General features: G+C 37.9%; 68 protein-coding genes across 68 annotated transcripts; 27 read left to right on the forward strand and 41 right to left on the reverse strand.

The window, feature by feature from the left end:
- Window positions 1-17296: 17296 nt before the first annotated feature.
- K444DRAFT_657707 (carbohydrate esterase family 8 protein) lies at window positions 17297-21475 on the forward strand (the record flags this gene model as incomplete). Its single annotated transcript, XM_024886186.1, has 8 exons — window positions 17297-17604; window positions 17680-17775; window positions 20584-20680; window positions 20764-20884; window positions 20948-20995; window positions 21045-21233; window positions 21270-21285; window positions 21340-21475. 8 exons carry the CDS (start codon window positions 17297-17299, stop codon window positions 21473-21475), a joined length of 1011 nt encoding a protein of 336 aa, XP_024726626.1.
- On the forward strand, window positions 21415-21887 carry K444DRAFT_282024 (uncharacterized protein). Its single transcript, XM_024871573.1, has one exon. It carries the CDS (start codon window positions 21516-21518, stop codon window positions 21816-21818), a length of 303 nt encoding a protein of 100 aa, XP_024726627.1. The 5' UTR covers window positions 21415-21515; the 3' UTR covers window positions 21819-21887.
- An 8430-nt stretch (window positions 21888-30317) lies between these two features.
- On the forward strand, window positions 30318-32047 carry K444DRAFT_648689 (MFS general substrate transporter; the record flags this gene model as incomplete). Its single annotated transcript, XM_024885491.1, has 5 exons — window positions 30318-30428; window positions 30490-31161; window positions 31228-31511; window positions 31569-31773; window positions 31856-32047. 5 exons carry the CDS (start codon window positions 30318-30320, stop codon window positions 32045-32047), a joined length of 1464 nt encoding a protein of 487 aa, XP_024726628.1.
- A 2812-nt stretch (window positions 32048-34859) lies between these two features.
- K444DRAFT_503197 (uncharacterized protein) lies at window positions 34860-35888 on the forward strand (the record flags this gene model as incomplete). The annotated part of the gene is made up of 3 exons (XM_024873368.1): window positions 34860-35369; window positions 35440-35469; window positions 35553-35888. Coding segments are annotated over 3 exons (876 nt in total), but the record flags the coding sequence as incomplete, so codon positions are not given.
- A 1141-nt stretch (window positions 35889-37029) lies between these two features.
- On the reverse strand, window positions 37030-39372 carry K444DRAFT_670591 (uncharacterized protein; the record flags this gene model as incomplete). Its single annotated transcript, XM_024887646.1, has 1 exon — window positions 37030-39372. The coding sequence occupies exon 1, from the start codon at window positions 39124-39126 to the stop codon at window positions 37030-37032; it is 2097 nt and encodes a 698-aa protein (XP_024726630.1). The 5' UTR covers window positions 39127-39372.
- A 21-nt stretch (window positions 39373-39393) lies between these two features.
- Window positions 39394-39677, forward strand: K444DRAFT_282185 (uncharacterized protein). The gene has a single exon (XM_024871574.1). The coding sequence runs from the start codon at window positions 39463-39465 to the stop codon at window positions 39613-39615; it is 153 nt and encodes a 50-aa protein (XP_024726631.1). The 5' UTR covers window positions 39394-39462; the 3' UTR covers window positions 39616-39677.
- A 479-nt stretch (window positions 39678-40156) lies between these two features.
- On the forward strand, window positions 40157-40897 carry K444DRAFT_548484 (uncharacterized protein; the record flags this gene model as incomplete). The annotated part of the gene is made up of 1 exon (XM_024876378.1): window positions 40157-40897. A coding segment is annotated over one exon (741 nt), but the record flags the coding sequence as incomplete, so codon positions are not given.
- A 264-nt stretch (window positions 40898-41161) lies between these two features.
- K444DRAFT_548314 (transposable element tc3 transposase putative) lies at window positions 41162-41485 on the forward strand (the record flags this gene model as incomplete). The annotated part of the gene is made up of 1 exon (XM_024876367.1): window positions 41162-41485. One exon carries the CDS (start codon window positions 41162-41164, stop codon window positions 41483-41485), a length of 324 nt encoding a protein of 107 aa, XP_024726633.1.
- Window positions 41486-44049: 2564 nt separating this feature from the next.
- On the reverse strand, window positions 44050-45499 carry K444DRAFT_648692 (Metallo-dependent phosphatase; the record flags this gene model as incomplete). Its single annotated transcript, XM_024885492.1, has 3 exons — window positions 44050-44514; window positions 44567-45266; window positions 45318-45499. 3 exons carry the CDS (start codon window positions 45497-45499, stop codon window positions 44050-44052), a joined length of 1347 nt encoding a protein of 448 aa, XP_024726634.1.
- A 107-nt stretch (window positions 45500-45606) lies between these two features.
- On the reverse strand, window positions 45607-46722 carry K444DRAFT_282200 (uncharacterized protein). Its single transcript, XM_024871575.1, has 3 exons — window positions 46112-46722; window positions 45742-46065; window positions 45607-45689 (listed from the first exon to the last, which is right to left on the reverse strand). Exons 1-2 carry the CDS (start codon window positions 46488-46490, stop codon window positions 45767-45769), a joined length of 678 nt encoding a protein of 225 aa, XP_024726635.1. The 5' UTR covers window positions 46491-46722; the 3' UTR covers window positions 45607-45689; window positions 45742-45766.
- An 839-nt stretch (window positions 46723-47561) lies between these two features.
- K444DRAFT_657712 (uncharacterized protein) lies at window positions 47562-48832 on the forward strand (the record flags this gene model as incomplete). The annotated part of the gene is made up of 4 exons (XM_024886187.1): window positions 47562-47832; window positions 47883-48225; window positions 48359-48541; window positions 48589-48832. 4 exons carry the CDS (start codon window positions 47562-47564, stop codon window positions 48800-48802), a joined length of 1011 nt encoding a protein of 336 aa, XP_024726636.1. The 3' UTR covers window positions 48803-48832.
- Window positions 48833-48942: 110 nt separating this feature from the next.
- K444DRAFT_511018 (Cloroperoxidase) lies at window positions 48943-49587 on the reverse strand (the record flags this gene model as incomplete). The annotated part of the gene is made up of 1 exon (XM_024873452.1): window positions 48943-49587. A coding segment is annotated over one exon (645 nt), but the record flags the coding sequence as incomplete, so codon positions are not given.
- Window positions 49588-50812: 1225 nt separating this feature from the next.
- Window positions 50813-52403, reverse strand: K444DRAFT_622362 (NAD dependent epimerase/dehydratase). The gene has a single exon (XM_024882081.1). The coding sequence runs from the start codon at window positions 52224-52226 to the stop codon at window positions 51165-51167; it is 1062 nt and encodes a 353-aa protein (XP_024726638.1). The 5' UTR covers window positions 52227-52403; the 3' UTR covers window positions 50813-51164.
- A 2452-nt stretch (window positions 52404-54855) lies between these two features.
- On the reverse strand, window positions 54856-56220 carry K444DRAFT_576915 (Di-copper centre-containing protein). The gene is made up of 2 exons (XM_024877556.1): window positions 55415-56220; window positions 54856-55340 (listed from the first exon to the last, which is right to left on the reverse strand). The coding sequence occupies exons 1-2, from the start codon at window positions 56197-56199 to the stop codon at window positions 55037-55039; spliced, it is 1089 nt and encodes a 362-aa protein (XP_024726639.1). The 5' UTR covers window positions 56200-56220; the 3' UTR covers window positions 54856-55036.
- A 2878-nt stretch (window positions 56221-59098) lies between these two features.
- On the reverse strand, window positions 59099-59797 carry K444DRAFT_638354 (uncharacterized protein; the record flags this gene model as incomplete). The annotated part of the gene is made up of 3 exons (XM_024884242.1): window positions 59099-59311; window positions 59358-59582; window positions 59753-59797. 3 exons carry the CDS (start codon window positions 59795-59797, stop codon window positions 59099-59101), a joined length of 483 nt encoding a protein of 160 aa, XP_024726640.1.
- Window positions 59798-60159: 362 nt separating this feature from the next.
- On the forward strand, window positions 60160-60820 carry K444DRAFT_622365 (uncharacterized protein). The gene has a single exon (XM_024882082.1). The coding sequence runs from the start codon at window positions 60465-60467 to the stop codon at window positions 60627-60629; it is 165 nt and encodes a 54-aa protein (XP_024726641.1). The 5' UTR covers window positions 60160-60464; the 3' UTR covers window positions 60630-60820.
- A 15-nt stretch (window positions 60821-60835) lies between these two features.
- Window positions 60836-61435, reverse strand: K444DRAFT_282303 (uncharacterized protein). The gene has a single exon (XM_024871576.1). The coding sequence runs from the start codon at window positions 61375-61377 to the stop codon at window positions 61042-61044; it is 336 nt and encodes a 111-aa protein (XP_024726642.1). The 5' UTR covers window positions 61378-61435; the 3' UTR covers window positions 60836-61041.
- A 582-nt stretch (window positions 61436-62017) lies between these two features.
- K444DRAFT_282310 (uncharacterized protein) lies at window positions 62018-63982 on the forward strand. Its single transcript, XM_024871577.1, has 2 exons — window positions 62018-62696; window positions 62745-63982. The coding sequence occupies exons 1-2, from the start codon at window positions 62150-62152 to the stop codon at window positions 63824-63826; spliced, it is 1629 nt and encodes a 542-aa protein (XP_024726643.1). The 5' UTR covers window positions 62018-62149; the 3' UTR covers window positions 63827-63982.
- Window positions 63983-64432: 450 nt separating this feature from the next.
- Window positions 64433-65364, reverse strand: K444DRAFT_282314 (uncharacterized protein). The gene is made up of 3 exons (XM_024871578.1): window positions 65003-65364; window positions 64730-64857; window positions 64433-64617 (listed from the first exon to the last, which is right to left on the reverse strand). The coding sequence occupies exons 1-3, from the start codon at window positions 65185-65187 to the stop codon at window positions 64490-64492; spliced, it is 441 nt and encodes a 146-aa protein (XP_024726644.1). The 5' UTR covers window positions 65188-65364; the 3' UTR covers window positions 64433-64489.
- Window positions 65365-65688: 324 nt separating this feature from the next.
- Window positions 65689-66197, forward strand: K444DRAFT_548751 (Sybindin-like protein; the record flags this gene model as incomplete). The annotated part of the gene is made up of 2 exons (XM_024876393.1): window positions 65689-65807; window positions 65873-66197. Coding segments are annotated over 2 exons (444 nt in total), but the record flags the coding sequence as incomplete, so codon positions are not given.
- Window positions 66198-66516: 319 nt separating this feature from the next.
- Window positions 66517-67475, reverse strand: K444DRAFT_548627 (vWA-like protein; the record flags this gene model as incomplete). Its single annotated transcript, XM_024876387.1, has 2 exons — window positions 66517-67125; window positions 67185-67475. The coding sequence occupies 2 exons, from the start codon at window positions 67473-67475 to the stop codon at window positions 66517-66519; spliced, it is 900 nt and encodes a 299-aa protein (XP_024726646.1).
- A 185-nt stretch (window positions 67476-67660) lies between these two features.
- On the forward strand, window positions 67661-69122 carry K444DRAFT_282373 (uncharacterized protein). Its single transcript, XM_024871580.1, has 3 exons — window positions 67661-68043; window positions 68106-68373; window positions 68420-69122. The coding sequence occupies exons 1-3, from the start codon at window positions 67845-67847 to the stop codon at window positions 69030-69032; spliced, it is 1080 nt and encodes a 359-aa protein (XP_024726647.1). The 5' UTR covers window positions 67661-67844; the 3' UTR covers window positions 69033-69122.
- K444DRAFT_622371 (translation machinery-associated protein 22) lies at window positions 68832-70224 on the reverse strand. The gene is made up of 5 exons (XM_024882083.1): window positions 70102-70224; window positions 70015-70034; window positions 69860-69947; window positions 69615-69775; window positions 68832-69535 (listed from the first exon to the last, which is right to left on the reverse strand). Exons 1-5 carry the CDS (start codon window positions 70169-70171, stop codon window positions 69278-69280), a joined length of 597 nt encoding a protein of 198 aa, XP_024726648.1. The 5' UTR covers window positions 70172-70224; the 3' UTR covers window positions 68832-69277.
- Window positions 70225-70325: 101 nt separating this feature from the next.
- Window positions 70326-71306, forward strand: K444DRAFT_282385 (uncharacterized protein). The gene is made up of 2 exons (XM_024871581.1): window positions 70326-71217; window positions 71269-71306. The coding sequence occupies exon 1, from the start codon at window positions 70599-70601 to the stop codon at window positions 71094-71096; it is 498 nt and encodes a 165-aa protein (XP_024726649.1). The 5' UTR covers window positions 70326-70598; the 3' UTR covers window positions 71097-71217; window positions 71269-71306.
- On the forward strand, window positions 71138-71753 carry K444DRAFT_638360 (uncharacterized protein; the record flags this gene model as incomplete). The annotated part of the gene is made up of 3 exons (XM_024884243.1): window positions 71138-71217; window positions 71284-71384; window positions 71437-71753. 3 exons carry the CDS (start codon window positions 71138-71140, stop codon window positions 71751-71753), a joined length of 498 nt encoding a protein of 165 aa, XP_024726650.1.
- An 899-nt stretch (window positions 71754-72652) lies between these two features.
- Window positions 72653-74696, reverse strand: K444DRAFT_622373 (uncharacterized protein). Its single transcript, XM_024882084.1, has 3 exons — window positions 74255-74696; window positions 73727-74188; window positions 72653-73672 (listed from the first exon to the last, which is right to left on the reverse strand). The coding sequence occupies exons 1-3, from the start codon at window positions 74340-74342 to the stop codon at window positions 73152-73154; spliced, it is 1071 nt and encodes a 356-aa protein (XP_024726651.1). The 5' UTR covers window positions 74343-74696; the 3' UTR covers window positions 72653-73151.
- A 353-nt stretch (window positions 74697-75049) lies between these two features.
- K444DRAFT_282450 (uncharacterized protein) lies at window positions 75050-75598 on the forward strand. The gene has a single exon (XM_024871582.1). It carries the CDS (start codon window positions 75123-75125, stop codon window positions 75405-75407), a length of 285 nt encoding a protein of 94 aa, XP_024726652.1. The 5' UTR covers window positions 75050-75122; the 3' UTR covers window positions 75408-75598.
- A 1183-nt stretch (window positions 75599-76781) lies between these two features.
- Window positions 76782-78768, reverse strand: K444DRAFT_622376 (MFS allantoate transporter-like protein). Its single transcript, XM_024882085.1, has 3 exons — window positions 78332-78768; window positions 77552-78281; window positions 76782-77501 (listed from the first exon to the last, which is right to left on the reverse strand). Exons 1-3 carry the CDS (start codon window positions 78569-78571, stop codon window positions 76891-76893), a joined length of 1581 nt encoding a protein of 526 aa, XP_024726653.1. The 5' UTR covers window positions 78572-78768; the 3' UTR covers window positions 76782-76890.
- Window positions 78769-80300: 1532 nt separating this feature from the next.
- On the forward strand, window positions 80301-81293 carry K444DRAFT_711641 (uncharacterized protein; the record flags this gene model as incomplete). Its single annotated transcript, XM_024888255.1, has 3 exons — window positions 80301-80954; window positions 80991-81034; window positions 81115-81293. Exons 1-3 carry the CDS (start codon window positions 80587-80589, stop codon window positions 81291-81293), a joined length of 591 nt encoding a protein of 196 aa, XP_024726654.1. The 5' UTR covers window positions 80301-80586.
- Window positions 81294-83669: 2376 nt separating this feature from the next.
- K444DRAFT_648700 (MFS general substrate transporter) lies at window positions 83670-85406 on the forward strand (the record flags this gene model as incomplete). The annotated part of the gene is made up of 2 exons (XM_024885493.1): window positions 83670-83723; window positions 83775-85406. 2 exons carry the CDS (start codon window positions 83670-83672, stop codon window positions 85404-85406), a joined length of 1686 nt encoding a protein of 561 aa, XP_024726655.1.
- A 751-nt stretch (window positions 85407-86157) lies between these two features.
- K444DRAFT_282528 (uncharacterized protein) lies at window positions 86158-87535 on the reverse strand. Its single transcript, XM_024871583.1, has 4 exons — window positions 87397-87535; window positions 87242-87343; window positions 86470-87187; window positions 86158-86421 (listed from the first exon to the last, which is right to left on the reverse strand). Exons 1-3 carry the CDS (start codon window positions 87421-87423, stop codon window positions 86546-86548), a joined length of 771 nt encoding a protein of 256 aa, XP_024726656.1. The 5' UTR covers window positions 87424-87535; the 3' UTR covers window positions 86158-86421; window positions 86470-86545.
- A 1315-nt stretch (window positions 87536-88850) lies between these two features.
- Window positions 88851-90708, reverse strand: K444DRAFT_604675 (glycosyltransferase family 57 protein; the record flags this gene model as incomplete). The annotated part of the gene is made up of 2 exons (XM_024878821.1): window positions 88851-90424; window positions 90471-90708. 2 exons carry the CDS (start codon window positions 90706-90708, stop codon window positions 88851-88853), a joined length of 1812 nt encoding a protein of 603 aa, XP_024726657.1.
- A 4405-nt stretch (window positions 90709-95113) lies between these two features.
- Window positions 95114-96693, forward strand: K444DRAFT_670607 (uncharacterized protein; the record flags this gene model as incomplete). Its single annotated transcript, XM_024887647.1, has 3 exons — window positions 95114-95194; window positions 95276-95532; window positions 95597-96693. 3 exons carry the CDS (start codon window positions 95114-95116, stop codon window positions 96309-96311), a joined length of 1053 nt encoding a protein of 350 aa, XP_024726658.1. The 3' UTR covers window positions 96312-96693.
- Window positions 96502-97535, reverse strand: K444DRAFT_548721 (L-lactate/malate dehydrogenase; the record flags this gene model as incomplete). Its single annotated transcript, XM_024876392.1, has 3 exons — window positions 96502-96879; window positions 96933-96989; window positions 97050-97535. The coding sequence occupies 3 exons, from the start codon at window positions 97533-97535 to the stop codon at window positions 96502-96504; spliced, it is 921 nt and encodes a 306-aa protein (XP_024726659.1).
- A 1257-nt stretch (window positions 97536-98792) lies between these two features.
- On the reverse strand, window positions 98793-101071 carry K444DRAFT_604680 (P-loop containing nucleoside triphosphate hydrolase protein). Its single transcript, XM_024878822.1, has 3 exons — window positions 100651-101071; window positions 99110-100585; window positions 98793-99053 (listed from the first exon to the last, which is right to left on the reverse strand). The coding sequence occupies exons 1-3, from the start codon at window positions 100850-100852 to the stop codon at window positions 98818-98820; spliced, it is 1914 nt and encodes a 637-aa protein (XP_024726660.1). The 5' UTR covers window positions 100853-101071; the 3' UTR covers window positions 98793-98817.
- Window positions 101072-101354: 283 nt separating this feature from the next.
- Window positions 101355-103815, reverse strand: K444DRAFT_622384 (ELMO/CED-12 family protein). Its single transcript, XM_024882086.1, has one exon. It carries the CDS (start codon window positions 103650-103652, stop codon window positions 101475-101477), a length of 2178 nt encoding a protein of 725 aa, XP_024726661.1. The 5' UTR covers window positions 103653-103815; the 3' UTR covers window positions 101355-101474.
- Window positions 103816-104081: 266 nt separating this feature from the next.
- K444DRAFT_670611 (uncharacterized protein) lies at window positions 104082-105258 on the reverse strand (the record flags this gene model as incomplete). Its single annotated transcript, XM_024887648.1, has 2 exons — window positions 104082-104961; window positions 105237-105258. The coding sequence occupies 2 exons, from the start codon at window positions 105256-105258 to the stop codon at window positions 104360-104362; spliced, it is 624 nt and encodes a 207-aa protein (XP_024726662.1). The 3' UTR covers window positions 104082-104359.
- Window positions 105259-106325: 1067 nt separating this feature from the next.
- On the reverse strand, window positions 106326-107922 carry K444DRAFT_604690 (FAD/NAD(P)-binding domain-containing protein; the record flags this gene model as incomplete). The annotated part of the gene is made up of 3 exons (XM_024878823.1): window positions 106326-107021; window positions 107070-107354; window positions 107404-107922. The coding sequence occupies 3 exons, from the start codon at window positions 107920-107922 to the stop codon at window positions 106503-106505; spliced, it is 1323 nt and encodes a 440-aa protein (XP_024726663.1). The 3' UTR covers window positions 106326-106502.
- Window positions 107923-108411: 489 nt separating this feature from the next.
- On the reverse strand, window positions 108412-110279 carry K444DRAFT_711649 (uncharacterized protein; the record flags this gene model as incomplete). Its single annotated transcript, XM_024888256.1, has 5 exons — window positions 108412-108648; window positions 108710-109026; window positions 109215-109505; window positions 109554-109656; window positions 109719-110279. 5 exons carry the CDS (start codon window positions 110277-110279, stop codon window positions 108412-108414), a joined length of 1509 nt encoding a protein of 502 aa, XP_024726664.1.
- A 1839-nt stretch (window positions 110280-112118) lies between these two features.
- Window positions 112119-113009, reverse strand: K444DRAFT_548789 (carboxylesterase; the record flags this gene model as incomplete). Its single annotated transcript, XM_024876398.1, has 1 exon — window positions 112119-113009. One exon carries the CDS (start codon window positions 113007-113009, stop codon window positions 112119-112121), a length of 891 nt encoding a protein of 296 aa, XP_024726665.1.
- A 3174-nt stretch (window positions 113010-116183) lies between these two features.
- K444DRAFT_282794 (uncharacterized protein) lies at window positions 116184-118653 on the reverse strand. The gene is made up of 5 exons (XM_024871585.1): window positions 117482-118653; window positions 117331-117430; window positions 117003-117281; window positions 116532-116947; window positions 116184-116467 (listed from the first exon to the last, which is right to left on the reverse strand). Exons 1-5 carry the CDS (start codon window positions 118232-118234, stop codon window positions 116267-116269), a joined length of 1749 nt encoding a protein of 582 aa, XP_024726666.1. The 5' UTR covers window positions 118235-118653; the 3' UTR covers window positions 116184-116266.
- On the reverse strand, window positions 118426-119662 carry K444DRAFT_282768 (uncharacterized protein). Its single transcript, XM_024871584.1, has 3 exons — window positions 119504-119662; window positions 118997-119447; window positions 118426-118926 (listed from the first exon to the last, which is right to left on the reverse strand). The coding sequence occupies exons 2-3, from the start codon at window positions 119279-119281 to the stop codon at window positions 118702-118704; spliced, it is 510 nt and encodes a 169-aa protein (XP_024726667.1). The 5' UTR covers window positions 119282-119447; window positions 119504-119662; the 3' UTR covers window positions 118426-118701.
- Window positions 119267-120211, reverse strand: K444DRAFT_282816 (uncharacterized protein). The gene is made up of 4 exons (XM_024871586.1): window positions 120007-120211; window positions 119850-119955; window positions 119504-119800; window positions 119267-119447 (listed from the first exon to the last, which is right to left on the reverse strand). The coding sequence occupies exons 1-4, from the start codon at window positions 120061-120063 to the stop codon at window positions 119308-119310; spliced, it is 600 nt and encodes a 199-aa protein (XP_024726668.1). The 5' UTR covers window positions 120064-120211; the 3' UTR covers window positions 119267-119307.
- A 1362-nt stretch (window positions 120212-121573) lies between these two features.
- K444DRAFT_282833 (uncharacterized protein) lies at window positions 121574-124002 on the reverse strand. Its single transcript, XM_024871587.1, has 5 exons — window positions 123062-124002; window positions 122890-122992; window positions 122556-122831; window positions 122063-122505; window positions 121574-121999 (listed from the first exon to the last, which is right to left on the reverse strand). Exons 1-5 carry the CDS (start codon window positions 123719-123721, stop codon window positions 121787-121789), a joined length of 1695 nt encoding a protein of 564 aa, XP_024726669.1. The 5' UTR covers window positions 123722-124002; the 3' UTR covers window positions 121574-121786.
- Window positions 124003-127008: 3006 nt separating this feature from the next.
- On the forward strand, window positions 127009-130498 carry K444DRAFT_282872 (mechanosensitive ion channel-like protein). The gene is made up of 3 exons (XM_024871588.1): window positions 127009-127822; window positions 127869-128443; window positions 128490-130498. Exons 1-3 carry the CDS (start codon window positions 127157-127159, stop codon window positions 130309-130311), a joined length of 3063 nt encoding a protein of 1020 aa, XP_024726670.1. The 5' UTR covers window positions 127009-127156; the 3' UTR covers window positions 130312-130498.
- An 18912-nt stretch (window positions 130499-149410) lies between these two features.
- On the reverse strand, window positions 149411-150197 carry K444DRAFT_670616 (uncharacterized protein). The gene is made up of 2 exons (XM_024887649.1): window positions 149895-150197; window positions 149411-149831 (listed from the first exon to the last, which is right to left on the reverse strand). The coding sequence occupies exons 1-2, from the start codon at window positions 149903-149905 to the stop codon at window positions 149477-149479; spliced, it is 366 nt and encodes a 121-aa protein (XP_024726671.1). The 5' UTR covers window positions 149906-150197; the 3' UTR covers window positions 149411-149476.
- A 281-nt stretch (window positions 150198-150478) lies between these two features.
- Window positions 150479-151757, reverse strand: K444DRAFT_622392 (uncharacterized protein). Its single transcript, XM_024882087.1, has 4 exons — window positions 151449-151757; window positions 151306-151380; window positions 150979-151251; window positions 150479-150913 (listed from the first exon to the last, which is right to left on the reverse strand). The coding sequence occupies exons 1-4, from the start codon at window positions 151689-151691 to the stop codon at window positions 150575-150577; spliced, it is 930 nt and encodes a 309-aa protein (XP_024726672.1). The 5' UTR covers window positions 151692-151757; the 3' UTR covers window positions 150479-150574.
- Window positions 151758-152531: 774 nt separating this feature from the next.
- Window positions 152532-154535, reverse strand: K444DRAFT_648708 (HET-domain-containing protein; the record flags this gene model as incomplete). The annotated part of the gene is made up of 2 exons (XM_024885494.1): window positions 152532-152579; window positions 152637-154535. The coding sequence occupies 2 exons, from the start codon at window positions 154533-154535 to the stop codon at window positions 152532-152534; spliced, it is 1947 nt and encodes a 648-aa protein (XP_024726673.1).
- A 360-nt stretch (window positions 154536-154895) lies between these two features.
- On the forward strand, window positions 154896-155847 carry K444DRAFT_622393 (uncharacterized protein). Its single transcript, XM_024882088.1, is given in 3 exon segments — window positions 154896-154944; window positions 154963-155284; window positions 155339-155847. 2 exon segments carry the CDS (start codon window positions 155090-155092, stop codon window positions 155462-155464), a joined length of 321 nt encoding a protein of 106 aa, XP_024726674.1. The 5' UTR covers window positions 154896-154944; window positions 154963-155089; the 3' UTR covers window positions 155465-155847.
- Window positions 155504-156017, forward strand: K444DRAFT_711662 (uncharacterized protein; the record flags this gene model as incomplete). Its single annotated transcript, XM_024888257.1, has 1 exon — window positions 155504-156017. A coding segment is annotated over one exon (453 nt), but the record flags the coding sequence as incomplete, so codon positions are not given.
- Window positions 156018-156175: 158 nt separating this feature from the next.
- K444DRAFT_711668 (uncharacterized protein) lies at window positions 156176-156528 on the forward strand (the record flags this gene model as incomplete). Its single annotated transcript, XM_024888258.1, has 1 exon — window positions 156176-156528. A coding segment is annotated over one exon (353 nt), but the record flags the coding sequence as incomplete, so codon positions are not given.
- An 8587-nt stretch (window positions 156529-165115) lies between these two features.
- On the reverse strand, window positions 165116-166135 carry K444DRAFT_638384 (uncharacterized protein; the record flags this gene model as incomplete). Its single annotated transcript, XM_024884244.1, has 1 exon — window positions 165116-166135. One exon carries the CDS (start codon window positions 166133-166135, stop codon window positions 165116-165118), a length of 1020 nt encoding a protein of 339 aa, XP_024726677.1.
- Window positions 166136-170989: 4854 nt separating this feature from the next.
- K444DRAFT_282966 (uncharacterized protein) lies at window positions 170990-172258 on the reverse strand. The gene is made up of 2 exons (XM_024871589.1): window positions 171271-172258; window positions 170990-171142 (listed from the first exon to the last, which is right to left on the reverse strand). Exon 1 carries the CDS (start codon window positions 172154-172156, stop codon window positions 171341-171343), a length of 816 nt encoding a protein of 271 aa, XP_024726678.1. The 5' UTR covers window positions 172157-172258; the 3' UTR covers window positions 170990-171142; window positions 171271-171340.
- A 4837-nt stretch (window positions 172259-177095) lies between these two features.
- K444DRAFT_670621 (uncharacterized protein) lies at window positions 177096-178681 on the forward strand. Its single transcript, XM_024887650.1, has 2 exons — window positions 177096-177944; window positions 178009-178681. The coding sequence occupies exons 1-2, from the start codon at window positions 177365-177367 to the stop codon at window positions 178395-178397; spliced, it is 969 nt and encodes a 322-aa protein (XP_024726679.1). The 5' UTR covers window positions 177096-177364; the 3' UTR covers window positions 178398-178681.
- Window positions 178682-178940: 259 nt separating this feature from the next.
- K444DRAFT_711677 (uncharacterized protein) lies at window positions 178941-179596 on the reverse strand (the record flags this gene model as incomplete). The annotated part of the gene is made up of 2 exons (XM_024888259.1): window positions 179350-179596; window positions 178941-179300 (listed from the first exon to the last, which is right to left on the reverse strand). The coding sequence occupies exon 2, from the start codon at window positions 179166-179168 to the stop codon at window positions 178941-178943; it is 228 nt and encodes a 75-aa protein (XP_024726680.1). The 5' UTR covers window positions 179169-179300; window positions 179350-179596.
- Window positions 179597-182134: 2538 nt separating this feature from the next.
- Window positions 182135-183830, reverse strand: K444DRAFT_622400 (HET-domain-containing protein). The gene has a single exon (XM_024882089.1). It carries the CDS (start codon window positions 183558-183560, stop codon window positions 182487-182489), a length of 1074 nt encoding a protein of 357 aa, XP_024726681.1. The 5' UTR covers window positions 183561-183830; the 3' UTR covers window positions 182135-182486.
- An 831-nt stretch (window positions 183831-184661) lies between these two features.
- K444DRAFT_711685 (uncharacterized protein) lies at window positions 184662-185275 on the reverse strand (the record flags this gene model as incomplete). Its single annotated transcript, XM_024888260.1, has 1 exon — window positions 184662-185275. Exon 1 carries the CDS (start codon window positions 185259-185261, stop codon window positions 184662-184664), a length of 600 nt encoding a protein of 199 aa, XP_024726682.1. The 5' UTR covers window positions 185262-185275.
- A 2604-nt stretch (window positions 185276-187879) lies between these two features.
- On the reverse strand, window positions 187880-190456 carry K444DRAFT_622401 (P-loop containing nucleoside triphosphate hydrolase protein). The gene is made up of 5 exons (XM_024882090.1): window positions 189342-190456; window positions 188930-189290; window positions 188727-188882; window positions 188412-188675; window positions 187880-188350 (listed from the first exon to the last, which is right to left on the reverse strand). The coding sequence occupies exons 1-5, from the start codon at window positions 190323-190325 to the stop codon at window positions 188004-188006; spliced, it is 2112 nt and encodes a 703-aa protein (XP_024726683.1). The 5' UTR covers window positions 190326-190456; the 3' UTR covers window positions 187880-188003.
- Window positions 190457-191063: 607 nt separating this feature from the next.
- K444DRAFT_711690 (uncharacterized protein) lies at window positions 191064-191808 on the forward strand (the record flags this gene model as incomplete). Its single annotated transcript, XM_024888261.1, has 3 exons — window positions 191064-191323; window positions 191429-191630; window positions 191689-191808. The coding sequence occupies 3 exons, from the start codon at window positions 191064-191066 to the stop codon at window positions 191758-191760; spliced, it is 534 nt and encodes a 177-aa protein (XP_024726684.1). The 3' UTR covers window positions 191761-191808.
- Window positions 191809-191856: 48 nt separating this feature from the next.
- On the reverse strand, window positions 191857-193987 carry K444DRAFT_638390 (GMC oxidoreductase; the record flags this gene model as incomplete). Its single annotated transcript, XM_024884245.1, has 4 exons — window positions 191857-192516; window positions 192590-192935; window positions 192995-193429; window positions 193485-193987. 4 exons carry the CDS (start codon window positions 193985-193987, stop codon window positions 191857-191859), a joined length of 1944 nt encoding a protein of 647 aa, XP_024726685.1.
- Window positions 193988-195521: 1534 nt separating this feature from the next.
- On the reverse strand, window positions 195522-196487 carry K444DRAFT_548515 (uncharacterized protein; the record flags this gene model as incomplete). The annotated part of the gene is made up of 1 exon (XM_024876380.1): window positions 195522-196487. A coding segment is annotated over one exon (966 nt), but the record flags the coding sequence as incomplete, so codon positions are not given.
- Window positions 196488-199068: 2581 nt separating this feature from the next.
- On the reverse strand, window positions 199069-200957 carry K444DRAFT_283119 (26S proteasome subunit P45). The gene is made up of 6 exons (XM_024871590.1): window positions 200874-200957; window positions 200694-200730; window positions 200596-200645; window positions 200203-200547; window positions 199132-200152; window positions 199069-199081 (listed from the first exon to the last, which is right to left on the reverse strand). The coding sequence occupies exons 1-5, from the start codon at window positions 200879-200881 to the stop codon at window positions 199273-199275; spliced, it is 1320 nt and encodes a 439-aa protein (XP_024726687.1). The 5' UTR covers window positions 200882-200957; the 3' UTR covers window positions 199069-199081; window positions 199132-199272.
- Window positions 200958-201083: 126 nt separating this feature from the next.
- K444DRAFT_622407 (T-complex protein 1) lies at window positions 201084-203199 on the forward strand. The gene is made up of 6 exons (XM_024882091.1): window positions 201084-201207; window positions 201261-201312; window positions 201365-201406; window positions 201484-202097; window positions 202148-202964; window positions 203017-203199. Exons 1-6 carry the CDS (start codon window positions 201160-201162, stop codon window positions 203040-203042), a joined length of 1599 nt encoding a protein of 532 aa, XP_024726688.1. The 5' UTR covers window positions 201084-201159; the 3' UTR covers window positions 203043-203199.
- Window positions 203200-203715: 516 nt separating this feature from the next.
- On the forward strand, window positions 203716-205489 carry K444DRAFT_622408 (tubulin-domain-containing protein). The gene is made up of 5 exons (XM_024882092.1): window positions 203716-203847; window positions 203957-204017; window positions 204069-204378; window positions 204424-204926; window positions 204978-205489. The coding sequence occupies exons 1-5, from the start codon at window positions 203835-203837 to the stop codon at window positions 205459-205461; spliced, it is 1371 nt and encodes a 456-aa protein (XP_024726689.1). The 5' UTR covers window positions 203716-203834; the 3' UTR covers window positions 205462-205489.
- Window positions 205490-206231: 742 nt separating this feature from the next.
- Window positions 206232-206702, forward strand: K444DRAFT_482406 (ankyrin; the record flags this gene model as incomplete). Its single annotated transcript, XM_024873026.1, has 1 exon — window positions 206232-206702. A coding segment is annotated over one exon (471 nt), but the record flags the coding sequence as incomplete, so codon positions are not given.
- A 448-nt stretch (window positions 206703-207150) lies between these two features.
- K444DRAFT_548472 (ankyrin) lies at window positions 207151-213036 on the reverse strand (the record flags this gene model as incomplete). Its single annotated transcript, XM_024876375.1, has 3 exons — window positions 207151-207321; window positions 208082-208454; window positions 212771-213036. 3 exons carry the CDS (start codon window positions 213034-213036, stop codon window positions 207151-207153), a joined length of 810 nt encoding a protein of 269 aa, XP_024726691.1.
- Window positions 213037-213432: 396 nt separating this feature from the next.
- On the reverse strand, window positions 213433-213789 carry K444DRAFT_484666 (ankyrin; the record flags this gene model as incomplete). The annotated part of the gene is made up of 1 exon (XM_024873079.1): window positions 213433-213789. A coding segment is annotated over one exon (357 nt), but the record flags the coding sequence as incomplete, so codon positions are not given.
- A 27382-nt stretch (window positions 213790-241171) lies between these two features.
- On the reverse strand, window positions 241172-241393 carry K444DRAFT_548612 (uncharacterized protein; the record flags this gene model as incomplete). The annotated part of the gene is made up of 1 exon (XM_024876386.1): window positions 241172-241393. A coding segment is annotated over one exon (222 nt), but the record flags the coding sequence as incomplete, so codon positions are not given.
- Between the last annotated feature and the right edge of the window lie 34870 nt (window positions 241394-276263).

Below are 276263 nucleotides of genomic sequence, written 5' to 3' on the forward strand. Positions count from 1 at the left end.
AGTATTAAAAGTACTTTTAAAACTTATTATATTAAGAAAGAAAATAGATTCTAATTTTATTTCAGGAAATTTTCTAATAGAAATTATTAAGGAAAATAAAGAGATTTATAAATAAAGTTTTTATAAAATATAATAAATTATAAGATATTTTAAAGAATACTCTTGAATTATTCTAACTATAGAATATATTAATTAATTATATTTACTAATTCTTGCTTTTATTAAAGTATTTTAACTTTAATATATAAGTTCTATTTTATAGCTTAAATAATAATAACTTGAGTATTAATCTTAGTATTTTAATTATTATTACTAGCTTTTAAAGATTCCTAAAAAGCTCTATTAAAAGTATTATATAAGCTTTTATTATTATTTTTATTAGAATTAATTTAATTAATTTTTTTATAGAAATAGCTTTAATAAGAAATTATATATTTTATAAATTTCGAGATATAATTACTTATTAAACTATTTCCTTTAAAAGTAAAAAAATTAGCTTATAAAGTATTAATTAGTAAGTAATAAAATAATAGAATAAATTAGTAAATTAGTAAATTATAAAACTATAATATTAAATTTAATATAAAACTAATTTCTATTTCTTTTATAAGATTTAGGAAAGCCTTTTCTAAATAAGAAATCCCGATAATATATATATAATTAGTAATATATAAGCCTAATACTTATAATATAAATAGTAATTAGTTATAATAATAAAAGGCTATTAATTTCCCTAATTAATACCTATAATATTTAAGATTTATTATATGTTTTTTAGTTATATATAACCTTATATATATTATACTAGAATTATAATTCGAGAATAAATTATATTTAATAAAGAAAAGAATTTAGCTTAAAAGTCTAATATTAAATAAAGAAAGAAAAATAAGAAAAATCAAGAAATATTAAAAGCAAGAAATTTCTTCTTTTACCTTAACTTATTTAATAAAGACTTTTAGGTAATATAAAAGAGAAAGTATTTAAATTAAGTAAAAAATAAGAAAAAGAAAAAGAAAAAGAAAAGTATTAATTCTAGACTTTTAATAAAGAATATACTCGTTTAGCCGGACTTGTTTAGTTCTCGCTTAGTATATTTATTAAATAAAGAAAAGTAATTATTAGTTTACTAGTAATATATAATACTATTATATATTTATAAAATACTATTTATATAAGATTAGTAAAGTTATTATTATTTAGAAATAGGGATTATAATATTATAATATTAATATATAATTCCTAAATTTACTAAACCTAAAGAAATCTAGTTTACTAGTCAAGTTACTAATAGAATACAAGGTTATATAATTATATCCCATATCTTATATCCTATTATTTATATCCTATTATTTATATCCTATTATTTATATCCTATTATTTATATTCTATTATTTATATCCTATTATTTATATCCTATTATTTATATCCTATTATTTATATCCTATTATTTATATCTCGTATTCCGTATTTCGTAATTATATATATAACTTCTAAAGAAATAGCTATACTAATACTAGAAATTTTTTAAAAAACACGAAAAATAGTATCTTTTTCTAATTATATATAAATTCTCTAATCCGGCCTAGTACTAGATTTCCCAAATACTTTATATATCTATATTACTTCTAAGGTTTTAGTTATATACTAAAGGCTATAATCTTTTATATATAACTTCCTTTCCTATAATATTCTTTTATCTTATATATTTATTTCCTGCCCTATTTATACTTAATTTATTTCTTTATATCTAATTATATAATATTTGTATTAATTAGATATTTAAGGGTATTTATTAGCTTTAATTTTATTATAAAATTAGTAGAATTCGATTTTCCCTTAATCTATTTAACTTTTATAATCTTTTATTATTTATATATCTAATAGAGGTATATTATATTAATTATTAGATGCTTTTCTCGAGTAATTTCTAATTTAATAAGGCATTTATATAATGATTTCGAATTCGTATAAATTACTAATAGTAGTTCTATTTTTAGTACTTTATTAATTATAGATTTAACTAAAGTACTTATATTAAAATTATAAGCTATATTATAGAATTCCAAAGCTAGAATACTTCTAGTAACTCTTTTGTATTTAGTAAAGAACTAGTAAATAATATTAGTATATCTAGTTCTATTTACTAGAATTAGAATATATTTAATTTAGAAAAAGAGATCTTTATTATTTGCAAATAAAGTATTTATAAAAATAATTAAATATAAGAACTTCTTTACTAGCTTTATAAATCTTAGTTCTCTAGTAATATTCTTAATTTACTATTAAATACACTTATTAAGTGCCTTTATATTAGTTTTCGAGAATTTAATAGCCTAAGCTATAATTAATAGGTTATATAAAGCTTCTAGTTAATAAACTAATATAATATATACTTTTCTAATATATTAGATAATATATTAGTCCTTAATAAAGAGATCTTAATAAATAGTACCTTTATTACTTATAATAATAGTATTTTTTATAGAAATAGTTTAGAGGTTTTTATATTAGTATTTCTATATAAAAGTAATTCTAGTAATATTTATATAAATAATACCTTTATTAAACTTGAGATTATAATTAATAGTAAGGTATTTATACTTTTTAGCCAAGAATTTAGCTTTTTAAAGCTTTAGTTATTTTGTTTTTATAAAATTATTATTTCTAATAAATAAGGTATTATTAATTTAAAGACTAATAATTCTAAAGAATTATTTACTATAGAAAAGATAAGAGTTATAAATTAACTATTTTATAGAAAGCTTATTAATATAATAGGAATAGTAAGTTTTAAACTAGTAGTTTTTAGTTTCTAATATATTATATAATAGTTTTATAATTTTTAGAACCGAATTATTATTTAGATTTAGCTTTCTAGTAAGCTTATAAAATAAGTTAATATAAAAATTATAGTTAAGTAAGGTTATTAATTAGATATAAGCTTATAAGATATTATATAAATATAGCTTTATAGTATTTATTATTATAATAGTAATATTAAGAATAATTTTTTAGCTAATATATTAAATAGTAGATAATTATATTAATACTATATATTTCTTACTATTATTATAAGCCTAAATAACTAGTTTTAATTTCTTAAACTTTCTTTTTATATTCTTATTCTTAATTTTATTAATAAACCGGAAGTTAAAAAATTTTTTTTTTTTAGTACCTGAAATCTGAAAGTAATCTCAAATATATTTTTTTCTAGAAAGCTAATAACTTTAACTTAACGGGAATTCTTATATAAATTATTATTCTATAAAAATACTATAATATCCGGGTTTTTATAAGAATATTTTTTGCCGTATTTTAGTAAAATAGCAGGAATAGTAAGAGGAATTATATCTGTATTACTTTTAGTCTTATTATAAAATTCGGGAATAGATTTAGGTTTAGAGCTATTAGTAATAACCTTAATATCTCTTATATAAAAGGGCTTTATAGAGATTAAATAAAAGATAGTATTATTATATAATAGAGCTACTATATAGTTCTCTCTATTAATAGCTACTAGCTTATATAGCTTATCCTAATTATTAGGTTAACTAGTATTTCTTTTATATTATATAAAAATATCTGAATTTAAAGAAAATTCATAAATATTAGTAGTATTAGAACTATTTTGGGTATTTAGGGTATTTATAATCTGATATCTAGCTTAAAGCTTCTGAATTTCTATTATTATTTTCTTAAGTATTACTAATTACTATAATATAATTAGTAATAGGATATTATATTTAGTTATTTAAGATAAAGTATTATAAGCCAAGAGAATTAGAATAATACTATTAGGTCTAGCGGAATTATTAATAGCTTTAAAGGCTATTTAGAATATAATATTTTTATTAATTCTATTAATTTTAGCTATAATAATAAAATAAATATATTAAATTAGGCTATAATAGTATTTTATAATTCTAATAGAATTATAAGCTTTTATAAAAACGATTTTAATTTTAGTTCTTATAGTATTTATAAGCTAAGTAAACTTCTTATTAGTAAACTACTTTCTAGTATTTACTATAATCTAATTAAAAGAGCCTAAATAAATATTAATCTAATATTATTTTAGAATATCCTAAATATATAATATACTAATATTTTAAAGTTATTAACTGGTTTAATATCTAGTATTTTTATTAATAATATAAAGTATAGACTTACTAAAAATATAGAAAATATTAATAATAATAAAATAATTAAAGCTAATATTATTTCTTAGATTAAACTTGAATTATTTTAGTAATTATTCGAATTTCTAGTATTATTTATAGTATTTTATAAGATATTTAAAGGCTTCTATATTAATATTATAGCTTACTTATTCTAGTATATTTCGGAGCTTACTAATAAATAAATAGCTAAAATAATAATATAGATATTATAATTTAATCTTTATAAAAAAGCAGAAATTATAAATAAAGAATTCGGAAATAAAGCTTTATAAAATAGTATTTTAAAATAAGAAAGAATATTTAAAATATTATATTATAGATATAAAATATCTATTAGAAATAATAAAATAATTAGTAAGATTATTAAAGTAGATCTCTAGCTTATTTATATTAGCTAAGCTAAATAGAAATAGAGTTTTTATAAATATAATATAGAATTATATTTACTTAATTAGTATTCTTACTATTATAGATCTAATAAAGAATATAGATCTAATACTAAACTAGATATTAATTTAATTTTTAGTAGTTTTATTAAGTTAGATGTTATTATTAGTTTATTATAAAGCTTGGAATTAGTTAGAACTAGTAATTAAGAATCTAGAAACTCTAATATTAATTATAATTTTATAAAAATAGTAAGTATTATATTTTAATATATTATTAATTATAAATATCTAAGTATTTTCTATTTATTTAATAGATTTTAAAATATGGTTTTTACTTATTATTTAGTATATAAGAAAAAGAAATATAAGATTATTTATAAGAGTATTAGTTATAAGAATAGTAAGAATAGGAGCTATAGAAATTATTATAGATACGGTATTTAGGGCTTGGAAAGCAAGGTAAAAGGTCCCTTACAAAAACGATTTAAAGCTAAGGAAAGGAAAACTAGAATATAGGAGGCTATAAGGAAGTATATATATCCTATAATATACTAGTCCCGAAGGGGCTTAGCCTTCTAAATATCTCTAGTATATTTCAAGTCTACTTCCCTAGTAAAGCGGCCATATTATATATATCTAAGAGGTAATAGGATATAGGCAACTATATTAGTTAATGAAATCGAAAGCTAAATTATAATATTACTTTCCTCTTCGGAATAAACTTATTCCCGAGCTTTATAAAAGCCATTAATCTATTTAATTTCATATTATTTTCCTTTTTAAATAAACTAGTATCTCGGATATAGATATTATATATAAAAGGCCAGTGTTTTTACTATATGATTTAGGAAGATTTATTATTATTTCTGTATAGTTCTAGACAAGTATTGTTTTTTATATAGTCTAGCTAATATTACAGGTTTTATAGAGGTCCTAATATATTAATATTATTATTATAGAAACTCTATAAAACCAGGGGGCTATTACTTAGTACTAAAGCTAGATACTATACTAGATCCTTATCCTAACTAATCTAATAAATTCTATACTTTAGCCTATTTCTTACTAGCTTAACTATAATAACCCGCTTAATACTATACTCTTATTTACTATTCTCTAGTATTAATAGGGGCAGTTCCGGGTTTATTTAACCTAGTAAAGGATTCTGGGGGTCTTTTTATAGCTTCTTTATATAAAAAACTAGATATATCTTTATAGTTTCCGGTAGTTTCAGGAGAAATAAATAGCTATACTATTCTAGAATCTCAAACGGGCCTTCTATTTAGTTCCCTAGCTTCCGGCTTAAATAATCGGATTTCCAGTACTTTATAGTAACCTATACTTTATCTCCGACTTTGAAATTAATCGGACAATAGTATTTATTAGCTTATATTATATATCGTTCTTATACTTACTCTATATTACTTTAAGCAAATTACTATAATTCATGTAATTAATTTACTAATACTTTAGCTTCATTCCTATTTAGCTTCTCTTTAGGTAAGTTAGCTTTAATAGGAGAGTTCTAGTCTAGAGAGATACAAGGCTTATAGTCCTTTTTAGTTATAAACGGGAACTAGCTAATAGTTTTATACTAAAGAGAGGCTTATTAATAATTAATTATAGTAACCTATTTGTCCTAGTTATCCTAGTAGTAATTAATATATAAGTATAATTTCTAATTAAAGTACTAATTAATAATCTCCGTTTATCTGTCTATTTAGGGATAATTAGCTATAGAAAGCTTGAGCTTTATACTAATTCTTATATAGAATTCGCTCCAAAAATCAAATATAAATTAGGGTTCCCGATCTAATATAATTATTTCTGGAATACCTATTTAGTATACTATATAAAGTAAAAATAGAGGTACTAGCTACTTGGCTATAATTATATCTTATATAGGAATTATAATTGGGTATTTAAATAAGTAATCTATAAATATAGTAACTATATTATAGCCCAATTTGCTTTCTAGACAGCTTTTAAAGTCTATAGTAATATATTACCAGGGGTAATTAGGAACTAAAAGAAAATAAAATAAACCAGGCTTCTTATTTCTGGATATATATAATCTCCTATAAATATAATAATTATTATAGTATTAATTAATATCCTTACCTATAGATAGCTAGTAATATTGCTTCTTTAATAGCTATCGGAACTTTATATATCTAGGATATCCAGAAAGGAATTTATTATATACTTTATAGATTAGGGTAGTCTATAAAGATAGTCCGGGGGTTATTTTATTCTCTGTAATATAGAGTCTTCTATAGTATAAAAAGAGGCTGTTTTATAGTATCTAGATATTACTTTCGGCTTAGGCTATTATATATAACTCCTCTAGATCCGGTAATATATAATTATCCTATAGAATCTTATTTATAAGTTATAAACTACTATATTCGACAGGAGTCTTTAATAGTACTTCTATAAGAGCTATTATAGTAAAGTCTACTAGTAAAGCTTCTAAGAAAATACTTTCTTCCAGGGAAATTATATCTCTAATAGGGATATTTTCCTCTGGAAAATCTTTAATATATACTTGGTTTTTAGGGCCGAATTCCGGATTAAGTAAGCCGACCTTATAGAATATTACTATAAGTTATAAGTTATAGATAATTTTCGGATTAATCTTATCTTTAGGAAGAAGTATTTGAGTTTATAGCTTTTTCTTAATCTGGCCCTAAATATCCATTTCATTTTATTTTTATAATAAAGTATCTATTTATTTATTCGATTTTCTAGAATAATATATAAGCTTAAAGTAATAATAGAATAAGAGTTTAGCCTATCTAGCTTATTAAAAAGAGAGCTTTTTAGTAGTTATAAAATACTTTAAGGTATAGTAATTAGAATAGACCTTAAAGGAAGTATCCTAAAGGCCCTCTAGCTTAGCTCTCTATTCCTCTAGTACTCGTATTATAGTAAGCATTTCCTTATTATATATATTATAATTAAGCTTTACCAGAAGTATAGTTTTGGAAAAATAAGCTATAGGATACCAAAGGCCTGTTTCCGGGTCTTATTAAAAGAGTAGGCTAGTAACTATTACTTTAGATATATCTATTTCTACTATTATAGGCAGATCTGAATTATAGTATTACAGAACTAAAATAGAAATTATAGCTTTCTTTAGGTAGGTAAAAGCCTCTTAATATTACTTGGACTATTTAAAGGAAATCCCCTTTTTTATAAATAAAGTAAAAGGTCTAGTAATCCGCCCGTATTCTCTAATAAAATATCTATAAAAGTTATAGAAGCCGAGAAAGAACTATATGCCCTTAACTATCTTTAGAGATTACTAGTTATATATTACCTTGACTTTATTAGAATCTATTTTAATACTAGATATAGAGATAATAAAATCCAAGTATTTTATATATATAACTTTAAATTCCGATTTCTTAATATTTACTTAGAGACTAGTAAGGTATAAATAGTCTAGTACTTTTCGTATATACTATTTATACTCTACTAGGTCCTCTAAATAAATAAGAATATTATTAAGGTATATTATATAAAAGTTATCTAGGTATTTGAAAAGTATATTATTTATATAATATTAATATATAGCCAGGCCATTTATAAGGCCTTTCCAGAAAATATTACATTTATATATTCTATAGCAGGTACGGAATATTATTAGCTCCTAAAAGTCCGGGTTTATAGTTATATAATAGAAAGCTTAGTAAATATCTAATTTAGTATAGATCTTAGCCTTAGATAATTAATTTAAAGTCTTATTAATAAATAAAAGGAAATATTAATTCTTTCGGGTAATATTATTCAGATAATAGAAATTAATATAGAAGTATAAACCTCTATTTACTTTCTTTATAAAAATAACTAGTAAAGTAAAAGGAGCCTGACTAGCTTTAATAAAGCCTTTAGCCAGATTATTTTCCAAGAAATACTTAATTTCTAGAAACTCTTAAATAGACTACTATTAGAGGGATTAATATCCAATACTCTCGGTTCCCTTTAGGCCTTTAATCTGAATCTTATAATTATATAGTCTATAAAAAAGAAAGATATTAGATTCCTTTTTTGAGAAAACAGAAATATATTCCTTGAGTTCCGGGAATAATATCTTTTATAGCTACTAAAGCTCTATTTCTCCCGGTTATTAATTCTCTAGGCCAGAGATAGCTTCTTTTTTCCGAGCTTTAAGCTCCTTATTAATTTTATAGATAGAGATTTAACTAATAATATTATCTTCTCTCTTAGCTATATAGTTAAATACTATAGAGGTAAGAATAGCTAGGTCTAATATTCGCTCTTTATTAAGGACTTCTTCTTATTTCTTTGGCTTTTACTTAGGTATTATATCTTAATTAGGCTATAAAAGCTCTTTTTCTATAGTTTTATATAATTCCCTCTAATTAGTCCGAAAAGAGAAAGACTATTTAAGAATAGAAAGTTTCCAGGAATAGCTTATAATAGAATCTCATTAATTAGTGTTTTTTTAATACTTCTTATTAGGTTATTTCTCTAGCTATTACTAAGAAATACTAATAATATAACCGAATTATATAGATTTAGGCTTATTCTTTGGCTATATAAGCCTATATCTTCTATAATTAACTAGAACATTAATATATACTACCTATTTTCTATTAAGGATAATATTATAATTTCAAAGGTTTAGAATAATTATAGGTATATTAATACTTTATTTATTAATTAGAAATAAGACTTCTATATATTTCTTAATAGATTTAGCTAGTTTTCTATTAAAACCATATATAGTATAAGATAAAAAAAGGAGTTATAGTTCTATCCCTAAGAATTGCTCTATAAGCTAAATAAGCTTTATATTAATAAAAGTATAACTATTAGCTCTAGTATTAATAAGGGAAAAAGACTTAATTCCTAATTTATTTATACTAATAGTATAGGGTATTATAAGAGTATTTCCTCCTATTAGACAAGTCAAGTTAATCTCTACTAAATCCATACTATAAGCCCCTAAAGTAGAAACTTTCTTTAGAGGTACTTGTTTCCCGGTTTTATACCAGAATTAGAATTTGAATCCTCCGAATACTTTACTAGAATAATATACTCCAATAGAATAGAAACTAAGTCCGGCTCAATTCTAGAAAGAGCTACCTTAGTTTCCTTATTATATAGAACCGGACAGTATCTAATATAGTAGCCGAACTTATTATAGTTATAGTACTTGATAATTAAGAGATCCTTAGTCTTTATAGAATATTATTTATACTTATAAGGGGATATATACTTAATAAAAATAGTTAATATAGGCTTCTTGGGCTCTTCCTTAGGAATATATAAGAATATAGTACCAGAAGTAAACTTGGCTAGGATAACTCCTATCTTTTTATATTTCTTAGTCTTCTTATATATAGCCTTAATCTACTAATTATTAGTAGTATAGTACTAAGTAAAGCAAGTAGTATTAATAGAAGAATTATTATAATATATATATACTAATTCCTAAAGCTTTAGTAGGAGCTTCTTATTTAGTTTATATTTAATATCTTAAAGACTAATACTGCCTTCTATAGATAATTATAAGAAAAAAATATAGAACTCCTGAAATACTTAACTAGAATATATTTAAAGTTTACTAAAGTTATAGCAAGTATTCTATATCTTATTAGAGTTAGAATATAGCTTCTTTAGGTGAGAATAGAGCTCTAAGAGCTAATAGTACTAATTCGGACTATCTTTATCTATATAAAAATTAATTAGGACAAAAGTATTACTAGTAAGTCTATTAGAAATATAGATAATCTTGAGATTCTCTAAGAAATATAAATTAGTATTTCCTTATAACTTGTTTTTAACCTGAACTAGCTAGTTATTAAAAATAGTATAATCTCTAGTAAAGAGAGTTAGATCTAAAAACTTAGTAATTCTAGTACTTTTAAAAGAAATATAAGATATAGGGGATCCTGGATAGAAATAAGCAGGAGATAGTTCGGAATTCTTTTAAGAGGAATTCGGAATAGCCGGAAAGAGTAAAACAGAAGTAGTTAGAACAACTATAAGCCAATCTATTATAGCTATATAGTATTTAATATTATTCTCGAGCTTAGTATTATAAAGCTTAGTATTTTCGAAAATAGCTTTATTATAGCTATAGGTATTCTTATATAAAATAGCTCTTTGGATATTCTCCCAGTAACTCTTTATAATAATATTAATATCTGAAAATAAAATATTAGATTTCTTGGCCTATTTATATAACTCTCTAGTAATAATATAGTCTTCGGTTTCCAAAAGCTTTATAATAAAAGCAGAGGGTTCTATTTCTATAGACTCGTCTATAAATTCTCTAGGAATACTAACGGGACATTCGGTTCGGAAAGGGCTATTAATAGGACAACCTAAACTAGCAGGAGCTTTACTAGAAGCCTTAATAGAAGTCAATATAGTTCCTGGTTATATAGTATCCTAGGAAATCGACCTATTATACTTTTTCTCTATTATATTCTTTCTAGTAGTCTTATTACCGGTATATATATAGGGCTTATAAGATTATAGGATAGGGCTTGAGAGTAGTAATTAGGTTACTAGCCTATAGATACCTATTACTTTAGGGACTTGATTAAAAAGTAGCCTTTATTTAAGGTTCTTTAATTTTCGGGTTTTTAGAGAGTTTTTAATATATTACTAGTATATATTTATAAAGATATAAATACCTGATTTCTTTAAAGGTTCTAAAGCTTTTCGCTTTTATTATTCTAGAATCTATTACTTGTATTTCTAAGATTCTATTATCTTAGTAGTATCTATATTACTAATAGTTCTAAATTAGTTTATTTAAAATCCTCTATAGGATTAAAGGAAGTAAGCTTTAAATACTATTACGGGTATAGTATTCAGGGCTTGGAAAGCAAGATAGAAAGTCCCTTATAAAGACGATTTAAAGCTAAGGAAGGGAAAACTAGAATACAGGAGGCTATAAGAGAGTATATATATCCTATAGTATACTAGTCCCAAAGGGGCTTAGCCTTCTAAATATCTCTAGTATATTTCAAGCCTATTTCTCTAATAAGGCGGCCGTATTATATATATCTAGAAGGCAATGGGATATGGGTAACTATATTAGCTAATAAGGTTAAAAGCTAAATTATAATAGAAGTAGCTAGAAAGCTTTTAATAAAAATAAAATAGAAATTAAAGTAATATTTCTTTTTTTTATTTCTTTTTATTAATAAGGCTTTAAAAATATTATTTACTAGTTTGTTTTTATTACTTTTATTATTATTATTTTTTAAATTCGGTAATATACTATATATAAGTATTACTAAAGTATTTATTAAAGTTATAGGTATTTTGGAATCTAAATTAGTAAATATTTCTATTTTTAAATTAAGCTTTCTTAGCTTTTTATTTCTCTAGTATATATTTTTATAAATAGTATTCGGGTTTCTTATATATAAAATATAATTTCGGAATATAATTATTATAATTACAGGACTTGAAATAGTTATTACGAGTTCTAAAGTTATAACTAGATTCGTATTAATAATTTCTAGATAAATAATAGTTTAGAGAATTTTAAAAATAGTATTATTAATTAATAAAGAAAATCTCGATATTAATCTATTATTTCTTCTTATAAGTAGTAATAAATAATTAAAGCTTATTAATAAGTTAGCCGAGATTAGGAAAAGAATCCGAGACTATATATTAGTATACTAGTATATCTTAATAGAAAATAATAATCTTATTATATAGGAATTTAATATTTTATAAAATAGATACTAGTTTATATTATAATTTATATAGGTTATTAATTAGTAATTAGATAAGCTCAAATATTATCTTTTTAGAATATTAAGCTATTATAATTACTATTATAATAGTATTTCATTTATCTAAGTTTTAATATTAGAAATTAGGGCTTTTAAAAAAGCTATAAATATTTATATAAGCCTTTTTATATATATATTAAAAAAGCTAGTTATTATAAAAGTAATCTTATACTAGTTTCTTTAATATAATAAAAAAAGCTCTTACTAATATCTTTTATAAAAGCTCTATATATTAGTAGTTATTAAGGAAAATAATAAGTTTTTAGTTAAAACTATTATTAGTTCTATTATATTTCTATATTTTAGTATATATCTTTACTATTTTTCTAATTAGCTTTATAGTAAGAAGGCTAGCTAAAGGGCTATTTAGAAGTAATAAAAATAGTAGAAGTAGTAGAAATCTATTATTACTAGCTTTTTATAATCCGGTATTAGTAAGAATAATTATAGATAATAAAGAAATATAAGTAATAATTAGTTTAGTTTATTAATTTCTTATAATATTATTATTAAGAAATATATATAATAAGGTAATAGGGCTTGTATTAAGATCTAGTCTAGTAATAATAATATTAGCTATAATTCAGGTATATTATTTTTTTTCTAAATAGTATTAACTAAGAATTATATAATAGTAAATTCCTTATTATTTTATTTAATATAAATACTATTATATTATAAAATAGCTCGTAATTTATATAATATATATTAATCTAAATAATTAAGTATTTTAAGATTAAAATTACTAAAAAAAATTTAAATAATTTCTAGAAATTATTATTAGTTAATTTCTTTATCTTATACTAGAATAGTCTAGTATTAAAGTAATTTAGAACTTCCTTATTATTATAGGTAATTAGATTAATATTACCTTTCTATTTCTTTATCTATATATATTTATTCTATAGTTCTATTATACTAAATCCCTAGAGCTAAATTCTTTTTAATATATATATAATTTATAATAAAAGAGATTTAAAAATAAGATAGTTTATAATAAGTTTATAGAAAGATTTAGTAATAAAGATATCTAGATATCTAGTTTAGATACTAGATACTAGATACTTTAGATATCTAAAAATATTAAGGATATTAAAATAAATATTTTGCTTTTAAATATTTTATTTATAATAAGAAATTTAGGAAATGAAATATTATAATTTCGAAAGAATTTAAAGCTTAAAGAACTCGATTTAATAATAAAATTAAAGTAGTAATTAAAGAGTTTTAAGAATATATATAAAATATATATTCCGGAAAAAGTATTTTATAAATACGGGTATTATATAAATAGAAAATATAATTTCTAAGAAAATAGTCTTAGAGCTAAAAAAAAGTTAGTTTTAAAAAATAGTAAATAGTTAAATAGATAAATAGTTAAATAAATAAATAGTTAAATAAATAAATAGTTAAATAACTAATTACTTATTAATTAGTAAGAACTAGAGTCTTTTTCTTTAGGCTATTAGATATTTCGTAAAGTTAATAAATAATTTCTTTTTTTAATAAAGTAGTTATTAGTTTTTAGTAAGAACTAGCTATTTTCTTTTTTAGGCTACCGGATGCTTTATAAAATTAATAAGTAATTCCCCTTTTTAATATAGACTAGTTTAATTTTACTATAGGCTATTAGATATTTCTTTAACTTAAAAGATTCTATTCTCTAATCTATATATATAAACTAATTAGTATTAGTTTACTAGTAATATATAGTACTATTATATATTTATAAAATACTATTTATATAAGATTAGTAAAGTTATTATTATTTAGAAATAGGAATTATAGTATTATAGTATTAATATACGATTCCTAAATCTACTAAGCCTAAAGAAATCTAGTTTACTAATTAAGTTATTAATAAAACATAAAGTTATATAACTATATCTCATATTTTATATTCTATTATTTATATTTCATTACTTATATTTCATATCCCGTATCCCGTAACTATATATATAATTTCTAATAAAATAGCTATACTAATAATAATATATAAAAACTAGTAATATATAAAAACTAGTAATATATAAAAACTAGTAATATATAAAAATATATAAAAACTAGTAATATATAAAAACTAGTAATATATAAAAACTAGTAATATATAAAAACTAGTAATATATAAATTTTTCTTTATTTTTCTATTATTAACTTTCTAATTTACTAAAATATTATTTAAAGTAAAAGCTATTAAAAAGAGAATTACTAAGGCTTTTAAGGCTATAAATTAAAATTCTAGACTTAAAGAAATAAAGGCTATAGTTTATTTTAGGGGCCTATATAATTAATTAATAGCCTGGTAAAGGAATTATTCTATAAATAACTCTTGAAATAAATATAATAAAAAACTTTTAATATTATAAGATAAGTTTTTAAAAGATTATTTCTTAATACTTTATATCTTAGAATAAAATTCTAATATAAAAGTAATTTAAATAAATATTTTTAGGCTAATTTATTATAATACTAGTAATATTAATTTCTTTATATTTTATAAATAAATAAAAGCCTAGATTATTTGTAATTATGAATTCCTAAAGCAAATTCGAGAGAAATTAATATTTATAAAACGTCTAAATATATATATTATAAAAGATATTAAGAAATATTTTACTAATTTTAATAAATATAAAAGAAAATAAAGTATTTATATAAAGAATATATCTAATTTTAATAAGAATAGCTTTTAAATTAGAATAGTAACGGGAAATATTATATATATATTACTAGATTATAAAATAATATATAATACTAATTTTGATAATCGAGAATTAGTTATAATTATAGCTATAATTAATTATAATAAAAGAAAGATTTCTATAAATATTTAATAATAGTATTAAATTTATATATATTTTTACTAGTTTTATAAATAATTACCTGGATTTATAATATTTCAAATACTTTATTAAATACTATTTTCTTTTATAAATAAATATTTATAGGATCTTGATTTTTAATAGATATAATTCTTATTTATCTAACGAATTTTTATATTTCTATTAGAAAAATTATATTTAATTATTTAGATTATTAATATATATAATTTACCTTTTTTAATTATTTAATATTATTATTTTCTAATCTTTAAAATACTAGTTTTAAAAGAAGTTTTATTAAGAGATTTTTAATAATACAGAAAAGTTTAATAAAATAGACTTCTTTATAATTTTCTAGAAGTTTTAGAATAGGGTTTTTAAGAGCCGGTATATTATAATCTCTTTCTTTAAAAAAAAGATTTAGATTAATATCTTTTAATTTACTTAGAGTTCTATAGAAAATAAAGAAGTATAAAAAGCTTTTAAAGTGTCTATAAACTCTAATTCCTCTTTTATAGTACTCTTTACTAATTTTATCTTTTTCTCCTGGTTTTGCTATTCTGCTATCCCGTATTTCTACCTATAAAGACTAGGCAGATTAGCCTATATTATTAATATTATATATATAAAAACGAGGTATAATTATATTAAAGATTATATAATATAATTAATAAATAGTATATCTATTACTCCTTCGGTTTTACGTATATAAGAGAAGATAGAAGCGGTATTAGAGAGGTTAATTTTAGCTAGTACTCTTGCTAGATAAAGAGTACTAGATCTGGGCCTTGCGGAGAAGGAACGTTTAGCTAGAAAAGAAGGAGCTAGTAAGATTATTTAGAAATATGAGAAGATTATTATAGAGTAAGAAAGAAAGGATATTAAGGCAGATAATAAGGATAAAGCTCGGGTGGTTAATATAAGGTATGCTAGGCTAAGTAAGCCTTGGAGAAATAAGTACAAAAAAATAATGCGAAGGTTTGAAGCTAATTACTGGGACGTAATTAATTAGAAAATGAAGGCTACTAATTACAATTTATGGGGAAAATAGGGGTTATAGTGGGCTAAAACTCCATGGTTCTATATATATAGGGAAAAATTTGTATACTGCTGGTTTTTATATATTGCCCTCCCTCACCTGGTAAGCGTACTAAGCGAGAACCAGGTGAGCCCGGCCGAACGAGTAGTAGCTATAATAGAGGCAAAGTATTGAGAGAAAGAGCTTATAAGGGAATATATAAGCTTTTTATTAGAGGAGAGTAGAGATAATTAGTTTGGCTCGGAAAGCAAAAGTAGAAAATCAGATAGGTCTGAAGAAGCTATAGTAGTAATTTCTAGATATCGATAATACTAGTAAATCCCATACAAAAGCAATATTCCTTGATTAGTAATAGTGCACACGTAATTTGGCCAAATCGCTAGTGTGGCCAGATTGCTTTCACGAACCACCGGTGGAAACTAGTGGAAGGCACGAACTGGTATGGCCTGAAGTCATAGGGCCTCACAACGGGGCTCAACCCCTAAATTGTGCCCTGGGGATGCCAAGGGCCCAAATGCCGTGTAATCCCGTCACTTTATGCCGTGATCTTCGTACTTCCCAGCTTGCTCAGCTACCACTGCCCGCGTTAGTAAAGCTGTACCAGGATTCCCCGCAAGTTCTTAACGCCACTTCCCGGCCATTGTGGGGCAGGTATGTTTGGCTGTCCCCACAATGACAGTCCGGCAGTTCTGAATTTAGCCTTAATTGAGCCCTGCAAGCCGCGAGAGATGAGTTGACCATCCCGAGCTGCTCGATGTGCACAAAGGAGAAGTTGATTTCTCCGCTTTTGTAGAACAGATTTAAATTTCCACGAATAACTTGCTTACAAAGGTCCATCCGATCAGGCTTGGACGAAATGTTTGATAGACGGAAAAAATGTGACGGGGTGGTGGGAATTTGAGGGTGTGGACATACGTAATTCTGACGACGACGTCCACCTTGTGGTTTCTGCTTCTCATAGTAAGCCGCACACCTAAAAGGAAGGAGATGCTATCTCCCTTGGATCTTTTCATCTCATTGAGATAGATGGTTTGAATATAGCACTATCAAGCAAACTGCACTTTCAATTATGCACACCCTTATTCTGTTCTTTTTCGGACTTGTTGCCCTTGTTGCAGATGCCTCTCCTACTCCGTCAGCAAATCATCCAAGCAGAACCATTGAGAAGCGTTCTGCTCGAACAGCCAACCCTGGTAGCTGCCTCGAGGTGCAAGGAACGAGCCCTTCCTATAGTCAGTACTCAACTTTAGCCTTTGCTGTGGCAGCTCTGGGCTCTGGCACAACATCCAAATGTATCTCCATGTGGCCTGGAACGTATACGGAGCGTGTTATGATTCAGTATGGGGGAGCTCTGAGCATCTACGGCTATTCGGTAAAGTAAAGTATTAACAGACGTTTTATTCAGGAGAGAAGTGAAGAGGACGGTTCAATTATTCACTATCGAAGCAATAGTACAGGTATTCAGGCAGACAACCAAGTGACAATCAGTGTGGGCAAAAACTACTCAAGCTACTCAAGCTACTCTAGAGTAGTCTTGAGTAGAGTAGAGTAGAGTTTGAGTAGCGTAATATGGTACTTGAGTAGAGTAGAGTAGAGTACTACTCTAGAGTAACTCAAGAGTAGTCACGTACAAGTTACGTAAATATAATAAATTAATATTTATTTAATTATTAATAAATAAATAAGGTACATATTAAGTAGTACTATATAATTTAAGCTAGAGCTTATATAAGGCTACTTAAATACCACTTTTCTTCTATAAAAACCAGATTTCCCTCTTTGAAATCTTTCTTTTCCTGCTTTTTTTCTTCTCCTTTTACTCTTTCTAATTCGTCTTTAAATAATTATACGTTAGGACTTGTACTAAATCCCCTATATCCCTGCGGGTTTAGTGCATATCAGCGATACGGTCAAAAATCAGTAATACGGTCATTTTTTTAGAATACTAATCTTCGGAATTTTAGTGAAAATCGAAGAAAAATATTTTATAGTTTATATAGAGTTTATACTATAATTAATAATTAGAATTCTCTTACTTTTATATTGCATATATATGTAGTGAAAAATGGTGGAAATATTATATACTTTACCTCGTCGGCGACCCCCCCAAAATGCTACGATTCTAAGAAATTAATTAATTATACAACTACTATATCTTAATTCGTATACCCAATAATTATCTCCTTCTTATTAGTAGCTAATCTAACTATATTACCAAAGTCATTATTATAAAATAAAGGGGAAAGGAGGAAGTGGCTTGACAAAACCAAGCTCTCTACCTAGTATTTATTATTATACGCAAATATGCGTTGCCTGGTAGGTAGATACTGTGGGAGGGAAACTGCGACAAGACAAAAACCCACATAAAGTATACCAGAGCGCAAAACGTGACTTGACAGCAAAACAACAAATCAAAAGCGTAAACAGTAAAGCATAAACAGTGTGCAGTATGCAAAAGCTCAATTGATTGAATGTGCATGAAGGATTATTCTCTAAGTCTACAGAAAAACCAGCTTTCTTATGTGATTTCCGCAAGTTACGTGCAAAAGGCCGCGGCCTTTGCCATGTGACCTAAACCTCAAAACTGCCAAAACAACATGATTTTTGACGAGTACGGCCTGCCGTACCACAATACGCTCTCTTCCAGAATCTTATTAGCTATCCCCCGCACTCTCTTGAGATTAATATTATGGCCTAAATAGATTAAAAAGTCAATAAACTACTTTAGGGCATTCTCCTAATTACGATAAAGGACCTTATTGAGGCCTCCTTTAATATTTTGTAATAATCGGCCAGCGAGATGCGCTTTCCAGAGGCGTAATTTGACCCTAAATTAATGCGTAATCGCAGATTTTTAATATATGGGTTCCTGGCATAGAAATCAGAGGCCTGGGCTATCCTTTTCTCTTCTTCTGGGTCGAATTTGGCCATGGTATTAATATTTAATTAATTAAAATTAATATAATAGTAAAAAAATTGACCATATTACTAATTTTTGACCGTACTACTAATACACACTAAACCCGCAGGGACGTAGGGGATTTAGTGCAAGTCCTAATATATAATTAATTCCAGTATATTAAAGGATTAATTACGTTAATTAAATTAACTAATTAATTAATTAATGTAATTAGATTATAATTAATATAATTCGGATTTTTTTAATTAGATTAGAATAATTAATTAGATTAGAATAATTAATTAGATTAGAATAATTAATTAGATTAGAATAATTAATTAGATTAGAATAATTAATTAGATTAGAATAATTAATTAGATTAGAATAATTAATTAGATTAGAATAATTAATTAGATTAGAATAATTAATTAGATTAGAATAATTAATTAGATTAGAATAATTAATTAGATTAGAATAATTAATTAGATTAGAATAATTAATTAGATTAGAATAATTAATTAGATTAGAATAATTAATTAGATTAGAATAATTAATTAGATTAGAATAATTAATTAGATTAATTATAATTAATCTAATTAATCTGTTACGTAACTATAGTAAATTACTGTTTACTTAATAAGTATTAAATAACTAAGGCACTTATTAGGTAGCCCTAATTAAACTAAGCCAGGGCTTATATAATAGTAGCTATATACTAGCTTTTAATAATAATAAACTAGTTATTTTCCTATATTCCTCCTTTTTAATTTAGCTTCGGGTCGCTTACTAAGCATTATAGTACCTGATTAGTATAGTGCTAGAGCTAGAGCGGGCAGGAGCGTTACCAGATTAGGCTAGTACGGTTACGTATATGATTACGTGTGTATTAATCAGATTAATCAGATTAATTATAATTAATCTAATTAATACGTGAATAGAATATAATTAATGAGTATATTTCGTAATTAGATTAGATTAATGGCCATTAATCTAATCTAATCTAATTATTTAATATACTAAATAACCCCCAGCTTTTTAAGTAAGATATTATCTTAATAGTACTCTTATTAAGTCTATTATATAATTTAAATAATAAGAGTACCTTGAGAGAAGAGTTTGCCCTTAATAGCTAAGGAAGCCTATAAATATATTAAGGTTCTAGCTTGCTTACTAAGCCCTGCCACTACTTAATTAGGCAGTGCAGTGGCGCTAGACTCGGGCTACCCCGGAGCCTTACCTAATTGGGCTAGCGTATCACGTGTAATATTACGTATAGTATCACGTGCATACTACTCAACTACTCTAGAATATTCTAGAGTAGTTGAGTAGAGTATTGAGTAGAGTATGAGTAGTGAGAAATTTATTTGAGTAGAATATGAGTAGGGCCCACTACTCTACTCTACTCTACTCATTTCCCACACTGGTGACAATTACCACAAGCGAAAATTCTTCTGCAGCGGTAAATTGGACGCGAGTTCTGCCTTGCACCTCTATGGCGACAACTATTCGGTGTGGAATATCAATATTAAAAACACCTATGGTGCAGGTGCACAGGTATGTTGTTCGTTTAGAGCTGGCTTTTGAACAGCTGTTTTGGGTTCCAAAACAAGTCCCTGTGTTGACTGAATTCGCCGCAGGCAGTTGCCGTGACCTCTACGGGGAACTACATTGCTATGTACGCTTGTGGAATTTATGGATATCAAGACACGCTCTATGCTAAGTCTGGTTATCAATATTACTCCAGGTGTTATGTCGAAGGTATGTCGTATCCCGCATGGCAGACATTTGCCTTTTAAATAGATAATCACCGGTCATGCATAGGGGCGGATGACTTCATCTTCGGTAATGCTGCTGCTTGGTTTGGAGATTGTAAGTATACTGGCTCCAAATCCTCACCTCGCTTTTAACCAAGAGGTAGGCACAATTGCTTGTAATGGTGGAGGTTCAATCACTGCCAACAATAGGGCATCAGCTAGCGACCCGGCCTGGTACATTTTCGACACGTCCACAATCACAGCAGCATCTGGATGGACGACTACAGCAGCTAATTATCTGGGCCAGCCATGGGGGATTTATTCAAGAGTCATCTTCCAAAAGTGCAACCTGGGTAGTGTTATCAACGCCAAGGGATAGACCACTTTAGCTGTAGGAGCAACCCCGTAAGTTTCTTATCGTTCGCTGTAATATGATCGCTAACTAGGATTAAAATAAAGTATTTACGAAGAATATGAGAACACTGGAGCTGGCTCGGCAACTACTTCTCGGTTGTATGAGACTACAGCTACGGCGGCTGTGACGTACAGCACGCTTTGGGGAGGATCTTCGTCGTGGGCTGACCTTACTTTTTAAGGCTTGATTGTGGGGCCGAAATTGAGAAAGGTGCTTGGTTATGAAAGATTTTCTTTCTTTAGTAATCGTTCTTGGATTATGTTTTTGCAATATAGCTAGCCTTTCAGTGGAATCAATTATCCTGCAACCCACGTCAATTTGCAATTTTAGCTTTTCCAAAAAACCCTCAACGCCCACTCCAGCACATACGTGGATGAATGTGGAGAGCGGCACACACGTTCCATGGGAGCTTTTGACCCCTGGCACGGTTTACGTTTCTCCTCGGGGAATTTTGCATGCGATGGGAGATAAAACACCTCGTACACTCAGGGCACGTACGGCGATATGGCGACCTAAGGGTTGATTAGATCGCTATGTAAGGAAGGCTTCTTTTATAGCTCCAGAAGGCGTTAGCCAGTCCTCAACTTGTGATCACGTGATCATCACCTTTCTTCAAGCTCTTGGTGAGTTTTTCTTTCTGTCCTCATGGCTGGGAAATGGTATGAGAAGAGATGGCGAAAGGATATGTTTGATATTTGACGTTTTCAAAGCTTCTTTTGTGTAGGTAGGAAGGTGGATGGATCTCCTTGCCAATGCTTAGGGGGTTCTCCCGCTGAGCTAGGGCGAGGAGTTGGCTGTGTAAAACATTTGGGTTCATGCAAGCCTTGAGGTTGTTGGTCTTGAGATTATGAGGTGAGATGGTAGGTGATGAAGTAGCGGTGAAGTGAAGCGTGGGGAAGTTACGGGTGCCTGGAAGTGGTTTGTTCGATTTCCCCGAGTTCCCCCGAGTCCGATCTCAGGCTTTATTTAGCGGAGGTGACCCGTTCCGAATTACTCACTAATTCTCAAAATGAGTAATTAATCAATGGATCGGCCAATGAGTCTACATTGATTGATCACCTATGTAATTGACTAATTAATCGTTAAGTTATTTTTAAACTCTCATTTCGGACCTCTCTAGAGAGATTTAAGTTAACTCATTATATTAAAGGCCTTAATAAACAGACCCGTTCAACTACGAGTGCTGTTTGTGGACATCGGGAATAGAGTCAAGATCTTGGTATGCGTTAGTGTGCCCTATGCATGGCTTAAGGATCCCGCCGTTCCTCAACCCCAACGCCTAAGCCCACTGCGCTAGAGCTGTGAATGGTTCTCAACCTTCTCGCCCGTTTTGAGGTTACGGTTGGGGCGAGCTGTACGCCTTGGTATGCTCCTTATACCTCCCGGGTGGTCTGTGTCTTGAACTAGACCATCGATGTGCATATTGTGCTTTTATTATGTCAAGAACTACACATACTAGGCTTCAAAAGACAGTCCGAGTTTGATAAGGCGGCGTGGTTGGAGCATTACAAGTAAACACAGAATATATTAGTATCTGTTCAGGCGACCGTAGGAGAATCGAACAAATCAAAGTGGGCAATGGTGTCAAAAACGCACACGTCTTCCAGCCTGTCACGCCAAACTCTTTATTCGATTACAGGCACTCAAATCTAAAGAAGTCCAAATAACTGCCACAAAATTTCCTACATTCAGTTGACTAGAGTTTTGGTACTAAGGGGTATCATGCAACAATGGGAAGAGTCCATGCCACTCAGCGACAAGCCCCAGGATGTTTCGATATGCTGCAGCTTCGGGTTATCGAACGTTGAGTTACAAAGACGCTATGTTCGCCGCATTGATCACATTAAATCTCCTTCCGAGAAACGGAATGTTTTGCATCTGCCCCGGCACCTTGTTCAACCGAACCTACTAGAGATGTAGAATAGCCGCAGCTCTTTGCATATGGGAAACGAAGTGAAAATGTAGATACTGTCATCCCATGACCCCCTCGGAAAGGCAAAACCAGGCACCCGGCGAAGTTCAGACCGTAGTTGGTACCCTCGTGGTGGATCAGATCGTAGATCCGATTAACGGTCGATGGGATCTGTTTGGCCGTTATTGATTCTAGAAGCCCTAAATTTGGTGACAATAGCAGGATGGCGGGCACGAGGGGGACGGAGGGGGATATCGTACTCAGATAGCCACCAAAGCAGGCTCGGCAAAAATACCTGAGGTATCGATAAGGAATCGATAGTTACTGGTATTAATAAGGTATTAGTAAGTATCGATACGTATCGATTCCTTATTGATTCCTTACCGCTTTCTATCCCGCACTCTCTAATTTTTCACTCTCTCTATTCTCACATCTTTTATTCTTATTCTATTTGGATTACATACTCAAAATGTCTTCTTCGCATGAGCTAGACTCTTCCTCTCTAGCTTCTGCTTTTGTAGATCTAGAACTAGAAGCCCCTTCCAGCCGAAAATTGAGGGCCCCGGTCTGGAAGTATATACGTAATCCTACTGAGAAGGAGAACCAAGCCTACTTCTATTATATCTATTATAATAAGAAAACGAGAAAGCCATATTATACTTCTTTTTCAGAGAATATAAAGAAGTATATATAAGGTGTTTACAAGATCCCTATTGAGATGGCTATTAGTAAGAACCAAGTAATGGTTAATTTGTAATTAAGGCAATATTACTACTAAGCTACTGGAACGAGTAAGCAAGAGAAGCTTGATACTAAGATCCTGGAAGCTTATCTTAATATCTCGGTTATTCTTGAAGCTCTAATTACTCTTATTATTATATAGAATCTATCCTATATTCTTATTAAATGGCTAGAGTTTCATATGCTTTGCCAAGCATTTAATCAAGCTATTAAAGGCAAGATTATAACTTTGTATTCAGGAATTACTAGCTTAGTCAAAGATACTTGAAAAAGGCACTAGGATACCGTATAATAAGTAGTCCAGGCTATACTCTTACTTATCCATATCTCTCTAGATATCTGGACCTCTCCAAATCAATTACTTTTACTTATAATCTGTAGCCATTTTACTATATATAATAGAAAGTAATAAAAGGCCCTTCTTGCTTTAAAGCAGGTTCCTGGCCATAGCTCAGAAACTCAAATATTAATCCTTTGGCTAGTTCTTTAAGATTATGGTATTACTTATAAGCTTGGAGCTATTATATATAATAATGCCTTAATAAATAATATCCTTTATTAATTAGTTTAAAAGGAGCTAAAGGATAAGCTAAGCTTGAACTAGGAGGCAGATTACTAGTATATTCACTATCTGGGCTATATTATTAATCTAGTTATATAAGCCTTCTTATTTACAAATCACGTTAGCTTAGAAAACCTTGATTTATATAATAAGCAGGAGTGGTATACTAGAGTCTTTAATATAATAGAGGTAATAAAGGCCCAGTTTAGGCTAATAGGATCCCTTGGTCAAGTATATAATATTGTGGTTTATATTTATAGGTTAGCTAGAAGAATAGAGGAGTTTTATATACTTGCGAAAAGGCTAATTCTAATAGATAATTATATAAGGTAGAATAGCTAGTATAAGATACTTTATATACTACTTGATTTAAGACCGGTAGTAGAAAGGTATTATTAAAACTATAAGGAGGAGCTTAAAGAGGATATCTTGACTCCTAAAGATTAGAAAAAGCTTTATATAATTAAGGACTTCCTTGTATTCTTTATACGAGCTATTCTTATAGCTGAGGGCTTAACTTCCCTTAATTCTACCCTCTTTATAATAGATATCTTAATTAAATACCTCTAATAAAAGAATATAAGTTATCCTTTTCTTTTATATAATTTTATATAATTATACTAATTCTAATAGGCTAAATATTAGAAAAGTAAAGATCTAGAAAAGAGAGACTTCCTTTATTGAATCAAGGCAGTATATAAGGTTCTGGATAATTATTATATAAGAACCGATATGTCTCTAGTTTATACTACTATATTAATCTTAAATCTTTATAATTATATAAGGTATATTAAGATATACTAGCCAAAGAAATAGTTAAAGCCAGTCTTAGCTAAGGTTAAAAAGTTCTGGGAGAAATATTGGGAAAGGCCTATTATTATACCTATACTACTAGCTTTTTGGTATAAAGGCTTGTCTTATAAGATACCAGAACTAGATATATATAATTATATTACCTTGTCTCTTAGAGCAGAAGCTCGTCCTATAAGTCAAGACAAGTTTGAGGACTATAACTTACTAGAATCATATAATCCTAGTAAATAGGGGGCCCTTATATAGTAGTATTAGGATATATAGAGATAATACTGGCCAAGACTCTCTCTTATAGCTATTAATATCCTCTCTATTCTATTAATAAGTAATAAGCCAGAGAAAGTATTTTTAGGAGAATATTATATAGTAAGCTGGGATAGGGTATAAATAGAAGCAGAGATAATTGAGATATAAGAGTACTTAAAATACTAGAAAAGAAGTAGGATTCTGAATACTTTCCTTAAGACTAAAAGAGTAATCTAAAAAAGAAGAGAGATTCTATACTTTTTATATAATACTTTAAGGCCAGATTAGAATCTCTTTTCTTAGTTTTTAGGTACTATATAAAAGTAATTGCAATTATAAGTAAAATCAAAAGAGGGTAAATATTGAGAGCTTAATATAGTCTATTAAATATTATATAAAAGCCAGGTAATTATATAATATAAAGAGAGTAAGTAGCTCTATCTAGAACCTATAAACTTACTAGCCAGGATAAGCTCCAGGCTTTGAAACCTGTCCACTTTATATAATTTTAGGAGATTTAGGCTTTTCTCTAGAACCTCCCTCTTCTCTATTATTATTAATATCTTATATAGTATATTGGGTCACATGACTATAACGAATATAGTTACCACATGCCCTATGCCATTCTCTACCAGGAACCCTTAAATACTCTATAAATATACCTTAATCCTTACTATAAGTAGTATAAGGAATCTGGGTATTAACTTTGCTACTATATTACTTAGTACAGATTATATAAACTCAGGAGAAGTAACTTATACTCGCTGGGTCAAGATTATATTAATAACCTCAGGGAGAAGTAGGGTATTAAAGATACCAGGAGTATAGAGATCCTTAATTATAATATCTGAGGGTTCTGGATTATTAATATTAAAGGTACGCTTCTGCTAAGGGCTACTATTAATAACTAAGGGCTGGAGCTTATTCCCTCCTATACAAAGGAAGTACTAAGCCTCAGTATTATTAGAGGGGTTTATACGAGTCTAGATAACGAGATCTTATTGAGCTTGGGCTGCTATTATATATATATATATATATATGAAGTAGTATGTATAAAGTATTATATATGAGGTATATATATGGAGTATATAAGGAGAGAGAGAGAGTATATATATATGTAAGGAAGTTAGAGAGAGGGCTAAGAGCTAAGAGCCTATTATATAGATATCTAGGGCCAAAAATGACTCAAATGGGAGCCTGAATAATTCAGATTAAGCTGTGAATTAAGCTGTGAATTATATAGTTATTTGGTATAGTTCAGACGATACGGGGAAAATAATTGGCTAGAGCCTTAGAAATAGGGCTATAAAGCTGTGAATCATATAGTTATTTACTATAGTTCAGATAATGGAATTAAAATAATTAGCTAGGGTATTAGAATTAGTTATATTAAGCTGTGAATCATATGATTATTTAGTAAATCAGATGGTGGGGTCAAAATAATTAGGTAGGGCCTTAGAAATAGGGCAAATACTGACTAAGTATCGATAGAACTATCGATACTATCGATACCTTACGATTCTGGCATCGATTCCTATTGATACCGGAAATTAAGGAATTTTTGCCGAGCCTGCACCAAAGCGATAGGAGGAATGGACATCTTAGACAAGCCCATGTTGCAGCATCCATATTTATTTCCGTAGCGGTTCATCTATGTAACAGATATTGTTCCGTAGTTTCGATATAGATCAAATATGGTCCGGACTTCTTTACCGACTGGATCAAGTTTTTCATGTCATCTTCTTCGCAGAGCTTCATCCGCGGGAAGACGGCTCAACTCAGACTGTTTGGTCATTTGCAGTCAGATGGCGGATACACGACTCTTCATTGGGACATCCCAGGACTTGACGCTTCTAAATGATAACGCTGCCTAAGAAGATATATAGCACAGCTCACAATGGCTACACGCCTATAGAAGTATGAGCGTAATTATATGTTTAGGGATATGAGAGTCATACCAGACAAGTCGTAGAGAGACGAAAATATAACCACTGATTATCAAATCCATACGAGGGTGAGCGAAAACCACAATCGAAGGTCAAGTACCATTACATGTCGTAGCCTGCCCGTAGCTCCTGCCTCCATTTTTGGTCCTCACGGAATGGGTCCTCACGGAATGGAACCTCATGGAAAGCATTAATGGCACCACGCAGCAGGCCACGAAATGCTTCCACCCCAGGTTTTTTAGGTCTGCTATAAATTACCCCTTACAAGAAGCAAGTTTGATGTTTAATGCCATACAAAGGCTCCACAGAAAGTCCGTATGCGTCCATCTGCATAACTTGAGTATCTTGAAAAACCTAGACAGATGGAGTTGCTTACTGCAGGATGAATAATGCCGGAAGTTGGGATAAGACCGAGTCTTGCTCAGCTTCCATCCATCCACCCCCATGAGACTCGCAACTGCAGAAAGTATATCGCCGAACGACAGGTAGAAGATAAACGTTCTGATCGGCTTGTGAAACAAGAATGACGAGCAGTCCGTTCTCAAGATGAAACCACCGCCGGCCAGAGGAAGCACCGAGGAGACCCTTCCTGCCTTTGTGGAGGTTGCTAAGTTACTTGTCTTTCCAACCCATATTCTTTGTGAATTTGATTTTCAATTACAAAAGAAGTGGAGATGTCGATCCACTCTGAGATAAGAGACGCATTAAATGCATACCGCATAGATATCAAACTAAAGAACAAGAAGTGAATATCATCGGCTGGGATGCGGAATTTCTCGGGGCCGGAAAATCCATTTTGAAATGTGTCTGCTTGAAGAGCTTCCGCTCTATCGGAGCGGAAAGACAGACGCCACCAGAAGGGAGGCGGATGGGAGAACGCGGAACACCGCATTCTAATGGACTGATGGGCTCCAAAGCGATTTTCAAGTTTGCTGCCAAAGAAAGTGTAGAGAGTAATATACTGCAATGCAAGCTCCATTACCGTAAGACGCCGTAAAGTCTGTATTTGGAGCCTTCACGGACTGACACGCAACGGGCCAGGAGCTAACCTAATATAGAAAGGATAAATGTGGCGGCCCAATAATTCAACCCTTCTCGCCCACTTAAACCCTAAGGAGCCCCTCCTATTACCAAAAAATAGCCTTTCGTCAGGCTCCCTCGAGTTCAGTAATCTCTGCTCGATTACACTAGCGATATCTTCGCAACTAAGATCTTATAAATCTGCGATCTCTGAAAGGAAGGCTCTACGACATACCCCTTTTCACATGTGTTGCGCACGGTAACCTTACGGAACAGGAGCCAGAAGAGAGAGGCCGCCCCGAAGACTATCGTGGGGACTCCACACACTATACCTTGTTCAAAAGCCATCACTTCCCGACATTTGCGGCTTACTCCGTTTGGTATCAGCCACCCGAGACACGACATTTCTTCGGACCTACTCAGCTGCATCTATTACCCGTTCGTACCTTCCACTAGTTTCCACTGGTGGTTCGTGAAAGCGACCTGGCCATACTAGCGACCTGGCCAAGTATTTCACATAGTAATTTGTGTAGGAGGTACTTGTAGCTAGCTGGTCTGTGCTGGTCTGCTACAAATTTAGCGAGGAACACCAATTTTGGGGGGTTGGCCAGGTCGCTAGTATGGCCAGGTCGCTTTCACGAACCACCAGTGGAAACTAGTGGAAGGCACGAACGGGTACCCGTTTCGTGGCAAGTCGGAATATCTGGCCAGTTATGCACCAGCGATCGTGAACGCATTTAGTTCGCAAGCCCACGGCAGCCCCACGTTCTAAAAAGGAAGACCCTTACTGACGAAAACAAGGAATTTGTCTCACTTTCTGCAGACAACGCATAGCCCTGATCCCAGCTTGTGAGGCATTTGGGTGGGGACACGCCCAATAGACTTGCCTGGACCGAAATTTGACTTTCCACAATGTTTCGAATCCTGCATTCGGGGCGATTGGCTTTAGTGTGACGGAGCTCCTTGCCAACCACGCGGCATGGCTGCGGTGCAAGCTTTCTAGCCAAGAAAAATTTGAATTGGCCTGAATTACAGAAAGCTTGCCCTGGTAATGATAGTAAAGTTTAGCAAACTTTTTCGCCAGCCTCGTAAATTCCAGCCTGCCCAGGACGCTGGAGAAGGCTCGTGATACAACGATATAACCTCCCATTGACTGTTTTTCTAAGTTAGAGAACATACAGACCCTGCGCTCCTTTATCATGAGTGTTCGTGGTTGGGTGATTTCGTGATCCAAGGGGCGTCGATGCATTCGTTCTGTCCCGCTTCCACACCCACTTTCTGGCCCACAAACAGACTGACCATGCAGTGGTGAAGAGGCCCCCATTTGCAATAAAAACGCCTCATTGCTTGGATGTTCTCTTTCCAGGATTCCACAATTACAGGCTCTTTATGCAAGTCTTAATTCGGAAGGAGCAACTAGAGCGCAAAAGGTTTCAGCAGGCTGACTCAGAGAACAAAACGACCCCCCCTTCCTGCGTTTCCCCATGGGGGCCCCGTATTATTGGCCGGCGTTAACTTCCAAACATCGGGTGCTCTCGGGACGTCGAAACTCTCAAAAGTCCAACACGCCTTGAGGTCAAAGATAAAAGGAAAAGATAGCCCCGATGTGTTGACAGAGCAGTGTCCTCCTTCCTCGAGAAAGTTTGTTCTTTGCTCAAGTTGGCAGAGACAGACCTTACACAATTCTATATACATGCTCATCACCCATTCCATTGCGAACAAACACCATACTCCTCATCGAGCCAAATATCCGAGGAGTTGTTGAACTCAAAAGACGCAAAGATGGGATACCTTGGCAGCCGTTTCTCGAGCGTCCTTCCTACGTACGATCCCGCTCCAAATCCATTCAAATTGCTAGCGTCAGTGAATCAGAAGCAATGGATGTTTTTCCTCGTATGTTTACGTCCAATTTTTCCTCATCCTGATTCACGCCCAGAGTCTAAAAGATTTCCAGATCGCATTCTTTGCGTGGACGTGGGATGCCTTCGACTTCTTCACGGTGTCCTTGACTGTCAGCGACCTCGCAACACAATTCCATAAGACAAATGCTGATATCACTTGGGGGATCACACTTGTTCTTATGTTTCGATCTATTGGTGCTATTACCTTTGGTATTGCCTCTGATCGATATGGACGGAAATGGCCCTTTGTGATCAACAATTTGTTGTTTATCGTTCTTGAACTCGGCACCGGGTTCACTCAAACGTATCACCAGTTTCTCGCCGTCCGCGCTCTATTCGGCATTGCTATGGGTGGTCTGTATGGAAATGTAGCGGCTACTGCACTTGAAGACGCTCCAGAAGCAGCAAGGGGTATTCTTTCTGGCATGATGCAGCAGGGCTATGCATTTGGATATCTCCTAGCCACAGTGTTCTCAAGGGGACTAGTTGATACTACCTCTCATGGGTGGCGACCTCTCTTCTGGTTTGGTGCCTGCCCGCCGGTACTACTCATCGTCTTCCGTCTGATGTTGCCGGAGACAGATGCATATGTCGAACGGGTTGCAATGAGAGCGGAACTCGACAGTGTTGGGAAAGTCTTTATCACTGAGGGGAAAGTGGCCATGAAGAAACACTGGTTATTATTGATATACATGGTCTTGCTCATGGCAGGATTCAACTTTATGGTAAGCCTAGATTTTGTCATCTGGACCACCTTCTTTCAAACCCTCTTACTAATCACTTCTTCATAGTCCCACGGATCTCAAGATCTATACCCGACTATGCTGACGAACCAATACAACTTCTCCGCTAATGAGGTCACCGTCACACAAGTCGTTGCCAACCTTGGCGCCATGCTCGGTGGAACGACAGTTGGTTACTCATCACAGATCTTCGGCAGACGATTTTGTATCATTGTCATGTGTGTTCTTGGTGGTGCTTTACTCTACCCGTATACTTACGTTAGCAATACTGGAGTCATTGCGGCAGCCTTTTTCGAGCAGTTTTGTGTCCAGGGAGCGTGGGGTGTTATTCCGTAAGTAGCTTAGTTCTTGTTTAAGAGGCCAAAAAAAAAATCTGACTACCCACTTAGCATTCACCTTATGGAACTCTCACCACCAGCTTTCCGGACCTTCGTGGTTGGAACATCCTATCAGCTCGGAAATCTCGTCTCCTCCGCTTCTTCCACTATTGAGGCCACAATTGGGGAGCGATTCCCCTTGGCTCCCAAGATCAGTGGCGGCAAAGCGACCAAGAGGTACCAGTACGGGAAAGTTATTTGTATTTTTCTCGGATGTGTGGGTTCTCCTGCCTCTCTTTACACCTTCGCCCTAATTCCAGGATTCCGCACAATGATAGGTGGCTAATGTGCGTACATAGGTCTTCGCATACAATCTGCTTCTTACATTCCTCGGCCCCGAAGACCGAGGCCGCAGTATGCGTGTGTTTGATGACGACGACATTGAGGATGTAAAGGGCCATCATCATGCTGTCATGGAAGGCAACTTGGAGGAGGTTCCTACAAACCGCATTCGAAAGAACGGGGCGGTCGAGCTAGTTGAGAACGTTTAGGTTTAAATTTCCCTAGTGGAAGACCGAATCTTCAGTAAAATGGGTTGGGCTCAAATTTGGGAGCATGATCGTTCTGCTCTTCGCTCTCGTGCGACGTCTGGGAGTGCTTCATCGCCGTCTGTCTCCGCAACGAAGCCATCTTTCAAGAACGCCCGCACACCAGAGTTTAACGTTTGCAGACAGCCAATTGATCAATTTAGGAGATGGTCTTATGAACAGGGGTGGTCTTATACGAGAGGGGTGCGAGTGGGTGGCTTGCATCCCTCGTTCTGTGGGATCGCGCATTCATGCGTCTCGCTTCCCTGAACAAATTTCATTCTTTGTTGCTTTCCGTCGCATCATGATTGGACCTGACTTGCTTGAACGCGTCGTCGTACCCCACATCCCCCTGTTTCTTTCGAAACTCTACATTGGAAGATGCGATCCCATTAGTGTTGGGTATCTAAGCATCCTACGAGCGTCATGTTCACGAAGCCGACATGAATAAACCCTCCTCTCAAATTATTGGTGACAAAAGAGAACGGGATATTTTGCGCTTTTCTTCGAAATCCTTCTCGGGGCGGGCCATATCTGATCTGATATCGGTTCCTCGAAACCGTAGTCTTTCTTCCGTCGGCTGCGGGTCTCGGCACCTGCGACGCTTGTGTGGCTTTCATTGAAGAGGTTTGCCAATCAAAAGTCGACCACCAACGCCATTTCGATTGTCCAGGAATGTCGGCCGTCAAAGAATTCCAACAGCATTCTAGCGTCGAACAGGGCACCTTCCATTCGGCCCACACGTACGGACGTATTACCACGCCACTTGCAAGGATCTCAACTTTCCACCTTATATTACAGCCACAACGCACCACCAGAGCACACAACCCAGATGTGTGTATAGCCCTCCTCGTTGGGATCATTTTAGCACTTAAATAGAGGCTTTTGGTTGTGTATAGGAAAAGTTATGACTATTGAAATCGCGTGCGGCGTTCGGACCCTTGTAACCGAACTCCCTACCAAAAGCACGACCCCACCAAAAGCACGATTTAGCGAATTTTTTATTTCTTAATAATTAGATAACTATAAATCCGTTTTATATAATATTTCATATATGAGCTCTATATATATAATAAAATAATAAAATAAAATAATAATAAAGTATTTTGTATAATTAAAGAAAATATTTCAAAAGATATATATTTTATTTAATTTATTAACTTTTAATATATTTTAATAATAAATATAAAAAATAATATAAAATTATATAAGTTATATTTTATTTGTTATAGTAACTTAAAATATATAGAAATAATTTATTAAAACCTATTATTTCTAAATAAAATCCAAGTTTAAGTTAATTTTTTTACAAAAATATTTTTTTTAAAAAACTTTTTATAAAATAAAAGCTAATAAAGTATATATAATAAAAATTATTAATTTTATTTCTAATATTATATATAAGATATCTATTTATTAGTTAATCTTTATTAAAAGCTCTTTATATATTTAATTTTATAATTTTGAAAATATCGTATTTTAAGATATTATAAAAAACTAATAATATTAACTTTATTAATAATCTTATATAATAATTATGATTTCTTTAAGCTAATATTTATTTTAATAGATTCCATTTAAATATTCTTTAAGTAATATCTTTATTATAATTTTATATAAGCTTTTTTTAATTATTTAATATATAAATCTCTTAATTATTATTAATTTATAAGATATTAATAAAAATAGTATAAACTTTTTATTATAAATATAACTTTAAGACATAATTAAATAAAAATAATAAAGAGATTCTTATATATATTAATATAATATTTATAAATTCGATATTAAGTAATTAATAATATATATATTTATTATATTTATTTATATAAAGCTTTAATAATTATGATTTTTATATTTAAAATATCAGTTCTTATATAAGATATTATATATAACTTTATATCTTATTTTTATATCTTATAAATACTTTTTTATTTAAAATTAAAAATCAAAAAAATTAAAATTTTAAAAGTTTAAATTATTAGTTTTATAATTAAGCCTTTTATACTTATAATATATATAATTTTAATATATATCTTAATTATAATATTATAAAATAGTAAATCTAGAATTTTTTTACTTTATAATATTATATAATATAAAAATTATATTAGTATTTATTATATATAACTAAAATAAGAAAAAGCTTATTATATTAAGAAGTATTAAGTATTTTGATTATATAATATACAAAGTATATTCTAACTATTTGAAAGATCCTATATTTAAAAAATTAGATCATTTTATAAAGTGGTTATTCTTTAATTAATTAAACTATTTTTATGTAAAACGTGCTTTTGGTGGGGTCGTGCTTTTGATAGGGACTTCGGTTACGGTAGTGGGGTCGTATTACTTTACGGGCGGTACCTCCGTACATGCGTCTCCTCCCAAACCATACCATTCCATTCCCAGCCTTTCTCTCGCCCCGTTCCCCTGCAGGTGCTCTCCCAAAGCCACACACGGATCGGGCCCACGTCCTCGTGGCAAGTGGAACCCTCTGCCAGGAAGACCCGTCGGCGTTTGAGGGGTGTCATGCAGGCCCAGAAATCTAATCACCCCTCAGCCCTCACCGAAGCGGAGAACCCTGCTTCCAAGTGTCTGTCAAGTGGTTTATTACTACAGATCGGATGCCTCTGCAGAACCTTCGCTTTTCATTCCCCACATATTTCAACATCGCGGCGAAACCTCGAACACCGCTCTCTCCAACGCTCAAATCAACACAATGCCCAGTTCGACGTCCTCCTTGGTTCCGCAGGCAACGCGAGGTCCCAATGGATATTTTCCGTATCCATACAGCTCCGATACTCTTGTGGGTGACCTGAGAACGGCCCTTCTACCAGTTGCAATCATGGCCTTGGCATCCTTTGTGAGCACTATCGGTTTGACCTGTTTTATCACCCACCGCATGATCTTCTGGAGGAAGTACTATCGCACTTATCCTGGCTATAATCAGTACCTCCTCTTGATCTTTAACCTCATCCTCGCCGATTGCCAGCAGTCAATAGCCTTTCTTATTAGTTTCCATTGGATCGCGAAGAAGGGTATCCTGGCTCCAACCGCAGCTTGCTTTATTCAAGGATGGCTTGTCCAGGTTGGAGATGTTTCCAGCGGCATTTGGGTATTATCTATTGCTATTCATACCTGGTTTTCGGTCGTTAGAGGGCGCCAAGTAGAATATGTCCGCTTTTGTTGTTGCCTTATTGGGATCTGGGTTTTCATTATGCTCCTAGCAATTATTGGACCCATTGCGCATCCGAAGAATTACTTTGTGGACACTGGGGCTTGGGTATGCTACTTCTTATCCTGGCCTCCCCCTTTTCTCTTTTCCTCCTTGCCACTAACGATTAATGGAATAGTGCTGGATAAACCCAGATTATTTTAAATATGTGAGCTCTCTTTCTATCTACCACAATCGCAATCCGACCTCTATTAGCTTTAAATTCAATAAAAGCTGACAAAATGCCTTCAGCGTCTCGGCCTCCACTATTTTTGGATTCTCCTCTCACAGTTCGGCAGCGTAGTAATATACGCTTACATTTTTTGCCTCCTCCGACACCGCATAAAGCAGGTGCTTCCCGCTTCTCGAACCGCAAGCTCCCAAAAGATCAGCCGGGCTGCACGACTCCTGGTCCTCTACCCCATCGCCTACGTCACCTTGTCGCTGCCACTTCCTGCCGCGCGCTTGGCCGTTTGGAGCGGCGCAAAAGTCTCCCTGACATTTTACTGTATCGGGGCAACTCTGATGACATCTTGTGGATTTGTCGATACCATCCTCTATACCCTCACACGACGAGTGTTGGTCAGCGAAATTAACGATTCGTCAACCAGCCAGGCCTTTAGCACTGCAAACAGAACGGCTGGTAATCATACGATTCTAGAGGGAGATGATGGAGTAATGATATCACTTGGAAAGAGGGGCAAGAAGACGCAAGGAGTGAGTGCTTCAGATAGCACAGAAGACATTTGGAATATTGTAAAAACAGATTCCTTCGAGGTAAAGAGCGAAACTTTGCATGAGCAGAGAGCGTCAGCCTCGACGGCTGAGGAATATAGATAGCTGGTACTGTCTCTTTGTAATATTATAATCGTTCATTATTGTCAAGATTTGGTAGTTAATGATTGGCTGGCCCGTTATGCTGTAGCAAGGTTGAAATAAGCTTCTGAGACTCGCCTGGCGAGGATTAACCTAAGCTGAAGCTGAGGGGGCCTGAGTAAGGGCAGCGCTGGTCGTGTGAGATAGAAGGTTATGGAAGTGTAAAGATTCACGTGCAGAATAAACGACCTATAATATAAAAGCAAATCTTATATAACTTAGTCTAAGCTTTATTTAATCTATGTGTCTAAAATAGTGTTGGCAGGATAGGCCCTTAGCTGTGCTACTGCCTGAAAATTATAGAATGGTCCCTGAAATGATCGTGCTCCTGCTTGCGTGCCAAGAATATTGGTAGAAGAATAGCAGGGGCAAGGAATACCAGGGCGAAATATGGAAAAGCCAGACATTGCCAAGTCAATACCAAAAATATGTGAGCTTGCAGTGGCTTGAAGAAGGATCAGCATGGAGGCAACTTGTGCCAACGGAGCTTGGATGTGCTCGATCACGTTTAAGCTTCCAGCAACTCATTATGTGCGTTTTGCAAAACGATCAAGTAGATAAAGAAATGGGATGCGGATCAGAGCAAGAAGTAGTAATCAAGAACCCGGTATAAACTCTCGGCAACACTCCAATCGATCTCTATAAGCCATAAAGTTATTTTAGGTGGCCCCAAGTGCAGAAGGAGCAAATGACTTCCGAATATATACAAACTACTATTCTGATATGTAAGGCTGGGATTATAGAATCGCTTTAGATGCAGTACAATTTTGGTTTAAAGGCGGCGCAAATTGAAGCTTGCTGCTTCCCTTAATCTTGCTTTACCTCTGACAAATGAGCAGCATTGATAGCCTCCTTAGACTCCTTCTTGAACCGCCCGAAGAATACAGTCATCGAGATGCTCATAGAAATCTTGGGCGTTATTGAATGTCATTTGGCAAGTTGAACACTTGCCCGTAGCATGAGGTCCATAGTCTGAAAGCCTCTTGCTACTTGAAATCTTCATCCGGCTATTCGGGGGCGTTTGTTCTACTGCATGAACAATGGTGAGGTGGCGTTTGAAGAAGTCTGTACGACTAAATGACTTTTCTGTGAGAGAACCGCTACCAGGACAAAAGCCACAGACCATTCTACCTTTAAAGTGACCCAAAGTATGACGATTCTTGTCGTACTTCCTAGCAAATCCTTTGGTGTGATAATCGCAGGTTTGAATCGGGCATTTTTCGGGTCGTTCGTGTTGATGAGTCAGCATATGGGCTTTGAGATCTTTGAACAGCTTGCCACAGTCCGGATATGTGCAACGCCCTTTCTCTTTAGGTTGGTCACTGTTGAAGTTGTCGTGGTAGCTGCAAGAGTCCGTAGATTGTCGTCGCGAAGTATGATATGGATATTGTGATCCGTGCGACTCAGGGGATCCCGGCGGTCTGCCCTGGGTGTACAGACTTGGTACAGGCTGGTGTGACAAAAAATTCGGTAGCTCATGGCTGTTGTTATTGAATTGAAAGTCCGAGCTATGGTGGCCTTGGGTTTCCGAACTGTCTTCTCTATCTTCGTTGTCGTGGTTATTATTCGGTCGGAAGTCTGAACTACCTGGGCCAGGATTGTCTGAAGTGCCATCACCGGAGCCTTCATTCTCATCCTCATCATGATCGTGACCCTCATTCCGAGGGCCTGAATTTGAAACTGGGCTTCTTCGGTAGTGGATGCCGAGTTGGAGTTTGCGGTCAAAGCCGCATTTTTCTTTCCAAAGGGAAAGACCGAAATCAGCTGGTGGATCGGGTCTTCGAGATAGTACCATGAAATGGCCTTTGACATGCTCAATATATTCATCTCGAGTTTCCAATTTCTTTTCACAAAACCCACAGATCTTATGGAAGAAGTCTGTTACTTCGAACTTGCAAGTTCGCTTCAACTCAACAACCTCTGAATCAGGGCAGTTGTGCTCGCCTCTCAAGTGTGTTGCAAAGTTGTCATGCCGATAAAACGGCCTGCGATTTGATGAACATGGTTTCCCAGTTCGTGGGTTGGTTTTAGGGCATTCCCAAACGTTTTCCGGGAAATCCTTTCGGTCGATGGGTTCAGCCCAGCGTTCTAGAGCATCAATATTCCTACAATCAGGACACGGGTACTTTATCGAGATTTTCCTGCGTTTTGCATCTGGCAAGGAAAGATCAGATTCAGTCTCGACGTGCCCCTTGGCTGGTCTCCCACGCTTTGGAGCAGGAGGGGCCAGTCTCTTTTGGTCGTTAACTACTGGAGAGAGTAAAAATATGTCCAGTGATTGCGATTGTGCGCCAGGAGAGGCAGCATTGTATGTTGAAGAAGAAGAACTGTTTTCGCTAGTGGCTCTTATGGTCTCGGGGGACGGCGGGAATTGGCCCAACCTCTGTTCTCTGTGCTGAGGCTTTGCAAGAAGCTCCGTCCTTCTCGATTTCTCATCCTCAAACCATGACAGAACCTCTTCCCTCAAAAGACCCACTTTACGAGCAACATTGCCAATCTCCTTGGCTGTTATCAAGTCCGAGTCCGGGTAGGAATTGAAAATTCCATACAAGAACCGATGCCGATCCCGAAAAGACATAGGCGGATCACATGTTGCGTTGAAAATCCCATATTCTGAAAGCTGAAGATCTTGGTAAAGGTAAGGTTGACGTTTATTCAATAGCATCCTTGAATTGTCCATACCTTGCGAGAAATCAAATGCTGCGAACTCGTTTGATGCACTGTCATGGATGCTGCTTTGCGTGGCTTCCAGCGCAGGATACCATTTCTGCTGCAAGTCTTCAACGACAACGTCAGCGATTGGCTTTAATGCAGACGGAGAGAAAATCCCACCGCAACCTGGTTTGATACTTGGTGCTAGTTCGATTACTCCCAGGCAGTTCACAGCACCCAATGACGCACTTTCGGCAAGCCCCTCAATCGAGGCATCCGCCGGCTGAGGCACGGTCATCTTGTCCTGCCTCCGGTCGTGATTCTCCGTTAGCGGTCAGGTCGATTTCTGGTATCGTGGCTGAAATAAAGGATCAGTCCCAGTAAGCGTCAACGACAAAATATGGGTTGGTGCATCTTCAGCTGGGGATCAGGTTGCTATTTGAAGAGTTGCTGGTTGTGGTGGCTTTGGTGTGATGAGGCGAAGCGAACTGTTGAACTAGCTTAATAATAAAGCTGGGGTCACGTGCTTGCAATGTAAACCATGTAAATGATACTGAATTGACTGCTGCTCTACAGTGGTAAGTAGCCCGTATATATAGCCCTGAACCCCCTAAATCACATGCACTAAACCCGTATGCAAGCTGAACCGATTCTAGCTATACAGGGTATTCCAGCTGTACAGGGTATTCCAGCTGGACAGGGTATTCCAGCTGGACAGGGTATTCCAGCTGGACAGGGTATTAAGCTAGTGCACAGCCCCATGGCGTTCGGTTCCAGGGCTTACTAAGCCTATTAGGGGCCTCAGGCCCCTAATTTCAACGAACAGACAACCAAAGGCGGAAGGAGAAACGCAAAAAGGCGAACCGATGTTGAGAAGGCAAGTAAAAGGTTGCATGCAATGGCTCCCAGGCGACTCTCCATTTTACAACGATCTAAGGCCTATACTTGTAGACATCCAAATAACCCCTATGACCCCTGAAAACCCCTGGTTAGCTGAATAGCTGAACCTTAGCTGTGCCTGCAAAGCTGAGTCGCCACTGTCGGCCCCAGGCACCCATTTCCAAAAACCTGTTGAGATTATGTGCCTGAGGCACTAATGGGGCTGAACACTAGTGAGGCTGAGCGCTATGGGGCTTAGCACCCTATACAGCTTAATACCCTGTACCCTCCCCCCCCTAAATGTTTGCTAGCGCGCCACATCGACCAGGGCTCTTAATCAAGGGTTTTTAGCCAATCATAAGTAAGAACCTTCTAGAATCGCACCTTCTCTTTACTTAATACTGCCGGCAGAATCATACTGCGCAATTGAAGCTATTCAGACCTTTACAATGGATATACATCGACTCCTTAATACTCCTCCGCGAAGACGCTTACCCTCTGAGATCCTTGAGACTCCACCACCATCACCACCACCATTACCAATTCCGCTTTCACAGCTCTCTACGCAATCGTGGGACTCTCAAAATGGTCCACGTCCTCTTTCACAGCTCTCTACGCAGTCTTGGGACTCCCGGAATGGGCCTAGGCCCACTTGTGAGTCCTCAACCGCCCTTATTAGCTCCCAAAATGATCTCTCTTTACCGCAGACCCCTCAAAAACAACGCGCACCACCTACTACACGTAGCGATCGTATCCGAATTAAAACAGCCCTTGATTTTGATATCTCACCAGAGCGAATACGCAAGAAGTACGGCTATACAATTTCCCAAATCTTACGGGCCAAAAATAATCGACTTACCCCACAATACAAAGCTCACTGTGGCCGGAAGCCAAAGATCACTACACCCACACGTCACCGGCTTGAGCAATGGCTCCTTGAATCACCCTCTCGCCGGCATATTGCCTTCAAGCATATACCAGAGCTCGCTCCGCCAGAGCTTTATTTACAAGATTGTGGGGAGCAGGCTATACGGACAGCTTTTAAGCTTGTTGGATATGGCAAACGGGTTGCGAAGAGGAAGGGTTTTTCAGACGATCCGGAGATTATGCAAGAGCGTGTCGACTTTGCAGAGGAAGGCTTGACTTGGACACCCGAACGCCTCTTTCACCAGATCTTTTCTGACGAGGTTTGGGCCTCTGGCGGAGCACATACACAATCGTATGTAACGGTAAAGGAGGATGGCTCTGATCGCTTTAATTGTGAGTGTGTACAACACAAGTATTCCAAGCTTCCGGCTTGGATGTTCCACGGTACAATTGTTATGGGAGGAAAGGGGCCAGCAACATTTTGGGAGAAGGAGTGGGGAAGTATGGACTCGTACAAGTATGACGCTGTGATCTTAAATAACGTCGAATCTTTCCTGGATGCGAATCCCGATAAACCCTTCGTTTGGATGCAAGATAACGCCTCCTGCCACCGCTCAAAAGAAACACAAGAGAACCTACGAATACGACGAATACCCTATATTAAATGGCCACGGTACTCTCCTGATCTCAACCTTATTGAGCATGTGTGGAGTTGGATGAAGAATTGGATCCAAAAGCATTATTACACAGCTTATTACGATGCCTCTAAGATTCCGCTATCGCAATTGAGAAGGATCATTTGGGAAGCGTGGGAAGCTGTACCTGTGGACTTTATTATGAAGCTATATATGTCTTGGTGGGACAGATGCAAGGCTGTAATTGATGCAAAAGGCGGGCCTACAAGATACTGACTAATTTGGAAAGCGGTGAAGTGTGTATGTAGAGAGAATCTAGAAGATTCTAAGCTTTTTGATTGGCTAGAACCCCCTGTTTGACCCCCCTGGCAAGCCTTCTATATTGGGTGCACTAGCAAACATTTAGGGGAGGGGAGAGTATCGCTGGAATGCCCTGTAATGTGCCCCGTAAGGCTGAATAGGTCAGCCTAGGTACAGGCTCAGCGAGTTAGGGGTTTAGTGCATGTGATTTAGAGCGCTCAGAGCCTTACCTATGCATACGGGCTACTTACCACAGTAGAACAGCAGCCAATTCAGTATCGTTTACTTGGTTTACATTGCAGCCCACGTGACCTCAGTTCAACAGAAGGAGTGGGGACCACTGATACCCGGTCGATTGATTTGCCTGGAGGAGAGGTAGGGTCCAGAGGACTTGATTTCTAAGAAACTACGTTTGGCAAGGTTCCTTACTATCCCCCCCCTTGAATAATTACGAGTGGGTCCTTTGGTAGCGCCACACTGAAACTTCGTCAGTATCCCCGAATTAGGAAATATCAGGTGCTTTCGAGAGCCGCTATTCGCTATAGACCCTCGATTGCGTGCCTTTAGTGGTGTGAATCGTGACATGATAGTGTGGCGAATATTGGACCCACCCATAATTATTCATGGGAGGGATACTAAATAATCGTCTAAGCCTAGCGCTTCGCTTAGGGCTACACTAACCCCTCACACCACCACCGTGCAATCACGTGATGTTATGTCCCCCTTTTGAACACTCTTCCTTTCGCCTCTTCGCTTAGCTTCTTCCTACTTTTTAGAAAACACCCCCCTTTTCTACTGTTCGTCTTGCCCTTTCTCAATCTATTCACATCCCCCACTCAAAGGCGTTCGCCAGCTCAGTTCAAAAACTTCTCAATGAACTTCGGTCCTCACCCCCCCTAGCACTGAGCGCGTCAAGAAGTCCCAATGCCTTCAACGCCTCATCCATCATTTCTTCTCGTCACCTAACACACAATCACTTCCAAACAAACTTCGTCAACTTCGGTTTTCGAAAGCACTTTTCGTTGTTGCGTACACGTTTGCAGCTTGTCAGGTCTTCAGCGATGTTGCCACAACTTGAATATGTGACCTCGGTGATTTTACACATAGTGTTTGAAAACGGTATAGGTTGAGTGTGACGTCTGGTTTCTCCAAAGATTTGATATGAAGAACGATGATTAGAGGTTTGCTGGGTGGTGAAAGAAAGCAGCCTTATTTATAAAACATAGTGAGGGTGAGGCGCGACGAAGAAAGATCAACTAGCTAGATTAAGGCGAAGAGTGGATTCCCGATCGCTATGCCCATAGGAGAGATATCGTCTCGGAAACTTGGATTGGAGGAAAAGGAGAATGAAAATCCTCCTTGCATTCTGGGAGAGGCGAACGAAAAGTTGAAATAATTGCTAAGCGAGAAGGTGTCAGTTGCCATACATATGATTCTCCCCCTTTTAGTTAACTCAGCTATAGAGGCATATAAATCCTCCGCTGAACCGCACTTCTTGTACTTTAGACATCTTCTCAATCTACATCAACTTTACCTTCATATTTTGAAGCCTAATCACATGCCAAATACTGCCTTGTTCATGCAATTGTCAGAAGGGAAAGGCGGAAGGGTTGGCAACGATCCAGGGCTAGGAGAAATCGAATCGGAAACGGCCCAACACGGGCACACCTATCCTCGACTTCCTCCCGATTCAGTAATTTTAGTGGATGAGAAGGTACGTCGTAGACAGAGACTTAAAACGCGGAACTTAAAATCTCGGTTTCAATGAGGGAAACCCCAGACAGCATTTTGTTCTCCTTCGTGCCCACCACTTAATCGAACTCCTTTCCAACAAGTCTTTGTTGAGTCACCCAATGCTGCATTTCTGACCCGACCTTTTTCAGCTGTTCAAATAAGCTGACAAGCCAGCGGCATAGCAGGGGTTAATGTTGCAGAAGTTTCCACAAGTCACACTCTATCAAGCCATCAATCACATCGTCAGCAATCCATCTATCAGACAATTCGGATGACTCTGTTTAGAGTCTTCTGTTACTTACGATAGAATCAGAACATTCTGCGGTGGTTGGGTTGGTGTACGTAGCAGTGCAACCGGTGGTAGAGAAGTCTGAGAAAGAGGTGTAGGTTGAGAGGAGTGGTTTGAGGGATTCGGGCAGTGATTCGATGACTGCTCCAAAGACAAAATTGGGTGAGGTAGAGAGTCAGCCTTTTATAGACTTGGTATTCTCCTACTACTACTGCTACTGCTACCTTGTTCCTCGATGTTTTGGTCGGAATCCTTGAATGTGCCTCATTTTTACATTAATAGGGATTGGATTATTGGAAAGACGTCCCACGGGTCATCTCATACTGGGTACTAAATCCCTCTGAACATGACTGTACTTTCAACCTCTATATTCAACCTAGATTTTCAAAGAGACTTATATGTGCATGAAAAGAAGTTAGGCTGACAAATGTAAGGTCCAGCCCCCCAAGTACGCGCCAGTGTCTGAAAGCGGGTTCTCTCCGCGTGTGTCCCGCTGTAGCGGAGATGCGAGAGCAGCTTACAGAGCTAAGGTGGGGGCAGACATGACCACTTTCGCATTGCCAGGCTTGAGAAGTCCAAATGAACACGTCAGGTCCTTCGCCACGCTCATGAAAGCGCCCCAATTGTCAAACTCTCCACAATAGCTCGGAGCAGAAAACAGCGTCACAAGCATTCGATCTTTGAATAACTCGTATCCGTCCTCGACTACCTGATGTCCTCGACAAATGAGATCGAAGTTGTGCTTTTCTAAAAACTTCTTTATAATCTTCTCGCCAAAAGTATAGCTGGCTCCGCGATCATTAGTTCCCCAACTGTTTTGTCCGCTCTCGGGGTCGGCCCATAGAAGATCGCAGAGGAGTCCGGAGTCCGGTATGTCTGTTGGTCTTGCAATGCGTCTTATGTCATTCATATGAAACAGATCCGGCGATAGGCCACCGTGAACACAGAATATCCTTTCTGCAACAATCGCGGTAAAGGGTAGCTGCAAGTGATGCATTAGTGAAGACACTGCAAACACTGAAGTTTCAACTTACACAATCAAACACATCCATGAAAGTTTTCCAGATCTTGACACTGCATTTTCTCTTACATTCGTCATAAAATCCATAAATTCGGCTTACGCTCGAAGTTTCGTGGTTACCCCTTAGAAGAAAGATGTTCTCGGGGTACTGGATCTTATAGCACATCAAGAGGAGGATCGTTTCGAGGGATTTCTTTCCTCGATCAACATAATCTCCAAGGAAGAGATAATTGCAGGTAGGTGGGAAACCGCCCGCCTCAAATATCCGGAGCAGGTCAGGGTATTGACCGTGTACGTCCCCAATGATTTTAATGGGTGCATCTAATTCGAGGAGAGATGGCTGTTCCAGGAATATGGCCCGCGCTCGAGAACAAACACTTTGGATCTCGTGAGAATTTAGACAAAAGTTGCCATCACCCCGATCAGAAGATGCTCGCAACAGACGTTCAATGAAATCGTCAATTTCTGGGCCGATGAACTCATTTGTGTCCTTCGATGAGCTTGGGGCGCCTCCGAGGAAAGAATTTACGAATGCCGCTTTTGGTTCGTCAAGCTGGGCGATTCCTTTGGCGGATACAGAATAGTGATGATGGACATTGCTTTCGCTTCGCTCTAAACCGGTATCATGATGCTTTTGTTGAATAGATGTCGAGTCGAGGGGAGGCAGAGCGGTCTTGACATTCTCGTGAGCATAGTCGTATTTTGAGCGTTCCCTAAAATTGAATTTAGCGAAGAGTTGTAGTCGCCATGTTCTAGGACCTTACTCAGGATCGCTCAGCGTAGTATAGGCCTCTTCTATAACCTTAAGCTTTTCCTTCAGATTTTCATCTACTGGGTTACTATTAGTTGACGGACGGTGCCGTATCATACGCCATCTTGATCTGACTCGAAGTGTGTTCTCATCCGCACCAAGAATAGTGTAATAATCTTTTGTCTCGATGGACATTTTGGTTGCGTCCCCACGGCTACGATGCTGGGGAGAAGTAGAGTGTCGTCAAGCGTCCTTTCTACGTCCCGAAAGAGTTGATATGAGGGCACGACGTATCCGACACCAGTATCAGGATGACCAGCAACGATATGGCCATAGAGCTCTCCGCTGTCGTGATCGATGACCCACGACCCACAATCTCCTTCAACTGAACAAAGTATCTTAGTGTTTCATTCCCAAAACTCAAAGGTGTCGCATACCTAGATCTGACGTAAGGTATACTGTCTATAGCTCCTGGAATCGTAGGGTATGTTTTGTACGCATGTAAACCGAGGTCTGGGATGATGTCCCAGCAACTACCCCTGTGTCGCCCGTGATTGCCAATATCTGTCGTACTGTAGGAGTTAATGACAATGGAGCCTGCGGGGATATGATTTTGGTTCCGAGTTCGCTCCTAATTTTAATTGCATTACCTTGCTTTGGATCTACAATGCTGTTATCGACGGAGATGAGAGCCCAATCTACATTAGTATCATCTGAGATTCGTATTACGTTGCCAACCGGTTTCTGTAACCCCACGTCATCTACGCGCTGATTAGGATAATTTTGATAGTTGATCGAGAGTCTTACGTCGAAGGTCTTCCATCCTTTGAGGTACCGCTAATGCCTCTAAGATAGATGATGGGTCCTTATTTGATGCTTGTCCTGATTCGGGAAGATCATTCTCACTGGTCCCGGATTGCAAGCTCAATTGAGAGAGTCCCCTCCAGTCATCTACCTCCAAATCACTCTCGCTGTCGCTGTCAAATCCGCCGCCGATGTCAACAAACATTTCTTTGTTGTTCTCTCCATCAAATTCCAACGCGTGGCCAAGAAATGCGTGTGAAACGGTCAGTCCGAAATGAGTGCCCCCTATCACGACAAGACCTCCCAGTGTGGCCTTTCTCAGATTCTTATTAAAGTTGCTTATAATGATCGGAACTCCACATGCTCTATCGACTCGAGGCATGCAGTAAATCCTGGACAACTCTGACGTTTCTACCAAACTCGGTTGTTGCACTTCTTCCCCAACAAAGTAGCCGAAATGGTCTCAGTGATGTAGAGGATGGATCTTGGATGCGATAAGGAGTGCGGATGCTGTCCCCCAAACGAATGCCAGGGGAGTATCGATCCAGGATTCTGCTTTCTTTCACCAACTCCACTGCTCTCTTCCGCGGTGACGGCCTGAGACAAACAAATAGTAGCGTCGGGTTTGACTTCTCCTTTCGACGCCCAATCATGTATAATCCAAAAGAGACGTAGAAGTCAACGGGCTCTCCGTCGTTGAGGTATGCGTGTCTAGCATTAAGCAGCCTCGCAACCTCAGCTAAGAGACGGGGCGCGAAGTCCAGAACCGGACCAGCTGTTTCCCAGCACTAGTGTGATTTATCGAAGGGCGAAAGTTCGCTACCTATGAACTTCTCAGGCTCAGACCATGGTGCTTTTGTCGTTGTCCCTGTCAATGCCACCCAGAATGGCTTGGAGGGGCCTATCGGCACCTGAGTCATCGAGGACGACGCAGGTGATGTTGCAGAGTGCATCGCAAGCCGATGGATTTGAGAAAATACTAATGATTCATCCGTTTCATCCCATTTACTCACTCAGATGAAGCCGTAACGTCGCGGGCTATGAATGAGGTTGTCAAGGAGTGGTTCAGCGTCCCCGGGCGCGCTACTCTCATGGCACAAGGCTAGAAGGGATCACCCGACAACCGCCCACGCAAGAAACACCAAAAAATTTGCAACTTTTAGTGCTGAGAAAATTCTAAAAATTTCCGAGATGACTCTAATTAAGTCGTAGATTGTGATTATTTACTCCTTTTCTTTATTTTATTTCGTTGTTATGTTAAATAGACTTTTGGGTGCTTGAGTGAAGCCTTCTTGAGGGGGCTGAGGTTGAGGCGCAGCTGCAGTGAACCCCGCCCCTCAATTTTAACGAGCAACGGCCAGACCGCCTAACTTCACATGAAGGCCTCATCTTTCATTTTCTCTCTAATATTGCAACTTACTTCACGGCGCGCTACGATATAGACGTCTTCAGCATGGCCATGAACATTCAATTACCAGATCCGGATCCTCTTCAAACTCCATTACAAGGCTTGTCCCGCCAGTCTCTTGGGCCACTTTGCAAACTAGCAATTCTCGATGGATTCTGGAGCGAATCGGATCCCTCGTTTGACCACACGAGCTTGCCATTGGATACATATTTCGAACATTTCGAGCAACAATGTCGTTTGGCTTTACATAACTGGGAGCGGCATGATGTTTCGTCTTTGAAGCTCTCCCACCTCGTCGACTTGGCTCAAATGATCCGTCAAGGAACATCACGCGCCAAGATGGACTCTCACTTGATATCGATATAGAAGGACACTGTCAAGAGGTCTCGGGGGAAATCATTGACCTGACCGTCCGGCTTCTACTTATGATTCAAACCGGGGGGTTCCGGCAGGCCCTGACTCCCGGCCAAGTGAGCCTCGTCTGGGCTGACGGTCCATTGCTCGAAAGCTTGGCAGCGTATTTCAACCATCACATAGTATTGAAAGACTCTGTAGAGCTGGACAGAACGTTTACTGCAAGAAATATTGAACGAATTGGCGGTATTCGGATTGTATGGACATCGAATCTTATTGATCACTTGCGGATGAGGGATGACCGGAGCGTTGCGCTATTCCATCATGCTGCTTATCTCCACTATCAAAAGGACTGGTAAGTTGCGAAGGGATTTCTTGCGTCTTCATTTCGCAATATAGATTGAAAGTTTTCCGCTCTGCCTTTGGGATCAAACTCTCGACGTTGAATATCCCTCAAGTTGGTGGTGACACTCCGCTGACAATTCCAGTTGCGATATCTATCCAGAAGGTCTAATACAAGAAACGATTAATACGCTCAGCCTCCTCCTTCCAATCGACAAGCGAGATACGAAGAACTGGTTTCTCAAAAAACAAATGGAACTACATCTTGACAATGAAGCAGCCCGTTGTCGACCACTGACGGCAGACGAGCGGAAAATTGACAAATTCAAGTAAGCCCCATCTATCATATATCACGGCATTTCCTAAATTAGTCTAGGTTTTGGCGAGGCCGACTCGTGATCTTGAAGCAGGCCTTCGACGACGCAAAACCGAGAACCTTCAGGCAAGCATGGCTGGATCGACGTAACCCTACACAGTGGTACAACTTTTGGATTGCAGGGCTTTTCCTTATTGGTTTCACAATCTTACTTGGCATCATTCAGTGCATAGAAGGGGCGTTGCAAGTTTACAAGGCGTATCAACCAACTTAAAAATTGCATTCCCTATTCCAAAGCCTTGCCCCATTCAACCCAACAAAGTGTCTTTTATATCTGGCTTGAAATCAGTCCAGTCCTGATATTGCAGCCGCTACATCGTCTATCGTAAGTTCTCGTTTGTTAAGCCCATTAAAGCCTACGGTAGCTGCCTGGATGGTATTTACACAGGGCGTCAATGAATCCAAATCTACGACTTCTTGAGCCGGGATCCATCCGTCTAGAATCGGCAGCTTCTCTAACTCGAAAAGTGATTTGACAAAGCCGAGCGGTGCGGCGTTTGCTGTTCTGCTGCTTCCCATGATTTGCAAGTAGAGACATGACTCTAAGATAGCATTGGTGGCTAGATTTGAGGGAAGTGCGAAGTCTGGCGTAGTTGCTTGTGAGGTGACGAATCTGACGGTCCTTGCTGCTGCTGCAATGGTGATGTTGGGATCATTGTTTCCGAACACTTCAAGGACTTGATTCCATACGCCACTGTCGAAGGTGTGGTCATCTTGTGCGATGTTGAAGTCTGCGCGGGAAAGAGAAGCGTCGTGCTCCATGTTGTTGTGGAAATTGAGATGGTCGAGATCAAAGCTCGATGAGTTTGTCAACGTGACGTTGAAATTCGCGGGGTTTGTGGCCAATCCGAGACCGCCAGCCAAGTTGATAAAGTCGGGGCCAATTCCCAGGCCAGGTCCCATACATTCTAACAGTATAGGGATAGTGTATCCCTTTCCGGACCGAGGGCATATATCGTGGTTGGCAAGAGAATTCAATGCTGGACAGCAACCTCGTACTGCAAGTGGTCAGCCAATGCATTTTCGTAAAAGTACTTCCTCCTGTTAGTCAAAGAAGAGAGTTGACAGACCTTCTCCTGGCTGAGGTTCTTGGAAATTGAGAGCAGCCAAGGTTAGGTCCACGGCTTCCCCAAAAGATAGTTGTCGGGGTTTTATTACAGGCTCAGCCGTCAACGCAAGCCCTCGGCGACCAGCGCCAAAGCCAGGGAACGCAGCAGCTATACCCACATGAGCAATCACAGTGACGGATAGTAACTGCATATTGACCAATTTTTAGGAGCAGTAAAACGAATGACTGAATGACTGAATGACTGAATGACTGAATGACTGAATGACTGAATGACTGATAGGAAGTAAAATTATTTTAAAGACAGAATTCTCCCATTCTCCCAGCTCCGGGAAGCTCACCAGTTTTAATACCCAGCGCACGGAAGATCCTCATACAACGAAAGGTAAGTTTTCTGAAAGCAATCGCAATATCTTTAGGTCATCTCACCATCCAAGAGTTTGATTGTTACAGGAATTTCCCATCCAAAACCGTCAGCTTGAAAGCTTGCACCTTGGCAGGACTGACGTCGATTCCCTCTGTTTCTGGTTGGCTGAGCTTGCAGATTTATTGCCTTGTTGAGACGAACTTGCACTCGCTTATGGTCATCTCAAGAACAACAAATTCCAAATGGCACACTTTGCGATAACCGACACGGACCGCGGGAAGTTTAATAAGTGGCGCATGATCTGTGCGAGACATGAGACGAGGTTCCCGTAGAATAAAACAGGGGCTTCGGTTATCTTGATCCTTCGATTATTCGGGAGAAAAACCATTGGCTTGTGTGATCAAGTTTTCAGATCCCTCTACGATGCCATGGAATATTAAGATTCGCCTTTAATTGCAGTTGTGTTCCTGGCGTGTGTATGGGAAGGTAGAGAGCCCAATGATCACAGTAGCTATGTTCACATAATATTGAAAGTGCTTGGCCTGACTCACTACACTTCAAAGTTTCTCCCCTCTCACTAGAAATGTTTTGATTTTATCGATCGGGTTATCATATCTAAAAGCTATTTAATAAATTTCTCTATGCTTACTACAATATATATATGGTTATTGTTAAATACTTTTGAAGTGTTTCTAGTCTAGTCGTGATTTGAACAATTAACCGAAACAGTACTCTCAGACTGAAGAAAGTTTCTACTTTCTGTTCACAGCCGATGCTGATACGCATCATCTCGCAATGGGAAACTGTCTCGTCTACCGAATGAGATTGACTCTTCTTGAATTTTTCAAATTCGATTCTAGCCCGTTTATGTCACCTGACCGGTCGCTCTTCTCTGAATTTCCTTTCTCACCTCCGAGTGTTTTTTAGTCATTTGTAAGATAGAGGATATGGCCCTGCTCTCTGGAATCAATGAACATTTTGAGGGATCTTAGGAACGTTGAAATAATTTGGAATTCGCAACAATAATGTATTGAGTTGCCGGGTATCATTTTCCAGGTTTACTCCCAAATGTGCCAGCGCGTTTCCCTTTCCCAACTCCAGCGCTAATAGAACATTCAAAGGCTAAAACACATGCACAAATCTCTATCTTCGAGACGACATCTTCTTTTGAGTATTCCGTAGTTCCAAATAATGACCCACAACACTTTTGACCTGCTCCTCCAACCCTGTGTGTCGAAATCCAAATATCTCCTCCGACGAAAACGAATCGATGAAGACTGGATGTGTGATTGCTGAGCCAGAGTTGGGCAGTAACCCCCTTTCAACCGCCTCGGGGAAATTTCTGCTAACGATTTCCCTCACCTCATCCCATTCGGTGTTCTGACTGAGGATATAGCTGGCATTCCCTGGAACCAACTCATCGAGCGCCTGCACGTGTACCCTCGCCACATCCTCAAGATGCACTGTAGCCCCCATTGTAGAGTGATCGAACTGCTTGCCAAGCGCAATGCTGAGTATAATTGCATTCGTGCCTTTCAGAACCTCGCGCGTGTGCAGGGCAAGGTCGTTGCGCCCCTCGACAAAGGATGGGTGTAGGTGGACAACATCGAAATGCGGTTGGTGCGTTGCCATCCATGCCTCCGCTTCTTGTAGTGCCGCTACTTTCGAGGCAGCGTATGCCTCGAATTCATTTGCGTACGGCCCAGGGACGAAGGGGATGCGATCCATAGGCGATATCCATGTCGAGCAGCGTTGGGACCCGTTCACTTCTGAGAAGGGAATAAGTGCTGTTATCGAACTTGTTATCACGACCCTCCTTACGGTCCTGTTCTTCTTCGCAGCCTCGAGAATGTTCAGTGTTCCGCGGACAGCAGGTTTGATGAAGAAGGCATCTTGGTCGTCAGGGGGAGGTATTTGATTGCTCATCAGTGGCGACGCGATATGGATTACATAGTCGACACCTCGAGCGGCTTCGTCGTAAGCATTTGTTTTGCATAGATCGGGGACAATGATGAATGTTAACCGCACGCCTGGGTCAAGGGCGTTGATCAAAGGATGAGAACGGATAGTTTTGGCTTTTTCTGAAGAACGTACGGCAGCGCGGACAGAATATCCTGCACTGAGAACATGGACCAGGACTCCGAAGCCAACATGCCCCGTGACGCCCGTGATGAGGACAAGATTCGAAGCGTAAGGGCAGGTCATGGTGGGGCACACAATGTGCGGTGAGCAGTTTCGGAGGCGTTGACCAAAGGGTATTGTTGAGTTCGAGAAAAGCATGAACTTTCTGGGCATCTGCAGCAGTATATATGTAGCCGCCACATGCTTTTCTTACCTTCGCTCGTCCCACCATTCAGAAGGCTGAGGGGCGTTGGGCTGGAGCCTTCCAATCTCAAGACTGGCTTTTGGGCTGAGAAGGCTGGCCAAAGACGCGGGATTGATGCGCGCCACGTGCGGTCCAGCCTCCCGGCGACACCGCGCTCAACCCTATTGGCCCCAGGAACGCGAAAGAGACACTCTGAATGGTGTGTTTTTAAATAAATGATTATGTCAGATTCTGCCCACGTCACGCAGTACGCAACACTAATCGAGGGAGGGACCACAGTACAGTAAGCATAAAAACATCTAATTCCTAACCGCTTCCACCTTATTAACCGCTGCTCAATTCTTTCTTTTCTGCTTTTCGCGAATCAAATCCTGTTTATCAATTAAGCCAATTGAAGGACAGTCACAAGTGTCTGTCATCTAAACTCCCCAACGTCCAAGGCACCTTCCGTCCATAGACCCCCCAAAAAGTAATCATTCGTACCTCCGCGCTTTTTTAATTCATTTCCCCCCTTCCTACAATTTCTCTCTTCATGTCCGGACATGAATCTGCCTATAAATCTACTCACCAAGCTCGGCTGGTCTGATGGTCATCGCTGCTGCCATTTCGAGAAACGCCTTAGTTATTTTCTAGTGAACTCTTAAACATTTCAACAGTTCAACGCCCTCTAAAGAAAGGCTATAGTTTGAACCGGTGCCAAGGAAGGCCAAATGGCGTTCAATCGTGGTTTCTTGCTCAGTTCGATTACAAATTCTTCGTCAGTTTGGAAATTGTGAGATGTTTCAGATGGAGCAGCAAAACAGGTCCTGAAATCTGGGAGGATATTCATAGTCGTACGAATCATAATTGATTTCTGTACATAACGCGGCCGAGAAACCAACTCTTTGGTAGTAATGCATACTTTAGGGCTATAGTTTTACAAAACCCAATACCTTTCGTGCCCGTCTCAAGGGGTACGGAAGAGTTCCGGTGAAAGTGACGTTACCATACGTCACTATACGAATTTCTCAATTCCTACACGTCACTCAAGCTAGAGCTCATTGCAGTAGCTCTACGTTATCGTGATTTGCGTCGTCATTTATATCGTCGCCTGATTCGTCATGTACGCGTCACCTAATTCGTCACACTACCACGTATATATATGTCCTCAAGTCAAGGACTTGAAGGGCCAGCTGCTCTTGTCAATAAATCTCCATTCCAATACGTTCGCTAATATTCTTAATCCCTTGGCTCGACAACTAATTCCGAAATTTGGAAGATATCGGATTTATTATCAAAAGTAATATTCTATCAAGAGGGTTCGAAACTTGGGGAACAACATCGCTCTGTATCAGTTGCAGTGTCCAGTCTCGAAGCGGTTGGGGAGGAAGTCACAGTCCACCTGGTAGCGTTCAGCAGCACAGACTCTACTGGTAACAAGCTGGTTGAAACGTCATCTTTCTCCACAAACTCTCATTACGACCTTTGTAATCTTCATTTCCCCGCAAGGCATGGCTCCCTCTAGATGCTCGCAAGGCCATGGAAGCTCGAAGTGTCTACATCTGGATCAGTGGGCTCGCTCTGTGACCCAGAGCTTTCCTGGCTTCAAGTTACCACGTCTTGAGGTCGATAGTCCACCTTCCTGAGTTAAAACAGACTCTGTCCCTAGTGTACTGTACACAATGGCAATGCACACCCTAGCCAAAGCTGCTCTCTTGGAGTACAAAGCTGCCTGATTGAAATATTAGCTCTGCCGCCACACACTCACCTGAAAAAACACCCGTGGTGTTGCGTCAAGGAAGATACAGACGTAGATTTACCCCTCCTCCCTTGCTAAGCCCCACCTCCCCAAAGTCCTGCACCAAGTTCAAAAGTGGCTTTATGTAAGCCGGAAACGGTGCAGCTCGCTTATTTAAGGCAAGTTAGAGGGCGAGCTGCTATTCTGAAATTCCAAGTCACTTTAAGCTAGGAAACCTTTTCCTCATCCGATACTTACCACAAGATGACCTTTAAAAAAAAACTGCCCAGGAACGAAAGCGACCTGAAGTCTTTTCTCAAAACGCTGCTGTCATATTATTCGAAGTGGCTCCCTCTCTCTCTCTTCAGCGCCAGGTGTTCATCCTCTTTGGTGTCGATCTAAGGATCCTCGCTTATTAAAAGGGGCCGGGAGCTCGTAGAAGCCAAGTAGCCGGCCCTGCTTCAATCAACACCACTACAGTCATATAACCAGAGTGTAGAGATAGATCTTACTACTCAAGGCCCGCTGCAAAGTCTGTAAATGAAATTAGAGCTACGGCAATTACTCCCTCGAACCAAATATCTTCCATCTAACCCCCACTCTCTTTGCCCTTCGAGACCTTTAATTTTGGGATTGCTTGAAGTTAAGTAAGAAATATTGGTTTCCGCTGCCTCTGTTTCAGCCCTTCTTCCAACCAAGAAACCCCCGACCTTTACGAAAAAGAGAGGAACGATTTATAACCTCAAGTCAGGATCATCCATTGATAAGAGCATTGATGTCTCGGCGAACTGGGCAGAATACACTTATTTAGGAAGGGGTAGCACGCGTGACTCATTGCTCACGAGGCGTGAAGTATAGAATTTGTTCTAATTACAATTACCATTTATTCCGGCTGGTTAACCACATTTCATCAATTTTGTCGACATCGATGGAGACAGTACACCAAAATGATCGCTCCTATGCACACCTGACCTAATAGCTATACTTGTAGCAAAACGGGTGGCCGCCAATCATGACACCGCTCATCGTATTCATAATATCGCTAATCTTCACATCTGGTCGGATGCCAGCCACCGTCACGATCGTGTCCATCGTCAACGGGTTACCGAAGTGGTCATTGCCGTTGATGGTCGTCGTGCGAGCCGGGTCCTGGTTCTGCCAGATGCGGAAGTTATGGTCGATGAAGGAGTGGTGCATCCAGAAGACGGGGTCACTGGGACTGGCAGAGACGTCCGACATGACGGCTCCGATACCGTTGTGTCCGTAGGCATGAGGACTACGGCCAACCTGTCAGTACGTGTGTCTCTGGTTGATTTTGAAGTTGAGAGGGGATGGAAGGGAAGAACTCACCCTCCTTCAGAGCAGCTCTCCATACTCGCGTAGTCGCCACGCGAATTACACGTATTCACAAACCCGGAGTTACACTGACTCGTCAGACTCTCGTCCACATTCCGGCTCAAACAATGCGGCGTCGTCGTGCTCGTGCCAGGTCCGATATTACAGGTCAGCCCCGCAAACGCACCATTAGTAACGCAAGACGGTCCCCCGCCGGCAAGACGCCCAAAGTAATCATTACTCGTAAACATATCTGACTGCGCGAACCTCCCGGCGTCCAAGGTCTCGTCCCACCACGGGAGGGCCCGGTTGAAGCCGCACTCGTCGCGGAGCACCATTTGGAAGGTCCACAAGTAGTAGCGGTGCCAGATCAGGAACTTCGGGTTCCCGTGGATGTTGGGCATCCACATTTGATGCAGGCGTACGAAATCTTCATACCGGCTCGTGGCGGGGGGGAACTGTCCAGACGGAGGCTTGCCCATTAGACATTTTATGGCACCGATGAATGCCTGGCGGTCGGAGGTTGAGTAGGAGCGCCATTCGATGCGGATATTTGGGGCAGCGCTGCAGGCTGCCGAGGCGGCGGTTTGTGCTGCTCCTGATGAGGCGCCGAAGCGTGATGATGTTGTGTTGAAGCCCCCAGGCGGGAGGTCTTTTCCAGCCTCAGCATCGGACTGGGAGAGTTCCTGAAATTTTGTGAAAGAAGAGGCTGGGAGATTAGGGGCAGGGGCAGCGCGTGGGAGGATGGATGCTGATGAGAGTGCTGCCGAAATGGCGAGCAAAACGAGTGACGACCGCATAGCGAATGTGGGGGGGGGGGTTGAACGAGAGACTGGAGGGGAGAGGAAAGCAACAAAGCTGGGGTCCCCCGCTGGTATTTCTACTCGACCATCACACGTCCACCAGCGCCCACCAGCGCCCACCCATTTCCAGAAAACGGGCGCAGTTCTCACAGTAGCGTTGGCGTTGCCAGCGCCGGCCATCAGATGATCAGATCTTCGCTTTGGTGAGAAAGGAAATGTGCTTGGCGCCAGGTACGGGCTTGCAAGCGCTCTCATAGGTTGCTCCGTCTCAAGAACCCGGGAATACGAGAAACCTGTCCCCATTTTTTGCTCAGCTTATTCAGGGGCTGCGTTGCACGATCGTCAATTGGGCAATCAGATCTTCGCTTACGGTTGGGGGCTTCGGCTCGGAAATTGCAGCTTCCCCTTTTTAAGTTTCGTCCGATACCCGGCAGCCCGCCGAGCCGTGACAGAATCGCGGTGAGAATCGCAAGTCGGCCGGTCGTAAGTCTCGCAAGAGCAAGTTCTTGTACAAGAGAAGCAGTGAGAATTGTTTCCGGCGCCTTTACGAGGAGTGCTCGGAGGCCAAGACTACGTGCGCCGGGGGTGGTGCCGTATGTAGAAGGACGTGCGCCTTCTGATTTTCGCTTGCCGATCCCAATGGCTCTCACGCGCACTCGAAGCCTTTCCCTCGGTTAACAGGTGGCGAACCGAAGCCCCTGAAAAGCCGTGGACTCAGGGGCTGGGAGATCAACATTCAATACCCCGATCCCTTCTTACTTAAAATAAATGTTTTAAACTTTTCCGCAGCTCGGCCCGAGCTGCTCGGGTTTCTGTGAGGCAGAAAAGGGCCGGTCCTTGGGCTCCACATGTGAGATGCGAGCCGATTTTAGGCTAATCTTTAAATAGAGTCATCAAGACGGCCTGCGTGTCGAGGACAGTAGGTAGGGCTACAAAAGTCCCCAGCTCAGTTGATGCATTTCCTGATATCGCGAGGCACTCACACAGAGGGTGTTCTTGTGCAACCTTTGTCTGGAGCCGATCTGGTGATCTGTGCCCGTCACCTGCATGTACGACGTGATCAGAGATGAGACTGAGGACATGGATTTATACATAATGCAGATCGTGCACGGATGAGGGGGTGCGAAGGCGGGTCGCGAGAAAACAAATACAGCTCGAGCCGAGAAGTCTAGTCGCTCATGACCCAGGAACCAGTCTTTTATCTCTTAGTGAGACCTTTCCTTCCGTCTTTTCCATTGTGCAGAGGAGTAGAGGAGTAAGAATTGGTCTCTTAAGAATGAAAAATCCCCCTCATCATTTCTCCTCTCGAACCTCAGCGATGACCTCGTCGCTTGCAGGACTGGAAACTAGTTGTTACACCAGGCCAGGTTGAAGTCTAAGCATTTGTCGACCATCTGGTGTAGGGTATCCGCAGCCATCTACGAATGCAGACTTATGAGTTACGCCTCCTGCGCCTCCACCCTCGTTAAACCCCGCATCGCTGATCACCACCATGCAATAGTAGACGCTGCAGCAAATCACAGAAACGGAAAGGTTATGTGCCATCGTGATGCGATTACAAAGCTCGTCGTCAATTGCAACGATGCATGACGATATATGGTGATGGGATGAGCTGACACGAATATGAGTCTATGACAAAAGTTAAAATCGTTCGCTGAGGGGTGAGTTTAAAAATAGAGAAGACGTGGATAAAAGAAAGCGTTGAGCCATGTAACCAACTCCACTTGTGCAGCAACTCCAAGTCGCCAACAGCCCAAGAAACCAATAAGAAAACCCCCGCAAAAGTAAAACTTTCGAGAGCCTAAGGTTGAGTAATAACCCTACCTCCAGCCTCGCAGTCTTAAATTCTGCTTTTAACTTTGATGGCAAAGCAGATCGTAGCCTTCACCACCAGGTTTCGTACATCCTCTCCGGCTCCCACGATGCTCGCTCTCGCTGGTCGTTTTCCATCAGCCCAAGCTCTGGCATAGCTATCCCATCAATCTTCATCATCGAACCGATCCTTGCGTTCATCACTTCTTCCTCTATATCGGGTGTTGAAGTCATCGTTATCATCTCGCCTACGTTCCCCAGGAGACCTACCTCGACGCTTCCAAAGGTACGCGAGGATCCAAGAGGAGCCTTGCTGGAGAAATAGGAGTCGAGGGGATGGCAGCCAGAGTAGTGGGACGCCACTTGCGAAGTTCAGTCAACTGGCTTACCTATCAATGCAATCGGCCATCCCAATCAAATGATTCGAATCCCCCATTCACTGCAATCTTGTTATGAGTTTTCTATTCTACTCCCTGGCCGACCCGAGCACTGCAAACTCTTTTCGCCAGATAAAAAATGTTCTCAGATGTTCCGAAATTCACGCCAACCCGTTTATTCCTGAAAATATGCCAACTCCTACCCTGTGGCTGAGGCAATTCCTAAAAGATGGGATACTCAGATATCCGGCATGGCTCAATCATAAATCTCCACAAAACACCCTTCTTGAAGCAGCTTTAGCTTCCGAAATCCTTTCAGGGAAAAAATTCTGGTTCTGCAGAGGTCCTGGCAAACACAGCCTCTATCTTTTTGTGCGAAATCACTTGCAAAAGCCCCAAACCCAGCTTGGTCATCCAAGTCGAGTGGCGCACATCGACTCTTGTCCTGGTGGTCGTTGTCTTAGATGAACACTCCGAGTCGGTAGTGGATGAGTCATCGAGGTTTTGGGGTGTGGCGACTGAAGAAATTCTGACAGTCGCGGGTCCTAAGGTTATCTTGCGCTTGAACTTTATTTGGCATAGGCCGCATGCTAGGAGCGCGTGGGAGACTATTCTCTGTTGATGGATTCATTCTTGAGTCCTCCGGCGAACTCGGTGTTGGGGCTTTTGCAGAGTTTCCAAGATTGCGAATGCAATCCTGGAAAGAACTATCTAGGGAGATTCTGAAAATGGCACCCATTGCAAATGACAATGCATCTAGTCGCTCTATCCTGTTGCATCGTAGTGTTGAGATGGCGTGCTCCGCTCACCACCAGCATGATGCGAGTCTTCAGATTTATTCGAGGTAGTACTAATAGTGGTTGTTCTTCATGCTTTGCAATACGTTTTGCATCTCCACTTGATGAGTGAAGTTGGTAATCCTATTATTATGAGGACTCATCTCATGAAAGGTTAGTTGATGCTCACATGATGATGCTGCTCTGGGCCAAGAGAATATTCATCCTGTCGCTCCCGGGCCTCTCGTCGTATTTGACGAAAGTGGTTTCCTTCACCGCGACCTTGGAGCTCTTCCACCAGTCCCTTTCCATCGTGCGCAAACTTGTCAACCAAATCCTTCAAATCTTGGATTGTGGCGCTGCGGTAGCTGAGTGCCATAAGTACTTGTTCTGAAGCAGCATCAAGGCTGGCAGGCTGTCACATGCTCTTAAGCACCCCTTGAAAATTGTGAGGCACAGTGCGGAAGTTTTGAATTTTGCTCCCAGGTAGCAGGGGGCATCTGGAGCACCGTTAACATCGCCGAAAAGATTCGAAACGTAATGGCAGTCTTGCAGAATCTGTCCAGCGAGTCCAACTAAACTTACAATAGAGGAAGCTAATCTAAGAGCAGCGACAGCCGCCTGGGCCATGTCTCATGCTTCGGTACTCTATGATCCGCAGAAGGTTCTGAGAAATGTACAGTGATGTGAGCAAGTGGGCATGTCATGACGGCAGTAACCGATGACTTTGATAATAATTGATGCGTCGATCATATGTTGTCCTTCGCCGTCTGAAAAAACAATCCGCCTCAAAGATGCGCCTGCATATTGTGGTTTAACACTTGTGGGAAAAGAATTCTACCTTGGGGAGATTCTGTGCAACATCAAATGGCCCAAAGACAGCAACGAATTTTGGGGATGGTCCAGTTTCGTCGCAGAATATAGAGGGGGGAAAGAGTCCGAGCCTTGAAGAGTTCCCAACTCTGACGTAGCGAGAATCGGAAACCGTCCCCCTGATGTGATAGAATGAAGAGCGTTTGCGCACGATTACCTTCACAGTGATGCATGTAGACTCCAAGGCTTCTTAAGGAAGTTTCCAACAAGTCACAAGTGCTCAGACAAGCATAAGAGAGCTCTCCGCGAAACCAAATTTAATGTTACCTGATTACCTCCGGCGCGTCGCGCCTCGCTTCCTCCCCTACCAATCTGGCGACCAATCATCCGCTTGCTATCAGGGATTTTGAGACGAGGTTGGACATACCGTTCATGAGATTGCTGCTGGAGGGCTGGAAGGTTGGGTTGTTAGAACGACGGTGCTATGGAAGATTGTTTACTTGCAGATGTTGGAGTTTGCTGCGTTGCATGGGGCGAAGCGGTCATTGATCCGTTTCCGTTGTCGAAACCGGGGGTGAGGGATAGTTTGAGGAAGTTGGATGAAGGGAAGACGAGGTATAGTTGGATCCTTTACGCTGGTCAGGCGTAGCATGCGGCCCTGCTTCTGGGGGCCACGGGTAGACGAGAAGGTGTGGGTGAAGGGTTCTGCGTCGTGAGGCGGCGCGGCAATGCAGCTCGATTTATATCTGTAAATTTAGTGTACTGCCCTGAAGGGAAAACGTTGGGGCTGGGACTGCCGAACGGAGTGTGTTCATAAATATTCTAGCAGGGTGATGTGTGCCTAATCGAGTCCCATAAGGAATGCAAATAGAAAATGTTACAAGGCTTCATTCAGCCTTGGGGCATGGTTTGAAGACTTCCAGCGAGAAATGTAGCGCAAATGCCGTTAATCCGAGATTAATATGAGAACTTCTCGAAGGATGAAGTCAGATTCGGATTGTTGGTTACATTCTTGTGTACAGAAATATACAAATTAATTTGGTGAGGCGAGGGAAATGGAATCAAAGGAAGAGAGGATTCGCGGGGCCGTCCTTGAGGCTATTCCCGGGGTTGGATGCTAGATCTCGCATCGCACGGCAGATAAAGCGAGGATGACATGCGTTTCTGTGCCTGAAGGTGGGGTTGTACAGAACTTTCTGGAGTGGTGTTCCTGAACAGTCTGCCGGGTCCGGGTGATACGGAGCGGATAAATATAGGGCAACATTTTGGCCGCATGTTGACGAGGGCGAGCTTGCGATTGGAGGACGAAATGGGAACCGCAGCAGATTCCTCGTAAAGGAGATGTACAGTATGTGAATGTTGGACAAGGCAGATGGGGTGATGTTCCGGCTGGGCATCTTTGGATCTTGGGTTGCTCTTTATGAACTCTCGTCACGAGATAGTTCACGACGCTCACCGAAACGCTGCGAAAGGAGCCAGCCAGAGAGGAGCTTTGAGGGCAGATCCTGCAGGCTTCGTGCAGCTTCCCACCCACAAGACTTGGCCCGGGACATTCTTTGGCGCTCGACATAAAGAGAGTGCTGACTCTGGGGGGGAGGGAAGCTTTCAAGGCTGCGTCTATTCGTGGGAGGGCAAGGAAGGATGGGGCGCAGCCTGGTAGGAGGTCTGGGGCGCCTGCGCTTAGCCGGGCGCTAAGCCTGAACGGGGGCTAGCTCGGTGCTGTTCCGGCTGCTATTCTTTGGCTGCTCCCAGCAGCTCTTCCACCATTCGACCACGCCCGGCGAAACCCATCCCCTCATCCTGGACACAGAGCTGGGGGCGGAGGCTGCACCCACGAGAAAAGATACAGACGTACAAAGTGATCCAAAGATACACCCGACAGAACACATGAGCTGCAGCCTCCATCCTATTACTGCTCCCAGACTGGGGTCGGGGTGGTGAAGTGGTGAAGTGGTGAATTCCGTGCCACACGGTGCCAAAGATAAGTCACGCCTGTTCGCCTTTGGAAAAGCCATCAAGTCATATTCACTCGTGTTCCATTTTCCCGCAAAGTTGAAGTCAATTCAATATTCCTTCATGTGCATCATCGCTTTTCCTTAGACACCTTTGTCGAGGTTGACTCGTTCATAATCATAATTGTGTTCTGCGTTTCCTTGGTCAACCCTCAAGATGCATCTCCGACTCCTCGACACCGTCGAGAGGGACGAGCATAGTTGCCCATCAGGCAGCGGTACGCAGTGGTATACATGCAACACTTCGACAATACTGTTCGCAGGCTGCTGTTCAGTCGACCCTTGCAATTTACCTGCCTGTCCAGACGCTGGTGCGTCTCCGAACCAGCTCAGCTCAGCGTCACTGAATTTACGATCGTCGAGCACGTCGAGCACATCGACCTCAACACCGGACTCAACACTGGACTCAGTGAGCGTCATAGCAACGGTAACGGTTTCTGCCACTTCTTCCCTGACACCTGTTGGGCGCTCGTCTTCGAAGAGCCCAGCCGCACCAATTATTGCCGGAGTAGTCGGTGGAGTGGTCGCACTCTCAATCCTGTCGGTAATACTATGGTTTTGCTGCATGCGAAGAAGACAAAAAAAGAATGTCGGGCAATCCACCACAAAATACGGAATGCCAACGAGGGGATACGTTCTAAGCCGGGCCCAAAGCCCAGAGGTCGATGTTCCAAGGAGCAGCAATGTATTTGCTGAATTTGGAGGTACGAGCCCCTCCAGCATTATCGAGGATATCTCTGACCATCTCTCAGGACGTTACAAAACTCCCAGTCCCGCATCAAACCGACGTGCAACTGCTCCCACTCCTCTCCCTCGAGCCACCACAACCAACTCCATGATCATTTACTCCCCAATCGACGCACCCATCCTGGACATCGAGAAATCCGGCCTCACACCACCACCCGTGACCGAACACCCAGCCTTCCACACCGGCGGCATCTCCTCCCGAGCCGACTCGCCACGACCACCCACCTACCACCCAGGCCAACAAATGCACTCCCCACTCATGACCTCCCACCCCGCATACCACGTCTCACAACTCTTACAGCACCCCGCCTTCTCCCCACCCCCCTCCGCCACCTCCCCCCACCGAACACCACAAGTAAAGCGTCAGAAATCGAGTCCTAGAGCTGGAGAATGTGCAGGACCGATGGACAACACGCCAATCATCCCTTCTCCTCCATCCGGACGCTCGGAGTTGGAGGCTGAGGTGCCAACCTCGTACACCCAAAATCCCTCTCAGCAAGATAGAGAGATCCGTGTAACGACGAGTTATAACCCAACCGATTATGTACAGCATGTTGCCCGAAGTGGAGGCGGAGGCGGAGGCGGAGTGAGGAACAATACTCTGGCGCGTGCGTGCAGTATTCCTGTTGGTTTAGGCGTCGTCAACTCCCCACTTTCGCCTTCACAGCATCGGGGTTCTCAGCGTGGGAGTCTAGGTGTTATTACTCCGCAGTCGGTCGTCAGCCCACAGAGTCCGTTTCACTTGGAGATGCAGTATTCGCACCTCTCGTATCCGAGCCTTTCGATCCCTGGTAAGCAAGCGGTTTCAATGAGCGAGGTGGATATGAGAGAGGGGAAGGAGAAGGAGGCTGTGGTTGTTAGTCCAATGAGTCCCGAGAGGTGGAGTGGTGCGACTTGTCTGAATAGCAATGGCGAGAAGGTGGAAATGGAGTTGCGGGAGATGAAGGGGAAGGGAAAGGGGCTGATGAAAGGGGAACATGTGACGTTTGAGCAGGTTAATGCCGGAAATACATCGGTCAACGAGTCGCCAACTGGTCTTACGCCGACTGATGACTTTAAGACGTGGGAGACGTGGGCGCAGCGATAAGTGAGGAAGAGAAGATGATAAATGATACCCGGCGTTAACAAACAGGATATTGGCGAGGCGAAGGTGGAGGAAGATGTATGGATACTGTATAGTACATAACAGCAACTTTCAGGGTTTCGCGGGCGTTCAGAAAGGGGCGTTCAATGCTAGAGAGGGGAGTTGAGTCAGTCGATTGCCTAGTTGCATAACGCGAGGGGAGTTTGGCGTTTTATACTCCGTAGAAAGGATGAAATAAGATTCATTTCGAGAAGGAAAAAAAAAACCACCTTCCTCTTGCTTGAAATCAAATCGGGCAGCAGTACTCGGTTTCCCATGCGAGAACCCACGAGAAAATTTGTCGTGATGCGTGTCTCCCTCTTATCTATCATTTTGGCATCAACCAGGGTCTGGATATCCAAGTCATTTTCTTTCTGCCTTTCCCTCCTTCAATATCTTCCCATTCTCAAATTTATCCGTCAAATCAAATCGTTTGCTGTCTGTCAAGAAACGCCATCCATCCCTTTTCAATTGGGAAAATGTCATGTCTGCCCACGCCATGCCATGCAGTAATGCCATCAATTCCCATTCCTGTAAAAACCAACGCCAGGTATCCACCCGTCCATCCATCGATTTTCGGCTATGCTCTGGTGTCCTCCCATTCCATAAGAGAGGAGAAAGAGAGGCTTAGTTGCCGTATCCCATCAACTTCGTAATCTCATCCAATAGCTCCTGCAAATCGTCATCCGAGATCTTGTCCTGCAGACTCGGGACCAGAGTCTTTGCTTCTTCGGCCGTGTCGCAGCACAAACTGCCTATCACCAAAGTTAGCACCATGCTCTCTTTGCCTTCCCCTCCCTCTGGGCCTCGTCGTAAAATTTCTCCACAACGGAGGGGAAGGGAGATGCTCGCAAGCTCGCAACATACCCAACTGTGCCCTCTCAAACTTCGCCAGCTCTTTATGCGCTGATAATAAGCGTTCTACAGCCTCGACATTCTCTTTCCGCTTGAAGCGCGCGAAGTGATCTAGGTAGTCGCGGGTTTTGGAGAGCATCCTATTCTCGTCAGCTTTGCTTCCCCTTCCCTTTCCAAGAGCTCCCCTCCCATCCCAAGACCTCCCACACCGGAAATGTAGACTGCAATCTCTCTCCAACCCGCCCACCATCTCCTCCCAAAATAAAAGGGAAAAGAGATGCATACTCAGTCTCATTGACATTCTTCCGATCCGCGCTCCGCTTCTGCACCAGCGCATTGATAACCAGCGCCGCTTCACTATGCGTCAACGCGTCTACATCCTGGAATTCACCGAGCTTCAGTTCGGAGCTGGCTTCTTCGTCGCCTTGCGGAGCTTCGCGGGAGCGGGAGGTGGGTGCGTGTGCGGACATCTTCTCGACGCCGGACTCGCCTTCTGCTGCCCTGTCCTTGTCGATACTTGTGTGCTTGACGTTGATCTGTTGCTGAGGAGGGGAGGTCGAAGGCGACGGAGTTGGATTGAGAAGGGAGCAAGGTGGTTGAAGAAGGAGGTTCTGGTAGGGTGCTGCCGTCGCGTGGAGAAATTCGAGGTCGGCTTTGAAGATTGCTCGCTCGCTCGCTCTCTTTCGAAGCGAATCTGGGGTAGTTTGCCGAGCCTTGTCAACTCACTTCAAAAAAGTGAATGCGCCTGCTGCAACGACACTTCCAATTCCCTTCACTCCTCCGTTCACTTACAAAATAAGCATTCTCTTCGTACAGCTACAGCTCTGCAAACGCTCAATCCTCGATTCTATCCCCAATCTACCCTGCCAACGCACATACCCAGCGCAATAGCAGAAGCAGGAAGAAGCACAATGTAAGCCCCTAGATTGATAGACAGGACGGAGGAGAAGACTGATTGTACTGGCAGGGTCGTCTACGCTCTAATAATAATTAACAAAGCCGGTGGTCTCATCTACCAGCGCGACTTCGCAGATGGATTGAACAAACTGAATATTAACGACTACCTGGTGCTAGCTGGGACATTCCACGGGTTTGTCGCCTCCTCTCTCCATCCCCTCCAGCCCTTTCCCCTTCTCTCCTCTAACACAACAACAGAGTCCACGCAATAACAACCCGTCTACACCCATTGCACCCACCCCCCTCCCTGGACCCCTCCACACGCCCGGACCCGCCCTCGGGAATCGAAGTCCTCGAGACCGAGAACTTCCGCCTACAATGCTTCTCCACCCTCACCGGCACGAAATTCCTGCTCTTTACAGAACCTCAGCAGCCGAATGTGGATAAGATTATGGGCAAGATTTATGAGTTGTATGGGGACTATGTAATGAAGAATCCGTTTTATCAGCTGGAGATGCCGGTGCGGTGTGAGGGGTGGGAGAGGAGATTAGTTGGGTATTTGAGGGTTTTGAACTCGAGGTGATTGGGGAGGGGGGGGATTAGGCATTATGACATCTGCAAGGAAAGGAAGGGGAGGCCTGGCATCGCCTGGCATGGCATGGGATGAATGGAGGCTTCTGGAGGAAAGAACCTCGCTGTTGGAAGATCTCTGCCTGGCCAGACAAGAGCAAGACGTCTTGCAGGAAAATATACAGAGGTGCAGTGAAACTCTGCCAGTCCTTAAGACGCTGGGGAGATCCATAGCTGCTAAAGCTCTAGAAGACCACGCTACCATTATACTTATGGCAAATCTAATGGTACAATCCTACAATACCAACGCCACCAATGCTAAACCTCCCGTTCTATGCCGTATCCATCTTATCCGCATCATCATCATCCTTCTTGTCCTCCTTGCCAGCACTCGCCTCCCCATCCTGATTCAACAGCGGCTGACTAGCCTCATCTTCCTCCTTGATCTCTGGCAACGCAGCAGCCTTCTCCTTGGCCTCCTGCTCCGCCTTCTCCTTATTCGCCTTTTCAACTCTCGCCTTCTCCTCCTCCATACTCATCCTCAATGCCAGCGCCAACTCAGGATCCAGACTCGGATCAATGCCAAACTCAAAGGCATCCCCTCCCCCACCGCCCTCACCACCAGCACCCGCACCACCCGCCGATCCATCACCATTCAATATCGGGCTCGTCACGAGCTGGTCACTCAGCAGTCCCGGTCCCGGTGGGATAATCGCAAAATGGCTGCCATCACCACCCTTAACATTCTCATTGAAGCTCGTCAGCTTCTTCGTATTCTCATCATCTAGCTCTCCGAAAGCGACGAAGTCGATCGCTACGCCGTTCTTCTTCATCTTCTTCGCGAGCTTGATCAGGGTTTTTTCGTCTTCGGGGATCGGGGAGCAGGTGAAGACTATGATGCGTTGTTTTTGGGATTTGTTTTGGCGGTGCTTGAGTGCGAGCTGTAGTTCAACCCTAATCAGTACAATATCTGGAAGGGAAGGGAGAATAAGGAACATACACCAGCGATCTGAATCCCCGTAGCCAGATGACTACCTCCTCGAATCTTGCTCTTCGTTCGATGTAAACCCTCCAGAATCTTGCCATGGTCCGTCGTTAACGTGACGAGCACCTCTGGACCTTTGCCACCCATGCTCATCAGACCGACGGATGACTCAGGGTTGGCTTGTGTGATGGCGGAGAAGATGAGGGAGACGGCGTCGGATTGGGCTTCGAATCTGGTAGGTGTGTAGTCGCCGTTTCGACTGCTTTCGCTGTTGTCTACTACTACCATTACTGCTTCGAGGACCATCTTGATGCTGTGCCTCTGTAGAGGACTTGTGTGAGTTGGAGAGGTGGGTTCAGGGTATGTTTTCGTTGTGGTAGGAAGGAAGCTGTGGAATGGCGAACTTGATGTTGAACGCTCTACAGTAGGTAGCTGTGGCTGCGCGTACCTTGTCGTGCAAGATCCCTGTAGCTCGGAACTTTGTTTGGCCTAGCGCGGAACGGTGCGGCTCGAGGCTTTTGTTTACTTTCGAGGAAGCAACTTCAACCAAGAACACTTCACGATCAAGCAGAAAACCATTCGCAATCTTACGCTTTAAGCTCACCATTGCTCTTTTATCATCGAAAAACTTTCAAATACACGAATTTCCAATAAATCGCCACACAACACCTTAACATGGCACCGACGCGCTCCAAGAAACAGCGCAAGTCCACCGAATCCGCCGGCTCTGTAGACGTACAGCAGTCACAAATAGTAGCCACCAAGACGCGCAGTCCAGCAAGAACTTCATCAAATCGAAGCCCTATCAAGAAAGTGAGGATGGGAATCACAGTGGGGCAGAAGCAGGCATTGATTGATAACCTACAACTCGAGAGTAAGTGCCCCAACAAACAGAAGTGTACACGTTGAGAATTTCACTGACACACTGGACAACAGTTACGGAACGCGCCAGAAAGCTTCGCGCCCAGTATATGCACCAAGCACAAGTTCTGCGATCGCGTATTGAGATTCGAGTCCACCGCATCCCCATGGCAATGCGGAAAGTAAATATGGGAGAGTTGCTCTTGAAGCACAACCAGGGAGCATCGACAGCGGTAGCAGGGCCATTAAGGGTAGAGAAGCCGAGGTCACCGGCCAAGAATCTGATTCAAGAGGAGCAAAGTCGCGCCAGTCCATCACCGCAACGCGGTCAGAAGCGATTGAGGTATGTTTTCTTCTCCTGGCTCTATGTGCCCTGCTAACTGAAGAAGTGATGCCATCTCCGTCGACAAAGAAAACGAAGATATCGAGAACCCGAGGAAACGAGCCCGTGGACCGATTGTCCCTACACGAACCACTTCCCGCGACAAACTGCAGCCCTCCCAAGTCCTCTCACCACGCTCTGCAAATTCACGTTCCCTGCCCCGATCACCAGTCCGCACTGCTGTTTCACCAGCACGATCACACCTCGCTCGTCCCATCTCCCCTCTAAAGCCAGTAGCACCAACACACGTCGGAGGCCCATCATCAATCCTCACAAACATGGTAGAGAAGGCCAAGACGACGCGAGGAGCAGGTACGAGAAAGGGTACAGATACAAGCACGAGTACAAATACGAGTGCAGGAGCAGGACGTGGAAAGAGGACGGCACCACCGGCATCAGCGCCAAAGATTGGGAGGGGAAGGGCGATTAGTGACTCGAGTGATTCGAGCACCACGACTGTGGTTAGGAAACCTGGGGTAGCGAAGAAGGCGGCGCCGGTGAAGGAGAAGAAGACGGTTATGACTACGATTAAGGGGATGGGGAGCCAGAAGAAGTTGCCGGCTAGTAAACCGGCTGCTGCACCTACGACGGGCGGAAGGGTTTTGAGGAAGAGGAATTGAGTTGACGTCTGGAGTGGAAGAGCTCTCAAAGAGAGAAACCGAGAGTGGTCTATCTGAGAAGAGGAGTCCTGGAAGAGAAACCGAGTTCTTGTCTGGATTCTTGTCCCATAGTTCTGTACTTAGCACGGCGTCCTGGTTCTGTCTGCTTTTTCAATCGCGAGGAAATTGAATGCAGAGAAATGTCCTTGTGTATGAAGAACCCAGCATTTCCCCCCCAAAACAAAGAAGAGAAGTGGGAGAGAGTATCACCCCCCGGCCCCAGCACCCTTCTTCTTCTTATCCTCCACCAGCTCAATATTATCCTCGGGAATAACCTTATACTTCTCCAACAAAAACTCCTCAATCTCCTCACTCACGTCGCCCTGCACGACAATCTCCTCGCCTCCACTCGGGACCTTCGTCACGCTCGCTCCCGTCGCGAACTTCTTGCCTAGATCTTTCGCTACCTTCTTATTCTCTAGCCCAAACGCTTCCAGGCCTGTTACGGTGGTCACGAACTTCCTCTGTGAAATAATTAGTATCCAATTTCACGAGGACGAACACCATTGTTAGTCTGGGCAACCGGGAGGTGAAATGGCGCACCTTATTCCTCTCCACCCGCTTGATTGTAACTTTCGACTCGGCGATTTGTTGTAAATGTTTCTGCTCAGCGGCTTCGGCTTTCAGGGCTTTTTTGTGGGCGTCCTTTTCTGCCCGCTTTTGTGCGTCGAGGGAGAGGGTTGAGGTTGCTGCTGCTAGGGCGTCTGTTATACCAAGACCGTCAGCACACCGGCACGCAGGAGGACCTCGCACATAAAACGATATGGAGGGAAAAGAGAGGGACAGACCTTCAGACCACAGCCTGTCATACATATCCGCGTGATTCTTCTGCAGCCAGTCCTGGCATTTCTTGACCGTACCGCCGAACTCGCAGTACTACTCCCTCTTCCATTTAGCTTGTATCCCATCCCAGACCCCAAATTAACGCGAGAAGAGCTTGTACCTCTGGTGGTAATGAGCAGACTACGGAGAAGGTCAGGTTAGCTAGGTTTCTTGTGGGAGGTGAGGGGAAGAGGGTAGGGAGACCAACCGCCGCAGTAGACTACATGTCGGGATTGGGGTTCGCTGGGGAGGACAGTCTCGGTTTCTGTATCTGCCATTTTAAGTTTGATTTTGTTGGTAAGAAGATAGAGCGTTTGTTGGAGTAGGGGAGGGAGATGAGGAGGGGAAGTCAGAATGAGATGGCGGGGCAGCTTTGGACGGCACGCTAGCGGCCGCGCCAGAACGGCCTCAAATGTTTTTGGAGACTCCATTTCACAATATCGACACATCAACGCATCGTGAGACTGATCATTCAAATTGTAGGATCGATATGACATCCACCACTACCGTATGGGAGCAAAATGATTGCAAGATGTGGATATTGACCTCGTCAGCATCGTCATCTTCTGACCTTGTTCAAAATCATGATCAGGGCCTCGTCACGCCCTCGAGTCTTCCCACTAGAGTTCCAGACAGACCATTTCCTTTGATATTTTGTCCCTGTCGATATATTGAAGAGTTTCGGGTAGTTCTCGGCCATGTTCAATGATATTTGGAATCGATTCCGAAGTCTTGGAGATTTCTTCTTATGCTCCCAGCACACAGCCGCTCAGTCACAATCAGGTCTTCAGTGTGGCCATGCTGCCCTGTCGGCTAGTTCTGTACCGTACTCACCTGCCTGCAATTCGATCCCTAGGGGAAATATTTGGTCGTGTTGTTTTGCATGGAACTTCAACAGAGCGCTCCGTTTGGTTGTGTTACACGGAGGGATTGAAAATGAGAAGTGCTGATCTGTCATCTACTTTGGACCGACTGTGGCACGCTTTCAACCTCAAGTCTAAACTATCACTATCTCAAATTATGATGCTCAAGATCGAAACTGGGTGTGCGCGTAGGTGCTTTCCACATCAGAGAAAACGTCGGATGTGTGGACGTGACGGTGGCTCTGCAGTACTAGCTCTAGTCCACCGACTGGAATTATGGAATGGACATCGCTGGGATGTTGTAACGACACCCCGAGACCCGGCGAAGCACATAGCTTAAAAATACCGAAAACCTCGGGAATAGAAGCAAAGAAGCTCAAGATGACGATCAAATGTTGCCAGGTGGAATGCAAAACCTCTGGTTTCAAGTTCGCTGGCGTTGAGTATGACAAAGGACAAATGTAAGTTCTTTATATTGAATCAAAGTGAGTTATGTCTCATGATATTCTTAGATTGTGATGACAAAGCTCCTCCGGACAGCAAAAAGAGTTTGCAAATGGAATAATCACCAGTCCTTCCGGCTGCGAGAAGCCATTAGCGATGCAATGCGAAGGGGACAATACACAAGGTGCGTGTGTCTGAAAGAATAGTGATTTAATCCTTTGTATGATTGTATCTAGTTTGCGGCACAGGAAATCGAGTCAACGTCTATTCGTATGGGCCCATCCCCAGCACTTCCGGCACTCCAAGCTTGCCGGCTCTATCAATTGCTACCAGCTTTCCTGGACTTCCAAGCCTCTCAACTGCTCCAGATACTCCCAGCCTCCCAACTGTCCCCGACTTTACAAGAACCCCAAGCCTCTCGTCTGTTTCTGGTACTCCAAGCCTTCCTGGGACTCCAGACTCCCCAACTGTTCCAAGAACTTCACGCCTGTCCGATCTCCCGATTGCTCCAAGCGCCCCCGACGTGCCTGAAGTTTCCAGCACTCCAAAATAACCAGGTAAGCTTTCCCCAATCATAGGAGCAGTAGACAGACACCACTGGGTCAATAGCAGATGTTGATAGCACAGCGGATGATAGCACCGCAGATGATAATAGCATAGCAGACTGTAAGTTACCGACCCCCTTGAATGAAGTCCTTTCCCTTGCCCTTATTCTAACGCAGAAATAGCCAATACGGCACTCTAACTCATCCATCCGGTATTATTTTCTCGGGCTTAGGCGACCTGTGATCACCCAGCGGTCTCCTCGACCCTATCCCAAGGCTTGCTGGTAGCCTCTTTGGCAGCGGCCTTCCTTTGAGGCTCTGAAGCTTCTCACCTCACGGACTCTACAGGTACGCACTGCAATCAGTGCCTTCTTTCTAATATCCTGCCTAGATCGTAACGCCCATCATGCCGACTTTTAGTTGACTTCGAGACAGAATGCCTTTTTTATTAATTTGGCTAGGAACCGTGGTACGTACCAGTTGTTGCTGATCGCTCATCCGACATGAGTACTCACATATATAAAATTTATAAATGACGATTCCGCGAGCCATCAACAACATTGCACTTTGCCCATGCTGTCTACCCGGCCTCCTGATCTCTACGATATCCTCCTTCTGAGAAACAAATGTTCGTTTGCCAGGCAGACCTTCCCTTTCTTTGTTTTGCGTTTCAACACAACAGTTCGCGTTAAAAAAATTAAAAAAACATTCCGTTTTCAGTTTCCGAGATCCCGGTTCGCATGAAAGAGAGGGGGCCTCAGTGCAAAGCCCCCCATACACCAAACAGATCGATCTTTCTGCCTTTTCCCCGAGGTGTATCAAGTGCGATGAGGGGTAAATATAGTTGAGACATGAGACATGTGGATCAAATGGCGATGAACTGTTTGTTTTTAAATGATTTATTTGGATTGTTTTTGGGTATTATTGTAAACTGTATCAACCAAGGAACCATTCCATCTCAGCAAGGCGGAGCACCGAGTGCTGCCAAGCAAGCTTCTACCTTCTTCTGCGCCTTTTCATGCTATATGCTATGGCCCTCTACTCGGCTTACAGCCATGAGTTTTTCATCCACTGCTAATTAATATTCCTGTCGACTGTGTGGAACTGTGTCCAACTTCGGCTCATGGCCATTTCCAGCCCCAAGTCTCTTCCCTAGCTCATCATCGAAATCACATTCCCCAAGCGCCATCGCTTGCTTCCCACAATAAACCCGTATCCTGTACTCCATAACCCAATGCCCAATATGGTATGCTCAAGCGAGCGGCAAGTTTGACTTTAGCCAACACAGTGCCACATCATAAATTGAAAATGATGTTGAGCAATATCCGTAGCGAGATCCCTAGGACGGGACGAGCCGTGGACTCCGAAGCCCGTAGTATATCCAAACATTAAAACTCGTCGCCCACTCAAGCGTGATAGAACGTGTTATGCCTCGGCGAAACATCACCACCATTCCTCTGGTCCCGCAGCTCAACCGCTGCAAACAGCCCCGATAGCGGCGACAAAGGCATCGGTCTCAGCGGACTAACAGGCCAATCGTCCCTCATCCTCGTCTCCATCGGTGTGTTCAGTTCGCTCCCAACGGGCTCAACAGCAGGCATCTCATAGATCTCCGTCGTTCCCGCCTCCACCGCTGGCACGCGCTCAGAACGCAATTGCACCTTCGCAGGTGGAGCTGGCGAGTGCGCAGAGTCGTTGTCGGCGTCTTGGAAGTCCTTGGGTATCTCTACCACCTTCATAATCTCTTCAATGTGCTCTTTTCGCTGTTTTCGCCGTGTGAAGAAGATCACTATGAAGACGGTACACATGCCCATTACAGAGCCAACAACGGGGCCAGCGATCCAGGTCAGGCTTAGAGGTGCCGGGGCAGCAGATTGTGTGGGTTTCGGGGTCGAGCTCGAGGTTGCGGTTGCGGTTGTCTGCTCTGCTAAGGATGCGGGTTAGTAGGAGAGACGAGATGGTAGGGAGGGTTGATGTTTACCGGCTGACTTGTAGGAATAGTAGGCTGAGGCCCAGGTCGCTGTTGACAGGACCGACCGCCACGATGCATTCTCATCATCTCCAGTCATCGTCATCCATGCAGGTGTACCAGTATGCGAGCCAGACGCCGCAGTTGGAGGAGATGTGATGGCCATGTTGATCGACCCCGTCAGCGATGCCAGAGCCGGATCGGTGGTCGTTGCGAGTTCCGCTCCCAGAACAGACATCCTCGACGCTTGCGACTGTAAAGCCTCAATATCCGCAGAGACGGTTGTATTCTCGCACAAGTTGAGGATGTTGACCAGACCCTGTTCGACGTTTGCCAGCGTATCGATCCCTCCGTTCTCGATGGCGTAGGTCATCACGCATGATTGACAGAGCCCGCAATTCTGGATGAACGACGAGTTCGCAACACACGACGTCGTAGCTCCGTCGAAGTTCCCAACATCTGTTTTACACGACGCTTCAGAGGATTAGTTGGGGTTCAATTCGCGTGCCGACGGCGGAGAGGGACGTAGGGGGTACTCACGACATTCCGGCGAGCAGAATGTAGAGGGCAAAAGCTGCACCGCCTGGCGCGCCATCAGCGTACCGGCGAGAAGTTGAGGAAGCTTCATAGCTAGATTGAACGACGAACAAGATCGTTGTCCCCGATCCCAATGTCTTAGAAAGACGTCAGTGGAGGTACATGTTTAGTTCAAGAGCGGAGGCTGAAAAGAGGTTCATGCCGTCGGGAGAGGTTTAAAGGTCGTGTGAGGCGCGGGAAGTGTTGAACAAGAGGGCAGGCACTGATTTCCCCAAGCCATAACGGGGGCCCCATGTTATGCATCCCGTTTGCGATATTATCCAGGCTCATGCTTTGTTGTGCACGCTGGAGAGGTACCTTGTACTGGACAAGCCTGGGGGGGGCGTGCTGGATCGACCTTGGCAAGTTGGCAGGCCAGGACCAGAACTGCAAGAATCTGCAAATGCCTCCCAGAGTTCCCAGCGGTCATCGCCAAGCAAGACGTGCAATTGGCCCATTTACGCCCAAGGTCCAGACCCACGGAGAGAGAATCAACTTTGGGAGGTTTGGGGAGGTTTTCATGGGCCGCGATTGGCTGGGCAGTGGGCACCCTTCTCAATAGCAGTGTGCATGGAGAAGGTTATTACAACCCCTAGTCGGGAGCCCGTGCCTCGCCCCCGGAAGGGCAACCCACTGGGCGGGCCGGTGAGGGGGATTTTCATCTCGTCGCCCAGCCACTGGCCAGTTTCTGCCACAGTGGAGTCCCGGGAAAGTGGTGTTGTGGTGGTGCAGGGGTTGTGGACCAGGTGGAGGAGTCTGGGTGGCCCGGTCGTGGAATGCATAATCGTGATCCGGGGTCCAGTGGCCCTATGAAACGAGAAGGGAACGCCACATGGCAGGGAGCAGGCATGGATTATGGCGTGAGTTTCCAGCATTTGACCCTTTTGGGCGCAGATGCTGCCTCGGGGTCCGGGGACCTCAAGCTTCAGCTCCGAAAATCCAGCCTGTAGGCTGTAGCCCAGCCGTAGGGGAGGACCCACGGCTGTTTTTGCTCGACTCGGGAAGGGCTTCGGCGGCCGCGAGGCTCGAGCGAAGGAACGAATCAACTGACCCAGACGTGGCTGGGGAGTTCAGACGAACCGAAGAGGTGCTTCAAATTGCAAGTGGCGAAGTGTAAATACGGAGGGAGTTCGAACTTCCGTCCTTATCACTGGGCTTGCAGAGCCTCTTGATCCAAGCGGCTTGAATCTCCAACGAAAACCAATAGCACCATCTCGCCTTCCTGCTTTCACCGCTGCTGTCGTCTAATCACTTGCAATCCGACGGTGGACACATAGGAGCAGCGAGTCATGTTCTCCTTCCGCCCTAATCGAGATGACTTTCGTATTCCGTATTACGCTTGACTTTGCGCACGTAAGGTTAAACATATGGCTTTGATGACAGAGCCGCACGATGCAACGTTTGCACAGACCTGATTGCCTTCCCGCTTCCCCTTTTCATCTCATCCTCCGCTCGCTGAATCTTGATAGCGTTTGAGAGTTCAAACGTGAGAACCATACTCAAATAAACAAATATATATGAAGATCGCCTCCACTGTGTGCCTGTTCAGTGACAGTGAACCGCAGTTCAGCTACCCCCACAGTGTTTAAGCGTGGTTCCTGGTTTGCTCCTTTGGTCCGACTCCGCGCTCCCACAGAGCTGAACTCTAGGTCTGGCATCTAGATGGATCGTGCCTCCATCGCATTGCGCTCCACTGTTTGTTCAACGGCGCAACTGTGGATCGTCCGATGCTGTACCTGAATTCCATGAATTTCGTGAATGCACTGGTTCGGATGGTGTACAGGAAGACGAGGTCGTGAACTGGTTGGATGTGCTTTGCTTGGCAAAATGCACTGAATGTATCCGCACTGCCACTTGCAATTCTGGCAGCGATACTTTGATACACAATGGAAACCCCTCATCTCCACGATACCTACCAAAACAGCCCCCAAAACTTGGTCTGAATCGGGCTCCAAAGTGCAAGTTGCCCTGCAATTTCGTCCCTGTGGTCCGACTGTTCTTAGCGCACATCCTGGATGTGCTACAACAATACTTTCGACCCTCCACAAGTAACTTCACATACCTTGCCTTGCCGATCCGAACTCGACTGCTTTGTTGTTGAGATCGATTTCAAACGGTACCCGAGGCCGAGAACATGTGGTTCCCAGAACCGCATATCGCATGAATCTCAACCCCACACGAAAGCTCCATGTCCCTGCTTGCCTAAACGAAGACCAGACAGGAACAGGGCCGTGCAGGTGCGCGAGCATGGTAGCGATCTGGCATGTGCCGCGATGTTGTGCATTTTGCGCATATACTACAGTATGCGATGGACACTGGTTTGTGTGGCTGCACAGATTTCGTATAGTTGATGGACAGCAGTTGTTTACTGTATGATTAAGGGGTTGGGGCCGACGAGCAAGGGAAACCTTGTTTCTCGAGATTGTTTGAGAAACACGCCCGCGCTTGAGTAAATGATTCGTTTCCCCTTAACCTTAACTTGTTTGATGACCACGCCCTCGAAAGTTTGAACAATTTATTTCTCATTCCCTCATTTGATGACAGCCACTGTGCCTGCAATTCTCGACAAGTCGAGGAGAAAACAGCCTGCGTCCAGGATCCTACAGGGTATAGACAAACTCCGGGTTCTCCCTATCCGTCAAATCCAAAAACTCCTGCTTATCCAACTTCGTATACCCAGGCTCCATCCTGATCCCCTCATTCTTCTTATTCATCCGCCTATAATACCAAGCAATAAACCCCAAGTCCAGCACACAAATGCCCCAACAGACAAGAATCGTAATCTCAGCAGGCTTATACCTCGGTTTGTCCTTCGGTCTGAAAGTCTGCGGACCGATGATGTTGCCAGCGCAGTACCCAATCAGATATAGTGCTCCGACTGTCGTTTTCTTAGTGTAGCCGGCGACGTTGGAAGAGATGAGGGAGAGCAGGGCCACGAAGCCGGTGGGTGAGGCAGAGGTTAGGTAGAAGCCCGCGAGACGCCCGGAGTTGTTGGAGAGCGGGAGGCAGACGATGAGGAGCATGCCGACAATTGAGAGGATCATGCCGGACATTCCGAATAAGACGCGATTGCCGTAACGATCTCCTAGGAAGCCACAGATTACGAGGGCGACGACTTCGACGGCTCCGCCTGGCGTGCCGTAAAGAAGGGACTGGTCGGCGGTGTAACCGAATGAGACGATCAGCTGGGAGAAGAAGTTTGAGAGACCGCCTGGACAATGTTAGCACGATCTCCTGGAAGTCCATCAGATGTGCACTGACCATTTGGAATATCAGCAACGAAAGCAAAGAAAGTAAACGCCCACGTCATCGGATCTAGTAAAGCTTCCTTCAGCTGGTACATCTTGAAATGCTTGTTGCCCACACCCTGCTGATTCTTCCGAATCCTCTCCACAGCCATCAGCCTCTCATTGGGCGTCAAGAACTTCGCGTTCAACTGATTATCCGGCATGAAATACAAGAATATGCATCCAATACTTGCAGTCAGTAGCCCGATAGTCAAGAAAACAATCTTCCAGGGCTCAATGGCAGAACCGTGTTTCTTGACTCCAACGGAGATTCCATATGCAAGACACCCGCCAAAGATCTGAGCAAAGCCATTAAAGCTGAACCAGATCCCAGTTCGTGTTCCTTGCTCTTTTCTCGTGTACCACTGTGAGGTGAACAATGCGAACCCTGGAGTAACGGCAGCTTCAAATACACCAAGGAAGAATCGCACCGCGACAGCACCAGCGAAGTTGCTGACTGCTGCCAAGCAACACAGTGTCAAGCCCCACATTATGATATTGAATGCAGACCATTTCGCCAAAGGGAGCCGTTGGAGGAGTCGGTTGGTGGGGTATTCCCAGAAGATGTACCCGATGTAAAACATGCTTCCTAACCATTGGTAGTTATCCCCTTTCAATCCGATGTCTTTTTGCAGGCCCATGATGCTGGCGTAAGAGAGGGTTGTTTTGTCAAGGTAGTTGAGGCCATAGACTACGCAGAGCATCTGCGAGGTGAAAATTAGCGGGGTCTCGAGACTGGAAGGGGGGAACGTACTGGCATGAGGTTCAGATCAATCTTCCTCAGAAGCTTCCTCTCCGCTTCTGGTGTGAGCTCGATGGTTTCCCCTTCATGGCCCATGAAAGCTTTCAATGCTTCGTCTCCATCATTCGGATCTGCGTGCATGTATCTAGTGTTCTTGATTTCTCCCTCCCCATAGGTGATGTTCGGCGATAAGTCAATCTTTTTTTCTGGGTCCTCAGATGAAGCGTCCTGGATTTTCCCCATATCTACCATTTTATGATGCGGTCAGAGGTCCAGCGGATGAGGGCTCCCGTGTAACGTATTCTCGAAATATGTCTTAAGAGAAATGGTCTCAGATCATGCAACGGGCGAGAGAGGGGGGAAGTGGTCAAGATATCTTGGAGATATGGAGCAAAATACAAAGCATCTCCGATGAAGGAAGCAGTCAGAGATTGAACAAGAGATAGGAACCTACCTATCTTTCATTATCGTGAAGTGCCATGGGGCAAGATTCCCCCCCCCCCTCACAGGATAAACGGGAGAGCTAGATAGTGACGCCGGCCGATCTCTTCACTGCCGATCAAGCTACCTTTTGGGTCCTCGTCCTAGCATCTTCATACTTCAGGCGGCAGTTCATCGGGTTCTGATGGGCTACCACGGTCATTTCTGTGGAGACGACGCGGAAAAACAGAATATCCATGAGGCCGACGTGCATTTTAAGGTTGGGGATGTCAGAAGAGGAAGGTTGCAGGCTGCGATGATGATAAGGCCGCGAAGCGGGGAGGAGAACGCGGGTCAACGCCACCCACTAAAAAGAGTTCGTTCGGGAATTAGAGTTGGCCGTTAGAACGTTCTGTCGACTTGATAAAGGCCTCGACGGCCGCCCTTTTCTCCACCACTCAGGGTGTTTTAGACGTTTGTGTGAGGGAGCGCCTCACGTGCGTACAATTGCATCGAGAAAGGGCAGAGGGCTTGGATGCGTGAGGCTGTTTCCAAACTTCAGATAACAAAGTTCAGCCCCCTTCACTGTACGTATTCTGGTCAGAGAAGACTTAGGGAGAGTTTAGCGAAGGGTGCCCTATAACTTCAGTTATATGAGCCCCGAGCAAAGGGAGGTTGACACTGGAATTTAGCGAGCAGAGCCCGAAGACCTTGGATTGAGGCGGTCAGTACTTTTTATCTCAGCTTCAGCACTTCACCCCAATCTCCTGCTTCAAATATCTCGACTTCCCCTATTGCACGGTTCTCAGGTCTTGTTGCAGACCCCGTTGGAGAGGATGTCATCCCATAATCGACACCGTCCGCAGAAGCTCATTGCATCCCTTTTAGAGATGAAGTTTCCAGAGCTGTTTCGCGACCTGAGAGCCTCAGTGTATCTTCCCCATTACCGCATCGGCTCTCACCACTTTCAGCATCGCCAACTTGGCTGTCTGCTCCTCCAATTCTCCCGACAGTGGGATGGCAGGCGAAGGAATGTCACCGAATGTTCATGATTTAATCGTTTGCTTGTAGGTATCCCCATTCTATATTGTTTTTCACCCGTATGTCTGTGCTGCTGCCGAGTTCCACACCTGAGCCCGAAGACGTTTGAGGCTCAAGATCGCCAACCAAACAGACAAACTGTATTTCATTCTGTGAGACTAAACGGCGATGCTTATTCGTCTCAACCCGTTCATCACATCTTCAGACCGCGTCACTCCACCTGATTCCCTGTACCGATCTCTGTTCATGGCCTGCACAGGGCTGGCCGCACGATCCAAGGCTGGCGCTATGTCACTCAGTGTTTCTGCTCTCCGCTCTTGCGAAGCTAGATCATCCTCCTTGAGCTTAATTGCCCTGGCAGGTCCTATTTTCGTCCTCACTACGTCGTCTCAACGTCTCGTTTCTCATGCTCTGAGGCCTTCCCCGGTCTATTCCACCATCACAGTGACCACTCAGGATCGTCTCATGTGCACAGAACAGGATTGTGTGGTGGAAGGGCTTTTCTCTTGGGATGGAAGTATTTACATCCGACAGAAGAAGTTCCGAATCGTCTGAATTATCTTCTACATATAAGAATATTTCTTTGGTAAGTTGGTGGCCTCATCAAGCCTCGCCCTTCTTTTGCGGCTTTCTCATCTCTTCCGATACACTCGGTATTCATTCTTTGCTGCTGGCCAGCTGCTGCTTCCTGTCTCCTAGTTTCACTTCCAGTTCACCGTCGTTTCCTTTACATTGAAGTCGAACCGCTTTCCCAGCATTTTCTCCTACGCCCAGACCGAACACCAAAAGTCTTATAACCCTCCAAGATGCGTCAATCATTCCTCTCGACGTTAGGTCTGGGCTTCTCAGCTCTGGCACGAGCAACGATCATGATGCCTGCTGCGAATCAATGGTCGGTGTGGGAGAATCGAGATATTATGTGGGATACCAGTGGATTGGCGCCTCCTCTCAACATGCACCTCATTCCGGCTGGTGCCAAAAACTTTACAGCCATCATCACTGATATCGTACTTAACATTGGAAACACCGGGAAGTTTCAATGTGCTCCACCGTCAACGATCAATATCGAGGAGGTCCAAATCATCATTATCGATGCTGCAAAGAAACTTGTGATCTCTGAAGTTTCCATAATCATTATCATAGATGTGAACTTCCCTAATATCTCTCACTTGAAGTATTTGACATGAGAAACTGAAGACTAAAACGGCAGCAAAAACCTTAACTCAGCTCAGTACTGCGACTCTGGCAAAGACTGTAAGTCTTACCAAGCCGCTTGACTCTTGACTCTTGACGGCCTGCTCGCTTTCGGAAGAAAAGCTAACCAATCCCCGCAGTCTGCCGTCACAGTCTTACAGAAGACGAGCAAGTCGCTGACACCCCCCATGATTCTTCAGACGACAGTACCGACCAAGTCGTTGACACTCAACAGCGCCGCCAAAGCAGCCAGCACCGGTTCGGCCGCGAAAGCGACATCCGGTACCTTCACCGGAGGAGAATCGCAAGCTTCCTTTAGCTTCATGTACGCCTTGCTGTCCGGAGGCTTAGTTAGCCTATTTGTTGTAATGTTCATATAGGCTCGAAATAAATTGTAATTTATCATATGGACTCAAAGGCTCTCGGGGAGTTTGGGTCAGGGTACATTGGGACAACGGGACTGTAGTTTTATATCCCCCTTCTAGCTTTTCAGACGTTCGATTCATCGTTGTAATAAAGAGCGGGCCATTAATTGCAATTTGAGGCCATTGTATATGCTCTGGAAGCCTTTTTATATCGTATTTCTAGATCTTTATTTGTACAACCCTTCTAAAGTCAACCGTGGTGTCTTTTAGTGAACGGAGAGGTATGCGTGATTTTGGGGCCAGGGTGTGGTCACTCAGGGGCATTTGTTTCGTTTATGCCGAATCCGGCGTGTCGCTGGAGCATTAATTAGGGGTATGAAGGCGACAGGCGTTGAAAATCGTCCATTTGCAGAGTGCACGCGAGAATACCAAAATTGCCTTGTTCGGAAAGTCGCACTAATCCACAACGCAACGCCCAAAATTTTCTACAAGAGTTTTATATAATAGAAAAATAGTACGTTAATCTTTTCCCAGAATTTTATAACGATTAAATTTGGGGAGAAATTGCGAGACATTTATAACCGCGTGGCCCCTAGACTTCCCAAAATCTCGCTTAGCGAGTTAGACGGATTTTAATGCCCGCCGCCTTCGTAAATTTATGCTTGACGGTGGAAGGGGGAAGCTTATTTCTAAGCCGATCGGATATAATCATGCCTTTCCCGAAGTACTTCAATTGTCCGAAGTTGACGCCTCACCACAAATATACTCCCTTCATATGCTCATACTTTCTAGTTGGTCAAAGCAAAAAGAGAAGTTCTGGTACGGCTCATTGCCGAACTCCCGAGGTTCGCCACAAGATGAGGGGCGACATCTGAGGGGTCAAGGCCGTATAAAATCCACACCTCTCCTCTTACCTCAGCCTCACTCTCCTAACCCTTTTTCCAAGAATCTCATATTTTCACATCGCGATGGATAATCAATGACTCAACCATCATCAAAGCCTTCTACCATTTGCTCGGCCTCACGCTCAAATGAAGTCCGAGAGAGTCGGCGAGTCCGCGCTACCAGCTTTGGGCCAAAGAGAGTGTAAGCTGACATTCAAGAGCCACGCCGCAGTGAGCCAAGAGCTGGAGGGATCAGTCTGGCAGCCAAGATTGGCCTCGGCTCTGGTCTTCCACCACTGTCATCACAATTGTCGGTCAAGAAGATTGCGCCGTGCTGATGGGCTCGTCAATCGGTCATCGAGATGTCCACACGCGGAGCGCCCAAATATCCGATATGCATTCGGGCGTCGGCGATAGCTGGCCACCAAATTGCACCAGATTTGGTCGGGGTGACTCGATATCCGGAGAAAATCCAGGCGTCCTAAGTCCGGCATCTCCATGGCGATTGCCAATACAGAAGCCGCCTTGCCCAACCTTATCCAGTTCGGTGCCTCAGCGCCCAGTCGCGGCAGAAATATTGTTCCGAACTTCGAAGGGCCCCCAACCAGCCCGATCTGGGTTATCAATCCATTCCTTGCACTTAAATTTTAATCTGCCTTGCTCCGTATTTTACTTGCGAATCTCAAGGTCCGGTCGGGTTATGGGGCCAATCAAAGGCGTTGGTCCAAGAAATCCCCGACCCCCTAGTCAGCACTTGTCCCCGTTTCTTTTGCTTTGCTGTTTTTCTGGAAATTCTGGAAGACACAGACCCACTGCTTCAAGCCTGCCTGAGCCATATGGCATTTTAAAAAGTCCGTACCCTGCAGCCCTGACACTTCTGATGGCGTCGTCGTGGCCACTGGCGTTGACCTCGTAGAGCTGACTCAACACTTAAACTCGTTTCTCTCGTTTCCCTCTGCATGAGCTCACTCCCCACGCCGCAGACTTAGCGGCCCAATCTCCAAGTTCTTCATCCACACGCTCAAGATAATAGATATTTCAGTATTAATCTGCTGTGGGTCGGGCTGACCACGTTGTCCGCGTTGGTCAAGCGTCAAACGGATGATTACCAACCATTGCCCAAGTTTGGCAGTCTCTGGGCGGGCTGACCAGGTTGAAAGTGCACATGCCCCCTGCGTATCAAAAGAATTACTTGTAGCGCGTACCCCCAGACTTTCCTTATATCTAGCTCGACGTCTTCGCCATTACTGATGGATCTAGAGCTTGAGCTTATATCTAGTATCTTCTGCTTCGAGGCTTCTCTTCTCTCTTATCACTCACTTACCATCAACACGAACCTAGTCCTGTTCCACGGATAGGGACGACATTATCTTCTTTTCTCAGCCGCAATCTCTCGGCCAATATTTACCAACGTCGCAACAATAATTCCAAGAGAAACCAAAAATCATGACGGCCTCGAAAGAAAACCTCCCCATCTCGGATGCAGACAAGGAGGAAGGAGTCAGCTCCAACACATCCAAAAAGGATTTCCTGACAGCACCTTACAACGAGACTCAAGATGTGTCCGAGAAGACCTCCGTAACAGGCATGGACACCGACACCGAGAAGCAAGAAACCGAAAACGCGGACGAGGTTCCCCCTCGAGACATAACCGGGTGGAAGTGGGCTGTGGTAGTAGCCGCCATTCTCTCCTCGACCTTCCTCTTCGCCCTCGACAACACCATCGTTGCGGACATCCAGCCTGTCATTGTCACACATTTTGATTCTGTGGGCAAGCTCAGCTGGCTGAGTGTTGCATTCCTGATCGGTGCAGCAGCTACCAACTTGGTATGGGGCAAGATCTTCGGCCAGTTCAACGCGAAATGGACCTACATCCTGTGCGTAGTCCTTTTCGAAGCCGGGTCCGCACTTTGCGGAGGAGCACCCACCATAGACGCCCTGATCGTCGGACGCGCCATCTGCGGAGTAGGAGGATCGGGAATGTATGTGGGAGTCATGACTCTCCTCGCAGCAACGACGACAATGCATGAGCGGCCCATGTATGTAGGCGGCACTGGCCTGACCTGGGGTCTGGGGACTGTGCTAGGTCCAATAATCGGCGGAGCATTTACTGATTCCAGTGCTGGCTGGCGTTGGGCATTTTATATTAATTTATGTATCGGCGCCGTCTGCGCCCCGGTATACATCTTCATGCTCCCCAACAAGGACCCACGTCCCGGCGTCTCACTCGCAGACAGAGCCCGCGAAATGGACTACCTCGGAGGCCTCCTCACCATCGGTGCTTTCATCTCTGGCGTGATGGCCGTCTCCTTCGGCGGGATAACCTACCCCTGGGACAGCGGCAAGATCATCGGGCTCTTCGTGTGCTCGGGCGTGCTCTTCATCCTCCTCGGCCTACAACAAGTCTACACAGTCTTCACCACCACAACGCGCCGCATCTTTCCCATCGAGTTCTTCAAGTCCCGCACCATCCTCATCCTGTTCTGCATGACCGCCGCCGGCGGAACCGCCATCTTCATCCCCATCTACATGATCCCCATCTTCTTCCAATTCACGCGCAACGATTCCGCTTTGGAAGCCGGCGTGCGTCTTTTGCCTCTGATCTTCTTGATGATCTTCGCCGTCATCACGAACGGGGCGGTTATGTCTGCATACGGCGTGTACATGCCCTGGTACACCGTCGGCGGCATCCTGACCGTCATCGGAGGAGCGCTCATGTACACCGTCGACACGGAAAGCAGCATCTCGCGCGTCTACGGGTATTCCGTGATCCTCGGTCTCGGCGTGGGGATGTTCGCACAAGCATCCTTTTCCGTGGCGCAAGCAGTCGTTGCGCCGGAACTCATCCCCTCGGCCGTGGGCTTCATCACCTGTGCGCAGGTCTCAGGCGTCACGATCGCTCTGGCAATCGCCAACTCCGTCTTCCTCAACCAGTCTCAGACCGGGATCCAGAAGATCTTGCCTGGCGTTCCCGTAGCGGAAATTCAAGCAGCAATTGCTGGGGCAGGCAGCCAGTTTGTGGCTAGTCTGAGTGAGGGCGTCAAGCTGGAGGTGCTGAAGGCGATCGTGAGTGCGATGAGCAAGACGTATATCCTTGTTATTACGGCGGGCAGTTTGGTGGTGGTGCTGAGTGCGTTGATGAAGCGGGAGAGGCTCTTCATGGCTGCCGGTGGTGCTGCTTAAGTCTTCTAGATTTGAATTACGTGATGGATGAGTGTGTTTTGAATATGAATGGAAGGAGCCATACCGAGATTGATGATGCTAGGAGGGAACTCAGGCGTTCACTGCTAGATTGGGAAGGGTCTGCATACAGCGGGAGGGCTCTCTTTTAGAAGGATGGATGACGGAAGGGTAAGACACGTGGCATATGTTGTAATCAGATAAAATAACCATAATCCCGTCTTCAAACCAACACCACTTATGTTATCTTTTGGTTTCCAGTATTTTCAGGTGAGTGAGAGTGCAATAAATAGAAAGTGAAACAGGGCTGCTCTCGTCATCCGGCATGGCATTGGCAGAAAAGAACCACAAGCCGACTTGACTGGCTCTCTCGTCTGTCTCACTTGAGCTTAGCCACACCTCAATCCTGAACATGCCAACACCGATAAATGAAGAAATACAATCGCCAAGGAGGGATCAATGGCCACAATTTTCAAATGCCGTCGTGGCTCCCTTCCTTTCGTCTGCCCAAGTCCGATTTAGAAATAAATAATTACACGAACATTCGTTCATTCCGTCTCATCCTGTATCTGTTCTCTCCGCCTCAATCTCACTTCCAGAAATAACCTAGATAGCTTCCACATTTAATCATCCCGCCCGAATGCCAGTCCCATTTTCGTTCAGCCAGTCAGTCCAGTGCGGCCGACCGACCAATTGCCCACCCGCTCGCCCAACGCCCGAATAAATCAACCCAAAACGCCAGACACGCCCTGCCTTCGAATACCCGAGGGATTTCCCTTGCAGCCCCTCGCAAGGCTGAGCCTCCCTCTCACAACTTGAATGATATGACAACAGAAGGTTTAAGGGCGGCGCTCAATATGTACCAGTCTCGGACTTTCCAGGTGATAACGGTGCTCGCGCGTAGCCGCTCTCACTATCTGTGTACGAGAAGGGCCGATGCTCGTTGCGTTCATGTGGCGAGGTATTCGGTGTCGGGACGGCGAGTTCGTGGGGGCCTGTGTCGTTTGGATTGAAGGGTCTATAAAACAAATTAGTTAGCGGATTTTAGTAGGAAGGGGGGAGGTGCCAAGCTGTGTCGTGGCGAATTTGAGATCCGTAGGGCTGAGAATAGTGGAGAATAGTGGAGTGGGGCATTTCTAATCTCACCTCACGTCTGCCATCCCATGTCGTAGATTATCAGAGTACACTGGACTCGGATACCCAGGACTATTCGGACTCATCAGACCTGGACTTGGGTATCCTTGTGAGCCAGCGTGCAGTGGGTGCATGCCCATCATACCCGTCCTTTCATCGACTGGCGGGCTCATGCTCCTTTCCGTCGGTGGAGCCAAACTCTGTGTGCTGAAATGCCCGTCTCTGGAAACTGCCATACTCGGCTCCTTCTGCATGTTTGGATAATTGGCCTCTGACAAACCGGGGGAGGTGGGTTGGTAGGAGTTCTGGGTGGGTGCTGGGAGTTGCGATTGCCGCAAGATTTCCTGGATGGTCTTTTGCCGTCCGCACATGTAAAGGAGGGCGGCGGCTAGAACGAGAAGAGCAAAGCCTCCAATTGCGATTCCAACGATTGCTCCAGTTGGGAACGAGGAGGATTTTGTGGAGGGCGCGGGGGTTGTCGAACTTGTCGTAGCAGCAGGAGCTGTTGGTGCCGCGGTTGCTCCCGTGTATGTCGTTGTTCTCGAAAAGCTAGACTGCAGAGTTTCTGGCAGGAAAGATTCTCCAGGACTAAATTCTGCTGTTGAATTTAGAGCAAATGACATTTGGGCCGCGAATGTTTGCGTTGCATTCTAGAGGGAAAGTCAGTCACGGCCGTCGTCTTCTTCGCTCAATTGGTCACGCACCGGATTGATGACTCCAACCATTCCCTGGAAGCATGCGCCAGGCGCTGAGCAGTAATAAAATATCGGCGCGGTATCATTGACGGTCACTTGGAACTTCGGTGGCTGTAATTCAAGTCGTCAGCTGGGTTTCCTCCAGGTATGTGATCTTTCCTTACATCCTTCAACACCAGAGCCACGGGCATGAATCCACTCCAAAACCCAATCGCGCCAGGCCCGCCAGTCCACTCGTAGGGTATGCATGGTTGATTCCCGTATGATGATCGGACAACTGAATGGTTGAGGGGATAGAATTGCCATTCTGACTTTCAATTAGCTTTACGCTTCGATCCGCCAGGCCACCATCCAACCCCACGAGGACTTTACCAATTACATCGTTGACTTTGGCATAAGTCTGTTGCGGATAGAAGTTAAACCCACCCCCGCCCTAGTAGATGAATATGATCAGCATTGGGATTGTGAAACAGTCTAGCCACGATGGGGAGTCCTCTCACCGCACCGACAGCAATGGTATGTGTCGCGACAGCCGATGAAAATGTACTGGTAGTCGTACTGTACGTGGTATCTGCAAAAGCTAGGCTAAGCAAGCCTGTTAAAAATACAACGACGATGTTGAGCAACATCCCGACGCTCTTTTCAATAACTTGAAGCTCTAGTTAATGCTTGGTATCTAGGAAAGATCATTTGTCATGGCTGATGAAAGATGAGGAGATTGTCTGATCGAAGAATGCTCGCAATAGTTGGGTGTAATATAGGATGCGCCTTTCAAGGAATGGCCCAGGTCTATCTTCCCAAATAAGAAAGCTGACGGTAGGCTGATGTCGAGAACAAAGCAATTGCCCTCTTCGGGCCATCGGTCCCCACAACAAAGCAGGCGTACTGCGAGCAGTATGCAGCGGGGACCTGGGAGCAAACGTTGCTGTGTCGCATACACGGGCGAAGGCTGAGCCGTGGCATGCAATGGCGTCAAATCACAAACATCGTGGCTTCAGGGCTGCTCACTTATCTGAGGAGGCGCGATTCCACGACCGTGGCATTTACCCAGGAGGGTTCCTGCGCCCTGTCCGGCGGCTGCCAGCCTCCAGTTTCCGAAGGAAAGAGAGTCCCCACAAGCGAGAGTTGTTCAGAAATGACAAAGATTTGACTTTTCCAACTCAAACCGATGTTGGTACTGATGCTAGGTTGGGTATCTTACCAAGCCCCTTTTCTCACATGTACGAGCCATAAAAATAGTTAATATGCGGGCTGAAGCGTGCATAACTCTCCGGTCGGGAGAGGGGAAGAAGCAGCTGATTGGACGGGAAAAATCTATGTGGGGGCCAACAGGATGAGGGTTGTGGCTGAGGGAATTTTAGCGATTCCAGTGGCAGCAAGTGTAACCCACCTCGGCGAGTGAGCGCTGCAAAGATCTTGCACCCCAGGGTAGCCAGCGGCGGAGCGCAGAGGATGTCAGCAGTGAGCGGCCCTTTAGGATGAAAATAACTCACAAGGCGGCATCTAACACGTCAAGAGACATTCCAGTTGAGCTTTCACGTATCTGCCACCTCGGAATTGTGCGACGGGCCAGGAACGCGGCAGGTATCTCGGTGTAACGGCTTGACAGAACCAGGTATTAATTGGAGATATCGCGACCTATAGAGACTCCCTGAGCCTTCACTTTCTTCCTTTCCGCCTTCGAGATGTCCACAATTCCACTTTCCATCACTAGGCTCCACAAGCACCACAGGTAGCAGATCCCAAATCCCACTGCGCCAATTCCGACATTGATAACGACCCAAAGATCTGGCTTGCTTTGCGGTGGGGAGAGAAACCCTTCAGCGACATGCCATGCTGCCATTGCCAAGTAGAAGATGGAGTGGATGGTAGTCGTTGCAAAACCGACCCAAGTCGGCTGGCCATCCTGGCTATAAACGGCCAAAGCTGTCGGCGGAAGACCCAAAAGGTAGGCCCATAGCAAAGACAAAATGATATACGGTATGCGCAAGTCGACCCTCTCAAGCAAAGGGAACATCGTCCAAACCCCGAGCAAGTTGGCGAAGCCGACCCAGGCCCGAACATTCTTACTTAGGCCATGTTTTCCAGCCAGGAGAACTGTCATGGGCATCAAGGGAAGTAGGACACTCTTCTCGTGGACCTGAAAGCTGAACAGGAAGAAAGCCCATGCCGTTGCTGACAAGGCCACCGGCAACAATTCCTTCCGAGGTTTGACAAAGATAACAAAGCAGGGCGGAGTGATGGCGACAAGTGTAGCTAACAAAGAAGCCCGCTGGAGAAGTTCCGACGGGTACTTCCGAAGCTTGATGACGACGTTCAAAGCACACCAGAAATTAGCAACCTTGTCCTCGAAAAGTCCTCTGGCAAAAGGGAAGACTCGGTGGATCATCTGGGCCAGTTGTTGAACGATAGGATAATACCAAGCTTTGAAGTTAATGAGGTATGAGTACTCGGAGAATATGGGCAATGGAGCAAACCGTCCATGGAGGTCCGGTCTCGCATCAATGCCACGGTGAGCATCATAGAGAGCGCCAAGGACAAGGGGGAGTAGCAGTAAGGCGAATGCTGCTACTGTGACAACTGCAATCCCCAAGAACCGCGGGATATTGATTCTGGGAAAAAGGCAGACTCCGAGGAGGTATGCGAACATTGCGGGTGCGTAATAGAGTGCCATCTGTTTGAAGCCAAGTGCCAAGACAAAAAAGATACAGCTCCACATGAACCTCCCAGCTAGTACACTGGACATGCTAGCCAGCACTAATCCAAGCATCACCGTATTGTATTGGAAGTGTACATGGTCGATCAGAATCGTGCCTGGCTGCATCAGGATTGCTGTGAGGGCAATTGACGCGTTCCACGAACTGATACCTTGTAGCTTCGTGAGCCGCCGGACGAAGATCACCGCAGCTGGTATGTAGACGAGGTATTCGGAGACGATAACCGTAGCCCGCATGAAGACCTTCAATATAGGATCTTCAAGCCCTCTCGAAGTCAACAGAGCGAACCATGATGGATCGATGAATCCCCCAACCTTGCCCAGAACCCAGCTATGGTATGCGGTCAAAGGCGGATAGTCCAGTCCCCACCACTCGAGGTCGTGGAAGTACCATTGGGAGATAGGCAATTGAGTCGTAATCTCCATCCAATGTCGCTGTGCTTCGTAGTCGCCGTGCATAGGTGGGTTCTGAAATCCTAGAAAGTTGTGAGCTTCGACACCATTATTCGATTGTAGACGTACCTGAATATCCCCAGAGGCCAGCTGCCCATCTGAACAAGCCCACCGCCATTAATATCATTGGCAGGATCTCCCATTGCGACACCGAGCTGCGCGCTGGCCAGAGGAAAGCTGCGAGTGGGTATGCTGGTCGACTCGAGCCTGTGCGGCTGGCTGTGGCCGGCGCGACGGAGGAGACCTCGCTGCCATTACTCGTCTTCTTGACCTTCCGCCGAGGTTTGTGAGGGGAAGGTCCTGCCATTGTCATCGAAAGAAAGAAGTCGAAGTGCAGGAAGCATGCATTGTTGATTCGGAATAATGGACGAGAGGAAGCTTCGCGTGAAAACATGCGAGTCCCCTGCTCGGATTTTTCTTGGCGGCGCTACTGAATCAGGGGGGGGGCGCTACCGAAGTTCGGGGGATCCTCCTACATCGCCATCTTTCGAGATCAGCATCCAATCGAGGTGTTATTCCCAAAGCACTTCTGGTTGCAATTCACGTTCTGTTTTGTATTATTTTCTCAGCTATATATTGGGAGAGCTTGTGGTGGGCATCCAGAGACAAATGGGCAAGTGCCATTCTGGTGAAGCAGGGCGGCACGGTGCCGTCTTCTTCCAGAGGCTTTGCATGAAAGAGTCCGCGATCTCAGATCACACTTAGCTCTTGCAGGGTGACGTTATAGAATTGAAGTCGAGGATCAGAAATGTTGGCCTCCGGATGTTTGTTCTTCATATCACGATTTTCTCAGCCCGTCAAAACGTGCGGAGAATTGGGTCGAAGGTGTGTCGAAGCTGTCTAGATACCACCAGCTGTGACAGTGCAGGGATGGATAGATTTGGTAGTCCTTTTTTCTTAGCTGAATGACCTAACCCTGACCTGATGGATTGATGGTTTGTTAGTCCACACCAGAGCAGGCGGGGAGTCGAGCCGTATTTGTCCTGAACAGGGTGGAGGTTCAGTCAGGCCGATTCTTTTGCTGGTTACACCCTCTCCTTCAAATGCCAGGCCAGCAATGCCTCGCCTTATTTGAAGGGAGGAGTGCGTCACATGGAGGGGCGCTTTAGCAGACACTGGTTCGCCACCTGCAAGTTACTTGCAGAGGAGGGCGAATTTAAAGCACCTCCGCCCTAACTGAAATGAAGACTGCATGAGCAGTGTGCTGTGTTGTTTCTCGCTTGGACCTCATTTGTCGCATTTTTATTCTTTTGTTCATTCCCGCCCTAAATAATTGCTCGCGGCCTCCACGGCCCCAGTTTTCAATGAGGATGATTAAGTGGTTCAGGACCTGGTCAGCCATGTTGCACAGGGCAAAAATTGGTCTGTGTATCAAACCAAGGGTGTACGTAGAAGATTCCCGAAGGCTTTCTGCCCTGGCAGTGGCTCCCAGCCAGCTTGAAGACAGTTTCTTACTGGTTACTGTAAGCACCCTGGATTTCTACCCACACCTATCCTTTACGCTACCACAGCGCCCGTGTTGGCTTGTGCGCAATTAAGCGAACTTATTTAGCAAATCATATCGTCAAATTTTTCATTCAAGGCCATTAATTGGCTGAACTTTTGCGGTATATTTGATCACAGAAACACGGGCGCTGTGGCAGCGGAACGGATCCCAAAACATACGCGCTAGCAAACATTTGGGGGGAGGAGGGGGGGTGTATCCCTTCGTCCGGTGAGACATGTCCACACGCTAGCAAGGGGGTGTGCCGCACTGAACAGGGGGGGCTCGCCTGGTACAGGGAGTATAATAATTATGTACCTTTGTATATAAATTTATTAGTAAGCTATATCGCGTGGATGAAATCGCATCCAGTAATGCCCCTCTAGTATACGCTTATAGCCAGTAATGGACTATTCTTCTAGCCCACCACCAGAGCCTAATAGGCTAAAAACCACCCAATTACTTGTAAATATACTTTACAAACTTGGACTAATTATAGACGTTTCCTACGAGCCTTTCCAACCCGAATCTAGACAGCTAGTAAGAGCGATTCTACCTCCTGATTTTCTACGAAAACTATACCCGTTTAATTTCTTTAGCCTATTCTTTACTCCTAAGCTTTTCCAGATAATTACTATAAATACTAATCGATATGCGAGTATATAAAGGCTATATATAAAGGAGGAGAGGGTACGAGAATAGACAGATTTACTTCTGGAGGAATTATACGTATTTCTCGGTACTATTATATATATGGGAGTATATAATGAGCCTCAAATTAAGATATACTAGAATTCAGACTTTAATAAAGGTCCTCTATACTTAATTATAAGCCATATATTACTCTGCCGCTTTAAACAAATTAAGCGGTATTACCATATTTCGTATTCTATAAATAATAAGCAAAATAGGTATTACTTATTAAATAATAAGCTTTAGTAATATAAGCTTGAACCTCTTGCTTCGTCTATATAAGCTTCTTATTAAGTATATTACTCGCCTTTATCTAAAGTGAGTATTAACGAACTTATAGTACGGTACTTTGGCAGGTATGTTTCTCCTATTTTTATTACCCTGCTATCCCGCTAATTATTATTCTAGATCCTTATATATATATAAAATGCCTAAAAAGCCGATTAAATAAGGGTATAAAATCTACGGGCTTGCGGATTATAGATATATATATAATTGGACTTGGAGCTTGCAAGAGAAGGGGCTATAAAAAATGATTCTCTATCTAATCCTTATAAATACCGGTTCTCTAATACGAAATCTGGTACTTTCTCTTCTATGCCGCTATCTTATAATATACCTCAATAATTACTTTACCTCTATACCCTTATTTTCAGAGCTATGAGCCTATAAATTTGGTATAGTAGGTACTACTCGCTTATATAAGCTATTTCTACCAGAATTATCGGTAATCGAAAATCGGTTTGCTATAAAGCTAGAATGGAATACCTTACTTATAGTAGTGGTTCAGAATATACTTTACTTAGCTTGGCAAGATAATAGTATTATCTTAGCTTTAAGTAATATCCATACTATAGATAAAGCGGAGGACTAGCGAGTAAAGGAAAGAAAACGTCCTGTAAAAACATCTATAAATGGGCGAATTATACGGGAGGTTTTTGGCGAAATGCTAATAAAGGAGCTTTAGATTCCTAGCTTTATTAATAATTATAATTAATATATGGGAGGGGTAGATCTCGCAAACCAATTCAGGGAAGTATATAAGAGTCATAAGCCTACCTTTAGGAATTGGTGGCCCTTGTTTTACTAGCTAATCGAGGTAGCCTATATAAATGGTTATAGGCTTTACTAATTAAGTATAGTAGAGGAACGTCCCCTTATATACTTGCAATTCAGAATCGAGCTTTATTATAAGCTATTAGGGTATTCTGAGAAGGCAAAGCTAGAGAGCTTGCGAGTGGGGTTAGGGGGAAGGAGGGTATTTAATCCCGATGCCCCGTACTTGTATTACTGGGATAAGCGCCCTAGAGGCACTTGTATATGGTATTTATATAAATAAAGATACTAAAAGGTCCTTGGGAAAGCTATAGAAGGGAGGGCAAAGCGCTCTATTGGGGATTATATGTTTTGTAAGGTAAACTTGTATAAGGTAGGGGAGTACTGGATGCGATTTCATTCTACTAATATAGCTTACTAATAAATTTATATGCAAAGGTATATAATTATTATACTCCCTGTGCCAGGCGAGCCCCCCCTGTTCAGTGCGGCACACCCCCTTGCTAGCGTGTGGACATGTCTCACCGGACGAAGGGATAATTTGATATACCCTGCTGTGTTATTTTTTAATTTGATATCCCTTCGTCTGGCGAGACATAGTCCACGCTAGCAAGGGGGCCTGGCTCAGACTGGAAAGTCATAGCTTTGGTTAGTCATACATTGCCTTTTTGCCCTGTGCCAGGCCCCCTTGCTAGCGTGGACTATGTCTCGCCAGACGAAGGGATACTCTCTCCACCCGCTGCATTAAGCCAGCAATGTAAATAGCGCCACCTAGCCCACGGCCTTCCAGGCCTCCAGCGCACGCTTCACTAAATTATAGGGCTACCCCGCCAGATTCTAGCATACCTTTCGCTAAGTCACGCGCAAAAAGTATATCCTTAACTATTTTCTTTATACCTAGCTTCTATAATATATATATATACTAGGGGCTGTTATCGCCTCCCAGATCCCCGATGAACTCTCACTAAGACTAATCCTATAATAAGATAAAGGGGCATAATATGCCAAAACTTAGTAAGGCATGTACTAAATTTTAGTAGTATATATCTTATAGGATAGCAATGCGTGCCCCTATATTTTGGTAAAGCGTGCGCTAGATACGCGGTAACTTAGCGGAAGGTATGCTGGAATCTGGATTATCTGGCGAGGCAGCCCGAAAGTTGCTATGGGGGATCATAAAGAAACCGCGATCAATCTATTGGCTAGCTTAATGCAGCTGGTGGAGAAGGAGTAGCGAAAGGTCTGTAAGGTTACGGATACTCCCCACCTCCAAACCACCAGACCATCCGCTCCCTTAAGTAAAAGTCCTCGCACCCCACACGGGGACTTGGGGAGTCACTACTCAAGCCCCGCCTTGTCATACTTCTACGGTTCTACCAAGTACAAAGCAACTCCGCCGATATCGGCAATCAACCAACGCAACTTCCCTGCAGCCTGATTGACTCTTTCGCTACTTCGTACAGGACTCGCTGAAATCACAATGTCAGACCTTGACCCTCGATCAAGCTTCGTTGCACGAGATTGGCAGTACAGCGTTCTCCCAATCACAGCACCTTTTGATGTATTAATGGATACCAATCAATTGACGTCTAATTCCTCTCAAAATATTACACAACAAGGCGATTGAGGGAAAGCTTTACAGGCCCAGATCGAGTCACGTGACTTGGCCTGGGCAGCCACAGCGGCCATCAGCGATCCCTACTCCGCCTGGGGCGGTCTTGCAAATAGCCTTTCGGGTATGAGCGGCACTGGGAATGAAAATTTCACGGGCATTACCACTCCTTTCATACCCCAAGGAGGCTTTCAAAGCTGGACCACTCAGCAGGCTCTCGGTGTCGAAGCTTGGAAACCCATATTTTACCCTCACTGTGTTCCACCATTGGATCCAAACCCTGTGAGGTCAGTGGATACCTTCTGGGCATAATGTTAAAGGATTTCTGAGATGTGCTAAACGTCTCTATAGCTCTTTTGACTCGATCTCACACAACCATGAACATTGGGTCGGGCAGATTTCTGTTCAACCCCTGAGTAATCTGCCTGCACAACCGAACGGGGGTGAGATCTCAACGAACGTGCACGGTATCCATCAGACAGGACAAGGGATATATTGTCAACAATGCGATTCGCAGTTCTCTAACCGAGCACTCCTCGAATGCCACGCGAAAGAGACCCAGCATTCGCCATATCGCTGTCGGTGTGGCAAAACATTCTCGAGACTCGATGTACTTCATCGACACATTCAGACTTTTCAACGCGAAGTTTCTTATCCCTGCCCTCACTGCAAGAAACGCCGCGGTCCACGGGCATTCGTCCGACTTGACCATCTCACACAACACCTCCGAGGTTATCACAATATGGAATCTGTGGATGAATCAGAGGCGGCCCATTCTCAACAGTCACCCCGGAAACGAAAGGCGACATTCAGCTGTCCTCACGAGACCTGCTCGCATCCCAGAGGGATGGCTTCCCTGCCAGACGAACCAGCGATGAATCGGACATTCCTGACTCGTGGCGAGTTCACCAAACACCTCCGTGAAGTTCACGATGAGAGCCTTTTTCCGTGTGTAGAAATTGGTTGTTGCCGTATCGGCAGCAGGGGCTTCTTCAGGAAGAAGGACCTGTTGAACCATGTGAAGGAGCACCACACTGACGCCGAATTCCAACCAAGTGCGATCTGAATTTCCGTGACTTTCGTTATCTCTTCTTTTGGCGATCTTGGGAATTTCAAAGAGACCTAACATCTCTTGCACCATGTTATCACACTTTTTCTTTTCGGGTTTTTCTGCACATCGAAGATCGAGGAGCTAGCTTTTGGAGTCGCTCATCCATCGGAATGAAAATTCTTCATTGTCATCCTGGAAATTGAATTTATGAATTCTGGTCATTCTCTTTGATAATCAATCTCAACGCCTGTGCAGACTGCACTAAGAACTGCTGTTCAGTCTCATCCAAATCCACTTGAAACGGCGAGATACCCTTCCTTCCTAAGACAGCCGGCAAGCTGAGACAGCAGCCCAAATCCTCCTGCCAATGGCTCAGTGGCAAAATCTTCCGATGATCAAAGATGATAGCCTCGCACATTCTCGCTGCCACAGCAGCCACACCGTACGAAGTGAAGCCCTTCACCTTGATGATCGAATCTGCCTTCATTCTCGTGGTAGTTGCTATTTCCTCACGTTCGGTCTTAGTTAATGGAAGAGCTTTGAGTAGAGGTCTTCCATGCACAGTTGCAGAGGACCACGCAACCTGGAGAAAGCTTAATACTTGACTTTCACTCCCACCGAGTCGAGGAGACTTACATATTGTGAATCACCATGCTCGCCGATGACAAACGCATGGATTGAGCTATCAGAGACCTGCATCGTGACAGATCAGCCTGCTGAAAGACGAATGGCGCTCGTTTGAAACACACCCACCTTCAATTTCTTTGCCAGAATTCCAGTCAGCCTGATGGAGTCAAGCATAGTGCCAGATCCAATGACTTGATTCCTCGGCAAGCCCGACAGCCGTTGCGCATAGAAAGTAAGAATGTCAACCGGGTTCGCAACAATCAAGAGGATCGCGTCGCTGCGAATGGGCTGAAGAGATTTCGTGACCGACTCCAGCACCTTGATATTCCTATCGATCAGTCCAATCCGCGTCTCGCCCGGCTTTTGCTTGGCACCAGCAGAAATGATGATGATATCTGCATTCCGGGCGTCTTCTGCTGTTCCTTGACGAATTCGGACGTTGGAGAGAAACGTGGCATCGGAGAGATCTTCGACTTGTGCTTGGCAGTACTCGTGATTGATATCAACCAAGATGATGTCCGCCACCACCTGGCGCAGAAGGAGGGAGTATGCGATGGCTGCTCCCACTGAGCCTGCGCCTATGATTGCGATCGATCCGCTGGAGGCAGACATTTTGGTATGATGGACTGTGTTGTTGCCGGAGAAGGGGTCAAGATATGTTTTGAAAGATTAGGTGAGGCTGTAAAAGCGGTTACACGGCGGAGGGCCTTGCCGGCTGGGCATATGCAAGCCCAGGCTACCTCGCTTACAACAGGCACCCGTCAATAAATCCCATGGAAATTTCTCGCTAATCGACTTCTGCCACCACATTTCAAAACAAAGCAAAACTATACCAGCCACACAGAAATGTATCCATCCACTCATCCTTTGTTTATGATTTCATATTCCTGCAATGTGCCAAAACCCCTACAGCCTCTTCCCAGCCATAACCATCATAGAAATACAACTCACGTTCCCAGTCCACCAAAGCAAAGTCCTCAGAATAGAACCCCCCTCATTCTCAATCAAGATATAACTCGCCGCGTACGCCACTCTGACCAACGAATATAAAGCCATCAATCCATTCAACTTCTGGACCGGGACACCAGCGTGAAGAGCAAGCAACTATCGCCATCCCCATTAGTCAAACTTGACTTCCGGACCTTCATTAGGATTCAGGAAGACTCACCACGCCACCGACAAACAAACTATACCCCTCAACAGCATTAGCATGCGCGCTCTCCCACCTCTTCACCCTGTCCAATGTCTTCCTATCCAACTTTCCTTCCTTGACCATGGCCTCTCTATATTTTGACACGTCTTCTTGAGGTGAACAGTTGTGGTCGAAATTGTAATGGCGTTTGATGCCCCGGGTGGAGAGGAGTGCGTATGCGGGGATGAAATTCGAGATCAAGAAGGCTGCCGCCAAGTTTGGCGGTTTGGGGTCTACTGGGGAGAGCGCGCGAAGCCCGAGGGTTGTGAGGAGGGACCTGGCTGTTATTAGTTTTGGGAGTACGAATGGAGGGGGTAAACGTGGACTTGCATTTCAAGTTGCTGGTTAGGGGTGAAGGGAAGGGGAGACAGTTGGGGGAAGAATACAAAGAATATGTAAAATAGGAACTGGTGGGAGAGATATTCAGCAGTGGGAAATGCCTTCGATGTTGTTCAATGACGCATAATCTGTAACTAGGAGGTACTGGTCTTGCGAGGGGCAGTTGAGTTAGTGCTGGTTTGCCTCTGACACTAGTCGGCAGCCCCCGAGGTCCTTCTCTCAGAAATATGTGAGCAGCGAATTCAAAAAGTGACTAACTTCAGTATCTTAGAGAGACAAATTATGGTAGCGCTTGTTGGTTAACAGTTCCTAAACATCAGGTTTCAATCCAAAGAGAGGGGCCAAGCATCGCTGGAGGACTTCCTACTTCCTCCACTGCATCGCAGCCCACCCCATCAACCTCATCCCGAAGATAATACCAAGCGTAATTCCCACATTCTTCGACGTCCCACCCAGCTGATACCCGTACTGCTCCAATACCCCAACTCCATCAATCATACATTGGTCCTTCAACGCGGTATCCCAACTGCACCAACAACCATCCGGCCCCTCCCCACATTTGTATACTCGATATCCAAACTCGTTTACCACCAGACCACCTGCCATCAGATTAGTAGAGAAGAGATCAGTAAAGTGCTATGAGAATAAGGCTTACTGAAAACATACGCCTGGTAATCGATATATGAAAACACATTTCGATAGAACGGATTCAGCGCCGGAAGCTGTACCATAAACCCATTGCAACTCATCCAGATCCCATTCGCCATCGCCGTCAACGCCAACGCCCCGACGAAATTCGGAAACAAACAAGACATCAAAACCACCAGACTTTCCGCCGCCACAAGATTGAGATACATCCACATAACCCAAATCAAGAACGCCTGTCCATCTGGTCTGAAGTTCGTCATCCAATAAACAAAAGTCGAGGAGACGAAAGCAATTATAAAGAGGTAGGGGAGGCCAATGAGGAAGTTGGAGATCATGAAGGCGGTGCTGCCGTACAGGCCGTTGGCGCGGTCTTTGATGTAGACGGTCCGGTCCTCGAGGAAGGCGGGCACGTAGACGACGGCCATGAAGGACATGAAGCAGGAGCCGAAGAGGATACAGTTTACTAGTGGCTGCATGTTGGACTGGATGGGTAGGAGACGCAGCCAGACTGTGCCCATCATGATTGCGAGACCCAAGTACATTGCGAATCGGATGCCATAAACCACAATGTCCCGGTAGCTCTTGATGAATGAGCGGTGCAGGAGGATCAAGGATGCCGTCATGTACCTTCTGTGCATGGGTTCACTGGCCAGTATCAAGGGCTCGGAAGTCGACGTGGCCTTCGTCGCGATTCTCGACTTTTCGTCGACTGCTTCGGGTGATGATGTCCAGGCCTCCTGGAGTTGGGAGATCTTGCCCTGAGCGACGTCTCCATCGCTCTCAAAGTCGATATTGGTGAGATCCAATACGAAGTCCGCTGGATTGGTCTGCAATGGCATCTCAAACCCAATGCTGTCAAAGTATCGCTTGACACCAGAAATTGATCCTGAATAGCAAGTCTTGCCGCCAGAGAGGAGAAGCAATTTGTCGAACAACTCGAACGTCTTCGTGGCCGGTTGATGAATGGAAGCAATAACAATCAGCTTGTTCTTCTTGGCGACGTTTCGAACGTACGACATGACCTTATAGCTTGCTGCAGAATCGAGTCCAGAAGTCGGTTCGTCAAGAAAAAGGATCTTCGGAGCTGAGATGAGTTGAGCAGCAACGCTTAATCGACGCTTCTGACCAGTTGAGATGCCTTTCCTGATCAGTGTACCGATCAAGGTGCTGGCTTGATTCGTCAACCCAAAGGATTGGAGAAGTTCGTCAACTCTTCGAATTCTCTCTGTGGCTGTCACTACTCCTGACAGAGACAACTTTGCTGCAAAAGAGAGCGTCTCTTTTACGGTGAGTGATCCGATAAGAGCATCACCAGCCTCAACGTATGATGAGAGTCTCCGGAACGCTGACTCCGACGGGGTCTGGCCATTGATGCAGATAGTCGAAGAAACTTTGGCTTTGGCCGAAGCTTCGCGTTGGGCTAGAACATTGAGTAGGGTTGTCTTGCCGCATCCCGAAGGTCCCATGATTGCCATCATTTCTCCTGAAATCAAGAATCGTTAGTGTCCATTCGCAAGTGCTGCAAGATTTGTGCATGAGCTCACTTACCAGCAGCAACTTCACCGTTGATGGCACTCAGAATCTCTTTCGGGTGCTTGGTTTCTCTGTCCGGGACCACGACCGTGACATCTTTCCATGATAGGCTTTGGACAATCTGATTCTCGAGGTAAGAATTGTCGTGACCCCGTTGCTCGACATCGACTTCGTTCAAGGTAATCAGCTCTGAAGTGATGCCTGATTTTCTCGACATGTTTGACGATAATGATAAGTGCTTTTCAAAGACGAGATCAAAATCGAGAAGTTAGGAAAGACGGACCATATATTAAGAGTGTTCGTCCTAGAAGGTCATAAGGCAAAGCGGGCGGTTCAGCTCCTCAATTATGTACATGGCTTGGGCAGGCTCAATGTGATACAGGATGCTCATAGGATTTGACGCACCCGAAAAAAGCCTGAGGCCGCGATGGGTTTGGGTTTACGCTACGCTCGGGGTGATTGGGCAATCTTTCAGCCTCGCGCACCACCAAAGGAATCTGCCGAGGCTTTTCTGAAAGAGGTGAGACATTGGGAATTTTGAGAGCTGAAGACATTCTGTTTGAGTTTTTGTGGAAAATGCGTGGACAATCATTCGCAGAAGTCTGCAAGGATCCATCCCACTTGGGATCTTACAGATTTGTACAAGCTTTGCAATATGGATCTGTCAGCCAAGCTTGCAACCTTGAATTGGAAAGCGACTTGGAAAATATGGAAAGAGGGTTGAAGAGAGCGTGCGGTGAAATTGTGAACATTTTAAACACAACGCTAAACATCTAGAATACAAAATCTGCCACCAAATCCGGGGGTATCAGAAACACGCTAACATCAAACACGGCCATCTATACTTCATAATAATAATCATCATCCAAGCCCTCTCGATCCGGTACCACTCCCGCACCCTCGGGAGGGCCAGCAAAGCCATCATCCAACCTCACGTTCAGCAACCTAATCTTCAACCCATATTCACTGACCAAAGTAACCAACTTGTTTGTCTCTGCCGTGATGGGTGCTTGGTTCAACAGCATGAGAAGACCATCCAGCCATTCAGAAGCAAGGCTGTGCGTTGGAGGCATCAACGTCAAGATTGCTCGTTCGGCAGGCTCGCCATTTGTTAGGGATTTGCTGTCTCCTCCGACAAAGCTGTTGATCGTGATTTTTGTTGTTGAAGTTGGTTTCTGTGCATGCGAGGCTGTCTTCAGGGTGGACGTGCTGGAGATACTGGAGGTTTCGTCGTTTGTTGCGGAGACATTTGAAACGACTGAGCTGATGGTGCTCAGATCAATCTTTTCCGGCAGAGCATCGAGAAGCGGCTCCTGCTTGGTTTGTGCGTCGAAGTCCGAGTAGTGCAGATATCGACGATTGTGGGAGAGCTTGACGTAGCGCCAGGCAGTCAAAGATGTCCTTGTTGTTCCGTTCCTCCCAGAGTGTCCGTCTTCAGTGGAGTTCTTGTGCTGGACCGTTCTTGGAAACCAAGCTCCCTGAAGAAGACATCTTATTCGTTGTTCTTTGACAAACTGCAAGGCTTCGTGCTTCAGTTCGTCTCGAACTTGGTGTAGATGTTGCCCCCATTCATCTTCGAACGTCAACTCTAGCAGCTCCATTTGGAGTTCTCGCAGACGACCATAGTCAAATTCTGAAAGTTCCTCCTCAACGTCCTGCACATCCTTCGTTCTTGATGCCTCCCCGACAACTTGTTCGATCAATATCCGGACCAACTCCGCCACCTTGTCAAAGTCGTCCTGTTCTGCCCCAGTAGACTTCCATAATCTGAAAAATGACTGCAGACTCGCCGTATGTAATCTCGACCATTGCAGAAGCAAAGGGCGGAAGATCTTGTCATAATTCTTCATGCCATCCAACACAAGGTAGCTCTTCGCATCCTCTACATCCGACTTGTCCACCTCGAAATGCTCATATAATATCGCGGTAACCGCCAAACTCGCTCGTGCAATTGGACATCTTTCGTGTAACGGCCGTGATGATTGTTCTAGGAGAAGTTTTTGAAATCCATCTTCCTGTTTCCGCACATAGTCGATCAGATCCATCATTCCAAGGAAACCGGTAGGCTCGAATTCCCATGCAGGGCTCTCAGTCTCGAACCCCAATCGTCGCCACTTCTCTGGGTTATGCCTTCTGCTTCCCTTCTTTCCCCCATCTGATTCGTCCAATTTCGGTGTCCCATTGACATGGATATCTTTCCTCTCCGGCGCACTTGCAAGATGTAATCCCTTCAACGCCCTCCTATGATCTGGTTTCTCCAAGTCCACTCTAACATCTCTCCATTTCCTCAACAGAACTTTTGTCAGAGCTTGGAATTCCAACAGCGGATGTGCCAAGTCCTGCAACGCCGAGCTCTGCATCAAGATGTAGACCGCCTTTATGACACCCAAATCTTGTAAACGTTTTATGAATTTCGGCCACTCCTCCCCCGTTCCGCCGACTTTGCCGATTGTCTCCTTTCCTCCAGTGTCGGTTGTAATAGCATCTCTCATCAGAGCATTCAGCAACATCAAAGCGTTCGCACACAGTGCGTGGTCTGCCGAATTGAGCTGCGAGACCACCATCTCGAAGAATTGCGGGTATACAGCCACCGCAGGCTTCAAGGCTCGAAATCCAAAAGCCCCAGGCGTTCGTATCGCTCCTCGAGCGGATTGCGGATGCGAAACGATCGCTACTAATATCGACATTGCCCCTCGCAGAATATTGACTAAAGGATGTGTGACGATCAATTCGACAACCCGCTCGACGAGTTCGCCTGCTCCAGAACTCTCGAAGATTTCCCATCCCATATCGACTTCCAGCAGCCGGCTCAGAGATTGTAGGGAGTATGCGAGAGTGTTTCCGCCGGTGGTCATGATCAGTCGCCGCAGGATGTTCAGGCCGCCAGAGGAGATGAAGACGTCTGCGAAGGAGGGATCGTTGATCGAGGACTGCAGCTTGAAGACTGCCATCTTGCGCATGGCATCTTCATCGCTGGAGAGGCGCGAGAGGAGGGCGGGGATGTCTGCTTGATCCATTGTTGCGTGTCGGGGATTGGACGGAGGGGTGACGGTCAACCAGTGAGATTCGTGCTCCTTCTTTGTATTGGATTCATTGGAGAGTATGCAATGCAATTGTATTCAGAGCAGTATCTCACGTTGTTGTGCAATGGGAGGGCTGGGCGCTGACATTTGAATTTCGTTTTCTCGAAGTCGCGTTGGAGGTGGACGGTCCGTGCGAGGAGTGGCTCAGGGGTTGGGTGATCTCCTTCTTTGGGACTGGTGCCGTTCACTCCCCTTTTCCGCCTCCTTGCTTTGTTTGTGACCACTTTTTTACTTCTCCGACATCAAATATTACTACTTCTCTACAATACTTTGTTCAACTGGGCATGTAGTGATATCCAATCATGATATCAGATTCATCAGTGCATTTTGAGTCTAAGATCAACCAACATCAGATTTCATCTTAACTAATGAACTCTCTAGACAGAAAGGAGTGAGTCTGGGACAGTAGAAGGAAAATCAAAACAAGTCATGAAAGAGCGGCAGTATATCTCAAATGACCCAACAGGAACAAAACAGAGCAGAACACATCGCCCGATAAGAAAAAGAAGTAAGAGAAAAGCTTTTCGATATCGATCTTCGCTTCACTCTGCACTAAGCAATTCCTCCACTCTTTCCAAGTATAATCCGAGTCATAGGACAAGTCTCATGATTGTCACCACAAGCTCATCGTCCTTCAATACTCAATGATTCTTCCGGCGACGGTGGTCGCTCAGCCTATCCATCCTCAAGAATTCGCGTCCACAATCTGGCTGAGTGCAGGGGAACCGAGTGGCATTTGGGTTGTGAGCGCGAACATGACGGCGTAGATCAGCGAGACGGGAGAAGGACTGCATGCAGTCCGAACAGTTGTGAAGGGAACGGGAAGTAGTTGCCACCCTGGCAGACCCAGAACCACCAGAAGCGGAAGCAGGGTTATCAACAGCTGATACTCCGTAGCTTCCCCCGACGGCTGGACTGAATGGGCCAGTATCGTGGCTTTGATCCGAGGGGAAGGTTGAAGAGTCGAAGTCGAACCACTGGTCCATGTAGCCATCGGTAGTTGGTTGACCCGTGCTAGTAGTAACAGTGCGACTTCCCGTATTCATATCGTAGGACAGCGAGACTCCCAGTTGGAAGTCCGGGTCGGTGGAGACAGCAGCACCATGATAGACAACTTGATATGGATTGATGGAGTCGTCGCCGAGAGGTTGAGAGCCAGTCAAGTTATGGTTGCGTGAAGGATCAAATATGATACTGCCATGTGACGAGGCTCTCGCGAGGCTCTCCAGTGCAGCGCACCGAGCTTTCGGGGCGTCGATTTCAGCCAATAGGTGTTGTTTAACCACGACAATAAAGTAAGACCTTACAGGGCATTTAGTGGCCTTCATAAAATAATGCCCTGTATTCCCGATACTTTATGCCGTTATCTTCATATCTCACTTGTTTCCTTTTCGAAAGACAGAGAAGACCACGGAAAGCTAGGCTACTTGCAATAAATCTTCATGATCTCCCATCGTCTCTGACAAGGGATTTGCCAGACGCCAAATCTCCTTTAACCTAGCAACATTCTAGACGTACAGAACGGATCTCTTCTTATCATGATTTGAAAGCCGAAAATATTCCTCGTAGCCCAACAAAATCGAGAGGGCCTTTCCAGGTACTCCGTGGCAGAGAAATCTGGGACATTATCCCAATAGTACTTTCGATAACTTCGTCCAACTCCCTTTCATCTGGATTCAATTGCTCGCCTCTAGCTAAAGTTCTCCAGCCGTTGTTCTAAAACCTCGTGGCAAAGAGTGCGGACGTAGACGTATCCCTTGGCCCTTTCGGGGTATCAGAAATGGAGGCAGCCGCCACCTCCAACATTCTTCTTCTGTAGTCTAGAGATGCTCTCACTTGCTCAACGTATACTTCCCAAAGGGCATTCCGGCTTTCTGCTCGTTTCTCGATTTGCTAGGCCCTGCTTTGGCTTGACTAGTGTTCTCAGCACCCGCACTTCACTGTTTCACGCAGATGCCTTTATCCTCGACTGTCATTTTACACTCGCTTACATGTGGAGATGCTTGGAGCTTTCATAGAGCCTCTGTGAAAGTCTTTGAGGGATGAGACGGGCTGTGAATATTATGCTGATGTGAAAGGGGTTTAGACAACAGCCCACAAGAGTACTGGAACGAGAATTTTATATCTCAATTACATGACCGTCCCAAACATACTAGAAGCTCTTTCCTCTCAGAAACTTCAAAATGTCTTTCAAAATGCCTTCAGAAACAGTCCAGATGCCTGTAACCTTAACCTCCAAACCCGGGAAGATCAAAGATGTAAGACCCCCGAACATCAACCCACTAGGTTTACTTTCTCGGCATGTACTGCTTTCACTCCCTGATCGTTCCAGTTAACCATCCTCTGTAAAGAAGGAGCAGAACATTACAAATTGCTTCCAGCTTGTACTAAGTGGCTCTGCAATCATGAGATAAATTCCAAGGATGCCGAGGAAAGCTTGATCTTAGTTTAAGAGTAAGCTCACTCCTTAGAGATTGTGTTTTGACGCGAGTTACAGATATTAGAACATGTGGACTTTCGTTGAAGGCTTGAAGCCTTAATCGATCATTCCAAGTGGGACTATTCAGTTAAGACGAGGGAAAAATTCTCGGAACTTATAACTTCGTTCGAGTTGAAGATGTCGAAGTTCTTTGTGTAGTTCTCGAGATGAGGAATCGCTGGGTGGGATTTTCATCTGCTTGGCCAGATTTCGATGAATTGGAACGTTCTAAAACTGTCTATATCTTCGCCGGCGATGTTTCATCACTGCGCCCCCTCCAGGCTATTCGTCCCATGCAGCTGAGCTCACAATCTCGGGAGGACCTCTTCTTTTCCATCGTTCTTTTGGCTAAATCTCAGGGCTTCATCAAATGCTTTCATGACGTCATGTTCATGTAACCAGCCAGTATTTGATCCTCTAGCAGCTCTTTCTCTCAACTGTTCGTCTGTTTCGATGATTTCATTTCGAATCATATCGATTTTAGCAGTGTTCCCAGCATGTACCACCTTCAATAGCCTCTCAGCATGAGGCTTGCGGGTGGTCTCGTACAGCTTCAATGCTTTTCTGATCTCTTGTGCCGGTGGTTTTCGGGCTGCTGAGAGGGAAAACACGGATTTCAGTGAGAGGTAGAGCGCATAAGCATCATCGATTGCAAGTGAGCCACCAGTCGCGAAAGCTCCGCCATGAGCATGCGCTGCATCACCGATTAGAGTTATTCTATCTCCAAAGACCCACGTATCCAGCGGTGCTGAACATGAGAAATTGGGATGGTATCGAATCGAGGGTGTTACTTTCGTCAATGCTTTTACCACAGGATTCCAGTTCTTTCAATATGATCAGCTGTCATTCTCTCGATATCTGCTCAAACTCACCTTGTATACCTCTTTCAGCACTTCCACGTCGCCCTCGTCATCCCAAGACACATCCTTGAATCTTGCATCCTGATCATCAGGGTCAACTGTAACACCGCCAACAACTGTATACATATTCCTTCCCAGCCTGGAAGAGAAGAAGGTTGTATCTGGACCCCACCAATGCGCAGAATCCTCAGGGAGGTCCGGGATGCTCTCGACCAATGATTTATCGAAAACAGAACGGAAGGCTGTCAAACCACTCCACTTCAGCTTGAACTTTGGGACGAGGGCCTGCCTCACTCCCTGCGATGCGTCAATTTCTGGCTCCGGCTTCTGATTTGATATGAATTACCGATCTCAGTCCATCGGCACCAATTGCAATATCTGCCCACGCCTTGCTCCCATCCTTGAAGTTGACAGTCACGCCCTTCTCATCCATCACGATACCAATAACATTCTTTCCCAACTTTATGCTATCTCTCGGAACATGCTCCACCAACTTCCCATGCAGGTGTCCTCGATGGAATCTCGTTGTTTGGTGCAGCCATTCTTTGACATCAGCATGCACATGCGTTCCGATGACTTCATTTGTCTTCCAATGCCTGTATACCATCCCCGCGGTGCCCGTCCCTCGGAATCCATTCTCATCATCGATAACATCACTCAACCCGAGTCTCTCCAACGTTCGCAGACCGTTCGGACCAAGCGCAATGGAAGCGCCTATTTCCTTTAGCTCTAGTGTTTTCTCGTAGATGGTTGTGTTGATAAGTGGGTGATTTGCGAGAGCTATAGCGAGACTGAGCCCGGCAATGCCACCTCCGAGTATCGCTATATTTAACTTTTCAGGTTCGGGGACTGCTCGGGTATTCATTTTGCAGGGTCGGTAACTGGTGGTGAAGCTTGAAGGGAATTGAGAAGCAGAAGATGTGTTGACGTGAAGCGAAGTCGGTCCGAAGATACCTGGTGTGCTCCTTCCTGTGAGAGGTTACACGAGTGTTCCTCCCGTCTGGGCAATGTTGTGCATCCCAGTTGTTATTTACAATAATCTGAATGGACAACAGAGCTAAATAAGATGGTTTTATGGTATTGAAGATGTAGAGAAGTCCGAAGAGAATGAAGCGAGATCCGGCAAGATAAGCACGCAATAACATCACATGACTGGCGGAAAGCACTTAATTTCAAGCAAGATGACTTCAAGATTACAGGGAAGTCTATGAAATTTCTACAGAATCTAAAAGTAGCAACTAATCCTTACACATCGGCAGCATACTTCTATTTGTTCGTTGGAGGAGAGGGTTGTTGAACATCAACCTCGATAGCAAGGAATTGAGGATGCGATAAAGAGAGCTCACAACCAGAATTATTTCTTCCCCTTCAGATTTCTCTTACGCGGCGCTGGAATGTGAGCAAGTATGACCAGGTGTGAGTCGAACGTCTCAAATTTTACGCCCTCTCCGTGGTATAGCTCGTCCTCCGAGTCAACATCCTCAATGAAATTCAAGAGTGCCAGATCTCGGTTTTCTTCTTTCTCGCCAGGAGGTTGATTCAACCAGCGAACACTCTTGTACTCCGCCCAAGGCCAGTCTTTCCGAAGTCCCTGTGTGATAAATGTTAGCCAAGTGAACTTCAAGGCTGCCACAAAGCGCGGAGATACATACCTCATCAACGAGCTCTCGTTGCCATTCTCGGTAATCAATTCCTCCTCGTACGTGCAATCGGTAGTCCTTGTCTTTCTTCTCTCCAATTTGGAAACTGTATAGTTCTTTTCCAACTCTGCTGATTTGATCTTCTCGATTCTTCATGCACTCTCTGTATTCTTCCAAAGTTGGGTAGCCTTCATGGCATTTCGTGCATTGCCAGTGATCGAAATCGATTGCAATGTGATTTTCGGGATCGTCTCTACAGATCTTGGCTTCCATTTCGAATAGTGCTTCATCTGCAGCATCCAACGGAGTTGTGTCGAAGAGTGGCAACACTTCAACATGCATACCAAGATTATGGAAAGTTTGATATAGCACCATGTCAATACCTTTCAATCCATGAGGAAGCAGCCTCTTTGCCTGCTCCTTCGTGTGGTTATATCCGTAACAACAGTAGAATCCAATTATTCCTCCTAGATCAGGGCATTAGTTCAAGGTTCTGAAAAGCATTGATTATACGAACCTCTGCGCATGAACCCCGGTTGTTCGAGTATTTCTCTGACGGCCTGATAGAAAGGAAGACTGGCCAGTTGTATGATGGGTCTAGCGTCGAGCGTCCTACCAATGCTCTGGGTCAGGGATAAGGTATAGACCAAGCTGAATTGCTGTCCCTCCTTGATGGGATAGATTCGGAATTCGCAATCTCCAATGAACGCTGCCCATTTAATGTTATTTTTCTTTCTAGCACCGGAAGAGGAATCGCTCCAGTCAAAGGACGTAGACCGGGGGCTGCGCAAGATCTCAAGTCTGCCACCTACGTAAAGTTAAAATGATAGGAAAGGGGTGAGAAACAGACACTTACCTTCGTGTGGATGTGGAAGACAGATCACAAGCTTACCAAAGTCAGACTTGGGTGGCGAGACAGCGCGGGTTTTGTAGACAGGAGCAGTTTCAGCTGAACACACCTACCAATTCAGTATATTAGCATACCATCGACTGATTACAAGAGGCGAAAGGAGGAGCTTACATGGAGGTTGGTCAAAGTTGCTTTGATGCCACGATGTTCTGGTCGTTTCTTCGGCTTCTGAGCTTGGAAACCGGGCAACAGAAGTTGAGAAATGATATCTACGATTCCGTTCCCGTGCGGATCGAAGTTGGTTGAGAAATTTTCTGCATCAAGGTTGCCATCCTTGTCGGAGGCTTTGCAGATTCCATTTACAATGGCTACAACTCTGTTCGCCGCCAAGTCGGAATCCATTGGAAAATGACACTTTCTCGATATGCCCTCCTCAGATGGATCATCCCAACGCAATGTGGTAGGTTTGGATTTTGGTGTAGCCGGAAGACTTCCCCCACAGCAGTACCGAGATGCGGACGAGTCTCCAGCAACGGATTCGGAGATCCTCTTTAAGACAGCGTCCTCTGCCAGCTGCCGGAGCGACTTCTTTTCCTTCTTGGGCTTCTTGCCTTTGCCGTCACACTCTGAGCATGGACCATCCTCCGAATCTACCAAGGACATATTGGATATTTGCTCAGTCATATCTTGATCGTCTGACTCGGGTTGGTCTTCTGTATCGGAATGAGACATGGTGCCAGGGAGACGATTGGAGTTTCTAGGGGCCCTGCTGTGAAAGATCAGCGAAAGGTGTCAGGTCTTCTGCAAAGGAAGGTTGACAAAGAGGTGGTGAAGAGTTAACATCACCAACTGGAGATAGGAAGAGACAGTGAAAGGACGCGACCGTGAACGAACGAGAGGGTGAGCGGTGCAATGGTGGGTCGATCTACAGCAAACGAAGATCGAATAACGAAGAGAGACAGGGTCTTTACCTCTTTGTTATGGCTTCTTGATAACGCGGCTAAATACTTGGGAAGGTTGCTGCTTGGTGGTTAATAGTCAAAAATTGAAGTGGTCTGTCTGAGGATGGAAGTTAGGCTGAGAAGTAATCGTTGTATCTATGCGACGAGGCGGAGGACGAGGCTGCGAGGCACTGAACAGCAAATTTCAAAGTACATCAAAAGGCTATAAGTTTATATATCAGCCATTCACCTCCCCATTCATGGATAATACCCTCGTGGTCGAAATAAACAAAGGTGCCGAATGTACCAAGACCAGCGGGGCAATTTCACTGCTTCCCCTCCCTATGTTCTTGCGGGGTCCTGTACATTCAATATCGTTTGAAAACCTTGGGAGCTCAGTAATATTTACATCTTATTTTCTCGGAGTCTAGGCCATTGTCCAGCCTTGAGAGAGGGGAATAAAAATCAGTGTCGCTTTTAATATTCATGGCGAGGCTTGCACATTTTGAAAGTGAAATGAAATATGAGATTGTACGTAACGCCACGCTGCTTTCTCCAAGTACAGAGGCAGTACGGCAGTACTTTCTGTCATACGCATTCCATATACAAGAATCGAATCTTGGTCAGCCCGAAATGATCGCTAAACCAAATTCAATGGCCCCAAAACCCTTCACCAACTGCCATAATTCTTTAAAGTTCTTGTCCATGCCCTCAGGAACTGGGGCCACATTTGCCATATATAAATCAAAAGTTGTTCGATTAATGCAGAAGGTTGTTAGCTTTTGATTGAATGACTCAGTTCAAGTTCAATTTGAGACCATCACTTCTCTCCACGATTCGTTCAAAACACTTCAAAGATTGAAGACCTTCCCAAACATCGATTTTAGGAAATTGACTCATATAAGATACGCAATGCGTTCTTTTTGCAAGTTTTAACTTCATTATCTTCAAAAATTGGGAGAATGCTCAAATCTTTTGAAGTGTTCCGAGTAAAGTGGGTGGCGATTAAGCGAGCTAGGGGTTCAGTCGAAATTCCATGTGATTAATTTATGTAGCTTTGCTCAAGTCGCATCAATTGCTTTGAAACTCTAGATTGGGAACGAAGTTGGAAACCCATGGAGGAACTGCACAAAGTGAGGCTGACGAGTTCTTTAGGTATCACGGTAGTGGATGCTTGCTTGTAGAAAGCTGACTTGAACATGTTTACGCAATCTATTTACTGTGTTTTAGAAATCAAATAGGAAGCACAAACAAATATATAGAGTTGTTGCCATTTTTAAGGGAGTATATTGAGAGACTTTTCTGCTAACATTTTCACCGGACGGCGCACTGTGACCAGCCAGTTGCTCGCCGCACTCCTCGTCTGCTCAATCCCTTCGACAAGCCACGCCTTCATACGTATCTAAGAAGTGATTGTAACGACAAACAAGAGAATAAGAACCAACAAACAAATCAAGTCTAGCACTTGCCGAGAAGCTGACGAAGTTATTGAGGAAGTCGGAGAAGGTCCCCCAGAACTCGTCGGCGTCCCCGTCACGTCAGAACCAGTCAGAGAAAAAGTTGTCCTACACCCAACATCGTACATCTCTGCACTTTCCAAGTCCGCCCCGTAAAAATTTGATATCCTAACCTAACCAGCGTGTCTTGACTCTTGCCCTGGCACATACACTGGCCATCCATCCTCGTAACTCTTCAACCCTGCTTTCGGAGCTTTAGCAAACGCCGCCCAAGCACCCCTTATGTATTCCCCAATCGCCACCTCAGCATCCGTGTCAGCAGGTATTCCAACAGCAGACGGGGCCGTATTGAAAACCGCCGGAACATCGCTCCCGTGCCAGGCGCCACTTCCGGGGTAACTCGTCAGCCTCGTGTTTGGAAAACTGCCAAACCAGCGGTATCGCCACATTGGGATCTCGCTTTGCACGCTGATATTTGCTCGTACTCCTGAAGCAAAGGTAAAGACGTGGACATTGAAGGCATGCCATACAGCCTTTGGCAATGTTGTGCCGGCAAGCGTGGCGAAGAGTTCGGCTTCGTAGTCTGTGTTGCCGACGAGGAGGGGGATTTTGATGAAGTTTCCGGCAGCGCTGCGGGCAGAGTAGTCCGGAAAGACGGTGATATTGTCGATTGTTGGCCCAATTTTTGTGGCGACAGACTGGGTAGTGTCTGCTGGAATGCTCGCAAGAATGAGATTGACGTCCTTGGTACGCATGCATGCCAGGACTTCGTTTGCGTTCGATGTTGCGCCACCACAGTGGAGCTTGGAGGTTATAGTAAACCAGTTCTCGACCGCAACAGAGATAGGTGTTTGTATGAATCCGTTGGCGGTATTGGATTCTTCAATCAGACCAGCGATGATAGGATCGTCTGCGTATGCGTAGGAGTAAAAGTCTACAGACGCACTTCCCGTAGATTGGCCAAAAATGGTAATGCGAGATGGGTCCCTACCGAAAGCGGCAATGTTGTCTCTTGTCCATTCAATACGGAGATCGTGACATAAAGTATCGGGAATACAGGGCATTTGTGCTGAAAATCCACTATAGAGCTCATTTCTGGCACACTCAACCGCTATAAGCCTCTATATTTCTAGGCTATTACCCTGAAAATGCCCTATAAGCAGTTAATAAGGGGTGGCACACCTTTTAAAGCCTTCTCCCCTGTTATTACAGGGGCTACTTCGCTAAAGAGCCCTATAATTGCCCTCCTTACAGCGTCCGAGCGCTATAGTTGCTCTGCCAGCAGCAGTAACACCCCTGAAGATCTTCCACAACCTTGCGAATGTCTCACAGCGTGCTTTTAAGGCATATAGCTTAGAGTTACAGGGTCTTATAGCAGGCTCAGCCTCTACTATTGCACGCTATAGTGGGTTTAGAATCCCAATATACTGTATTCCCGATACTTTATGCCGCGATCTCCGTACCTAGGTATATATACGTGACCGATTCTCGAGCTCAAGAACTCCTAGTCAATTTGTTGTTCCTTCTCTTTATGCCATATATACTTCAATGTGTTCAACTACCGTATAAAGACAACTGCATAAAGTATCGGGAATACAGGGCATTTTGACCCTCGACACTCTACAGAGTGTGAATTTAGGGCAGAAGCTCCCTATAAGCCCCTATAACTCTAGGTAGTACTCCCTAAATCTACGTAAAGAGGCGCTATAAGATATTCGCATGGGATAAGTAGATCTTCTAGGATTATAGCACTATTAGTAGAGCAACTATAGTACTCGGATACTAAAGAAGCAACTATTATCCCTTTGTCCGGCGAGACATAGTCCATGCTAGCAAGGGGGCCTGGCTCAGACTATAAAGTCGTACCTTTACTAATAAACTTATTAGTTATCTATTACCTTTTCGCCCTGAGCCAGGCCCCCTTGCTGGCATGGACTATGTCTCGCCGGACAAAGGGATAGGCCTCTTTAGCAAAGACTCCCTTGTAAGTACAGGGGAGAAGCCCTGAAAAGGTGTGGTACCCCTTGCCGAAGGCATAAATGCCTACGATTAGGGGAAGGGCCTGGAAATATAGGGTCTTATAGCGAGTTTACTACCTTAATCTGTATGCTGGAGAGCCTAAAAGTCTCCCAATGCCCTATATTCGCGATACTTTATGCCGTTGTCTTTGTACTTCCAAGTTGCCTCGAGGCCGGCATATTTTGGAAAACAATTAGTAAGATACTACTTATTGAAGAGTGCCAAGTATAGTGTCTAAGGCAGCTAGGGGCTGGGGGACTAGTGGAAGACTAGTAGATTTGTACTTATTAAGGGGCTTCCTAGCCTTCGATAATCAGGAAATCAAGGCTTCCAACTACCCAATCTGACATGTCTAAAGAAAGCGAAACGCCTCAGGCCTTTCGTATTAATGAGGAAGTAGTATAATCTCGGATCGGATACATATTTATCCTAAACTTCTCTTGGATTATGGCCTGAGGATCTGAGATAGAGCTTGGGAGCAGTACCAGGCAGAAGTTAGTTCTAAGCCAGCTCCGGAAATTCAGGAAAACCTAAAACGACCTCCTTCCACCTGCCCCCCGGGTGCCGATTAGGGGTGTCGAATGGGGGCCACACTAACCGAAATCAGCAGGCAGTGGCAAGTGGTATACAATATGTGCAAATTAATGTATATTAATACCTAATACGCGTATTGTATTCATTCCGAAAATAAACGCTGCCAGGGCGCAGAATTTTTTTCTGGCGGTACACGTGACCAACACGTGCCACACGCGAATAGCCATATTCCTTACTAGATAAAAGAATATATTTAGAAAGGCCATATAAAGATTAGTAGTAAAGGAAGTAAGGAGGCTACTTAATAGGTAATTAATTAAGCATAGGATCCTTATTAGTTAGCCCTCTCCCACTACCCAAATTTTCTTAAAAACGCTGCTGCGAGCGGCAGCGTTTATTTTACCTCGCGAATATTGAATTCTCTGCTCTAATAGCATGTCGTCTTCGTCGTTTCCAGACAAATTTGGTCATATCGCAATTAGTCAAAAAATATTTAGGGTCTTATAGGCATATGGCAATACTTATTTCCTGTTAACCTCTAGTAAAACGGGAAAATATAAAATAATACCTTCCAGGGTATTAATTAGGGGTGTCGTTTTGGGGGTATCGGCCTTAAGAGAGCCTGAAAATTTAGCGATTAAGTACCTAGAACTTTTGCCTCGTATGCAATAATTGCCTCGCCTATCTTACGCTCCAAAACTAGAGCTCTTATATATGAACTTCCTTATACCTATATTAAGAAATCCGATTTGAGAGAAAGGCTGAAGTATATACAAGCAACGTATTAGGCATTATTAAAACTCTAAAATCTATTAATACTTCTATTCGATACTGGGGAGTGGGGGATGCCGAGCGCTAACACACAAGGATGCTGCAGAGAAGCCATCTCAATGTCAGTAACATCCCAGACTATGAGACTACCAATCCTCAGGTAACCTTGAGACACCAAACATTGGTAGCTGAAATTCACTTCGAAAGCAATCTCGTAGCCCTAACGAAAGTGGGAACTTGGCGCGATATGCACCAACGAATCTATCCCTCATTCCCAAGATTCACTCTCGACCTTAATGATATTCTCAACGTCCGCATAACCTGCTTTGGAACATTGGAGTTGAGCAACAAACCACTTTGAACTGATAACCTCAGGAGTAGAGATCGAGAAATGAAACTTCTAAGCCGACAACAAGGATCGATGAGTCCATGAGTTTCAGTTGAGGTCAAGAGCTCGTTATGAAAAATGCGATGTGCAACGAAATAAGTCGAGACTCAGGCTTTCTAGTCAGAAAATCGGTAGCGTCGATTTGAAGTGAACGTTTTAAGAATGCGAGATGCGATGTGCAACAATACTTCTCCATGCAGCGTTCACTCTTGATTTCAAGAATGAGAAAGTGGCTCGTGGAAGGTGAAGAGGACGGGGAAAATCCCGATGATCGAGAAATTTTAGAGCATTGAAGCAATGTGCAATAAAATCTCGAAGTGGAGTACGAGAGTCACCCCCCTCCCCTCTTTTTCTTTCTTTCTGGTGAAGACCGGGAAGAGGCATGCGCCTCGCTGGGAAGTTCACGTCCGATTCTAGGCTTCGCTTTGCCATCATAACTTTCATGGCGAGGGATACTCTGAACTATATTCCCAATCCTCGCTCTCATTGCCAGCAAAATCGCCAAGTCATACCCGCTCTACCCATCCCAACTCCTACTACGAAGCGAACCCAACCACCCTGCAAGGCGCTCAAAACAATCTAGGGGTCCCAGCAACGCCATATCTCACCTTACTTCGCAACCGCGAGCTCCCTATCCACCAACTTCGGCACCGTAATCAAGATCACAGGATGCGAGTAGAACTTTTCCGTCCCCTCGCCATAACCAGAAAATGTATTGACGAGTGCCAGTTCCCCGGTGCCTTTGGAAGGCTTCTCATTCAGCCACTTGACATCGAAGAGTTCCTTCCAGGGCCAACTATCTTCAAGGACCTATCTCTACCATTAGCAATTGTACCCATGAGCGATTACCGTTACTTTACGAGGGTGGACTCACCTCCTCCTTCACCTCACGAATATACTCCGCATCTTCGCTCGACTCCGAGAACCTCAGACTGTGGAGTTTCGTCCCAACCCTGTCAATTCTTGGTCTTTTTGCCTTCCACTCTTCAAAAGTCGGGAAGTCGGGGTAGCAGGACTCGCACTCTGGGAAGTCGTCGCCGAAGTCGTAGTCGTCTACGTAAGACCACGGGTCGCTGTGGTAGCACTCTTCTTCGCGTTCGTATTCTGTCTCGTCCATTTCGTCGAGTGGGGAGAGGTCGAGGAGGGGTAGAATTTCGGTGCTCAAGCCGAGAGATTTGAAGACGCTATAAACAACCATGTCGACGCCTTGGAGGGTGGACGGAAGTTGTTTGGCTGTGTTGGAAGACACGTGAGGGTAAGGGTACTGGCAGTAGAAGCCGAGCACGCCTCCTGAAATCATACCCGTCAATATTAGGAGCATGCAGAATTTGGAAGATAAACTCACCCTTTTTCATGAAACCAGGATGCTCCAGCATCTCTTTGACACCTGTGTAGAGTGGAAAGAGCGTAGGGTCCGCAGTTGAATTATCGCGGAGAACCTCCCCAATCCGCTGGCAGAGAAAAAGGTTATATATCAACACAAGTTGGTGACCTTCCTCAACAGGCTGACATTCGTGGGTACAATCGCCTACAAATGCTGCCCAATGGAGTGTAGTGTTGTCGTCTGAGTGGCTGAAGTCGATTGTGGATGAGTGGCCATCATTTGAAATTTCCCATTGCCCACCTGCTTGAGTCAGTAGGGAGGAAAAGGATCGGTCGGGGTTGAAGCAAACCTTTATGAGGATACGGCAGGCATACTATGAGCTTGCCAAAGTATTGGGATGATCGATGGGCAGGGAGAGGCCGATAAGCCGTTCCTCCTGCCGAGCGAACCTTCTCTGATCAGCATCACCGAGACCGTTTCGAGAATGAATGAATACTTACCTGGAGATTCGAAAGCTTTGCCCTAATGCCACGACACTCAGGCACACCCTTCAATATCTCCGACTCAAATCCAGGCAACAAAACTTGTGTGATCACATCAATGATCCCATAGAAATGTGGATCGAAGTTGATCGAAAACCGGGAGTCATCCAATAAGCCAGTAACTCCACACCGATCAGCCAGCGTCTCGATTTGGGTATCTAATTTGGTTCTTGAGCCTGAAGGCGAGTCGTTATGCGGGAAGTGAATCTTCCTCCCTCGTCTATCTTCGGCATCATCCCAGCGCATGGTTAATCTCGGGACCTTTCGTGGCTTCTCGTCTTGAAATGGGAGTGTTGTAGGGGGCAGGCTTCGGACGCGACCACCGCAGCAGTACCGAGCTGTCACTCGCTGGCCATCGACGGCTTTCGTGAGTAGCTTCAGAATTCCTCTCTCAGCCAATGCAAGGAGGGAGGGCATGGGTTTCTTGCGTTTCTGTCGTTTTTCATGGCCACAAGTACTTTCCTCGTCTTCATCGTCATCTTCCTCGTCTTCCTCGTCATCTTCCTCGTCTTCACTCACATCCTCATCGTCATCATCTTCTTCGTCGTCCCATTCGCTTCCTTCATTCTCGCCACCATCCTCGTTCTCTTCATTCTCAGCCCCTGGCGGCGCTGCGGCCGCTGCATCTTGCGAGCTGGGGCCAGCCAAAGGTGTAGTCAGGGCAGCCTCGCCGGCCTCACTCGGCGTCGAGCTCTCTTGGTTGTCCATCATGGATTCTGGCCTGCTGATGGACTTCGGCAATGGAATCAGAGATGATCAAGCATTATCTCACACTGTTGCAGGTTGATCAGAGGCGAAGAAGAGTTCCCTAGAAGATAAGGAAGAATGATGTTTGAAGCTCTTTGTTCGGTGAGTTATCGAAAATTAAGCGAGGCAAACGGAGAGGGCCAATGAAATGGCAAGCAAAATTTTAGCGCGCATGCGCTGAATTGGAGGAAGAGCCTGGAGATTACCCGAAATATAGGCTGTGTCGCTAAATCCCGAAACTACTGCTACAAGAACCGATCGCCTCGAATATTCTACGTAAATCAAGGCGGCAACAACGAAAGGCACTGAGTTCTTGAGGATCCCTAGCTGCTAGTCAACCAGGCGTGTTGTGATTCATTGTTCCACACATTTCGGAGCAAAGAAGAACCGTCCAAGAAAGCTGCTCCTCCCAGTTCGCATCTCCCTTCAGATTATGCTCCCGTAAGATTTCTCTTACGGAATTCTGGGACCCACACGATCATAACCACATGAGAATTATGCCTTTCTATTTCCCGTTCTTTGTCGTTAGACTCTCCCAAGGTTTCTCGATCGATTTCCGGTAAGTTTATGAGCGCCAGCTCCCCAGTTCCTTTAACCGGCGTGTTCACCCACTTGACGTCGTGGACCTTATCCCAGATGCAAGTTTCTCCTAACTCCTAGAGAAGAAATTGGGTAGACAGATCTAGAATGACAGGAGATAGGAAATGAAGTTTGAGGTTTGCATACCGTTGCCATTCGTTCCATTCCGTTCGTGGACTCCGGGCTGGTCTCGCAAAATCTGAGTGGATGGAACTTCACGCCTACTCTACTAGCATTGTCCCTCCTCTCCTTCCACCATTCAAAACCAGGGAAATCTTGGAGGTGGCCTTCGTGCTTAAACTCCAATAATATCTCCATTTCTATTGGCCGGGGAAAACCTGCCAGACGAATGTTTTCGATTGGATCCTCGTCATAGTCATCCCTCTGGAGCTCATATTCGTGCTCATCCATGTGTTCAAGTCTTTTTTTCATTGCAGGACAATTGAGCAGAGGCCCTGCTATCGCTTTAAGACCACGAGAGCGAAAGAGGCTATAGACAATATTATATCGATGCCTTTTAGTTCGTAAGGCATGAGGTTTTGGGTTTTGGGTTTTGTGTGCAAGTATGGATATCGACAGTAGAAGCCTAGTTTCCCCCCTATGTATAATCTTAGCATTGGAGAAATGAACGTGGGACGAATAAGTGAGACGTACCCTCTTTCATGAAGCCAGGATTCTGCAACATGTGCTTGATGCTAGCGTAAAGAGGAAAGCACGATGGCATGGCGAGCAAGCCTTGTCCAGGCTCAGGCCTGCGAAGAAGGCATCCAACCCGTTCCGAGACCTCCAAGTTGTACAAAAAGATAAGTTGGTGACTACCTTGCACTGTATAAATGGAATACTGGCAAGATCCAAAACAAGCGGCCCATTGTATATGGTTCAAGTTCGAACTGGTACATTCGAATGTGGTTGAAGCTTCTGTATGCCTCTCGATGATTTCCCATTTTCCACCTTTGGATATAACCAGAAGAGAACCGTTACTTCAAGCAAGCCCACTTACCTTGGTGGGTCCGTGGGAGACAGATTAGCAGTTTGCCAAGTGAATTTGGTGTTTTCGGGTGGTAACCGAAAGGAATGTTGACCTTGTCAGTGGACTCAGGTACAACCTATAGGCATTCTCTGTCAGTATGTTTCCTGGAAATAGGTACCAATCTTACTAAGAGAATTGGAGCTGATGCTCTAACGCCGCGATGTTCCGGTCTGCACTTCAACATCTCGCACTCAAAGCCAGGCAGCAAAACTTGCGCAGCCTCATCCAACAAACCGCTCCTATGGGGATCGAAGTCAATAGAGAACTGATTGGTCGAAAGGATGCCGAATTTGCCACATGCCGAGTTCTGGGTAGCTTTGAGAAGGTGATCCAGCTTATTGACACCGACATATTACGCGCGCATGGGAAAGGTGACCCGTCTCGAAATGCCCTCCATGAAAGAGTCGTCGAAACGCAGCGTGAATTGATTGACCGTGGAGTAATTGGAATAAGCAGCAGATGCAAGCTCTTGGAGAGATTCTTATAGAACTGGGATCGATTTATCTGTGGAAAATCGATATATTGGAGATTGACAATCTGTAGAATGACTAGTTTTGACTAGATACAGGAGAGTGATTCCATAAAAAACAGAGGGAATGGGTTCCCTAGCTATATTCCTGATTTCCAGCCCACCATGTGATTTACCCCGCACTTACTTGGTGGTGGGAACGATTTACCAATCTGATTCCTGAACGTACGTTTACGGAACGTAATCGAATGGCGATACTAATAAACGATTGGTGTGCTCGTACGTAAGTAATACCCAATAATCGGACGAACTGAATTAGTGATTGAACCTGGAGTGGAAGGAATGGATGCTAGCCAAGCTAGCTAGTTCAACAATTCTCCTGGAACTGTGGCATTCAATGAAGGTGATATAGTACCTCCGCAGCAATATCGCGAGGTTAATTCATGCTCACCAATGGCGTCTCCAAGTTATTTTAGAATTGCGGCCTCAGCTTGCTAGAGGAGGGTTCTCATAGGTCTTGTTGAGCGGGAGGGCGTGGACTCTGAATCCGAGTCGACCTCCATCTCGCCGGCGTCCGAAGTTTTGCTTTTGAATTGCCCTTGGCGATGGAAGGGTTCGCCAGCGCTCAATATTCGAAGTTGATATGGGTGATCAAACGGGAAGGAAGGGGGATTAGGAGGAACTCGTGTGGGTCAGAAGTGGGTTCACTTTTTGAAGGGAGTCAAGCTGTCTGTCACGTGCTGCGCACAGGCATATATATAGCTTCTTCACCGCCCTTAGGGCACCATCATTCATACATATTTATACCAAAACACACCACATTCCACTTCCACAGCTTGTCCAGGCCGTGACACTGTCGAAGTTGATTCAGGTAAGCGACAAAGGAAGAAGGTTGCGAGCAAAATAAGCAGTATTTCTCTTTTCGAATTTAGGAGAGGTGAAAGGAAAGAAGGTGCGAAAGCAGGCTTCCGTGGAAATTTGTGTGTCAAGGCAGAGGTTGAGTTTCATAGGTCCAACCTAATGCCGAACACTGTGTTAAGCGAGGCGTTTTCCTACAATTTTGGTCATGTCCACATTGTAGACGAAAGTATCTTCTTCTGCGTTACAATCCCGGGAAAGATTTGACCTTTCGTGGCTTCCCTAGCTGCAGCAATGTTATGAGTTATTTTCTTGCTTCGCCCCGAGGTTTCATTGGGGTGGCCGACTCTCGTCCAACAAGCTCATTGGCAATGACACTGTCGAATTCAAGTTGAAAGTTAATACTAGTGGAAACAGTTATGATATATTCATTGGTATTATTTTTCAAGCGACGGGTAAGGTAGTTATTTCGATGGTACATGCTTCTCCACCTCGTGTGCGCATATGTCAGCCCAGCAAAATGCATCAATAGCAGCGGCATATCACGTCCCCTTGTCTTCTACAAGAACTCGTTCCCATGTTATGCATTAACTGTGAGATCCCTCTTCGCCATCTTCGGGACACGGATCAAGAGTACTACGTAAGAGTAGAACCTCTCAATGTACGTTTCATCGTCGGTGTAAGGAATGTTATGGAGCGCGAGTTCCCATGGACTACCCTTCTCCCGCTCCTCCGGTGTATTCAGCCACTGTATATTACGGTATTTCTTCCATTCCCAGGTTTCCTGTAGCTCCTTTGAGCGAATGATATTAGTAAAAGGGAATTTTGAGGAGGTCGGTAAGCTAAGGGTACTCACGGATTCCTTCTCCTCGCGACGAAAGAGCGCATCTTCGCCAGTCCGACAAAACTGCAGTTCCCGGAATTCTGTGCCAATCAGATCTCCTTGCTGCTTCCTCGCTTTCCATTCCTCGAATGGCGGGAAGTCTGGGTAATATGGGGAACAGCCACCGCTGCAACTATAGGGACTCTCGCAACCGCAACGGCATTGATTAGGCAAATACTCCGGAAACTCCCAAGGCTCGTCTCCATAGCAGTCCCTGTCAAATTCGTATTCGAATTCATCCATATCATATAGTTCTGATTGATCAAGAAGCGGTCGAACCTTTACCTCGAGGCCAAGAGAGCGGAAAACATTGTGGACAACCAGATCGACACCAATAAGTGCATATGGCATCGCTTTGGCTGCGTTCGCTGCAGTGTGAGAATAGGGATAGCGACAATAAAAGCCAATCATACCCCCTAGATGCACAGTCAGCTGAGTTATCATTTGTGTAATGGCCAGAACATACCTTCTTTCATGAAGCCAGGATGCTCTAGAATACTTCTTACACCGTCGTATAGGGGGAACTGAGTCGCATCCGCAAGCACTGGATTTTGCATAACGCTTCCAACTCTCTCCGTGACGCGTAAATTATATACAAGCATGATTTGGTTGCCTCTCTGTATTGGATGCATCTTGTGCTGGCAATCTCCTACAAACGCGGCCCATTTGATATCGGTGGGCTTAGCACCGCTCCAGTCGAAAATAGTCGAATGCCCTTCGTTGGATACTTCGAGTTGCCCTCCTGTCCATTTGACAGTAAGTTATGGGTCGACAACGATTAGCTAAGAAGAGAACTTTACCTTGATGCATGTTCGGGAGACAAACCAGAAGAATGCCAAGATAGTTGTTCGCTGGAATGGGTGGCAAGAACATTTTGACACTGGTTGACGGACCTGAGTGTATCTGCCGCAACTCAGCATAAACAATAATCTATCTATTACGAAAAGGGCACGAGGAGTGCTCAGTACTTACCTGCAGATGTGTAAGTTGGGCCGAAACACCTCGATGCTCTGGTCGTCCTTGGAGAAGATCGGTTTCGAAGCCGGGCAGGATGGTTTGGGCGACGACATCGAGAATTCCCAGATAGTGTGGATCAAGGTTGGTTGAGAACTGGCTTTCGGGAAGAACGCCACTAGGGCTGCATGCTTTGATCAACCTTGAGTTGTCAATGACAGAGAACGCGACCGGATTTCCTTTGGTGGTTCCAACAGCGATTGGCAACCGGATTCTTCTCGGCGTATCATTGTCCGTGGGATCATCCCAGCGAAGAATGATTGGGGGAGATACCGGAACTGTCATATCCTTCGCGGCTGTGCTAGACTCGCCGGAGAGGGTGGTCAAGACACGACCTCCGCAACAATACCGAGCCAGTGCAGAATTTCCTTCAAGAGTTTTGGTGAGTTGCTTGAGAACAACTTTCTCTGCTTGCTTTCGAAGCGATGGCATAGGTTTCTTCTTCTTCTCGTACGAATACGGACGCATCGGGGACGGTGGAGGTCCGTCAGAGTCAGAATCTGCCTCGTCGATCTCCGCTTTCTTTGCTGAAGGCATTGCAGAGGTCTCCTTGGATGCTTGCTGTGGCGGGACTTGATTTCCAGTGCTTCCAGATGCTTGGTTTGGAGTAGTAGCCATCTCGAAGTGTCACGTTGGAACCCGTGGAAGGTTGAAGTCAACAAGCCAGAGTCCTCGATGCTGCAGAACGTGCGTCGCACGTGGATGAAAGAAGGACAGAATGGAGAGCCTGCGAGAGACCGTCAAGGATCCCACGACACGCTGGGGAGGGAAGGATGGTCGAAGTAAAGGTAGTGGTGATAGTGATGGGGAAAGAAAAGGTTGGGGAAACAAAGCCAGCCTTGCGAGGCCAAGGTTACACGAGGAAGGTGCGACCACCACCTGCAAGATCGGAGCCTCACAGCGAACTCCTTCCCGCCTCATCAATATCTGGGCTTCTTCGTCACCGCACAAATCGCCCTCTAAGCCTCTGGCCTCTTTCTCTCGCAATCGTCAACTTCGGCAACAATTCACTTTTTCATGATCACCGCCGCTATGCGCCATTTCAGCCCATATCCTCCGCAGTCTATAAAACATCTCATCACCTCTTAAAATCTCTCTCAAAGTTCTCGATATTTCTCTTCTTGTAATCCATCAGCTCCGAGAATCTCCTCGTCATTACCAAACGCTGCTACTCCGCTCGCTCAACACAACTGCACTTTCACTGTATGAACAGGGCATGTCAAGTGAACCCCGGGCGTGTTAATTCCCATACTACTTACCCAGAAGTCTGGAAAGAATGTTGTGTCGATACCTTCATAGCCGTGCCTATTCCTACGTCGTTGAAGAAAAGAGTGGGGCAAGCACGGTGTATTTTTGCAAATACGTATACGGCGCATTCGGTTGTCGCATTACTGATTTGTATCACTTCCTTCCTCTCAGCAGAAATTCGTCATCCAATGAAAGCATAATCTTGATTCCCTAAAAGAGATATCATCCACAAGCTGCTAACACGTACATGCGGAATTAGCCTTGGTCTGGGCGTTGAAATGGTTCTTACGTCTTACCGCTCAGTGCTCCCCATTTTCGCACCTTACCGCTTTCCCTAGGGCTGAGAAGCTTTCGAAATTTCTTCTCTTGAAACAAAGGAGAAGTTTGGTAAGTGTGAAGGAGCATAGCTCGAAGTCAGCGATGTAAGAAAACATGAAGTTGGGATTATATGAATTCTTCTGCAAGCTTGCATTAGAAAAAAGGAAGGAAAGAAAGGAAAGAAAGGAAAGAAAGGAGGCGGGGTAGTGAACCCCTGTCTTGTCCTGTAAGACGGGGAGGGCTTGTGGCTAAGACAAGGCAATAGTGTCGACTGCCAACCTCAAAATCTCCCCATTATCACCCACTCCATTGCGGGCCCTGATAACGAAGAGCAGACCCTTATAAGAATGGAGAAGGAAATAGAACGGCTTTCCCTGAGCCAGCCTCCGAGTTACGGGAGCAGGAAGTAGGGAAACTACGACTGCCAAATGAGATACTAGATTAGATCTGGCTTGCAGCACTCCAATACACTGGACCAGGTAAGGATCGTGGATGTTGAGTGCGAGAGATGAAAGTAATTCTCCCTCTGTCCATCGCTTTAATCCGAACTGGCTGAGTAGTGGTTTCTTTGTAGTGGATGGCCTCGCCTCTTCCTGCAAGATCCCGCCTCCGCTACACACTTGTTCAAGATCGAGAGGCTTAGCTTTGCAAGCGGTGGACCTTGTATTTCCCGATATCACGTCGGTGCTGGAAAGCGAGCTTGGCTCGGAACAGGATGTACGAAGGAGAGAAGCGAAGATCTCTCTTGATTAAGGTTACTCATCTGACGCCTTGATCTCTTCTTCACCCGAGGGTTCGTCGAGATCTGGCAATTCGCAGAGATGGTGAGTAAGGAGGAGAGAATTGAGGTAAGCAGTGTGGCGTGATTTTGTTTTCGTGAGGCTGAACTTAGAGGGGGTGTGGAGCGGGAGGGAGACGTGGGTGTGGACGGTTGGGAAGCTGTAGCGGAGGAGGGCGAGGGGTGGAAGGGGCGTGAAGGATTTGACTTGGGAAGAGGGAAACGGAGGGGTTGTGGGAGTAGAGGAATGATCCTCCCCTTTCCCAAGTTGTTCGTCTAAATGGCCATGCAATAAGATGTCCAGACGGCGGACATGCAACGCAACCCAAGTAGCGATGCAAGGCCAACGAATAGAGATGCAGAACCGAAGAACACAAAACACGAAGAACACAAAACACGAAGAGACGAGTCAAAACTACATCCTGCGCAAAAAACCCCACTCTCACGTGGAAGCTTTTCCAGTTCTTCTGATGGAATTCCAAGCTGCCAATACGGAGTGCTCGGAACTTGGAAGTCTTCCGCCCTTTTCACATGCACAGCTCGCGCATCGCGATCTGATCCTCGATCAAGATTCCACACCTCACCTCACCTCAGAAAAGGGGTACCCACAAGTATACCCACTCCTCCCAGCGATCCCCCACGCGTCACTGACCATCCACAGCGAACACCCGCTCTCGAGCGACCGTGGGCCCGGAAGAAACAGGGCAGACTCTTGTTGCGCGAGATCCACCGGAGGTTGGAGCGATTGGCGTTCGGCCGATTGGCGTTTGGCCGCCGCTGCTGTCGGGCAGAGCAGGGTTTGCCGAAGATTCAGGGGCGTTTGCTGATAAGGCGTGTTATTTTTAGGGAGGCAACAAGAGAGAACATTGAAACGCTACGGTGCAATTAAGGTTAAGCTACCGAAGGGATAACCACTTTTTGCCGTAGTTTTGGATTACTTCTCGAAGGAAAGCGAGGAGTAGCAGGTACTCTGGTAGAGAAAATCTGCCCTGAAAATCTCTTCTCGAAGCAGAGCTGCATAATTCTCACAAATTTTTCACAAATCGGCACGGCTCGCTTCGGCGCATCGGCAGATTTCAGCAATGACGTCGCCACCAAAACATTGGCTGCAGACGAAAATGAAGCGCGCTTGGCAGGTCCCACCCCGCAACTTTTCCACCAGAGCTCCAGCATCCCAACCAATTGCAGCAGATACTCCGTACAGTCCGACCTCTCCCTGATCCGGCGCAGCTACTGCCAGGCCCGCTTAGCTTAGCATCGCTCGATTCGTGTTCGAGTCCGTTGGGAAGGGGGCGCCAGGGCCGGTCCCTGACGTGCCCGACCACATGGGAGTCGCGCCGTCGAGAAGAGACTTGCGAGCCGCCATCTAGAGAATGATAGACATGTTGCCGGCTGGCGAGCAGCTTGCTTCATTGCACTCTACTACAATTCAGCAACTTGACGATATCGTGCCCATTGTCGTCTGAACAGACATCACATTCGCTTCCTTCATCCCCTATCACTTTCACGGGCTTCTTATCATTTTAGCCGCGTTGATTTGAAGCTTCTCTACACGATTCTTGCATCTGCCGTTGCAATCCAGAGACAATTGGATTGTCTGCAGCCCACAATCGTTTGATACCATCGACGTCTGCAGACACGCGTCGTCAGTGATATCAGAGCTCGAGCTGCCCACCTCAACTCCTCCCTCGAAACAAACCCCCCCTGATATGTCGACGCCCATCCACGAGAAAGACCAATACTCCTTCCCCGCCTTCGAAGCCGACCCTCCTGCGAATCCTCCCCAACACGGCCGCCGTTCCTCCGACGAAGATGGAACTCTACAAGGAGAAGGACTGGACGATGTCACAGATCACAGCCACCTGCGGATATACCCCAGCTTTGCACAAGGACAAGACTACATTGAGAAGGACAGCAGAGCACCAATGTCTCCAGCCGCCCAACGAGAGCAGTCTCGTCGACTTGACGATGATTTGGAGATGTTGCGCGCCGAGCGGGTGGTCTCGAACGCCGAGAGGTCAAATCAAGAAAGCACAATGGGTAGATCAAGATCTATGATGGCTAGGTCGAGGTCGAGGAACAACGTTGAGCCCGAGGATGACTTTGACGTTGGGACCACACCGATCCATGAGAAAACAAAAATATACCAACCACCAGCGAACCCGACGACGAAATTGGCAAAGTTCTTTAAGAAGGTGCATCAATCGAGTTTTTTGGTGAGGTGGTTTGTGTATATTACGCCTCTGACGCTGTTGCTGCTTGTTCCGGTTTTGTTTGGTATCTGGCTGTTCCCACAGACCACGGTTGGTGGTGTGGAGCTGCTTTGGTTTGGAATTTGGCTGGAGCTTGTTTGGTTGACGCTCTGGGCTGGGAGGGTATGTTAACTCCATCCTCCCTTCAAGCAATTGCTAACGTATCTAGCTTTTGGCGAAGTCTATTCCCTGGCCCATGGGCTTAATATCCAGTCTCTTTACCAACAACAGCAAGAAATGGAGAGATCTCGGCAAGGCCCTCGAAGTACCAGCAACATTGTTCTTCTGGTGGCTCGCTATTGAAGTCTCCTTCCTCCCAACAATGAAGAACCATCATCTAGATGGCGACACAACTACCCGGAGTTGGGAACTCACGGTGAACAAGATCATCGTCTCGATCTTTGTCGGCGCATGCTTGAACTTCTTCGAGAAGATCATCATTCAGCTTATCGCCATCAGCTTTCATCTTCGAACTTATGCGGACCGGATTGAGGTCAATAAGTTCCAGATCTCGAGTTTAGTGAAATTGTACATCTACTCGAAAGAGAAGATTCAGATGGAGGATTCGGAGTTTGAGCCTCAGCCCAGTGGGCCTGCTTCGGGGGCGAGGACGCCAATGGCATACGTCAATAAGGCACAGAGGAATGCTCGGCATGTGTTCAACAAGGTCGGTGATGTTGCTGGGAAGGTTGCTGGAGATTTCACTGGTCAGGATGTGAAGACCAGCACACATCCACATCAAGTGTAGGTCCCCTTGTCCATTGTTCTCCATCTTGCTAATATGATGTAGCATTCTCCAATTGTTGAATTCAACAAATGGCTCTCAAGTCCTCGCCCGCAGGTTATACCGCACTTTTGCCCATGAAGATTCTGAGACCGTCTTGGCGGACGACCTTAGACCTGCATTTGACAATGACGACGAAGCAGATGCTGCCTTTACTATGTTCGACAAGGATTTAAATGGTGATATTTCCATGGAGGAGCTGGAAGCCGTCTGTGTGGAGATCGGACGCGAACGTAAAGCCATTACTGCATCTCTGAAGGATCTCGACTCTGTGGTATCGAAGTTGGACTCCGTTTTCTTGTTCATTGTGGCGGTCATCACAATCTTGGTTCTCATCTCGTTGATCTCGACATCTGCTTCAGGCGTTCTTACATCTGCGGGCTCCACAGTCTTGGCTCTCTCTTGGCTCTTCTCGGCAACGGCGCAAGAATTCCTCCAATCTTGCATCTTCGTATTCGTCAAGCATCCTTTCGATGTTGGTGATCGAGTTACCATATATGGGAACACAGGATCTCAGATGAAAGGTGACGATTACTTCGTCAAGGAAATCTCCCTGCTGTATACGGAATTCAAGAAGATGGAAGGACACGTAGTCCAAGCTCCAAACACCTACCTTAACACCCTCTTCATCCTCAACCAACGCCGCTCTGGCGGCCTCGCGGAAGCCGTCCCCGTCACTGTCAAGTTCGGTACAACGCTCGACCAAATCGACGAGCTGCGTCACCGCCTCCTCGAATTCGTTGGCTCCGAGAACAGAGAATACCAGAAGAACATTCTCACTGAACTAACCACCATCTACGAAGCCTACTCTATCACCCTCAACGTCGTCTTCTTCTACAAGTCGAACTGGCAGAACGAACTCCTTCGCTTGCAGAGACGAAACAAGTTCATTTGCGCGATGATGGTGACGATGAATGAACTTGGTATCGAGGGTCCAAGACAACGTCTTGCCGGACAATCAGAGGAATTCCCTGTTTTCTTGCACAACGCTTATCCCAACGGCCAACCATCCAGCACAAACGACCATTCCTCCCCCGGTCCAGGACCCCGCTCCGGCTCTCTCGCCCGCGAACCACCTATCGTGGCCCCCGAAGGCAGCGCCAGCCAACCGCTTCGCACCCAACCCTCCATCCTCAGAAACCGCGGCTCCTCCTCCCTTCGTCAACGAGGTGAATCTATCTCCGCAATGGGGAAACGCGTCGATTTCTCCCTCGGCATGTCGGACGCCATCTCATCTGGTGCTGATTTCGGCGACGTCTACGAAGATCGCCAACCCAAGCTTCCTCCTCAAATCACCACTACGTCTCCTTCTCCAGGCCGCCTGAGCCGCGACAGAGCCAGTGAAGACGGAGGTAGTCTCGCGAATAGCAACAGCAAGGAGAGCGGTATAGGGAAGGTGCCGAGTAACACTTCCAGCCAGAAAACACACCGGAATCGCTTTTTCGGCCGGAGTAGAGGGAGGTCCAAACTAGGGAGTGCGGAGGAAGGGACCAGTTTGACGGATTTGGAAGCTGGCACGAGGGAGCTTGGTGTTGAGGACCTACCTGATATACCTGAAGCGTCGGGAGCGAACTCCGCGAGCTGGGGCGAGGAGACGAAGGGCAGTGTTGACGAGGCGAGGAAGTATGTTGTGGGTAGGAGTGGTGCTGGTGCGAGGAGAGCGACGAGTGGGGAGAGGGGTTCAAGTGCGAGGATTGATCCGCGGACGGGAATTGTGAGTCCACAGGCTGTGAGCAGGGACAGTGCGAGGGAGAGGGGGGAGCTGCCTATTGCTGATGTTATGGGTGCACCTAGACGGGCTGTTACCGAGCAGGTCAGGAGACACTGAGTCTGAAAGGAGGGGAGCGTGTATATATGGGTGGGATTCTGTGGGGTTTAGCGGGTGCATGGTTGGGGAATTGAGATTAGATGGATGGGTAGATAGACGGGTTTGGAAATGGGACTTAGATGGGTGGTGATGATAGTGTTTGGTGCAGAAAAGCCTGCGTACAACATCAACTCATAATCAACAAAAAGCATCAGTTTTGTGCCTCTTGAGCTCCGATTACAAGTGCAATGCTTTGCTGCTGAACATCATCATATTTAGGGAGAGGTGTTGTAACGTACCGTTAGAAATTCTCCATTGATCCATTTGGCACAGCACTGTACAATTCCAATTTTGTCTTTCTGCACTCCGAAGTTGCCCACAAAATGCTGATTGGCTAGCAAGTGTGTTCTTCAACGGCTTCGTAGGGGCTAAAATTGCAGTGCTGCCTGCACCGCTTCTCGCCACGTTCAGGGATTATTCCCCTCGACGACGCTAAAATTGCAGTGCTGTGGGGGAGCTGTGACTGGTGTGGGAACACTGCCTCTCCCAGCGAAGGCACTAAAACTGCAGTGCTTGTCAGCCCTATGGATAAGGCTGATTCAACGGCTTCGCAAGGGCTACAATTGCAGTACAGCAATTGAGGGATTTTTTCAATTCGTCCAGGGCCCATATCCCCCTCGTCGACGCTAAAATTGCAGTGCCGGTGGTTAATCCCGCAACAGAAATTGTTGATTGGTCTGAACAATCTGAACAATGCTTCTCCCTGCGAAGGCGCTAAAATTGCAGTGCTGTCGGCCCTTTGGGACATGTCACATGTGTTGACCTCGTCGACGGGGCTAAAATTCCAGTACATGTCCCGGTAGACGGACCCGACCCTTCCCAACCCACATGACCACACCGTCCGCCTTACCACGCGCTGAAAGCAGAGTACTGAAAGGGCGAATCAGAATTTGGTTTCCTTGGAGCTGCAACTAAATAAAGTTGTGATGTGATGTAAAAATGGCTCGGTGACTCTTTTTAAATTCCTGTGGGATTGAGGCATGATTTGCACAATTGTACCCCTTCGTATCCCTCTGCCCTTGCATCCCAATCAAAAGTATATCCTCCCCGACCGTGATTAATTGCGTTTTGTCCCTGAGCGCATTTCATAATCTCCCGGGTTTCCTTTGCGTGATCTGGGGTCGCAGCGCGGGTTTTGGTGTCTTTCTCGTCGTTGATGGCCGGACCTCGTTGTCTATGTGTTGATGCCATTTGCATTGATCAAAGGACAGTCAATGAGCGCAGTAATCAAGCCACGACGCTGGCTGAAGTATATTAAAGAGCTGCTCGTGTTGCAATCTGGCTATGACCTGGTGGTCGGGACAGCTAAGTAGCTTTCGGACACTTCGGGAGTTCGCCGGGTCCAAACCATTTGCATATTGCGGGGACTCCAAATCAACGTCATCTCTTTACCTGCTTCAAGTTTATCCCGAACTTTACGAAGTGGATCAAGATACTTCGGCGGCAACATTTAAGACGTATCTTTAGTTCAAATGCTTCCAACGTATCCATGAGAAGTAGCATACCCTGTGGGGCAGTTTCCTGCAACTGGTCCGTATATTGTCGTCTAACCAATGCGACAAAATGTACGGATTGAATGGCCTATTTTCCGAGACACTCTCTGGCCTTGAAATCGACTAACCCAAGCCACCTCAGCAGGCTTTCCTCGAAGCGACGCGAGCTATAATCAGGAATAATGAGTCCCTTGCTCCCATAACATTTGTGTCGAGAAAGTCAGGTGTGGCTGAGCAGGAGCCTTCTTGGGTAGTGGATTGCCATGACAAGACTTGGATGAATATTCTGCGTACACCATGTCGAAGGCTTTGAGGCCTCTCTATCATTCCTCCAGGACAGATTCAAGTGCAATTTTACAGGGGAGAAATATAGCTATTGTAGCCGAAAACATCAGCTTCTTACTTCCGGGTATCGATTATTACCAGATGAAGTTAGTCTACAACGGCCGTCATATTAGTCGCCTTGATCGAAATATCCTGTTTCTCAGAGCAGTCTGCAACCTTTAACAATTCAACCACGACCACCACCTTCCCCAGCTTCCAAGTATTCTTCAGAGCCACCATGCAGTTTCTACTAACAGAGAAGGGCTATCCTTCGGCTTACATTGATTTCTTGCTCACGCTCAATTTGGAGCAAGGGGAACTCCTCCCAGACCAGGAGATCCAGGAAATCTTCCCGGTGAAGGCAGACGATAGCGTGCACTTCATGACCACGACTGGCAACTTTGGGGTCGCCCGCGAAGGCATTAAATCCGGCAATACTGTGGCTTTGTTTTCAGGCCTTGATAAACCATTTGTGGTGAAGCCTACTGGGATGTCATACTTTATGCCCAGCCCTGGTTTCGGGTATGATGGACGGCGAGCTGTGGCTATTCGACAATAATTCGATAGTCGAGTTTCGTATCGTTTGAGTTTGAGACGATCTTGCTGTACGAGGCGACAATCTTACTTCAAACTATGCGGAAATGGTGGAGATGGACTCGGTGCTCAGTTATGGAGCACACCTTACTCCTAGGGGCATGGTACTAACGTGGCTGGCTTGGAAAGACACGAGGAAAGGCGACGGCGCAGCTAACAGCCGTACGGTAGATGTTTTTGGACCGTTACCAGCACCACTTCGCTCCGCGAGAATTTTTCATCATGTGCTTTCCTATGAGATTAAAACTCGTCTCATCAAGTTGTATAGAGTCAGATTCTTTTTTTAGATGGCACAATTGTGGTGACACATACTTTTTCTCTATTGCCACTCCTCGGCAGCCACGCTTCGCTTGCATGTGATTCTCTTATATATAACTTGAGCTTGCCCAGCTTACTGTATTAGCCCTTCAATCGATCCTTCCTGAACGGCATCTGACATTCTTAGTCCTCTTTATAGTCTTTCGCTTTGCTTAAGCTATGCCTGAGAAGAATAACGGAGGCGGACTTGTGCAGGAGAACTTGAAGTTAGTTAGCCAGGAGTCACGAGCCGGAGCCAGAACTAATTAATTATATGATGTGTGATATGCCACTTTACACCTTTCAGACAATCAACACAGTTAAATCAGTAGATTGCAAAACACTAGCTAAAGTGTTTCTATAACTGGAACTTGGGTAGTGTAACGGCGGGATCAATGTAATGGTCGAAGGCGCAAAGTTCAAAGAATCTCATGTATTGGAAAATACTAAGCTATGGAACAAAGTAGGGAGGATGCCTCGACCTTTAGTATTGTTCCGTCCAAGCAATCCTGGCTTAGCTTCATTTTGTACCTGTTTCCGATATCCTGTCCTTGGCAGATTATACCCTTATACCAGCCGTTATATTACCCCTCCCCCTAAAGAGAAGTCTAAATGCCCTTATTTAGGGGATTATTTAGCCGTAGCATAGAAAAGAAAAAAGAGGAAATAACGGCTATTGACCCCATTCCGTCCAATTCCTATAGCTTACTTATAATCGAAGCATAGTCTTGACTCTGCCAGAATAACCCAGTTCCTAGTATACTCCGGCTAGTCCTTAGTATCCGTCGCTCGTATTATGCCTATACCTATATTAATAATATGGTCTGGGAGTACCGTATAGGCTATAGCCGATATTAGGACTATTATTATCGGGCGGTCTTCGAATAGGGGTGGCAGATCGAGTCTATCCGTTAATACAGGCTTTAATATAGTAGCTTATTTGCCTTTCTTCTTGGTTAGGGTAGCGGCATTTGGCTTAATTATACCGTTTTTAAGCTACTTAATTAACTTCTGGGCCTTCTCAAACTTAATATATATATCCTCAAGTTATTCCTTTATAGTAGAGACTTATATATTAAGGGCGGCTACTTGAGCTACTTTATTATTAAATCCCCGGGCCTTAAGCTATATAATTTTGGTTTTATAGAAGCTTCTAAAAGGTTTTCTGACTTCTTAAATAGTATTATCTACTAATTCATTAATATTTATAGGGTATTATTTCTTTAATTCGGTATTTAGAATTATTTTCTAGCTTTTGGTTTTAGACTAGTACTTTATATAATAACTAGTACTTGGTATTATATATCTTCTAGTTATAATAGGTATCTTAATACTAGTTTGGCTATCTTTATTATAATTAGAGTCTTCTTTATTACTAGAAGTCTTTTTATCTTTAGTTTTTTTATTATTGGAATTCTTACTATTATCTAATATCTTATATTTCTTAGATAAGCTAGCCTTACTTTTTTTAATCTTTTTAGTATTTGGCTCTATAAGATTAATAAGGAAGCCCTTATTAGTACTATCTATTCCGTCTATTAAACTATTAGGCTTATTATTACTAGTAACTAAAACCTCTATTTTATTATTTTTAGAACCTTTTACTAAGATATTCTTTATAGTAATTTCAGGTATATTCTTAAGAGTAATACAGGCTATATTCTATATATTAACCTGTTCTTGGATAAGGGAATTACTATTTTCATTTATAAAGGTAGTTTAGCTAGTAATTATATTAATAATAGTAATAATTACTAAACTTAAGATACTACTACTATTACTTAAGTTATTTAGGATCTGGTAAGCTACCTTACTTAGTCTAGCTATAGATAATATATTACCGGAATTTCTTATTTGTTTTATCTTTATTAATAGTTCTATTAAGGTAGTAGTAGTAGTATAAATAGTTAAGGTTATAAAGGTTAAAGTAATTAAGAAGGTTTCCTTTAATTTTTAATAATATTTCGAACTAATATAGGCAAGTATTTATTTTTAGCTCTATTTTAAAAATTCACTTTTTTTTTTATAATTTACTTAAATAGTAAAGTATAATCTAGTATAGTAAAGAAAGGTATTTTGCTCAGATTTCTGGAAAAGAAAATAGATACTAATATAGTAAAATAAAAAAAATATATTAGGGTTTAGATAAAATCCGAGAAATATCTAGGTTTTTCTTCTTTTTCTCTAGTTATAGAGACCTTATTATCGAGATTTATTATTATCTAGATAGTTTTTATTAAACTTATTCTCTTTAATATACCAAATTTATTTATTTAGCCAGATAGAAAGTCCTACTTTACTAGAATTCTGCTTATAGAATTTATATAGTTTAAGTACTAAATTCTTAAAGTTTAATATAAGATACTATTTATTATCTATATTTTATTTCTTCTATTTAATTTTATAATAAAGCTTATTATAAAATACCTTGGAAAAGAGAATCTTTTTAACTTTCTATTTAAGTTTACTATTAACTTTAGTAGAATTAGGCTTTTTATTAGTTTAATCGGGTAGTAAATTAGTAAAATTCTTATAAAGCCTATTTATATAGAAAATTAGCTAAATTCTATATAATAGGGGAAGATCTAATTAATATAAATAGCTAACTATTTTATTAATCTTAAATAGTCTAGTAAAGAAGTAATTTAATTTATTAGATAAATAGTCCGTTTTTTATATCTTTTTAATTATATAGACTATATCTTCTAAACTAAAGTCTAGTTCTTACCGTTTCTTATTAGCTTACTTAGCTTAATGTTTCTAAGCTACCGCTATATATTCTCGGGTATAATTAATAGTAGTATTAATTCTCTTAGCCTACTATTATACTTCTTCCTAATTGAGTTTCTCTCTCGGTATTTTAAACTCTATTATTAGTAGTATCTAGTTAAAGTTTAGTCTGGGTTTATATTTATAGTTAACTATTAAAGGAAATAAGCCAGTTAATTTATATAGGTAGGCGGCGCCTATAGTATTAAGTATTAGAAATAAATCTGCCTAATTATTCTGGAAGTAATTAATAAAAAGGTAAAATCGGATATTAATAATCTAGTTAATAATTTCTATTTATTTATTAGTTTGGATATATTTTATAATTAAGAGCTTTAGCTTAATTCTAGTTAATCTTAATAGTTTATTTATAAAGTCTAAAATGAATTAGAGTTCTTAGTTACTTATAATAGTAAGAGAAGATTCTCGGAATTGCCAGATATAGTAATAAAATAGACCGGTAATAGTTCTGGCTATAGTATTCTTAGTTATTAGTAGGCTTATATATTATTTAGATAATTAATTAACTATAATAAATATATTATTATATTTCTTATTTATAATATATATAGGGTTATATATAACTTAAGGACATATAATAAACCTCGGATATTACGGGTATTAATTAGGGAGTTCGATAGCCCTTTAATATCTCAACTAATTACTATTTATATTATATATATTAGGCTTATAAATTACTAATTATATATATACTATTAGAGCCTTTTATTTAGAGGGGGCTTCCCTGGACCTTATAAAAGAGATAGAGATTAGTTCTATACTAAATTTAATACTATAATTTTATAATATACTAATTTATTCTATTATCTTATTACTTACTAATAAATACCTTATAAGCTAATCTCTTTATCTTTAAAGAAAGTAGTTTAATAAGTAATTATATCTCGAAATCTGCGAAATATATAATTCCTTACTAAAGCTATTCCTATAAAGGAAGTCAAATAGATTAATTCCGATACAGGTAATAGTAAAGGCTTATCTAATACTTTTAATAGGGTCCCTTAGAAGCCTCCGAGAGCTAGTAATAATAATATAAATAATTCCGGTAATAATTAAGATACTAAGATTAATACCCGAGTTACTATTACCCAAGCTATAGAATAGGGCTTATATACTAAAGTTAAAGTACTCTAATAAAAGCAAGAATTAGTAAATATAATTAACTAATATATCTTATAGTTAGAGTAATATAAGGATATCTTTAGGGATATTTTACGGTTTACTATATCTTATAGAAACTCTATTTATAAGTTTATTTTCTCTTTTTTAATAATTCCTATTAGGAAACTTCCTAAAATAAAATTAGAACCTACTTCCTTTCCTAATATAATAAGCTTTAAAAATAATCTCGATATTATTTATTAGGAGCTATTATATAATATCCTAAAGATATATTTGAACCGAGAAAAGCTTCTTAAAGTCCGGATACCTGACTTATATTATAGAAAGTCCCTTAAGAAATAGAGGACATTTATATTCTTCTAGAAGGCAGTTTTTAGGACCTAATCTTAGACTTATAATAAATACTTTTCTAGAGTTAACTTTACTATAAATGCCCTTAGGGACGAACCTTATAATACTTGGAAAGCTATAATAAAGCAAAACCTACTATTATATAAGGTCTATTAGGAGTAATTTAAAGCCTACTTGGCTAATATACTTTAAATACCTTAAATCCGTTAATAAGATACCTTTAAGGAACTCTGAGATCTTTATTAGAAGAATAGTAAAATAGTTACTAAGTTATATACTTAAATAATTAGTCTTAAAGTTAACTAGAACCTATATCCTAAGAGAGACCGGGTCCGGACTCTTAATACTACTTTATCTAACTATAAGACTTATTAGATACTTATATTTATCTTCTTAAAAGATAAGGCAGTATCTGTTTCCGAATAGCTTAAGAAAGCTTAGAAAGCAGAATATACTATTTACCCCAAATTAAGAAAAGTAAAGGCGAGAGAATCTAATAAGAGTAATTCTATTCCTAAGAACTCTAATTTAGTAAATTCTAATTTGTAAGGCTATTAAAAAAGGAAGAATAAATTCCGAAAATTATATAAGAAATCCTTAGGTAATACTTTAGCCCTTTTAAGGCCTTAATAAAGTACTAGTTCTATTTTAGGTATGGTTTATTAGACTTATAAATAGAAAGAATACTTCTTAGGAAGTATAAAATATTCCAAATATATTAAATAGGCTTAATAGAACTCTAATAAGGCCAAAACTATAAAAGAATTAAGATATTTATAGAAGCAGGTTAATACTATTACTATAGAGAAGTATTCTAAAAGAGATTCTCCTAAGAAATAGGAAAAAGGAAAGGCCAAATCTTAAATATTAATAATTTTAGCTATAATAAAAAAGATATATTACTTTATATAACTATTTAAGCAAAATTAATATAGCTAGAAGTAAGTACCTTAGAGGTATATAGTAGATTTAGTAATACCGGATTAGACTATAACTTCCTTAATAATAATTGGATTTAAAGCCGGGGCTTTACTATCTTAGCTAAGTATAACCAAGAATTTATAACCTTTTATAGGAATAGATTCAAGGTCTATTAAGCCTATAATCTTAAGGTATTTATTACAGATAATTATAGTAAGATATGTTCTTTTAAGCTCCGGTTCTATAAGTATAAGAATATTAGCTTTTATAGCCTTATTTTTAGTATAGAATTTTATAAAGTAATCCTTATATAATATATAAACTATATTAAGAAATAATAGGTATATATACCTATATGGCCTAATAATATTAAGATCCTAATACTAAAAGAATTCGGTAAGAAGCTTAACCGGTACCCTAAGCTAGTACCTCAAGTCTTATTCTTAACTAAAGGCAAATATAACTATCCTAGATAGTAGGTTTTATATATTTATAATAGTTACTAGGTCTCTGCTTTATTATATAGTTCTAGTAATACTAAATAGAAGTTTTTAATATAGCAAATTAATACCCTCCGGAAAGAGGCCTTAGAGGTACCTATTTATCTCCGGAATAATAAATATAAAGACTTCTTAGAGGTTTTTGATCCTAATAAAGCTTCGGAACTTCCTAATCTTAGTAGTATTAAATACTTTATTAATATAGATAATACGGTCCTATATAGGCCTTTATATAATCTATTAGAAACCTAACTAGAAGTATTATATTTGTATTTATAGGATATGCTTTATAAATATTAGATAAGGCCTAGTAAAAGCCTAGTAGGAGTGCCTATTCTTTTTGTTCCTAAGAAGAATAGAGAACTATACTTTTATATTAATTATTATAGACTTAACTAAGTTATAATTAAGAATTAGTATCTGTTTTCTTTTATTAATAAGATCCTTAACCGGCTCCGAGAAGCCAAGATCTTTATAAAGCTAGATCTTAAGGATATATATTATTAGGTAAGGATTTATAAGAGATACGAATAGAAAACAGCTTTTAGGACCTGCTATAACTATTTTAAATATCTTATAATGCCTTTTAAGCTAGCTAATATACTAGCCACATTTTAAATATATATTAATACTATACTTATAGGGCTTCTGAATTATTTTATAATTATTTATTTAGATAATATCCTTATTTACTTCCGAAATAAAAGTAAATACTATAATTATATTTACTAAATATTTACTAGGCTATATAAAAATAATCTATTTTATAAACTTAGTAAATACAAGTTTAATATTAAGGAAATCGAATTTTTGGGCTTTTTTATTAGAATAGAAGGTATTTATACAGATCCTAAACAAGTCTATAGTATTATTAAATAGCCAGAACCAGAATTATTTCATAATATCTAAATATTTCTTAGATTTACTAATTTCTATTATAGGTTTATTTACTATTACTCTCAGGTAACTATAGGCTTAATAGATTTCTTAAAAGAAATAGAAAAGGGCCGGAAATCCGGTTTCTTTATATAGATAGATAAAGTAGCTAAAAGCTTTAAGACTTTAAAAAAAGCTTTTATTATAATACCTATTCTAGTCTATTTTAATTCTTCTAAGAAGATTTATATTAAAACTAATATATCGAAATTCGTAATTACTAGTACTATTTTATAATAAGTTAATTCTAGTAATAGCCCAAAAAAATACTAGTATCTAGTAGTATTCTAGTTCCGGAAACTTTCCGGAGCCAAATATAACTATAGTACCTATAATAGGAAGCTATTTGTAATTATTAAAGCCTTTAAGTATTAGTACTATTACCTTAAAAAGTCCAGGTTTATAATTGAAATTATTATAGATTATAATAACCTCTAATACTTTATAGAAATAAAATATCTAGAGAGCTATTAAGTATATTAGGTAATATATCTTATAATATATAATTTTAATATTATTTACTATAGAAGTGCCTTAAATCTAGTAAATAGACCTAATAGAAAACCTAATTATAAAAAAGGTTCTATTAATATAACTTGGCTTCTAATCTTTTAGAATAAGTTAAAGGGAGCTTTTATAGCTATAATTTAGAGGTTTTTATAGATATCTAAAGAATTCCCTCTTTGAAATAGGTATTATTTAATACTTATTATATTTATAATAGCTAAAAAGAAATATTTATTATAAAACAAGTAGATAGATTATCTTATAGATCTCTTAACTATAAAATTAGTTAAGAAATAAGATATAGGAAGATGCCTTAAAGGCTTTATTACTATAGCTAAGGTAATAAGAATATCTATAACCGTATTACTTAATAGAACTAAAGACTTCTTAGTCTCCCGAGTTTTTAAATTAGATAGTTATAAATACCTAATTCCCTATATATAGATATATATAGCTACTAAAAGAGCTATAGTACTGGCTCCTTTATTTGAATTCCTTCTAGATATTATTTAGGTAATTTAGAGAAATAATTCTCGATATTAGAATATTATAAAATAGAGGCTTAGTAAGAAAGATACTAAAGGAAAAGAAATCTAGAAAAATAATTTAGGCCTACTTAGATATTATTTAAGAATTATTATACCTAATAATCCCGCTTTATATTAAGAAGTTATAAAGCTTTATTATAATAACCTAATAGCTAGATACTATAAAATAGAAAAGACTTTTAAGCTTCTTAGAAGGTCCTAATATTAGGAGAATATAGAAAGAGATATTTGTAATTATTATTAAGAATATAATATTTACTAAAGAGTTAAGGTAAAAAGGCATTTGCTATATAGTTTATTTAATAATTTACTATAGCCTAAAAGACCCTAGGATAAGATCTTTATAGATTTTATTATAGGTTTACTACTATATAAAAACCTAGTAAAAAGTCCCGATTTTAATATAATTCTTATAATTATTAACCGGTACTCTAAAATAGTAAGATATATTATATATTATAAAACTATTAATTCTCCGGAGCTTACTAAGATTATATAGGAATATATTTTCTTAATCTTTAGCTTTCTTAATAGAATTATTTCCGACCGAAAAATAGTATTTACTAGCTAATTCTAATCCGCTTTCTGCTTTTATTTAATATATAAATAGTATTTAAATATAGCTTATTATTCTCAGATAAATAGTTAGATAGAAAGACAGAACCAGGCCCTAAAATACTACCTGAGATATTATTATAATACCTAAAAAAATAACTAGTTTAAGAAATTATCTTTTACGGAATTTATATATAATAACTCAAAATATTAGGTTTTATAGAATATATCTTTCTATATATATTACAAATACTACCCTTAATTTCTATAGAATCCTAAGAATAGAATTATAGAAGAGGTACTAGCTATATATAAAAGACTAGAAACCCTTAAAATAAAATAAAGAAAGCTTAAGGATTTATAATATTATATATAAAATAACCGGGAAACTTACTATAATAGGTACTAGTTAGCTAAATACTACTTTAAAAAAGCCTGGATAATACTATTAATAAGGAATATTAAACTTAAGGCAAGAAAGCTTAAGCCAAAATTTATAGGTCTATTTAGGATCCTTAAATATATTAGTAATTTGGTATATAAATTAGAACTACTAAATATATATAATTATTTATATCTAACTTTTTATATTTCTTTCCTTAAAGAATATATAATAAAAAAGAATTAGAAGCCATATCTATATTTTTCCAGAGAATTTCCGGAATTAGTAAATAATAATAAAGAATAAAAATAGGAAATAGAAGCTATTATTAATTACTAATAAGATAGTAGAAATAAGAAGTAATAGTATTTAATTAAATAGAAAGCCTGGCCTAAAAATTATAATACCTAGTTACCTGCTTTCCCTAATCTTGAAAATTTCAAGAAACTTCTGAAATTATATAATTAAAACTATAGCTTAAAATCCGAAACTACCTTTTAATAATCTCTTAAGGTTAAAAAGAATTCTGGACTACTAAGAAAAAGGCTACTTAAAAGAAAGAAAGGACCTAAATAGCTAAGAAAAAGCCCGGAATAATAATAGAGATACTTTTTTCCTGGGTTTTTTTACTTATAAAGATTTTCTAGGATTTTATTAAGGCTTATAAGAATTATATTTAAATTATTAGAAAAAGGATTCAGGATTAAAAAAGGTTTATTATAGATAGACTAGCTATAGGTATCTCAAATAAATAAATTCTAATTCTTATAAATTCCTAATTCCTAAAGTAAGAATACCAAATACCGGCCCTATTTAGGATTTAGTAAAGAATTAGCTAATACTTTCCGGAATCCGCTTATCTTTTAATAAGATATAGTTATACTATAATAATATTAGTATTAAGGATATTAAGAGAAGTAAGTAAGGAATTTATAACTATTATATATATTTTATAAAAGGCCCGAACTTCTAAAGTCAGGTCCCAAATAGCTATAAGTATTATATTATTAGTACTTAAAATACTAGTAGTAAATTGCTTAGTAATCTTGGTAGTAAACTTAGTAATAAGGTTAATATCTTAAAAATAGATATTATAGTATTTCTTTAAGAAATTAGCAAGTACCTAAATATATTAGAAAAAACTTACTTTTAGAATACTAACTCAAGTAATATTATTATCTATCTTATTAAAATAAGAAAAAGAATTCCAAAGCTTATTAGTATCCTTCTAGTTTTTAAAAACCTAATTAATAGTATTATCCTTATTAGTATAATACTATTTAGAATATATTTCAAGAAATTTCTTAAAGGTTATAATAGTATTTTCCTAGAACTAGTAAGCCTTTAATAAATAGCAAGAAATCTGAAATTATATTAGCTTTAATAGATATTAAAGCTAAAGAACTTACTAATATATAAAACTTAGAACCCTTATTATAACGGTTATAATTCTTTTTACTAGATACTATAATATATAAGATAAAAAAATTAATAAGTAAATACTTAAAATATTTCAAGTATCTACTAGTAATAGGAAAGGAGATTATAAGGTTACCTTTATACTTATTATTATAGGAATAGATAATAAAGCTAGAAGAAGATATTATAGAATTAATTAAAAATAATTAAAAAAGACTTAAAAAAGAGTAGAAAAAGAGGTTAAAAGGCAATAATAGAAAAAGTTATATATATAGTTATTAGAAAAGAAGAAAGTATATAGTAATATAAAGAAGTCCTTTTATAGAAGTAAAGAACTATCTGGATTAACTACTAGTTTTCGTACTAGTTCTAATCGGAAACCAGTATAACTAATTAATATATGTTTCTAGAAGCCCGTAAATAATCTCTAGAACCTCAGAAATATTTATATAGGTTTCTTATATAAATATTTATTAAATACTTTCTATATAGCTATTTAGATTATTCTAATATAAGATCTAATAAGTAGTATTAATTTCATAGAATAATACCTTAGTACTTTAGATTAAGCTAATTAGAATACTCAGATCCCAAACGAAATTATAATTACTAGCTAGCTCCTATATCTGGGATATAATTACCCTTTCTTCTTACTTACTTAGCCCTAATCTAATTAGATAATTTTTATATCTATTATCCAGATTATATTAGTAAAACTATCTCCTAAGATACTAGAAGTTTATATTAATTAAATAAATAATTAATTAAATATTTACTAGAATAAATTAATAGATCTTAAGAATAAGATCCTAGAAAAAGGGTATAGTTATAATATATATAGGGTCGTATATAACTTAAGGGTATATAATAAACCTCGGATATTACAGGTATTAATTAGGGAGTTCGATAGCCCTTTAATATCTCAACTAATTACTATTTATATTATATATATTAGGCTTATAAATTACTAATTATATATATACTATTAGAGCCTTTTATTTAGAGGGGGCTTCCCTGGACCTTATAAGAAGAATAGAGATTAGTTCTATACTAAATTTAATACTATAGTTTTATAATATACTAATTTATTCTATTATCTTATTACCTACTAATAAATACCTTATATTATTTATAGAACCGGAAATATAGAAGTCTATAGATAAATCGTCCTATATTCTTAGGGAAACCGGTAATAAGTATAATAGATCTAGTATTTTATCTCTTAGCTTATAAGACCTTTAATATTTATAATAGTTTACTATAAAGTAGTTAATATCTATAAAGAAAATAGGCTACTAGTAAAGTCTCTAAACTAGAATTTTTGTTTTATTTTAACCAGAATATATAGTAGTTATTATATTATAGATTTGTTATAGAAGCCTAGTTTATAGATTATTATATTTGTCCGATATAGTAAGTCTTTTATTATAAAGTATATAGCTATTTAATATTTCCTATAGATCTATATTTTTCCGGGCTTTCTTATATTTATTCTCTAGGGCTGGATCTATCTAATTAGCTTATAGGACTTTAACTATAACTAATAGCTCGTCTATTTCTTCTATTTTAGTAAAAATATAAGCTATATCTTTTATTTCGGTAGAAGCGAGAATTAGATCTAATAAAATAATTTGTCTAGTTCTTTTAGCCTCCTTAGCCTGCTTTTAAGTTAGTATAAGCTTATTTTTTCGAAATAAAATATTAGTAATAGTATTATTTTTACCTAGCTAATAAGTAATCTAGTAATAGAATTATAATAGAAAACCTATCTATTAGATTTATTATTTATTTAAGGGCCTCTTAGTACCGAAATACTCGAGAGCTTTATAGTTAGTAATAATTAGAAAATTAGGTAAACTAATTAGTTCTACCTACTATTTCCGGAGTCCTTAAATAATAATAAGAAGTTCCTTATTATAAATTTTATAGTGGCTCTCAGCTCTTTAAAGAACTTTAAAGTAGAATAAGACTAGATATTATTATTTGTTCTCTAGACTTTTTTAAGAAAGTATATCTATAGTAGCTAGATCTAAATAGTCGGTTTCTAGACGGATTTCTCTATTATATTTGAAATAGAGAAGTATAGGAGTAAAGAAAAGCAGATTCTTAAGCTAATTAAAAGCATCTAGCTAGATTTTATTAAGTATAAACTTTAGTAAAGTATTTCTTTTAGTTAGACGATTTAAAAGGCAAGAAATATATCTATAGGCTTAGATAAACCTATAATAGAAGTTATAGAAGCTTAAAAATAATTATGTCTTTCTTTTTATTATAGGTTAATACTAGTTTCGGATAATAAAGGTTTTAGTAGAATCTATTTATATATTCTAATCTGAGATAATAAATTCTAAGAATATTATTTTAGAGACTTTAAATTTGTATTTATAGATATTAACTTATAATCCGGTATTCTAGAGCTTCTATAGAACTATTCTAATATACTATTAATACTTCTTCTTATTTTTAGAGAAGATTAGTATATTATTAATATAGGCCGAATAAAAGTTATCTAAATAGTCTATTAGAATAGTATTAATATATTACTAGAAGATTACTAGATTATTATAGAATTCGAATAATAGAATTACTAGTTTAAAGAATCTATATCTTATTCTAAAAACTGCCTATATTATAGAAGCTAGTTCTATATAAATTCAATTAAAAGTATATTAAATATCTAATTTAGTAAATACTAATAATTCGGCTAATTAGTTAAAAGTCTCGGTAATAAGTAGTAGGAGATAGTAATTCTTTTTTATTATAGTATTTAGCTATTAATAGTTAATATAAAATTATAGGCTACTGTTTTTCTTTTTAATAAATAAGACTAGTAATAAAAAGGGGAATTCAAACGGCTTAATAAAATCCTTTTTCAGGTTTTTAATAAGATACTTTCTTATTTTTTCAAGTTTACTAGAGCTTATTTTATAGAGGTAGGCTATTCTTATTAAGGAATCTAATTTATTAAAGCAGAGCTTATAATTAAAGAATTAAGACTAGAAAAGCTTATTTGCCGCTTTCTTAAAAAATATTCTAGCTATATTATATAGTTATATAGGAAGAGATATCCAAAGCTTTTAAAGTTCTTTAGGATTAAAAAATAGTATATTACTAAAGGTATTAGATTCGTTTATATCTAGGAAATATATTAGGTTACTAGTTTAAGTATAGTATCTGGCAGACTATAGTATTAGTTATCTAATTACTATAGATAATAGTAGATATCTCTTTAGTTTATAACCCTATTTCTTAAGTATATAGTTAATCTTATTAATAGTAACTAATCTAATTAAGTTACCGGAATTTTTAGTACTTAATTAGAAAATAGCTATTCTAATAAAATAGCAGAAATAGTCTAGTAGCTTAACTATTTCGAGAATATTAAGATCTAGCTCTTTCTTTCTTATCTAGTATTTGGCTTTTCTTATAAAAAGGTCTTATAAAGAAATAAGAAGTATATTCTTTTATTTCTCGGGTCTGGTTTTACTAGTTTCTTTTAGGATTCTAGTTAGAATATCTTTAAAATAATTTTTTTTTTAATATTTCTTATTAAAATATCGGATTTTCTAAATAAGGTTTAGCTAATTTATCTTATAGTTTTCTGGCTAATAGAGTTAATTTTATTAATAGTCCGGTAGAATATTATACTTTACTAGCTATTTCTTTTCTAGAATTATATTATAAGAGCCGAGATTAGTAGTAAGCAGGTATTATCGAGTTTGGGAATACTAATTAATAGCTAGATCTATAATAGCTAGATATTAAATAGCTTTATTAAATTGTCTATCGAAATCTTATAAGAGAACGGAGGTTTTAAGTTTATATAAAGGCATTTATAGTACTTTTATTAAAGAGCGAATATACTTTTAGTTAATTAGAGTATATATATTTGCTTTAGTATTTACTAAATACTAGAAAGTTATAGTTTTGCCTTTCTAGTATACTTAATAATTAATAAGAAACTAGTTTCTACTAATTAGCTAAGCAAGATCTATAGGTTCTTAGTAAAGTTCTTATTCTAGAAGATCTATTTCTATATCTAGAGCTAGACTTTTCCTAACTTATTAATATTATATTCCTTATTAGATAGTAAATAGAAGTCGGTATTCTTATTATTTATTTCTGAATTATTAGCTCTTTTTAAATAATTCTCTTTAATAGATATAATTTTATTAAAGTCAGAACAGGTACTTTTTATATATTTAGGCTTTCTATAGCTATAATAATAAAGGCCCTCTAGCCGGTCTAGTTTCTTTTTAAATTCTCGGCGAATTACTTCTTTTAGCTATAAGAATACCGGCTACTAAGATTAATTTATTAGATATAGGATTACTATAGCTTCTTAAATTCCGGCAGGCTTTCTAGCCCGAGATAATATTTAATAGTAAGTGGTTTCTACTAGTTATTTCTTCTAGAATTACTAATTTTTAATTAAGAGAAGCCTATTTTCTTATTCTATATACTATTTAGTAAGGTTCCTAGAAGTATTAAACTTCTTATTATTTAAGCTCTTAAGTAGCTCGAGATTTATTTTATCTATTAAGTTATTATATTAGTTATCCGGTAACTTCCTTAATTTTATTATTAAATAAATAAATTTTATCTAGAATACTAGAAATAGCTTATTTCCTTATTTTAGATACCGGTATACCTCTTTTATTTCCTAGTACTTTATCTCTTTACTTTTACTATAAGCTTACTAGAGAATCTTAAAGATCTATTTAATAGTTAAGATCTATCTAACTAATCCAGATTCTAGTTAATTATAAATAAAGTTATAGGTATTTCCGGTAACTAGTTATATTATATAAGTAATCTTTAGTAGTTTATTATTGAATTTAGAGAAGTTTTATATTAGTTTATTTCTTATATTAAATATCTAGTTATTAATCTAGTAATTATTCTTACCTATAAATAGAATAGAATCCTTAATTCTAATAAGCTATAGTTAATTACTATAAATAGAAAGCAGAAGAAAGCCTTAGTATTAGCCCCTAAATAGTTCTTCTAATAGAAATCTATAGTATTCCTAAATATTTACTTATTTAAATCTCTACTTTATTACTTCTTCTTATACTAGTCTTTCTCTTATATAAAGTTAACCAGTAATTGCCTCTAGCTTATTAACTTTCTTAGTAAGTTAGTTAATATATAAATAGAATTTCTAGTAGTATTTTACTTATTTATTAGCTATAAGATAGTATTTATTAATAAGATTATTCTATATAAGTAATCTTTATTAGGCCTTATTTATTTTCAAAGTATTTATACTAATTTTAAGTTCTAAATTAGCTAGCTACTTCTTAATATCTTCTTCCGAAATAGTATTATAATAGCTTTCCCGGTAATATAGGTTTATAATATTAAAGTCCGGCTTTTTCGTTTTATTATACTAGGGCCTCTTATCTAATATACCTATAGTAATAGTACTTGGCTCCGGGCCGTCTATAGTAGCTTTAAAAGGGATATTAGCTATAGAGGTAAATACTAAGTAAGTTCTTCTTATTTAATATTAGCAAACTATAACTAATTATTATCTTATCTAGTTTTAAGTTAGTAGACTAAAACCGACTATTATCTTTTCTTATTTTAAATTAGTAAACTATTACTAATTTTTCCTATACTAGAGAAGGGGGCCGGTTCTTTTACTCTTATTAGTATTAAGAGAATATTATCTGTTCTAGTTAAGAATCAGGCTCCGAGATTAACCGGATTATAGAGGATAATATCTTTCTTCTTTTATATTAGCAGAGGACCGACTACTAGAAGGGAAATATTATCTGTTCTAGTTAAGAATCAGGCTCCGAGATTAACTAGATTATAGAGAATATTTATACTTCTAGTTAAGCTCTCCGGTTCTTTATAGTTTAAGGAGGTTATCAAATATTAAAAGCGGTATTCTATCTTCGCTTTCCAAGAATAAATACGGATCCTTTACCAGTAGTATTATATTACCTCTATAGGCCGAGTCAAATGAGCTTAGTATTATATAACGGCGGGATTAATATAATAGTCGAAGGTGCAAAGTTTAAAGAATCTCATATATTAGAAAATACTAAGCTATAGAATAAAGTAGGGAGGATGCCTCGACCTTTAGTATTATTCCGTCCAAGCAATCCTGGCTTAGCTTCGTTTTGTGCCTGTTTCCGATATCCTGTCCTTGGCAGATCATGCCCTTACGCCAGCCGTCACAGGTAGAAAATGCAAATGGTATAGAATTTAGCAATTTGACTTAACATGACAAACTTATTCCAGCTAGGTAGAATAAGATTGCAAAGGCAATACGGTAACTGAGTCTTGTCATCTGAAGTTTGTAAGCCAGCCGACATGACCGTAACCCATTATCTTCCTTTCCTCGGACCCACGTGTCTTCTCAATCTCAGCTTCTCAAGTAGCCTTTCCCCCAAGCCAACCACTTAAAAGGCCCAGCCCCGTACTCCTCACAGTAGGTTCAGGCTCAAACTTCCTGTCAATATTCATCGTCCCCTTTCCAAAATCAATGTTGATGGTTTCGGATTGGAGATAGTGGCCACGCGGAGGCGCCCTAGTCAGCACAGCCTGCGCAAGTTGCCTCTCCTCCTGGCTCGCAAATCTGGTCACCTCGCTTTGTCCTTGTTGACGAGTGAGTGCGGATCGGTTCCCTGATCGTTCCTTTGCCCGGCAGGCTGGGCATTTTGTTGTGCGGGTGTCACCATCAGCTCGCTCGAAATACTCGTAACAGCCATCGGCCATGCAGATTTCTCTGGGAAGTGTGTGTTAGTCTTTTGCTTCGAGGTATTTGAATAAGCTACAGAAGATAACGTACTTGGTTCCCATTGTGTGAGGTATGATATGATTGCTGCCTGAAGGCTGTGTTTTCGATCGGCGTGTACAGCCTCGCGGTGTTACAGCTGGCTCTTGTCTTTTGCGAGGCTAGATCCGAAGTTATAATGGAACGAGGTAGTGAGATCAAGACTGTTTTTCCAGGAACGAAGTTGAATTCTACTAGGGAGTTAGAAGCTACGCAACCAGCGTGGGACACTCTGTTCTTTTGAGCTCAAACCCGGGAAACACGCGAGCAGCGACACAGCCTCGAAAAAGAAAAGGAAAAGGAATTCCAATGTTCTCGTTCTGGAGGAGGCTGCATGGTCGGGCGGAAATGCGCCTGGTGTGAGGCACAATGGTGCTTAGGAGGCGTTCAGCTTGGGCTTGGCGCCAATCAGCTCCAGTCATCTGCTCGTGGAACAACAACGATTTGACAAACAATGAGTTCATCCCATGCTGATACTCGGGAATGGTAAGATGTGTTGCCGACCTTCCGTCCTGGAGTTTGTAAAGCTCCCAGGGAGATGGCTTTCACGAGGCTGGCAAGGAGAGACGAGATTCAAGACGATCAATAAGAGCTGGATGCTTGTGACTTGCATGATTATACCCCTCGGGATTTTTTCAACCTAATTAAAGTATTTCCTCCTCTAACTGTTTATAAATTGCGTTCTGCTTCTTCATTTACTCCTCAATCTCCCGGATTTCCTTCTCTTGCTCCTCGTTTGCAGTTCTGGAGTCCTTCCCGTCTATGTGGTGTTCAGGAACCACATACTCAGGCTCCTCTCTACTGCCTCTGTGTTTATAAGTCTCAATACCAACCCAACCCACCCCCTCAAAACACCTCAGATTCACCGCCTTCGTATTCTCAACTACATCATCAACACCCACGGCCACTCCACACACAGGGCAGAATTTATGCTCGAATTGCTTTGTGCCGAAAGAGTAGCTGCTGAGATTTGTGCCGGGAGAGAGGCGTATAGAGATTTGGGCTGGTGAACGATAGGTGAGGATTCTGCCCAGCTGTTCTCAAGTGCTCTAATTAGCAAGTTGATCAATATGTGGGACTGTAATCTGGGTTGACTTACGCGTGCACAAATACTGCAGTCGCATTCTCCAATCACTTCAGGTCCAATTTCCTCGGCAACCGGGGCTGCTTCCTGGATAAGCGGGCCCCTATTCTTCAAAGCCATTGTCACGGCGCCGCAGTGGCAGGACCCAGTGTACAATTTGCTGTTTTCTATCTCGGCTGGGGGTTCCGGGCCCGTTAAGATAGGTGGCGCGTAGAAGGGTTTGTGGGCTGCTCCGTCATACTTGTTTATTTTTAGAGACCAGAGATCGACGTCTTGGAGCGCTCTTGCCTGTGTTCACATTCAGTTTAGTCTACAGAGTTGAAATGCGTCGAGGAGATTTACGTTGACCGCGATACCAGTGCCTGGAGCAATGCCATGTCTCTGGCCCATGATGCCCGTGCCGCAAGTGGGACAGAACTAGGTAGTCGTCTCATTAACATTTTACAATTTCTCCATTCTCAATTATGATAAGGAAGGCGGAGTACCTTATGCACCATCGAGCGATTGCCAAACTCATAGTTTCTCGGACCTCCCTCACCCTTCTCGATGGTAAAGCACTCTCCATCAGCAGAAGGAAAAACCCACTTGTAGCCCTTCTTAAAGCAGATACTGCAGTTACATTCTGTGACTGAAGTGAGTTCGGGGATCTTGATGCTGAATTTGACGGCCCCACAGTGGCAATTGCCATTGTACGTCTTGAGCTCTGGAGTGGGGGTGGTTTCCGCCATTCCAGAAATGGGTTGTCGTGATTTGAGGGTTCAAAAATGGTGTGCATATGTCGACGACGAGTTGAGGAACACTTCTGACTTTTATGAGCTTTGAAAGCGAACGATGTTACGTTAGGTTTTGTTGAGGCGAGGATTTCCCTACATTATTGTTTGTGGCTTTTAGGCAACCACAGCATCCATCAAACGCGGGGTAAGGTAGAGAAAGCCTTATCTTCTGGGATAATCTACTAATGTTATCGTGTATAATTTTTGCTCATGTTTCGTTACACCGACATGTGCTATGTAAATAAAGATACGACCGACTCCTTCACCACCCTTTCATCACAACCTCGTTGCTCACCTGCTACAATAGGACGAAACAGCAAGCTCCACAATAGATAGATTTGTCACTGTGTTTCGATTCGCTTTGCGCCTTTCCGCCCAGCCCATGGTGGACTCGTGCATGAGTTTACCAAGAGTTCATTATGGCTCCACGCACTTGCTTTGTTTACAAGTCGGATACTGTTTCGTAGGCAGAGTTGTCCCTAGTGTTCGAGGACGTCTTTAACTTGAAGGGGAAAACCGTCGAGGACCTAGCATCTGAAATTTAGAAGTGGGTCAAAGTTAGAAGAGAGGGAAAACAGAACAAGGAAAAATAGGGAAAGGAGGAGATAATTCGCCAAAGAGAGAATGGAACGAGGCACATAAGGAGCCTATCCTCAGAGAGATCGAAAAACTCAACTCTTGAAAACCCTCCCTAATAGAAGTCAGAGACAGAGTCCGCCAAGAACAATCCAAACTTTCCATTGGTCGAAATCCTCTCGGGGTAAAAGTGGTTATCATAGTTCAGTGACCTCAAAACTAAACCAGAATGATCTCCCCCATACTCACATCATCTCCCCCAACGGCCTCCCCGTCCATGATCCCATAAACATAGCACTCACCCACAAGTCTAAACCTCCCCACCCCATCCACCTCTCTCAACAGAAATGGTACATGGCAGCCATTTAACACATACAATCCGTCCCCCACCTCCGCATGCCTAGGGAATAACCCTAAGTATCCCTTCTCAGTAATACCTAGCTTGCGGTTCTTTACCGCAAGCTTCATGGCAGTGTGCACCTCCTGGAACGTCTTCCCTGCCGCGCGGGACGCGAGGTTTACTAGCTCTAGCCTGCCTTTCCCCTTGGGCCGCCGCTGTCGCGCCGAATACGTCTGACCCGGGAGCGACGGTGACAGGCCAGTGGATACATCGAGGAGGAGGCTGACGATCTCGGCGAACGAAGATGGACACTTTAATCTTCCAGAGGCATCTTTGCCGGCTACGAGGGTATGCCAGAATGCAGAGAAGATGGTGTTGGGGGCTGGATAGTGCTGGAGTTGGGAGGCAAACCTGAAAAACTCTAGTAGAGTTTTGTTGTCGGTGGTTGGATTGAGATAGGTGAGATCGGGATCAATAAAGAGATCGCTGGTCTTGACGAGGGTGTCGAAAAAGATCCCTCGTGCTTGTAGCTCGTTCTTTTTTTGACTGTTTAAGGTATAGTCCGTCTGGCCATTTTTTGGTTGAAACCGTCCGTTGGGACTGTAGATGCTCTGTGCAGAAGTCGAATACCCTAGTGCAGTCGTTTCGCGCGGCCTCCTCCAGTCGGGTGCCCAGGATGGCAGATCAGGGGAGTCATGATCTACAGATGTAAGCACGCTGGTAAGTCGCAACCCCCCGAGATTGTCAGCTAGATGATGGACTGTCATGTCACGGTAAAGCTCGGCCGCGGTGAAGCCCGGTGCGTAACTGGTGCGGACCGCGGTCCTGTCGCTATTCCTGCACACTGCTAGGAGCCCGTAAATTTTGTCTCGCGAATCGTAGCACTGCGCATATCGTGTTTCAACTAGCAGTCTGAAGAGAGAGAGACCATACTCGTGTCCCTCATGGTGTGACTTCGTGAGACTGAGGTCCATTATTGCTTTGCAGATATCCACAGGGCCACTTGTGCTCGAACTATCCAAGAAATGCTGTTGTAGCCATTGAGATATTCCGCACGTTGAAAAGTGGATACAACTATTACTTAGATTGTCCCACGTAATAAGGCTATCGCCACAGGTAACCCACAGGTTACGGGAGAGAATGACCTCCTGGATGATCCAGAGCCGCGTGAACCACGGTCGCGAGAGCAAATTCCACAGGGCATGCCAAATCTCTGAGTCGGGCTTCGGTAGCCCGAGTCGCTCGAAGTCGGTGGGATCGATGTCGTCCATTCTGAGCTGTAAGCGGACACTGGCGTCTTCTAGGAGCTGGATTGCAGAGTCAGAACCAGGACTCGATTCCCCTAGCCAAATCACTGTATTCCACGCATGCTGATAAATTTTTCCCATCATGGGGATTTGCTTTTCCTTTTCCATACTATTTTCTTGGTCTATGCAGATTTGATCAATCCACATGACCGCAGACCGGTCTGGCTTCCGGAAATTCCATAATGCTGCCTCGAGAGACTTGGTAATCGCTTTCTGGTGGCCGTCGCACTCGATAGTTCCATCGAAAATCTGTGCGCCCCAGGTATAACTAAGCGCCGTATAAAAAACCGGGGTAGTAAGATTGTCTATGGAAAGGGCGTACATGGTCAAGTGCTTGTAGGTGAGTCGCGCTCGTCTGGGTTCCATAAGAATTTCGCCTTTGAAAGCAAAAAAATCCTTGGGCTCGCTCTCGAACTCGACTGAGCAATGATGCAGTGAGCCTTGTAGTTTATCGCTGTTGGCTCCCGGCTTGATCTCAAGCACACGGATCTCATACGGGTCGACGAAGGGTCTATAAAGCTTGCCCTTGTCATCGCCTCTGGTTGCTACTGGGATCTTCTTGGTCGAGGCCCACATGCGAATTTCGTTTTCCGTGCCGATCTCTGGACCATTCTCAGTTGATGCAAGCTCAAATTGTCTCTGGGTATAATGAGAGCCGAATGCGTTTAACAACTCATTTTTATTTGTGCTTGACATTTCGAAGCGAGTTGTGAATCGTGTGCAGTTTGCGCACCTTTGTTTTAGGCGGCAAGGCCCAACCGTATTGCCTTCATAGAGATATACGATTTTGAGTTTAATATAGAAGCAAGGTCGAAAAGGCACTCTCGATTTGGATTGGTCAAGGGTATTTGAGTACTTGTGCTGGCAATGCCAAAAAAGGTTGGTAACTTCATAAATAGAAAGTTGACTTTGAAACAGGAATCATCTATTAAGGCTTAATAGTCGGACTTAACGTCGCGACTAAAGGGGCCCAACCCTTTAGTCGGGGAAAGCAAGTTGTCCCGGGAAAGCAAGATGTCCCGCACCAATCGCCAAAATTTCCAATTTGTATGGAATACCCATAGTAAAAATCAATCAATTTGATTACCACCAGCCCAAATTTTCCTGAAAATCACTCAAATTCAATAGCGATGGCTCGCCTAAGTAACCTCCCCAAAAATACGCTTCTCCGTAATATGCCAGAGAAGGATAAGCTCCGTAAGGCTATTCAGTTCCTTAAAGCCAACCCAGAAGAGACTCCTGCGACTGCGGTACGCGCGTATTGCGTACGAAATGAAGATATAGTAAAGAAAGCATGGCAGAGAGAGAGGAAGAAGATGGGAATAGTGAGCGGATAATAGGGGGGGCACAATAAGATCCTACGTCCTGATTAATACGAGGCATTGATTCAATACGCGGTATCGCACGCGATTAATGGAGGGAAAGGAGCCACAAAGCAAATAATATATAACTGCGCGATATGGATACGAACGGAGGATAATAGGACAGCTCTATCTTGGAAATAGTTCTCTTAATAGCTAAAGAGCACTCCAGAACTCCATATAATTAAGACAAAGCCCATTGCGAGCCACCGTATTAATCTCCATACCGAACAGAGCCTATGCGATTGGTTTAAGACTGAATATCGTCCGGCATTAGAGGAAACTGGTATATGCTATGGGGACCGGATATATAATATGGACGAGAAAGGAGCACGAATTTGTATGCCTGCAGGAGAGGAGGTTATTATACCAATTGGAATCAAAGAGATATATACGGGAATACCAGAGAATCGCATGTCTCTTATAATAATTGAGTGTATATCTACAAATGGCAAGGCAATTCCTCCGGTAGTAATTATACCTGGAGTCATGATTATGGTTTCCTGGTTCCACGAAAATATAACCGGCCACGAGGTTATTACAGTCTCTCCCACAGGATATACAAACGAGGGGATCTATATGGTTTGGCTAGACCATTTTATTAAGCATAACGATTGCGGGCCTAATAAGGAGTAGCATATTCTCTTAATTAACGGAGCAACTTGCCACCAAGCGGACGATTTTGTCTTAAAAGCTACATATAATAAGATACGAATCATATAATTCCCTTCCCACCAAACGCACCTCCTTTAACCATGTAATATTGGCATCTTTAGGGAATAGAAACACTACTAACAGGTCAATATTATGAATGCGATTCGCTCGTACGAGCCGGAATATAATATTTAGTGCTTCTTTCGCGATCTCCCTGGAATACGAGAGAAAACATTTACGGTTCGTATAATTAAACACGCCTTTCAGAACGCAGGAATCTGGCCTGTCAGCTTTAAAGCCATACGAAGGAAGCTCAAGGAATATGGGAAAAAGAGAAGGAAAGACACTGGCTTAGAGAATCTGGAATTTGGATCTGATTTAGATACTAAAGCGGAAGCAGAAACCCCACTAATTCCTATACCTCCTCCTGTTCACGAATTGGAAGCAACATACCAATTACCTACCCTCCCAAAACCTCCATCTTCATATAACGAATACGTTCTACGCCTCGATAATCTCAACGACAAGATTCTAGACGCTTTAAGCTCTTCCCCTCGCAAAGAGTATGCAGTTATAATCAAGGCTACCAAGAATCACCTAATGCTTGGAAGTTTACAAGAGCTAGATGCCCAGAACGCTTGCAAGGTACAGGTTAATCGTCATAAGGCTAAGCTAAATGCACGGCTTAGTTTTCAAAAGGGGGGGTGGATGAACGCTTCTAATACTCTGGCAAAGAAGAAGATTAAAGTAAGGAAGGTAGCAGAGGAGGAGCTCAAGAAGGCAAAGAAACAGCTTGCAAAGGCCGAATCAGCTGAGAGGGAAGCTCTTAAAAGAATCGGAATCGCCGCACGAGCGGCAGAGAGAGAGAGGAAGAAGAGAGTGAGGGAACTGGAGGCACAAGCAAAGAAGCAGGTTCTTGGAATTAATACGATTATCCCTCCCGAACTCCTAATACCAATTCGCGATCCCCAGAACGAACCTACGGAAAACGAGCTTGAAGCTATTCGAATTAAGCACCAATTGCTTTACGATAGGGTAGCTAAGGAGCAAGCTGAATTCGATCATGTGCAAGCGGAGGACCCCGAAATCTTTACAGATATTCCTATCGATCCTGCAATACTCGTATCTGAGCAAGCCCACCGAGCAAAGGGGAACCCTTTTAGTTAATTATATATACGGGCAATATTAGAGGGAACTGAGGGATCAAATGGGGAGATAGAGGAGGCAAGAGAGGGAATAAATGGTGGGGTTAGTGGGGAGAAGGCAGTTCTGTATTCTTTACCACCTAGATCAGTAATATCGACTAATTCAATAGCTCAAAATGCAGATTTTATAGCATTAGAGTAATAAGAGATTATATCCTCAATTGCGCATTAATTTAAGGGTTATTTGGTTGTGTGGTGTAATTCAAGTGTCTGCGATCGCATAGAAATTTTGGTGTGGTGCGGGACATCTTGCTTTCCCGGGACAACTTGCTTTCCCCGACTAAAGGGTTGGGCCCCTTTAGTCGCGACGTTAAGTCCGACTATTAAGGTTTTCGGGAAACGGAAAGGTGTAGTGCTGACAGCAAATGTTGTGTGACATGAAATGTAGCGAAAGCGACCAATCAATATCTTAACAAACGGAATATCGATCCTCAATATCATCACAACTCTAAAAATGCTGTACCATCAAAATATCACTCTCTTCAAGTCCAGAACTATTCACAAAGCACAAAGTGGATAATTAAGGATCTAGAATGTGCCTTCAGTCAGGTGAGTCCTTGGGCAAAAATACCACGTGACACCCCGGATATGAAATTAAGCGAGTGTAGGGCTCTGGATTGGGCTAGCCGCATAGGGTTAGTATAGCAGAGAATATGCGTCAAAAATAAAATCACTGAGAGTTGAGAACTGAAGCTGATTTTGAACTTTACTGTACAAGAACATGTCAGGGGTGCGATACGCAGGCGGCCTCATTGAAGAAGTGTGCCAAGTGCTCGCTTTTCTGGTACTGCAACGGAGTAAGCCGGCCATCTGAGCCCGTCCTCTTTGATTGAGATGCTGACCTTATTACAATAAGTCGTGCCAGAGCGCTGGCTGGAATGAGAAAGACCACAAAGCAGACTGTAAGCTTCTCAAGGATGCCGATTTGAAGGGTTTGTTTTCTCGCAATTGGGATAGTTTTGACGGCCATGTTGGATTTCCCTTGAATACTGCAATGGTCTAGAAAAGGCTTAACTGTGTCTGTTCCCCAACGACCAATCTGTCACGATGAGGTTGCTGGTTAAAGCCTCTGCTATATGTCAATCAAAGGACAATATGCTGTATTTTAGTTCGAAGCCGAATGTCACGTGCTTTGTCTTGATTAGTCCAGATACGATGGCATCCGGTAATATGAGCTCGGGGCCGTTTTTTCGCCCCACAATGCGCGCTAAAATTTTCCGAAAATGGAAAAAAAGGCAGGTGGGTCCTAACCGGTTACGGACCAGTATAAGCACTATACTTGAAATTATAGAAGCACTGGAATTATAAGAGTATTAAAGTATAAAAGCTTTTTAAAATTATAAGTAAATCTTAACCGGTTAATAACTAGTATAAGTATTATACTTAAAATTATATAAGTACTAGAATTATAAAAGAAAGAAAATATAAAAGCTTTTTAAATTAAATTAATTAATATATTTTAATAACTAATTTAAATAAAATATATTTTATAAAATATTATATTTAATTATTTAAAATAATATTATTAAGTTTTATAAAATTATTAATAGTTTTAAAAACTATTTAAAATATAATATTTTTTATTAATTTTTATTAATTTTAGCTATAATAATAAAATTAATATATTAGATTATTTTATAATAATATTTTATAATTTTAATAAAATTATAAGCTTTTATAAAAATAGTTTTAATTTTTATATTTATAATTTTTATAAGTTAAATAAATTTTATATTAATAATTTATTTTTTAATATTTATTATAATCTAATTAAAAAAGCCTAAATAATTATTTATTTAATATTATTTAAATATATTTTAAATATATATTATATTAATATTTAAAAGCTATTAGCTAGCTTAATATTAAATATAAATTTATTAATAATATAGAAATATTAATAATAATAAAATAATTAAAGCTAATATTAATTTTTAAATTAAAATTAAAATATTTAAATAATTAGTTATATTTCTAATATTTTATAAAATATTTAAAGGCTTTTATATTAATATTATAGTTTATTTATTTTAATATATTTTAAAGCTTATTAATAAGCTAATTAAAATTATATATTAATATATTAGAAAGCTTTAATAAAAATAATTTTATTATATAAAAATTTAATATTTTATAAAATAAGTATAAGTTTATATTATAATTAATATAAGTTATTAATTAATTATTAAATAGCCTTATATATTTTTTAAAAATATTTATTTATTATAATATTTAAAATAATAATATTTTATTTATTTAAATTTTAATATTAAAATTTAGAATTTTTAAATAAATTATAAATATTTATATAAATATTTTTATATATATATTAAAAAAACTAATTATAATAAAAATAATATAAAAGTTTTAAAAATAAATAATTCTAGATATTTACTTTTTATAAAAATTATAAAAATTAATAAAATTAATTTTTTTTAAAATATTTTTATTTATTTATATATATTATATATTTTCTTTAATAATAATAAATAAAATATTTATAATAATATTAATATTATAATTTTATTATATATATTATTATATTAAAGAATTTTATATAAATATTATAATATTATTATTTTATTTCATTTTATTTTAAAATAATAATATAATAATATAATTATTTTTATATTAAATAATAATATTAAAAAGTTTTTTAAAATAAAGAAATTTAATTTAACTAAAATTTAAGATTAATATATATTTATATTAAATATATATTTTCCTAAAAATTATTTTATTATCTTTAAAATTTAATAAAATAGTTAGTAAATAAAATATTAAAAAAGTAATTAATATACTAAATATATAATTAATATTTAATTATAACTAGATTACTAGAGATTTTAGTATTAAATATATTATTTTTATATAAAAATATAAAGAAATATATATTTCTAAATAAGAAATAATTTTTCTATATTATAAATTTCTTATTAATATATAAGAAAAGGCTCTTATTAATTAAATTAATAAGCTTATAATATATAGGCTTTTTCTAATCTTATAAATTATTAAAAACCTTATAGAGAAAATTATTAAAAATAATATAAATAAAAACTAAATAGCTAGTTTTATTTAATACTATTTTATATATTTTAAAAGCCTTTATTTATAAAATATTAATAATTTATAAATAAAATTAGAATATAGGTCCTATATTTAGTTTCTTTTAATCTAATAATATTTAATTTTATTATTTTATTTATTTCTTACTTATTTTATAAATAAAATAACTAATATTCTTTTTTTTATTTAATTAATTAAAATAATTAAGAATTATAATATTATAATAAAAAATATATATAATTAGAATAAGAAAGATCTTTTAATTAAAATTATATATATAATAAAATATATAATAATAAAACAAGTATATAATAATAGAAAAATTATAATAATTTATTAGCTTACTTACTTTTATTTATATAAATAATATAAAGATTTTACTAACTTTTATTTATAAAGAAATCTTTAGAAATCTTTAAAATAGCTAATTAAATAATTTAAAAAAAAGAAAATATATCTAATTTATATTTAGTATAAATAAATAATTATCTAATATTTTTAGTATAATATATCTTATTTAGAATTTTTAATTTTATTACTTATATAAAAATAAAATATAAAAAAAGGCTTTTAATTATAAATAAATATTCTAGCTATATTAATATAAAATTTATATAAATATATAATTACCTTAAAATTTTACTTTTTATTTTATTTTTATATTTAATATATTATTTTTAATTTCTTAATATAAGTTACTTTTTATTATTTTTTATTTATTATTTTACTAAAATTAATAGGCTTTTATATACTAGTAAAAGTATTTCTTCTTTAATAAAAAGAATATTTTAGTTTATTTTTAAGCTTATTTAGAATAAAAATATATCTAAATTAAATATTTTATTTATTTAAAAGAAAATAGATATATAATTATACTAATTATTAATTATTCTTTTAGCTATTATTTTATTAAAGCTATAAACTTTTCTAAAAGCTTTTCTTAATATAATTATAATTTCTTATATTATAAAATATATATAATAATTCTTAAAAATCTATATAAAGAACTTATCTAAAGTAGCCTTTTATAAGCTTATTAAAATAAATAAGTCAAATATAATAAAGGCTTCTATTATAAAATATTATATAAAGAGTTTAAAAAAAGCTTTATAGCTTAAAAAAAAAAGAAATATTAAAGGAAAAAGCTTAATTTAATAAGAGAGTTTTTAGGAAAGGCTTAGTTCTTTAGAATAGCTAAAATATTAGCTATAATAGTATTTAAGGAAATAAAAATTATAAAAGCAAAATAAGATAAATTAGATAAGTTAAAAGTAAAAAAAGATATAAAGATTATAAAAATAATAAAAAATATCTTAGAAAAATAAGAAAAGAAAATAAAGAAAATAAGAAAAGTAAAATAAAAAGAAATTAATAATAAAATAAAAAGAAAGAAATATAAAATAGAGATTTTAGAAAGAATAATAATAAGAAAAATAGCTATAATAACTAGAAATATTACTAAGAAAGCTAAACTATTTTCTATAATAATATTAAGGATAAAGTCTTTAATTTTATTAAATTTAGAAGCTTAGAAAATAGTAATTATAAAAGAAAATAATATAAATATCCTAATTAAAAAAAGAAATTATTTTACTATAATATCTTAAAAAAAATAAAAAATTCTAATTAGCTAACTTAATATATCTAGTTTAATTATTTTATATCTTTAATTTTAGACTAATTAATAATATAATTATTTAATAATTAATTAATTAAGTTTAAGATAAGCTAAAAATTTAGAATATATATTTACTTAAAATATATATTAATTTTAGAAATTAGTTATATAATAAAATTAAAAATTAAAAATATAATTATTTATAATATTTATATTAATTATTAATTATTTTAAAAATATTTTAAAAATATTATATAAATTAAAAATTAAATAATTAATTATAATATATAATTTAAAAAATATTATAAAAGAAATTAAAAAATACTTAATAAAAAGAAAAGTAAAATAAAGGCTAGAGGCCTCTTATATACTCTTTCTTACTAGTACTTAGATCTTCTCTAATCTTTATAGGCTAGCTCCCGGTTATTAACTAGTTATTATCTAGTTATTAAATTAGTTTTAGCCTTATATATTTATATATAGGGCTCTAGTTACTTACTAGCTATTAACTAGTTACCTAATTAGGCTTAGCTAAAATTTAAGGTTCCAGATTACTAGGGCCTATATAAAGTAGTTACTTACTAGCTATTAACCGGTCGCCCAATTAGGCTTAGCCAAAATTTAAGGTTTTAGATTACTAATTAATTACTAACCGGTATATTTTAAGGCTCTCTTATTTTCCTTTCTTTCTTTTTTTTTTCCCCTATATCCGGTTATTTATAAGTAAGTAATTAGTAACTAACTACTACCTAACTAGATACTAACTAGTTACTAACTAGTAGCTTATAATAAGAACCCTACTTATAAAGTTATAATATACGAATAATATAATAAGCCAGATTCTAACTAGTTTACTACTAATTACTAATATATTATAGACTAGGTTTCTTTTAAGAAACTTATTATTAACTCTTATAAGATAAATTAGTAAAACTAGTTCTTAACTAGTTACTAACTAGTTATAAAATATATATAATATATATAATAAGAAAATAAATAATGCCTTAATTCTATATAAGTATATTACTATTAGTTAATTACTAACTAGTTCTTAACCAGTTATTAACTAGTTATAGACTTATATAAATAAGACTAAGGAAGAATTCATTACTTCTTCTAAGTATAAGAAAGAACTAATAAGCAAGTAAGTATTCTGGTTAATAACTAGTTAGTAACTAATTAATAACTAGTCTTAAAAAGTATAAGCTTACTAGTAATAAGTTACTAACTAGTTACTGCCGCTTCCCTAAGATAATAGATAACTAGTTACTAACTAGTCTTACCAAGTATAATTCCTCCTACTTCTTTAAAAATAATAGTAATAAAGTATCTAATTTATAAGTAGTTCCTAACTCTTTATAAACTAGTCTCTTACTAGTTATAGCAAAATTCTCTAATTCCTTTAAGATAAGGTTTAAGCTATTATTAAAGTATAAGTATTTCTTAACTACTCTCTAACTAGTTAATAACCGGTTATAGTAAGAAGAAAAAGATAAATAAGCTACTACTACTACTAAAGTTATAAGTTCCTAAGCTTAACTAATTTTTAACTAATTACTAACTAGTTATAGTACTAATATTTCTAATAATTCCATTATCCTTAATAATAATAAATAACTAGTTAGAGACCGGTTTATAACTACTTAGTATCTAGTATTCTTTATTTAGAGAAGGTTTTTTTGGTTTTTAGTTAATAAAAACCTTTTTTACTAATAAACTTCTAATTTTTAAATAATTTTAATTTTAATTTTCTCTGACCTATCTAAAACTAGTTATTAACTAGTTTTTAACTAATATAAGCGGGCCGCCTTCTTTCTAGTTATTAACTAGTCTAAATCTAAGCTAAATTTAGTAGATATAACTTAGCTAATTCTTATTTTAAACCCGGAATATATTATAATTATAATTTTCTCTTCTTATATCTCTCTTTCCCCTTATTATTCTATAAGTATTTTTTAATAAAAATTACTATAGCTTTATCTTACTATTAATAAGCTTATTTGCCTTATATATAACTTTCTTTACTATTAGAGAAAAATTATATAATTTATATATATAAATAATATTACTAGTAATACCTAATAATAATATAAGATCTAAAGTATATTTACCCTACTTTTAACTAGTTAATAACCGGTTACGGACTAGTTAATAATTATATAATATTCTATATCTAATTCTTTAGATAATAGCTAACTATAAGTAATTTTTATAAGTATATAAAGTATTATATTATAAAAGACTTCGAGTTTATAATTTAAGATACTAGAAAAAAGAAATATTAACTTCTCGCTATATAAAATCAGCTTATTAATATATAATAAGTTATTATATAAATATAAAATTCTATTTATAACTAATAATAATATAGAAGTTTTTAGAATAAATATTTATAAGAGGTAGTATTAAAGATAAAGGCCTCTAATTAGTCTTTAGCCGGTTTAAAACTTATTACTTTATTTAATTTAAGATTATTAGAGTTTTATTTAAACTAGTTAATAACTAGTTCTAAACCGGTTAACTAGAAGAAGTTACTAGATATAGCCCCTACTTCCTCTATTTTTCCTGTTCTTATTTCCCTGGCTTCTATTTCTAACTAGTTAATAACCGGTTCTAAACTAGTTAATTAAAAGAAATTACTAGATATAGCCCCTGCCTCTTCTATTCTTCTTATTCCCGCTTTCCTAAATCCTATTCCCGACTAGTTAATAACTAGTTGTTACACAAGAGGAGTGAATTGAGTAAAGTGTGAAAGATGATCAATTGCTACGTAAGGGGAGCGCTACTTCTAAGATATCGCTTACGTCATGTTACGCTAACGTGACCTTCATCATTCATCATCTACGACGTAACAATTGCCGCCACCGAAGATGCTAGCAACGTCCTCGTTACAATAATAAAAAATAAAAAACAAAACAAACGCTAAGAAAGGGTGGCTAATCAAACAAAAAGAACCGCTGCGACGAGTTCCGCTATCCTCCCGATCACTCAAGACCAGAGCCTAGCCATCGCGGGTATTGTGTAATTGCGCCCCCAAGATCACCGAAGACCAGAGACACAACCAGGTATCGTAAATGTATCCGTCCAATCACCAAAGACCAGGGATACGAGGTTATGAGTTGCCAGTACGCTCCAATCACCGAAGACCAGAGGAAGTTTTGTATGGCATATATATAAATTGTAGGCGTAAAAGCATCGTAGTAGTCTCCCAAAAGAGGTTTGGGATGACTTGGTAGGGTATATATACGCTTACTCCTCCTCTCCCGAATCCTCTACGAACAAGCCCTCTTGCGTCAATGCAAAGCCCGGGGGAATATCGTATACTTTCTTCGTGGTTTCGTCCTTAAACTTGCCCTTTGCCGTCTTGATGTATCCTGGTGGTACTTCAAAACGTTTACGCTTTGGGACGACGACTTTCGTATCCTTGACTGTCTCGATGGTCTCCTGCTCCGTATCCTTGACGGCCTCTTGCTCCGTATCCTCGACGGCGGCGCTGCGTCGGGCTCGTCGACCGGACGGTCGCTTCTTGGCTGGGATATCCTCATCGTCATCATAGTCGTCGTCGTCGCTCTCTCCAGGGGTCGAAGGGGAACGGTGTGGCTCGTCAGGGGTCGATGGGGAACGATGCGGTATAACTTTGACTGCGTCCCGACGACGTATTATAACCTGTCGATCTTCCGTGACTGCATCTCGCTGCTCCACCGAAACCTCATCATCCTGCTCAAGTACGAGTTTGTATAAAGCCCAATTGCGTACCTCAACGGCAGTCTTGTTATCAATGCTAAGCTGAACAAACAAGGGTTCGCATAGAGAAGGGAGTCCGTCTCTCTTCGTGAAAAGAGGTGTGATACTATCAACAGCGGTATCGTAACGAGTCTTTCGGATTTTGCGGATAAGCTCCTTAATATCATTGCCGTGCTCTCCATTCTCCACTACACTAATAAGACCATCCATATCGTCAGCTAGCATGTTATAGACAGACAGCATGTTCCGGCCAACCCGAAACGCCTCTTCTGCGTAAGTGGCGAGTTGCGTGTTCGCGTCGAGGATTTGTTGAGCCGTCTGCTTCGTCTTTTGGAGTAGCTCGTCGTTAACCTTGGTCCCAGCCTTTGGGGGTCGGCCTGGTCCCCGCTTCTTGGGGTTCGGTTGCTCGACGTTAACGTGACCGCTCTCCTTGCGTTTGTTCGATCTCGTTACAGGGGCGTCGTATATGGGTGCCGGTGCCGGGTTCATTGCGGTGGGAGCGTTCATCGTAGCGGGAGCGTTCATTGTAGTAGGAGCGTACAAGCGTTCGCGGATTCGGTCGAGTTGGGCCTTTGCATCGGCGTTCAGCTTGTAATGCTTGCCGAGGGAAATGTGCTCGATGGGGTCGCCGTAAAGGCTGAAGTACTCTTCGATATCCGCTAACTTGGGTATGAGACCGGACTTCAATTTGTCGTTAATGCGACGGTATAGCGCCGATGATGAGAGCTTGGCCGGGGTCGGCGAGTTCTGCGTAGTAGCTGGGCTACTACTCATGTTTGCGGTTAGGGTATAACTACGTTGTTGTTCGGGATCGTATGGGGTTCTGGTTTGATAATGGAAGGAGAGAGTATTGGGGTGTGCTCGTGAGTTGCAATATGCAAGGTGAGTTGGTAGATAGCAAAAATCACTCGTACGGATGGCCTCGTTTTCGCGAGGGGTCATAACAGATTGCCGAATTGGGTCTAGTTGTCTCGTAACGAGAACAGTGATATCGCATAGCGTTTGCAAGGAAAAGGATGTTCGGTAATAATGCACGTCTTGCTGTCGTTGTCATTTTCTGGTGCGACCGCGACGACAAGAGGCTGGCTTCGTTGCCAGTCTAGTCTCGTACTCCTGGACCAGTTCTTTCGCGTTTCCTAGCAGCTCGACGGGAAACCACTGGTTGTGTTCGTTACCCCAACCCAGGTACTTGATGAGATATTCCAGATTCTCCTTGCCGCCATAACGAGTATATCTCTTGTCGACTATACGCTCCAGCTCCCAGCTCTTCCAGTCTTCGTCATCTCCCTCAACGCCCTCTATGGGTTGCATGCCTTCGACGGGTTCTCTACCAAATGGGTCAGGGCCCTTTGGTGCTGGTTGCAAGTGCGCTACCGAGACAACGGGATGAATTTTCCAGCCGATTGGTAATTCCAATTCGTATGCAAGCTTTCCTACTCGACGGAGGATACGAAACGGACCTGTTCTTTGTTCTGATAGTTTCCTATTCGGGTTACCGGGAAGGTGATATCCTCGATGAAGTCTCAAGAACGCCCAGTCGCCGATATCCATTATAATTGGCTTGTGTTTCGCATTATAGTACTTCCTGGCCGCGTCGTTTGCGAAGTCGATGGCGACCTCAGCGTCCCGTTGACGTAGCTTGCGAATGATCTCGGGTGGTTCCTGTTGGGTCTCGGCCGTAAGCAGTGTCAGGTTTGTTGCCGGTTTGAAGCCCCCAACGAACTCATTTGGAGATGTCTGAATGGCTGCTGTATATGCGTTGTTTAGCCCGGCTTGGAACGGGATTACGAAGCTTGACCATTCTAGGAACGGGTGCATTGTAATCTGATATCGAAAGCCAATCTCGACGGTTTGATTCTTTCGTTCCGAGGCCCCGTCTGTCTGGGGGTGCCAAGCGGTTGACATGAGCAGTTTCGTGCCTAACGCTGCAAAAGCACGTTTCCAGAAGTCAGAGATGAATTTCCTATCACGGTCTGATATCAAGCCCTTGGGGATTCCCCAGTCGCAAAGTAACCACATTGTCACAGAGATAGTGGCCCATTCCTCTGCTCCGTACTCGCTGTTCCCTGGTATCAATAACGTTTTCTTGCTGGCTTTGCATGATTGCGTCATTATACAATCAAAGGTATCGAAACCGTCAATCTTCCAAGGGCTAACGGCTGGGATAACGGGAAGCGCCAGGATGAAGTCCATTGCCACGGTATGGTACGGAATCAGGGGTGTCCGAATCGGCTGCAGTTCTCCGTAGGGACGTTGTCTTGACATTCTATTAAGGAGACAAGCTGGACAGTGCGTGATATAATCTTCGAGGTGTTTCGTTAATCGTGGAATGCAGAAGTCGTCCAGCTCGTATAAGGTTCGTTCCGTACCGAAATGGAACTTATCGTGGGCCAGATGCAAGATGTCTTTCACTGCTCCTTTGGGTATACAAAGTCGGAATCGGTTACCGATAACATGGTAAAGAAGGCCTCCTTTTACTTGGAAAGGAGCGTTAACTTTCAGTAGTTCTTCCGGCATATCATCCTTCTTTATGCCCAGCGTCTCCAAGGCTCTTGCGAATTTCGAATCCTCCCAGAGGCCGGTAACGAGCTTTTGCTTAAATTCCGGGTCGATTACTATCTCGGCAGCGAACATAATATGTTCAAGCTCGTTATCGTTTGAGATATCGGCCTTCTCGGTAGCATCGAGGCGCGATAGCGCATCCGGTACGATGTTCAAGCGTCCCGGGTAGTGACGGATGTCTAAGTCGAACTGACTGAGATATACCGAAGCGTGGACCAATCTCATATTGGCTTTTGTTACATCGGAAGTATTCAAGCTTGTTCGATCGTAAATTCCTCTCGTGGCCCTATGGTCGGTAAGGACAACTACCGGGTTCGTGCTAGATTGGATCATAGGTCGGAGCTTGCGACAAGTCCATACCAGGCACGCAACCTCTAATTCCGTTGCGTGGTATCGTTTCTCTGCTGCACTTAACGCCTTGCTTATGAAGAGGATTGGCTGAATACGCGATGCTGACAGCTTCTTGATAACGTCTGCTAGTACTGATCCGGGTGTCAAATGAAAAGCCATGACGGAGAACCCTCGTTCCTGTGACGCATCTGAATTGAGCAAGAGGACTCTGTCGGGCGAGAAATGGACCAGGAACCTGGGGACTGTGAGCATGCTTTGCAGCTTTTCGAACGCTGCAAGCTCCTGGGTTGTGGGCTCGTATTTCGTCCTGGCACAGTAGCCTTTTCGCTTCCCTCCTACAGCACCGATTTTCCGTCCAGCTTCCAGCAGCTGAGTCTTTCGCTCCTGCATTGGTTCGACCATATGGGCATAGCTTGGAAGGTACGCTCGTAACCATCCGGTCATTCCAATGTACTGTTCCAGGGCTTGCAACGTAATGGGAAAGGTGAGTTCCTTGAATGCTGAAACTCGCTCCTGTATCGTTGCCATTCCAAATGCATCTACTAGATGGCCCAATAATTTCACGGACGGGTATCCTATAAAGGACTTTTTTGCTGACAGGAACAACCGTAGTTCGGCAAATAGCTCGAGAATAATACGAAGGTGTTGGAGGTACTGCTCTATTGTATCCGAGAAAATGACGATGTCGTCAATAAAGTTCCTGGCGAAGCCGGCATGGTTACGTAGCTGCTTATCCATAAATCGTTGAACATGTTGGACAGAGTTTCGGAAACCCATAAGTACGACCTTTGAGCGTTCCAAGCCGCGATGGCTAACAATTGTAAAGCGATCTCGATGCTCTCTCGCAACAAGGAATTGGTAAAAGAATTGGGAGCCATCGATGACAGAGATTGCCCCCTTTCCTCGTAACGCTTCAATCAAGTCTGATTGCAATGGCAGCGGGTACGTATCCGGGATGGCCAATTTGTTCACAATACGGAGGTCAATAACAGGACGTTCCTTTATAACGACGAATACCGGTGAGGCGAAGGGGGTCGGTCCGTGAACCCATTCCATTCGGTCTCGTTGGTATAACCCGTCAAAGATGTTATCGACAATCTTCTTGTATTTATGACTCAAGGGGAACTTTTTCGATGTAATCTTCTCGTTCTGCCAGCCTTCGACAAGGGGGATCCTTATATAGTCCTCCTCTGGCATGTCGATTGGGCCTCTGTCGGTCCAACATTCCCGGAACTCGGTAACGATATCGTACAGGGTATGTGCCGTCCGCACATCTCTATTGTAAATATGCACGCCGTTCTCGTGTACAATCTCCGGTACGTCTTGTGGCTTGTCAATGCCGAACTTGTATTGCTTATTCTGCCAAGGCTCTTCTGAGTTCGGGTCGGTTTCTTGTGGAATCGTTGGCTCCGTTCCTTCTTGGTTACTCGGAGCTCCAAAAAAGGCTTGGTCCTCAACGTTCGTTAATTGGCCCAGATTCATATTTGCCAAGATTGTCGTCGCAACGTCTGTATCGTTAACCACGCTAACAAAGTTGGCATGATTCAGAATCGCATCCTCTGCACCCGTATAGCTTCCTTGGAAGAAATACGTTCCGTCTTCGGGAACCGGTACATACTGGACTGGAATCATTACCCTTGACTTCGGGGGAACAATAACCTTTCTGGCTGCAAGAACACGGCATACTACCTTGGGGGCACGATAGAGAACCGTAACGTCTACGATAAGGTTATCGCATGCACCCACTGTGACCGTGGAGTTCTGGTAATTAATGATCGAGGATGTCTGCCAAAGGAATTCGTTGCCGAGAAGCAGGCCCGGTTCCAGTCGGTCCATGACCCACGCCGTAACGAAAATCTTGCCCAAGCATCTCTGGCCACTTGCCGTACCGAGTACGTATATGGGGAAGATCGCTCGCTTCGTAAGTGTAACTTCATTTAGGATTCCTTTGAAGGATGTGGATTGGGAGGTGTTATACGAAACCTCTTCGTGGCCTTCCAGCCATTCCCGGCCTACGACGGGGCGTGTGCATCCCGTATCGATACAGGTTGATTTCGTGGGCCCCCCCGGTCCGAATTGTACATGCATTTTCATATACATATAAGAAATCTCGTCTGCTTTGTATCCGACTTCACGAGGGATTACTTCAATAACCTTCACCGTAACGGGCTCTACAGCTTCAGGAGTCGTTGCAGTTCCGGCTTCCATTTTGTTACAAGTATTGGTGTAAACGTGTTTGAACATTTGGGAACAGGACGAGAAAACGTCGTTGCACTTTCTGCAAGTGCGGGACTTGATATTATCGGAGATAGCTAAGTAGAATTCGTCTCGTAGAGATTGCGTATCATCTACCGGGAAGTCTGGGAAGGTGAACTCCTCTGCGGCAACGTATCCACTGTCTTCCAACTCCTTTTCGTACTCGTCTCTATAATCTTCTGGCACATCGACGTAATCAGACGCCAGGTTAGCTTTCTCGTTTCGGCGGTATCGATGAAACCGTTGCCCGTCGTACTCTCGCTTGGAGTACCCTTCGTCGAAGCGAGTCTTGTTCTCTTTGTCTTCTCTGTATACTGCGGTAAGGAGATGTCTGGGTTTTGGCGGTGGGAGGGGTCTCGCATTCTGCTTATAATCAGTACCGTCTCTTTGTTGAAACTGGCGTGGCTGTTGCCACGGCCGGGGTTGGTAAGGGCGGAATCCGGAAGTGGTGCCCTGACGGTTACCGTTTCGCGGATATCTGGGATTTATACCTCTGGTATCGAAGCGTAGGGCTGGTCGAGTCGAGGCGTTACGAGAACGTCTCGCTACGATTATGTCTTGCTATGCTTCCTGCTTATTGGCCAAGTTCTTGAGCCATTCTGACGCCAGTGTCTTCTCGTCCGGGGCGGAGATATGCAGTCGCAGCTCCGGGTCGAGATTATTGTATATATGAGAGAGCTGTTGGTATGGCTTGTCCATTTCCGCGGCTTTTGCGTATCTTATAATCATTACTGTATATCCGCGAATATTGCGACCTTTCTTTGCGTCTTCCATAGTGTATTTTTCGTCTTGGAGCTTTTTCATTGCTTTGGGTACGGAGTCTTTAAAGCGGTCTACTAAGTGCTTTGCCCACAACATAACTCCCTCCGGTGCGAATTGAAAGGCGAGTTTCGTCGTTTCTTCGATTTCCTCTGTATACCATCTCTGAGCCACTCTACGTAGGCAAGTATACAAGTTCGTACGTACGATGCTTTTACGTCCTCCTTGTGTATTGAATTGAAAGGCGTTAACGAAAAGATATACATTTCTCCAGACGGTAGCCTTTCCTTGATATTCGTAATCTTCTGCATTTGCGGAATTATCGGGTTCGAAAAAACCAATATCTTCTGGATTCCACCTCAAGGAAATCCCGCTCGCATTAACCATATCGTATCCATTACCGAAGCTCTGGTTCCCATTATCGAAACCATTATTTTCTCTACTGCCTCCATTATTCGCTCCAGCTCCGTTGCCGCCAAGCGACTGGCGTCTCTGGTATCTGTCGCATTCATCCAGTGCTCGTATAATGAGTACGGCTATTTCGGTGGCCATTTCTGGGGAAAGAAGGTGCTCTCGCACTGGGGCTGTGCCAGCCGCATTACCGCCATTGTTATTCATTCTAGGAATCTCTTCGGTCCTATCACTATTCGGTTCCGAAGGTTGGCGGCTTGGTTGAGGCTCTGCACTGGTTTCGGTGTGGCGATCGTTGTTTTTAACGCTCCTTCCGGTTTTGGCTATATCTTCGTTCTGCGGCGGGAAGTATTTGTCTGCGAGGAGGGCGAATTTCTTAATAGCGGCGTTGAATGCGGATCTGTCAATGGCCTATATACTCGGTGGGGCTGGGTAAGAAGGTTGTTGTGCAGTTGCGAGTTCGTCGATCGAGGCTGACCGGCTATGGCGACCACCTTGCGTCGTATTCGAGACTGCAGCGGGATATTGTAGGACCAGGCGGTCGATAATATCATCAATGGTCTGCGTTCTCTCTGCGAATCGATGGCCGGTTGCTCGGAACTGATTGAATTGATGAGCGAGGTTGATGAAGTCCTGTGGGAAGGTCGAACTCGTCATTGAGCACGGCTCGTACCCTTCAGGGTTGTCGGATTATGGGCGGAAACGCTGCCAAAATGAAGAGGTTCCCAGGTCGTATCGCAATATGTGCGAATCCGACGATTGCTACCACTTGTTACACAAGAGGAGTGAATTGAGTGAAGTGTGAAAGATGATCAATTACTACGTAAGGGGAGCGCTACTTCTAAGATATCGCTTACGTCATGTTACGCTAACGTGACCTTCATCATTCATCATCTACGACGTAATACTAGTTCCGAATTACTTATTAATAGAACCCTACTACCCGTTTTAAGGCCTTATACTTCTACTCTTAACTAGTTAGTAACCGGTTTATAACTAGTCGGTTAGAATAAAGATCCGCTAATTACCTCTTACTTCTTGTCTTTTCTTAGTACTTTATCCTCTTTACCTAACTAGTCTCTAACTAGTTATTTTCTAGTTCTAGATAAAGATCTTATACTAGTATTACTAACTAGTCTATAACTAGATATATCTTCTCTAGAAATTCCCGAATTCCCAAAATAAGTATTAGTTTTAGATAAAGTACCGAAACCGACTTAAGAAATAACTAGTTAATAATAAGTTAAGTAGCCTTTATTCTATAATAATCTAATATTACTAGATAATAGTTCAAGCAGGAAACGGAAGCTAACTAGTTATTTACTAGTTTCCTCGAGATATATTAGAAATATAGCTTTATCTATTTTATCTATTTCTATATATAATTTAAAGAAAACTAAATAATTTAATTTAAATTTTAAATATTACTATTTAATTTTATTTATATTTTATTAATTAATATTTATTATTATTATTATTATTTCTTTCGAGTTATACTTTTCTCTTATATAAAACTAGTTAGAGACTAGTTCCTAACTAGTCTTATTCTAGATAATAATTACTTTTACTTTTTTTTATCTCTTATTTATAAAAAACTTAGTAATTTCCCTTATTTTAGTAATAAATAATATAATAAAAGAAATAATAACTAGCTACTAACTAGTTATTAACTAGATAAAGCCTCCTTAGAATCTGAATTTTCCTCTTCTAATAAATATATATAAATAGCTAATACTTTACCTGCTTTTAAATTAAGCTTTTAAATATAATAATCTCTTTTTTTAATTATATTAAATATTTATTTAGAAAAACTTATATTATACTAACTATACTTTACTCTAGTTATAAACCAAGTTATAACCGAATTGATTTCTCGACTATTAATTTACTATATACTAAACTAGTTAGTAACCGGTTATTAATTAGAAAATAACTAGTTAATTACCTTTTTAATACTTTAAGCTAATTTTAATAAATACCTATTTAATTTGTTTTTTAATAGATAGATTTAAGGGTATTAATATAATATTATATAGAAATAAATAAGTTATAATTTATTAAGCTATAATACTTATTAAGACTACTAAGAATTAACTAGTAATTATATTAGTAAGTAAAGTTTCGGACTTTTTTATTAGAATTAGTCTTTAACTAGTTAAAAAGTAATTAAACTTCCTTACAAGATTCTAGCCTTAAAATTAACTTAATATTATAATATAATAGATAGCTTTAAAATATTCGAATATTTTACTTAAAATAAACTAAATAATAAATTAAAATACAAGAAATATATTATTACTAAATATATTAAGAATTAAAAGAATAAAGATATACTTTAAGGCCTAAACTAGTTAGTAACCAGTTACTAACTAGATTATAACCGGTTTAGTAAGAAAGATTACTATATATTTACTTCTTATATATATTAGCTAATATATTTTAAAACCCTATATAATAAATATAATAAAATTGAATTAATTACTTTATAACTTTAAATAAGTTCCGGAAAAGTATTAAGAATACTTTTTTATATATTATAGTTATATTTTTATTAATATAAATTCATATAACTATAAATACTAATTAGTTAATAACTAGTTACTAACTAGTAATAAACTAGTTTAAATTAAGGAACTTATATTTTTGGCTATTATTATTATAGCACCTAAAGATAATCTTAGTTATCTTACTATAAATATATTTAAAAGTTATATTAACTTAGATAAACTTTAATTAAATAAAATTCTTTACTTACTAGTAAGTAAAATAATATATAAGTTAATTTCTATTAGTATTATTAATAATTTCTTAAATATAGATATTATTTATATAATATTATTAGTAGTATTTATAAATTATACCTAAAAACCAATTAATTACTAGTTTCTTTCTAGATTATAACTAGTTAGGAACTACTTACTAATAAAATCCATTCTTTATAAATATTTTAAAACTCGTAAAATATAAATATAATATTACTATAAGTTATTATTATTTAAAGATAAATAAATATTAGAAATAAATAAAGCATTATATTCTTAAAGAAATTATAATATATATAGGCTTCTGAGAAATTCGCTTATAATAAGAATTTTTAATATAACTAGTTTTTTACTAGTAAATAACCGGTTAGTAACTAGTCTTAACTTACTATAGGTTAATATTAATAAATTATATTTCCTTATTAATATAGTAATTACTTAAAAAATCTCTTATAGTATTTTTATTAGAGATAATAATAAATATATATAAGATCCTTTAGTAAATAGAAATATCTAAGGATAATTTTTAATATTTTTAGGAACTATAAAAGCCATATTAATATTATATTTATACTTCTTATAGCTTCTCGTACTAGTTTTATAAATCTCTACTAGTTATATATTAGTTATTAACCGGTTAATAACCGGTTTATTACTAGATAATTAACTTATTATATAATTTTCTTATTACTTTTATTTTCTTAATTATTATATAATATTATATTTATACTTTATTATAATATAAAAATAAGGTTTAAAGATAAGATAGATTAAAGATATAAAATATCTTAAAATTATTCTAATAATAATAAATACTATTATTAGACTAATATCTAAAGTAACTAATATTATATTAAGAAGCTCTTATAATCTTAGACTAGTTAGTAACTAGTAAAAAACTAGTAAAAGACTAGAAACTTACTAAATCTATAGAGCTTTAAAGTATAGGCTTCCCTATATATCTTCTATATAGTATATAAGGCTAGTTTTCGTAATAGTTCTTTTATAAAATAAGGAAAAGTTCTTCTATTAATTAAAAAATATCCGAATCTTGAGCTTATAATAATAAGTTAATAACTAGTTACTATCTAGTTACTTTAAGTAATATAAACTATATATTATTAATCTTAGTATAATTAGAAAAGTCTTATAATTATAAATAAAGATATAAATAGATTTTTATACTAGTATATTAAAACCTTATTAAATATATTATTATATTATTAAGGAAATTACTTTTTATATTCCGATAATTTAGCTTTTATTTACTATATTAAATCTAGAAGTAATTAATAACCAGTTATTAATCGGTTATAAAATAATAACTTATATTTCTATATATTACTTTAATCTTTACTTTTATATAACTCCTTATATTAATAATATAAAGTATACTATTTAGTAAGCTCTTAGGATATTTAGGTATAGAAATTTAATATTATATATTATTTATAGCTAACTCAGTAGTTTTAGATTTCTATATAAGATATTATATAGATTAAGAGAACTCCAGAGTATTAGTAATAGTTTAGTTAGCCTATAACTAGTTAGTAATTATAAAATAACTAGTTTTTAACTAGTTAATTATATAGATTACTTTTCTTATAGTTTTTTGCCTATTAGCTTATTAAGTTAAGAAACTCTTTATTAAGAGTTAAGTTAAAGATAAGTTAATTCTTTATTATAAAAAAGAAAGATTATAAGAGAAAGAGGTTATAAAAAAAGAAGACTTATTATTTTTATTAAGAAATTTAACTTTTAAGAGATAATTCTTAGAACTATATTTAAAGCCAGAACCGGTTATTAACTAATTTATAACTAGCTATTTCCTATATTAGTATTTAGCCTTAAAATTAAATATATTACTTAAAATACTAAAATACTAGTTATAAACTAGTCTCTAACTAGTCTTACTACTATTTGGCTTTGAAATTAAAGCCCTGTTCTTTATTAATAGATAACTAGTTATTAACTAATTCTTAAGTAACCCTACTATTATCTAGCTTTAAAGTTAAAGTATACTGCTCTTTATTAACTATTAGCTAGTTATAGACTAATCCCTAACTAGTACTACTCCTATATTAGTATCTTGCTTTAAAAGCAAGATTATTTTAAGTAGCTATAAGAGGAAAAGCAAAGTCTTGGTAGCCGGTACCGGTCCGTAACCGGTTAGGACCCACCTGCCTTTTTTTCTATTTTCGGAAATTTTTAGCGCGTATTGTGGGGCGAAAAAACGGCCCCGAGCACAATGATCCCGATGGCATCTGTAGGTTGTGAAGGGGGAAATTCGCTTAAGCCTCAGGCACGCATTTCGCTTAATTATCGCGCTAAGGAGTATTTTAGCCTCGCTCCCAAGCTTCTACGAGCTTCACGCCTCTCTTCTAGAAAATACCATAGTTCTAGAAATCTCTCTGTTGTTACGTGACGTGTGTTTTTACCCGGTTGATCGGTTGACCTGGTACATGGTTCACTTCTGCCTATTTGTCCTCTGGATCTCAAGGTAACCTTACTTCTTCACGTGTTGGGCATTGTCAGGCTTGCACGTGGGCTGGTTGGCCAAGAAATCCGCCAACAAAGTCAACGCTCGTACGACATCGGATACTAAAGGACATTATTAGCTAGAAAGACTCCGGCCGTGGCTAGTAACAACAGAATGGCGCTCTCAGTCCCGGACCAGGTCACATCAATCAATACTACCATACACCTAGACAGCAGCGGAGACCTTCGTCTGCAAGTCGGCCCAGAGCAACAGAACTACATTGTTTGCTCCAAGACCATGGAGCGCACTTCCACCGTCTGGAAGAAGATGCTGTCTGGAGGTTTCGCGGAATCCAAGCCCATGAATACCAACACGGAATGGGTTGTTACCCTGCCAGAGGACATGCCCAAACCAATGCTAATCGTTTTGAATATCATCCACAGCCGATTTTCCTTGGTCCCTGAGAAACTGACTGTGTTGGAACTGTACCACATCCTCGTCCTTACCGAGAAATATGATATCACTGAAATGACTCGTCCGTGGGCCCGTCAATGGATGAGCTGCGTCCGAAATACAAACAACCCATTGCTGATGTGGATTGCATGGGGGTTAGGCGATGCGACTATGTTCGTCGTGACAGCGGATATGCTGGTCATGAGATGCACAGTTGACACAGACGGGAGATTAGTTACGCCAAAGGGGTGGTACTTGGACGATGCGAGATTTGATGCCCTTCGTCCTCATGATATCCTAGGTTCGACCACTATGAGATTAGATTATAATAGAGTCCTTACACCTGTCGCTAATACAAGGAGCAGATCACATTGCCGCCCTTCGCTTGCAGCTGCTTACGACTATCCTCTCGCCGCTTGACCTGCTTATCAGTGTACTGAAGAAAGCAAAATATGATTGCTGCTCGCTATGCGCCATGACAATGCTAGGCTCGCTGATTATCTCGGCGGCCAAGGCGGGCCTGGATCCAATCCCAAGATCTGGGAGTGAATTCCGGGGCAGTGTAAAAGAACTAGTGGAGAAGTTGGATGGGTTAAGCGTCACATTCCCGCACAAAAATAAAAAGACGGTTGACCCTTTACCTACGCTGAGAAGTCTGACTCAGGAGGCGATCAAAAATAAGCAGCAAACTGTTCCGGCCGTCTATCTGAACCGCCTTGTCAAACATAGCAAGAAGGTTGGACTGTTGCAATAAAGACGCTTATACCGTTGAACGTGGACCGTGCTCGGAATCTTTGTGGGCGAAAATGGGGCGAGACTGATTTTACGAGTGACTGTAAAGGTAATTACGGTGAGCAAGTGGCTAAGGAGTCACCTTGAATGGCTGAAAGTGGCAATCTTGGCTCAAAAATATCTGGGAAACAAGATGTTTGGAAAGGACTGAATGTTCAAGAATTTTGATTTTGAATTGAATTTTGACGATTTTGCTTTCAGGTACTTAAAATACAGGACTGTATTTTAAGTAGTCACAAATGAGTGTCTATGATATTCATGATTTCCGTATCGCTACATGCCACTCGATTCGTGCATTTCGTGACCTCTAACTCGACTAAGATACTGGAATTGCCCAGCATCACGTAGACTCACGTCAATAGCTTTGTGAAACGAAGCTGGGCGGTACAGTATCTGTTCATTGAACAGAGATGTGCTCGCAGGTATTCTGCGATATGATACAGGAAACCGGAAAGCCGGTAGATCCGGTCAGAGTATGGGAAGGTCTTTACAGCAACTGGACTTATCAAACACCATGCTCTTCCAGAGAGTGTGTCTCCATCATGTGGCATAGCTTCTTTCTTTCGCGAAACTGATCACAATGTCGAACGTGATTCCGAAGCTCTCCCAACCCTCCTTGATGTTTAGCCCAAATCATCAGAGGCTCGCCTACGCCATCTGCAACCTCGTCCAACATTTGTATAGGTAACTCGTAATACGAGTCGATCTTTAGGTATGAAAACAGTGGCAGCATAGTAGTTCGGAGCACAGCATCTCGATGATACCATTCGAGCTAGTTTCGAAGTCGAATTTGAATTGTATAGCCCTTCTTTGGTGTTGGGGAAATAGGGACATATTCGCCATCATCCTTTAAAGTCGAGGTTATCTAATAAAGTTAGCAGATGACTGCCTGCTGTAAAGATTTACGCACTTACTGTCATTATTTTCACGTAATCTTTCTTCGCCTGTACAACATCCAGGACCAGGACCATGTGGCAGCCACGATGTGTTGGATAACAGGAGTAGGAATTCCCAGCTTCAAGCATTCCGACTCGCTCTTGAAGCGGTAAATCCTGCCCTGCACATATTTCAACTATACCATTTTGTTTCTATCTGTTGCGACGAGGGTTGGGATGAGGTTGTAGGTCCTAGGCGGCTCGAGGTATTGATGCTTGGAGGTGAGGCTCAGGTGGTTTCCTTGCTAGAAGTATCCACTGGCCAACCGCCCACCCCAAAAAATCGATTTTTAATCATACCTTCATTATAATTACAAATCCTTTAACAAATTAACATGTTATAGTATTTTCGACATCCAGACAACTATATATTCATTTTAATCTTGTGGTATAGCTAGAATTGCCTGTAAAAGAGTGCGTTTTTTCTTTCTCGATATATGCCCGCACTTACTAGAACCTTTCTCTTATAATTAAACTCGAATATAACTGCGTCTTATAACTAATTTGCTTTTAAGTAAGCTTATTATATTTGGTATTAGTTATATACTAGCTATATTCTCTTATAAGCTATTTGCTTACAAGAATTATTTCTTATAAGTTATTTTCTTTTATAAATTTTCTTTTATAAGCTTATAATTACTAGAAGCTTTCTAATAAGAATTATAGTTTCTTATAAACTATGCTTTCTTATAAAGGGGCAATTATATATATAATTCCAGTATTAGAAATAGAGCAAAATCTAGCTTCTTATAACTGTTTTACTAGTAATAGTTTAATTCTTTTTGACTAGAATATTAATATTAAAAATATCTTTAATAAAATAGAACTAATAATATTTTGACCCTTTTAGTTAAATTATTAAAAATATTTCGGCTAAAGGCTAATATACCTGTTTTGCTAGTATTGTGGTGGGGATTTTATCTCCTGGTCACGTGGTTCTGTCATGTGACCTCCGAACATCCGGACAGTCCGCAGTCCGCTTATATTACCCCTCTCTCCTTCTTAGTTCTTAGAAAAACAAACCAACCTTCACTCTCTAATTTCACGCCACTCTCGTACGCTGTGATCCCACACTGTGGAAGCCCATTCTACTCTATATATTACTCCGTGTTTTATATCCCCATTACAGTATTAGGGAGGTTGGAGCAGCGACTACTCAGGTTCAAAAACGGAAGTGGACTTTGGAGGTCCAGATTCGACTGAGATTATGGCGTTAATCTGATACGAAAACTTCTCGACTTCGCTTCAAACACGGTTAGTCACCGTCGCCGCTCTGCTTAGGCGCTACTCACCCTCGCCTCACCCTCTGCTCAGGTTGCTCAGTCACGTTCCTGCTCTACCTTCCAGTGACTTCGGGGCACCGGATCGGCTCCTAAGGAGATCAAAATAGGACCCCCCCCCCCCCCAAAAAATTGTCTTCGGTTTCTCAAGGCAAAATTTTCACGCCAGTACCTTAGAACCCAATTCAGCTCCTATTCACTCTAGTAGCACTCCCCAGACAGCGTTGCCTGAAACCTTTTTTATTTATTTAGTATTTGGAGTACTACAATTGCGAGTATTTCTGTTTGAAAGACTAAACGTTAAAGTGGTTGCGTTTAAAGTATAATAGTTAAATATACTACCAGATAGCGTATATGCTTTTATTTATACTGCAATCCGGACCAGTTTGGCTTAAAGTATATAAATTGGGGCATAGCAGGACTTAGAACAAGCTAGAATTTTACCCCTTAACCCAAACTACTCTAGCTAATAATATTAAAATCTAGAGACGTTGAATTCACAGGAGTAGTTAAGTGTCCCTGATAATACGTTTGAGCGAGATTCATGCTGGGAGTACCTAAACCCGCCTAGACTAGGTCGAAATCTTCGAGCTGGACGCCTCCGTCCCGCAACATTTGTGGCGTCACTTTTTTGAGCAGAGATTTGGCCTCCTCCCAAGACGAACTCTCCGCCGTGTTCCTCTCTATAGCAAACGCACCGAGCCGTGGATCGTCAAGTAGAAATTTCATAGTCGAGGTATCGAGAAAGGCCGGGCTGTAGTAATTGCCGCCCGAGTCCTGCTTCCACACCGCAACGTAGCCATCAGGAAGCGGCCCAAGTAGCGCCTCGATGTTCATCATCTTATCCAAAAAGGCATCACCAACCACAGAGTAGCAGTTGACCTGGCCCGCCGCCGGTCGTAGCACGATCACGCTTCGGCAGCCAGGCAGTACGCACAAAAGATCGCCGACCTTGGCCGATTTGGGAACGTACCCGATGTGGCCATCCTCTGACGTGCAAATAATTCCACTACCGATGGTTGCGACACTGAGAAAGCGCTGTTCGGCCTTTGTTATGTTCTCCCGTTTCTCTGTAGAGCCTCCGAGGATGTCCAATAAGATCTTCATCGCCTCTGTGAATCTCTGCTCGTCTTTGGAAGGGAACACCTTGTCGCTGAAATTGTCCCGACAAAGAACTCTGCAATAAGCCTCGACAAGTGGCTCGGAGCCCCCGTAGGCACGCAAGCTCCTCTGGGATGACGGTAGCATTTGCGGGATTGCTCTGTACATGCTTTCCCAACTTGTGCCGTCCTCCACTGAGGGGAACAGCTCGGCTATATGAGAAATTGGCACTCCGGAAACTCTCAGAGTATGGCTCCCAATGATAGTTGTCTGCGGTGCAAGATATCCCCCAGCATTGAAGTACCCAGTCGAGATCCAAACTTGGCCGGCTGTCCAGTCGGGCACCCAACTGGGCAGCCCGATGACGCGGCTCCGTGGCCTTTTATTGAACTTGGATCGATTTATCGGTGGAAAATCGATATATTGGAGATTGACAATCTGTAGAATGACTAGTTTTGACTAGATACAGGAGAGTGATTCCATAAAAAACAGAGGGAATGGGTTCCCTAGCTATATTCCTGATTCCCAGCACCATGTGATTTACCCCGCACTTACTTGGTGGTGGGAACGATTTACCAATCTGATTCCTGAACGTACGTTTAAGGAACGTAATCGAATGGCGATACTAATAAACGATTGGTGTGCTCGTACGTAAGTAATACCCAATAATCGGACGAACTGAATTAGTGATTGAACCTGGAGTGGAAGGAATGGATGCTAGCCAAGCTAGCTAGTTCAACACCTTTCTAGTCTCGTATAGGAGAGAATGTCTAAGGATTTGTAGTGAGCGATAAAGTGTACCACCAAATTCCTGTAGACCTCGGCCGCGGACAGGGTGTAGTCCGGAATAATGCCGGCGTTCGATTCTCGCGGATCGAGCATATTCAGTACACCGTAGACTCTGTCTCTGGGGTCCTTGCACTTGGAAGCCATGGTCGCTTTCAAGACTCCGAGCAAGTGATCCGGCCGCTCCCGACCAAGATCTTGAACCAAGGCCAACCGCTCGCGGAACACATTAGACCTGTCCAGCGTCATCTGAAGTGGGCCAAAGTAGAAGTTCTTCTCGGATATGCAGAAGGCCGTATTCTTCAAGGCAGCCCACAGGATTTCCTTATGGCCGCACTGGACAATCGCCTTCTTAGCCAGGAAGATTTCTTGTCGGATCCAAACACGTTGAAACCAGGGGCGATCGAGAAGCGCCGAGAGTGCGAGACCTTCCCTCACCATGGCGGAGAAGGAGATCGAATGGTCTGCTTGCCAGAGGCTCATCATCTCGGTCCCTATCGCAGGCCCCATGGTGCCATTCCACCAATTCACCGAGACCACCCGATTAAGAGTGTTAACAAAGTCTAACGCACACGTGCTGTCATTTTCCTCGGGGCCGAGCCAAACGACGACCTGCCAAGCTCGCCGATATATGTCTCCCATAAAGCCGACCTGCTGGGCACGCTCTTGGAGGTCCTCCTGATTGATGCAGATGGCGTCGACCCAGAGAACGCGAGGCTCGACTTCGAAGCGAAGATGTTTGAGAGCCACAGCAAGATTCCGGGAGACATTCAGGCTCCACCTGCGACCGACCGTGATGGCGATAGGCTCCTTCTCCGATCCCCAGACGTAAGACAGAGCCTCATATTTCGTGTGGTTCAGGGCGTCCAGGCTGACCATGCGCAGAGTTACGGTGATTTCATCCCCGGAGACGCCGGGGAGCAGGGTAAGAAGTCGAACTCGGTTGCAGCCTTTGCCAGCAGTTGCGGCTGGCTGGCGGCGTGGTCCGAGATCTGAGTACTTGTACGCAAACTTGGTCGTCATCGGAAGTCTGTGGTGTGGAGCACAACGCAGATTAGCCTCTGTGAGCAGAGAACCTGCCGGCTTTGCTATGACTCGAATAATGATGGAGTAGTCTAGGTTCAACTAGGCTGGGCATGGACGCGATTGCCTCAAATATAAAGGTAGCCGAAATGTTACATGTTTACAGAAACAAGTCCTCGGCTAAGCTCACTAATTGTGAAGGCTCGGATACCTAGGATTCAGGGGAGACAGTAAACGAATAGGTCGAAGCCTTAAAAGAGTTAGAATGCCTATATTCGAGGATCTAAAGCTAGGGAGAGAAGAAGAGAGAGAGAAGGGCGCAATATATACACGATGGTATGTCACGTGACATAAAACGTGGCCGGGTTCTATTGGAATTTCCAATTGATATTCCTTTCAAGCTAGACTAATAAAGTCACGTGCAATATATAAGATCAGTATGATCAGGACTGAATTGACTAGTATTCTGCAGTGGTAAGTAGCCTGTATTTATAGGGGTCAAATGCCCTACTTTCCAGAGCTGTACATGCCTTATCCCTTCGTCGGCCATCAACTGTCCACGCTAGCAAGGGTGTGCTTCCCGCACTACAGGGGGGGCTCGCTTGGCTCCCGTAGCATAATATTTATGTACCTTTGCATATAAATTTATTAGTAATCTACATGAGGGGAATGAAATCGCATCCAGCACTCCCCCTCCTTGCACAGGCTCACCTCACAGAACATACACCCTCCCATTGACCGGTTTGCCCTCCCTTCTACAGCTTTCCCAAGGACCTTTTGGCACCTTTGTTTATATATATATCATGTGCACGTGCCCCTAGTAGTACGCTTTTCCCAGTAGTGTAAATGCTGGAGATCAGAATTAAATACCCTCTTACCCCCTAATCCTATTCGCAAGCTCTGTAGCTTCGCCTTCTCAGAATACCCTAAAAGCTTATAGTAAAGCTCGATTCTGAATTGCAAGTGTGTAAGAGAATGCCCTTGCTTCGTATGTAATTGATATAGCCTATATTCATTAATACAGGCTATATTAATTAGCCAGTAAAACAAGGGCCACTAATTCCTAAAGGTAGCCCTATAGGTCTTGTACGCCTCCCTGAATTAATTTGCAAGGTCTATACCTCCTATATTCTGATTGTAATTATTAATAAAGCAAGGAATCAGAAGCTCCTTTATTAGTAAGTTACCAAAAACGTCCCGTACGATTCGCCCATTTGTAGACGTCTTTGCAGGACGCCTCCTTTCCTTCGTACGAAAGTCCTCTGCCTTATCCACAGTATGAATATTGCTCAATGCTAGAACAATACTATTATCCTGCCAAGTTAGACAAAGTGTGTCCTGAACTACTATAGTAAGAAGTGTATTCCATTCTAGCTTTTTTGCGAATCGATTTTTGATTGCCGATAAATCAGAAGGAAATAGCTTATACGGGCGGGTAGTACCTACGGTACCGAATTTACAGGCTCGTAGCTCTGAAAATAAGGGCACAGAGGTAAAGTAATTATCGAGATATATCGTCAAGTAGCGGTGTGGGAGGGAAAGCGCTAGGTTTCGTACGAGAGAACCGGTATTCGTGAGAGTAGGGTAGAGAACCATCCTTTGTAATCCCTTCTCCCTTGAGCTCCAAGCCCAATTATATATATATCCGTGATCCGCAATTCCATAGATTTTATACCCTTGTTTAATCGGCTTCTTAGGCATCTTGTACGTATATAAGGATCTAGAGTAATTAATTAGTAAGGTAGTAAAATAGAGGGGTAGCGGGGTGAAAATTAAAGAAATATACCTCCCAAAGTACCGAACTATAAGCTCGTCAATACTCACTTCAGATGAAGGCGAGTAATATCGTTGAGAGGAAGCTTGAATAGAGGAAGCAAGAGGTTCAAGCTTATATCACCAGACCTTATTAGAAGGTAAGTGATTCCCATTCTGCTCGTTACTTATAGGGTACGAAATATGGCAATACCGCTTGATTTGCTAAAAGCGAATACGTGATATATGGCTCGTAATTGAGTGTAAAGGACCTTTATTAAAGTCTGAATTCCAGTATATCTTAATTTGAGGCTTAGTATGGATTCCCATATATATAATAGCGCCGAGAAATACGTGTAACTCCTCCAGTAATAGATCTGTCCATTCCCGGGCCCTTTCCTCTGCTATGTGTATTCTCTGGAGGCTCGCATATTAATTGGTATTTGTGTAATCGTCTGAAAGAGCTCGGGAGTAAAGAACAGGCTAAAGTAATCGAATGGGTATGGCTTTGGAGGGAAGGTAGGAGGTAGAATCGCTTGTGCGGACTGCTTAGGTTCGGGCTGAAAAGGCTCAAAATGGATGTCTGTGATTGGTCCAAGTCTAAGGAGTATATTTTCAAGTGATTGGGGGTATTTTCTACCCGTAGGCCCTAAAGGTGGGCTAGAAGGTAGGCTGGAAGAATCGCTCATTGCATGCGCGTATAAGTGGTAGGGAACTCCTGGACGCGATTTCATCCACGCAATATATATTACTAATAAATTTATATGCAAAGGTACATAAATATTATGCTACGGGAGCCAAGCGAGCCCCCCCTGTAGTGCGGGAAGCACACCCTTGCTAGCGTGGACAGTTGATGGCCGACGAAGGGATAGCGTAAGAGCTTGCACAATACTTCCTATTTGCATAAGCATTATAGCCTTAGGCACCTAAAAATTCGATAGGTCATGTGACTAGATAGTAGCACGTGACATAAGAACTATCACACCTTTATTCCTTTTATCAGGCAACATTTAAGTATTAGTGCCGATGTAACTCTGCCTTGCTAGGATTTTTATAAAACTTTCAAAGCTACTAGACATCTCTTCGATTAATATACTATCGCCGAAACGAGTTTATATTATCTTCCCTCTATAATTCCAGAGTCTCTAGGATTGAACCTGGGTACAAACTATATTGCTTATGCAATCTCTATACGTCCCACAATACTTTACGATAAAGAAATTACCTTTGAAGGGAGGTGCCTTACTTAGTCCTGTCTGCGCGGGAGTTGAGAAGTTTCATATAAGCAAGGAGCCTCTCGATTACAAAGTTGCGTTCACTGGCCTGTGGTGCATAAATCTCCCAGCTGTGCCGAGATAATTCTGCCTTGCGTTACTTGCACACTTAAATCTCATGTTTATCAGGGGTAACCTATACAGCAATATAGCCACTTCTTTAGATAGGGTGCAAAATCGGCCCCAGCAGGGATCCTTGCAGGAGAGCGAAAACGGATACTATTACGATATCGTAATGCGTTAGGGTAAGCGGCTGTGTTCCAGGCATTAAGATTATATTTAGAAAACATAGAAACTATAACCGATCTCTAGGGAGCCAAAAGAGGATCCCCTGAGCACGATCCAGCTGACTCATTAGCGTGCTCAGGGCTCAGGGCTCGGCTCAGGTTAGAGCAGCGACTGCTCAGGCCCAAAGACGGAAGTGGAATTTGGTGAGGTCAAGATTCGGTGCAAATTATATGGGTAAGCAAAGTAGATTCGTGAAATAGCATATTATTACGTAACAGTGCGCCCTTTGGCGAATTCTCAAGCCTTTCAAATTTGATTCCTCCCGCCGAGCCATTGAAGGGTTGTGGTCTATCAGAGAACTTCGCAGCCAGACAATAACGAATTAGCGTTACCACACCAGAATCCTGCATATGGCTCTTTGGGTAATTGCAGGGTTCATGGGGTCAGGGGCATAAGTTTGGGGGACATAATTGTGATACCTTTCCGGCAACGCATACTTGCTCGACGGTTTATGTGTTGAATTGGTACTAGCTTACTAGTCCTTCCAGTACCAGGTTCAACTACTAATATTAGCTTCGCCACTCTCATTTATAATGGTTTACTATGGAAGCCTATGGAATAGCTCACTATGGAAGCTCAGGGAACGCTCACTAATATATATGAGTCATCTGATTCATAGTATACTGGAGGAAATCGCCACCCACTAGTGGGTATATAAGAACTGTACTTTAGATTCCTTCTTCTCCTCTTTTACTCTTTACTCTCCTGTATCTAGTCATTCTACAGATTGTCAACCTCCAATATATCGATTTTCCATCAATAAATCGATCACTTTCCAATATTATGCTGTTGCTGAGAAGGTAAGTAATGTACTACATCTTTATTAGAGAAGGAATTGCGAACTAATGATTGACGGTAAATTAAGCTGCGGATTCGATCAAAGCAAGACATCGAAGTTGATGGCGATTTGGGGAGCGCTCTCTCTTAGGCCTATTCGAGCCTAAAGAGCCGAATTTCCTGGGTGTGTCTTTGGGTGTGGGGCTGGTGTGGGCATGGAGAATATTGATTGAGATTTGGCAATATCTCTTGTGCAGCAACGTTGGCAAATGAAAAGTTGTATAAGTAATGGCTCACTACGGTATGACTACCTTGCCCACTTTCTCCATTTCACCCTTAGCTCCTAGCCCCATCAGAGAATCATCTCCCTCGTAATCCTCAACACAGATTGGATATGCTCAAACCGAACATCATCGTCATTGCCGGAAGCCAACAAATACGCAGTCTTCATAGCAGACTTAATCTGCCTACCATTCAATTCCACCGCGGCAAGTCGATCAAGTTCCTCAGCCCCAAAGATTGAATTCCCAGGCAACTTGTCAACAAAATTGGCCCAAACTTTGCGACGTGCAGGGGAGTCAAGATCAGGGTAGTGGAGGCGAATATCGACGCGAGAGTCGAAGGCTAGATCCATCATCTCAACGCGGTTCGTAGTTAAGATCATTACGCCTTTGAAGTATTCAAGGTGACGGAGGAAGACTGTTGTTTGCTCTGATTAGTCACTGTGACTTGGATATGGACTCTGGAGAGTGTGACTTACTTGACACGAGCTCATTTCGCTCAAGATCATGAGGGCCTCGTTGCTCCATGAAGATATCAGCTTCATCAATAAGCAAAATGGCATTCCACATGGTCGCCATCTCGAGAATGTCTGAAAGCTTTTTTTCTACGACGCGTGTTTCTAAGCCGAGCTCACCAGCACTCATTGTATAGAGGGGTGCCTTCATTGCCTCAGCGACGCCCTCCGCAGTAAGAGTTTTGCCTGTGCCGGGCGCTCCATCAAGCATCATGATCATTCCCTTGCCTATAATACTTTGTCAATTTTGGTGCTTTGTAGGACTCGGATTCGACGTACCTTTACCAACCACGAAGTCGTCGAACTTCAAATTTGCCTTCGCATGGCTTCTTGTCAATGCTAAAAGAAGCTGCTTTTCCTCCATTGGTAGCACGAGGTTCTCGAACATATCCTCGGTCCATTTAATAGGGACCAACTCATTGATGTTAAGGAGAACTGCTACCTGTCAACAAAAGCTTCTGTTATCTGGGAGCAATACTCACGCCACTCTTTGGTCTTGAACGAATAGCCCCTCACGAACGGCGCACAGATTAGAAGTTGCTCATCAGTGAGCTTTATTTGGTCTGCTTCTTTCGGACGTCCTTTTGACTCCTGCACGGGGTGGCCAGTGTGTGGATCCCACAGGTCAATTCGGTTCCAATTTGAAGGTGGTGGAGGCGGAGGAGGAGGGGCATGATAAGCTCTAGGGCCATGTTTCGCTCCTATGTGTCTATGATTACGATGCCCGCTTTGATGATTGACTCTGTTGATCGGATCCGTCACCGTCAAAGGTCGCAAGTAGAGTCTCTCACCCCTATTGAATTGGAAGCAGGCGTAGGCATCCACCATAACTCGACCGTTGACCTACACATTGTCAGCTAGATTTTCTCAATAGAAGTAGAGTTTAGGACATACCTGTGTCTGGACCCTTTGCTCTTCATCATCTATGTCACGATCTCGATTGTTTGTCAAGAAGGCTACACCAGAATACTCCAGAAAAGACGCGTTTCTGAGTTCTGCAAACCTTTTTCCTTGACGGACCAGCTTCTCCGTGACTTCCTGCTGGTCCTCGCGAGTGCGAAGCGGAACAGCAGGCAAGCTACTCAACGGTTTCGACCCTTTGAATTCAGGAATCTTGATTTTGGTGCTGACGAAGCCGGTTGTACCGCCGTTGTAGTCGATGTGCCTGCACAGTAAAGCATATCCCTCGTCTCCATTTTGCTCATCGTACTCTACTGCATCTTCCAAGATCACTGCAGCTTCCAAACCCTGCATCTTCGTAATAAGAACAGCCCCAGGATTGAACAATGCCCAAAGGTACTTGTACTCGATTACATCGTTCCTCAAGAGATCACTCATCGCCTTCTGAGTGCCGTCAAATTCCTCTGTCAGAATTGTCATCAACAAACCCATATGTTGTGCCGTCTCCCCTGTGCAAAGCTTGAAGGCAGCCTTGAGCTCCGCCCATCGATGATAGAAGCAAGCAAATGGTGCCTCAATAGTCAACGAAGACAGCTCTGAAGTGATACCTGGGTACTCTTTCAATACAGGCTCCAAGACATCTCGGATTACGGGGCTCTGGATCACGATCGAGTGTAGCTTTTGGTCTCGCCCGAAATCGCCATGACCTTCAGTTCGTCTTGTGAGGATTGCATAGCCGCCAGTCTCATCAGAAGATTTCTCTGGCAGTTTCTTCTGGGGCTCCGCAGACCAGGTGATGCAGCAAAGACAATTTTCCTTGCCCTTGTAGAGATCCTTCACGTCACAAATGGACCCAATTTCGATTTCAGGCTTCTCTTCGACTTGGGCGCTCGGGTCAGTGGGATTGATCATGATGACATCTCCATCGGTGGCCTCCACTTGAGGGATGTTGACATCGTTCGGACTGGGAGTCTTCATCTTGGCTGCCGATGTTGGAACTTCTTGGTTATGTCCGATAATGCTAGCTTTCAGAGAGTGCAAAGATGACTTTCGACTTTCGAATAGTGTGCAAAGCAGTGGAGAATATTTCGGAACTTTGAACTGATGTTGGGGGTCACTTAGCCTTATGATAAAATTACTAAGGTTTAGGCTTCAGCTGAAGCCTGATGTTGTCGAACCCTGTCCAGCGGAGACAAACATAAAATGGGCCAATGGCCAGGCATCTATCGGGCAACTTTAAAATGGGTCACAATAAGGGCTGCAGTCGAATCCAGATATGTGTTGGGGCGGCGAGTGAGACCGTTTGAATCTACTCGGTGTACATAGTCGGCGTCTGTGCACCTTCTGGAGGCAAGATGATTGGAAGCCGTATGGCGGGCTATCTTGGTTCGCTACTCGAATCATATGTACATACTGTAGATAATGCGAACAGACCACATTGAGTTCCTTTTTATTTTTACATTCATTTTTACAGGCAATCCACTAGATGGGCCTGAATTGAGGGACCAATTAACAAAGGGCAGTACTGACTTCGTTGTTTCAAACTCCTCTGACACTCGCTAAATATCGGAGGTATTTGCCCCTGCAAACGTTCAAGCTTTCAGCGCTTATGCGTGATAGTGCGGGGTACAACTGCCTGAAAAAGCTTAAAAATACTGATCTGACAATCTTCATTTCAACTATCGTCCTGGCAACAGAACTCCCGATACCTGTAAAATGTGCCTCTTCTATATCCTCGCTGTTTTTTTCCTCGTCTTGACAGGCTTCGCCGCCAAAGATGAGCAATACTTATCCATAACAGCCGTCACCACCGACTCAAACGACCACGCTTACCTCGAATGCTGGCGCTTCCTCACAGCCTTCAGCGCCTACCCCACAGTTGGCAACTCCCTCGCCATCGCAAACACCACAAACGTAACATACGTTATCCTGCCGCCTCAGTCTGCTGAAGGAATTCATAAACCTCCTCATCCAATGTAAATATGCATGTCCTTTCCGTCCCACTCCCAGGAATCCCACTTTATACTCTATTGCGTCGATGTTCCCCACCACCACTAAAGCATCTTTGGTACTTCGTACAGGTTCTTCATCCTGCTGTCAGGCCTCGCACATGTGACATTCCCGTTCAATGTTGAAGAGCTGTGGATTCGTGAAGGTGCGGAGAGCTTGATCGTTGCGAATGATGTAAACGGCGTGGGCCATTTCACGGAGTATCCGGGGGGGAAGGAGACAATTGCGTTGCAGGTGCCGTTTAAGGATGGGATTGTGCCGGCTCATGAGGTAGTAGGTAGTAGGGCCTGCCCGAGTTCTTTACAGAGCGGTAAAACTGAGGGGTATACAGTGGGAGGAGGGAAACAAAAGGCTTTGGGAGGATTGGTCTGAGAGCATGAAATTGAGAAGGATAGAGAGGTGAGAGGAAGAAATGAAGAATTAGATTTAATTTATTAACTTGTGCCTTTTATATACTCCAATCCTCTCCACTTCACCTCTAGATTCTTTTCATAAATCATTACCAGCTGTTCGCATCCGCCAATACCGCTGCACTACCCTTCATGCCTAGGACGAAAGTCGGCAGGACAGGGAACGCACCCGGAGTCCTAGGGAACGCACTCGCATCCACGACTCTCAGTCCTTTGGTTCCCCTGACTCTGAACTTCGAGTCCAGCACCGCGAGAGGATTATTATCACTACCAATCGCGCACGAACTCGTCGCATGATGACTCCACGCTTGCGCTTTAACGAACGCCTTAACGTCGCAACTCCGGTTGCCCTGACACGGGAGCGTCTCGGTCCAGGGGCCCAGAGTGCTGTTCAAGCTATCAAACACACCCCTGCCCCACTGCACAGCATCAACATACGCCTGGAGATCAGCATCCGCGCCTGCCCCTTCGAAGAATTGGAAGTTGATGAGAGGAGTGTCGCGCGGGTTGTTGGAGGCGAGCTTCACCGTGCCGCGACTCTGTGTGTGGATCTTCACCATGGAGAAGTCAAAGTTGGATTGTGCGGGGCCAGGAACCACATTGACAGTCTCCGCGGGCCAGTAGCCGTTGAAGCTACCAGCGGAGAGAGGGAACATCATGAAGTCGCGCTCATTAAGAGCGGCTTGGGAGGATTTGAACATTACTGCGCCGAGGGGACCTTGGATGTAGGGTCCTTGGCCTACTTCCCACTGGAAGAATGAGTTAGTGAGAGGGTCTTTGGAACATGGGAATATTGGTATTTCGGAATAGAGGACTTCTTACGAGTGGGAGGCAAGGGTCATCTGGTGTTGCGCCAAAGGTACAAGGCGGACCGATGGACGTGAAATCCTGACTTGCTTCTGCAGACACCCCCATCTCGGTGTTGTCCTGGAGATTGGTGCCAACACCAGGGAGATCCACGACCACTGAAATGTCGAGGGCTTTGAGGTCGGCTTTGGAGCCAACACCCGAGAGCATGAGAAGCTGAGGACTATTGAAAGTTCCACCGGCGACGATGACTTCTTTTCGGGCAAAGACTTGCGTCTTGACTCCCGGGTTGGCCGTGTAATTGTGCCTTGGGTCTGCATTGTACATGCTCTCTCCGGCGAGGTACTCAACACCGATAGCCCTGAAAATGGATGTTTAGCATTCGACATCTCCGTACATATTCATTCCAAGTCAACATACCTAGGCACAGCTCCATTTGTGTTGAAAAGAATCTTAGTAGCGAACGAGTGCAAGCGAACGTCGAAATTTGGATATTTCTTCGAGCCATCGGCGTTCGTCGCATTCCATATATTGACGACCAAGGTGCGAGAAGAAACACGTCTGCCATCAACAGTCCTATGGGCAGGGCAACCAAATATGCCTACTTGCTGATCGTGATTCGCGTTGTTATTGTTAAGATCGCTATATGTCAAGATATTCGAAAGGTTCGCGGGATTCTGGCCGAAGCTTTGGGCTGTAGCTTGTAGCACTTTGAAAGCATTGGTCTGGTTTTGCAGGTACTGGGGGCCGTTGACAGTGATGTCGAGGGGGCCGCTGAAACCGTGCCCTGGAGTTCCTGGCGGGACGACGTGGTCGTGTTCGAGTTGGGCAAAATATTGTTGCATGTTATTATGCCTAAAAGCTATTAGTTTTGTTTCCCACAACTTCAACATACGAAGAAGATACTTACTTCCAGGATGCATCACCAGTGATCTGGGCAATATAGTCCCAATCGCTATGGCTTGGAAGTGCTGCAATGAGTGCGTTGTGAGTGGAGCATCCACCAAGTGTACCAGCGCGAGGATAGTACACGCCAAGTAACTTCGCTCCTGCGGGAGGATCCGTGCCAACATAGAACTGCCCGTCTGTGGTTTCCCACGTCAAGTGCTCGTATTGGGCAGTAATTGCATCGTCGGAATGCAATTTGACGAAGAAGTCCCACCGCATTAACGGGTCACTGAACGCCTTGAAAAACCAACCAGCAATTTCTTCGTTCGGGTTACTACCTTGGTCATCGCCTGCTTCCAGAAGGAGAACAGATTGTCCTGCTTTGGCAAGGTTGGCTGCCAATGTGCCGCCACCTGGGCCAGAGCCTACGACAATATAGTCATAGGTGTTCGAGCTGGCTATGACCGATGAGAAGAGGGAGAGGGAGAGGAGTGCCAAGTACCAGAACTTTCCCATGTCGATCATGGTGTCTGGCTGCTGGAGGGGAAGACAGCCTTGTTAAGAAAAAGGTGGGCTTAAGACCTAGAAGGTTCAATTGACTAGAGGAAAGAGCTGCCCATGACATCCAACACAAAGCAACACCCGCCTTCTTATGTTCTAGAGCACAAATCTTTTGCCTTTCTTTACCCCACTCCCGATGTCAGGTCCACCACGCCCCTCCCCTGCAGTGGTGGCGGCTGAATCGAGGAGAATATCCTGGGTCATGCATTCTTGGAGACTGTTGGTTTCCGATACTTACATGATGTTCCAATCTCCGGTAATGTTCTGCACCCGCCTCGCCGATGTTTCAGCGAATGACAGGCTTCGAGATCACGGAAACATGCATGCAACCCACGAGGCTTATGCTGGGATTTCTCCGGAAGGGGATCCGCGACCGACAGGATGGGATCAGGGATGCGTGGAATTTAGCCGGCATCCTAAATCAGCAGGTAAGCAAATGGAGAGACCTCCGTACAGTGAATTACTTACTACAAGATTTAGCATCGGCGCAGTCCAACATGTTCCTGGCAAATATATATGTACCGGACTTCGTGTACCAAATAGAGTTTTATGACACCTCAGGGCCGAGAGTCCCAGTCTTGCGGCCCGATCCGCGGACCTAAAAATATTCAGTGGAGTTTGGGGCCCCCCATGATTTTCCCGGCGTGCTGGCGAAGATTGCTGAAGGTTGGGGCCAGAAGGGGTCCGAGCAAACGGACAAACAGGTCTTCGGGGAAAGATATTCTTAGTTACGAAATAGCCCTGCAGAAGACTCGAAGAGGAAAATAATAGCCGCTGCTGCTTGACTCGGTAATAAAAAACATGTTTGCGCACTTCTTCGGAAAGTGCACCTTGTGACGGATTTGTAATGGTTCTTTTGCAATGATTCATACTCAGCTCTTTGATTGCACAGATGCATCAGACATCAGACATATTCAGAAGGACGAGGATGCTCTGAAAGGGCGGATCAGAATTGCAAAGTATGAAAGTTTTGCTTGCGCATCAGTTTGGAAAGTTGGGACTATGTGCAGTGAAAACATTCGGACAAGCATAGAGTATCGTTCATTCGTCAACTGGAAGAGTAAGAGGCTGACTTGGCCAGAATCATGTAATCTTACCCCGCTCGCAAGCTCCGCCATTCTGGATCGACTGATCCTGGAGTCTGCGCCCTGCACGAAGGATGCATGGCGGGGCACTAGTTCGAATGGCAGGCAACATTTCGATTCCCACCAGTCAGGGCTACTCTGGTTCGTAAAACGAACTGATAGCCGCTGGTCCCGCGCCGACGAATTGTTGGGAGCAGGCGCGGTTCATCATCTCAATAAATCATACTCCGTAACCGTCCAGAGTGTCTTGCCAAGCTTCATTGGAGACTCTTACGTGGATTTGAAGAGAGAGGCGGGATGTCTCAGCAGTGCAGCTCCTCAGCAGCTATCTGATCTTGGATGAAACCTTCCGGTATCTAGTCGAACTATAAGAGAGCCGGCTTCGGGTTGGACGTAAGACGACCATTGTAGATTCAAGTCCTTCCTCGCCCCCGACCACGTCTCCTCTCAACGCTTTGAGCCATGTCGCTCTTGTAATGGCGGATGATTCGCTTGTCGAGCTCCCGTTCCGATTCCATTGCAGCAATCTTCTGCTGAAGCTCTGCGATTTTCGCATCTTTTGCTTTCAGAGCCACTCGTGTGATATCTCGCCCTTTTGAAATGCCAGAAATCTTCAACGCATGTTTGTTCAGTAGCTCCTTGAGGCTTGTCGTTGTTTCCTCATCGATGTGTTGATCTCTGAGCAGATCCATGACCTCGTCGGTGATATCGTAGCTTTTGTGTACTCTTTCTCCACGATCCTCCGATGTTTCTGTATCCTCCTCTCGCTGTAGAGAAAAGTGGCTGGGTGTAGCCGATGGGCTGCGGAAGCCGAAACGATCATTTGCACCTTTCATCGTGGTCGACGGAGTGCCGAAGACATCGTCGTTGTTCAAAGCACTATTGGAAGCAGCAAGCGTTTTGCTGGTTCCCGTAACAGGTGTTGGCAGTGAATCGTTTTCATGCTTCCTCTTGCTTCCCGGCGTTGCTGCATAACTTGTCTTGATGGCCTTTCGAGGTGTTTCTGGGGACCGCATCCCTGCTTCCTCCGCAACATTTGCCATTGCCTTCTCCATCTCTGGTGGCAATTCAAAACTGCTGCCATATTCGTCCTCATCCTCCTTCGCCAAATCTGTCATGAACTTGTTGCTCGTCGCCGCATGCCCTTCCACTGTCCTCTTATCTCTCGCTGCTTCTGCTGTTGTAGTTTGGCGATGGTCTGGTTCGTATCGAGTATTGCTCATGACTGCACCCATCTCCCTTGGAGCTGCATTTTCCTTCCAGAGGAAGAATCCGCAGCCGTTTTCCTTCGACTCCTGGCATGTGTAAAACCATCTTCCCTTGTTCGGTCCCTCTTTCTTGACCTGGAACTGTGTAGCTGGGAGTCGTGGATCGCAATTGCCTGCTGACCATTAGATGAGGAGCGCATGGGATTCGGACAGCAATCACAATGCCAGATTCCGTCTGCGAAGAGGCCCTTGTTGAGTCGAGACGTGCTCGGGCTCTTGAAAGAAGGGGGATAGTTGCCTCGCTTCTGGGGTGTAAACATGGTGATGCAGCATGGAAGGTGGCTGGAAGATGGATTCAGCAAGGAGAGATGTTGCTAACAATCCCTCCTCCAAGCATGCATGAAGGCGGTATCCTGAAGATATGTGTTCAAGTTCATCGTGGTAGTTTTGCGATGGTGGTGATGTTTCTTTGTTGCTCCTCAACCTCCGTTGCTCGAAGAAAGGAAGGTGGCGGGCGTGGCTGGTGCGTGGGGCTTCTGCGGCTGGTTGCTCGCTTAGCTACTCATCCCCCCCTATTTCGTCCCCGGCTTTGATAGATACAAAAGTAGTGGTGCCCCTGCCAAATCCCTGACCAGCTCGCGTACCTTTCTCAAACCAGGATTATCCGCCCAAAGTGGTAATTTTATATATGACTTTAGGTTAACTCTATTTTATCTATATACTAGTACCCTTCTAGGGAGTACTTATATAATTGAGAATCTAATTCCCTTCTAGCCCCCTTCCCTATCTCTTAAGAAGGCTAGTTTTTATAATATTATTATAAAATAAGACCTTTTTTTATTAGTTATATTTTAGCCCCTTATACGCAATTAATAAAAAAATACCCATAGAGCATCTCATCCGTACTCATTTCTTGACGAAATGATATGGTATGACGAACCCACTACAAAATCAGCACGTCACAGATTTGTCTGGTAGATGGATGCGGCTCCAAAAGACTGTGTTGACAGCAAGACATATCAACCTGAATAAGCTAGAATGACTTTGTACAAAGAGGTTATAAATATATCGATCACCCTGTATGGCAGTAGAAACAAACACAATTTCAAAGCTCAACGGTTATCTATTGTGTAACCCCCCATCCAATCCTTATGTTGTGACCGCGAAGAATCAGCTTACCCAACGAATTTTGCTACAGTCCAACCCTCGCGGAGGGAACTCTCTCTAGTTTTTAGGGTGGATACCAGCAATTGCAGTATTGTGGGTTAGCATAATGACCGCAAACCTCGCAGTGCCTTCCCAAATATGGCAAGTTTAAATGGTTGCACTAGATCATGTCAACTTTTCCTTTCCCAAATGCATTAAGTTATCCTTTCTTCTCTTACCCGACAACATTCCCAAGCACGTCTCGGATTCCAACAGAGGTAGAATCTGAAGACTTCGTCGTTATTGGCAAAGACCATACTAAGTGGTGGGTTTTGTTATCGTCGTGTTGAAGGATGGTTGATATCTAGAGTTCTTTAGTTCTTGTTAAACTGTTGTACTATTGGTTTGTCGGTTCAAATTTTTGGTTGGTTGATGGAGAAGGAGAAGCTGCCTCTGTCAGAAAATAGGCATTTTTATGCTTCTTCACACCGTCGAGAAGTTTCGAAAGTCTAGTAGTCACTCACAGATTCGTGATTGGCCCTGGTGGCCTGCTCTGTCTAAATCACGGATATGGATATTCATATATCAGACTGCTGATTCGGTTACATAGAAAGTACCTAGGGGATTCACAGGATTTGGGAGACTTCGCAAAAGTACGTGTACTCCATGATGAAAATCCGAAACCAGCACCTTGATTCATAAGAAGACGGAAATTATTAACTTATGAAGGATGGTTCAAGCTTGAATCTAATAAGCCTCTTTCTTGAAGAGTCTTATATGAAGACTGATGTCTTACAGTGCCATTTCGTTGTCTACAAGTATGCGTAGCCACTCAATAGGTATAAATATAAATAAAAGGATTTTAAAATGTCTGACTCGAAACAAAGACGGCGCTCTATCGATCTTGGAAGTCACGGGGACATTACGTTAATCAACTCCTGATATATCAAAGATATTTGAATAAGTCTCGGGTTCTTGGATCCCGACGCCCCTGTGTCTCGACCAGGCCCCTTTCATGAGACACCGGCCTTCAGACATCATTCCACTTTCTCAACTGTACCGCCAATATTTCTTGTAGCTCCGTCTTTCATAAAAGTTCTCGACTTTTTTATAATTCGATCCCTGCCCAGGAATACAAATATGTCCCCTGCATGCACTGCTAACCATTATCGGATGCTCATACTTTCAGAGTGATCCCCAGTCGTACTCTCTGCTCCCAGTTGATTGACTTCTTTCTTTCTTCTCTTCAAATAAGTTGATCCTTAGCTATATGCGCAAGCATCTCCTACGACCCAGACCAAGCCTCTCTAGCCCATGCCCCTCCGATGCCGTGATAGCTGGCTTGGTTGTACGTGCCTTTACCTTCAGCTTACTTGCTGTGTTCGTCGGGATACACTTCATCAAGAGGATTGGGGAAAGGGACAGGTCAATGGGTAAGGAGATTGAGAGGTAAAGTGTTCTATTAGTGAAGGTAAATAGAAACGGCCATGTTGCTAGTAGAATGGAGCCTGGTTGGGGAACCGGATGGTATTTTGCGGAAGGGGCTGGGAGGTAGCATGGCAGCGAGAATTTGATGCAATGAGCCTTGGGAGCTACATCCTCGAAGTTTGCTGTTGATTCTAACGCCAATAATAAGCAAACGTAAAGCAAAAATGATAATTGCTTTGACCTGAGATTAGGAGGAATTTTTCTCCACATGGACAACGTCAAGGATCTAATTGTATCAAGAACCAGGTCTCAAATTGCTCTCATTAATGCTGCCTTGAACACCTGCGCCAGCTAGTGTACATCCGCCATCTTCCCGAGCCATCTAGTTGTATTGCATATAAGTAGCAGTAGAGTTGAACTTCAAGTTCCCTTTGATGACTTTGTCGACCGCGCTCAAGAAATCCTTCTCGGTAGCAACCTTCCTTCTTGCACGAATAGCAAACATACCCGCCTCCGTGCAAACACTTCTAAGCTCAGCACCAGTCGAGTTTGGGCAAAGACGGGAGATCAGCTCCCATCTGATGTCTCGCTCGACGGACATAGACTTGGCGTGGATTCGCAGGATGTTTGCACGACCCTCGAGATCTGGGAGGGAGAATTCGATCTTTCGGTCGATACGGCCGGGTCTCATGAGGGCGGGATCCAGAGTAGATGGTCTGTTGGTGGCGAACATGACCTTAATGTTTCCTCGAGCATCGAAACCGTCCAGTTGAGTAATCAGCTCCAACATCGTTCTTTGAACCTCATTGTCGCCACCAGCACCATCGTCAAATCGAGCTCCTCCGATAGCGTCAATTTCATCGAAGAAAATGATGCAAGCCTTCTTCGTCCGTGCCATCTCGAAAAGCTCGCGGACCATTCGTGCACCCTCTCCTACATACTTCTGCACCAACTCGCTTCCAATGACTCGGATGAATGTGGCGTCTGTTCTGTTGGCAACAGCTCGGGCGCAAAGAGTCTTTCCAGTTCCTGGTGGACCATAAAGTAAAGCACCTTTTGGTGGATCGATACCAAGGTTGACGAATCGCTCTGGTGATAACAACGGCATCTCAACAACTTCACGCAGCTTCTCCACCTGTTCTTTGCATCCCCCAACGTCACCATATGTTACATCAGGCTTCTCCTCAACTGTCATCATCGTAACGCTGGCATCGATCTTTGGTGGGAGAGGTAGCAGGATTTGGTACTTGTTTCGGTCGACACTGGTCTCAGGTCAGCTATGAAATTCGATAAAGGCTCCAGAATTGCTTACCCAACTCTCATGCCCTCCTCGATATCCGTAGGACTGACACGCTCTCCGAGGTTCACGACGAACTTTGCTATTTGCTTGACGTTAATAACATATTTGCTCTTCTCGGTATCCTTCTCGTCCTGGATGATCTTCGTGCATCTCGCCACCTGTAATGGCTGCTCTTCGGACATTCGTTGTCTGTCGGCGGCGACATCCCAGAGATGAGGTGGTGCTAATCCAGTATCTGATTCCTTGACGCCAATCTTCTCATTCACGCTCTGTTGCTTCTCCTTGATCTGTTGTTCTAGTTTCTTGAGAGCGGCTGCGTAGGGTGCGGCGCCATAGGTTTTTAATACTTGAATATCCCTAAGAAGGTCAATAAGTGTGACATATGTGCCGGAGAGGGTTTCGTACTCATCGGAAAGAGGTGTGATCTTCTTTTCTTCGATTTCGTCGTCGGCGAACTGCCCAACTGTCAGCAGAATTCGCCCAGTACGCCCAGAATCACAAACCTCTTTCTTGTACTTTTCCCAAGAGGCACCCGTAGCCCTGTATATCCCCCATCTGTCAGCTTCTGGGACAAATAGAGGGTGTGCAGCTGTGAACGGAGGCGCTGGAACCTCGCGCAGTCACATTCACGCGAGAGCCTCACAACGGGGGACAAAAATGGTAACAGCTTGAGAGATACATACGAAGGCATCTTGAATGTCTGTGAAGAGTTGGAAGATTCGTGCGCGTCGAGGAGATGATGTTGAAGTGTGTGTTGTTGTCTTTGAGATGGCAAGGCAAGCCAAACGTTACGAAGCACGGCGAGTCGGCAAGCTTACGAAAGTGGTTTAGCTTCCGCCCTTGGAAATCGCCCTTGCAAATTTTGGAGAACGCGGTTGAACAGTCGCTGGACGCGACGACAGCTCTTTTCCACACCTCAACAACAAAAACTGCTTTCCATTCTTCGAAACCAGATCGGAACATTTCAGAATGGCTCTTTCACAAGCGGCTGGAAATTCTGGCAATGCAGCCTTCAAGGTGGGAGCTTTTGAAGCTTCGAATATTTCCATGGTAGCTAACACAGCTTGCAGGACAAGGAGAAGCCGATGGCTGTTCGGGCTGCGAATATTCAAGCTGCCAGAGGTAGATTTGAGATTTATTGAAGGCTTTTGGAGGTGAAGCTGACTTGAAGTAGCTCTCGCAGATGCTGTCAGAACGAGTTTAGGCCCCAGAGGCAGTACGTTCCATCTCTTACCTTTCCTCGCCTTCGAAACTCTTGTGTTCTGTAAGATCATTAAGCCAATAAATATCTAGTGGACAAAATGATCATGTCTGGGAAGGGCGAGACAATAATCACGAATGACGGATCTACGATGTTGAAGAGCATGGCGGTCTTGCACCCTTCGGCCAAGATGTTGGTGGATTTATCAGCGGCGCAAGATGTTGAAGCGGGAGACGGAACAACCTCAGTAGTGGTGCTGTGTGGAAGTTTATTGGGAGCAGCGGACAAGCTTCTCGGAAAGGGTATTCATCCATCAGTCATCGCTGAGGCTTTCCAAAGAGCAGCAGGAGCAGCCGTTAAAATTCTACACGACATGTCACATCCCGTCTCTCTCACAGACACCTCAACCCTCTTACAAGCCGCAACTACCTCCCTCTCCTCGAAAATCGTCTCACAACATTCAGGCCTCCTTGCTCCTATGGCAGTCAACGCTGTGATCAAGACCATCGACATCAAGACCGCAGACAACGTAGACCTAAAGAACATCCGAATCCTGAAGAAAGTCGGCGGGACAATTGAAGATAGCGAGATGGTAGAGGGCCTAGTAATGAATCAACAAGTTCTCAAGAACGGCGGCGGTCCTGTCAGAATGGAGAAAGCCAGGATCGGTCTCATCCAATTCCAGCTCTCACCACCTAAGCCCGACGTACCTCCCTCGCCCCCCAACTCTCGTAACCTCACTAACATACATTAAAGATGGAAAACTCAATCGTGGTAAACGACTACCGCCAGATGGACAAGATCCTCAAGGAAGAACGCACCTACCTCCTGAACATGGTAAAAAAGATCAAGAAAGCAAAATGCAACGTTCTCTTCATTCAAAAGTCAATCCTGCGCGACGCCGTCAACGACCTCTCCCTCCACTTCCTCGCAAAGCTCAACATTCTCTGCATCAAAGATATCGAGCGGGACGAAGTAGAATTCATTTGCAAATCCACAGGCTGCAAGCCAATCGCAGACATCGACTCCTTCACCGAGGACAAACTCGGTTCCGCCGACCTGATCGAGGAAGTGCAAAGCAGTGGAAGCAGAATTGTCAAGGTAACAGGCACGAAGAGCGCTGGCAAGACTGTGTCTATCGTGTGCCGTGGTGCCAACGCCATGATTCTTGAGGAAGCAGAGCGCTCGCTCCACGACGCCCTCTGCGTGATCCGGTGTCTCGTAAAGAAGAAAGCCCTCATCGCCGGCGGCGGCGCTCCAGAAATTGAGATCGCGTCTCAACTGTCGAAACAGGCACGAGCACTCACTGGCACCGAGGCAATCTGCTGGAAGGCCTTCGCGGACGCCATGGAAGTGATCCCTACAACTCTGGCGGAGAACGCGGGCTTAAATTCTATCAAAGTGGTCACGGAGCTGAGGCATAAGCATGAGTTTGGTGAGAAGAATGCGGGGGTGAGTATCAAGAGTGGGGGTGTGAAGGTTGATATTGCAGAGGAGAATGTTCTGCAGCCTCTACTCGTAAGCACGAGTGCAGTCGAATTGGCCAGTGAGACTGTGAAAATGATATTAAGAAGCAAGTACCCCTGTTCCCTGATTAATGGATGTTAAAACTAATTGTGGTGTAGTTGACGATATTGCGCTCTCGAGATAGACGGGTGGGATCGCGTATGGCTCATGATGATTGTAGAATACCTTATGTAGCAATATCAAGTCATGGAAGAATGCCCCACCAGCTGCGACCTCCTTTGCTCTCCCTTTCTGACTCCTGAGTTCCTGATCTTACCTCTCCCTCGTTCTCTGACTTTTCTTGCCCGTCCTCGCGTGGACAGAGAAAGCAGAACTAATTAAATGTCCCAAATCAATGTTAGACGTTTATACGGACTCCAAAGTTGTAGAAACTGATATTCTAGGATTTCCAAGATATTTCGAAGGGAGGAGACTTTTGAGTGTACTATATCGCATGTACATTAGAAAGGAGTTATGTTCAATGTCCAGCTTGACTTGGGACATTGACCACCGCTTTTCCTGTCCACCAGGAGCCGTCTCCTAATCACCCATGCAGCAACTACTCTACTCGACCGAATCGTCGCCGTCGTCGTCGAATTATGACACTCGTGATGTTTCTTGAGACCTCGGAGAACGATCAATCGCCGTGTTTACATAGCAACAATTGTCTCGGTGACGCAGAGAATTATGCAAATCCCATTGGCTCTTTTTATGCAGTTCACGTGACGGTAAACATAACTCCAGACCGCCTTTTCGCGATTGGCTTTACCCCTGAGAGCGCGCCCGCAGCCAAACCCCACCATAATCGCACTTCTCAACTCAATTCCAAACCCCCCAACCACAGTCGCATTGATCTGCTTTGCTTGTTGCCCACAGAGCTGTCATCACGTCTCCAACACACTCTCCACACTTCGCAAAATCACAATCTGAAGACAAAATGACGAGAGGCGAGGTATGTTTACTTTTTGCCGCTGCGGAGTCGACCTCCGCGTTCGTGCAAGCCCCTGATGTGCCCGCGTCGCAGTGTCGATTGGAGGCTAACGATGCTCCTCCTGTTGTAGATCCTCCATCTCCATATCGGCCAGGCTGGCACACAGCTCGGGAACAGTGCTTGGGAGCTGTAAGTCTTGCAGGATGCATTGTGGACGTATACTCGATTGACTTGGGACAGGTACCTCCTCGAACACGGCCTGAAGAAGGATGGTCGGCCTGATCCCGACGCGAAGGCTCTCCACGACTCGGGCGAGCTCGATACCGTCTTCACGGAGACTGGCAGTGGCAAATATGTTCCTCGATCCATCTTCGTCGACCTTGACCCCTCCCCCATTGACGAGATCCGCACTGGTGATTACCGCCAGCTGTTCCACCCAGAGCTGTTGATCAGCGGCAAGGAGGACGCAGCCAACAACTATGCTCGAGGTCACTACACAATTGGCAAAGAGATCTTGGACGGCACATTGGACAAGATCCGCCGTGTTTTGGTAAGGCTATGAGATGCCTCGGTCTGGCAAAGCTGATCATTCCAGGACAACTGCTCCTCCCTCCAAGGCTTCCTGATTTTCCACTCCTTCGGTGGAGGAACCGGCTCTGGCTTTGGCTCCCTCCTGCTCGAGCGCCTCTCCACCGACTACGGCAAGAAATCCAAGCTCGAATTCGCCGTCTACCCCGCACCCCGCGTCTCCACCGCTGTCGTCGAGCCCTACAACGCCGTCCTGAGCACGCACTCCACGATCGAAAACTCGGACTGTACGTTCCTGGTGGACAACGAGGCCGTCTACGATATCTGCCGCCGCAACCTTGACATTCCGCGCCCATCGTTCGAGCACCTGAACCGCCTGATCGCTCAAGTCGTCTCCTCGATCACCTCTTCCCTCCGCTTCGATGGCGCCCTGAACGTCGATTTGAATGAGTTTCAGACGAACTTGGTCCCGTACCCAAGAATCCACTATCCGCTCATCAGCTATGCACCCGTCATCTCCGCTGCAAAGAGCAGCCATGAGAGCTTCAAGACTCAAGATTTGACCCTGCAGTAAGCCCCCTTTCCTACCCCCTTTTCCATTTCCATGCTGATATCGTGAAGGTGCTTCGAGCCCAACAACCAAATGGTCGTCTGCGACCCGCGCAACGGCAAATACATGGCTGTCGCTCTCCTCTACCGCGGCGATGTCGTCCCTCGGGATTGCAACGCGGCCGTCGCCTCCCTGAAAGCCAAGACATCATTCAACCTCGTCGAATGGTGCCCCACCGGTTTCAAGCTCGGCATCAACTACCAAAAGCCCATGTCCGTCCCATCCACTGCTCCCAACGATGGTGCTCTCGCCTCAGTCGACCGCAGCGTCAGCATGTTGAGCAATACCACCGCGATTTCTGAGGCGTGGTCAAGACTGGATCATAAGTTCGATTTGATGTATTCAAAGAGAGCGTTCGTGCACTGGTATGTTGGTGAGGGTATGGAGGAGGGTGAGTTTTCCGAGGCGAGGGAGGATTTGGCCGCATTGGAGAAGGATTATGAGGAGGTTGCTGCGGACAGTTTTGATCCCGAGGAGGCGGGTGAGGAGTACTGAGCGTCGCGAAGTTACCCAACATGGTGGGCGAAGTTGATTGATAAATGAAGGACATGTCTGGTTCTTGTCGCGGATATCCAAATTCGTAGCGTTTTTCCTTCTGTTTTGTTGGCTCTGGCGGTGGATATAGAGAAAAGAATCAATGGTACCAGCGTGGTCAAGTAGGTAGTTTCTCGTACGAGACAATACGATGTTGATGTTTCTAATCGCACTGCTTGTTACTGTGAATTCTAGTCCTATCCGAATGAATGGAATTCATGTGTCTCCACATGTTCCCGGACCAGAACCGCTCCTTGTTTCCCTCCTCATTTAACCACTCTATATCATGTGCCAGCACAAGTTTCAGCCCGTCCATCTTCTCCAGCCCCACAATCAAGTCCCAATCTCAAGCTCCTTCCTTTGGGTTATAGCGCTTATACGTTAAACGAGCAACTATTATAGGCCTCCTTAGCGACGACTCCCTTATAAATACAGGAGAGGAGACCTAAAAAGGTGTGGCAGCCCATGTGGGGCCTTATAGCGAGCTTACCACTTTGATCTGAACGCTAGAGGGTCTAAAAGTCCCCCAATTCCCTGTATTCCCGATACATTATACCGCGATCTCCGTGCTTGCAATGCTACTGATGGATGCTGGAACAGACGTTAATGCGCAGCCCGGTGAATGTTAGAGCACTCCACTGCATTTGGCAGTCCTATTTTTATTCTTTGCCACGGTAAAAGTGCTTTTCAAAAGAGGCGCATTGATTGATGTTTTTGATTCGGATGGTTCAACGGCTCTCTCTACTGCTGCCGCGAATGGGGATATCAAGACTGCACAACTTCTTCTTTCAAGAGGAGCCGACGTTAATGCTTGCCATGAGGTGACGCCGCTTCGTGCTGCAGCTAAATATGGGCATGGAAACATGGTCCAACTACTGTTTGGAAAAGGAGCTCTTGTGAATCTGGAAATTTTATCTCGCGAAACACCACTCACTAACGCGGTTTCTGGAATGGTTTCTGAGACCAGAATGAGCATTGACAAGATTCTCATAGAACATGGAGCCGACGTACACGGCAGCTCTAGAGAATCGGCATTGTCTCAAGCGTCTCGATACAGTGACTGGATCACTGTCTCACTACTGATAAACAACGGCGCCAACCCAAACCCAATCGTCCAAAACGTGACACATGCCCCAATTTACCAATCGATCCATAATCGCAATCCAGACGTATCAGAGCTTCTCCTCGAAAGAGCAGCAGATGTCAACACAAGGGGTCTAGAGAACGGTTATACTGTGATGCATCAAGCTGCCATAGTTGGCTATGGTTTTATGATTTTGCGCCTCCTCGAGCTTGAGGCTAGAAAAGATACCTTGGGCAACGACGGCAAAACCCCGCTTGAACTCGCAAAATCCCATGGACGGGAAGAAGTGGCAGAGCTTCTTGAGGCAGCAGTAGCTTTAGAGAACAACACACCCTGAGCTTCAAGTAACACATGTCAAATCGTCAAGCATGAGGTCAAGGGAGATATATTAATGGATGTTCCGAAGGATTTCGTAGAATGACTATGGAACTTGGAAAGATACAAACCTTGAATAGATATATTTCAAGCAGGTGCAAGAAGACTCATCCTTCAAGTCTGCCACTTTTCGTGATTTCGAAGAGCACTCCACCAATATCTCGCACCACCTTTTCCTTATCACCACTCTTCTATCCCTCCAACAAGGCAATAACCTCCTCCTTCCCATTCTCTTCTGCAATATCCAACGCCGTATCCCCAAACTTATTCGTCAGATCCCTATCCGCTCCATTTGCAAGGAGCACTTTAATGACCTTCTCATGTCCTTTGCCCGCTGCTGTTATGAGGGGTGTATCTTCGTTCTCTCCTGTCTTCATGTTTGGATCTCCGCCAGCTTTGATGAGGTCTCGAACAAGAAGATCGTGGCCGTATATCACGGCGGTGGGTAATGGGAGACGGCCAAGGTTGTCGGCGAGGTCTTGCCGTGCACCTAAAGGGGGGACGAGTCAGCTTCTGGCCGGGTCTTGCGGACCAATGAAGAACTGATATCAGTCTGAAAAGAACAGAAAACCGAAATTTTCACCCAGGGAACTGACCTTGACGAATGAGTAACTGCGCTGTCTTTATCTCCCCACTGAAAATAGCAAGCAAAAGCGCAGTCGCCCCCTTCGCATACCCCTCCTCCTGAAGCGCATTAATATTCGCACCAGTCTTCAATATCTGCAATACCGCATCCCTGTGTCCCGAGCTCGCAGCATACAACAAGCCCCTCTCCAACCACTTCTCCCAAGCAGCCGGATCACGTATTTTACACTGCAAAAACAATTTAATTGCTTCCGGACTCTCATACTTGATAGCTACCTCTAGCGGCGAGTAATTATTCCCGCCTTTCATAGGGTCAGCGCCATGCTCTAGCAGAAGACGAATCATGTCCGGGAGATCGTAAGTAGCTGCCTGATGGAGAGGACCTTCGACATCGAATCGATTTGGATCGGCTCCCTTGGAAAAAAGGAACTTTGCCATTTCTTCCCTCTGCGATTCTCGCCCATCTTTATCTTTTAGGCCGGCGATGCAGTAGAGAGCTGTTCTCTTGTCTGATCCATATGTTGCATTTGGATCTACCTTCCCTTCTAAGATAAGGAGTTTCATGAATTCGAAATGGCCTTCGGAAGCTGCGTGGATGAGTGCTTGGTCTCCCTGCTCGTGATCTTCGATGAGAGCGCCTTGATCTATGAGGAATTTGACGATTTCCGTGTGCCCTTTGTTGGCAGCGCTCTGTAGGGGCGTGTAATCGTACTGATTCTTTCCATTCAAAATCACCTCTCGTCGATCCCAGAGCATCTTCACAATACCGAGACTGCCCTTCTCTATTGCTTGGCTGAATGCAGCTTGATAGTCTGCGGGCTTCAAAAAGAGTCCGCATTCGTCTTCATTGTCTAAGAGCATACTACATATTGATTCATTCCCTTCACCCGCTGCCCAGTATATGGGCTTCCTGATTTTGACAGTAGGAGGGTTTGGATCTGCACCTCTTTCGAGGAAAAATGCGAAAGCGCCTTCGAGGCCAAAGAGCGCAAGTCGATGGAGACATGGCCACTCATTCCAGATCAGGGTATTGACGTCGGCTCCTTGGTTCACCAAGTTTTTCATTCCTTCGAAATCCTTGCGTTGGACTTCTTGTGCTAGCAATGAGTTGAGCTGGATTTGCTCTTCGGGTGGCACGAACTTGGAGACTTCAATGACTTTGCCAAGCCCGCTCTTTGCGTCGTCACGGGTAATGAGTATGATCCCGCCATATCCTCGGCTTGGTAATAACTCCATGATGTCGTTGTAAAGAGCAGACGGTTTATAGTTGTCGAGGACTAGAAGCCATGGATGCCATAAGTCGCAGAGAAAGCCAGTCACGAAACTGATCTTTTCTTTCCTCGATCCGTCCGTTGATCGCCTGACCGTGGCATAGATGCTTTCAAACCCTAGACACAAATTCTCCAGAGTCGATGCGTCGAGCCAGAAAACCGTACGGAATTGTTTCAGTGAGTGCGCCCGGTGGCAATACTCAAGAGCAAGCTGAGATTTGCCAACTCCTCTGTCTCCAGATATCAAGAGAATGGTCGGAGTCTGAACCTGAGACCTCGCAGCATCATGGAGACAGACTTCTAGTTCTTTCATCAGACTCGGACGTTCGACGAAAGTCTCAACTCGTTCCTCACGCACGTCGAAGAACGTATCATCGGCCAATTCGAGGGGTGCATCCGCAGAGTCAATCACGTGGTGCAGAATCAAGACTGAAATATAAGTTTGCAGATTCCTTTCGATTTCCCGGACTTTGTCATCATACTTGAAACTCGTGAACACCTTCTTGATCTTGGTCTTGAAGTTGTCTCCTGGAGCGTTAGAGATTACATTGATCATGTTCTCAACCTCCACAATCTGAGACTGGCAACCGGAAATCATGCCCCGAAGAATGCATTTGGTGTCGAAGTCAAGGTTCTTGAGCTGAGAATCGGATTTGATCCTGCTTAGGGCATTGAGTAGCAGTGGCAGCTGGGAGGAAATCGCTTGCAGGGATTTGGGGACTTCGCCTGGATTGATGGAGCTGAGCTCATCCAGGCGCTTGGCGACTGTGAGCCCGAAAGTGATAAATTGAACGATGGACGATGCCAGGCCAATGGCGCTGAGCGGATCCATGGTGGCGAGAGGCGCTGAAGATGCCATTAGCACTCTAGATCTTGTCGGGGCGGTATTGAAAAAGTATTGGCCGAAGCAAAACGAAAGTCTAAGCTCAACGGGCCTGTACTCACAGTAGATATCGAATGATAGCAGGCTGTGGCCTTTGCAATATGTAATTTTGAATTTGGACGAATGGCGTTCTTGGGTTTCGCAAGGTGGAGGCTGTGTTTTCAGGCTACGACGCCGATATTCAGCCCAAGGCTTCTCAATGAAAGCCTCGCCATTAGATTGTGCTCACCTCAGTCACAAGCAAAAGGAATTACACTGTGTCCCAGGATCGATGAAGTGAGAGATGAGAGGGGAAGCATCCTGTGGTCAACTGAAGAATGCGGTGGTGGTTGAAACGAACCAAAAAAGCCACCTGCGGCCCCTGCAGCCACGGGACAATGGGCACACCGCCAAATCTGGGAAGAGAATCGAGTTCTTCTCCACTGAGGAAATAATTTCATACATGTAGTTACGACTTGCAATAGACTGTTGGTATCCTGGTGATGTGAAAATCCGAGCAATTTTGGTGGTTGTGAGAAGGAAACGGAGATTGGAGTTCGCGCGAGTTCCAAGGGGGGTGGCGCTAAAACAACGCTAAACACCCCTTAAATTTTAGCGACTACCGAACCGAAGCCTGTTAAACGATGTTGTTTGCAATGAGGTGGAAAGTCACTCTTAAAACAACGAGGTCGGCCTCACAAGCTGTCATATCACCAGACTGTGGGCCACTGCAATATCTGTGTTTTGATTTAGTCTAGCATACGTCCCAGTATCGAGGCAGGATTCACAAGGCGAAACTCCTTCCCGGACGTGAATCAAATACAAGGAATCCATTTTATTCTCCTCGCAATCAACTCACCTATTAACCAAATCACTAGCTGAATGATCTCTCAATTTCGAATGGTCTGATATTAAACTTATTCCTAGCAGACATAGCAATAGCGAAGCCCAAATCACAAGGAGTAAGAGCAGACCCACCGTGAATCAACTACAGCGAAGGAATCCATCAAATTATTCTCCACCGTAATCAACGCGAGTTTTGAAGCTATGCGAATGTACAGAAACCCCTATTTTCATTCTAGAATAGTCCGCAAGAAGGGAAGTCTATATCTGGGGGGGGGATTTCCCCCCAAACTCCTTCCCGTCCTCTATTAAAAAAAAACTCCAAGAGCTGGACTAGAACCAAGCAACTTCCACACTGCAATACAACAACTAACAGCACACGACATGCCACCACATCCAAGATACCAAGACGCGACACACATTCGAAAGAAAGACGAGAGAATGGTTGAGATAAACGAAAAAAGTCTGGCCGACTTCCCTGTCTCAGCCTCTGGCCTCTCTGGGGGCTATTGGTACAAATGCTCGACTTGCTATAACAGAACATGCACGAGCAGTCCGTATTCTCCTGACTGTAGTGTTTGTTGCGATATCATGGTTCGTGATGGTTGGTGACTGATCATCTGGAGGTACGATAGTTGGATAGTTCCAGAATCATCTGACTATTGTGGATGATTCTATGCGTTGAAGTTGAGGTTCATTGGCCAACCTACTGTTTGATAATAGACTAGAAAGGGCGGGGAGAATTGAGGAATCATCTACCAGCAGTGGATGATTCTGTGAGATTTGGTTTGCCAACCTAACTTACCATAATAACAATATGTCTGATATTACTATCTTATCCTGTCTCGTAAATGATTGCAAAGAACATATTGAATTAGCCTTTTTTGCATGAATGAGCCTGCTAGATTCCATGTGAAAACCCTCTCATACTAGTAGAACCCATAAGAACAGAAGACGGCCGTATCAAGGATCAATGATCAATCCCCCCCTGTCCTTCCTTCCCCTTCTCCCTTACAAAACCTTCTCCAAAACAACCCAAATTCCGGACTCGAACACTCCACCGACTATCTCCTCAAAGTAAAAATCACAATACACAACCTACAACCCACGGAGGCAAGACAAGACTACAAGATGGCTGAGACAAACAACCAAAAAACCCTGCCGTCCGAATTCCTAGTCCAAACCTCACAAGGCTTTTGGTGTGAATGCCTGGACTGCGGCTATTAAGAATGCAAGCCCTCTCCGGATCGCGCCAGCTATTCGCGCTTGGCTCCCCTAGCATGATGCGCACCATAGTCAAGAAGTAGTTGAGTTAGAAAGGGTTCCGGAATCTTCTCGACCTGCTGTGGATAGTTCATGCGTTGACGTTTTGGTTGGCCAACCTGCTGTGACAACATAATAACCAAAAATGGAATGGACGACTGCAGCTGAATATCGGACATTTAGCCTGCCATGCCAGCGAAGAAGGGCAAGCAAGATATACTTTAGCTAATCTCCTCATCCCCCCCCTGAAGATTTTGGGACATTGAAAAGTTCTTATTGCTCTCCATGCCAAGGGTACTTTACAACACCTCAATTCTCCTTCCAACCCCAACCCCAACACCGTCTCAGCCCTCTACGCGTCATCGTTACTCCAATCCCCCTCCTCATCATCATCCTCTACCTGTTCCACTAATCCCCCCTCATTATGCTTACTTGTATTCCCACTTTCCACCTCTTGCTCTTCATCAACCATGTATTCCGTACCCCTGACCTCCCACTTGTCATGCTGAGGGTGGAACTCTGTTTTCCGGCTACAGCACTTGAAGCAGATGTAAAAAGCGTCCAGGCACTCTGTGCAAGCTGTGACTGTGCCATAGATACCCTAAGAAACCCATCAGCCTCTCCCTCATCCGTGTAATAGAAAAGGAAGGGGATAGAAGACTTACAAACAAACACACATCACAGTACCCCGGCGTTCGATTCGCCCTCATCGAGGTATGGAATTTCGCATCCCACGCTCCATCTTTGCTCGGCGAAGGGGAAGCAGTACTCTTCGAACTCGTACTCCTCTTCTTCCCCTTCGGTGTCAACAACCTCACAACCTCCGCACTCGCCCCATGATACCGTGCCAGTTTCAACGGACTCCACTCCCTGTCCTCGCTCTTCCCTCTGGCCCAAGTATCTGCACCCTGGGACAAGAGTAGCTTGATGACCGCTATATCAATGCTAGATGCCGCACCCCATTTATCGGCTGGCCGGCACGCCCACATGAGGGGCGTCCATCCATCGATGTCTGGCTCGTTGATGAGATGTTTGGTCTTAGAGAGGATGAGTTCTACGACATCGAGGTGGTTGCTCGCTACCGCGATGTGGAGAGGCGACTGTCCGATTTTGGTCTTGGCTGTGACATCTGCTCCAGCGTCGAGGAGCAGGCGAACTTGCGGGAGTGTTTTGAACGACGCGTAGTGGATTGCTCGTCGTCCGAAGGCATCTGTGTAGTTGATGTCTGCGCCTTTGTCGAGGAGCAGCTGCATGTGCTCGACAGATTTATCTTCCATTCCTAGACTTGCGACATTGAGCGCAGACCCAAAATAGCCCGCGTGCGCGTTGACATCTGCACCTGCTTCATCTATTAGATAGTGGAGGATGGTATCTCTTGCGGTATCACTATAAACTTCACCGGCGTCAGGATAGAGGGTTGCTTGGAGAGGCGTGCCGCTGATGTTCGGGTCGGCGAGGTTGACATCGCCTCCCTTCGACACGAGCAATTTGAGGATCTCGAGTTGCCCCGAGGCAGCTGCAACGTGAATAGGACCGGCACGGTAGCCACCTACTACGTTAATATTGGCTTTTTTCTCGAGGAGATACGTGGCAATATCAAGCCTTTTCCTAGTGACTGCCTGGCCTAGGAACGTATAATTGCCCCGGCCGCGATGCTCTATGTTCGCGCCGCGGTTGACTAACAACTTGATGATAGATAATTGTGTGGTTGCAGTAGAGGTATGAAGAGCTGTGTCTTTGGACTCGTTGACAGCTTCTAGGTCCGGATCGTATTCTAGTAGTGCTTTCACACATTCCTCCTTTTCATTACTGACGGCTAGCATCAATGGCGTTGAGCCCTTTGGAGTCTTTGACTTCGTATTGGCACCACCCTCGAGGAGATCCCGCATAATCTCGGCATACCCTAATACTGCTATCGCTTGAAGGGGAGTGTAGCCGTCGTCCCAAAGGCTTTGTTCTTGGCATGTAATTTCTGGGTTCGCACCACGCGAGACGAGGAGTTTCACTGCTTCGGGATGGTAGTTGTATGCGGCAAGGTACAAAGGACTACCACTAAAGTCATACTCAACTTTTTTTTTCGCTGATTCTGTTTTAGTGTTTGGACGTGAGCAGCTGCCGCCTTAACCTGAGCCGAGGGTGAGCATTCCTGAGCATGCCTGAGCACGTCCTGAGCTCGGCCTGAGCTCGGCCTGAGCAACCTGAGCATACGGCAGAGTCAGCCTGAGCATGCGCTGAGGGGCCATTTTAGCTCCCACAGGGACTTGTTCCGGCTCCCTTAATACTCGGTTATACTTTCCTCATTTTGTCTCCAAGTACAGATCCCATTTTGGCTCCCTTGCAACCGAGATTCCCCCGAGCCATTTTTAGATCCACATTCGCTTATATACAGTGTATCAAAAAAAAAATCAAGGCTAATTAATTATAATTAACTATAGTTAATTATAGTTGATTATGATTTGATTCAGCAAATTTTGACTTGATTTGATTTGATTATAATTATAATTAATTATAATCAACTATAATCATCACGTGATAAGAAAACTTGAATTTCTCAAGTAACTTAAAAGATTATTAAATAACTAACGGCTATATTAATAAGATATGAACAAAACTTATAGAATATATATAAGAGTATAAAGCTAGTCTAAATCGGGCATAAAAAACTAGATATCTTTCTTAGAAACCTCTTCTTTATCTTTTTTATTTCTCCCTATTTTGAGGGATATTAAAATTAATTAAAGATTATTGAGATATTTTCGAATATATCGAGTAAAAATAAGTAAGTTTATAGTCGAAAGCTTCTTAATTAGAGCTATAATTATTGAGATATTTATATATAAAATAAGGGGAGAAGGAAGTAACCTGAGGAAAATTACTTATTTATATATAAATCCTCTAGAATCTAGAAGATTATTTAATAAGCCTCTAATTAGATATAACCCTCTAATTTTAAAGCGTCTATTTGTAAGAGAGCCTATTTTTAGCTAATTTATTTATAATAATAAGATTTATAAGGTGGCGAAGAATTACTAGAAAATCGAGGAGGTTTTAGCGCCTTCGGCTCGCGCCGCTTCGCTTACCAAGCAGCGCGATACCCGATTTAGTAAGGAGCGCCTTAAGTGATACCGGATACGGACTAGCCTAAGACTTATTTTAGCCTTATCTCGCTTTCGAACCTCCGAGCGCACGTGCACGCTCACGTGACTAAATAATTAATTATAATTAACTATAGTTAATTATAGTTGATTATGATTTGATTAAGTAGATTTTGACTTAATTTGATTTGATTCAGAGGCTATAATCAAATCAAACTAAATCATTTGACACACTGCTTATATATACGTAATAAATATATTAGCCTCATTATTCCATAACGTCTCATTAATATTTACGGGGGCGATTTTATATAATACAAATTTCGGTAGCATTCAATTTTCTCCTCTTTACTTTTATATATTTTAATACTATACTTTCCTGTCTCCTTTCTCTTTCTTTTTCTCCTAGTTTTTGTTCTGCTTATAGAGGGCAAAGGGCCAAGGTGCTCCGACGGCGAGTTTGATTCCTGTACTATTCATATATATATGACATTACTTCGGGAAAGGGCTTATATAGCGGATAATTGGAATAAGGATGACAAGTTCGCCAGTTAATCGTTATGAGATTCATGCAGCTACGAGATTGCCTTACCAAAGGGTTATACTAAAGCTCGGGAGAGGGATCATACATGCCATATAAGGGACAATCGTATTAGCGGGACTGCGAAAGGGGAGATCGCCAGTGGCCAAGCCTACTAATAGTGACATTACGTAGCAGTAATGCCGTATCAGGGAGTAGTCGCACCAGTATCCAGTAGCACTGGAAGATTTATATAAATCCTAACGGTCCAGGATTATATTAGTATCGGAGCTTCACTAATAAAGGGGGGAGGGGGAGGGTCAGCTGGCAGACGTCAGGCAGAGATAGAGATTTATATAGAATTAATACTGTATCCTAGGAGTCACACCAAGGGCCAGTGGTACTAGAAGATTAGTGTAAATCCTGGTAAGGCAGAATCACACTAGCGGCACAGTTTAGTAATAAAGGGGTACAGGATCAGCTGGGTATAGGTCAAATAGAGGTAGAGATTCATATAACGGCAATACCGCGAAGAAGTTATACGAGGGGCCAATAGCACTAGAAGATTCATATAAATCCTGACAATACAGAACCATATTAGCGGCACAGTTCACTAGCAAGAGCGTAGGATCAGCTGAGTCGGGGTCAAACAGAGGTGGAGATTCATGCAACGGTAATACTGCATCCAGAAGGGGTTATACCAAGGGCTAGTAGCACTGGGAGAGCAAGGCAGAATCACACTAGCGGCATAGTTCACTGATAAAGGGAGTGCGGGGTTACTAGTATGATTTCTGTGGCCGATCTCGTTTATATAAAGGTTTAGAATATTCCAGAGAGTAGGGCTCTGTCCATACTCAACTTCCCTTTCTCTTCGTATTAAGTAAGGGGTAGTCTTAGCCTTAGTACAATCCCTTCTTTAATATAATATCGCTGCTATCTAAACTTAACTATAGTTAGTAGGTATACTAGCTATTCTAAGCCCACTCGATTAACGTAATTTTGCTACTAAAGTGGTTCTGCCTTGTCTTATCTATATAAAACTTTTAGCTCCTTATAGAGACGGACCCTCTTAACCACCCGGTAATACCAGCAGCAAACGCCAGTTACTAATATACCCCTAAGCATTCTGCTAGCCTAGTTAATTCCTCTAGGCCAGCTAGTCAGTCCGTAAAAGGCAGGCTTAAGGCAGATTAAGGCACTAGATTATACCGGCGCTTAGCTCGACTCTTCTGAGCATAATAATAATCTGCCCAAACTAGAAGGTATCCCGGAGGAGGGGCTATAGTAGTACTCAGCTTATGCCCTAGTAAAAGGGATTGGGTTAGTCTATAGGAATAGAATCTGCCTATAAAGAAGTATATAGAAGCGCTAAGCTCTTCTAACTAGCTTGATTAGTAAAGAAGTAGCAGAGGAAAGAGTAGATATATAAGAGCTTAGTTTAGGGCTTCCTCGGATTATACTATATACCAGAAAGTATATACCGGTATAAGGAGGTAATATAGAATAGAAAGAGATATATTAGTACTTATTATAAGTTATAACACTTTTAGCTTATATTATGCTATAATATTATTGAAACTAATAATTTATAGTTAAGGTTAATAATCAGATATACTTTAAGCATTTTTAAAAGTAGTGGGGTTTCAGGCATTACTTAAGGCTACTAACAAGTTATATATAGAGGCTCAGATCTGAACTAGCTAGTATAAAGGAGTTTAATAAATGGGTTTATAATATAACTTCAAAACTCAAATATAGGTAGATATAGACGAGAAGCGGCTTTAAATAGAGAATAGTATAAGATTAGAGGAAGATATATTAGGTAGAATATTATAAAAGAAACTTAGAAGCAGATTTAAAGACTTGTAATTACTAAGGCTAATAGATATTTCTTATACTATAAGTATTATAATATTAACTAGTGAATTATTTAATAACTTATATAGTTATTTGCTTTAATAGGTTTATTATATTATATAGCTTTCCAAAATACTCTATAGCAAATAATATACCTTAAATACTAATTTGTAACTAGTAAGACTATTCGCTAATATAATTCAGGCCAATTTCTTTTTTTTGACTTTTTAAATACTTTTCCCTTAATTCTCTAGAATATAGAAGTCTCCGGAGTAATTTCTTTAATATAACTTAATTAACTATTAGCTTTCTCTAGTAAAGATAAGGCATCCTAATTTAAAGGCTCTAAGAGATTATAGCTTTCTAATACCTATAAAAGTCCGGATTCTTCTGGCTCAAATTACTATAAGACCTCAAAATTAGGCAATATATTAATAACTAAATAGACTTTTTTTAGGTAAGTCGGTATTTATATATTATAAATATTCTTAGTAAATTTATATACTATCTATTTCTCTTTACTATCTAATACTATAAATCTAAACTTATAGATTAGATAGTAATAGAAAATAGTCTTTTTTCTATTAATTATAGAATAATAGCTATAGATTCTTACTATCCGGTAATTATACGAGATTAAAAAGGCAAGTATTTCCCAATAAAGCTTATTTTCATGCTTTATAAGTCTAAATAGTTTAATAATACCTCTTATTACCAGAATTATACTATAAGTATTCTATTAGTCTATAATATTAAATACTATAATATTATACTTAATCTTATAGGTTAGAAATAGGAAGTATATCTGCCAGATAGCTATAAAATAAGATATAAAAGTATCTGGAAGCTCGCTAATAAAAGGCTAAAGCTTTTCTAGCTAATTATTTATAAATATAGATTATCTGAAACCTATAGAATAATTAGATTATAGGCAAGAACTATAAAAAGATTTGGTACTATTCTAGCCTTTATTAATATTTTTAATTAAAGAATTAAGATATATAGTACTATATATAGCTAGGGTTTCTATAGAAAGAATAATTAATTAAGTAATATCTTAAACTACTCTTACCTTATTTCTGTTTTATATTTTTTAGTAAGCTTTCTTAAATATATTATTATAAAATAAGAAGCTTTAAGGAACTATCTGCTCTTTCTCTAATAAAATTTAGTAGAAGTTCTTATTTATATTTATAATACCCAAGTTAGACTTATTTATAAAGCTACTCTTGGTTATAAGAATAATTATATAGCTCGGATATATATAAAATGCACTTTTTGCTTTTCTTAGCTTTTAATTACTAGGTATTATAGAGCTAGATATAATAGAGCCAGCTTCCGATTATTTATTATAAAAAGAAGATAATAACTTCCTTCTTATAAATAAGTAATTTAATTCTATTTTTATTACCTAGAATATTCCGTTATATATTTCGAGATCTTTTTTAGTCTAATTATCTTAGTTAAAATATTTCTTAGGCTAGCATTTCTCTTTACTCTAGTAACTAATTAAATTAGTTTTATTATTATTAATATTACTCGTTATTTCTCGGTTAAATATATCCTTAATAGTAGAAGATATTCGTTATTATTTTTAAAGAGGCTCAAATAAAGTAGAACTAGATAGATCTTTAGGTTCTTATAATTATTTTCGTTTTTGTTTTCATTTCCTAGCCTATAAAAACTTGACTTAAATTAGCTTTATAGTATACTAGAAAAAGAAAGCTATACCTCTTTACCGGAAGTATTACTAGTTAGGGAAGGAAGTAGGTATTTAGGTTTAGTATTTATATTTTTGGATATAATTTATTATAAATATATATTTTTATAAGGAAAAGGTTATAGTTGCTTTTTCTTAATATCTTATAGCCACATTTCTATTAATAATTAGTTAGAATATATAGAGAGTATAAATAGCTTATTTACTTTTGTTTTTTTATACTAAGTTTTATTATCTAACTTTTTAGATATTTCGGTTTACTTAATATAAGGCTATATTAACTAGAAAGAAAAAGAAATAAGAAGTGGATTTATATTACTACTAGGTTAATAGATAGAGGTAGATAGAAGAGTTAGAAAAGATAAATAGAATATAGTATAATAAGTAATAATATACTAGTACTTTAAATTAAAAATTCGTAAACTAGTATCTTTCTCTTATAAATTATCTGAGATTAGCTATTAAGAATATAGAATTAAAGTCGGTACCAGAAATATAGGGCTTATAAGTTAGGATAAGAAAAGTTAGGAATTATAAAGTAAAGCTATAATATAAAACATTATTTAATACTATACTAAATAAAGATTAGTTTATAACTAGTATATTTTTACTAGCTAATAACTATTATCTAGTACTAATAATCCGGAGCTTATAATACTTATTTGATTTACTTGCCTATTAAGTAAAGAATATAAATTAGTTTACTATAAAGTACTATTTTAATTAATTAATTACTTTTTAAATAGTTGCGGTTTACTATTTAGTATAGCTATATACTTTAGTTAGTAGCTTTACTAAAGTAATATAGAGCTCTTATTTCGCTAATAAATCTGAGTATAATTATTATAGCCTGTAATTATTAAATATATATAATTAAGCTATAAAGAAAGCTTTAGTATTTCAGGATTTACCCCGCTATATTTAAAGCTATAGAACTAGTAATTAAAAAGTAAAAATAAATACTAGAATTCTACTAATATTTATATAGTTAGAAATAATTATATAATAGTTCGAAACTTTTTATAAGTAATAGAAATATTATAATTTTCTCTATCTAGTATTATCTAGTATTTATTAATTACTAGAAATTATTAGTAAATATATTTGGCTATTCTAAAAATTTATTTCCTAATTTATAATATATATAAAAAATAGAGGTTTGCGAATAAAACAAGGCATTTATTAAAGAAAATAAAGATCTTATATTTTCTTATATTAAGATTATTCTTTAAAATAGTACTTAATACTATTATATAATTACTAGTTATTATTATTATTTTTCTTTTGAAATTAATTAATTTAAACTTAATTCTATTTCGATTTTAGCTTTGAAAATCTGGCTATTATTTCTGAAATACTTAATATAAGTACCTAAGCTATTATCTTAGAACTATTATATAAAGTAATCTAGTCTTTTATATTATAGTAATATTTAGGCCTTTACTAAACTAAGTAGTATCTTATTAAATAAGGCTAAAGTTTATAAGATCCTGAGAGTATTTCCTTACTCTAATATTACTTAATATCTTAAATATATAATCGAGAATAATAGAATAACTAGTTTTTATTTTATTAAGTATAATATAAATTTATTAGAAAGAATAATTAAGAACTTTTGCCCTTTTAATATAGATCTCTTTTTATAAGATATTTAAAATAATATTTAGTATCTTTATAGTTTGAGTCTTATTTATTATAATCTTAACCCGACTAATATTCTAATAAACGGAAATTTTCCGGTTATTAGGAACTTTAATTCTTATTAGTAAAAGAAAGAAGAATTAGGTTTTAAGGCTAGAATAAAAGGCTAGATAAGTAAGGATTTCAAGTTTATAAGGCCCGAAAATAATAAATATAGATTATTAAGAATTTGAGATTTTCTATTTTAAGTTTATAAAATATAAATTATTTAAATAAGATTTCTATTTTAAATAAAAAAAACCGAAAAACTATTAAGATTCCCTATTTAAGTTATTTAAATAGTATAACTAAACTAATTTTAGTAACTAAATATCCTAACTATATCTAAACTTATATCTTCTGCCTCTATATTACTATTTAAGTCTATAGTTTAAAATAAATCTAGATACTTATTAGTATTTTTCTATAAGGCAAATTACTATACTTATCTATTTTATTATTAAGCTAGAGGAAGTATATAGCTACTCGAATATTTATAAGTTATTAATCTATAGTTACTTTTCTTATATATATATCTGAATCTATTAGTATAAGTATTTATTTTAAAATTATATATATTTATTAATTCCTTAATTTTAATAAAAGCTATTCTAGTAATAGGGTTAGTAATATATAATAATACGAATATAATAAGTATATATATTTTCTAAAAAATTTGTATTTTTATATTTAAAGTTATAATAAAGTTCTTTAATCTAATATAATAGATTATTCTAGCTTTATATCTATAAAAAGTTACTAATTCAGGAGCTTTAATCTACTAAACTATTTCGGGATATAGCTATAGCTATTAAGTGCCTTATAAAGAATAGTAGGCAGATATTATATATTACTTATATATTTGCTTTATTAATATTATTTATTTATAGCCTTATTATTATAGGTAACTTAAAAGGCTTGAGTTATTTTAGCTCTAGTTATATTTATAAGCTAATAGTAGTTATAAGAGTATATTTTACTATCTAGCTTAGACTCGCTTCCTAAAAGGAGATATTAAACCTTATTTACTTTATTATAAGTCTAGAGCCTTTCTAGAGGCCTTTCTATAGAATTCCCTAAAGAATGCCCTATTACTAGGAAATCCTATAAACTAACTAACCTATCTAAATATATATATTTCTATCTATTAATAGCCCTTTATACTTTTATTTTAATTAATCTCGCCTTTTATTAGCCTGTAATTTTAGAAAATATACTAGTATACTAGTAATAAGATAACTTATAGATCTAATAGCTATAAATACTCTTATATATATTATCTAGTAACTAAGCTTACTTCCTGTAATACTTTAAAGGCACTAATAGAATTAGTATAATTAGATAATCTTATATTATAGAGCTATTTTATAGCTAGCCGCTTTAATAATACAAGTAAATCGGATTACTTACTAATAGCAGAAAGAGCTAGGCTATAAGGCCCGTATTACTTCTATTCTCGCTATATATATATCTATATAATATATAATATTAACTTTAATTAATATAGATATAACTAATTACTAGCCTTAATAGAGATACCCTTATTACTTATAAATATTTCCTTTAAAAGATTATCTAAAGAAATATCTTAAATTAGATAAGGTTTATATATAATTATATTTATTATTACTTTATCTAAACTTATTTCGAATAGTAATTTATCTCTTATTTTCTTAGCTAATTTTAATAGATACTATTTCTAAATTATTATTAATTTTAAGAAGCTAATAATAGCTTAATTATATCTAATAGGGAAAATAATATTAATATTAATTCTATAAAGAGGTTTTATATAAAGAAGCCCTTAAAATACCTAAATTCCGACTATTATTAAATAAAGCAGATATATAATAAAAAAACCTATTTATTCTAGTATTTTAAAATATATATATTTCTTAAATAAGTAAGTTTCTAGGTACTTAAAGCAATTAATAAATATATTAGATATAGTTTATAATACTATATATAGATATAGTTAGATATTTAATTATATTAACCGGTTTAAGAAATATTTTTAATATAATTATTTAATAATATAAGATAAAGTAAAAAATATTTCTGGTTTTAAGTAAAAGTACTTATAAATATTAGATTTAAAGAATGTTTTAATCTTAAATACTAAGCAAAATCTGGATTAATAACTTAAAAGATAAGCTAGCCCTTCTAGAAATTAAAGTTATAAGATATAACTTAGAAATAAAATAGAAATTAGAAATATAATTTATCTAATAATATAATAAACTTATCTAGCTATAAATTTTTTAGTATAAAGCTTTCAAATAGTAAGTATAAGAGAACTAGGGAAAGAGAAAGTATTTATATATTTATACTAGTAAAAGCCCGCCTATTTACTAAAGATACAAATTACTATAGCTTAGATTAAGAAGAATTTATAATAGAAAATATTATTTTGCCTGAATTCCCTTTTAATTCTATAATTTAATATAGGCTATTAGATAATATAGGCTCTATTTCAAGTTATAAGTTAAGTTATTATTATTTTATAATTAAATAATACTAAGCTCTAGATAGATATTAGTATTATAATAGATATTTAAACCAACTTATATATTACTATAAATAATTTTAGAATAGCTTAAGTTTTTAGAAATTTAATTCCTTACTTGAATTCTAACTAATTAACTAATATATTAATTTAAAATACTTATAGTATTAATTCTCTAATTTTTGGAAATAATATTATTAGAATATTTAATAGGGAAAATCAGTTATAGTATTATACTAGGCTTAAATAAAGTAACTTTAATATATATAGCTATAGTACTAGTTAGAATTAATAAAATAGCCTTATATTAATACCGAATCTTAAATAATACTACTAGAATAAAGCAAATATATATAGAGGTATAGAGAAGTAAAGCTATATATTAAATAATTAAAGTTCTTTCTATATTTCTTTTATTAGTTTTAATAATACTCTAGTTACTAATATTTGAAGTATCTTATAAGATATATTAATTAAGTCTAGTAATAATAGAAACTAAATTTAATAAGGCTATTATATATTCTATCTTACTATAATTTATAGATATTATTTAACTAAATACTATATATATTAAAATTTATTTATTTCTTCTAATATAATTAACTTTTTATATTACTTTCCCTATAAAGTAAGAGAATTCTAATTTAACCGGTAACTTTTATAGAAAGATTTTCTTATACTATACTTATATTAAAGACTATTATAGAGCCTTTACTAGAAGAAATTATAGATAGTAGATTAAATATACTCAAATTAGATTCATTTAACTTATAAGAGCCTTTATAGAAAAGACTAAATCCAGGCCTATCTCTTATTATAATTACTACTATATACTTCCCTATATTATACTACTATCTCTCCCCCTAAATACTTATAGTAGGTCCAATATTCGCTACACTCTCATGCTTTGCTCACGCCACGCCTCACTCCATTTTTAGCCAATCAGAGCATATAGAAGCTTCTAGCTCGCTAGTGCAGCTATACTATAAGTACGGCAGAAAACACAGCTTCTACTGGCTTTACTTTACTTGTTTATATCCTCAATTATAATAGACTTATAAGATTCACGTTTCACTATACTACTACCTGATTATAGTAACCTTTATAACGCAGACACTCTACTATCTATATAGCCTCGCTCTCCTCCTCTCTCTCTCCCTGATTCACAAAAGACTATATAGTTATGGAACTCTCGTAATAGTTCTAGGCCTTACGAATTACAGCAGACTATATAGTTACGTAATAACCGTCCCGTAACTCCAGAGCTCCTTATATACTCTTAGCTTTTACTAGACTCTCTCGTATTATAGCCTTCTCCTCCTCTCTTTGTCCCAGACTCTCAAGCAGAGCCTTCTCAAGGGAGCTCTCAAGGAAGTAATACCTGGATACATACTATAGATTATATATGTAATAAGCGTCTCCAAATCCAAATAGCCCTCCTGTTTAAGATACTATAGGCTCAGATTAAGGAGATACTAGACGTTTTAGATAGTTAGATTAACTATACAAAAAATAATCGCCTTACTCTACAGAAATCGAAGACCGGTAGATATATAAAGCTCCATATACCTGAAAAGACTATACTTAAGAAATGGCTACTTTCTTCTCCTTCTTACCGTTACGTAGTATATTACAAGATCCCATACTTCCTTCTATAGCTTTATGCCGGTGAGAAAGCTATTCGTATAGCTATAGACGGTATTGATTACTATTGCCATATATTACGAAAGAAGGGGTTCTCAGATAATCCTTACGTCTGCTAGAAGAGGCTAGATTTAGCAGAGGACGGGAGTACCTGGCCACGCTTACGGGTATAGCAGATCTGCTTTATAGACGAGATATAGGCATTTGGCGGAGCTTATACGAACTCGTATATTACTTGTTTAAAGGATAGAAGCGATTACTTATTCCCTGAGTATATAAGGTACAAGTATTCCAAGCTCCCTATATGGATATTCTGGGGAAGTATAGTTAATAGGAAGAAGGGGCCTTCTCTCTTCTGGGAGAAGAAGTGGGGCTTAATTAATTCCATATGATACGATCTCAAGGTTCTCTTAATAATAGAATAGTTCTTCCGCGACTACCTACTTAGCCGATATAGGTTTTGGCAAGATAATACTTCTTCTTATTACTTATACGAGACAAAGCTAAACCTACTCCTTTGCTATATCCCTATAATTCAAGCCTCTTGCTACTTACCAGACTTGAATCTCATTGAGCATATATGGAATTGGATAAAGAATTGGATAGAAGAGTACTATTAGGAAGTATGCTACTAGCCGGATAAGATCCGCTTGGATTAACTCCGCAAGATTATATAAGATATATAGGACGTAGTGCCAGACAAGTATATTCAGGACTTATATAATAGCTAGTGGAGATGCTATGAGGCTATAAAAGAAGCGTATAGTAGGCCTACAAAGTACTAAGTAGAAAGTATAAATAGCTTTAATTAAACTAGAAAGCAGTAAAGTCTCAATTGCATATCTTTAGTAGTATAATATATATATCGAGATAGTAGCGAATATTGGACCTACTATAAGTATTTAGGGGGGGGGGATAGTAAGGCTTATAAATACTAGAGAATATTAGAAATTTATAAAAGTAAATAAATTAGTAATTCTAGTATATCTTTATATATAGAATTATAAGATTTAGTTTAAATCTCTATTATTCTATTAGTATAATATATATTTCTTTAGCCTTTTTTACTTATAGTTTCGAAATTGCATATAATAGTATTATAATTACTATTCTATTTAAGCTTAGTTTACCGGACAAGTTACTATAGAATATCTAAAGACTCTAGTTAGACTTTTTCGACTAACTTTAAGTTAATCTCTTCTACTATAATAATACCAAATTCAGAGAGTTTATTATTAGTAATATATCCGCTACTAGATATAATATTATAGCTATAATAGTTAGTATAGTAAATAGGCTATATTTTAAGGGAGAAATATATTTTGCTTTATTAGATTATAATAATAATATACCAAAATCTTTTTACTTACTAGAAAAATTATATACTTTTTATAAATTACTACCTATATATTATAGTTAGGGCTTCTTTTTAAGTAAGATTTTTATTCAGAAATTCTTATAATATAAATAATAAGTATATAATATTTTTATATAAGAGTTTATCTTAAATATATATTAAAAATATATTAATTTTTACTTTTCTAGATAAGCAAATTTTGGGCCTTCCTAAAATAGCTAGCTATTTCTAATCTGCTTTATATATATATCTTAGTAATAGCTAGATTAAGTATTCGTACTATTTTTCTTTCTAAGCTATTTAAGCTCTAAAGATAATTAGAAGTTATATTTTATTAATTAAATTACTAGGCTACTAAAGAAAACTCTCAATTTATAATAGCTTTTATAAGAAATATAATTCTATTTCTGGTATAAAATAGTAAGATATCTCTTTATAAAAGATATTATTTATAAATGCAAGAGTTAACCGGGCCTTTAAATACTTATAAAGCTTGAAATTTATAAGAGAAAAGAAGAGATAAATAACTTCTTTATAAAAATTTCTCTTTAAAAAAGTTCTATAATTTTTAGTAAAAACTAATATCTTTTCTAAAATTTAACGGGCTTTAGGATATTATACCTGAGACTAACTAATATATATTAGGCTAATTATTAAACGGATATAGCCTAATTAATTAGATATATTATAGTTAATTATTTCTTTAAAAATAATGAAAAGTTCTCTAAAAAGAGCTTTAGCTAGCTCTAATATTTCTTGCTAGATATAGGCCTTTACTAATAGAAGAGCCAGATATCGGAAAGCTTTTAAATATTATTTATTATAAGCTCTTAGCTATTTAATTTCTTTAAGTACTAATTTTTTAGTCTTTTTTAGTATTTCTAGTTTATAGTAGATATTACCCAGATAGTATATAATATAATAATAACTTGTATTACTAGAAATTGTCTTGAGATATATCTTAAGATAATAGTATATATATTTGAATTTACTCTTATATTATAATATCCTATTATATATAGTATTTTTTAATTAGATTACTTATAATTCTAGCCTAAAAGAATTCCTTAAATTCTTTACTTCCTAATTTATTAAATAGAACTTTACTTTATTAAATTTTTTATATAATATTATATTTTCTGTCTGAGAAAGTAGTAAGTATTTATATATATAGTATAATCTTATATCTTTTGAGTTAATAATAATATTAGATTAATTATAGTTACTCTTTAATTATAATAAAATACTTTTCCGAGTTATAATTACTATTTATAAATAGTTTAGTAATTTAGAATTATAAATCTTAGCTAGTACTAAAATTATATTCTTTATACGGGATATATTAACTAATATATATATTACTAAGAATGCTTTTACTATACTATTATAGATATAAGCCGGTAATATAAGATAAGGCTTTTCTAAAACAAATTACTATATATATTTAAGGTAAGGTAATAAGAGTTTCCTGAAGTTCTAAAATCTGAGAGATTATTAGTAGTATAATCTAGAAGCTATAGACTATCTAACTTATAAGAGTTCTAGAATCTAATTCCGAGAATAGATATAAGTTATAAATATTAACCTAAATAGATATAGCTTCTTGTTTTTAAAGAATTAAGATATTTAATATTATAACTAATTACTAATTAAGTATATTAGTAAACTATTATCTAATATACTCTATATAATTAAACCAAGCTAGATATAAGACTTAATATTTTACTCGAGCTTACTCTAGCTTAAAAAGAGACCGGTAATCTATTTATTAAAGCCAGTATTATATAGTATAATCTTATATATTTTTCTATAGTTATTTTATTATTTCTATAGTAAGAGTTCACGAAATAGTATGTTTTATTAAAGTTGGAAATAACCTAGAGAATATAACCGATTCCCCGCACCAAAACACGTCCCGCACTAAAACACGCTCTAGTAATATTTCAAAATCTTAATAATTAAATAACCACAAATCCTTTTAACTTTATTTTTAGAATATAGAGACTATAGATATAATCGAGTAAGTTACTAAAATTATAACAATAATCTTCTTATAATTAAAAGGTTATTATTATTATATTAATTTTTTATAAAATTACAAATTTTTAATATAGTTTTATAATAAATATATAAAATATTATATAATTATATAAATTATACTTTATTTAATAATATTAGTTATAATATATAAAGAGTTTTTAATAAAAAGTATTATTTGTTATTAAAATTTAAGTTTAAATTAAATATTTTTTAAAAATTAATTAACTTTTTATTATTTATAAAATATAAATAAATAGACTATTTATAAATAAACTTATTAATTATTTTATAGATATTATATATATAAAAGTAACTTATAACTATATTCTTATTATAAAAGCCTTTATACATAATTTTTTTATTTTTTAAAATTTATATTATTTACCCTAATATAGAATTTAATAAAAGTTTAAGTTATTTATAATTATATATAATAATTATACTATTTTAGGCTCATATTATATATAAACTCCTATTATTAACTATTTTTTAAATAATACTTATATTATAGTTTTATTTAATAATTACATTTTTTAATATATAAATTCTTTTAATTATTATTAATTATTAAAAGGATTTATAAGATTAATATTAATATTTTAATATAAATAAGATTATATTATATAGCTAAGTTAGAAAAAACTAATAACTTTATATATTTATTAATATATTTATTAATATATAATTTATAAATTTAATATATAAAGTTATTAATATTTAAATAATATATATTTATTAATATAAAGCTCTTAAATTAAGTATTTTTATATTTTAAATATAAATATATATATAATATAATATATTTAAAGTAATATATAATTTTTATATATTATAAATACTTTTTAATTTTAAGTTAAAGTTTAAAAATTTAAAAAATTTAAAAAATTTAAATCTTTAAATTATAATTTTCTTTTGAAAGTTAAAATTATATAAACTATTAATATATATTCTTTAAATTATAATAGTATTAGAGTTGTTTTATAATTTTTTTATCTTATAATATTATATAATATAAAAGTTATATTAATATTTATATAGTTTTAAGAGAATTATTAAAAGCTTATTATATTATAAAATAATAAGTATTCTTATTAAATATTATTAAAAGTAAGTTTAATATATAAAAGAGATCTTATATATAAAAATTTAGATTATTATATAAAGTAAGTATTCTTTATTTAAAGTTGAAAGTAAGAGTTAAGAATATTTAAATATTTAATCTTTAACTTATAATTATACTTTAAAAGATAAAATTATATAAAATATTAATATATTTCCCGAAACTATTATAATAAGGTAGTAATTTTATAATAGTTTTAACTTATAATAATATATAATATAAAACTTATATTAAAATTTTATAGAATTTAATATAATTATTAAAGGTTTATTATACTAATAAATATTAAGTATTTTTACTATATATTATTAAAAGTAAGGTTTATATACTAAGGGGATCTTATATATATAAAATTAAACTTTTATATAAGGTGGTTGTGTTTTAATAAATTAAAATATTTTTATTACACGTGTGTTTTAGTGCGGGACGTGTTTTGGCGCGGGACTTCGGTTATAAGAATCGAGAGGGAATTAATAAGGTTTTCTAAGGAAGCTAGAATAGATAAAGGAAAGTTATTATTATTAAGGGAGGAGATATTAGATCTTGGAATAGATATATACTAATATAAGATATTTACTATATCTTAGTTAGTTGAGATATTAGATAGTATTTAGTATTATTATTACTAAGGGAAATTTTATTTAGGAAAAGAAATATTAGATATTAGAATAGATATATTCTAGTAAGACTAGAAACTTTACTAATTTCGCTAATATAGGTTACTTACTTTCTATAGTAGAGAGGTAACTACTTGCCTAATTTAATATAATTATTAGTATTATTAGAGAACTATAGCTAATATATTTCTTAAATTTGACTAAAATAAAGATTAAGCTTATATTATACCTGAAATACTTTTAGTCTCTAATATATATCTCTTTTGCTTTCTTCTAGTATATTTCCTAAAATATTAAAGTAAATATAGACCTAGTAGCTCTAGATTAGTTTATTAGTAAAGAAAATTATCTATAAAATATAAAATATATCTTATATACTAAAAAATTCCGGAATTTATTTAATAATTTCTCTACTAAGTATCTTAGTAATATATTTCATAAACTACTTTCGGAATTCTTTAATAATAGCTGCCTAATACTTTTATATCTTTTAAGATTCTCTAAAATATAAAATAAGCGTAATAATACCGTTATATCCTCTATACTTATAGAATATACCTTTAATATTATTCTTTATATATAGGCTATTAGATATATCTTAGATAATATATTATTCTTTTAGTATAAAGCTCTAATTAAAATCAATATTTATTAACTCTATATAAAACCGAGGTTCTAGAATTTCAAGAACTTTAAATAAGAATAAAAGTAATTTATTTAGAAGAAAAGTTATTATAAATATTATATTATAGATTATAGATAAAAGGGCTATTAAGGTTTTCAAATAGTTATTAGTAAGGGCATTATATAGAAGTCTTTTTTCAGGCTATATAAGTAATTTGAAAATAATCTCTATAAAATAAGATTATTATAAAGCTATAGAATTATTGCGAGATAGATTAGTAAAGTAAATAGTAAGGCAGAATATAAGGCTAAATATAAATCTTTAAATAACTATTATAATCTAATTATATAATTTGATATAAATCTTTACTACTCTAATTAAAGACTATAGGTCTGACTTAAATATCTTCTAATATAGAACGCCAAGTAATATCGGAATATATTATATAAGTAATTATAGTTTTTAGATAGAAATACCGACCTTATACTTGTATTATAAAAAGTAATAAAAATAGAAAAAAGCTATAAGGTTAGAAAAGTAATACGGGATATTTCCTTAATATACTAACTAAATATAGGAAGCTATATACTACCTAAATAGTAGGAAAGTATTACTAAAGCCTAATTTAGATAATATATAAGGCTCGGATAATATAATTAAATAGCTAGAACTATTTAGTTACTTAATATATACTTATATTCCTTAATAGCCTAAAGATATTACTAAATATAATAATAGGTTAAAGATCTAAATAGCTTAAATATTATATATATTATAGAAATAAATAAAAAGAATAATACTTATATATTTATAGTATTATTTCTTAAGGCAAACGGAAATAATACCGGATACCTGCAAAAAATTAGGCTCTATATATTACTATATATAAAAAATATATATAAGAGAATTTGTATTAATAATAAGCTAATATTAAAGAAATATTTTATAATATAATTTTTCGAAATCTGAAATAAGTTATTAAGCCAGGCTATCCCGACCTTAAATATTTCCCGGTATCTTTAGCTTTTAGCTTTTCTCTTATTCTATATCTTTATTAAGGAAAAGGTAAATATAGTAATTTTTGAAACTTATCTTAGTAAAGAATTTAATACTATAAATATTATAAGAATACCGCTTACTATAGCTATTATACTAATTATAATAGATTATATTAGTTTACTTGGCCTAATAATTTAGAGAATTGCCTAGTATAAGGCAGAGATCTTTAAATCAGAAAATCTAGCCTTATTAATTCTTTAGAAACTAGAGGTTACTATAGTTCTTAAATAGCAAGTAGCTAAGAAAGAAGTTATACTAGAATTTATTAGTATTAACTTTATATTTCTAACTAATATAGTAATACTAAAGTCTAAAATTCAGAGAATAAATTACTTTCTTACTTTTATAGTAGTTCGTACTTAGCTATCTATAAAGATATTTAATGAGCAAAGTAGTATAAAAGATAATATTACTTATAATATCAAGTAATTTTCCTAGCCAGAATAGTATTAGTAAATTAATAAGCAGAATTATTAATAGTTTCTTAATAGAATATATAATAAATTAAGCCTATAATATACTATAGAGTAGTTTACTAAAATAGCTATAAAGAACTAAAAGTATATTATAATATCTAGCCTATAAAATATAGACTATATATTAACTTTTTCTAGTAATACTATTACTTTCATATATATTCTTATATTTAGTTAATTTTTAATCCGAAATAGTATAATACTTCTATATAATATTACCAAATCTCTATAAAATAATAATATTTATATATAATATATTATTTTTACTATATATAATAAAAGGCGAGATAGCTAAACCAGAATTAGTATTTACTAATATACTAAAGAATAGAATACGAGCTAATTTTCTTTTATAGACAGAAATCTGAAAAAACGTTTCTTAGTAGAAGTTTAAGAGCTTTATATTAAGACTTAGGGAAATCTTGATTTTATAACTATAATATTATATAAACAAATAATTAAAGATACTTTAGATTAGGCTAGAGAAATTAGTAATTAGAATAATAATATATAAGTATTAGTAATAAGAAGTTTTTATCTAATTAGTAGTATACTCTATTTTTTAAAGTCTAACTATTTAATATAGCGCCTATATTAATAAAGTTATTATCTTTTTTACTAAATATTTTATTATTAATACAAATATAATTAGATATTATTACTAAGAATATAGGCTTAATTATATAAACTCTATATTTCTGCTTTAGATTTAGTAATTTGGTAGTAATTAAGGGACACTTCTGGTTTAATTAGTTTATAGTATCTTCTAATTACTTAAGATTAAGAGCTATTTAATAGATTACTAAACCTTATATTAATCTATAGCTTAATATATTATTATTATTCCGTTCTACTATAATACTATAATATAAGATAATATAGTTAGTATATTTAATAATATATAAAAAGAAGAATAAGGAAAGTTAGTTCTAATTACTTTTACCTAAGAAAAACCGGAATTAAAAAGAGAAAAATATTATATATAAATCCAGAAAAAGAAGTTTTATTATATATTATAAAAAGGGCAAGTATAAAAAGCTATAATTTTTTTTAACCTTAATCTATTAATAGTAATATTATATATTAGCCCTAATTTATAGTTATTTACTTATAAAAGTTTTTATTTTTTATATCTTTAGCTTCTCCTAAAATTTATAAACCTTTAATCTATTATTAATATAATAACCTTACTATTTTATAGAAACTAGGTTCTATTAATAAAAGTTTTTAATACTAAACCTAACTTAATTCTATATTATTAGATAATATAAGTATAAGTATCTAGACTAATTTAATAATAAATAGAATTATAGATTTAGGTAATATAATTTAATATAGAGTTATAAAGAATACTAAGATCTTAATTATTAAATCCAAACTCGATTTAATATTCTTATTATTTATATTTAATATAGATTCTTAAGTACCTAAAGAATAACAATCTATTATACGGAAACTACTTAAGCTTTAGATACTAGATTCGAGACTAGCTCTCTAAAAATTCTATTTATACTAATATATAGAAGATATAAAGTTTCTAAATACTTTAATTATATATAGTAATAAATAATTAATAAGTTTCTAGATATTCTAATTATATATAAATAAGAAAAAGTAAATATAAAGGGCAAAAATATAAAAGCTTTCTAGCTAGTTTAAAATAAGTTCTATAAGATAAAAATACTAAACTTTTTATATAGACTAGCTATTCTCGAGTATTTTATTTGTTCTTTTCTATAATTAAGCCCTTATTCGAGTTTTTGCCTTTATATAATTACTAGATAACTCCGGATATCTTATATAGAAACTCTATATATCTTTAAAGCTAGAATTAAAAGGCCAGTATTCCAAATTAACTAAATACTAGATAAACTTTATATAGAGTAACTTTTCTAATTTAGAAATATATATTTTAAGTATATCTAACTTAAAAAACTTGTTTTCTAACTCTAATATAAAAAGAACCTTATTATATCTCTAAAGCTCTACTAGCTTAGTAATTATCTCTTTATTTTTAGAAGCCAGATTATATAATTATATAGGAATATATAAATTATAATTAAATCTATCTAGTAAGAATAACTTACTATTAGTCCGATTTATATATCCGGTATATTCCGATATAGATATCTATATCTTTTAGTTTAGTTTATTTATAGTAAATATATCTCTTACCTAAATAAATATATTCTAGCTTTAAATACAAATAATCTATTTACTAATTATAGATACTATTATAGCTTTAATTATAATTAGAATAATTAGAATAATTAGAAATAATTAAAATAATTAGAAAGAAAAAATTATAGATTATTTACTTTATTCTGCTTATAAACTAGTAACTACGGATTCCCGAAAAAGAAATAGCTATATAGTAATCTCGGAAACGGAATAGAAAAGCTATATTACTATTTCTATTACTATAATTCTTATTCCGGGCCTTTTTTAATATTATAAACTTATATTATAATAGGAATTTAATTATTATATAGTTTTCGGATTATATATAGGTATTTGGATATATAGAAGAGAGTAAAGGGAAAGTAATAAACTAAGTACTTAAAAGTAATACTTTTAATAATAGTAAGAAGTAAAGTAAAGGTTAAAAACAAGAAGCTTTAAAGTATAATATATTAGGAAGGCTAATTATATATATAGACAGAGGTCTTATATAACCCCTTAAACTAGTATTAGTATACCTGGAAAGCAGGATATATAATAATAGTTACGGGATAAGAGAGAAAAAAACCCTACTATATAGCTTCCCCCTATTATTCGTAATTATTCCCTAATTATAGTAAAGAATATATTAAGCCCGTATAAGTATAAGCCTAATAGAACCTGGAAACCCAAATAGTTTCCTAAAGAAACCTATAACCCCTATTTAAAACCCTTCCTACTTTTTCTATTTCTTTATTTTTTTTTAAGAAAAGAATACAAATGTAATAATAATAGTTATAACAGAATTATATATATCTTCTATAACTAGTAAAAGCTCGTAATAAAAGGAAAAAGCTATATTTCAGTAGCTATAAAGAAATAATATTAGTTTTACTTTCTCTTATATTCGAGATATCTAACTCTTCTCTTCTTTTCTTTCTAGATAAGTATTCTAGTATAATATTCTTATTTTCCGGTCCTTTATATATCCTTAATTCTCTTATCTCTCTTCTCTAAAAACGCTACTATCTCTAATATAATAGAGCCAAATACCTTACCTTCTATTCTTCTTTTCTATTTCGTCCGATATTTTATCTAATTCCCTTACTTCTTTTATAATAGTACTATCTTTATATAAATTATTTATAAATTACCTTTATATAACTATTTCTAAAAGAGGGAAATCCTATAATAAATATTAGATAAACTTCTCTACTATAAAAAGGCCTCTTCTTTTTATTTCTAATAACTTCCTCTTTCTTCTAATAATAACCTTAATTTTCTTTACTCTTTATCTATATCCGACCTCTATATTTATTAATTATTATATCTGCCTCTTTTAGTACTATTGAATTCTCGGAAGCTAAAGAGATTAATAAATTCGCCTCTAGCTATATTTCCTATAATATAATATCTAATATCCTCTTTCTAATAGTAATTAAAAATAGTATTATCTAGCTAAATATATAGTAAGTATATCTCTAATTATTATTATATAATTTCCTACTTATAATTTTTCTCTTTAAATAGATCTTAAATTACTATTCTAATTACTTTACTATTTCTATTACTATTATTAGTTACTTTAAAAAGTTCTATTCTTCTAATACCCGAGATAATAATACTAATAAGCTTACTAATAGTAACTATACTTATTTCTATATTTAAGAACTTAAAGCTATAACTACTATAGGCTTTAGAGTTATATATATTAATATTTAAGCCTATATAAGCTACTAAGAGAATAAGTTCTACTTTAATAAGTATTACTAATATTATTCTCTTAGTTCTAGCTATAGCGGATATCTCTAGAAATATAACTCTTATAAATATTCTTTTTATATAACTTGCCTCTTTCTAATTCTACTTAGATCCAAATACTAATAGTAGTAAATTCTAATTAGAAAGATAAGCCTTTAGTTTCTTAGTTCCCTAAAGTTCCTCCTTTACTAAATTCTGGCTATTATAAAGATATAAGAGTAATAAATTTTATAGATAATATAATTCTGGATAGAGATAGTATATCTAAATATCCTCTAGTTTATTATTCCTAAAAGAAGCTAGTATTTTAGTAGTGAAAATTAGTAGTTAGTATTAAGCTTTAAAATAATACTACTTATTAATTTTATATTTTCTCCCTAGCTTTATTAACTTTTCCTTATAAAATCCTGGATATAGCTATTATATATATAAATAAATATCTTATAATTCCCTCTTCCTTCTTATTCTTCCCTAATTTTCTTTAACTAATAATATAACATTTCCTTTTCTCTTCTAATTCCTGCTTTACCTAGCTTCCTTTCTTATAGTAATTTTTTATAAGATGCTTTCTTTCTCTAGAAAGCTAAACTCTCTTTTATATATATTAGATAGTAAGTATAAAACTATAGTATTTATAAAATTATTAAAATTATTAACTTTTTCTAAATAAAGAGTATTTTACTATCTTATTTCTAATATCTAATACTTCTCTTCTAATATTTAAGAATAGGCTATTAAGTATTATTTCCTTATTCTCTAATTCTTTATATATTCCTGATTTTTCTCTTTTTCTTTCTTAAAAAATTACCTATTCTTTTTATAATAAGTCTAGAAAATATATTTCTAGCTCTTTTCTTTTATCTAATATTTATCTAATCTTCTCCTTTACTTCTTCCTAGAATAGCCCGTTTTCTTCCCTATATAACTCTTCTATATTATTTCCCGCTTCCTACTATATCTATTTCATTCTCTAACTCTTTTAAATTATTTCTCTTATAATATAATTTCTATATTCTCTTACTTTATTCTTCTTTCTATAATAACTTCTTTTTCTAACTACCTTTATTTATATCCGGCTTCTATATTCATTAACTATTCTCGCTACTTCCTTACTATTTAAGCTCTTCTTTCTAATATTCTATTTACTATAGCTAACTCTAATAATACTTCCCCTATTATCCTACTAGCTTATAAGCCGCCTATAAAAGTAAATAATAGTATTATAATACTAAATAAGTAAATAATATATCTTTTCTTATTTTTATATAATTCCCTTCTTATAATTTTCTTTTTCTAATAGATTTTGTCTTATATATCCGCAAACCTTATTCTAGCCTCTAGTACTTATTTCAAAGCTAATTATATCCTTTATAACTATAATAATAAGTACTTCTTTATAAATAATAATTATAACTTATCTAATACTTAAGAATTTAGTATAGTAATTATATAGGGCTTTAGAATTAATTAACTTAATAATAAAGCCTATATAAGATATTAAGATATTACTAAGTTCTAATACTTTAAAGTTTGCTACTAATGCCTTTCCTATACTAGTACTTATACTAACTATCTCCGAATATATTATAAAAATAAATATTCTTTCCGTATAACTTTCCTCTTCTAAATTCTGCTTAAATTCAAGTTCTAATAGTAATAGATCCTGACTTCTAATTCTTATATACTAGTATCTAGTAAAAGTAACTCCCTTCTCTATTAAGTTCCGGCTATTATAAAGGTATAAGAGCTTCTAATATAGCTAATAGAATAGAGCTAAGCAAGAATATTACTTCTAATTACTTTTTGCTTTATTATTCTTAAGGGTTTAGGGCTATAGATTAAGAAACTTGCAGTGTTTTCTAGTAATTAAATATATTAATCTTTTATTTACTAGTGCCTTTTATTAACTTTCCCCTATAAAATTCTATTTATAGCTATTATATATATAAATAAATACTTATATATTAATTCCAAACTTCTTTTTTTTCTTATTCTTTCCTAATTTTAATTAACTAGTAATATAATATCTCTTTTTTTTCTAATTCCCTTATTACTTTTAAAACTTTCTAATTATAATAAAATATAAGAAATATTCTCCTATATAAAAGAAATACTTAATTTATATATAGCTACTTCCCTTAATAGTACCTCTCTCTCGCTTTTTCTTATTCTTCTCTTTAAGGCCTAATAACTATTATAAAACTAGCTCTAGCCAAAATGTAAGTTCGATTTCCTTTCCTTATAATCTCTTCCTTTCTTCTTTATTATTTTTACTAAGTTATAATCTAGTTCTTCCAGTCCGAATTAATATCCTCTTTCTCTAAAATACTAATCTCTTTATCCGGAAATAATACTTCCCTATAAATACCAGGTTTCCCTTAAACTAGGCTATAGATCCGCTCTAATACTTCTTTATTCCAGTAATATAAATTATATAAGATTTCTAAAGTAGTACTATAAAAGACAAATTTCTTAAAATAGCTTATAACTATAGTTCTTGCTTAGAGAATACTATTTAGTTCCGTAATTATAAAAGTACTAATTACTAGGCTAGCCTTAAAGATCCTAAATAATTCTCTCTAGTAATAATAAAGCTTTAATAAATAGTTATTTTCTAGCCTGGTATTATAAAAAAAAAATATTTCTAATAAAGAAGTATCCGGATAGCCTTAAGATATAAATATTATTAAATACTTCCTTCTTATATTTTTAATAATAATATATTACTAAAAGTACTTTATTTAGGTCTATATCTCTTTACTTGAGCTATTATATATATATAGTAAGTAAGTTAGATATAGAAGAAACTTTATATTATAGTAATATATTTCAAGTTAGATAGTTTAGATCTATTAGTAAAAGACTTTCTCGACTTCTTTTAAGATAAAAGAATATATAACCAGTAGTAATTTTAGCTATTATTTAATTAGCCCAAAATATAGCTAGAAAATAGAAAACTCAATTATTAATACTACTTTTAGTAGCTTTAGTTAGAGTAATAACTATAGGCTTATATCTTCTTTTAATTATTCTATTAGCTAGAAAGTTAAAGGTAGAAGTAATAATATAACGGATTTTATATATTATTATAAGCTCTTTTATAATAGTATTATTATTCTCCGGTTCTCTATTTATAACTAGCTCCAGAAAAACTCTATATCTATAAATAATATTTTCGAAAATAAATCGGGTAATAAATCAAGTATTAGTATTCTTTAGTACTTTTCCTTTAACTCACCCCGAGCCTTTTTCTCTAGCTAGTACTAGCCTGTTTTTACCCAAATATAAAAATATATAAACTATATCTAAAGCTACTTTGTATTATAATACTTATACCCAAGTAAAATATAGCTTACTTTCTACTTTTATATAAGCTATAAGTTAATATTATTTATAACTCTTAATATATATTTTAATATCTTTATATTATTTATTTTACTAAAAACGGTCTATAATTTTGCGGAAAGTAGTCTCTCTAGGCTTATAACCCCTAACTTTATAAGCTACTATCTTAATGTTTTCTCGCTTTACTAGGAAGTTAATAACTCTTCTAGGTATGCCTTAATTTTACTTAAAAAGTATCTTGTCTTATATAAGGAACTTAATAGTATTATTCTTAAATAGCTAATATTTCGCAGTATTTTATTTAATTAGCTAGATAAATATAATAAGCTAGTAAGTATATTATTAGTAATATACGAAATAGAAGCCTTCTAGATAAAAGTCTATTTTAGGTTATTTCTCTATAATAATAGTTAAATAAGGGTAAATATTCTAGATAAGCAATATCGGACTAAATATATAAACAGATATAATTCTTAAAGAAAATAATTAGGTATTTATAAAGTCTTTAATATCCTCTTTCTCTTTTTCTTCTACTTCCAGAATTATATATAGTTAGTATAATAAACTATTAGCTACTATATATTTCTTTCCTAATATATATTTAATATTAAAGTCAAATAGCCGGATCCAAGTAATTTATCTTATAAGTAATAATCCGAATAGGTCCAAAGCAGTATTATTAAGCTATATAATTAGAACATTTATATTAGTTTTCAAGAGAAACTTTACTTTATAGAGCTAGCTATAGTATTTCTTGAGTGCCTTTAAAACCCCCCTATATTTACGCTTTATAGTATTATAAGACGCCTTAACTTAACTCTAATAACTACTTTTATATTATATGAAATAGCGCTTTCCGTTATACCGGCTAATCTATATTAAGACTATATCTTATCTAGTAAGACTAGTATCTATTACAAGAATAATTAATTCGGTATCCGATAAGAAGTCTAGTATAACTAATATAGAAAAAGAGGTTAAGAAAGTTTTAAGAATATCTATTATAAGCTAGTATTTATATATCTAGACAAATACCTAATTTTTCCGGAAAATTTCATAAATAAAGGCTATAATCTTAGTAAAGTAAGTAATTCAGATTCAATAATAAATATAAATACTAATAAAAGTACGGGCTTATATAATATCTTAAGAGGCCGGCTATTCTAGAATTTTAATAATTTTTGCGGTTTCTGGTAGTTTTCTTTTAAAAAAACAGATATAACTAATAATTTGGATACTATTTATATACTACTGCGATTTTGGGCCAAATATAGTTAATCTAATATACTCTAGTAATATAAGAACCTTATTTAAGTTCTAAATATATTCTTATATAAATCTTTAGATATTAGGCAAGTTTTTAGTATTATTATAAGTAGTAATAGAATTCCGGACTCTAATATTATTAAGGTAAATTATATAAACTAATAGTATTAAATCTCGAAAAATATAGTATATAATTCGAATAAACTAAGTAACTAAATTCGTATCTTTTTAGAAAATCCTAGTATAATAAAGAAGCCCGTATAAAGTTATAAATTCCGTTATATTTCTATACTTTTTAGCTAAAGGAAGTTAATTATAACTCGAGAAGTAATTTACTAAACTTGTAATTATATAGCCGGTAAAGTATTTCGAGAACTCGTCTGTATTCGGGAATAAGTTAGTATCCCTAATAGTAATCTTATTTGCTTATAAAGCTATTTATATTATATAATACTTAGAGGCCTTCTTCTTTTTTACTAGAAAGTAAGAATTCCTATAGGGCCTATTATAGTATTTAAAGATTCTCGTATCTAGTTATTCCTATACGAGCTTATTAATTACTAGGGCTAATACCCTTAGTACTAAAAAGCTAGATTTCTGCCAAGCTTTATATAGAATAGTATAAATTTCTAATAGCAGAGATATTTCTGGTTTTAATAGCCCTAGATAGCTAAAATCCCAAGCTAAAGCCCCTTCTCTATTATCTAATATTATAAATAATAAATCTCTCTTCTTATATAATAACCCCGGGCTAATTTTTAAGGCCTTCTTTCTCTTTTCTATTAAATATAAACCTGGAATAATATAAGAAAACTTCGGAATTAATTACTAAGAAAAGCGCCTAATTCCTAGTATACTAATATCCTCTCTCTTTTCTAGTACCTCTTTTTAATTATCTAGCCCTTTAGAAGCTAAGCTAGTACTTTTACTTGAGTTTACTAGCCAAATTTTCTTTATAATAGATTTATATAATCTATTAACTAATACTAATAGGGAAAGACTTTACTATTATATAAAAGAATAAGTATTAAACTATAAAGAAATATAATAGTTTATATCTATATATAAAGAAATATTACAAGAAGCACTTATTAAAGGCCCCAGATTAAACGCATATATAATTCCCTTCTGAACTTCTAAAAAAGAAATAAAAATATCTTCTAAAGGCTCTTTTTTCCCGGTTCTAATATTTCTTTTAGGATTCTCTAGTTATTTAAAGGAAAGATATTCTCTTAAATCCGGTTTTCCAAATTAAATACTTTTATAACTCGGCTTATAAAAGACCTATTCTTTCTAGTATTAAAGGTAGTTATATAGGTAGCTTCTAATTAGATATACTTAATAGTAAGGTTAGTTTATAGAATAAAGAATTACCCGAGAATAAATTAATAATTAGCTTTTTTAATAAAGAAGATCTAGATATATAATAATATATCTCTAACTTTAACTTAAATATTCTTATAAAGTCTTTTAAAAGAGTAATATTTCCTATTATAAGAGACTAAGATTAAGTAAGGATTTCCTATAATTATAAAATTATAGTTATCTATAAGGCCTTAAGTTATAATATTAATTTTAGTACTAGTATTAATTATAGCCTTAACTTAAGTAACTCTATTAAGATATATACTAAGCTTAGGTATAAATACTATATAATATGAGTTCTCTTTACTTTTTTCTAGATTATAGAAAGTAATAGTAATATTAGGGCCGGATTTAGATAAATTATATTAAGGGCTCTAGAAAACTAGCTTTAGAAAAGCCGGAAAGTTTAATAAGAGCTTTCGAGTTATAATACCTTCTATTTTCTAATTAAGGATCTTATTTAATAGTAGCTCTAGCTTAGCTTTCTCCCGAAGTTCGTTTACTAGGTATCGGACCCTCGGGCAAGAATTGGGTAAAAGGCAAGTAAGGGCTGCGGGTAAAGCTATAGGCTTAATAGTAAAATCCCTTAGAGAGATTAAGTATATAAAGATAGGCTATAGCTAGTCTAGTATAAGACTATCTTATTAAGTCTTTTCTTTCTTCTTATTTATAGCTATAACAGGTATCTATTTCCTATTTCTAAGATATTATATTATAGTAATACTAGTTTCTTTCTCTTAATAATTCTTTAATACCTAATACTAATTATAATTATCTTTTAGTTCTCCGTATAGCTTATTATTCTTCTTTTTCTCTGCCCTAAAGGTACTAACTATAACCTATTTGTGTTTATTATTAGTTTAGGTAAAATCTCTTATTTTATTATCGGAATTCATATATAGGTTATATTCTTCTATAGCTAAAGAGAGAGAAGAGACCTTGGTTTCCGGGCTAGAATAGACATTCTAATTTATATACTAAGAGTATAGCTTGAGTTACTATACTTTATTAATACCGGAAGTAAATTAGAATATTATATCTCCCAAACCTATAAAGCTAGTATAAATCTAATTTAATTAATTAAAATATATAATTCCTGCTATATAAAGGGCTAGTACTTCCGGGTATTAGATAGACTAGTAGAGAGAAAAGAAATACAAGAAATAATATCTAGTACTAGCTCTAGTAAGTCTTAGTAGTTCTTACTAGAATACAGGCAAATAAGACTAAGGGAATTAAGCTATATTTGGAGGGGCGGATCTAGTAAGTACTACTTATATACCTAAATTAGATATATTACTATTTAGAGAGAATTCCTGAATATTACTAAAAGATAGTACTAATACTTATATAGCTTAAGTAAGTCTAGCTATATCTAATATTAGAACTTTAGTATCTATAGGCTATATACTAATAGATGGCTAGTAATAGTCTAGCTTTATATAAATAGAAATAAGGCGAGTAAAATCTGTTTTTATAGTTATTTAAGCTTAGAGGCTATTAATAAGAATATTATAAGAATGAGAATAGTCTTAATAATAGGTTATTTCCTTATTAGCTTAATCTGACTTATAATATTTTATAGCTATTAAGATAAAAGCCTTAAAATTCATTATATGAGAGATATTAAGCTTAATACTATACTTCCGAATAATCTTTTTATAAAGGGGCAAGGGAATTCCTTTAAGGAACTAAAGTACTTGGGTATAGCCTTTAAGTAATTAATTATTTACTAGGTACTAAAAAGAGAAGGTATATTATTAATAGAATTTCTATAGGTTAACTTTATTAGTATAGCCCTTTTTCTTTAAGGCCTTTATAAACTCTCGGGTTCTTATTATTTAGTAAGTATTCTTCTCTTAATACTTCTAATATAAGATAATTCTAAGGGCTATCTAATTATTTGAAACCTATTCTGGTATTATATAAATATACTATATAATAGTTATATAGTAATACTAGAAAAGGCAGGAAATTATAGCTAAACTAATAATATAGTAGTCTTAGTACTAGCTTTTATACTAGTTCAGGAACTTAGTAATATTAGGCCCTTAAAAATAGGGTATTTCAGGGGTAATAGCGGATAGTATTATCTATATAAGATATATGGTTTGAGTTTTATTAATAGAGAGGTCTACTAGTACTATAGGTAAGGCCGGATTACTATTACTTTAGAAGTAAGCGGTAATATTTATTTTGGTATTAGAAATAAAGCTAGAGAAATTAGTTATAGTAAAGTTTAGACTATAGGCAAGGACTTATATAATAAAGAAAGTAAGTAATAATAGTAATAAATATAGTTCTATAATTAGAAGTAAGATAATCTCGGTAGCTTGAGTAATTAAAGTTAATAATATTATAAAAGAGGATAATAAGTTCTAATTTTATAGTAACTACTTGATTTTCTGGGGAGGTTATAATATATAGGTAACTGCCTTGACTCTAAGAACTAGTTCTAAAGCCTTAGTAAAGGAGTTTTCTATATGAAACATACTAGATATAGATTGCCTAGCTATTTATATAGAGAGTTACTAAATGCGAGGTTTTCTATTATAGATTCCCGAAGCTATAACCTTAATATAGCCTAACTCTATACTAACTCCTTTAGAATAGGCCCCTAACTTCCTAGTAAAACGGGCTAGTATAAAGGAATCTCCGTACTTTCTAATAATTATATATATATTACAGACAAGTATAATAAGGAGGTTAGTAATTAAAAGATATAATAAAGGAAATAGTTTTGCAAGCTACTCTATTTATAAGATTAATATAAAGGAACATACCTCTATAATTATAAATAGATAAGATTAATAGCTAACCGGCTAGTATTCTAACTTTGGAAAACTTATATAATTAAAGCTAAAACACGCAAATGTAACTAAAAGTAACCGTGCTCTTAAAGTCTAGAGAATGCCTATATAATTTAAAGGTATTAATTATCGTAATTTGAATCTTTTCTGGGTTACTAATATAATAGGGATTTGATTGTTATATGGTTTTCGGACTATATATAGGCGTTTGGATGCGTGAGAGAAAGTAAAGGGAAAGTAATAAACTAAGTACTTAAAAGTAATACTCTTAATAGTAATAAGAAGTAAAGTAAAAGTTAAAAACAAGGGGCTTTAAAATATAATATATTAGGAAGGCTAATTATATATATAAACAGAGGTCTTATATAATTCCTTAAACTAGCGCTAGTATATCTGGGAAGCAGGACACGTGACGGTAATTACGAGATAAGAGAGAAAAAAACCCTACTATAATATTAGATCTATTTCAGGAAAATAAAGATTAAGCTATATATATTAAAGTAATAAAAGAAAACTTATTAAAAGTATAAACCTTATTTTAGGTATAGCTTAGCTAGAAAGAATTACTTTTTTCCTGCCTATATTTATTCTACTAAAATTTTCTTGTTTTTTTAGTCTTTAGAAAATTCTAAAAACTTACTAGATTATAAAGAATACTTGAAATATTACGAATATTATATTAATTTTTCGAATTTATAATATTAAGGTCTCTAAAATTCAAGTTAAGTAAAAAGAAAATATAGGTAATTAGTAGATAATATCTTTTAATAATACCTCTTCTAATTTTCTAATTTTAATAAATAATAATATATTCTTAGCTAGAAGAAAGAAAGTTATAATTATAGATATAATCTCTCTTTCTTATATTTTTTAATTAGAAGTAAAATATCTTTTATATATTTAGATAAATAGTATTAAGGTCTTTATTATTATAAGACTAACCTATAGCTATTAGGTAATAGTATTAGAATAGGAACTATAGTTACTTTAATTTAAGTATAATCTTCTATAAGGATATATAATACTATTATAGTAATTTTCTTTTTAATAACTTTCTCAAATTCTTTTTTTCTTTAAACCTTTTTCTAATTCTAATTCTATTCCTATCTATATCTTTCTCGGTTTTCTTTCTTACCCTCTTTCTAAATACCCTTTTTAACTTCTTTCTTAATTCCTTTCTTAGCCCCTTTCTTAACTTCTCTCTTAATATTTCCTTATATAACTCTATTAATTCTTTTCAGACACCTTTACTAGCCCTTTTCTCAGGTATTTCTCTAATATTATATTTAATTCTATATTTAATTTTATTCTCAAAATTATACTTAATATAAGCTTCCAAGTTTTCCTTAGTTAGTTCCCTAATCTCTTCCTAAGGCCCTTTCTTAAAACCCTTTTTAGCCTTATCTTTAATCTTATATTCCGTATTTATCTTCTTTCTTTTTCTCTATCTAATCTATTTTATCTTTAATATTATTTTCTTCCTAAATCGGGTAGCTAATATTAAAACCTATTTAGCTACTAAATATTTCTTAGTACCTAAAGCTAATAATTCTAGGCTAGCTATATAGGTAATATCAAGCGTTTTTCTATTATTTATAAAGGAGACTAAAATATTATAATCTTGGCTAGAGTAATCCGGATATAGAAATTAGCTAGCCGAGTACTATAGGAGCTAAAGAAGATATATTATCTAGTTTAAGGAAATTTTACTTTTCTTATAGTAGTTACTACTTTTTACCGGCTTAGGGCTAGAATTAGGGCTGAAATATAGTAGTAGAACTACTAGTAAAAAACTTAGTAAAAGTTAGAGATTAACTATTTTTTTTACTAGAGATATATCCTATAGATTAATATAGTTTATATTATATAGAGTAATATTTATAGTAAGAGAAAACCGTAGTTTTTTCGAAATATCTATAATTATTAATATCTATTCTAATTATCTAGTTATAAGTTTATTAGTATTCTTTAATAATACTATTATAATATTTCTCGGGCTCTTACTAGATATTTAACTTAGCTAAAATCTTCTTTTATAGGATAGATAAATAAAGTTTCCAAGCTTATATAAAGCACTTCCGCTATAATACTTTATTAAAATTAATAAATTCTATTTATAGGCCCTTAATAGATAGATATATAGAAATCTCTTTAATAATTTGGCTATTTGGCAGGGAATAATTCTTTAAAAGATAGAGAGAACTATTACTAGCTTCTATAGCTATATTTTAATACTTGTAATTTATAAAAGCAAATTAATATTACTTATAGGTAAGAAAGTTACTCGAATAAGATAACTATAGAAAGAATTTTATTAGTACTTAATATATTTATTTATTAAATCTTAATATACTTTTATAAATATATTTAGTAAATTTTAAAGAAATAATATAATTATCTCTCGAATTCTATAATAGAAATATATAGCTATATTAAGTAAGGAAGTATAGTTTTATAGATTAGAATAAAAGTAAAATAGATATAGATAATAGAATAGAAATTATAGGAGATAAGAAATTACTTTATAAATTATTAAAGTTAGGAAAAAGATATAAGAGAATATAATATAAGAAATAAGGCTCTTTTTAAAGAGCCTTATTAATTAGATAAGTATATAAAAGAGAAGTAAATATAATAACGGGAAGTAAGCGACTATAGGTAAGAAAACAAGATATATAATAGCCTATAGTATATAGCCTATAGCTAATATCCTCTAATTATTTAATTTTCTATAAATAGAATACCTAAAAAAGGCTAAATAAAGTATCTTAACTACTAAATTTAATTAGTTTTTCTTTTATAAATATAAGGCAACTAAAGTAGAAGAATTTTAGCTAAAGTATCTTTTAGTATAGAAAATTATATAACCCTATTAATTATTAAGCTAGTCGGAAATAGTACCTTTCTAAAACTACTCTAGGGAATACTTCTTTAAACTTATTCTAGGGAATACTTTTCTAAATTTATTTTGCGAAATGCTCTTTCTTCTAAACTTATTTAAACTCGAGCCCTATTATCTCAATAATAATAGACCCTTAGCTTCTTACTACTAATAATATTATTATAGCAGATTTCTTAATTTTTATATATTCTGAATTAGATAAACTCGTTGCCTAGTTAATAAAAGTCTATAAAGTAGTAGCTAAAGCTAAATAGCGGGCTATCTTATATTATAAATTCAATACTTTACTAAAGAATTATTTCGAGAATTTTAATAGCCTTCTCTTAATTTAATATAGAAGTTCCAAAGATATAGATATAGAATTATTTAAAAAATTTCTCTTAAATTTCTCTTTTTTAGCCTTTTTATAAGTTATTTACTTTCTAACCAGAAAACATCTAATTACTAGTAAAAGCTACCTCTTTGACTTTACTAAGTATACTAATAAATATATAGAGCTCAAAGAGTTACTTATTAATTATATATGTCTTGGACTTTAGAAAGATTCTAATAGCTACTAAGTTAACTTTAAATATAATATTTGTAGTTATTATAAAAATAACTTATTCTTATATATACTATTTATTATATTTACTAATATTATTCTCTTAAAGCTAAAATCTTATTAGAAGGTCTTTCCGAATTAATAATAGCTACTATTTCCAAGTATTTAATATCCTTATAATAGTAAAAGTATTACTAGATAAAGATATTATTCTTATTCTCGGATTAATTCGAGAGCGGGATATAAGTAATTAATAATTACTAGTTAACTCAAGATAGTATATAACTATTAGCTACTTTAGATAATAGTTCTATAATACTATTTATTAGTAAAGATCTAATATTATATAATAAGAATAAAACCAGATAATAGAAATATTTTAAGATAAATAGTTACTAAATATAAGAGTTATAGAAGAGAAGTAGCCTTATAAAGAGCTAATATTAACCGATTTCTATTTATAAGTACTATTACTAGACTAACCCTTATTCTTGCCCTAATTACTACCCGGTAATATTCTTTAGATTCTAGATATTAGTTATATAATTATAATAAAGGATATATTTTCTATTTTTCTTAATTATAAGAGAGACGATTTTTTCTATATTATAGTACTATATATATAAGAAAGGCCTCTATTAATTCAAATCTCTCAGAATATAGTTAGGGAATTACTTGCTTTTCTATAAGTTTAATTCTATTTATTATATAAGCTATATTATATAATAACCTACTAATAAGTAATTCTGACCGGATATAACCTTAACTAAGAAGGAGCTAGTAAAATCAGGTCCTATAGTAGTATTATCTATCTCGAGGCCTTCTCTAATAACCTATATACTTCCCTTATTACTATTATAGCTCCTAAATATAACTATAGAGAAGAACTTTCTATAGGTCTTTATATTCTTTATAAAACTATTTCCGGGCTACTTAGAACTAATAGTTATAGCTTTACTAAGCTAGAAAGGAATTAGCTAGATTTATATATTATATATATATATTATACTTTTTTTTTTTACTTTAATTTAAACTTTTTTTTTATTATTTATAAATTGAAATAGATTAATTATTTCTTAGTACCCTTCCGTTAATACCGCTATAATAACTATATAGGAATAATATTATTATCTTAGATAGTTATTTCTCTATCTAATATCTCTCTATAATTAAGTATAATTAACTTTAATAATATTCTGAAATATTAAGGCCCTATATTATAACCTTATAATAATAAAGCTAAAAAGTTCTTATTATAGTATTAATATTATTTATAGCTAATAATTAACTTTATTACCGAGTCTATTATATTATAGAAATCTATATACTTTAATATATAAAAGCGAGCTATAATAGAAAATTCTATATAAGGTAATAAGTAATCTTAAAGTAAAATTTGAAATTAATAAAAAGCTAATCTTATAATTCTATAATAGTTATTATTCCTCTTTCTAAAAAGAAAAAACTAATATATAAAACCTTTATAGATTTAATCTATAACTCTTTATTTTTGCCAAGTAATTATAATATACTTCTATAAGACTTTTTTTGCCTTAAATAGTATATATATAAGAATACTAATTATAAAGAGTATATATATAATAGAATAAAATGAAATAGGAAGAATGATTTTAGATAAAGAAAATAAAAGTAATAAGTATAATAAAAAAGAACTTGCAAATAAGAGAGGTTTAATATAGATAGAAATAGCCTAGAACCAGAAATATAAAAAGTAAAATAGTATATATTTCTAGTAATAAGTATAAGTCTTTATTTAGAATAACTAGTATATTAGTAAATAATAAAGGATATTTCCTATATAAAATACTAGATTTAGCTTATATAATATTTATCTATTAACCTTAAAGTAAGAAATAGTATATCTTCTTTAAATTATTACTTAATAATAGTAATACTAGTCTATTTAACTGCATTTCCTTCTATAATCTATATTACTTTAATTTTATTACTAATAATTAAGAAATTCAATTCCCTAAAATAAATATTAGCCTAATTAGCCTCTCTTTCTCTAACTATAAAATAATTACTTTATAACCCGTAATATTACTTCTAAATCTTATAGTATTTTAAGTAGCCAGAGGCTTTAATAATAGCTGGGGCAAAGGAAAGCAAGTAGGGAAAGGGAAAGCAGATAGTAAATAACTTCCGAGAAGGAGAACGGGAGGAGGGGGATATAGATAGTATATTTATTAATTAGAATAGAAATAACTTCCGAGGAAAAAAACAGAAAAAAAAAGAGGCAAATAGTATATTTATTAACTAGAGTAGAGATAACTTCTAAGAAGGCATTACTAAACCCCTTATTACTATATAAGCTATCTCCTAACCGGAATATAGAATTAAGGAAACTAGAGAATAAAAGAAATAGAGATAATAATTAGTATTATAGTTATATAAGATTAGTTTATAAATATAGGCTTTACTAATATCTCTAGAGTTATACTTTTTATTTTAGGAGAGCCGCTTTTTATTCTTAAGTTATATATAATATTTATATTAGAAAATAACTATTTCTAAAAATCTTAAAGTTTATTTTTCCTCTTTTTTCTTTCCTCTATAATAATTACTATCTATTAGTCTATATTACTAATCTATAACTCTCAGGCTCTATTTACTACCTATATATTACTATAATAATATAACTTATATTACTAGTTTTTATTTTTATCTAGAGTCTATTTTAGCTACTATTATATTACTAGTAATAGAAAAGGCCTTACTTAACTAGTACTCAAGTTTCTGCCTATCTAGCTATAGTTCTAAAATATAATACTTGCCTATAACTTAAGAATTAAGTAATAGTAAGTAAAAATAGAATAGGCCGGAATTAGAAAAAAAAACAGGAAAAAATCTATAGAATAATACCAAAAATACAGTATTAGTTTAACTAGCTTAGTAAGATAGATCTAATCTCTAAAGTATAAAAGAAGTAGTATCGGGTTTCTTAATTCCGAATAGAAGTTAGTTTTAATAAGAGTATAAAGTATTTCATTATTTCAGAAAAGTACTAGGTTAAATAAGCTCGGAATATAGGTTATTTATATAATTTATAAAGTATATTACTATACTATATAATTAGTAATTAGAGAATAGTAATTTGACTAGAAAGTTATATATAACTAATATAAATACTATATTAGGAACTTTAGATACTAGCCGAGTATTATCTCTATTATAATACTATTAGTATATTAGATCTTTATCTTATAGTTCTATAAATAGCATAAAACCTAGTATATAATAAAGTTATTATTATTAGGGTTTAATAGACTAAATAAGCTAAAAAAGAAGTATTTATTAGTAAATACTTTATAGAAATTATTATTTTAGATAATCTTAGTTAGAATAACTAAGGCTTGTCCCGAGACTATAAAGATTCCTTTATCTATAGTATTAGTAGCTCGAATCTCGAAGTTATATTAAATTAGATAAAGGGCCTCTATAATATTCTAGAATAACTTCTAATATTTTCCCTAGAGCAAGTAAGCCTCGGAATACTTATAGTAAATAGCCTTCTTTATTTTATATAAGCTAATATATAGATTTTCGAAAATAGATATAATAGAATTCAGGAAAGAATAAGGCAGAAATATATAATTATTAAGGAATATAATTAGGTAAGTTCGAATATATTAGATAGTATAAATTATTTAGTAGTATTTATTAGTAATACTAGTATATATAACTCGAATATTAACTCTGGAAATATTAGTTAGACCGAATTTACTTAAAAAGCTAGACAAGCCTCTTTAAATCTTATTACGGATATTTAGTAACTATTTATTAATTTCTATAGCTTTAATATCCGTATTAATAATAATAATAACTCTTGCGGATTTATTAATTAGACAGGTTATAAGATATTTTTTAAAGTCAGAATTATCTAACTCTAAGACTAAGATAGTAAGCAAAACTATAATAATATTTTTCGGACCTATAGTTCTAATTATAAGAAGATTTACTAGTTTATATTACTAGAAGAAGTAGAGATTAATAAAGAGTTAAAAGTAGTACTATATAGCTAATATAATAAACCAGATTAAAGCAGAGTTATTAACTCTCTCGGAAAGCTTACTAATTCCAAATAAAAGTAAATATAAAATAGTATATAATAATAAAATACTAATTTAAGTAGTAGTTTTAATTTTAAGAATAATAAGGGTACTAGAGAGGAGATTAAATATCTAATAACTAATAATATAGACTATAAGTTATATATAGCAGAAACTACTAAAAGAGTAAGCTTTCCTTAATAGTAATAAGTTAGCTATTATATATAATAGAATAATAAAAGCCAGGTTCTTCTAAGGTTCTATAACCAAAAGTAGCTAATTAGCTATTATAAGTTAGTTTACTAATAAGAACTTACTTTCTGGCTATTAAACTTATTACTAGCTAATTATTTTAGTTTCTTCTTAGTAATATTTACTATTTTAGAAGAAATAGTTATTTAGAGAAAGGAAATTTCTCTAGACTTGCTTTCTTATATTATTATATCCTAGTATAAAATAAGTCGGAAGAAATAAGAAAGTAAATAATTAAATTTAAAAAGAAATTCGCATTTTTTATAATATATTCTTATATTAGAATATTATATATATTTTTCCTATAATAAATAATATATTGGCTTTATATTTAATTATCTTATTTGAAAATTATAACTAGCGGCTAGCTACTAGGCTAGTATAGGAAAACCTTAAGGGAAGGCCTAAGGAAAAGGCTTAGAAAGAAGGCCTAGAGAAAAGGCCCTATTTTAGTAAGTTATTCTATAGTATATTTATAATTCTGTAATTAATCTAATTATCTAATTCCTATTTTCCGGTCTAGCTATCTAATACTTATATCTGAATAGAATTCTATAATATAATACTATATATAATATATATATATATCTTTAATTATAGCTACTAATTAAGACGGCTTATTTAGATAACTTTATTAGTAAGTAATTTAATAAACTCCGAAATTCTCTTACTTAAAACCTTTCTAATTATATAGCTATTTCTATTATTTATAAAAATTAATAACTTCTTTAATAATAAACCTTAATTCTTTAACTCTTTTAATAATATTCTAGTAGCCTTTAAATATAAATATAAGAAATTAATACTTCTATAACTTTTCCTTTTTAATAAGTATATTAAAATCTATATATAGTATAATATAATAGGCTATACTTATTAAAAATTATATTATTTTAGCGGTTTTAAGATTTAGATTATATAGTAAAGGCCGCGGCCTTTTATATATAACTTGCAGAAATTATATAAGAAAGCTGATTTTTCTATAGATTTAGAAAATAATTCTTTATAAGTATTTAATTAATTAAGCTTTTATATATTATATATTATTTATACTTTATTATTTATACTTTTAATTTATTATTTTACTATTAAGTTATATTTTATACTCTAGTATACTTTATATAGGTTTTTGTTTTATTATAGTTTCTCTTTTATATATTTTATAGTAAGTAATATAGGGAAAATAAAAACTTTATAGTTAAGATAATACTTTTATAAAGTTTTGAGAGGTATTTATAAGGCGGATTATTAGCTTAGTAAGTTAGGGGAAAAAAGGGCTATTATAATACCTTAAGCCTAAGGCCGAAATATTAAGGATATATAAGTATTAATTTTAGTATCTTATATTAATTTCTGATATATCTAGTAATTTGAATATAAGTTAGCTATAAGATATAGTTACTAGTATAGTATATAGGAATAGTGGAAATAGAGGCTAATTATAGAAAAAAAAAGAAATAGAGGAAATAAAATAAGAAATATTATATTAAGATAATATAAATTAGACTTTAGTTAGAAATAGACTTTAGTATTCGGAAATAAAATTATACTATTAATTTGTATATTATTTTTAGTTATAATAAAGACCGGAATAGAGGTAGTATTAGTTTTAGTAGAAAAGCTTATTTCTAAGTCCGGAAAAGATATCTAAAAGAGGAAATATCCTTAATTTTAAATAAAATAATAAATAGAAATCGGAAATAAGAATTAAAAAGAAATCGGAAATAAGAAATTATATAGATAAACTAGAAAAGCTTCTAGAAAAAGAAATAAATACTAAGTAAAGAAATAAAAGAGAAGTTAGAGAAGTTAGAAAAATTAGTAAAATTATATTTATTATTTTTATTATTACCTTTAATAATATTAATAGATATATTTAGTTTAGCGAAATTAAGGGAAAATACTATAAGTATTAAGCTAAAGAAATAGAAAAGAGAATATAAGTAATAGAAATAAGACTAGAAAAGCTATTACTTTATTACTACTAATACTAAAACTCGAATTCTAACTATATTTATTATTATTAACTAGTTTCTTCTTAATTCCGGTTCCTAAATTAAAAAATATATTTAAATAGAAAGTTAGCCCTTTAGAAATCTTATTAGCAGAAGTCTCAGATATAGAAACTCTATAATTAATTATAGAAGAAATTATTAAGATTAATATAGCTGAGAATAAGTATATACTAATACCGGATTTGAATTTACTACTTATAGAAGCTTCTGAAATACTATAATTTTAGGGAAGTAATATCTTTATATTCTTGAAATAGTATATAGATATATATAAGAACTATTATATTTCTAATAATACTAAAAGAGAGAGAATTATCTATTATATTTCTTCTATTTATAAGAATTAGATTAAGGCTATATTAGAATACTATACTAATAATTTAGGAAATTACTAGAAAACCAAGTTTTTTAAGGCCTTACTAAAGGAATTCCGAGAATATAATTAGGAAATACTTAAAATTAGCTATAACTTTCTTAATTAGATTATTATATAAGCCTAAAATAGAGGAATCTCTTTCAAGTTTTATATTAATATATTTAATAGAGTATTAAAGAAGTTACTAAAGAGAAAAGAAATAAATTAAATTATTTAGTATTAAGAATTTATAAGAGAATTATCTATTCTAATAAGGAATTATATTTTTAAAAATATAAACTTTAAGCCTATAGATATTTTTATTTATAAATATAGCAAGATATATAAGAAGGTAATAATATTTTATTAGTATAAAGAGAAGAAATACTATTTTAATATTATTAATAATTCAGATATATTTAGATTTAGATAAGAATACTTGAATATAATAGTTTATAATATAGTTTTTAAATTAGAAGATAATTATTCTTTACTAGTTTCTTCTATTATATTTCCTAAAGCTATTATAGATATAGGTAAAAGAAGAATTCAGCCTATAATTAATTATATGAAATTTACTAAAAGTAGTAAACCTAAGGGAAATAATATTAATTAACTAGTAAGAAGTCTAGAAAAACTATTTATTATTACTATAACTTAAGAAAACCTATAAAAATAATTTAATATAGTTACTATTATAATTCGAGAGAATATCTATAGCCTATTTATATAGCCTAGCTAATTATAGTAAGTATAATAGTATTAATAATCTAGTAAGTATAATTCGGGTTTTCGGGAAAAATATACTAGAAGTTATAGTAGAGAATATAGAGAATACTATAGTAGCTATAGTAGTCGAGCTAGAATAGGTAAAGAGTTTAGATAACTATATTCTGGAGGAAGTTAGTCTTAAGTATAATTAGAAAATACTACTTAAGTTAATATAGCCTATAATATAGACTCAGAACCGAGAGAATGAATTTATTATAGGTATTATAGTAGAAACAAGAATAATAATATTAATCTAGAATATATTTATATTTCTTGGTTCTATTATTTACTAATAAAAGAACTTATAAATTATAGATATATTTACTAATTTAATAAAAGATAGTATAAAGAGCTATTTAAGCCTAGATAAGAAAGTATTTCCTTTTTTCTTACTAATAAGTACCAGTAGTTTAACTAAATTATTTCCTAAATCCGAGAAGAAGAATTTGACTATAACTTAAATATTTAATCTAAAAATATCTAGAGATTAATAGAAAATATCTAGTTTATTAGGCAAGAAAGAGAAAAGGAAACTAGCTAACCGGGATTTATATATAGAAGTAAATAAGTTATATCTAGGGAATCTAAATAACTGCTTTATTTTAGAGGAAATTATATTAGAATTACTAATACTTTAGGTTCTGAAATTAATAAATAGTATTAAGATTTAGCTATAAATAGTATTTCTATTAATACTATAATAGGTTTTTTATTAAGAAGAAAAGAAAAAGAGATAGAAATAACTAAAGAAGTTTTCCGAAAATAAGCTAAAATAGAAGAAAAGCTATTTTATATAAGAGGCTAGAAGAATACTATTCTAAGAAGTAATAGATAAGAAAAAGGCCTAGCTAAGGATATAGATATTAATATTTCCGGAAATAAACTAGATAAATTAGAAATCTAGTATATTCTTAACTATAATAAATATAGGACTTTTAAAGTTAATAATATTCTAATAAGGCTATTAAAGAAAGTAATTATTTTATTTCTAAAGATTTAGAAAGAAATAAGAATATTTATTAATGCCTTAAAAATATTAGATCTAGCTATTATATTTTAAAACTAATAGATTAAGAATAATACTTTTTATTTTATTATTTTATAAATGGGAAATACTATTATATTAAGTATAATTAGATATATTAGGAGATTTGCGGAACTAGTAGCTATAGCTTATATAATAAATAAAATATTTAAGGAATTAGAAATACTAGCTTAGATACCTAATACTAATAGAATTATTTAATTTAAAAGAAATAGTATTAATATTCGGATATTACTAGCTTATAAATATATTATATAATTTTTATATCTTTAATTTATATTTTAAGAATCTTAAAAAAGTATTAAATATAAAGAAATAATTAATACTAGGGCTAAAGTTAATATTTTCTCCGAAAATATCTCTAGAAGTATTAGTAAAGTAGTATATAATACTATAGATTATTAAATATTTATTATTATTAAGGTAGAATTTGGATTTATAGAAATAGTAAAGCTTAGAGTTAAAGTTATAAATAGAATAGAATATAAAGATGTATTTTTTCTAGTTAAAGAAGCTCTAAAGATTTTACTTAGTTAATTATTCTTAATAAAGATAAAGATAAATATTATATATAAAAGTAATAATTTATAAGATAAAAGATTTACTAACTTTAAAGATAACTAGAATACCTATATTATTATAATTATTTTACTTTTAAAAAATACCGGAAAATAGAAGAAAGTAATAGTTTAAGAATATTAAGCTTCTAGAGTTAAGGAATTAAATAATATAGAGTAGGAAATTAAAAGTAAAAAGGAAAAATAGAGTCTAATATTATAACCGGTAGTAATATTAAAGGAAATAGGAAAATATTGGGATTTCCTATAAATTCTTTTATTTTGGGTTTAGGAGTTTAGGAAATTAATAATATTTTTAGTGAAACTAAAGTAGAAAAGGCTCTAATTAAAGTATTATTAAGAGTAGTTCCAGATTTAATAGAAAAAGAAGTAAAAAGAATATTAAGTAAAAATATTTCTAAAGAAAAAATAAAGTAGTATTTCTTAATAATAAAGAAATATATTTCTAAAGCTAAGAAATATGGAACCTAAAACTAGAAAGAATTCTGGAATATATAGAAGCTTAAGAAAAATATATTAAAATACTAGATAAAAAGATATTCTCTATATCTAATTAGAAAGAAGCTAAATAGGAAGATTATAAATTCCAGAGATTAGATAAAAAAAATATTAGAGAAAATAGCTATAGCTTTTAAAGAAAAAGGTAATAACTATAGTTTATTTCTAGTTATAGAAGTATATAAAATAAAAAATAAGAAGATTTAACTAGTAAATATTAATAATAGAATTAGAGAAGGCTCTAGTAAATATCTGAACTAGTTTAAAAGATTTAAAGCTAGAGAATACTTATAAAAATATACTAGGAAATATAAGAACTATTTTTTATTAAGAATATTAGCTATTCTAAAAGATTTATAACTTATTTCGAAATGCCTTAAATAATTAGATATTAGTAATTGGCTCTGGAAAGAGAAACTAGCTATATTTCAAGAATTAATAATTAATTAAGAAAGTATAATTATATTTAATTAGAAAGAAATAGAAAAAGTTTATAAGAATATTAGCTTACCTATTCTAATTAAAACTATTAAGTATAAGGCCTAGTAAGAAAAGAATTTCCTATATTTTAAAGCTCTAGTACTAGTAGTAATAAAAATACTATTAAAATATCTAGATTATAGAGTTCTTAAGAAATATAATAGACTTTACTAAAATCTATAGTTTTTAGTTATAAAAAAGATTATTAGGATTTATAGACTAATTAATATTATTATAAAGATAAATTTAGTAACTTTATAAAATACTAATCTATTTTTATTTACTAATAAGATCTCGGAGGAATTTATTAGATATATTTATATTTTTCTAATTAATTTCTTTTCCGGATATAATTAACTTATACTAGATATTTATAGTAAAGATTTGACTATATTTATAATACTTCTGGAGTTATTAAGAATAATTATATTATTTTAGGAAGCTACTAATTTTATTATATAGTTTATATAAGTTATTATAACTATTCTAGAGAATTTATTTCCTAAAATCGCTATACTATTTATTAATAATATTAGAGTTAAGAGATCTTATATAGACTATAATAGGTAGCTTATTTTATCTGAAATTCGATATTTTATATATAAATACTTTTAAAATCTGGATATAATCTTAGATAGAGTTAAATAAGCTAGAGCTAGTATTAGAAAAAAATTATAGTTCTATTATAATAGTATAGTTATTATTGGCTTTATTTATAGAGTACTTAAAAGAAGCCTTTTAAGCTTAGGAATTACTAAGATCTTAAGATAAAAGTATTATAATAATATAACTAAAAGCAAGGCATTTATTAGAATTATTATTTATTATTATATTTAGATTAAAGGCTTTATAATTATTACTAAATCTATTTACTACTTAATAAGGAAAGGTATAATATGGAACTGAAATAATAAATAAAAGCAAGCTATATAAATTCTTTAAGAAAAGCTTACTATTATTCTAATATTTTATAAGTTATATTATAATCTATTAGAAGGTTAGGGAATAATTATATTAGTAATAGATACTAGCCTAGATAAGTAAGGCGGAACTTTTAGTTAATATAATAATAAAGGGAAAAAGAGAGTTATATAATATAAGTCCGGAATCTAAAATAATACTAAATAGAGATATAATATTATTAAGAGAGAATACTAAGGGCTAGTAAAGTATTTATAGAAAGTATAATTCTGGCTATATAAAGTTTACTTTATTTTTAAACTAGATACTAATATACTTATTATATAGCTAAGTAAAGTAGCTATAGATTTTTCTGAAGCTCTAGTTACTTACTAGCTAGTATGGATTTAATTATTTGATTTTAAAGTCAAGTATATTAAAGGAACCAAGTATACTACTATTAATAAATTATTGAAATATCTATAGTAAGAAGGCAATACCGAAAATAATAAAAATATTAATAAATAGTTAATAATAGAGCTTAATACTATTAGAATAATATTTATTAGATAGAAAGTTTGGTTAAAGAAAGCGGTTCCGGTTTAGTTATATAATATTGTTTTAAGGAATCCGATTTCTAAACTCTTTATTAGATATTTGAATAATAGTATCTAGTTATTAGAGATTAATAATTAAAGCCTTATTATATCTAGAAGCGAATTAGTAATATTAAAAAATAATAAAATCCGGAAGTTATATAGTAAAAGTTATAGTCTTTTATATATAACCTTTAGTAAAATAATAAATAATAATACTAATTCCTATATTTTACTTAATAATCTAACTATTTTATTAGACTTTTTAGATAATAGCTATTTCGAATAATACTAGAATATTATATAATATCTTATAATATTTTCTAGACTAGAAAGAATATCTAGAGCCGAGTTTTAAAAGTTAAGCAAAGAAGCTTTAAATTATAGTATAAGAGATTAGTTATTATAGAGAGTTATATCTAAAGTATATCTGCCTTAATTTATTATTAATAATTAAGAATAAAGGGAAATTATTATTAAAGAGCTATATAATAAGATTAGATATATAAAAAAGAAAAGCATTTTTTGCTTAATAGCTAGCTACTATTACTAGAAAGGTTATTATAACTATATATAGAAGTATATTAATATTTATAAGGTCTATTAGTATAAAAGTAAAAAAAGATAAGAAGAAACTCTATATCTAATAAAAGCTATATCTCTTTTCTATTATCTTAGAATTAATATAGTTAAATTACTAGACTATAAAGGATATAACTTATTAGTTATTACTAGAAATAACTTCTTAGGATAGGTTAAAGCTAAACCTTTAAAGAACCTAACTAGTAAGAAGATTACTAAGTTTATTTGGGAAGAAATTATTTATAGATATAGTTTATTTAGGTAGCTTAAGGTAAATAGTAGATCGGAATTTAAAAAAGTAGTAATTCAAGAACTTAATAAGCTAGAAATTAATAGAATTATTATTTCAGCCTATAATTTCAAGGGAAATAGTATAATTAAAAAAGAATATTAATTAGTTATTTAAATATTTATTATACTTATAATAGGTAAGAAGAAGCTTTAGGTAAATTTACTATTATATATTTTATTTACTAACCGAGTTACTATATATAGACTAACTAAATTTACTTCTTTTTATATAATCTATAATAAGAAAGCTATATTACCTATAGAAATATATTTTCTAATCTAGAGAATACTTAAATAAGATAAAGTCTATAATAGAGAAATACTTCTAGAAATATATATAAAGCAAATATAGATAAGAGATAAAGATATTAAAGAAGCTAGAATAAAGAAGGACAGATAATATTAGAAAGGAAAAAAGTAATTTAATACTATTTACTAGATTTATTTAAAGACTATTTCCGAAAAGAATCTGGTTCTTATATATAATATTAAGTTAATAGATTAAGATAAGTCAAGAAATACAAAGCTATTATATTACTAGCTTGGCCTATATAAAGTGAGATATATAGATTAACTAAAAGAATACTATATACTAGAAGAACTTAATAGTATTATATTTTAAAGAATATATACCGGGAATTAACTTAAGTAATTTATTAAAAGAAATAAATTCTGGTATTTCTCTAAAGATAAAGTTAATAATAAGTATATACCTATAAATAAATATTTCAAAATAGATATAGAACTAGAAAAGAAAGCAGTTATAAAGTACTATAAGCGAAATAGTATTTAGGAGATTAAGAAAGCTATTAGTATTATTATATATATTCTAAAGTTACCGGAATTAGAGAAAGTAAAATATATTTTCTTTATAGAGAACTAGAAAGAAATATCTAATAATAGAAGCTTTTTTTAACCTGAAATAAAGTTTATTACTTTTAATTCTTTATATATCTTTTATTCTTTTCTTCTAATTATTATTTATAACTTTTGGAAAATATTATTATTAAACTATTATTCTGGAAGTCGGATAAACTTTATTATTACTTATTTCTTATTATTATCTAATTATTATTACTAGATAGTATTTTTAATATATGAAATTCTATTACTAGATTCTGGGAATTAAATATAAAATGTTTCTTTTAGTATAAAAATAAATAGGGAATTAAAAGAGTATCTTATAAACTTTTAATTCCGAACTATAATAATAAATAATAACTATATTTGGAGATAAGAAAAGAAGAGAAAAAAGAAGAGAGCCTTTTTATATATCTTTTACTAAACTAGAAATCTTTTAGAAGCTTTACTTGTATTTTTAACTAGTTATTTTTATAGCTTATACTAGTTTAAGGCTTGACTATAATATCTATAGATCTTGACTTTAACTTGAACTACTATTATAAGTTTACTTATAATATCTAAGTAAACTTCCTAATTAAAAGTTATATATAAATGGAATAGCTAGACTAGAAGCCCTATAAGAGGAAAGAGAAACCTTATTAAATCTAATAGTTATTTTCGAAGATATTTAATAAAATATAATTCTGGAAATCTCTTAAATATTAAATAAACTAGATCTGCCTATTTAAAGCCTATCTTATATTAGAAAACCCACTTTTTCTTTAATATAACTATAGCTATTCTTAAAACTTATATTAAGGCTTAATTAATATATTATATATTTCTATTTCTATAGAGAACTTCTCTTATATAGAATTCTTTTTCTGACTATAATACTATTTTATTACTAGAAACCGGTTACTCTTTTAAAAAGCTAGTATAATTCGCTAATTTTTATTATTAATCTGTTTCTTATTATTAAATATTATCTAAATAATTCCTATATTTTTAATACTAATTCGAAATACCTAATCTTTTTATATTTTATATTAACTTTAATATTAATTTTTTTAAACTTAATAATAATACTATAAACTTTATTTATACTATTTTATAGTTCTTCTTTCTATATATTTTAATGCCTTTAGTATTATCTTTATAAATATAGATATTACTTTAAAGTCTTAACTAACTAAATAGTTTTATATTATATAAAGTCGACTTTAATAAGTACTAAATAAATGTAATTAACTTTCGGAAAAGATATAAATTAGTTTCAGAAAAAGTAATACCTTATTCTAAATTATTTTTTAATTTTATTATTCTAACTTCTTTTCTATTAATATTTACTTTATACTTTCCTAATATCTTTAGTATATTTATATATCTTATCTTTTATATATTTCCTATATTATTTCTCTTTTTTTATATTATTTTTTTAAGTTAATAGAAATATTTCCAAATAAATAGAAAGTCGGAATATATTTATATTATAAAATTTTCATTATTTTCTTTTATATTCTAATACTTTAGATACTATTATTATATTTATATTTCTATTATATTACTTTTTTATTTCCCTATTATTACTATTTAGTTTAACCTGCCTTAATTATTTCCTTAATTATATTTCTTTAGGTATATATATTTATATTCTTTTCTATAATAGAAGCCTAATTTTATATTTTACTTTCTATAATTATTTCTAATTTATAACTATATTACCTTAAATATATCTAATTATTATATCTACTTTCCCTATTATATATACTACTATTTCAGCTTTATTTTCTTACTAGAAAAAAAGAAAAACTCGAATATATATAATACCTTTATATAATTCAAGACTATTCTAATTTATTCTTTATTTTGAAATATATTTAAAAGAAATTCTTATAATTTTAAGAATCTTTAATTTTATAATTTATAACTATTATATTAATAATATCTTTATAATCTATTAAGAATAATAAAATAGCCGAAGTATAGATTTCTTAAGCTAGTAAAGTATAGTAACTAGTTCTTATAAGCCGTAATATTATTAAAAGCCTATAAATTAATAGTATTAAAGTTTAGAGTATTAAAGGAGCTTAGACAGTTATAGAAAGCCTACTAATACCAGAAAAGATAGCTATAATTACCGAATTTAATATAAATATCCTAGATAAACTAAGCGGTATATATAATAAGCTCTTAAAGTAAAAAACCTTTATTAGAGATAGAACTAGACTGGAATTAACTAAGAAAAAGCTAAAGAACTATTAAGCTAATAATAGGAAATTCGAGAATATTATTAAAGGTATTTCTAAAGGCAAATAAGAGAAGCTTAATAAGATTAAAACTATAATAAATAATTTTAATACTAAGGGTTAGAATAGAATTATATTATATAATAAAGCTTTTAGCTAATATATTAATAATATCTGTAATAACCTTAGTAAGAATATTTATAAGAAGTTATATTCTCTTTTTAAGATAAAAGCTTTAGTATACAAAGCTATTTAGTTAATTAATAAAGCTACTTTAAAATATATTAAGAATAAGAAGTATTAGAATACTAGTATATTTACTAAATTAGATATTACTAAGGCATTTAAGTATATTAAAGCTATTTCGGAATCTAGAGAATTAAAGTTTAAGCTATTATTAGCTAATAATTTTAAAGCTAGATAATATACTTTTAATACTTCCGAAATTCTAATTAAGGAAGTTTATAATAATAAGCCTTTTCCTGCTTTCTGAGATAAGCCTAAAAAATAGGCCCCTATTATAATTTCTGCTTTAACTTAACTAGATCTAGCTAAGAAAAATAGAGCTAATTTAATAGAGCCTAGTAAGAAAACTACTAGTAAAGCTAGTAGAACTAGTATAACTAGATAAGAAGAATCTAGTAAGAATAAAGAATAAGCTGAGCCTAAAGCTTCTAATAAATAGCGGAGATCTAAGTACCAGATTAAGTATAAGATTAGTAAAATAGAGAAAAGTAAAAAGGAACTCTCTATTTTAAAGAGAAAGATATTATCTAGAAAAATACCTATAATTATATCCAGAATTAAGAAGCAAAAAACTAAGAGTATTAAGTCCGGAGAACTTAATAAAGGTATTTAGTATACTTATAAAATACTAGCTAAATAGAAGTTAATACTTATTTAATAGAATAAATATATTTTTAAGAAAATATATAGTAGTATTTTGGGATCTATTTATAAGTAAGAATATTATAGAATTAATAATAGATTCCTTAAAGCTCTCTATATAGTATATATTTAGTAACTTACTAATATTCTCTTTATTAATATATAAGAGATTAAGGATACTCTAAAGCTAGTTACTAAGATCTATAAAGTTACTAAAGGCAAGAAGTATATTTCCGTTACTTGAGTAAATAAAAAGATATAGGATTTTTTTTTTAAGAATTAGGAAATTAAAAAGTATAGATATATATATTATATTTCTAATTAATTCTGCTCTAATCTATAGCTTTAATTCAATACTATAGTTCTTATTCCTGAGTCTAGTATTACTAATCTGGGTACTAATAGCTATATTTATAAGAAGAATTACCTAAAGTAAATTAAGAAGCTTAATATTCGAGAGCTCTTAATAAAAAAAATAGAGATACTATAGTTCTATCTCCGAAAAGATAATATATTAATATATAAAGATTTTGGTAATAGCTACTTTACCTTAGCCTCTTAACTTTTAATAATAGATCTATTAATATAGCTAGAATTTTATAAGATATTAAGTAAGTATTCTATTTATTTAATTACTTACCTTTAGCTAGCCCGATACTTTATTTCTGGAAATATTAATTATAATTAGTATAAAGGTAATACTAAAGATCTGGCTATTACTAAAGCTTTAAGTAGCGAATTCTACCTTAGTAAAAAGTATTAAAATATTAGCTATATTTTCCTTATAAACTATAAGAAGGCTACTATCTTTAGTAAGAAGTTCTTTAAAGATATTAATTAGTCCTTTATTTCTAATAAATTTAAGCCGGAAATAGCTAAAAAAAAATAGGTAAGTATTTACTAAAGGTAATAGAAGGAAAGACTTTGAGTATAGTCTATTTAACTAGATAAATAAATGCCTTTAGCTAGGTAATCTATAAGTCTGAAATTATAGGAAAGTATTAATTCTCGAATAATATATAAGTTAAGAAATAGCTTAATAATAATTTGCTATTTAATAGGCCTTTTATTATAGTTCTAATAAGTCTAGTTACTATTAAGAATAAAATATACGAAAATAAAGTCTCTTATAAGGTTATTAAAGCCTTTTATCTAGAGCTTTCCCCTTCTATTAAAGATTAATTTAAGAATACTATAAATAATATAAAATTTAAAGAAGCTATCTATTTAAAGTATATTAGTATAATTTATAATATAATTCGCTATAATAAGCCTTCTTAATACCTTATAGTAAAGGCGGAAATTAAGTAATAGTTAAAGGCGGACGCTAATTAATATAGAGAATTATATTAGATTTAATATAAGAATATAGCTAAGCAGGTTCGGATTACCTTTAAGCAAGTTCGGAAGTATGAAATAAAACTATTTAAGGGTAATAAGTCTTATTTTAGATATACGGAAAAGAAATTAAATTAACTAATAGAGGAGAATCCTAAATATTTTATTATTTTAGACTCTAAATAGGATTTTTCTATTATTTTTGGTATTTAGGAAATAAGTACAAATAAATAGGGGATCGGATATAATATAGCAGGCTATACTTATTAAAAATTATATTATTTTAGCGGTTTTAAGGTTTAGGTTATATAGTAAAAGCCGCGGCCTTTTATATATAACTTGCGGAAATTATATAAGAAAGCTAGTTTTTCTATAGACTTAGAAAATAATTCTTTATAAGTATTTAATTAATTAAGCTTTTATATACTATATACTATTTATATTTTACTATTTATACTTTTAATTTATTATTTTACTATTAAGTTATATTTTGCATTCTAGTATACTTTATATAGGTTTTTGTCTTATTATAGTTTCCCTCCTATAATAGCTAATAAAAGACAGCAAACTAGTATAAGACTTAATAGTAATATTAAGAATTTCAAAGCATTAGTTATATAGTCGGTATAAAAGAAGGGAGATATTAATTAGTAGGATATTATTCTTTCGAAATCAAGTATTAATTCCGAAGCTAAAGTAAGGCAGCTTATAATAGAAGAAATAATTAAATAAAAGGATATTATTCTTTCAAAATTAAGTACTAATTCCAAAGCTAAAATAAAGCAGCTTATAATAGGAGAGGTAGTTAAGTAAAAGGGTATTATTCTTTCGGAATTAAATATTAATTCCGAAGCTAAAATAAAGTAGCTTGTAATAGGAAGAGTAGTTATATAAGATTATATAATTAAAGCTAATTCCGGATAATCTGAGAAAGATTTCTTATTAGAAGAAAAATATAAAAGTATTAAGATTAATATATAAAAATCCCGGAATTCCGTATTTAATTCTTATTTAGAATTAAAGTATAAATTATCTAAAGCCTTCTTTATACTCTAAATAGATATAATACGGGCGTAAATCTACTAAAGAGAGTAGTAAGCTATAGAATTATATATATTTTAGGGCTTATTATATTCTATAGAAACTCTTGAAATATTAGTACTATTAACTTATACTAATAATTCGAAGTATTTCCGGATTAGTATACGGAAATATCCCTTAAGTTAACTAAGCTATAAAATCATTTATAGCTACTAGAAAAGCTTATAGGACAGGTAATATTCTTTCGGTATCTGCTATCCTTAATATAATATTACTAATCTCTAATCTAGATTAAGAAGTAAATATAGCTTGGTTATTAGGGCAGTATTATCCGTTAATAAGTTAGGGTTCTATAGATATAATAGTAGGTATTTATTAAAGAGACAGATTGCAAATTATAGGCAAGTTATAGTTACTACTATAAGATTAGAGATAAAGTAAGTATATTAGAGTAACTAGAGAAGTATATTCTAGTATTAATAATAGTAAATTATAAGAGAAGGTTAGTAAAGATAAAGAAGTAAAGTTTAGTAAGTTATATTATAAATATTTAGTATTTTAATATAAGAAATAATTACCTTTATTATAAGAATACAAATATAATATAATATAAATAGAAATAGAAAAAAAGTAGTTCTAACTATTATAGCTATTATAGCTATAATATCTATTTAATAGAATAATAGTTAAGTATAAAGTATAGAAATATAAAGGAGAAATAATTAGTAAACAAATAGTAAAGGCAAATACTAATTATAATATATTTTTATTTAATAGAAATATTATTACTATAAATAAATCTTCTTATAATTCTCTATTCTAAGAATTCTATTAACTAGCCTAATATATCTTTCTTAAGTTAGGGTTATTATATATTTTCGAGTATTGAGTTAGCTTATTAGATTATAAGAATTATTTTATATAGCTATAAAATTAGTAAGTATATAGTTTCTCTCTAATATATATTTAAATATATCTTATTTAATATTCGAGATAATAAAAAGTCTTATTATATAAAGGGTATTTGAATTATTATTTCTAACTAATAGCTACTATTTTTGCTTCTTATTTCTATTATTACGGGAATAGAACTAATTTATATCTTAAAGTTATTTATTCTTACTCTAAGATTAAGAAATTAACTAGTAAAATATAAGTTAGAATTAGATATATTATTATTTCCCTTATTAGTAAGTTAACTAGGCTAGTAATTAGGGTATAAGTAAGTATATAAGAGAGTACTTTCTGAAAAGTATAATTTATTTTTGGTTTAATTTAATTCAGAAATAGTATACTTATAGGCTAATAAATATAGCTACTAGTACGGCTTCCCGGATCTTTACCTGCTCTTTTAAGGCTTAATAGCTTGCCTTTAGAGAAACTTTAAGCTAATTACTAATAAGGAAGGGAATCTAGTAATAAGATATAAAAAAAAATTTTTTTAATAAAAATAAGAAAAAGGCTATTATAGAAAAATAGAGATACTATTAAAAATAATTACTAAACCTTTACTAATAATAAAGACTTCTTTATATATAATTTCGAGTTATTCTAGTTTAATAGAACTAAAAGAGAATATTATAAAGGTAATTAATATAAAATAAGAAAGATATAAATATAGATTTAAACTTTATTATATATTATAATAACTATATATAAAGGTAGCAAGAATATACTATAGTATATAGAATATATCCGTAATACTTCTTCTATAGAATATTATAGATATAGAAGTAATAATATATCTCTAAATAACGGTTCTTAGAATACTATAGATTATAGATAATTATCTGAGCTCTAATAACTTCTTAGTTAGAAACATTCAACCGGATTCGGGCTAACCCGCTCTAATAACCCCTATATTAGAGCTCGGGCAGCTCTAATAAACCTCCGGTTAGAGATATTCACCCGGATTCGGGCTAGCCTGCTCTAATAATTCCTATATTAAAGCTCGGATTAATTTATATATTAGATATTATTATAAAACTATAGACTTCTTATCTAAAGGCATTATTATTAAGCGAAAAGTAATAGAAACTATAGAACCCTTATTAGAAAGATATTTTAAAGCTATAGAAAGTATATAATCTTTATATACTTATATCTTATAAAGTATATATAAATATAATATATATAAAATATAGGCCTTCTTTATTAGAGAAAGAGATTGCCCCGTTTTACTATATATTATAAACCGCTCGAGATACTTTCCTCTATTATACTATTACTAACTTCTATTCTCGAAAATACTAGATATTTAGTTATTAACTATAAGCTAATACTTATAGTTAATATACTACTATAGTCTCTAGTTCTTAAAATTACTAACCAAGAGAGCTATATATTAGTTATAAAAGAGGTTAAGGTTATATATAAGGCCGGGGCCGTATATAAGATTAAGGTTAAATATAAGGCCAAGATTATATATAAGGCTAAGTAGGTAAGAGGCTACCCAGGCTCTTTTAAGAGCCTCGAACTCACTATTACTAACAGAAATATAAGTAAACCTTTTTTAATATTAGCTATTAGCTTTTTTATATATATCTAAATAATAACTTATAGAAGCTTTACTATATAATAATAGATAAAATTAAGGCAGATAATTCCGACTGGGCCAAAATAGTATTAATACTAGAAATATATATTCTTAGAAAAAAATATAATAAGTTTTATAAAGTTATTATTAATAAATTATATATTTTATAACTTTACTATTATAACTTTCTATTTCTTAATAAAACTAAATTCGAATTCCTATACTATTATAATTCAATATAACTAACGAAAATAGAAGTAAATATATATAATATATTAGAAATAAAAAGAAGATTCTATATCTGCTTTCTTAAAAATATCTTTAAGATAATCTAATTTTAATATAGTAAGGAACTCAAATTATGCCTTTACTTAATTGCCCTACTATACTTAGAAATAGTACTTAAATAGGCTATCTTAAGCAATAATATACGGGTAATCTTATTACTTATTTCGTTTATAAGTAATAATACTAATAGTTACTAAAAATCCAGTTTTCCGGTTTAAGAGATATTTACTTTATATCTTATACTACTCGCTCTAGGTTTACTTAAAGACTATAATACTCTATTAGCTATCTAATTCCTTGAGAAAAACTAAGATAGAATATTATAAGCCTTTCAGAAAAACTCTATAAATTTATTTAAGGCTATATCTATAAAATACCAAAATTATAAAACAGAAGCTCAACTTATTAGACTTATATAATACTTGCTTATATTTACTAGTAGCCCAGAAAATGTCTACTAATTCAAATTTAACTAGAAGTATATAGCTATTAATAATTATAATCTGCTCGGTTCTCTTATTAGTATTACTAGATTAAATTACTTTAGGAATTTTGACTTATAAGTAATACTTAGTACTCTTTATAAGTCCAAAGCCATTACTAATAAGGATATTAATACCTTAAATATTACCGAATTAATTAGGAAATTAATAACCTTACTTCTAATTAGGTTCTAGTTAGACTTAATATAATATTCTAGATATAGTATAAATAATACTAATATTCTTTAGGTTCTTCCGATTAAAATACCTATATAATTACCCCTCTACTATAAACTCCGTACTTCTTTAACTATCTATCCGTTATATATATTAGAAGAGTAAAATATAAAGATATCTAATATAACTCTTCTTAGTAATAGTATATATAAGTTGAAGAAAGGGTTTAGTAATTAGAAGCTAGTTAATAAGAACCTAATAAAACTTTAATTTAGTAGTATTATAATAGAATCTACTTCCTAGAAACTTATAGGAAATACTAATATATAATAAGATATTTCTAATAATTATCTTAAATAGCTCTAATAAATAGCCTTAGCCTACTATTATTACTTAAAGAAAACAGGCTAATAACTCTTTTTATTAATTATAATAGTTAGTATAAAGACTAGTAAGATATATAGCATCTCTCTAAGAAAGTTCTAAAAGTTATTTAGATAATAAAAGTAGGCCAGAAAGTTCTAATTATAGAAGAGAAAAAGAATAGAAATCCAGAAAATAAGAAAGAAGATTAGGGAAAGAAAATATATATCTAATTAGTTTACTTCTCTACTATTCGGCTTTTACTAATATAAAAATAGGGTTATTCAGATATTACAGGTATTTCGGGTCTATATAGGCCACCTTAACTTTAGGCAAAATGCTGCTTTCTATTAAATAATTCCGGGAAAGAAACCGAAAATAATTAAGAGAGATATCCGCTAGTATTTCGGAAAGAAATTAAAAGAGCCTCGAATAGAATATAATATATATAATTTCAGGTATATCTTCTCATTTATATATTATAAATTCCTGGGTAATTATAGCTATATAGTATTATAAATTTCGAAGAATAGAAGTTCCTCTATAGAATTAAGAGATTTTAACTAATAATTATCTTACTATTATTAAATTATTATCTTATATAAATTATATTAGATTTAGAAACTTCTCTCTAAGTATATATAGAAGATTCTATACTAAAAGCAGTCTCTATAGCAAATTCGATTCTATAGATACTTAAAAGATACTAGTTTAGTAAGAAACTTCTATTAGTAACTAAACTTTAGTTTCTAGACCTTCTATATCTAGCTAAAGCCTGAGATATATTTACTATTCCCCAAGTATCTAATAAAGAGAGGCAGAGAAAAGCAACTTATCTTCCTTAAAAAAGCCTCTAACTAAATATAAAGCGCTACTTATCTTATAATATTAGACTATAGGCCTTATATATATATAAGTAAGGGGCTTTACTAAGATATAAGAACTCGGAAAGAAGTTGCCTTATCCCGTATAATAGAGTAGTAAGCTGCCAAGAATAAAGTAATATAGACCGGCTTAATTACTTTTTACTAGCCCCTTTCTATATTATATTAGATCTCGGGCTATATATATTATAAGTGCCTTTTATAAATAGTAATTATATCCTAATTAGCCTTAATATCCCCTACTATTCAGATAATATTATAAATATAGATTTATATTAAAATCTTATTATACTATTTATATATAAGCTAGCGGTACTAGGGAATAGAGGTATTAGGAAAACTGCTTTGGTCTTATAACTCAGATTTCAAAACTTTATAGAAGAAGTAAGCCTATAAGTTCTATAGAATGTTTTATAATTAAAAAGTTTATACTAATATTTATAAAATATAATTCTACTATTAAAGATTTCTATATAATAGAAATAGGAATTAATAACTAATAATATATACTAGAAATTATTAATATAGCTAGTATAGATAAATATTTCTACTTTAGAGATAAATAGATTTATACTAATAAAGGATTTATACTAGTTTATAGTATTTTATTAAGATTATCTTTTATATAAATTCAAGAACTATATAATTAGATTTAATAAATTAAGAAGTTAATATATTCTTATACTAGTTCCCGAGTACTAATAGTACTTATTAGAAATAAAGTTAATATTATAAAGTAGAAGATATCTCTACTAGAAAGTAAAAGTATAATATAAAAATTAGAATACAAATTTCTCGAAATATTAGTAAAAAATAATAGAAATATTAAGGAGTCTTTTTATACTATAGTAAGGTAGTTATAGAAATCAAGTATAATAATAAATATAAAGATATTAGATAATTTTCTAGATTTATAGCCTAAATAAAATAATCTTATTAGTTATCTAGAGAACAAAATCTCTAAGTCGGCTATAGTAAATATAAGGTCTCTTATTCTAGTACTTTCTCTAAAAAAGAATATAGGTTCTTATCTCTAGTAAAGATTTATAATTCTATAAGTTCCTTGCTTTATAAAACGCTAATAATTATTTCCGGATATTAATAGCTTTTAATCTTTCTCTAGACCTTAGTTACTAGTCTTATAAAAACAAAGAGCAAATTCTATTAGCTATAGTATATTATAGCTATTAGAAAATCCAGATTACTTTATATTTAAAGGCAGTTATAACCTTTATATTTAGAATACTTTTAGAAATATTATAACCTTTCTCTTAAAGTTCGGGAAAAAATTACAAGATTTCAAAAGAAAAGAGAGGCTTATAAAAAGAATAGCTAGAATAGAAGCCGTAATTAATATTAAAAATAATTCTATTAGCGGAAATATTTATTCAGAAATCAGAAATAGTAAAGAAACGCCTAATATAGAAGAAATAAATAAAGTAGATATAGTATAGCAGGTTAAATTAGTACTTATAAAATATTATAACTTATATAGAGATATTAGCTATAAAGTTATTAGATAGAGAAAATATAGAGATAAAATTCAGAAAATAAAAAAAGAATTTATAAGAATAATTAATATAGTAATAAAGCTTTATTCTAGAAATAAAATAGCTTAAGGGATATTATTAAGGAAGTTAGGAACTATAGAAATATAATCTCAGATATATCTTTCTTATTTATATTTTATAAATTTCTGGGCAGGTTATTAAATTATAGCTATATAGTATTATAAATCCGAAAGATAGAGTTTAATTCTATAGATACTTATAGATATTAATTTTATAGGAACTTCCTATAAGTAAATAGACCCTAGTTCTATATTTGAACTATTTTTATAGCTAAAGCCTGAGATATATTTTATTACTAAATACTATATATAGATTTTCCTGAAATTATATATAAGTATATATATAAAGCAAGTTAACTAGATTTAAATATATATATTATATTAACGGCCGCAATATTAGGAGCCTACTCTTGAATTATATCTAATATAGTAGTACTTTTAATATATATTTTACTAGCCTGCCTTCTTTATTCTAGAGCCCATATTCTATACTATTTAATATAGCTTCTTATTTAACTTCTTTTACCTTTATTTCCTCAAATAGTTTCGTTATACTCGCAACTTTAGTTATTATCTCTAATTATTAATTCTAATTATATATAATTATATATAAGTAAAATTCTATTATAGTTATATCTAATATACTATTTATATATAATATATAAACTATAAAACGACTTATAAATACTATTCCTCAAATATTATTATTATAGAGCTCAGATATATTAAATAAATTAGAGTATTTTCTAGATCTAATAAGAAATAAAGACTAGATAAATACTATAGTAACTATTATACCCTAGCTTACTATCTTATATTATATATAATATTTAGATTATACTCTAGTTATTATAATTATTTATTTAACTTCCTTAAATCGGAATTAATACTCATTTAATAAATTTGTTCTATATATTATTATAGGCCTTATTAGTATATCTTTAAGTATAAGTACTATAAGTTAAAGACTTATTAACTTTATATAAATAAAGTTTAGATATTATACTATTTTATTTATTTAAATAAATATATAATTAGTTCTATTATACTAATTAATATTTCTTCTCTAGCTTAATTATAACTAATATATTCTTAGGGAAAGATCTAGTAATACTTAATTAATTTTAATTAGTATAGATATATTATTATATATTAAATCGAGAATACGGCCTAATAATTCATATTTAAAAGAATAGTAAAGATAATATTATTTATACTATAATAAAGTAATAAATAAAGATAGGTAACTGGATTTAGGTTTAGATAATATAATAATAATATAAAATAAAGTTAACTTACTCTATATTATTTAAGCCTTTTATATAATTATTTCATATAAATTATATTATAAACTACTTTACTAATATATTAATAGCTATATATTATTATTAATATAGTTATATAATAGCCTAGTTATATTTAACTTTTATATTAATACTACTTCTAATTTAAGTAATAATTCTAGAATATTAATTTATAAAAATCTAAAACTAAATAATAACCGCATTTGTATTCTTATAAAATATTAAGATATTAACTTAATAAGCTTAATAAAACTGGCCTTCTTTTTATCTTACTCTCTATTCTTTTCTCTAACTTAGGTAGTTATTTGAAAGCAAGATAATAATAATAATACTATTATTAATAAAACTTCTAATAGTCTAGAAAAGAGTATTAATCTCAGAAATGGTATTAGAATAATAAAGCCTAAGGGTTTTAGAAAATGAATTACTAGATTAATCTATATTTATTTATTAGTAAAAATACTAGAAAAATTCCTAGCTAGAATATCTAGATTTATATCTTATATAAAATCTTATAACTAAAGAGAAATATCTAGTAAAAAGTTATTATTAAGGAGTCTGGTTTTTATTATCTGAGCTATTATATTATTAGATAATTCTATAGTAATAGTATCTATAATACCTATTATATTTAGAAAAGCTATTTCTATTATACTTACTTATATAGCTAAAGCTAATTTACTAAATATTAGGAAAGCCTCGAAAAATTATATTATATAAATAATATCTTTATTTAATTAGTTTACTAAATTAGTAATATACTATATCTATTTGTCTTATTACTAAGAAATAGTAAGAATAGAAGCGGCAGAAGTAAAAATAGTAAGAGTAAAAACGGAAAGAATAGTAATTAAGAACTATATTTTAAATAGATTACTTGAAAGAAAAAAGTAATAATATTGAGATAAGTAATTAATAATATTTAAAATATTAGAAATAATTATAAGAAGTAGTTCTTACTACTATTATAAGGCCGGTATTATAACTCTAGGGGGCTTAAATTAGCTACCTGGTAATATTATTAGAATTAAGTTTTAATAGTTATTTTTAGTATAGGTCTTTATTTAGCCTTTTTAGGAAGGGCCAAATCCGGCTTCTTATCTAATATTTAGTAATAAATAAGTTATATATTTGTTTTTAATTCAAATACTAATAAAAATTACCTTAAGTAAGAAATACTAGTATTATAGCCCTATACTAAGGTTTCTTTTTAATATTATTATATTATTAGATATTATTTAAGGAAATGCTTTACTAGAAATTCTAATAATTTAATATATAACTTTTATTTTAATACTAAATAAGCCTCTTTTATTTTCTAATTCTTAGATTTATCCCAGATTTCACTAGTATCTAAAAGCTGGGTATATACTATATATCCTAATATTGTACTCCGATTTTATGAGATATAAATAAACTATTTATATCTGCTATTTCTTTTTAGTAAAAAGGCTATTATCTGCCAACCTCTTTCTTTTCTTATAATATATTCTCCTAAAGTAAATATCTAATTCTTATTCTAATATTAACTCTTCTATTAGATATAGTAATTCACTAATATTATATAGTTCTAAATCGTTTTATTTAAGGAATATCTTAAATCTATTACTAA

This window comes from Hyaloscypha bicolor (assembly GCF_002865645.1).
Source record: "Hyaloscypha bicolor E unplaced genomic scaffold K444scaffold_189, whole genome shotgun sequence".
Taxonomy (NCBI): Eukaryota; Fungi; Ascomycota; class Leotiomycetes; order Helotiales; family Hyaloscyphaceae; genus Hyaloscypha; species Hyaloscypha bicolor.

Coding starts and splice junctions, on each gene's coding strand:
- K444DRAFT_282833 (XM_024871587.1), bottom strand. CDS start 123,721: ATGGCTACTACTCCAAACCAAGCATCTGGAAGCACTGGAAATCAAGTC. Junction 122,993..123,061: donor CCCAACTTACACATCTGCAG/GTAAGTACTGAG, acceptor GAGTTGCGGCAG/ATACACTCAGGTCCGTCAAC. Junction 122,506..122,555: donor TCCTGGCTTCATGAAAGAAG/GTATGTTCTGGC, acceptor CTGTGCATCTAG/GGGGTATGATTGGCTTTTAT.
- K444DRAFT_282966 (XM_024871589.1), bottom strand. CDS start 172,156: ATGAATAACAATGGCGGTAATGCGGCTGGCACAGCCCCAGTGCGAGAG.
- K444DRAFT_283119 (XM_024871590.1), bottom strand. Junction 200,646..200,693: donor GGGAAAAGTACAAGAAAGAG/GTTTGTGATTCT, acceptor ACAGTTGGGCAG/TTCGCCGACGACGAAATCGA. Junction 200,548..200,595: donor ATCACACCTCTTTCCGATGA/GTACGAAACCCT, acceptor TGACCTTCTTAG/GGATATTCAAGTATTAAAAA.
- K444DRAFT_622407 (XM_024882091.1), top strand. CDS start 201,160: ATGGCTCTTTCACAAGCGGCTGGAAATTCTGGCAATGCAGCCTTCAAG. Junction 202,098..202,147: donor TCTCACCACCTAAGCCCGAC/GTACCTCCCTCG, acceptor CATACATTAAAG/ATGGAAAACTCAATCGTGGT. Junction 202,965..203,016: donor TGTGAAAATGATATTAAGAA/GCAAGTACCCCT, acceptor ATTGTGGTGTAG/TTGACGATATTGCGCTCTCG.
- K444DRAFT_282200 (XM_024871575.1), bottom strand. CDS start 46,490: ATGCCTCGAGTCGATAGAGCATGTGGAGTTCCGATCATTATAAGCAAC. Junction 46,066..46,111: donor AAGGATGGAAGACCTTCGAC/GTAAGACTCTCG, acceptor ATCAGCGCGTAG/ATGACGTGGGGTTACAGAAA.
- K444DRAFT_282450 (XM_024871582.1), top strand. CDS start 75,123: ATGGCAGGGAGCAGGCATGGATTATGGCGTGAGTTTCCAGCATTTGAC.
- K444DRAFT_282303 (XM_024871576.1), bottom strand. CDS start 61,377: ATGCCCAGCCGGAACATCACCCCATCTGCCTTGTCCAACATTCACATA.
- K444DRAFT_282310 (XM_024871577.1), top strand. CDS start 62,150: ATGCATCTCCGACTCCTCGACACCGTCGAGAGGGACGAGCATAGTTGC. Junction 62,697..62,744: donor TGTATTTGCTGAATTTGGAG/GTACGAGCCCCT, acceptor ACCATCTCTCAG/GACGTTACAAAACTCCCAGT.
- K444DRAFT_622384 (XM_024882086.1), bottom strand. CDS start 103,652: ATGGATCAAGCAGACATCCCCGCCCTCCTCTCGCGCCTCTCCAGCGAT.
- K444DRAFT_576915 (XM_024877556.1), bottom strand. CDS start 56,199: ATGCGGTCGTCACTCGTTTTGCTCGCCATTTCGGCAGCACTCTCATCA. Junction 55,341..55,414: donor GAGAGCTGCTCTGAAGGAGG/GTGAGTTCTTCC, acceptor GGTTGGCCGTAG/TCCTCATGCCTACGGACACA.
- K444DRAFT_622362 (XM_024882081.1), bottom strand. CDS start 52,226: ATGACCTGCCCTTACGCTTCGAATCTTGTCCTCATCACGGGCGTCACG.
- K444DRAFT_282373 (XM_024871580.1), top strand. CDS start 67,845: ATGGCACCGACGCGCTCCAAGAAACAGCGCAAGTCCACCGAATCCGCC. Junction 68,044..68,105: donor TGATAACCTACAACTCGAGA/GTAAGTGCCCCA, acceptor ACTGGACAACAG/TTACGGAACGCGCCAGAAAG. Junction 68,374..68,419: donor CGCGGTCAGAAGCGATTGAG/GTATGTTTTCTT, acceptor TAACTGAAGAAG/TGATGCCATCTCCGTCGACA.
- K444DRAFT_622376 (XM_024882085.1), bottom strand. CDS start 78,571: ATGGTAGATATGGGGAAAATCCAGGACGCTTCATCTGAGGACCCAGAA. Junction 78,282..78,331: donor TTGATCTGAACCTCATGCCA/GTACGTTCCCCC, acceptor TTCACCTCGCAG/ATGCTCTGCGTAGTCTATGG. Junction 77,502..77,551: donor CGTTGCTGATATTCCAAATG/GTCAGTGCACAT, acceptor AACATTGTCCAG/GCGGTCTCTCAAACTTCTTC.
- K444DRAFT_282185 (XM_024871574.1), top strand. CDS start 39,463: ATGCAAGCTGAACCGATTCTAGCTATACAGGGTATTCCAGCTGTACAG.
- K444DRAFT_622371 (XM_024882083.1), bottom strand. CDS start 70,171: ATGGCAGATACAGAAACCGAGACTGTCCTCCCCAGCGAACCCCAATCC. Junction 70,035..70,101: donor ACATGTAGTCTACTGCGGCG/GTTGGTCTCCCT, acceptor CCTTCTCCGTAG/TCTGCTCATTACCACCAGAG. Junction 69,776..69,859: donor TGACAGGCTGTGGTCTGAAG/GTCTGTCCCTCT, acceptor TTGGTATAACAG/ACGCCCTAGCAGCAGCAACC.
- K444DRAFT_622393 (XM_024882088.1), top strand. CDS start 155,090: ATGGCTCGCCTAAGTAACCTCCCCAAAAATACGCTTCTCCGTAATATG. Junction 155,285..155,338: donor AGAGGAAGAAGATGGGAATA/GTGAGCGGATAA, acceptor GATTAATACGAG/GCATTGATTCAATACGCGGT.
- K444DRAFT_282816 (XM_024871586.1), bottom strand. CDS start 120,063: ATGTTGAAGTGCAGACCGGAACATCGCGGCGTTAGAGCATCAGCTCCA. Junction 119,956..120,006: donor CATCAGCTCCAATTCTCTTA/GTAAGATTGGTA, acceptor GAATGCCTATAG/GTTGTACCTGAGTCCACTGA. Junction 119,448..119,503: donor TCCTGGCTTCATGAAAGAGG/GTACGTCTCACT, acceptor GATTATACATAG/GGGGGAAACTAGGCTTCTAC.
- K444DRAFT_282385 (XM_024871581.1), top strand. CDS start 70,599: ATGATATTTGGAATCGATTCCGAAGTCTTGGAGATTTCTTCTTATGCT.
- K444DRAFT_282794 (XM_024871585.1), bottom strand. CDS start 118,234: ATGATGGACAACCAAGAGAGCTCGACGCCGAGTGAGGCCGGCGAGGCT. Junction 117,431..117,481: donor CAAAGCTTTCGAATCTCCAG/GTAAGTATTCAT, acceptor TGATCAGAGAAG/GTTCGCTCGGCAGGAGGAAC. Junction 116,468..116,531: donor TTCGTGAGGTGAAGGAGGAG/GTGAGTCCACCC, acceptor TGGTAGAGATAG/GTCCTTGAAGATAGTTGGCC.
- K444DRAFT_604680 (XM_024878822.1), bottom strand. CDS start 100,852: ATGTCGAGAAAATCAGGCATCACTTCAGAGCTGATTACCTTGAACGAA. Junction 100,586..100,650: donor CAACGGTGAAGTTGCTGCTG/GTAAGTGAGCTC, acceptor TCTTGATTTCAG/GAGAAATGATGGCAATCATG. Junction 99,054..99,109: donor TTACCAGGCGTATGTTTTCA/GTAAGCCTTATT, acceptor ATCTGATGGCAG/GTGGTCTGGTGGTAAACGAG.
- K444DRAFT_622408 (XM_024882092.1), top strand. Junction 204,018..204,068: donor GGGAACAGTGCTTGGGAGCT/GTAAGTCTTGCA, acceptor GACTTGGGACAG/GTACCTCCTCGAACACGGCC. Junction 204,379..204,423: donor ACAAGATCCGCCGTGTTTTG/GTAAGGCTATGA, acceptor TGATCATTCCAG/GACAACTGCTCCTCCCTCCA.
- K444DRAFT_622392 (XM_024882087.1), bottom strand. CDS start 151,691: ATGGCGGAAACCACCCCCACTCCAGAGCTCAAGACGTACAATGGCAAT. Junction 151,252..151,305: donor GCACTGGTATCGCGGTCAAC/GTAAATCTCCTC, acceptor ATGTGAACACAG/GCAAGAGCGCTCCAAGACGT. Junction 150,914..150,978: donor ACTGCAGTATTTGTGCACGC/GTAAGTCAACCC, acceptor ACTTGAGAACAG/CTGGGCAGAATCCTCACCTA.
- K444DRAFT_622365 (XM_024882082.1), top strand. CDS start 60,465: ATGGAAGATTGTTTACTTGCAGATGTTGGAGTTTGCTGCGTTGCATGG.
- K444DRAFT_282024 (XM_024871573.1), top strand. CDS start 21,516: ATGAAAGATTTTCTTTCTTTAGTAATCGTTCTTGGATTATGTTTTTGC.
- K444DRAFT_622401 (XM_024882090.1), bottom strand. CDS start 190,325: ATGAAGACTCCCAGTCCGAACGATGTCAACATCCCTCAAGTGGAGGCC. Junction 189,291..189,341: donor AGCAAAGGGTCCAGACACAG/GTATGTCCTAAA, acceptor GACAATGTGTAG/GTCAACGGTCGAGTTATGGT. Junction 188,351..188,411: donor GCGAAATGAGCTCGTGTCAA/GTAAGTCACACT, acceptor AGCAAACAACAG/TCTTCCTCCGTCACCTTGAA.
- K444DRAFT_282528 (XM_024871583.1), bottom strand. CDS start 87,423: ATGCCCGTGGCTCTGGTGTTGAAGGAT. Junction 87,344..87,396: donor TGGCTCTGGTGTTGAAGGAT/GTAAGGAAAGAT, acceptor CTTGAATTACAG/CCACCGAAGTTCCAAGTGAC. Junction 87,188..87,241: donor TGGTTGGAGTCATCAATCCG/GTGCGTGACCAA, acceptor CTTTCCCTCTAG/AATGCAACGCAAACATTCGC.
- K444DRAFT_282768 (XM_024871584.1), bottom strand. CDS start 119,281: ATGAAAAAAAGACTTGAACACATGGATGAGCACGAATATGAGCTCCAG. Junction 118,927..118,996: donor GAATGGAACGAATGGCAACG/GTATGCAAACCT, acceptor TTTCTTCTCTAG/GAGTTAGGAGAAACTTGCAT.
- K444DRAFT_670621 (XM_024887650.1), top strand. CDS start 177,365: ATGGCGCTCTCAGTCCCGGACCAGGTCACATCAATCAATACTACCATA. Junction 177,945..178,008: donor TCGTCCTCATGATATCCTAG/GTTCGACCACTA, acceptor TACAAGGAGCAG/ATCACATTGCCGCCCTTCGC.
- K444DRAFT_622400 (XM_024882089.1), bottom strand. CDS start 183,560: ATGACGACCAAGTTTGCGTACAAGTACTCAGATCTCGGACCACGCCGC.
- K444DRAFT_282872 (XM_024871588.1), top strand. CDS start 127,157: ATGTCGACGCCCATCCACGAGAAAGACCAATACTCCTTCCCCGCCTTC. Junction 127,823..127,868: donor TGACGCTCTGGGCTGGGAGG/GTATGTTAACTC, acceptor TAACGTATCTAG/CTTTTGGCGAAGTCTATTCC. Junction 128,444..128,489: donor AGCACACATCCACATCAAGT/GTAGGTCCCCTT, acceptor AATATGATGTAG/CATTCTCCAATTGTTGAATT.
- K444DRAFT_282314 (XM_024871578.1), bottom strand. CDS start 65,187: ATGTCCGCACACGCACCCACCTCCCGCTCCCGCGAAGCTCCGCAAGGC. Junction 64,858..65,002: donor AAGAATGTCAATGAGACTGA/GTATGCATCTCT, acceptor TGACGAGAATAG/GATGCTCTCCAAAACCCGCG. Junction 64,618..64,729: donor GTTTGAGAGGGCACAGTTGG/GTATGTTGCGAG, acceptor CTTTGGTGATAG/GCAGTTTGTGCTGCGACACG.
- K444DRAFT_622373 (XM_024882084.1), bottom strand. CDS start 74,342: ATGAAGCTTCCTCAACTTCTCGCCGGTACGCTGATGGCGCGCCAGGCG. Junction 74,189..74,254: donor ATTCTGCTCGCCGGAATGTC/GTGAGTACCCCC, acceptor AATCCTCTGAAG/CGTCGTGTAAAACAGATGTT. Junction 73,673..73,726: donor CTATTCCTACAAGTCAGCCG/GTAAACATCAAC, acceptor CCGCATCCTTAG/CAGAGCAGACAACCGCAACC.